Source organism: Stenella coeruleoalba, assembly GCF_951394435.1.
Source record: "Stenella coeruleoalba genome assembly, chromosome: 3".
In the NCBI taxonomy this organism is placed as follows: domain Eukaryota; kingdom Metazoa; phylum Chordata; class Mammalia; order Artiodactyla; family Delphinidae; genus Stenella; species Stenella coeruleoalba.
In genome coordinates this window covers 170177189-170419826 of record NC_137148.1, presented here as the reverse complement: position 1 = coordinate 170419826, position 242638 = coordinate 170177189, and the positions used below count along the sequence as shown (strand labels likewise).

The 242638-nt window shown below is 54.6% G+C and overlaps 3 protein-coding genes across 4 annotated transcripts; 2 read left to right on the top strand and 1 right to left on the bottom strand.

Moving 5' to 3' along the window:
- Positions 1-12797: 12797 nt before the first annotated feature.
- On the bottom strand, positions 12798-24538 carry ARRDC5 (arrestin domain containing 5; the record flags this gene model as incomplete). Its single annotated transcript, XM_079918306.1, is given in 4 exon segments — positions 12798-13596; positions 22619-22827; positions 24231-24264; positions 24266-24538. Coding segments are annotated over 4 exon segments (1044 nt in total). The 3' UTR covers positions 12798-13068.
- A 4075-nt stretch (positions 24539-28613) lies between these two features.
- Positions 28614-60678, top strand: UHRF1 (ubiquitin like with PHD and ring finger domains 1). Of its 2 annotated transcripts, XM_079917817.1 has the most exons (17): positions 28614-28710; positions 29348-29514; positions 37936-38211; positions 38838-38998; positions 41606-41821; positions 46172-46272; positions 46365-46551; positions 47100-47223; positions 47315-47422; positions 47684-47788; positions 48854-48960; positions 51211-51373; positions 51446-51583; positions 53466-53607; positions 53708-53853; positions 55613-55711; positions 59207-60678. In XM_079917817.1, the coding sequence occupies exons 2-17, from the start codon at positions 29362-29364 to the stop codon at positions 59351-59353; spliced, it is 2373 nt and encodes a 790-aa protein (XP_079773943.1). In that variant the 5' UTR covers positions 28614-28710; positions 29348-29361; the 3' UTR covers positions 59354-60678. The 2 variants fall into 2 exon arrangements, with proteins under 2 accessions (XP_079773943.1, XP_079773942.1); XM_079917816.1 differs by having other exon boundaries at positions 51211-51583.
- A 7443-nt stretch (positions 60679-68121) lies between these two features.
- KDM4B (lysine demethylase 4B) lies at positions 68122-202122 on the top strand. The gene is given in 26 exon segments (XM_079915879.1): positions 68122-68229; positions 97637-97739; positions 99997-100141; positions 108243-108408; positions 114294-114469; positions 115377-115491; positions 122206-122399; positions 144363-144412; positions 148382-148485; positions 152837-152974; positions 169686-169882; positions 177724-177825; positions 178175-178374; positions 186059-186501; positions 186936-187056; positions 189042-189220; positions 191498-191720; positions 193360-193436; positions 193724-193779; positions 193960-194068; positions 198250-198441; positions 198443-198497; positions 198500-198681; positions 199126-199245; positions 199733-199825; positions 200795-202122. Coding segments are annotated over 23 exon segments (3444 nt in total). The 5' UTR covers positions 68122-68229; positions 97637-97739; positions 99997-100141; positions 108243-108267; the 3' UTR covers positions 200972-202122.
- The last annotated feature ends 40516 nt before the right edge of the window (positions 202123-242638 follow it).

Below are 242638 nucleotides of genomic sequence, written 5' to 3'. Positions count from 1 at the left end.
GGTGTCCTGGTCAATCTGCCTTCTGACCCTCCCTCCGTCCATCCATCCATCCATCCACCATCCATCCATCCATCCATCCGTTTATCAAGCATCTCCTATGATGTGTGAGCCAGGCCTGGCTGTGAGGACCCAGCGATTCACTGGATATTCAGTTATTCAACACAACAATTATTAAGTGCCTGCTGTATGCCAGGCCACTGCCAGGCAGCCGTGGGGACCCAGTCTCGACCTCTGCCTTTGCAGCACTCATAGTCCAGTGGGGAGACCCACATGGGATCAGCAGGGCCCCTTTAAGAACTTCACGGGGGGAATTCCCTGGCGGTCCAGTGTGTGGGACTCCAGGTTTCCACTGCAGGGTTCAATCCCTGGTCAGGGAACTAGGATCCCACATGCCACGTGGCGCGACCAAAAAAAAAAAACCCCAAAAAAACAAAACAACAACAGCAACAAAAAACCTTCACGGGCCTGAGGCACTTGACGCCTCCCTTCATGAAAAGATACTACAAATGATCTCTTACAATTCAATTGGTATTATTTTATTCATTGTTTCTTTTGATTTTAAGAGAAATTAAAATGAAGCCATTTTGTGGGTTCCTGAAAGTGCTGTGGACCCGGGGTCTCCTTTGTCTGATGACAAGTTGCCTCTGGTGACCAGGTGGTTAAAATAGAAGTGGTCAGGGCTGTGATGGGGATGCTCAGGCATGGTGGAGCCCAGAAGAGGTGCTGGACTTAGGTGTGGGTGGTGGTCCTGGAAGGCTTCTAGGAGGAGGTGATGTCTAATCTGAGGCCTGAGAGATGAAGTCAGGTGAAGGTACTAGAGAAGCTGTTCCAGGCTGAGGGAACAGAGAGGGTGAAGGTGCAGAGTGAGGCTGGAGGGTAGACCGTGGCCAGGGGATGGGGAGTATTGGTGGGGGAGAGATGGATCCAGACAGGTTGGCAAGGGCCAGGCTAACAGAGTCCTGTGGGCACTGGGGAGCCACAGAAGGTTCTGCAGTAAGGTCAGCAGGGGCATGTTGGAGCATTCGAAAGCTATCTTGGGCCATCCTGTGGATAAAGGAAACCTGGGAGAGGAACACGAGCCCACCTGCTTCAGGTAAGTCTTGAAAGGTGGAAGGGGGGTGTGCAGGAGGCTGTTCCAGAAACAGTGATGGTTATTCATTCCGGAAGTATTTATTAAACACCCCTTGTGTACCCTGCTCAGGATATAGCAGTGAACCAGACAGAACATCCCTGCCCTCACGGAGCTGATGTCCTAGTTGGGGAGACAGACCACGTGCAAGAGTCAATGCATAGTATATTAGAAGATGATAAGAGTTGTGGAGAAAAATAGAGCAGGAAAGGAAGATGGGGAGTCGGGGTGGTTTACAGGTTTAAATAAGGTAGACCAGGGACTTTCCTGGTGGTCCAGTGGGTAAAACTCTGCGCTCCTAATGCAGGGGGCCTGGGTTCGATCCCTGGTCAGGGAACTAGATCCTGCATGTATGCCACAACTAAGAGTCTGCATGCCGCAACTAAGGATCCCAGGTGCTGCAACTAAGACCCGGCGCACCCAAATTAAATATATATATATTTTTTTAAAGGTAGACCAGGGAGACCTCACCGAGGAGGTGACAGTTGAGCCGAGACCTGGAGGAGGGAAGGCTGTTGGACTGTGTAGCTTTTAGGACGAGGTGTGCTCCAGGCAGCAGTAACAGCATGTGCAAAGGCCCTGGGGCAGGACTATGCCTGGTGTGTTGGAGGAACAGCAAGGAACCTGTGTGTCTGGAGCGGAGAGCAAGGGGGAAAAGAGGGAGGAGGTAAGGACAGGGAGGGGACAGGGGCAGGTCGTGCAGGACATTGTGGACCCCGGGGAGACTTGGGTTTTTACTCTCAGGAAGGTGGGAGCCATGGAGGCCTGTGGGCAGAGAAAGGATGGGACCTGACTCAGGTTGGGGGTGACGGGCCATACCTGGGGACCTGAGAGAACAGGCAGCTTTTGGGAAACCACAGCTCATTTGAGGAGAGGGGGGCTGGGAGGTTGGGTATAGGGGTTTGTTGGAGCTGGGGACGGGGCTTCCAATGTCCAGCAGAGGTTTGGGGCCTTTATTGTGGGAGCAGTGGGGAGCAACTGTCGGACTCAGAGCAGAGGAGGGGCCCCGTTCAGATCTCTGGGGATGGAGGCGTGGAACCTTTGAGATTCAGGGAAGGGGGGCCGGATATCTGGGGGGCAGGCAGGAACTCATGGCCCCCTCTGCTGAGGATGAGGGGCAGATGGGAGAGAGACTGCAGCGGGAGAGTGACGGGCCATGGTTTGGAAGGTGAGGCTGATACGGGCCTCTGGCTGGGAATCCAGTGAGGGGTGAGGGTGGAGGGACAGTGGGACCACCCCTGAGGCTGGGACCAGCAGAGGAGCAAGTCTGGGGGGATGTTGGTAAGCAGTTTTGCTTCTCCCAGAGCCCCTGGCCTCGGGTAGTAGATTTAGCAAGTAAAAATATAGGACCCCCAGTTAAATGTGAATTTCAGATGCACAGTGAAATTTTTTTTAGCGTAAGTATGTCCCAAGTATTGCAAGGGACATACGCTGAGTAATTACTTGTTTACCTGCGGGACCTGTACTTTTTTCTGGCAACCCTACCCCAGCCAGGACAGATCTGCCCACGATGTCCCCCCAGACCGCAACTCCGGCCAGTGGGTGGACAGCCTGACCGATTGTGGCCCCAATGGCCGGAAGACAAGGTTTTGTCTCCTTGTCCCGCTCGCCGCAGGAAGCTGGGGGTCTTTTAACATGCAGGCCCTGGCCTGTCCCCGCCCCCCCTCACCCCGCCCTGGTGGCGCCAGCTGCCCGCTGCCCCGTGCATGGCTTGGGGGAGGGGAGCTGCTCCCAGAGCCACTGTCCCCTGGGCCGGCCCCTCCCGGGCCGGGATGGGGTGGGGTGGGGTGGGGTGTGGGGTCCCACTGGGTACCCCCGGCCCCGGGATGCAGGGCCAGGGGTGCGGGCAGCAGCAAGGCCTCCACGTGGCCTTTGTCCCCCTCCATCCTGGTGGCCCATCCAGCTCGGAGCCCGACAGCGGAGGCCTCCTGGCCTTTCTGTGAAGTTCTGCAGGCCGAGCCGGCAGACTTCCTTGTCAGAATGTACTGGAAGGACAGAGGCCTACGGGCAGCTGACCAGGAACCAGATCCCTCGGGACCGCAGCCATTCCATCCCAGTGCCCCCACACTGAGTGGCCTTGTGTCGGGTGGCCAGGCCCAGAGGCTCTGGCCCAGCCCTCCGAGTGCCAGCTGCCAGGATGTCACGTTGTTGGGGAAAGAACACGCAGTCCTTGGCTCTCCCGGCCTCCCCTTTGTTCCCGGGAAGAGGAGGGGGCTTTTGTCCTGGCAGCCAGCCCCTCCCCCCTCAAACGGTCCCTTGAGGTGAAGATCGGAGGCACCTCGGGTCTGGGGGTTCTGGCCGGAGAGGGTCCCTTGTCACCCAGCATGGCCGAGGAGTCCCCTCCCCCCCAGCCAGCCCTGCCTGCTCAGAGCTCCTGTGTCCGGACCTTGGGGGAGGCCAGGTCACCCCCTCGGGATTGGAATGCCGGAGGTGGCAGCAGCGGGGGGTTGGGGGGGGACATTCCCAGCGGGACAGGCGCCGTGATGACAGCTGCTGGCCCCCGCCTGTCCTGCGTCCCCTAAGTTGGAGGCTGCAGCTGGCGCGGGTGGCTTTGGTTTGGGGGGGCATGTTATTTTGGGGGTGGCAGCAAAGGAGCGTGAGAGGCGCCTCCACCCAGGGCAGGAAGTGGGGCGGCCCCAGCTGCGTTCTCCCGTTGGCACACCTGGCCCAGCGGGCACTGGCGGCCACCGCACAGGAAGTGTTCCCAACGCCCGCCTGTATGGTCCCCCAATCGGAGGCCCGGAGGGGAGGCGGCCAGCAGGGAGGGTGCAGGGGCCCGCTGTTGTGGGCCAGAATCTTCCAGAAGACCCCCCCCACTGGGGTAGCAACGGTGCCTCTGGAGCGAGTGCTTACTGCGGTTGATACCGGTTATAGACGTTAATCCAGAGACTTCGGGAGGGAGGGGCTATTGATGAATCCGAGTTCTACAGATGAGGAAACTGAGGCTCAGACACAGAAGTGACTCCCCCAAGGTCACACAGCACAGAAACCGCAGAGCTGGGAATCTCAGTAGCATTTAGGATCAGATATACTAACAACTCAACATAGGCCTCCAACCTGATAGTGTGGACAGGGGGTCCCAATCAGGGCGATCCTTGGGGTGTCTGGAGACATTTTTGGTTGTCTCGGTTGGAGGTACACCTGGCATCCAGTGGGTGGGAGCCAGGGATGGTACTCCACACCCCACAGTGCCCAGGACGCCTCCCACAGAAAACGGTCCAGCCCCAAATGTAGTCTCGCTGAGGTGAAAAGTAATAATAATATTATTAAGTATTATTAAGTATAATCTTCATTTTATTTTATTTTTAAACAAGGTTTGTTTGTTTTTGGGGGGGGCCGCACCTCACAGCTTGTGGGATATCAGTTCCCTGACAACCAGACACTGAACCTGAGCCCTCGGCAGTGAAAGTCTAGAATCCTAACCACTAGGCAACCAGGGAACTTGCTAACCTTCATTTTATTTATTTACTTTTTAAAGTCTTTATTGGGGCTTCCCTGGTGGTGCAGTGGCTGAGAGTCCGCCTGCCGATGCAGGGGACACGGGTTCGTGCCCCGGTCCGGGAGGATCCCACATGCTGTGGAGCGGCTGGGCCCGTGAGCCATGGCCGCTGAGCCTGCGCGTCCGGAGCCTGTGCTCCGCAACGGGAGAGGCCACAACGGTGAGAGGCCCGCGTACCGCAAAAAAAAAAAAAAAAGGCTTTATTGAATTTGTTACAATATTGCTTCTGTTTTATGTTCTGGTTTTTTGGCTGCGAGGCATGTGGGATCTTAGCTCCCTGACCAGGGATCAAACCTGCAGCCCCGGCACTGGAAGGCGAAGTCTTAACCGCCGGGCCGCCAGGGAGGTCCCCTTAGTCTTCACTTTAAAGATGAGGAAACCAAGGCCCAGAGAGGCTGTGTTTTGGACTCCTGGACCCCAGGTACCCATTTCCCTTGGCTGCTTCCTTACTATCCTTTCAAGCTTTGCAGTAAGGGAAACTGAGGCCCAGAGAGGAGATATAAGTGAAGACTGGAACCCACAGCCCAGCACAGGCCCCTCTGCTCCTCACAAATCGAGCCTGCAGTGGCTGTGTGGGCTCAGACTCTCCAGGGTCCCCATCCCAGCTCAGCCACTCACTGACACCCAGGGACCCTAGCAGGCAATGTCACCAGCCTCCGCTGTGTGTCTTCCTTCTCAGCGGAAGCAGTAATGATAACCACCGAGGTTCAGGGAGAAGCAGCATGTACAAGGGTTAGGGCATCTAATCCTGGCTGCAAGCACTTGGGCAAATCACTGCTCTTCTCTGAGCCTCAGTTGTCTCAACTGTAAAATGGGATGATAATCATTGTCCCTAACTCACAGATGATGGAGGGGATCAAATGAGGTAACACATAGCTTAGCATGGTGCCTGGGACATGGGAAGCACCATATAAGGGTCGGATATTAAAAAAGAAAATTTTTAACTGTGGTAAAATACACAGAACATAAAATGTATCACTTAAACCTTTTTAAAGAGCACAGCTCAGTGGCACTAAGCACGTTTACATTGTTGTGCAACTATCCCCACCCTCCATCTCCAGAACTTTCTCATCTTCCCAAACTGAAACTCTGTCCCCATGAAACACTGACTCCCCAGCCCCTCCCCCAGCCCCCGGCCCCCACCATCTACTTCCTGTCTCTGTGGATCTGACTCCGCTGGGGACCTCCTGTGAGTGGGATCACACAGTATTTGCCCTTTTGTGTCTGGCTTATTTCTCTGAGCATCACGTCCTCAAGGATCATCCATGCTGTAGCAGGTGTCAGAATTTCCTTTTTAAAGCTGAGTAATATTCCATTGTATGGATGGACAGCATTTATTTATTCATCCATTGATGGACACTCGGGTTGCTGAACCAGGGTGGTGTTAAGGGAAAGGGTAATAGTCTAGAAGGAATTTGAAAGTGGATTCAATAGAATTTGCCGAGGAATTGTTGGGGAATGTGGTTTTTATTTATTTTTTATTATTATTTTTTAACATCTTTATTGGAGTATAATTGCTTTACAATGGTGTGTTAGTTTCTGTTTTATAACAAAGTGAATCAGTTATACATATACATATGTTCCCATATCTCTTCCCTCTTGCATCTCCCTCCCTCCCACCCTCCCTATCCCACCCCTCTAGGTGGTCACAAAGCACCGAGCTGATCTCCCTGTGCTATGCGGCTGCTTCCCACTAGCTATCTATTTCACGTTTGGTAGCGTATATATGTCCATGCCACCCTCTCACTTTGTCACAGCTTACCCCTCCCCCTCCCCGTTTCCTCAAGTCCATTCTCTAGTAGGTCTATGTCTTTATTCCCGTCTTGCTCCTAGGTTCTTCATGACCTTTTTTTTTCCTCTTAGATTCCATATATATGTGTTAGCATGCGATATTTGTTTTTCTCTTTCTGACTTACTTTACTCTGTATGACAGACTCTAGGTCCATCCACCTCACTACAAATAACTCAATTTCCTTTCTTTTTATGGCTGAGTAATATTCCATTGTATATATGTGCCACATCTTCTTTATCCATTCATCTGTTGATGGACACTTAGGTTGATTCCATGTCCTGGCTATTGTAAATAGAACTGCAGTGAACATTGTGGTACATGACTCTTTTTGAATTATGGTTTTCTTAGGGTATATGCCCAGTAGTGGGATTGCTGGGTCATATGGTATTTCTATTTTTAGTTTTTTTAAGGAACCTCCATACTGTTCTCCATAGTTGCTGTATCAATTTACATTCCCACCAACAGTGCAAGAGGGTTCCCTTTTCTCCACACCCTCTCCAGCATTTATTGTTTCTAGATTTTTTGATGATGGCCATTCTGACCGGTGTGAGATGATACGTCATTGTAGTTTTGATTTGCATTTCTCTAATGATTAGTGATGTTGAGCATCCTTTCATGTGTCTGTTGGCCATCTGTATATCTGCTTTGGAGAAATGTCTATTTAGGTGTTCTGCCCATTTATGGATTGGGTTGTTTGTTTTCTTGATATTGAGCTGCGTGAAGGGAATGTGGTTTTTAAAAATATGTCCACACATTTTGGACACTGCTTTAAAAGGTGGAGCCTAAGTCTATTCCCTGTGAGTATGGGCTGAATTTAGTGAATTCTTTCTCACAAACAAAATATGGCAGAAGTGATTGTGTCCAATACCCGTGAGGCTTCTGAAACTAGGTCATAAAAGGCACCATAGCCTTCTTGCTCTCTCTTTTTCTCCCTCTCTCTCTCTCTCTCTCTCATGTCAATCGCTCCAGGGGAAGCCAGGTGCAATGTTATGAGGATACCCCAGAAGCCCAGGTGGCAAAGAACTGAGGTCTCCCACCAACAGCCATGTGAGGGAGTCTTCTTGGAAGCAGCTTCCCCGACCCAGCTGAGCCTATAATCACAACTGCATTTAGAAAAGCTGTCTCTCTGACTGCTGTGTGGGGAATGGACTGTAGGGGGCAGGAATGAAAGCAGGGCCACCTGGGAGGTGGCTACTGCAATAGTCCAGGGAAGCCTTGATGGTGGCAGAGGAGATGGAGAGAATCAGATGGACGGATTTAATAGTTATTTGGGAAGTAAGACAAACAGGACTTGGGAGAATAAAAGGTCAGTGATGACCCTCAGGTGGGGTCTTCAATGAAACGCAGGTGGAGGCAGGGATGGAGGAAGATATGATGGCAGGTTTAGCTGTGGCCACACTGAGTCCATGTCCCCAAAATGTACACGGGTGTCCATAAACGTAGCTACCTGCATGATAAGAATAGACTAGAGGCTCTCCACTAAGGGTGACTCTGCCCACCCAGGGGACATTTGACAACATCTGGGGAAATTTCTGTTGTCACAACTGTGGCCGGGTGGGGGTGGGGTAGGGTGGGTGGGGATGCTACTGGCGTCTCTTGGCTAAAAGCCGGAGATGCTGCTTAACATCCTACAATGCACAGGGCTGTTCCCCATAAAAAGATTTATCTGACCTCAACTGTCAATTGTATGGAGGTGGAGAAATCCTATGGCTGGAATAAGAAAATCTACGATGTGGTATGTATATGTATATATAATGGAATACGACTCAGCCATAAAAGAACAAAATAATGCCATTTGCAGCAACATGGATGCAACTAGAGATTATCATACTAAGTGAAGTAAGTCAGAAAGAGAGAGACCAATACCATATGATATCACTTATATGTGGAATCTAAAATATGGCACAAATGAACATATCTACAGAACAGAAACAGACTCACGGACATAGAGAACAGACTGGTGGTTGCCAAGGGGGACGGGGTGGGGGAGGGAGAGATTGGGAGTTTGGGATTAGCAGATGCCAACTATTATATGTAAGATGGGTAAACAACAAGGTCCTACTTTATAGCACAGGGAACTGTATTCAACATCCTGGTATAAACCATGATGGAAAAGAATATTCAAAAAAAGAATGTATGTGTGTAACTGACTCACTTTGTTGTACAGTAGAGACTGGCACAACAAACTATAGTTCAATTAAAAAAACTTCAGTGGAGGTCGTTTATTCAGTAAAGTTTTATTTCTTGGATATGCAACAATCAAGTACAGAACGAGTTTCCTGGGCAGCTCGCCTCCAAACAATCTTCGCCAAGCAGCTGGCAAAAGGGGAAAGAGCAAACAAGTCTCTCAGGGGAAGATTTTAAAGGATCAGGCCGGAAGTGACTTTTATCACTTCCTCTTACACCCCATTGGCCAGATCAGTCCCATGGGCTTGCCTAAGTGCAAGGGGTGCTGGGAAATGTAGTCCAGCCACGTCCCCAGGAGGAAGAAGGAAACGGAGGGAAAAGGAGCCGGTTTGTGCCACAGTATTATTATCATTGTCCTCATTATTTCTGATGTTATTCCGAACTAGCGGCTTCCTGGATGTATTGTATTCCATCCACAGGGTCAGTGGAGCGATTTTTCAAATCTCCTTTCTCAAATCCTCACTCTCTAGCCCGTCTCCAAAGAAAAGTACTCCAAACATTTCTGCATAAGCCATAGGATCAAGTCCAATGCCCTTGACCTAGCATTTCCAGAGTTCAAAATGTTGACCAAGCAGTGGGATATGGATGTCTGCAGAAATGAACCCTGAAGCTCATCTATGTTTCAGGACCTGGTAGAGGAGGGTGAGAGGCTCTGCTCGGCAGGACTGGAAGGCTTCCTGGAAGAGGAGACCTGGGTGCTGTGACTTTGAAGAAAGCAGAAGCCCCATATCCGAAATCCGAGGAGCGGGAGAAGAATGAGAAGGGTGTGGAATCAGTGAAATCAAGGGAAGTGGATGTTTGCATAAAGAGGAAATGGTCGGGACTTACCTGGTGGCGCAGAGGTTAAGAATCCGCCTGCCAATGCAGGGGACACAGGTTGGAAGCCTGCTCCGGGAAGATCCCACATGCCGCGGAGCAACTAAGCCCGTGCGCCACAACTACTGAGCCTGCGCTCTAGAGCCCGCGAACCACAACTACTGAAGCCCACGCGCCACAACGAGGAGCCACCGCAATAAGAAGCCCACACCGCAACGAAGAGTAGCCCCACTCCCTGCAACTAGAGAAAGCCCGCCTGCAGCAATGAAGACCCAACACGGCCAAAAATAAATAAATAAAATATTTTTAAAAAGAAAGAAAACAGTATACCAAGTCCTCAAAAAATTAAACATAGCACTGCCGTATGATCCAGCAAGGCCACTTCTGCGTATATACACAAAATAATGGAAAGCAGGGTCTCAAAGAGATATTTATGTGTGTACCGTGTTCGTAGCAGCGTTTTTCACAGTAGCCCAAAGATGGAAACAAATGTCCACCGATGCGTGAATGGATAAACAAAATGTGACGTATACAGACAACAGAATATTATTCAGCCTTTAAAAACAAGGGGGGGCTGGTGGTGAGGGGAATGGGGAGTTAATGGTTAATGGAGACAGAGTTTCAGTTTGGGAAGCTAGGAAAGATGTGCTTAATGCCACTGAGCTGTACATCTAAAAAATGGTGAAGATGGTAAATGATGCTGCGTGTATTTTACCACAATAAAAAAAGATACATATCGGAAGAGTGAGGATATTGGAATATGGAGTATATATAGGTGAGAGGATGGAACTGCCCTGGGAGTGATCATGTTACTGTGATTATCTAGACGCTTCTAATTCTCAGGGTACTGGAAGAAGTGCAAAGTACAGGGACCCAGCACCGTGATGCTGCAATTTACTGCAAAACAATCTGGGAGAGAGAAAAAGGGGAAAAGAGCAAATATGGCCAAAATCAACAACAGGAGGCTCGAGGTGGATGATCACCTGTCTGTTGTATAATTCTTTCAAGCTTTTTCCATAGGAGTTGGAATTTTTCCAAATAAAAAGTCTAAGAAGGACAAGGACAGTGAGGTGTCCCTAGGCGCAGTGACCTGGAGGTCACTGAGGCCTGACTGGTGAGCTGTTGGAGTTGGAGAAGTCCATGGAAGGGAAATAAATCCTAAAACTCATAATTAGCATCTGGCTGGCACTTACTGTGTTCCAGAAGTTCTCCTAAAAGCGGTGCACATACTAGCCCTTTTATTTTAATTTTTTGGCCGCACAGCAATATGGGATCTTAGTTCCCCTACCGGGATGGAACCCCTGCCCCCTGCAGTGGAAGCATGGAGTCTTAACCACTGGACTGCCAGGGAAGTCCCTAATCCTTTTAATCTTCTCCAAACTCTAGGGCTAACAACTTCTGTTTTTTCCATTTTACAAATGGGGAAACTGAGGCCCAGAGAGGAGAAATCCCTTGTCCCAAACAGAAGGAAGTAAGGATAGTATGGTGGGAAAGAATCGGAGGCCCCCCACCCCGGGTTCACAGACGCCCCCTTCCGGCCTGATGACACCCCAGCTGTGAGGGGTAGTCACCAGCTGGCTTATGATCCACCTCTGGGATTCTTGAAACGCTCTGTCCCACCATCCAAGAGGAGTAGAGTCCCGAACACTGTTGTTATACATTAACAATCGCTTGTTATATCTTTAAACAACCACTTGGGGGCTGGAGTGGTGCCGGGGCCCTGAGGAGGACTCTGCTGTGATATCCCCACCTTAATTTCCCCCCCCATATGGAACAGAGCTGGACAAAGGCCTTTGTGGTGTATGAGGTCAGGACCAGATGGAGGAAGGGTCTGGGACTGGGGAGCCCTTTGGAGGGCAAGAGGCATGGCTGGAAGGCTTCCTGGAGGAGGCGACATTGGCTCTGCAGCTTTGAAGAGCACAGCCCTTCTGGATCTAGTTCTGGAGAGGTGGGGATGGCCCAGACCTGGTCTCCAGAGCCTCAAGGATGCTCAGGCTGGGGCCAAGGACATTATGGCAAGCAAGATCATCCTCTTCCTCCCTAAAATAAACCATTTTGAATTTTCGGGAAGCAGGGCAGCGGAATGACACCGCCTCAGGGTTGGATCCTTTTGTCCACTGCAAAAGGAAGATTACATACCCAAATCAGCAGGGGTACATCCCCACCCAGGCCCAGCAGTGACCCCTGCCAGGGAGCCAGGACTGCCACAGAAGCTCTTTTGGAGACACCCTGTAAACATGGCTGAAAGTGAGAGATCTCTCTCATGAAAAAAATTTTTTTAAAGAGAGAAATAGCAAATTAAATCTGTGCATTCTATCTGCACTGCCTCCCCTCAAAAAAGTTTGATCTGAAACAGCATCTCAGAATGTTCCGGGATGCCTTGGGCCCGCCATTCAAGTGTATATGCCTCCCCTCTGCATGGTTTATGGAGGGCCCGCGGCAGGGGTGAGGCAGGTGCGAGTATTTTGTCGCCTGCGGGTGCTTGGAGAAATATTTCAGAGTCATTAGCCCAGAATAAACACTCTGGCCCATTCCTTCATTCCTGACCACCCAGGACCTGGTGGGCTGCAGCGGATGCTTTGGGGACCCGCCGGAGGTTTAAAAGATTTTAAGCCGAGGAGTATGGTGGCCCGACTTGTGCGGAGAGTCTTTTAGTTGCTTGGGGAATCGGATGACCAGATAAAATACAGGATGTTCAGTTAAACTGGCATATCAGGTAAACAACGAATGATTTTTTAAAGCATAAGTAGATACCAACTGTGGTGAGGGACATACTTATGCTAAAAAATTATTCTTCTGAAATTCAAGTCTAATTGGGGGTCCTGGATTTTTATTTGCAGGAAGGACAGAACGTGGGGATCCAGGTCAGGGGTCAGGAGACCCAGGTGCAGGTGACCGCCCTGGTCCAGGGGATGGATGGGAGGAAAGCTGGATGCAGAGGAGGGCAGAGAAATAGGCGGATTCTGGGGAGATTTTGGAGAGGGGCCCCTATGGCTTGCTGATAGATTGGACGTGGGTGGATGTGCTGGGAGGACTTGGGCTTTTACCCTGAATGTGGTGGGGGAGCCGGGGAGGGGGACTGTGAGTGGATGAGGGATACGACTTGGATAAGAGGCTCCCAGACCCAGCCTGGGGACTCAGCAACCATCTGTCCCCATACATGGCCCCAGCCCGGGTCTCCCCACCTCGGTACTGTTGACATCTGGAGCTGGGCCATTCTCTGTGGGAGACCGTCCTGGGCACTGTGCGGCACAGAGCAGCATCCCTAGCCCCCACCCCCTGGATGCCAGGAGCGCACCCTGCTCCCCTCAATTGGGATAACCAATACAACTAGGCTTTGCCAGTGTCCTCTGGAGGGCAGAGTCGCTCCCAGTTGGGGATCCCTGGTCTTGGCACTGTAAGAGCCAGCAAGCAGATGGGTCTGGGGTGCTAACTGGGGTGCGGTCCTGGAAGGCTTTGTCCTCTACTGGTATTGAGTGATCTTTCTTGGGATGGGAGAAATGGAGGACCGCACGGCTGGAGCTTGGCAAGTTTCAGACTACGTGCTGCCCAAGCCTGGACTCATCTGAAGGCCATCTGCACGAGGCAAAGGAAGGACCTGCCTTAGAGTTTGATAAAACTTGAAATATTTAGACGTTTGGGCATTTAATTCTGATGATCCAGGCTCACGATAACACTGCTCCCGTCCAGCAGCCCGCAGCTGTCTGAGTCCACGGGGGCTCTGGTGATAATGATGGGCACCTTGACCTTGACACTGGTCAGGGACCAGGGCAGGTGGACGGTGCTGACCAGTTCGTAGTAGGTGTTCATGATCTCGCTGTCCCGTGTGCTGCAGCTCACGGACAGCACGGGCGGGAGGTAGAAAGTGCTGACGATCTTGGTGGTGTTGAAGGGTGTGATTTGGGTGTTGGCCTCCTGCCGAAGCAGCTCACTGCTGTCCACCCTTGAGTGTCGCTCTGCATTGGGTGTGAAGCCCTCGTACTGCACGTGGGCGTAGAGGGCAAAGATGACCGTCTTGATGCTCTTGCTGGTCTGGTTGTTGATTTCCGTGGTGAAAATGACCCTCTCCCCTGGCGTGAAGATGTTCTTTTCCATCTGGATCTGCAGGCAGATGGTGCCCTGTCTGCAGCAATTGTAGTAGATCTTTTTCTTGGCCTCCACGACCAGAGGATTCTAGAAGGGGGTGGGGGGAATGGACAATTGTGAGACATTGCGGCCACAAGATCCACTTGCTCACCCAACAGTCCACCAAAGCCTTGAGCCTTTGGGACTCTCCTAGTAAGAGGCACTGGGATGGAATCTGGAGTCTTGGGGATTTTGCAGCCCAAAGTCATTCCCAGCTTTGCCATTTAATCAAAATCCTTTGCCATTCTGACTGTCAATTTCCTTGTCTGTAAAATAGACCTAAGAAATTCACAAGGCCCTGGCTTTATCCCCAGCTCCATAACTCACTTGCTGTGTGACCTTGTACCAGTGCCTTGACTTCTCTGAGTCTTAGTTTTCTGGAAGACAGGGAATGTCTTATGGTCTAAGCCCAGACCTAGGGCTTACCCAAGTAGTTCAGACTTAAGGAGAAAATATTATGGGCTCTGAATCATGAAAACTGTAGAGTTGAAATTATGTAACGTGTTTAAATAAAGGCTTCAAAAAGCAGCCTTTATATCAATTGGTTAGCTGCTGGATTGCAAATAAAGTCACATATACGTTATGTTTAATGTGTGGCTTGGGTAACATTTGGCTTTTTATTTGTGGGTACTACTGTAAAAGATTCGAGGGAATTCTCTGGCCGTCCAGGGGCTAGGACTTGGCGCTTTCACTGCCGAGGCCCAGGTTGGATCCCTGGCCAGGGAACTAAGATCCTGCAAGCCATGTGACCAAAAAATAAATAAATAAATGAAATAAAATAAAAGATTTGTTGTGAGGTGGAGTGCGCTTCCAATGATTTGCTCTCCACTTCTGCTGACTTCCTGTATCTTCTTCCAGAGGAACTTAATACTTTTACAAGCGTGTGTGTGTGTGTGTGTGTGTGTGTGTGTGTGTGTGTGGCATTTGTCATGCTCATGCAAATGTTTGTATTGTTTAGGAGTACATTTATTTATTTGTGGTAGAAGTACACAGTATTGTTTGACATATCTGAATGTTTTAAATAAATCAAGCCTCATATCTTTTCCAGCAACCTGCTTTTCTAGCTTAACATCCTGTGTTTGAAAGACGTTCATGTTGGTGCCTGTCATTCTGATTCATTTGTTTCCACGATGGCAATGGAATGTGCTGCAAAATAGTTAATTTACCCTTCCCCCTCTAGGATAGACATTTTTATATCTATATATATAATATACATATTTTATGTATATATATATATATATTTTTTTTTTTTTTTTTTTTGCCGTGCTGTGCGGCATGCAGGATCCTAGTTCCCTGACCAGGGATTGAACCCGCGCCCCCTGCAGTGGAAGCATGGAGTCCTAACCACTGGACCGCTAGGGAAGGATAGACATTTATATTGTTTCCATGTGTGTTTGACATCATAAAAGAGCTGGAAGGAGCATCTGAAGACACTTCTTGGGCTTACATACAAGAAAGAGTTGCTCTACCAAAGAAGATATACAGATGGTCAATAGGCACACGAAAAAAGTCTCAATGTGGCTAATCATCAGAGAAATACAAATCAAAACCACAATGAAATAGCACCTCACACCTGTCAGAATGGGTATCATCAAAAATTCTACAAATGACAAATGCTGGCCAGGATGTGGAGGAAAGGGAACCCTCCTACACTGTTGGTGGGAATGTAAATTGGTGCAGCCGCTGTGGTTGAGAGTCTGCCTGCCGATGCAGGGGACACGGGTTCATGCCTCGGTCCAGGAAGATCCCACATGCCGCAGAGTGGCTGGGCCTCTGAGCCATGGCTGCTGAGCCTGCGCGTCCGGAGCCTGTGCTCCGCAACGGGAGAGGCCACGACAGTGAGAGGTCCGCGTACCGCCAAAAAAAAAAAAAAAAAGGGCAGAAGACCTAAATAGACATTTCTCCAAAGAAGACATACAGATGGCCAACAAACACATGAAAACATGCTCAACATCACTAATTACTAGAGAAATGCAAATCAAAACTACAATGAGGTATCACCTCACACCAGTCAGAATGGCTATCATTAAAAAGTCTGCAAACAATAAATGCTAGAGAGGGTGTGTAGAAAAGGGAACACACTTACACTGTTGGTGGGAATGTAAATTGATATAGTCACTATTGAGAACAGTATGGTGCTTCCTTAAAAAACCAAAAATAGAACTACTATATGACCCAGCAATTCCACTCCTGGGCATATACCTGGAGAAAGCCATAATTCAAAAAGATACATGCACCCCAATGGTCATTGCAGCACTACTCACAATAACCAGGTCATGGAAGCAACCTAAATGTCCATCAACAGAGGAATGGATAAAGAAGATGTGGTACATATATACAATGGAAAATTACTCAGTCATAGAAAGGAATGAAACTGCACCATTTGCAGAGACATGGATGGACCTAGAGACTGTCATACAGAGTGAAGTAAGTCAGTAGGAGAAGAACAAGTATCATATATTAACGCATATATGTGGAATCTAGAAAAATGGTATAGATGAACTTATTTGCAGAGCAGAAATGGAGACACAGACGTAGGGAACAGACGTATGGATACCAAGGGGGGAAGGGGAGGGTGGGACAGATTGGGAGATTAGGGGTGGCATATATACACTACTCGGTATAAGATAGATAACTAATGAGAACCTGCTGTATAGCACAGGGAACTCTACTCAATGCTCTGTGGTGACCTAAATGGGAGGGAAATCCAAGAAAGAGGGGATACATGTATACATGTGGCTGATTCACTTCGCTGTACAGCAGAAACTAACACAACATTGTAAAGCAACTATACTCCACTAAAAATAAAGAGAGAGACACAGGCTACTATATACAAAGTAAATGATTAAGAAGGATATATTATACAGCACAGGGAAATATAGCCATTATTTTGTAATAACTTTAAATGGAGTATAGTCTATAAAAATATTGAATCACTGTTATACACCAGAAACTAATGTAATATTGTAAATCAACTATACTACAATTTAAAAGAAAGAGTTGGTCTAGGACATAGAGTTGATGAATTTTTTTCTGTAAAGAGCCTGATGATGAATCTTTTAGACTCTGCAGGCCACATAGAGTATTTGTTACATATTATTCTTTTTTAAAAAACCACAACTCGGGGCTTCCCTGGTGGTGCAGTGGTTGGGAGTCCGCCTGCCGTTGCAGGGGACGCGGGTTCGTGCCCCGCTCTGGGGGGATCCCATATGCCGCGGAGCGGCTGGGTCCGTGGGCCATGGCCGCTAAGCCTGTGCTCTGCAACAGGAGAGGCCACAACAGTGAGAGGCCCACATACCGCAAAAAAAAAAAAAACACCACAACTCATAGTTGAAACGTAGATTTTAATATTGTGGCGAAAGCACAAATCTATATATCCATCGGCATCTAAATCTATGAAAGAGAAATAAGTTTCATGAAATAATGCTTATCCTTGCTACATGCCTGCTGAGCATTCCTCTTCTATCCTCTTCTATTCTATTTAATCTATTCTTTTAAAAACTCTTGATTGGACCCTCTGAATTGATTTTTCTGGTATTTCTAGTCTACTTACGCTATTCTATTCTATCATTTTGTTTTATATACAACGAAAACGTTGTAACCCACCAAATTTATTTTTTCTGGTAAATTCTATCCCCTTTTACGTATTCAATACTATTCTATTCAGTCCTACACATTGATTTTATAAAAACAAAGTCTGTTGCAACCCACCAAATTTATATTTTCTGACATATTCTATTCTCTGTTTTCATTTTTAAAAATTAATGGCAACCCACCAAGTGGACTTTTTCTGATACTTTCTATTCTACCTATTTTATTCTCTGTTCTGTTTTCTTATTTTATATTAAGAACAACAACGTTTGCAACCTACAAAATTGATATTTTTTGATATTTTTCTATTTTGGTCCTGCCTATCCTTTCATTTTGTAGAAATATGCTTTGCACCCCACTAGCGGGTCATGACCTGAGGTTTGAAAAACACTGTTCTAGGTTCAATGCCTTTCCTCTTGGAGACCTCAGGCTGACCCCCCCGACCCCTTCAGCCTCACCTCCTACCCTCTGCCTCTGGCTTCTGCCTATCTTCAGCCTTCCCACTCTTTCCCTCCTCTTGGAAGGCTAATTGCAGCCCATTTCATTCTAAACCCCTCCAGTCTTATTCGAAAATTCGTTGCATGCGTTAGGACCCTGCAGGCATTAAAGGACTCACTGCCCTAACTCAAGGCCAAGCCAGCAGTTCTGTCCTGGTCCTGAAGGAAGTGCCGAGAGGCATCAGGGGTGGCCCATCAGAGAGACCCCCCCCCCCCCCGCACCAGGCCAGGTGGGGTGGCCACAGGGCTCTGATTTCCAAGAATATTAGGGCACAAACTCAACATTGATTTTCCATACCCAGGAGTTTTTTGGGACCCCATATTCCTTTGGCATATATGAAACTTTGGGGGGATTCATTCATTCAACCAGTATTCGTTTGTATCAACTTGGTGCAAAGTTCAAGGAAAACCCACAGCAGTGAAGACCAGTCCAGTCTCTGCTCTGGTCTGGAGATGGACATATAAATGGTACATTCCTTTTTTTTTTTTTTTAGTGGTACATTTCTTTTTTTGTTGTTGTTGTTTATTTATTTATCTATTTATGGCTGCTTTGGGTCTTCGTTGCTGTGCACGGGATTTCTCTAGTGGCGGCGAGCGGGGGCTACTCTTCGTTGCGGTGCGCGGGCTTCTCATTGCTGTGGCTTCTCTTGTTGCGGAGCATGGGCCCTAGGCACATGGGCTCCATAGTTGCGGCTCATGGGCGCTAGAGCGCAGGCTCAGTAGTTGTGGCGCACGGGCTTAGTTGCTCCGTGGCATGTGGGATCTTCCCGGACCAGGGCTCGAACCCAGGTGTCCTACATTGGCAGGCGGATTCTTAACCACTGCGCCACCAGGGAAGCCCTAATGGTACATTTCTGATAGGGATAAGCTATGAGGTTAGGCAAGGGGGTGAGGTAAGGGGAGTCAGGATGCCAACTCTTTCAGACTTCTTGGTTAGGAAGGGTCTTGGCGACATGTCCTCTACCCAATGGTACTGCTTGTTGGAAGAGGCAACGGGTCACGTCTTTCAAAATTCTAAAGGTACACAGAGAGGAGTGAATGTGGAAAAATTGGAACCCTCGTTCATGGCTGGTGGGAATGTAAAATGGGGTGGCCGCCGTAGAAAAGAGTCTGGCCGCTCCTCGAAAGGTAAAACAGAGTTACCATCTTTCCCAGTTCCACTCCTAGGTGTCTACCCATGAGAAATGAAAACTCGCGTCCATGTAAAAACTTGCACACGTATGTTAGCAGCAGCATCGTTCCTAATAGCCAAAATGTGGAAACAATCCAAGGTCCATCAAGAGGTGAGGGGAGGGACGTCCAGACCAGGCAAATCCACAGAGACAGAGAATGGATTTAGTGGTGGCTGGGGGAGGGGACGGAGAGGTTTGGGGGTGACAGCTAAGGGATGCAAGACTTCTTTGGGGGATAATAAAAGTGTTCTAGAACTGACTGTGGTGAGGGCTGTACAACTGTGTGAATGCACTAAAAGCCATTGATTTGGACATTTTATTTTATTTTTATTTATTTTTTATTTGGCCGCACCGCTTAGCACATGGGACCGTAGTTCCCCCATGAGGGATCAAACACACGCCCCTTGCGTTGGAAGCATGGAACCTTAACCACTGGACCGCCAGGGAAGTCCTGATTTGGACATTTTAAAGGGGTGAATTATAAGGTATGTGAGTTGTATATCAATAAAGATGTTAAAAAAAAAAAAGTGGAAGGGGAAAAGTTTGCCCCTCCCCTGCTCCCTCCCAGGAGGCAGTGTCTGTTGCCGGTTTCTCTGGTCTCTGGAAAGAGACGTCTGTTTGTTACACCTGCAAGGAAGTTCTGTGCAGTTTTTGTTTTTACCACCAACGGCTAGACACGCTGTTCTGAACTTTGCTTTACTCGTTCAACCCAGTAACTTGGAGGTGCTGAGAGGGAGAGCTGCCTCACTCTCTGTCTCTGTGTCTTGGTCTCTCTCTCTTTCTCTCTTTGCTGTATCTGTAGAGTTGACCTTTGTGTACTGCTACTTTAATTGACTTAGCAACAAACATTTAAGCTGTTGCCAGTTTCTGGCCACCACAAACAGTGCAGTGAGAGGTCATGTCACACACGTGAAAGGATAGCGATGGGAGAATTTTCTAGAAGGGAAATGGATGAGGCAAAGTGCGTGTTCATTTTAATATGGATATTGCCTTCTGTGGGGGTTGTGGCGGTTCATGGGGGCATCAGCAATGCCGGTGATTGAAGACCTGGCTTCCAAGCAAAGATCTGAAGGATGAGGGGGAGGGATAGGAAGATCCTGTCACAGGGTTCCAGGCGGAGGGCGCAGCCTGTGCAAAGGCCCTGGGGCAGCACCATGCCTGTCGTGTTGGAGGAACAGCAAGGAGGCCAGTGTGTCGGGAGCAGAGTGAGTGAGGGGGAGAGAGGGAGGAGGGGAGGGCAGGGAGGGGACAGGGCAGGTGGTGCAGGGCCTTGGGGGCCGCAGGGAGGCCTTGAGCGTTTACCCCGTGGAAGGTGGGAGCCCTGGAAGGCTGAGCAGGGTCATCACCTGAATCCTTTCAGCTGCTATGAGAAGGACAGATTATAGGAGTCAAGACTCCGTGTCTACTTGGACCAGAGCAGTAGCTTCTGCCCTGGTCCACCAGCTCCTGCCCTCACCCTGCCCCCTACAATCTGATTAAAACAGTACTGAGTAGCTGAAGAAAACACCATATTTCTGTACTCTCAAAACATATCTGTAGGGACTTCCCCGGTGGTGCAGTGGTTAAGAATCTGCCTGCCAGTGCACGGGGCACGGGTTTGAGCCCTGGTCCGGGAAGATGCCACATGCCACGGAGCAACTAAGCCCGTGTGCCACAACTACTGAGCCTGCGCTCTAGAGCCCGCGCGCCACAGCTATGGTGCCCGCGCGACACACTACTGAAGCACGCATGCCTAAAGTCCGTGGTCCGCAACAAGAGAAGCCACCACAGTAAGAAGCCCGCACACCGCACTGAAGAGTAGCCCCCCGCTTGCCGCAACTAGAGAAAGCCCGTGTGCAGCAACAAAGACCCAGTGTAGCCATAAATAAATAAATAGGTAATAAAAAGGAAAACATATCTGTAATAACTCTCTTTGCTGCTATAATAACGATTTGAGCTCTTCCCATTTACTAGGCATCCCCTATGTGTACACATCGTGCTGGGTGCTTTGTGATCCCCACAATCGAGGAAAGATTAGTAGTAGTAGTAGTAGTAGTAGTATTCCCATTGTACAGATCAGGACAATCGAGGGTCTGGGAGGTGCTGTTAATTGCCCAAGGCCATCGGCTAGTGAAGGATCTGGCGGCAGAGATCTCAAGCTAGGTGTGGTCCCATACCAGCATTTTGCCCCAATTCCTGCCTTGTGCCCCCTGCACCCTAGATTAACTCTTGAGGGAAGAGCCAGAGAAGGGCCAGAGCCCGCTCTGGGTCACACAGGGAGCAGGTGGCCAAGCGGGCCTTGAGCTCAGGTCTGCTTCATCTGATTCACCCCTCCAAGCATCTACCCCCCCGAAGTAGGCCGGGCTAGAGATGATCCCTGTTACACAGATAAGACTACCCGGGACTTCCCTGGCAGTCCAGTGGTTAAGACTCCATGCTTCCAATGCAGGGGGTGCACGTCTGATCCCTGGTCAGGGAATTAAGATCCCACATGCCATGTGGTGCAGCCAAAAAAAAAAGGCTACCTGTGACAGCAGCAGCAGTGACAAGATTTATGGGGACTTAATATTCTGGGGCTCTCTCCTACCACCACTGCCGGCCACTGTGCAAGGTCCAGAACTTGCATGAAGTCCACTCACTGCTCCTTCTGAGATCTAGGGGACAGGCACCATCTCTGTGCCCATTTGACAGATGAGGAAATGCAGGCACAGAGAGGCCACATCACTTGCAGAGGGTCACACAGCAGGTAGGTGGAGGTGCTAGGATTTTTAACTTGGACGTTGAAAACTAAAATGCCAGCCCTCTCAGCCACAACACTCTGATGACAAATGGGTCCCCAGGGAGGTGAAGTGACTTTGGCCAATGTAAGTCCACCCTCCCTTACTTCCACCTCTGCACCTGGCCTCCAGAAGCTGTCCAAAAACTTCCTCCGCTCAGGTGACTGATGCCACAAGGCCCTTCCTTCCCCCTGAATGGAGGGCATCCCCTTTCCGTGCTTCTTGGTGGGGGGCACCACCTCCATTATCAGTTCCTGGAGAGTCACCGAGCACCCAGGACCCTCAGTCAGGGGTCACAGAGGGGCCTCTGCTCACTCTTTTTTTTTTTTTTTTTAATAACATTTATTTATTTACTTATTTTTGGCTGCGTTTGGTCTTCGTTGCTGCACGTGGACTTTCTCTAGTTGGGGCGAGCGGTGGCTACTCTTCATCGTGGTGCACGGGTTTCTCATTGCGGTGGCTTCTCTTTGTTGTGGACCATGGGCTCTAGGCTCAAGGGCTTCAGTAGTTGTGGCATGCGGGCTAGTAGTTGTGGCTCGTGGGCTCGGTAGTTGTGGCGCACGGGCTTAGCTGCTCCGCGGTATGTGGGATTTTCCCGGAACAGGGCTCAAACCTGTGTCCCCTGCATTGGCAGGCGGATTCTTAACCACTGCACCACCAGGGAAGTCCCTCTGCTCACTCTTGATTCTTGAATGTCAAGGACATTCAGGGCCCATGTCATTCCCTGTGGGGGGCACTGCGGGGTGTGGAGCGTCATCCCTGGCCCACACTCTCTTGATCCCACTCATCACCCCTCCCCAGTTGAGACAACCAAAAATGTTCCCAGACATCTCCCAGTGTCCCCCGCAGGGGCAGAATCACCCCAGTTGAGAGCCGCTGGTTTAGTTCCTGCCCTGGTTTCTGATTCCCCGTTTGCGAAATCACTGGGCCGGAGGAGCGGCCAACACCTTCCCTTCTTCCAGGTCACAGCCTCCCGTCTCCTGGCTGCCCGCCTCCCCCTGCCTCCGGGGAGCTTTGAGGACATGCCCTACCCCTGCTCCTTCTGCATCACTACCTGCAATGGGTTTTCTGCGTGGAAATCCGAAGAAGTCCCTTGAACCAACAAGTACCTTCTCTTCTTGGCTAGAATGTGCTCCCGACCCATGCAGGAGGCCTGCACGAAGTAAAAGACATGGCCACTTTTGCTGGTGAAGGTAGAAGGGAGCCTGGCAGGTAAGTTGAAATGGAAGTCAAAGGTGCGGCTGCCTGCACTTAACCAATTATCTGAAAGCAAAACACACCGATGCCATCAGAAGGTTCTAGAATCTTTTCTTCCCTCTTTTCTTTCTTTATTGTTTTGGCAGGGAGCTTGTTCTGGACCTGGCCTGTTTGTCCCTGAGCTAGGCTTAGCTCTGTGATTTTTAGGGATCGAAAAAGCCTAGGCCCATAAATATTAGGTCTCAGCTACGCTGGAGACCGATGCCCTGGGTAGGTGATGCGACTGGGGTGGTCACTCAAAACCACTGACCAGGACTTGCTCACCCGTGCTCTGGGCCTGGGAAACTGGAGGTCTGGCTGCAGGATTCGATCGCATATTCATTCAACAAACACACCTTGGGTCCCAAGGCAGGCAAATCTCCCTGCCCTGGCAGAGCTTGGCCTTCAGTGCCCAGCATACAGTAGGTGCTTAATATTTGTTGATTGACTGAGTGGTGATGGAAGACCGGGGAGGGACTCACACTACCCCCCATCTCTGTGACCTCCCTGTTTTATTTTTTTTTTGCACTTCTCCAAAACCCCCTTATTAGAGCGTTTTCCCTGCCTGATGGCAACCCCAGCGACGCCAGGGATCCTGTCTGTTTTCTTCGCTGTTGTATCCCCAGCATCTGCCATGGTTGTTGTGCACAGTAGGTGCTTAATACATGTTTGTGAAGTAAATGAGTGAACCCATCGCAGGCTTGGGGCTGATGCTTCTGAGGGGAAAGGATGCTTCCCTTGGAAATGGAGAAGGGTGATAGCTGATAATGTGGGTGGTGAGGGGTGGGGGAGTGTTTTGGTTGAAAAAACGAACACCTAACAAACATTACTGTATACCCCTCCCCCCCCGCCCCACTATTCTGAGCCCTCCCCTCGACATGCCATTAAATCATTAAGTCCTCAAGGCAGTCTTAGGAGGCAGGACTTTTTCCTATTCCCATTTTCCAGGTGGGTTAACTGGGACACAGAGAGGCGGCCTAATTGCTGAGTATGAAGGCCCAGCAGGTTGCCGTTCCTCCCTTGGATATCTGGGCAGGTCCCCCTCCCATCACTAGATCTGAGCTTGGTAGTCACCTCTTTGGAGAGACCTTCCCAGGCTACCCTATCTAAAATTAAAAAAAAAAAATCTACAATTGAACTTTGTTCAGTCAAGCATTGGCCAAGTGTTCTGCTTGACTGTGGACTACCCGGAAACACCCCCATGGACATATTTTGGAAAGGACATATAGTTTCCTGGTAGCTTAGGCTTCCTGATGTCTGTCCAGACTTTAGATTTGAACCTGGCAGAGTTGGGGACTAGTCAGTCCTTCCCACGGAGAGCTTTCCTAGCCTTCTCCCTCCTATCTCTTTCCCTGTGACCAGGGGGACCAGGCCTCTGCCCATTTCTGATATCCCCGGGGGTTTGTTGATTGACTAACAGATGTGTTTACCTTCCAGACCCCGGTTCCTATTCTGGCTAAGGTTGGCGGCTGGCCTTGTCCTTACCCTCCACTGGGAATGTCTTTGTCTTGTGCACATAGTCAGCCTTGTTGTTGCAAATAACATCTCGGCTGTAATCGCGGGATGCCCCAATTTCTTCATTCCACTCCACATAACCTCTTCCCACGAGCTCCACCTTCACGATGGGGTCCACCAGGGTGCTGTTCAGAGTTAGAACCACCTGCCCTTTTATGCTGGAGCCGGCCAGGTAGACCGCATCCTTGGGCAGCACTAATTCAATGGACTTCACCACAGACATAGGGGGTTGGGGTGACGGAGAAACATCCTCCCCTCTCCCCCATGTCACTGAGATCCCCGGTTCCTTGGCCACAGTGACGTCATCTGTCTGTGACATCATCCAGCCAGGGTTCCGGGAAGGGTTTCCCAATGGCCAGGATGAGAGGCAAGGCTGTTGGGAGTGGGCGGCTGCTTGGGAATCCCAAAGTCCTCACTGGTTGGTGAAATGGTAGCCTGACCTCTTTTTCCTAGGAAATAACGAACAAACGAACAAGAAAACCACAAGATCCCAACATTGCTGGCGACTAGGGAACAACTGTCATCCTGCCAGAGGTCTAGGGGCCTGGGTGGGAAGAATTCTTCCAGGCCCTGTGGTGAGGCAGGCATCGTGAGCTCTATTTACAGATGGAGAGGCACAGGGCATGAGCCCAGGGGTATTTTCTGCCCCATCCGATGGCCCCCAAATGTGGGTGTGTGCACCCCCTTCTCAGGGTTCACAGATTGATGCTGGGTCCTACACAGATAATCGTTTTCACCTTTTGTCTGTTTGTTTTGGCCACACCATGAAGCTTGTGGGCTCTTAGCTCCCAGAGCAGGGATTGAACCCGTGCCCTCAGCAGTGAAATCTCGGAGTCTTAACCACTGGACTGCCAGGGAATTCCCAGTCGTTTCCACCTTAATAGCTCTATATTTATATCAGTGTGTGTTAGAAGGAAAATGATAGCCATGGCCAGGACATGGAATCTGCTGTGTCTTGAAGATGCTCAGAGCGCGGTGGGCTCCATGTGAACGCGGATGCCACCACGAAGCATTCTCTCTCTCTGCACAGTTGACACTCATCTTTATGCCAGCGTCTCCTCCATTGGTTGGGAAGTCCCTCTAGGGCAGGAATTTGTTTGCCAAACCCAGAGCCTGGTTCAGGCAAGGGAGGACAATTAAAGTTTGTTGAATGACTTAATGACTGTCGAGAGCATATCGTTCTGCAAAAGGGAAACTGGGGCCCTTGGCACCCTAGCAGTTATTCGTGGTGTCCAATTCGCGCGTGGGCCGGTGCCTAAGCAGGGGGAGGGTCTGAAGCAGAAGAGGCTCTACAAAGTATCTGTTCTCCAGGCTCTGGCAGACCTCATTTACTCTTTGTCATATCTTGCTTTATTGGATGTGATGTCTTTTGCAGACATCGATGTCTTGTCTTCCGAACTAGTTACTAAACTTCTTTTGGAGATGCTTGGCATAGTCTCTTGCTCATAGTTAATTAACCCAAGCAACCCCTCTGACTTTCTCGAAATGACTAGAGAAATGGGGCCCTGCATCCCCACCACTCCAGGTCTTTTCTTCAGGGAAAGCCAGACACCTCTTTCTGTGTCACTTAACCTCATCCAAGGAGCCTGGGCTGTGCCCTGCACCAAATGTACATGAAGAATATATGGTCTATTTCTTCTTTCGGCCACGTTGAGTTTTAGCAACAGCCGGCACAAATAGATGCTATGCTCACGCCAGGAGCAGGCTGGGTTCCTGGGGCAGCTGTTGTCAATGTGGAAGATTTCATCTGCCTCACAAGCTCTGGGAGGCCTGCCTACCCGTTCTGTGACGTGGTCTCCATGTGGCTGATGGCTGAGCACCCAGAAATGCAATCAGTTGCATTGAGGAAGTCCTGAAGGTGGAGAAAATTAACAGGAGCACCTGGACTTCGTGTATTAGTTTCCTCTGGCTGCTATAACAAATGTCCACAAAGTCCGTGCTTTAAAACAACACAAATTAATTCTCTTACAGTTCTGGAGGTCAGAAGTCTGAAATGGAGCTAAAATCAAGGTGTTGGCAGGATTACATTCTAGGGTTCTAGGAGGGAATCTGTCCCTTGACTTTTCCAGCTTCTAGAGGCTTCTCGCATTCCTTGCCTTTAAGTTTCATCACTCCATCCTCTCTTTCCATCCTTGTGTCTTTGACTCGACCCTCCCGCCCTTTGTCATTTATTAGGACCCTTGTGATGACATTGGGCCAGTACAGATAATCTAGGTTAATCTCCCCATCTGACGATGTTTAATTTAATCCCCTCTGCAAAGTCCCTTTTGCCATGGAAGTTTCTATATTCACAGACTCCAGGGATTAAGATGTGGACATCTTTGGGGGGCCATTAATCTGTCTACCGCCAGGGGAAACAAAAGCAGAAGTACCAGCGCCAAGACAGAAGGAACTCTACATGTGGCGAGAGAAACCTTGTAAAAACATAAATTGGAGCTCATCGCTTTTCTGCTCACAGCCCTCCCATGCTACACACTGCTCTCAGGAGAAAGACCAAAGTCCTCCTGGTGGCCTGCGAGGTCTTATAGACACCCCTCTGACCTCCTCAGCTCCCACCGGCCCCCCCCTTTGCTGTGTCTGCCCTGCTCTCTGTCCATCGCTAAGCCTTTTCCGGCCTCTGAGTTTGCTCTTCCCGCCTTGACCCATCTGTCCTTGGTTTCTCATCTCAGATCTCAGCTCAAATGTCATCTGCTCAGAGAGGCCCACCTCTCCACCTTAACCAGAGTACCCTCTCTCCCCACCCCCCATACGGCCGCTGGTCACTCTCCAGCTCTTGTCCTGTCTTCATTGCATGTGCGGTATCTGAAATGATTTGCTTTATTTATTCATTTCTTGCTGGTCTCCCCAGATAAGAATGTAACGTCCCAGGAGACCACCAACAGGGTCGACCTTGCCCACTCTTACGCTCCCAGCTCTGAGCACCCTGTTCAGGCACTTTGTAGGTGTCTAGCATGGGTCACTGTATGCCCGCCAAGACTGGCCAGAGCAGAGCAGGCAGGGCGGAGGGGGGAGGGCAGCTCTGCCCGCCTGGACAGCCCGGAGAAGGCGGGAAAACGAGGCGGGAAAAACCAGCAAACAAGCCCTGCGGGTGGGTAGGGTGGGGAGCGCTGGCGAGCCCTGACGCTAGGAAATCAGGCTGGGGCGATGAGGCCCGTCATCGGGTGCAGGCGGTCTCCTGGGGGGGGTCCCCTCAAATTCTCCGGCAGAATTTAGACATTGATTCCCGCCTTCCTGCCCTACTGGTCAGTGCATGCCTGGGGAGAGGGGCTGAAGCAACGGACTTAGGAGGTCGGGGGTCTCAACGCTGGGGGCCCCTGCCCCCGGGGGGATCCCTAGGGCTCCTGAAGGGCACCCATGGTGGGGGGGGACTCAGGTCCCGCCACCCGACCCCATTACACGCTGGGCGCGCCCAGCAGAGCGCGCAGGGCTGGGCGGGGCCGTGGCCCGCTGGGCGGAGGGGGGGGTGGACAGAGGCGGGGGCGCCCCCCACCCCCTTTCTCGCTTCCCGCCACTGCGGCGGCCAATCACCAGGCAGGCGCCCGCCCCCGGCGCGGCCTCCTGTGGCCCCGCAACTCCCAAACGCCAAGTTTTCGCGGGAAAAAAATCAGAGCAGCTGGCAGCGCAGCGGGCAGTGGTGGCCGTCCGGGCGCTCGGGATCGCACGCACGTTCGCGCGGGGTCCCAGCCACACACGCGGTTCCTTTGCCATCCTCAGAAGGGCCGGCGCAAAATCAGGCGAGTGAATCGTGGGCAGTCAGGCGGATTGGGGTGCCAGCCCGGGCCAGGGCGCGGGTGGGCGGGGGTGGGGGGCGGGCAGGACTCGGCGCACCCGGCGCCTTGACTTTGCAAAACTTTCCGGGACTCTCGGCCAGCACGGGCGCACGCGTCCCCCGCGCCAGGGCTGCCCTACACGCGGTCTCGGGCTCTGCCCCCAGCCCTGCCGGCCCTTAGGAGTCGCCCCTGGCAGCCCGGGCTCGGGCAGGGGCGAGCGGAACATCCCTGGCGCCCCGCGGGGGTCGCGCCGGCTGGGTGGGGGAGGGCCCGGCGAGCCGCGGGGGAGGATGTCAGGCTCCGCGCCTGCGCGCGGGGTGCCCGGCGATTCAATTGTCGCGCCCGAGCCCGATTTCGCGCGCCCTTAGGTCCCCGGGCGCGTCTGGGCCAATGGGGAGCGAGCAGGGCGGGGCGGCCGGCCGCGGCGGAGCCAATGATCGAGGCGGCTCAAGTGAAGGGGGCGGGACTTGGCGCGCGGGCCCCTCGGCAGGTCCTGGCGGTGGGGGTGGGCGTGGGCTCGCCGGCTTGGCCCGCGCGGGCGGGCGGGAGAACAAGAGGGGCTCCGGGGCCGTGCTTCGGGGTCCGGGAAACGCAGGCTGGAGCTCGGGACAGCCGTGGGGCTGAGGTGAGCAGCGTTGCGCGCGCGGGGGCGACCGGGACGGGGCGGCCGGTTGCCATGGCCACCGCGGGGCGGGTGTGTCGCGCACGCGCGCGGGGGCGGCGGCGGGGGGCCGCGAGCACCGGGGGTCCCGAGCTCCCGGGTCTCTGGTGGGCTCCTTCCCCTTCGGTCACACTTAGTTGAGTTCCCTGGGACTTCTGAAGTTCCAACCCGAGCCGGACTTTTGGGTTCCTCTTGTGTCAGTATTCATCCAGGGAATGAATGAATGGATGAATGAACAAACTCGGCCCCTGACCGTTTGGCTGTGTCCCCCTTCCTCCTCTGGACGCTGGTGTTTTTTTTCCCTGTGTGAAAGGCAGGGTGGGTTGACTGAGTGGTCCGGGATGCTTTTTCCTCTCCGCTAATTTCCTCTCCCTCCTCAGTCCTCCACCGGTACTAATGCATTAACTCCTTAATTCACTCAGCCAGGCACTGGGCCAGCCGCGGCAGTCTAGGGGGATTACGGGGCTGGGAGGGCGTTCCAAGAGTTGCCCGGTGTCCACAGTCTGGACATTCATAGCAAGGATGACCTGAGTATGGTACAGCCCGGTGGTGGTGGTGACGGCAGCACTGACCGAGGGGTCCTGCTCTCTTGTCCTCCTAGCACCAGCAGGCACCATGTGGATCCAGGTTCGCACCATGGATGGGAAGGTGGCCCACACTGTGGACTCCTTGTCCAGGCTGACTAAAGTGGAAGAGCTGAGGAAGAAGATCCAGGAGCTGTTCCATGTGGAGCCAGGCCTGCAGAGGCTTTTCTACCGGGGCAAGCAGGTAAACCCGCCCTGCAGGCTGCCCGCCTGCCCGCCCAGCACCTTTGTTCTTGCCTCAATCCAGGCACCGCACACACACTCTTCCCCTGTCGTCCGGTCCGCTTCTCCACAGAAACCTCCAGTGTCTGAGCGAGGAACAAAGGCTCTCGACTCCTAGACTGACACATCAGGCACTCGAATCTGTTGCGTCTGGGGGCTTTTAAACTCCCAGCCCACCCCCACCCCCGCCTTTTTTTTTTTTTTACCCTCCCCTCAAAATAATTTCTAGAAAAAATAAGTTGGAGGTGGCCGATGGAGGGCTGATGAATCTCGAGGAAGAGCCTAGAATCAATACTGAGACGCTAGGACGGAAGGGACCAGGTTTTTCTTTGAAACACGCACGCTGATGGCCCACGCTCTGCACCTATTTAGCTTCCGACCCCCACAGGGTTTTCTAGAAATTTGGATCAGCTTATTCAGAGTCGGAGATGGTGCTTGCTAATCAGGAATTTCCGCCACTTCTGGGCCTCCTCTCTGGCGGCAGCGGGGCCGCCCCTGATCAGGGGTTTGTGCTTTCCGCGGGCTCAGCTGGCCCTGCTCCTAGGTTTCCTTTCTTCAAGATTCCCCCACCCCACCCCCAGCCCCTGTAGCAATTGAAAATGGCCACCCTTGGTTTGTGGGCTGCCCACTTTGGGGACATTTTCTCTAGTGGCGCCCCTGAGGGTGTCCATTCTTGTTGGTGCGTGGGCAGGGGGGACGGCAGGCCAGGCTGTGAGTGGGATTTCCCTGAGTGGGAGATGGTCTGACAGAAAGTGTTGTTCCCATCTGCTGGGGCCACCCTGGAGTTGGGTGGCCTGTAGGGACCTCGGCATAGACAGCGCATGGGATTAAAAGTGTTCAGTCGGGCTCTCTGACTTTGTTGTCGCGTTTTGAACTGGGTGCTGCCGCCATCTGGTGTCTAGATTGAAAAATAAATGCTCCCCGCCTGGCCAGGATTTTTTGAGGGCTGGGAGGATCCTGCCTGCCTCCTGAAAATGAGACCTGATGATTAATTTCTTGGGCTTGAGGCGCCCTCCGAGACCTTTAACCTCCTTCCTGTGCGAGATACGAGGACTTGAATGACTTAAGCATCTGAGTTAACGCTCCCCGCCTTGGGGAGGGAAAGCCGAGCTGGCGAACTGGGGGATTTGACTGTGGTCACGTGCGTGGCGCGGGTGGAGAAAAGGCAGGGCCGCGAGTGGAGCTCCCCTGAGATGCTGTTTCTCTCCCCTCTCCTCCAGCGGGGGCTCATCTTTGCAGCATCCAAACTGATTTTGATTTGCCTCTCAGTCTTTGTGTTCAGCAGAAGGTCCTTCCACCGTGTTTCTGAAGACCGCCTGCGGGCACCGGCTAAACAGTTCGTGGCATCATCCAAAGGCGGGTTGGATCGAGTTCCCTTAAGTTCAAGGCAGTGAATATTTCTGGGTGCCTGCTGTGGGCTGGGCACCGTGCATTTTAATCTTTACATTCAAAGACATGCAGAAAAGTTCAAAGAGCCATGAACACCTAAACACCTACCCGTGGCTCTTAGCACTGACATTTCCCATGTTTGCTTTATCACTGCAGCTGTCTCCCTTGCCTCTATCCGTCCACCAATCCATCTTATTTTGGGGGATGCATTGCAGAGAAAGTTCCAGGCACTGGTTCACGTCACCCCCTAAACCCTTCAGCATTGCCTGTCCTTAACTAGAGTACAATGTTTGTGGTTCTTGTTTCTTTAGATGTAATTTGCATATAGTGAGAGACACGTCTTAAGCGGACTTTTTGGAGTTTTGACAAACGTCTACACCCATGTAACCAAACCGCTGCCTCCCTGCATCAGGAACATAATAGGTGATCCACACGAAGGCTAACGAAAGCCTTCGTAACGTCTGTGTGAGTTAAAAAGTGTGATGATAAGCATCGTGCCTCTAATCATCAGGATATCGGCGCTGAGAGACAGCTCTGAACCCTGCCTTTCTCCTCATAGCACAGCTTTTGAAGTTCTCAGAAGGTTCCACGTTCCCACGGGACCTCTAACTGCCACTCACCCCCTTCCCTGCGCTCACTCTGCGTTCAGCCCGCTCAGCGGGCCAATGCGTAGCCGGTTCTGTCTTCCGGGTAAGGAGGCCAGGCCTCAGCCGTGATGCAATTTCCCCAAGGTTGCGCGACCAGGAAGTGGCCCAGCCTCACCGGAGGTGTGGACGGTGCCAGGAGGGTGGGGAACAAAGGCACGCAGCAATAGCACCTTGAAGCAAGTCAGGTCTACAAACAGACTGGGCTAGTCACGATAGGAAGCAGTGCAATTTCCAGCGGGTGCAAGAGAGCTGTTGTTTTTACGGAATGTTCTAGAGAGTGTTCGAGATCCTTTCCCTTCTTTTGTTTTTCCTTTATAAAGAAACGGCATCTCAGTCCAAGGTCTGTAGTGAGGTCGACGGAGCCAATAATGCAGAAAAAGAGTTGAGTCTTTCTCCAGGATATGGGAGGGTTTCGTGGCGGCTCACTTAGGCTGAATAGGTTGGCGGTTATGTCACTTGATTGACGGAAATGCAGGGAGCCGAATGGGGGAAGGGACGCCAGGCGGCCGGCCCAGCCTGGGCGAAGGCGAGAGGCATCTGGCGCCTCTTTTTTTTTTTTGGCTGCCCGGAAAAATAGCAGTAGCTGTCGTTTGTGGTGCCTTTAACGCAGTCAGGTACAATGGTTGCGCTTAATCTTCCCAAGTGCCCTGGCCAAGTGTCTCTGGCCAGGGTCAGTCTCTGTGCTTTCCCATCAGGTGGGGCTAATTGCGGACCCACCACATGTGCACGGTGAGAATTCAGTGAGGTCATGGATGCAGGGATGTGCGGGGAGGGGGCTGGTGTTTGAGCTTCGCGCCTGGTTCACGGTAAAGGAGCAATAAATCATTTGGTGCAGGGCCTTCCCCTGGGCACTGCTGACATCAGGGCCAGATCATCCTCCGTGGGGGGCCGTCCTGGGCGCTGTGGGGTGTGGAGCAGCCTCCCTGGTCTCACCCACTTGATGCCAGGAACCCTCCCCCAGTCATAAAGATCACAAAGTCCCCAGATGTTGCCAAGGGCTCCCTGGGGGCAAAATTGTCCCCAGTTGAGAACTGATGATTTAGTAGGTAATTTACTTAAGGAAAGCAGTCTGAAAGATCAGGTGAAATGGCATCCTAGGAATGGCCTTTGGAGGGTCACTCGTGACACAGTGCCTCACCAGATGTCCCTGCTGGGTTGGCTTTTCCTGAATGTCAGCCCGTTTTCCCAAAGGACAGGGTTAGGCGGCAAATAAGACAGTCTCCTCCTGGAGACCTGTCCTTCCGGCTGGGCTGCATGAGGGAGGGTCCCTTCCTCCCCACCCCCAGAGCTCGTGGCTGGAGACATGCCCTCTAGGTCAGGGATTAGCAAACCCTTTCTGTTAAGGACCCAGTGGTAACTGTTTGTGGGCTGTGCGATCTGTCCACTCACCTCTGCCATCGAAAGTCCTGAACTGAACCCCGAGCACAAATGAATGGGTGTGTCCTGATTCAGGTCGTAGTAGAACTTTATTTACAAAACACCTATCCTATTAGAAATTGGAAGCTGAGAAAAGTTCACAGCTCGAGAAAACACGAGGGCACGTTCCCTTAGGCACAGGCTCTGGTACCCCTGCAGGATCACGAGGCCGAAGATGGCCGGTGACATCACGATGTCACCACGCGATAGAGAGCCTAGGCCTTGCAGACCCCCGAAATGCCGCTCCAGGGCATAGCCTCGGCTGTGGCCCGGCGGGGTCAGAGAGCAGAGTTCACTTGTCAGGACCTACCCATGGATGGGCTGGGACGTGAAGAGAGGGTTGTGCCTCTGTGTCGTGTCCCCCCACCCCGCCCTGGTGGGAAATGTGCCCCTGTGCCGCGGCCGGGGTCCTGCTTCGTACCTTTTCTTCCCTCCCCTCCCTGTCCATCCATCAGTCTGTCTGGCCTGAACCCCAGGTTGCTGCGGAGGCCTGGAGGTCTAGATGGGAAGGTGTGGGCTGGGGCCATAGCCCCAGGAGCGGAGGCCGCGTGGTGTCTCACGTGCTTTCTCTCCCAGCCCGGCCATCAGGCGTTACAGACCCCCCTGCCCTCCTCTGGCCGGAGGTCCGTCTTGGCCTGGAGCTCACGCGCCCTCCTAGGGGGACTGCGGTCTGGTTTACACCCTCCACTGCTCTTGATGGCCGCCTCTAAGCCTGCAGGAGAACCACCCCTTGCCAAGCCCAGGGGTGTTTATAGCCTGTGCTCTTTACCTCTGGGCAGCACTCAGCGCCTGAAAAGTATCCCCACAAAATGCCCCGAGGGGGCAGAAAGTGAGCCGGAAGTGTCACTGTGGTGAGCTTTGAATCCAGGCTTCGGAGAGGAAGCTGTGTTGTAAAGCGGTCTCTGTGTTTTATTCCACTTTGTGCCATGCGTGTGCCCAGAATTCCCAATGTCTGGGAAACTTCCCGATTAAAAGAGAGGGATGTGATCTAAATGCCCTGGGCGGCTTTGCCTTTACACCTGAATCTGCGGAGCAGGGTCACCTGCCCCAAACCATGTGTATATGTTTTACTACAGGCAGTTTAAGGGATTTTCACCTGGAATTTTGGTTATGCAGGATTTTAACTGCACGTTTAATTTTAACGTGAGAACCTGCAACCTCAGGTACTGCTCGCCTGCCATTCACTCTGCGCAGCTTTTATTAATGCCTGTAGCCTCAGTTGGAGTTTTAGGGTCTTAGAAGGAACCTAGACTCGGCACATTTGGTCCCTTTGCCTGGGGCCAGCCCTCCCCCGCTGCGCTTCCCGAGGGGCTGTGCACAGCTTCGGGCCAGCAGCGTTGGGGAGAGGGACACCCGACACACACCCTCTCACCATGGCAAGCGGTGTGCGAGCACCTTCCTGCCCACTGTGGGGCCCTTCTGGAATGTTCCAGAGGTGGTCCCAGGAAGCAGTCAGACCAGCCCGTGCATTCCGTCCTGTAGGCAGAGCCCTGGGCCAGCCTGCTCCAGCGCGTGGCCCCTTCCGTACCCAGCCCACCCTGCTTGTGCCTCTGTCCAATGTGCACTGGGAGGGGGGAGTGTGTGTGTGTGCGGGTGTGTGGGTGCGAGTGCCTCTTGTCTCTCGGGCTCTCAGACCCGTCACAGACGTGTGGGGCTGGTATCATGGGTAGAAAATGCCGGGAGAGAGGAGACCAGTGGGTATGCAACCCGGCTCCTCCATGGCTCCCTCAGGATTCCTCCCCCCCCCACCCCCGTCTTTAGCCGCGGGTCCTTGGCCCGGTCCTGACCACCCCTGCTCCCCGCTGCTCCCTGCACACCCCCCCGCTTCCATTCTGGTGCATTCCGCTTCCCCCCTTAGCTCTGCTGCCTCATCTCCCACTTGACCTCCGTCCCAGTGCTCCTTGCAAAACAGAAGCCCGGCCCCGGCTCTCCCCCCCGCCCCTCCCCCCCGGGTGCTTCTGTTTATTTCCCATCCTCTGAAGCCATCCTCCCTCCCTTGACGTGTGTGGCAGACGCATCTACTTTCCTGCGTTTAACTGTCACACGCAGCTGTGTAACATGCCTTGGTAGGAACCAGTCACGGTTTTGCTTGCAAACGATGCTGCCGTGAGCATAGTGGGCGCTGGGCTACCTGTCCCTCCGGTGCGCACCTGAGGGCCTCTAGCTCCGTGGTTCTCACCCGGGGCCATGCGGCCCCGCTGGGAACACTGGGTGGTGTCTGGGGACGTCTGCGGTTGTCACGACTGGGAGGCTGCTCCTGGCATCGAGTGGATGGGGCCAGGGAGGCTGCTCCACACCCCACGGTGCACAGGACAGCCCCACACAGAGAATGACCGGCCCCGAATGTCCGCAGTGCTGAGGGGTGTCTCCCCGGCTGTGGAGGCACTGGGCACCGGGTGCTTGCATCCTGTCATCGTTTTTAATGACGTTTGGCTTACTCTCTGCTGGTTTCCTTATGATAGTGGTGCTGGAGACACTTGTCTTTCTCCATCTATTTTTATTTTTTCCATCTACTTTTTTTTTTTTTTTAGAAATTAACAAACTTTATATTTTTAGAGCAGTTTTAGGTTCACAGCAGAATTAAGAGGAAGGTAGAGATTGCCCATATACCCCCTGCCCCGCCCCCACCACCACTGTGCACAGTTGTCTCCCACCAGATGGTGCATTTGGTGCAACTGATAAACCTATGCTGACGTATTAACATCACCCAGAGTCCATAGATTACATTTGGGTTCACTCTTGGCGTTGTACACTCTATGGGTTTGGACAAATGTGTAATGATGTGTAGCCACCGTTATGGTGTCATACAGAATAGTGTCACTGCCCTGAAAAGCCTCTGTGTTCCGCCTGTTCGTCCCTCCCTCCCTCCCTCCCTCCCTTCCTTCCTCCCTTCCTTTACCTCCTGGCCGCCACTGATCCTTTTAATGTCTCCATAGTCGTGCCTCTTCCAGAACGTCTTATAGTTGGCATCATACAGTCTGTAGCCTTTTCAGATGCTTCTTTAAAAAAAAAAAAATCTTTAGTGGGATATAATTTGCATACCATACAATGTACCCATTTAAAGTGTGCAATTCACTGGTTTTCAGTGTATTCACGGGGACTTGAACCATCACCACAGTCGATTTGGGGACATTTTCATCACCTTCAAAGGAAGTCCTGCACCGTTTATTGATCACTCCCTTACCCCCCTCCCCAGCCCGTGGCCACCGCGAATCCAATTTCTGTTTGATTCCTCTAGGGACGTCCTATCCGTGGATTCTGGCAGTGTGTGGCCTTTGGTGTCTGGCTTCTGTCTCTGAGCATCGTGTTCTCAGGGTCCATCCACAGTGTAGCAAGTGTCAGTGCCTCACCCCTTTTTAGGGAGGATGGCCACCCTGTGTTGATCCATTCACCCGTCAGTGGACCCTGGGTTGCTCCACCCTTGGGCTTCTGAGCGTCATGCTGCTGTGACCACACGTGTCATCTCTCCCTGCTGTCACGGCTGTCCTGGGTCGGCCCCGTGTTGGAGGACTGGCGCTCTCTCACTCCCTGGCCCCCTCTGACATCTGGGCAGTGGTGGGCACATTGGAGGCTCTTGCTGGGCTCCGGGTGAACAGGTAGCGCGGGCCCGGATGTCTAGGGTGGGCTTTGGAGGGACCCTGGTGGCCCCTGCAGCTGCAGGCAAGTGTTGGCGTGTTCAGATGTGCCTTTCTCCGGAAGAGGGGTCAATCAGCCATCTGATCCTCAGGTTTGCAATGAATAAGATGAATAAGGATTTACAACTACTGCAGCAAGTGCCCTGGAACTTGTCTTCCCTGTGACCCCAGGTGTTGTTTGCATATCAATGGCAATCAGCCCTTTGAACCACCAGCTTTGGGTTGAAAAGTGGGAAGGAGGGAAAGCCGATCTTTTGTGTGTTCTTCCTTCCTTTAGGGCACCGCTTCTGAACCAGGTTGTTCTGCCTGGGGGCACTGGGTGATGTCTGAGGCCATCAGTTGGTTGTCACGACCGGGGTGGGGGGTGCTCCCAGCATCCAGGGGGTGCTGCTCAACCTTCACCCCCTGCGGTGTCCATGATGGGCCCCCCCCCCACCAACAGAGTGATCACCGGAGGTCAGCAGAGCCTGCCTTACGGTCTTCTGGAGGCCGAGGATCGAGGATCATCGTTGGGTGTTGGTGGAGTGCCCTGGGGCAGCTTCTAATAAAAGCCCCAGTGCAAAGCCTTTTGTGCCCTAGGGATGCCCTAGAGATGCAGTTCAGAAGACAAACTCCTTCACACACCAGATGAGTCATGCCCCACCGGCTCCCAGGCTACCCATCAGCCAGTGACTAGTGTGGGTGGAATTCATTAGCACAAAGGAGTTAATAGAGAGGCGGCCTGAGTGGATGAGGTTTGAGCTAGAGCCTTATAAGGCACCTGGTGGATGTCACGGGGCACCCACCCTTTGGTTCATGCAGGCCAGCTTCCCCCCCTCGCCCTCCCCGGCACTGTGGACATCAGGGCAGGTCATTCTCTGTGGGGGCCATCCTGGGGATCCTTAGCGCCCCCAACCCCATCATGACAACCAAAAATGTCCCTAAGGCATCGCCCAGCGTCCCCTGGGGGCAGGATCACCCTCGATTGAGAGCCAGGGGTACAGGTGATGTGTGTTTACTGTAACAGAAGTTCCAAAGCACATAAAGTATTAACACCTCCCCTGATACCCGATGCGTAGCCACGGCACAGCGGGGTTAGGCTGTGTGCTCCCGGGGAACGTTCCCCAAGTGGCAGCAGCCGTCCTCACTTGAGAGGGCCTGGGGACCCTGAGGAAGTGGTCACTGGGCACCCCGGGGCGTGGGCAGGTTTCACTTGCCGGTGGTCTGTTCCAGGGCGGGGCCTCCGCGAGGGCTGGTGCGGTCTTTCGCCCATGGTGAGCTCTCTGTGTCTGCTGACCTAGTCCTGTGTCCCTGCAGATGGAGGACGGCCACACGCTGTTTGACTATGACGTCCGCCTGAACGATACCATCCAGCTGCTGGTCCGGCAGAGCCTCGTGCTGCCTGCCCCCAGCGGCGGTGGCACCGGTGGTGGCAGCAAGGAGAGGGACTCTGAGCTCTCCGACACGGACTCTGGCTGCTGCCTGGCCCAGAGCGAGTCTGACAAGTCCTCCAACAGTGGCGAGGCCGCGGCCGAGCCGGAAGGGAAGGCCGACGAGGATGAGTGGGATGAGACGGAGCTGGGCCTCTACAAGGTGGGGCTCCCGCGGAGGCCGGGGTCGATGTGCTCCGCCCAGTTGGCGCCTGTACCCCGGGAGCGCCCCCCAGCCCTCCATCCCCGAGGCTGGGCACCCCCGTCCTGTCGTGACCATCTCCCCAGGGTTCCTTGGTGTAAACATAGGTACTCAGGGATTCCTTCCTAACCCCTAAAGTAGAATCCCGTGTCCGGGCCTGTGGGTGTCTTCCCTGTGGTCCTCGCAGGGGCTGTCAAAGTCCTGATCCGCTGACATCCTCCCTCTAAGATCATGACATTTCACGGAAGGATCTGGATTCCCAGCTTCTACGGAAAAATGGGCAGTTCTGGCCTCCCTGGGCCACGCGGCAGGGGTGTTCTGCCCCCAGGGACACTGGGCGGTGCCTGGGGACATCTGTGGTTGTCATGACTTGGGGGTCGCCTGGCATCGAGTGGGTGGGGCCAGGGATGCTGCTCCGACCCCCCCCCAGGGCCTGGGACCGCCTCCCTCTGGAGAACGACCCAGGCCCCGCGTCCTCAGTGCCACAGTGAGAAGCATCCGGGCCCAGGAACCAAAGCAGGCTCTTGGCGGTTTTGCTCGTCAGGCATCCCTTCCCTGGGCCGAGTGAGAGCTCTCTGCCCCCGCAGGCTGGCGAGTACGTGGACGCGAGGGACACGAACATGGGCGCGTGGTTTGAGGCCAAGGTCATCAGGGTGACGAGGAAGGTGCCGGCCCAGGACGAGCCCTGCAGCTCCACCTCCAGCCCGAAGCTGGAGGACGATATCGTCTATCACGTGAAATATGACGAGTGAGTATCCGCGGGGCAGGCGGGCCTGGGGCAGCGGCTCTGTGGACGTGGGACCTGGAGTTTGGAACTGCGTTGGGGGTGATGATCGGAATTCGAGACCCCACCCTTGTGCTCCCAAACCACACAGAGGCCCCCCCACCCTGAGGACCAGCGTCGTGGGGACCTCGTCGGAAAACCCTGCCCAGTCGTCCCCTCAGGGTTGCAGTCTGCCTGTTTCCTGTGCCGTCTTCTTCATACCACATAGCACTGTGTGAAACCCTCTTAGGTGTCCTCTCTCTCCCTCTCCGGAATACACAGTACTTACGGAGCACTCACTGTGTGCCAGGCCCTGCGATAGGCATGGGGGATTCCTGTCTGTGAACACAGAGGGTGTCTGAGTGGGCTCTGGCGGCTGTAACAACATACCATACCACAGGCTGGGCGGCTTCAACCTTAGCCGTTTATTTTATTTTTTTACTTTTTGCGGTACGCGGGCCTCTCACTGTTGTGGCCTCTCCCATTGCGGAGCACAGGCTCTGGACGCACAGGCCCAGCGGCCATGGCTCACGGGCCCAGCTGCTCCGCGGCATGTGGGATCTTCCCGGACCGGGGCACAAACCCGTGTCCCCTGCATCGGCAGGCAGACTCTCAACCACTGCGCCACCAGGGAAGCCCAGATGTTTATTTTCTCACGGTTCTGGAGGCTGAGAGTCCCAAGATCAGTGTGCAGTCAGGGTTAGTTTCCAGTGAGGGCTCTCTTCCTGGCTTGTAGATGGCTGTCTTCTCACTGCATCCTCACATGGCCTTTGTGTGCATGGAGCGAGCGAGCGAGCGAGCAAGAGAGAGAGAGAGAGAGAAAGAGAGTGCAAGCAAGTGAGCTCTGGTGTCTTTTCCTCCTCTGATAAGGACACCAATCCCCTTAGATTAGGGCCCTGCCTTTTTGACCTCATTTAACTTTGATGACACCCCCTAAAGGCCCTGTCTCCAAATACAGTCACATTGAGTGTTAGGGCTTCAGTGTATGAATTTGGGGGATACAGTTCAGTACCTAACAGAGGGCAAGCTTGCCTGCCTACAGGGAGCTCACATTCTGTGGTTCTCTGCTGGGTCCCTACTGTCTACATCGGTTTCTGGCACATCCTAAGCTTAGCTCTAAGAATTACGGGAGTAATTGGATGAGTGAATTGCAGTTTTTGCAACATTCCCATCCTCTTGGTCAGGGGTTGCAAACTCTAGTTCTCAGACCAGATCTGGCCCACAGCCTGTTTTTGTAAATAAAGCTTTATCGAAACACACCAGTACCCATTCGTTTACACCTTGTCTGTGACTGCTCTCGTGGTAATAGCAGCCGAGTTGAATGTTCACAACAGACACCTTCCGATGACAAAGCTGAAAATATTGACTATCTGGTCCTTCACAGGAAAAGCTGGGCAGCCCTTGTACTTGGTGGTTTGTTAGGAAAAATAATGAGTACCAGGCTATAGAGCTAGTCTCAATAGGTTTGGGGTTGTCCCCCTCACAGCTGAGGCTTAACTTTGTTGCTAATAGAATATGCTACTTTTAGCTCAATTATTTTATGCCTTTTTTGAGGCGGCTGGAATATTCCTGCATATCCAGAATAATGACTTCCTATCATTTTCTAATCTCTAGTATGTTGCATTTACATAAACGAAATAATGTATATCCCTTTACAAAAATCACTTTCAACACATGTATGTGGAAGAAGTTAAGTTCTTCCCTCCCCGCATTTCCTGCTGTCTTAGTTTCCTATGGCTGCCGTAACAAAGTACCACTAGCATTGCTCTGACAGTTTATTCTCTCACAGTCCTGGAGGCCAGAAGTCCAAAACTAAGGTGGCAACAGGGCTGTGAATCTTCTGGAACCTGAAGGGGAGAATCCTTGCTGCCTCTTCCAGCTTCTGGTGGGACCAGCAGTCCTTGGCTTGTGGCCACATCCCACCAGCCTCTGCCTCCTCTTCCCGTGTCGTTCTCCTCTGTCTGCGTCTCATCCTCTCTTCTTGTAAGGACATCAGTCACTAGGTTTAGGGCCACTCTATTATGATGTCATCTGAACTCCTTATATCTGCAACGACCCTATTTCCAAATTAGGTCCCACTCCAAGGTGCCAGGGGTTGGAATCATAACATAGGTTTTTAGAGGATGTAGTTCAACCCACAACACCTTCTGTAATTGGAACGTGTCACTATAGCTGTGTGTTTTTGGTTTTTTTGTTTTTGTTTGTTTGTTTCTTTGCGGTACGCGGGCCTCTCACTGTTGTGGCCTCTCCCGTTGCGGAGCACAGGCTCTGGACGCGCAGGCTCAGTGGCCATGGCTCACGGGCCCAGCCGCTCCGTGGCATGTGGGATCTTCCCGGACCGGGGCATGAACCCGCGTCCCCTGCATCAGTAGGCAGACTCTCAACCACTGCGCCACCAGGGAAGCCCTAGCTGTGTGTTTTTGACACCAGCAAATGAGATCATGGGGAGGGGGCTTTCCAGTCTGCTGTGATGAGCACAACCCAAACCCATATACCAGGCGGCCCTCTCCGCCTGGCTTCTCTCTCTCGTCAAGGGAGTGAGGTCCCCTGGCACCTGGGGTCTGAGTGTGGGGCTTTCCCCCCCTCCCCCAGCTACCCGGAGAACGGAGTGGTGCAGATGAACTCACGGAACGTCCGGGCTCGCGCCCGACACATCATCAAATGGCAGGACCTGGAGGTGGGCCAGATGGTCATGGTCAACTACAACCCTGACAACCCCAAGGATCGCGGCTTCTGGTACGATGCGGAGATCCTGCGGAAACGTGAGACCCGGACGGTGCGGGAGCTGCACGCCAACGTCAGGATCGGGTGAGTCGGTGCCTGCCGGCCTCTGCCTGGCCTCTGCCTGGTCTCTGCCTCCTCTCTGGGTCTCCACGCCCCACCTGCTCACCCCGCCTAGGGAACTGTCTCTGGGCCCCAGGCAGAGATTTCAAGCTTCCTTGTTCTCTTTTGTTTGTCGTTTTGAATTTTGCAAACAGGTGAAAAGTCTAAAAGGGGCAAAATCCAGAAAGTACTGAAGGCCACACAGTTAATATTCTCCCTTCTCTTCTGTCCCCTGGTCACCTGGTTCTCCTCTTTCTGGAGACATGATGGTTCCCGGCGCCTTCCAGGGCTACTCTGTGCATAAACAGGCCTGAACGTACACCGAACTACACACACCCACATGGAGGTGCCCTTCACATCAGGGATCAGCAGGCTGCTGGCCGCAGGCCAGAGCCGGCCCCGCCCCTGATGGGCAAATAAAGTTTTATTGGCACCAGGCCACGCCCATCTGTTCACTGATTCACTGTGGCTGCTCAGTGTTAGGAGGACACCAAGAGGACAGCTGGGTAACTGTGAAACAAACCGTGTGGCCCACAGAGCCGAAAATATTTACCATCTGGCCCTTTGCAGAAAATGTTTGCCGAGCCCTGTTCTTCCTTGCCTCTGTGTGTGTAGAAAACTTACCATCTTACCCATTTTTAAGTGCACAGCTTGGTGGCATTAAGTACATATGTATTGCTGGACAACCATCCCCACCATCCATCTCCAGAACTTTCTCATCCTCCCAAACTGAAACTCTGTCCCCAGGAAACACTGACTCCCCAGCCCCTCCCCCAGCCCCTGGCCCCCACCATCTACTTCCCGTCTCTGTGGATGTGATGACTCTAGGCATCTCCTATGAGTGGGACCACACAGGATTTGTCCTTTTGTGTCAGGCTTTTTTCACCGAGTATAATGTTCTCAAGGTTCGTCCATGTTTCATGATGAACATCTTTTTTGGTGGCTGAGTAATACTCCATTGTATGTATTGTATATAGACATGATTATCGGGGCAACGGTGTCCTGAGCATAGGCACAGCAAGTGCAAAGGCCCTGGGGCAGGACCATTCCTGGTGCATTTGTGGCCTTGCGAGGAGGCCAGTGGGCTGGAGTGGAGGCAGAGAGGGAGGAAGGAAGCATGCGGGGTATGGCCGGGAGTGGTGCGGAACTGGTGTGTATTCTCTGTTGCTGGCAGCCATCAGATCTGAAAGCACTGGAGCCACAGGCTTCGACCTATGATTAGGAATCATCACTCGGGCAGCCGAGCTGGGAATGGACTGTAGGGGGCAGCATAGCCGCAGGGAGACCAGGGAGGAGACCGATGGGGGTGTTGAGGGGCAAGGGCCCAGGGCTCGGTCCTGGTACAGTGATCTGATTGTTAAAAATAACCTGCTTTTTGTTTGGTTTCTTTTTTATGTTTTCTTGTTTTCCATTTCTTTGATTTCTGCTCTCTTTTTTTAAATATTTTTATTTATGTAGTTAGTTAGTTATAGCTGCAGCATGTGGGATCTTAGCTTCCCGATCAGGGATCGAACCCATGCCCCCTGCAGTGCAAGTCGGAGTCCTAACCACTGGACTGGACCGGACCGCCAGGGAATTCCCTGGTCTCATCTTTGTAATTTTTTTTTTTTTTGAGGTAGCAACTTAGATTATTGTAGGTCTGATATAAGCATTTATTTATTTATTTTTAAACATTTATTTATTTATTTTGGCTGCGCTGGGTCTTAGTTGTGGCACGCGGGATCGTTTAGTTGTGGCGTGCGGACTTCTTAGTTGCGGCGTGTGGACTCTTAGTTGTGGCATGCATGCGGGATCTAGTTCCCTGACCAGGGATCGAACCTGTGCCCCCTGCAGTGGAAGCCAGAGTCTCAACTACTGGACCAGCAGGGAAGTCCCACTTGGCATACATTGTTGACCCTTGAACAACTCGGGGGTTACAGATGCTGACCCCTGTGCAGTTAATAAGAATCTGAGCATTAACTTACAGCCTGCCTTCCATCTCTGCGGTTCCATTGTATCTGTGGTTCCGCATCTGAGGATTCAACCGACGGGGGATTGTGTGGTACTGCCATATTTACTATTGAAAAAATCTGCCTATAACTGGATTCGTGCAGTTTAAATTCATGTTGGTCAAGGGTCAGTTGTATTTAGGCCATTTACATTTAAGGTAATTATTAGCATGTTAGGGCTTGAGCCTGCCATTTTGTTATTTGTTCTCTATTTGTTTTCTCTGTTTCTTTTTCCTGTTGCTCTTTTTCTGTCCTTCCTGTGGGTTATGTAAGCATTTTTTAGGATTCTGTCTTGATTTATTGATGGTCTTTTGGAGTGTATTGCTTTATACGGTTTTCTCAGTGGTTTCTCTGGATTTTATCATATAAACGTGTGACATACTGGTATCTCTTTTCCCACTTTGAGGGAAGTGTGGAAATCTTTCTTCCATTCACATTCCTTTATAGTCACTGCCTTAAGCATCAGATGGTGTTATGGTTTTTATTTCAATCATCATATATGATTTAGAAAACCCGTAAGGAGCATAAATTATTTTTTTTGTTTTTTTGTTTTTCTTTTTGCGGTACGCGGGCCTCTCACTGTTGCGGCCTCTCCCGTTGCGGAGCACAGGCTCCGGACGCGCAGGCTCAGTGGCCATGGCTCACGGGCCCAGCCGCTCCACGGCATGTGGGATCCTCCCGGACCGGGGCACGAACCTGTGTCCCCTGCATCGGCAGGCGGACTCCCAGCCACTGCGCCACCAGGGAAGCCCTGCATAATTTATTGTATGGACCCATATTTCTGCTCTTTCTATTCTTTCTTCCTTCTTTTTCCTCCAAGATGCTTTCCTTTTTAATTTCCTATCTATTTGAAGAACTTCATTATTCTATAAAGGTGTGTTGGCTAGAAATGAATTCTTTTAATTTTCCTTCATCTGAGATTATGACCACCACCGTTACATTGAAGTAACTCCCAAACGTCGACTCATTGTATCTGTTAATATTTTCAAGTATATTTCTTCAAAATGATTCTTTTAAAGGGACATTAAAAAAAGGGACATAGTTTTAATGCTATTATTACAACATAAAAATTAATTTCTTAACATATAGCCAGTCATTGTTCAGTCTTCCAATTAGCTCACTCTTTTTTTTAAATTATTTGTTTAAGATCTAAGTAACGTCCACGGATTTCAGTTAGGTTGGCAGATATCTCTCTCTTTTTTTAAAAAAAATTTATTTATTTTATTTTTGGCTGCGTTGGGTCTTCACTGCTGCGCATGGGCTTTTCTCTGGTTGCGGCGAGCACGGGCTTCTCACCGTGGTGGCCTCTCTTGTTGTGGAGCACAGGCTCTAGGCACGTGGGCCTCAGTAGTTGTGGCTCGTGGGCTCTAGAGCGGAAGCTCAGTAGTTGTGGTGCACGGGCTTAGTTGCTCTGTGGCATGTGGGATCCTCCAGGACCAGGGCTCAAACCCCTGTCCCCTGCATTGGCAGGCAGACTAATTTATTTGTTGGGGAAGCCTGGTTGTTTGTCCCAGAGAATCTGCACAGTCTGGATTTCCCACCAGCATCCTCACAGTGTCATTTCCTCTGTTGCTCTGTTCCTCTTTCCCTGTGTTTCCTGTGAACTGGTGGGTAGATCTGGACCTTCCCATCTAGCTTCACAGGCACGAGCCACACATGCTGCCTATCCCTTGAAATGTGGCCAGGACACATTAAGATGCATCGTGAGTGTAAAATGCACAATGGATTTCAAAGATGTAGCACTGAAAAAGAATGCAAACTAGCTTGTTAATAATTCCTTAATGTTCATTACATGTTGAAATGATATTTTGTATACACTGGGTTACATAAAACATCCTCAAATTGATTCCATCTGCTTTTACTTTTTGAATGTGGTTCTCAGACAGTGTGAAATTATACACCTGACTTGCACTTGCTTTCCCTAGATGGTTGCCGATGATGTAGGTGGTGGGATGATCTGATGGAGGTGGTGAGATGATCCCTGGGGTCGTTTTAACTTAGAGGAGTTTTTGTATTTTGATCAGACCTTACTTTGTTGCTTTTGCCTGTTGGGCCTTGTTAATTGGGCCTTGTCTACGCGCAAGTTAGAAATGATTCTCTCAAATGCATCGCGTGATGAAACTCTGGTTTGTCTGTTGTTTTCACCTTGTTCCTGATTCGGTAGGACTTGAATTTGCAAGGGGAGTAGCTAATCGAGTTCACAGTGCCCTGCAAAAGCCTCTTCTCTGATGCAATTAGAGGCGGAGCTGTTCACAGGCTCTGAGAACTGTGTTGACGTGGCGAAGTCTTCTGGGGCGCTTGGGCAGGGCTGGCCCCGTGGGATGTCCTAACGGCCCGTCTCTCGCAGGGACGATTCTCTCAACGACTGTCGGATCATCTTTGTGGACGAGGTTTTCAAGATTGAGCGCCCTGGCGAGGGGAACCCCATGGTGGAAAACCCGACAAGAAGTGAGTTCCGATCCCGCCCCTCTGCAGTGGGCGGGCAGGGCGCCCGGTGTGGCGGGGTCCTGCCCGAGCTGACCCCATCCTCCCGTGTCCAGGGAAGAGCGGGCCCTCCTGCAAGCACTGCAAGGACGACGAGCGGAAGCCGTGCCGCATGTGCGCCTGCCACCTGTGCGGGGGCAAGCAGGACCCCGACAAGCAGCTGCTGTGCGACGAGTGCGACATGGCCTTCCACACGTACTGCCTGTGCCCGCCGCTCAGCAGCATCCCCACCGAGGAGGAGTGGTGAGTGCCCGGAGGCTGCCGGTGACCCCGCGATGACGGTGGGGGCGGGGGCGAGGCCTGGGCCCTGGCTCCCTGCAGGGAGGAGGCAAGGCGGGCAGGAATGCAGCGGGTGTCCCCAGCGCTGGAGGGGACAGTTGTGACACTGGGCTGTGGTCTGAGGACCCCGATCTGCTAACGGCAGTGGCTGTCGTTTGCACCGTCCCCTCCCTGTGGAGTTGGGGAAACCGAGTCCACGGCAGGGAGCAGGTGCCGTCGAGCTGCCCTGTGAGTTTGCCACGTGCTGGCTGGACTTGGCCTTGCCGTGGGAGGCACTGCCATTACCAGCGGGAGGGGGTCAGGGTCCACCGTCCACCACGGGCGCCACTCGCCACACGCGGCTACTTCAGATGTGGCCCGTGCGACCGAGGAACTCGCTTTCTTATGTCATGCTCGTGGATTCAAGTTCAGCCCCCTGCCGCCGCCCTGGTCTTGGATGCACAGGACGGCAGGGGGCTGGAAGGAGGTGGCCGTGCAGCCACGGGCAGAGGGTGACGTCCCTGTGGTCACAGGTACTGCCCTGAGTGCCGGATCGACTCCAGCGAGGTGGTGCAGGCAGGCGAGAAGCTGAAGGAGAGTAAGAAGAAGGCGAAGATGGCGTCGGCCACGTCGTCCTCTCAGCGGGACTGGGGCAAGGTGAGGGGCCCCCGCGCCCCGTGCGCCCCTGCCGCCCCCCACGCCCCTGCGGCCGTTCACGCTGCTCTCCCCTCTGTTTTGGAATGGACAGGGCATGGCGTGCGTGGGCCGCACCAAGGAGTGCACCATCGTGCCGTCCAACCACTTTGGCCCCATCCCGGGCATCCCCGTGGGCACCATGTGGAGGTTCAGAGTCCAGGTACCTGCAGACGTTGGGCCCCGGCCTTCCAGGAGCCCCTCCACTGGGGAGGGCTATCCCAAGGGCAGGAGGCTGGGGATTCACGCCAGGTCCTTCCCTGGCATGGCCAGGACTCGATCTCTCGGGGGCAGAGGTTCTCATAACAGAAGTGATGCTTTCAGTGGAAGGAGTCAGGCGCTGGCTCCAAAGGCGGGAGCGAAGAGGGCCGTCGAGCAGCGGCTAGTCCAGGAGGTGCCACTTATTTCTCGGTGGTGTTCACAGGTCAGCGAGTCTGGGGTCCATCGACCTCATGTGGCAGGCATCCACGGCCGGAGCAACGATGGGGCGTACTCCCTGGTCCTGGCTGGAGGGTATGAGGACGACGTGGTGAGTGTGGGAAGCTGGTCTTGTTTTTATGTAATTGTGGCAAATACTCAGTGTAAAACTTAACCATCTTAATTATTTTTAAGAGCACGCTCAGTGACATTAAGCACATTCACACTGTCGTGCAACCATCCCCACGGTCCATCTCCAGAACTTTCTCGTCTTCCCAAACTGAGACTCTGTCCCCAGGAAACGCTGACTCTCCATCCCCTCCCCCAGCCCCTGTCCTTACCATCTACTTCCTGTCTCTGTGGATCTGATTCTCTAGGGACCTCCTGTGAGTGGAATCACAGTATTCGTCCTTTTGTGTCTGGATTATCTCACTGAGCATCATGTCCTCAAGGTCCATCCACGGTGTAGCATGTGTCAGAATCTCCTTCCCTTTTTTTTTTTTTTTTTGTGGTACGCGGGCCTCTCACTGTTGTGGCCTCTCCCATTGCGGAGCACAGGCTCCGGACGCACAGGCTCAGCGGCCATGGCTCACGGGCCCAGCCGCTCCGCGGCATGTGGGATCTTCCTGGACCGGGGCACGAACCCGTGTCCCCTGCATCGGCAGGCGGACTCTCAACCACTGCGCCACCAGGGAAGCCCAGAATCTCCTTCCTTTTTAAGGCTTAACAATATTCCAGTGTGTGGATGGACCACATTTTTGTTCATCCAGTCATGCATCAGTGGATGCCTGGGTTGTTTCCACATTTTAGCTACTGTGAGTAATGCTATGAACCTGGATCTGCAAAAATCTCTTCAAGTCCCTGTTTTCAGTTCTTCTGGGTATAAAGAAGTGTGATTGCCGGATCATATGGTGATTCTGTTTTTAGTTTGTTGAGGAACCTCCATACTGTTTTCCACAGCAGCTGCACCATTTTCCATCCCTACCAGCTGTGCACAGGGTTCCAGTTTCTCCACACTGTCACCGACACTTGTTATTATCTGTTTCTTTGGTAGTTGATCCTGACATCCTGGTTCTTTGACGGTTGACATCCTGACGGGTGTGTGTGGGTTTGTTTTGAGTGGGTCTCTCCTCTCCTCTGTGCGGAGGGTTCAGCCTGCCCTCCGTATCTGTTTCAGGACCACGGGAACTCGTTCACGTACACAGGTAGCGGTGGACGAGACCTTTCCGGTAACAAGCGGACTGCAGAGCAGTCTTGTGATCAGAAACTCACCAACACCAACAGGTTTGCAGAATCGAGTGTTCCTATATCTTCACCAGCACGTGTCTGTCTGCCTTGTCCTCTGGTGGCTTCACAGGGGAGGGGATGGGTCCCATTTGGGGCTTTCATGTGCAGGAAGTTAGATTCCCATTAAGATTGTGATGGAACGTAGGGACCACGAATGTCCATCTCTTCCCTACTCTGTCCACCTGTGAGTCAGTCAGATGGACTGAAGCAAACTTTTCCCCCAAAAGGCCAGATAATAAACGTATTTGGCTTTGTGGGCCGCACGGTCTCTGTGGCAACCACTCAATTCTGCCGTCATAGCATGTGAGCAGCCACAGAGCACGTGTAAAAGAGTGTGGACAGCTCTGTTGCAGTAGAACTTTATCTGCAACACCACAAGGTGGGCAGGAGTTTGCTGAGCCTCGATTACAGGATGGGATACAGCATCACAGAGCCCAAAGGAAAAGAGAGATTTGATGACCTAAGTATTATAAATTATACCAATAAAACCCATAAGTACAATGAAAAGGCAGGTGACTCTTGGGGGAAAAGTCTGCCACAAACATGACACCTGATGATGGTTATGCCCTTATATGTAAAGAGCTGTGTTGCAAATCAATAAGAAAAACTAACAGAAAAAAGCAAAGGACGTGCAAATCATTCTGCCAAGTAACACAGATCTACAGTGGCCATGAAAATTTGTTCACCTTTAGTGATCAAAGAAATAACACATTGAACTAATGATGAGATACTATTTATTTACCCTGTAAAGTTGGCCCCAAATTCTCCAGTGTTGAGAAATGCCAAGGCATAGACTAGCGTTCCACTGTTGGGAGAAATACAAATTGGTATTTCTTTCCAGAAAGCTCTTTGCCTAAATATCTTTCTTTAAAAAAGAGGGAAGGGTTCATTTTCGTGCACGTATTAGTCTAGTAGAATATTTAAATTTCGCTAGCCATTTAAAAAAAACTCATTTTCGGAGGAGATTTGACAGTGTGAGGAACTGCTCGTGAGCAATGATAAAAGTCTGGACTTAAAACTCTAAGAAATCCGTTCTTTACCAACCACCATCTGCACGGAAAACAGCTGTGCGGCGGCAGCTCTCTTTCTTGCTCACCTGAGGAAGGTGGCGGCGTTGCATCAGATGCTGAGCTGACCTCCCCGGTCCACCAACCCCAGGCTGCTGTGCCCCTTGTCGGGACAGGCCTGCCGGCCCAGGCCGCGTTTGTGTGCCACCTGCTTTCTCCTGGGTGACGTCTTCCCCCACATCGTGTTAGTGTCCTGTGGCTCTGGTACCAAAACACTGCACAACTGGGTGGTTTAGAACAACAGGAATTTATTCTTGCCTAATTCCGGAGGCCCAGAGTCCAAAGTCAAGGTGTCTCGGGGCCGTCCTCCATCTGGAACCTCCAGGGGAGGGTCCTTCCTTGGCGTCCCTTGGCTTGTAGATGTGACTCTCCAAGCCCTGCCTCAGTCTTCATGGGGCCCTGTCCCCTAGTGTGTCTGTTTTCTTTTTTTATTTAGTTTTAATTTTTATTTATTTATTATTTTTTAAATTGTTTATTTTTGGCTGTGTTGGGTCTTCGTTGCTGCATGTGGGCTTTCTCTAGCTGCGGCGAGCGGGGACTGCTCTTCGTTGTGGTGCGCGGGCTTCTCATTGCGGTGGCTTCCCTTGTTGCGGAGCACGGGCTCTAGGTGCGCGGGCTTCAGTAGTTGTGGCACGCAGGCTTCAGTAGTTGTGGCTTGCAGGCTCTAGAGCGCAGGCTCAGTAGTTGTGGCGCACGGGCTTAGTTACTCTGCAGCACGTGGGATCTTCCCAGACCAGGGCTCGAACCTGTGTTCCCTGAATTGGCAGGCAGATCCTTAACCACTGCGCCACCAGGGAAGTCCTAATTTTTATTTTTTAATTATTTATTTAAAAATTTTTTTCTTCTTTTTTTTGGGGCCATGTCTCGGTGTGGCTTGTGGGATGTGGGATCTTAGTTCCCCGACGTGGAATTGAACCCGGGCCCTCTAGAGTGAGAGCGCTGAGTTCCCACCAGGGAACTCCCTCAGTTTCCCTTTCCTTATAAGGACACCGGTCATTGGGTTTAGGGCCCACCCTAATCCATTCTGACCGCCTCCGAACTTGACTTCATCTGCAAGCACTGACTTTCCAAAGGTCACATGTTCACGGTGGGGGGGGGGGGGGCGGTGGGGGCTTGGGACGCCGCGACCCCCTCTCTCTGGGGGATGCAGTCCAGCGTGTGGGCCCGGCTCTCCCCGCAGGGCGCTGGCTCTGAACTGCTTTGCCCCCATCAACGACCTCAAAGGGGCCGAGGCCAAGGACTGGCGGTCGGGGAAGCCGGTCCGGGTGGTGCGGAACGTCAAGGGCCGCAAGCACAGCAAGTACGCCCCCATCGAGGGCAACCGGTATGACGGCATCTACAAGGTGAGTGGGGGCCCCCGTGCCTGCCCCCCACCCCTGGCCCCCAGGTCACTGACCCCGCGCTTCTTCCCACAGGTCGTGAGGTACTGGCCCGAGAAGGGCAAGTCCGGCTTCCTGGTGTGGCGCTTCCTCCTGCGCAGGGATGACGTCGAGCCGGGGCCCTGGACCAAGGAGGGGAAGGACCGGATCAAGAAGCTGGGGCTGACCATGCAGGTGCGTCCAGGCCTGTGCTCACAGCTGGAGCTCGTGCCCGGGGCCTGGGCCGGGAGCGTCTGAGCGGGGAGCCATGCTCTCTGGGGTTTTTCTCATCCCGGACGATTTCCAGGCTGTGAGCTGGTGACACCTTGCTGGCTGTACCATCCCTGTCCTTCAGCCAGTGGATATAGGGGAGGGGTGGCTCAGGCAGGTTTGCGTCTTTGCTTTGTGATGTTAGAGCTGAGAGCTGGCCTTCCTTATCTGAGCTGTGTTTGAAGAGCTTATCCGAAATCAATCTGGAGTCCGGTCTCCTCTCTCTTGGCCAGTCCCCTCCCGTCCCCTCTTCTCCTCCCCCTCTTCCCTGTCTCTTTGTTTTTTTGTTTCTTTTTGACCGCACCTTGCAGCATGCAGGATCTCTCTGACCAGGGATTGAACCTGTGCCCCCTTCATTGAAAGGCGAGTCTTAACCACTGGACCTCCAGGGCAGTCCCCCATCTCTCTTTCTCCTGTCTGTCCATCACCTCTCCCTACCCCCAAAGCAGACAAACCAATAAAATTGGTCTAAATATAGAATAGAGCAAGGTCTAAATGTAAAGATAGGGTGGACTGATCGCCTGGAGCAATCACTCACCTCTTTACAGCAGCAGAATCCTCCGTCTTCAAGAGTTCGCCCAGTGCGTGCAGAGTACGGCTTTTTTGCACTATAATTATGGTGTTTTCTGTTCCTCCTGGTGATCCGATTTCCAGCTGATAAGTCGTGGTGGGACTATTTAAGGAATCTTAATTGCTGTTGAGAGTCTGATAGCACCTACCCCGCCCTGCCCCCTGCCCCCCCACCGGGAGGCCACAAAGAGTTGCCTTTTGAACACACTGGTTGTTCCACAGGGAATTGTATTTTATATTATTTTATTTATTTATTTTTTATTATTATTTTTTAACATCTTTATTGGAGTATAACTGCTTTACAATGGTGTGTTAGTTTCTGCCTTATAACAAAGTGAATCAGCTATACATACACATATGTCCCCATATCTCCTCCCTCTTGCGTCTCCCGCCCACCCTCCCTGTCCCACCCCTCTAGGTGGTCACAAACACAGGGACTTTTAGAGGCGGAGGAACTGGTGAGAGCCAGCCATGGGTCAGGCATGTCACTGTTTGGTGAGAGGAGGATGTTTTATTTAGAACTTAGGCCTTCGTTGCAAGTTTGTGTTGCTAGAAAAGCTTGAGGGTTTCTTGATGAAACACTGGAGAATCGGATGTGGTTGTAGGTGCCTTAGAACCCCATTTCTAATTAGATAATGCCTGATGGGGCTCAGAGGAGTCCAAGACCCATCAGAATGGGTTGTGGAGCTAAGGCCCTGGGCCAGTGGTGAGTAAACGAAGTCTTCCTGGGGCCTAGCCACGCCCATTCAATCTCACAGGGGCTGGGCCAGCTTTTGTCCCCACAGAGCCCGAAACTTTTACTGCCTGGCCCCTGGCTTGAAAAGTTTGCCTACTTCTTATCGAAACGGAAAGATACCAAGACTGTCTTGGGAGTTCCCTGGCCGTCCAGTGGTTAGGACTCGACGCTTTCACTGCCGAGGCCGAGGGTTCAATCCCTGGTCAGGGAACCAAGATCCTATCCTACAAGCCGTGGGGCACGGCCAAAAAAACCCAAAAAATAAAACAAAAGGAAAAAGACTGTCTTCTTTGCTTGATCTGGTGGTGGGCCTCTACCGTGCGTTACCTCGCTCACTGCCGCTGTGCCATTAACGTTTGTTCCTGTGCGTTTCTGTGCTTAGTTACTGCTCCAGAGTTAAGTTGGTGCAGGCCTCTGAGCTGAGGCCAAGGGAGCACAGAGTCTGTCTCTGGGGCCTGGCTGGGGACCGGGTAGGGGTGACGTCCTGTCTTCTCCTCACAGTACCCGGAAGGCTACCTGGAGGCCCTGGCCAGGAGGGAGAAGGAGAAGGAAAACAGCAAGACGGAAGCCCTGGAGAAGGAGGACGACGGGGAGGAGGACTTCGCGTCCCCCAGGAAGGGCAAGCGGAAAAGCAAGTCGGCTGGTGGGTGTCTCAGCGGCCGTCCTCGTATTCGGGACCCCATCCTCGTGCTCGGGGGGCGGGGTGGGGGGCCTCCACCCTCACCCGCCCTGCTCTGTCCCAGGAGGCGACGGGTCCTCGCGAGGGGCACCCAAGAAGACCAAGGTGGAGCCCTACAGCCTCACCACCCAGCAGAGCAGCCTCATCAAGGAGGACAAGAGCAACACAAAGCTGTGGACGGAGATTCTGAAGTCACTCAAGGACGGGCCGGTGAGCCCCCCTACCCTCGCCCGGGCAGCGGGGGCCTCTTTCTTTCCATTGTGATAAAATAGAGAAAACATGAAACTGACCATCTGAACTATTTGAAGTGCACAGCTCAGTGGCATTAAGCCTGTCGTGCAACCATCCCCACCATTGTCTCCAGAACTTTCTCATCTTCCCAAACTGAAACTCTGTCCCCATGAAACGCTGACTCCCCAGCCCCTCCCCCAGCCCCTGGCCCCCACCATCTACTTCCTGTCTCAGTGGATCCGACTCCTCTAGGGACCTCACATGAGTGGAATCAGACAGTGTGTGTCCTTCTGTGTCTGGTTTCTCTCACTGAGCATCATGTCCTCAGGGTCCATCCGTGTTGTGGCAGGTGTCAGACTCTCCTTCCTTTTTAAGGCTGTGTAATATTCCACTGTACAGATGGAATTTGTTTATCCATCATCTCTCAGTGGACACTTGGGTTGCTTCCAGCTTTTGGCTGTTGTGAACAGTGCTGCTGTGAACACAGGTGGGCAAGTCTCTGCGGCCCTGTCTTCAGTTCTCTTGGGCATAAACCCAGAAGTGGGATTGCCGGATCATGAAGTCATTCTGTGTTCAAATTTCTGAGGAACCGCCAAACCGGCGCTGTCTTTTTTTTGATCCTCCTGCCTTAGTGGGGTGAGTGACATTGATGGGTCACTGGAAGTGAGTGGCTCAGCGTCCTCTGGCTGCCCCTGCCTGGTGGGGGTTGGCTCTCCATGGCTCACGGTCAGGGTCAAACCCAGATCCTCTGAGCCCTGGGCGAGCGGCCCGTTACTGCTGACGTCCTCTCCTTGTGGACTCTTCCTCCTGGTCATGCCATTGCACGGCCTCTGCCCTCGTGGGTTTCTCTTTGGGGAAGTACCCTCCACCCCAGCGCTCCCGGCTCAGTCTCCCTCCGGCATGAAATCACTGTGGCTGCCCTAACAAGTGAGCCTTTAGGGGTAAAGTCCAAGTGTGGGCAGGGCTGGTCCTTCCGGAGGCTCCAGGGGAGCATCGGTTCCCGGCTTTTCCAGCTTCTGGAGGCACCTCATCCCGGGCTTTCGGCCCCGTCCTCTATCCTCGTATCTCTGTCGTATCCAGCAGTGCAGCATCTCCCGTCTCTCTCTGCCTCTGACCCTCCCGCCTCCCTCTTATAAGGACCCTGTGATGACGTTGGGCTCCCCGGGGAATCCAGGGTCATCCCTGTCTCAAGGGCCTTAACCCCACCTGCGAAGTCCCCTCTGCCCCATGAGGTGACACGTCCACAGGTCCCGGGCTTCGAACGTGGACATCTTAGGAGGCTGTGATTCAGCCGCCCCACGTCCTTCGGGTCTCTCTGCTGACAGGTCACCTTCTCCACAGGGGGACTCTGACCGCCCTCCTTCTGGGGCTCCCTGCTGTCCTTTCCCCAGCACTGCTGTGACCTTTCTGTCTTTCACCTGCTTAATCTCTGGTCTTCCCCGCTGCGCCCCAGGCTCCAAGAAGGCAGGCGTTTCTCTGTCTCATCCGCTGCTGGAGCCCGGGGTCTGAGCAGTGGGCGGCAGGCAGGCGGTGCCGTGTGTTGCAGGGCTGGGCTCTGTGCCGAGAGAAGCGCTCATGGAGTGCGGTCTTGATCTCCAGCCTGCGTGTGCTCCGGTGCCGCAGGATGAGATTCGGGCCGGGGCGAGGGCTAAGCAGGGAGTCTGGGGACCCGTCGTGCTCGTTCACTCTGGGGAACTGAGCCTTTGCCGGGCTCATGCACCCTCTCCTCTGCTTCCAGAAATTCCTAAGCAAAGTGGAGGAGGCGTTCCAGTGTATTTGTTGCCAGGAGTTGGTGTACCGCCCGATCACGACCGTGTGCCAGCACACCGTGTGCAAGGTGAGTGGGCACTGAGGGCCCCAGACGGGAGGTCCTGGAGGGGTGATCGGACCCACGCTGCCAACCTGGGCTTGCCGGTTTTGCTTCTGCACCTCCCGCCCCCGGCCCTTCGAGGGGATTGAAGGTCTCTTTTCCAGGTGACCTGGGTTACAGTAGCACCCCAGCCTTAATCACAGGCGCCCATCACTCGCTCCCTGCTCCCCACCCTCCTGGTGCCCCGGAATCCAACGCAAACTCCTCGCCCAGCCACTGCCCACCCTGCCATCGTCCCGAACCTCCAGCCACACCGGCCCTCTGCTGTGCCTTCAACAGGTCGGCGCCTACTTTCCTTGGGGGCCACGCACTGGTCCTCTCCAGCCTCTTAGATGCCTGGAGGTCCGGTGTGGGAGAGGTTGGGCTATTGTCCTGGCCTGGGATCTGGTCATACTAAATGACTAAGTGGGCTGGGCTGGAGATGCGTGAGGCGCTTATCCCCTAGAGGAGCAGGGAGGAAGCCTTCCTGGAGGAGGTGGCATTAACCTGCCACCTGAGGCGGTCCTTGGGGCAGCATCCCAGGTAGGCAGAGTGACCTGTGCAGAAGCTTAGACCCACAGGCATGTTGGAGTAGCCAGGGCCTCTTGGGGACAAGGGCAGGGGAGGGGGGCCGGGTGGCGGGTCTGGAGGGTTCCAGCCAGTGGTCAGCCTTAGGAGGGAAACAGTACCTGATCTGATGCTTTTGAAAGAAGAGATTGGGAGGGGCTGAGATTGGGCCAGACCAGGGTCTCTCCCCAAGCAGTGCTGACGTTTGGGGCCGGATCGTTCTCTGTCGTGGGGTGAACGACACCAGAGTGAACACACCGTGGGGTGTCCTGAGTGCTGGGGGGCTGAGCAGCATCTGAGGCCCCACCCACTCGGTCCCAGGGGTCCCCCAACTTGGGAAGCGCTGGTCTGCGTGTATGGTGTCTGTGCAGTGCCTTCTGGCCAGAGTCGGTCAGTAGGAACTCATGGGCAGTGTAGGCACGTAATTTAGAAGGGACTGTCCCTGCCTCCTGGTCACCCTGGGTCTCTGAGCTGCTCTCTCGCCTCGGGGCCGTCTTGGTCCAGGGCGTCGGGTCACTTATCAGACCAGGGGATGGACTCTGAGAACATGGACACTTGGGCAGCAGTCGTGCCATGTGGCCTGACCGAGGCCCTTCAGCTGTGTGGCCAGGAGAGATGCCCCTGGGTGTCTGAGGCCGTGTGGAGCCCGAGGGGGCTCAGAGGCTTGGCGGGGCGGGGTGAGAACACATCGTCGGGGTCGGCAGTGTGGCTTTGACCTCCGGCTTTGCCCTTTCTGGCCGTGTGACCTTGGAAAGCCTGTAACCGTGCTGAGCCCCTTTGCCCCGTGGTAAGGGGCATCACAGCACCCTTCTGGCTTTGAGGTGTACCCGGCCAGCGCGCAGTTGGACACTGAGACGCGGGGCGCGTGCGAGGTCAGGCCGAGCGGCTCAGGGAGTCACCACACCTGCGGCCGCTGTGCCGCCAGTGTGAAGGAGGTGGCCCTGGTGAGTGCGTGTCTGTCCTGGGCATCCTCACGACTGTCGTTCGTGGCTTTGACCCTCCACCCTGACGTCCCAGCATTTGATTTTGTTTTTACTCTATTAAAATATTTTTTTTCTGTGGTAATATACAGATAACATAACCTTTACCGTTTTAACTACTTTTTAGGTGCACAGCTCAGTGGCATTAAGCACATTCACATTGTTGTGCAACTGTCCCCACCATCATCTCCAGAACTTTCTCGTCCTCCCAAACTGAAACTCTGTCCCCATGAAACACTCCCCAGCCCCTCCCCCAGCCCCTGGCCCCTAACCATCTACTTCCTGTCTCTGTGGATCTCACTCTCTAGGGACCTTGCATGAGTGGAATCAGACAGTGTCTGTCCTTCTGTGTCTGGCTTCTCTCACTGAGCATCGTGTTCAGGCTCATCCATGTTGTCACATGTGTCAGAACCTCTTTCCTTTTGAAGGCTGAGTCACGTGGCAGCGCGTGGATGGACCACATTGTGTTTAGCCATCATCTGTGGATGGACTCTTGGTGTTTCCACCTTTTGGCCATTGTGAATCGTGCAGCGATCCAGAACCTGATTTTGAACCCAAGTCTTAGTGTGTTGAGCAGAAAGCACTACCTCTCGTGCCTGGGATTAGGCTGTAGACTTTATATTGGACAAGAACACAGGAGTTTATTTTTTTTTGTCTTTGTTGTATTTTTTTGACTGTGCTGGGTCTTCATTGCTGTGCTTGCACTTTCTCTAGCTGTGGCGAGCTGGGGCTACTCTTTGTTGTGGTGCACAGGCTTCTCATTGCAGTGGCTTCTTTTGTCTCAGAGCACGGGCTCTAGGAGGGCGGGCTCAGTAGTTGTGGCCCGTGGGCTCCATAGTTGTGGCACGCGGGCTCTAGAGCACAGGCTCAGTAGTTGTGGCGCACTGGCTTAGTTGCTCCGCGGCATGTGGGATCTTCCCGGACCAGGACTCGAACCCGTGTCCCCTGCATCGACAGGTGGATTTTTAACCACTGGACCACCAGGGAAGTCCAGGACTTTTTAAAAACAGGGATCAAAAGCAGCCGTCTGCGTCCAGTGGTAGCGTGACGTGGCAGCAGCAGGTTTTCACCAGCTTGGTGTTGCCCCTCACCCAGCTGCCTGGCGCCATCCTTCAGGTGTGTGCGCCTGTGCAGGTGCCCGCTCCCCATGGTGTCTTCGGCCTGTGGCTCCGACGGGGAGGTAGGGCCTGTCAGCCTCACAGCTCGGGCTCCACCTGGCTCTTCCCCTGGCGTCACTGGGTTGACAAGTGGGTTCAAACCCAGAAGTCTGGCTCAGCATCCAGACCCCCTCCTTCCTCCCTCTTCTCCCGTCTTCTCACCGACACATGTTCCTTGAGCATCTACTCTGGATTGGGTCCTGTGCTTGGTGCCGGGAGATTCAGGGAGACACAGCCCCCATCCTGGGGAGTGTCTGGTGTGTTACACGCCAGCAGGTTAGTCGACAAGATGATTCCAGAAGGCGGAAGGTACTGTTTTGAAAGCAGACAGGGTGAGGTGAGACGGGGATGTTCCAGGGGCTTCGGGGAGGGGTCCTCTGAGGAGGGGACTTGAGCCGAGGCACGGTGACAAGAGAGCCAGGGCATGGACCTGTCAGGTGGTGTGACCTGCAGGTACACGGGCCTGGTGGCCGGGATGACCTTGGAGTCTTTTTTTTTTTTTTTTTTTTTTTTGCCACACCGCTCGGCTTGTGGGATCTTAGTTCCCTGACCAAGGATTGAACCCGCTCCCATAGCAGTGAAAGTGCGGAGTCCTAACCATTGGACTGCCAGGGAATTCCCGACCTTGGAATCTTTGAGCCTGGGGCAGCCGGGCTGGTGATGGGCAGCCAGCAGTGGCAAGTGAGACTGAGGGTCAGGAGGGGCCTCTGGGCTGCCGACATCGCCCCGGGGGGACAGTGGGTGGCCGGGAGCACCTCTCACCACCCGCTCTCCCGCAGGATTGCCTGGACAGGTCCTTCCGGGCCCAGGTGTTCAGCTGCCCGGCCTGCCGCTATGACCTGGGCCGGAGCTACACCATGCACGTGAACCAGCCACTGCAGGCCGTCCTCAACCAGCTCTTCCCTGGCTACGGGAGCGGACGGTGATCCTCAAGCACTTCTCGCCGTGTGTTTTTTTTAAAAAAACGTTATCGGGGGGGGTCTGTGGCCCCCATTTTGTTGTTAGTGAGCTTAACTTAAACATGTAGTTTTTCCTCCACTCCCTAAAAAAAAAAAAAAAAAGCCTCGTCTTCCCGGTTTGGGTTTTTTTTTTTTAATCTATAAAATTTTCAGGAATTTGTATTATGGCTCAAAGGAAGGAAGAAAGTCGGACTTCTCCATGTTTTTATTTTGGTTTTAAAAAGAAAGAAATAAATAAAAAGCCTGCAATTTATCAGCGGAAAAAAACAAAAACAAACAAACAAAAAAATTGTTTTTCTTCTGAGGATGGAATTAGAAACAACTTGGCGTGAAGGCCACTGAAATTCCCAGCATCAAGTTCTCAGCTGTTCTGGCCGCTGACTCGCAAGACGGCGCCGGGCTGCCTAGAACAATCTTTTCAAGGTTGGTGGGTCAGGCCCCCAGAGGTGAAATCCCGCCTGGCGGTGGCCCTGGGTGTGGTGTTGGCCCTGCATTGCCGGCAGGAAAGTGTTCAAAGGAAAAGCTGTTCAAAGGAAAAGCGAAGAAGTCCCGTTGGGCCCGGTTGAACCCCCCCCCACCGCCTCCAAGCCATCCCCCACTGGGCTGCTTCTGCGTCCCCACCGGCCACCCGAGCAGAGAGCTGGGGCCACACTGAAGCTACCTCCGCTGGACTCTTCCCCTCCATGGGGGCCGATGGGCGGCCCAGCGACGTCCCCTCTGGACGCCACGGAAGCAAACGCCTGGGGCCACGTTCAAGTGCCTTTGGTCCCTCCTTCCTTCTTCAACACGGGGCTCTTTCTCAGCACTGAATTGTTGACGGTGCCAACCAGAATCTCAAACTGTGGTCCTCCAGCGCCTCCCTGGAGACCCCGGGTGAGCGAGTGGGGACGATGGGACTTTTGTCGATCCTCGAAGTTGAATTTTCAACTCGCCAATTGGGAATTACAAGAGGGAAACTTTAAAAAAAAAAAAAACCTTTCTAAATGAAATTTTTTTTTGTAGTTACTGTATATGTACCGAGAAAGCTAATAACTTAGGGTTTGGTTGTGTTTTTTTGGGGGGGGGGAGTTTTGTGTTTTTTGGAATGATTTGTTAATGTTTCTAACTTGACCAAAGTTTGCAGCTTATACCTCAACAGAACAGGGATATTTTAAATCACATAACTGCAGACAGACTGGAGCGATATTGTTTTAAAAGTTTCTCTTTTTTTCCTTATTATTAGGTGGTTAATGTATTAGGAATAAACGACGAAATCCTGTGTAGGCTTTTTCTATGAAGTTCAATATTCTCTGTCCAGGTTTTAGATTCTCAGAATAAATGCCTTTTACAGATGAATTTGGTTGTGTCTTCTATTTGCAAAGTGCTTTGTAGCCCACCAGGCACTTTTATAGCTAGTAACACATTTTCTCCTTACAAAAATCCCGGAGTCAGACTAGGCAGGTGACATCGTTCCCACTTTGCAGATGAGAAAACTGAGGCCCACAAGGTCCAAGTGACGTGCAGCGGTCCATAGGGGCCAAGCCAGGCCTTCTAGCTTGGAGCCAGACGTCACTTAGTGTCACCAAGGTGGGTGGCACTGTCCCCATTTACATTAGAAGAAACGGAGGCTGTTGTGGTCCCCCACTAGGAGACTGGCTCTGCCTTGAGTGGGTGTCAGCAGCCTGAATCATCAACTAAGGAGCTGCTTGGCCCCAGGGGGCCCTCTGCAGGCCTGGAGAGATGGGGGTACGTGGGGGTGTGGAGGCTGGTGACCTGAAATGCTGTTTCCAGCAGGAGTCAGAGACCAAGGATGAGGCAAGGTTTTTTTGTTTTTATTTTTTTAATTAATTTTTATTGGAGTATAGTTGCTTTACAATGGTGTGTTAGCCTCCGCTGCACACAAAATGAATCAGCCACACACATACAGATATCCCCTCCCTTTTGGATTTCCTTCGCATTTACCACAGTGCATTAGGAAGAGTTCCCTGTGCTATATAGCATGTTCCCATCATTTGTCTATTTTATACATAGTATCAATAGCGTATATGTGTCAATCCCAGTCTCCCAGTTCCTCGCACCCCACCCCTTTCCCCCTTGGTATCCATACATTTGTTCTCTACATCTGTGTCTCCATTTCTGCTTTGCAAATAAGATCATCTGTACCTTTTTCTAGATTCCACATATGTGTGTTATTATACGATATTTGCTTTTCTCTTTCTGACTTACTTCACTCTGTATGACATTCTCTAGGTCCATCCACGTCTCTACAAATGACCCAATTTCATTCCTTTTTATGGCTGAGTAGTATTCCATTGTATATATGTACCACATCTTTATCCATTCCTCTGTTGATGGACATTTAGGTTGCTTCCATGCCCTGGCTATTGTAAATAGTGCTGCTGTGAACATTGGAGTGCATGTATTTTTTTGAATTATGGTTTTCTCAGGGTATATGCCCAGTAGTGGGATTGCTGGATCATATGGTAGTTCTATTTTTAGTTTTTTAAGGAACCTCCATACTGTTCTCCATGGTGGCTGTACCAACTTACATTCCCACCACCAGTGCAAGAGGGTTCCCTTTTCTCCACACCCTCTCTAGCATTTGTTGTTTGTGGATTTTCTGATGATGCCCATTCTAACTGGTGAGGTAATACCTCATTGTAGTTTTGATTTGCATTTCTCCAATAATTAGTGATGTTGAGCAGCTTTTCATGTGCCTCTTGGCCATCTGTATGTCTTCTTTGGAGAAATGTCTATTTAGGTCTTCTCATTTTTTGATTGGGTTGTTTGTTTTTTTGATATTGACCTGTATGAGCTGCTTATATATTTCGGAGATTAATCCTTTGTCCGTTGCTTTGTTTGCAAATATTTTCTCCCATTCTGAGGGTTGTCTTTTTGTCTCGTTTATGGCTTTTTTTGGTTTTTGTTTGTTTTTTTGTTTGTTGTCTTGTTTCTTTCATTCTTTTTTTTTTTTTTTGGCCATGCTGCACGGTTTGGCTTGCAGGATCTTAGTTCCCTGACCAGGCATCAAACTCATGCCCCCTGCAATAGAAGTGTGAAGTCCTAACCACTGGACCACCAGGGAATTCCCCAAGGATGAGGCAAGTTTAACAATCAACTCCAGGGAAGGTGATAGTGCCGAGTTCTGCAGATGCCATTACTCACACCAACCTATCACTGGCACCTTGTACGGATGGTTAGACAATGACGTGGGCAGATCTGATTTAATGAACAGGGACTTCCCTGGCGGTCCGGTGGTTGGGACTTAGCCTTCCAATGGAGGGGACGTGGGTTTGATCCCTGGTTGGGGAACTAAGATCCCTCATGCCTCATGGCCAAAAAACCAAAACGTAAAACAGAAGCAATATTGTAGTGAATTCAATAAAGACTTTAAAAATGGTCCACGTCAAAAAAAAAATCTTAAACAAAAACAATAAAGCTCTGCCTCTTTTGGACCTTCAAATATGTCAAGTATGTCCTTGAAAACATTATGCTAAGTGAAAGAGGGCAATCACAAAAGATCGTATGTGGTATGATCTCATTCACATGAAATGCTCAACACAGGGATCTGTGGGGACAGAAAGCAGATTAGTGTAGCGATGCTTAGCCAGTAGGGAGGGAGAGGGGGTGAGAGCTAGAGGGTGCGGGGTTCTTTTCGGGGAGATGAAAATGTTCTAAATTTGGTGACGATTGCACATACCTGTGGAGGTACTAAAATCCTTTGAACTGTACAGTATACGAGTTATATCTCAAAAAAAAAAATCAAAGTGTGAACATGAAATAAAAATAGGAAAGATGCCCAGCTATGAGGATCAGAGGGAACTCCATAAGTGTCCCCAAGTGGGCCGCACACAGGGGCAGAACACCCTGAGGTGCATTAATTGTGGAGATTGTGGAATTTTTTTGTTTCTCACATAAAAGTTAAGAACAGTGTCATTGTTAAAAATGAGCAAACCCCAGAAAAGTGTATGTGCACTGCTATGCAGAAATAATCACAATGTAAGGTGTATTCATTTCCTGGTAGACTTTTGGTAGTTTTAATTTTTTTAAAGCAGTTTTATTGAGATATATTGCACATGCCATAACACCCACTTAAAGTGTACAGTTCAGTGGGTTTTAGTATATTTGCACAGTTGTGCAATCATCACCTCTGTCTGGTTCCAGAATTTCATCCCCCCTCGAAAGAAGCCCGATCCCCGTTAGCAGTCACTTCCCACCCCTCCCCAGCCTCTGGCAACCATTAACCTACTTTCTGTCTGTGGACTTGCCTGTTCTGGATGTTTCATATAAATAAATTCATACAACACATAGTTTTTTTGTGTCTGGCTTCTCTCACTGACCCTGGTGTTTTCAAGGTCCATCCAACGTTGTAGCAAGTGTCAGCACTTCACTGCTTCTTATGGCTGAGTAATATTCCAGGGTGTGGATGGACCACCTTTTAAAATCTACCTGGTTGTTTTTTTTTTTCTTAATGTAAAACTTCCTTCTCTCCCTCCACCCCACGTTATAAAATTAATACATAATCCCTTCAGAACATTTGGAAACTGAATATGTGAAGAAAAAGCCAAAGCACATAATCCTGCCCCCGAAAGGGTTAATATTTTTAGGCTTTATTTATACATGTGTGTTGGTACTGCAGCATTCAACCTCAGAACAACTGAGGTATAGACAAGTGGCTTACTCGAGGACACGGCAAAGCCATGGTACATATTTGTTTAAAGATGTTTCTCCATGTATTTATTACTTTTTAAATATTTATTTATTTGGTTGCGTGGGGTCTTAGTTGCGACAGGCAGGCTCCTTAGTTGTGGCATGTGAACCCTCAGCTGCAGCATGCATGTGGGATCTAGTTCCCTGACCAGGGATCGAACCCAGGCCCCCTGCATTGGGATAGAGGAGTCCTATCCACTGTGCCGCCGGGAAGTCCCTCCAAGTATTTGTTTTATATACAAATTTAAAGAATGACATTAGGACAGTAGTGTATATACTATTTTGTGCCGGTTTTTCTTTTCTATTCAGTTCATTGGTGGGGTAGCCTGCTTTGTCCAGCACCTAAACAAACACATGAGCCGTGGTCTGGTGTTTGCATTATGTGTCTGTGCTCATAAAAGTGAAACGTATACTACACGTGTCTAGCGATATCTGCTTGGCGTGAAATGGAATGTTAGCATTCCTCCTCCAAATGTATTTGTTTTCTAAAAAATTTTTTTGTTAAAAAAATTTTTTTTTTTAATTTTTATGTTTATTTTGTCTGTACCACGTGTCTTGCAGAATCGTAGTTCCCTGACCAGGGATTGAACCCGGGCCACGGCGGTGAAAGTGCTGAGTCCTAACCATTGGACCACCAAGGATCTACCCCCCAAATGTATTTCTAAACATTTATTTTTTAGAGACATAGGAAGATCTAGGGACTTCCCTGGCAGGCCAGTGGTTAAGACTCTGTGCTTCCACTGCAGGGGGGCACGGGTTCGATCCCTGCTCGGGGAACTAAGCCGCAAGCCATGTGGTGCAGCCAAAAGATAAAAATAAAGACATAGGAGGATCTATTTTTCTGTCCATCTCTATCTTTTATGCATCAGACTAGCCCATAAGCGGAAGCTGGAGGGGAGTTTTAGGAAAGCAGAGGAATGTGAAGAACAGTTAGAAATGAGCTGGCCTTGGGTCATCTGAAGGCCAGTGCCAGAGGTCCTCCTGACCTTACTTAGGGACAGATGCCTGTGATTCCCAGCCCCAGCCCTTTGTGAGATCTGCACCTGTCTGCAAAGACTGGAAAATGATTAGTGAGTTGTTCTCAAGTTAATTTGAAAATTCTGAGACTGAGTTCTTCCTGCTTTGCATAGGACACCTTTTAATTAAATGACAGTGATTATAGTTTTCTGTCCTAACATTTTGTTATGAAAACTCTCAAATGTAGAAAAGTTGAAAGGACTGTATGGTGAACCGTCAAATATACTTCCTGTCTGGATTCCACAACTGTGAAGTTTCTTAACATATAGATGGCATTTAAGAAAGTCCCCCTAAGAACCCTCCTACACTGCTGGTGGGAATGTAAATTGGTGAATTGGTGTACCACTGTGATGAACAGTACGGAGTTTCCTTAAAAAGCTAAAAATAGAGTTAACCATATGATCCAGCAATCCCACTCCTGGGCATATATCCAGAGAAAACTCTAATTTGAAAATATACATGCACCCCAATGTTCATAGCAGCACTATTTACAATAGCCAAGACATGGAAGCAACTTAAATGTCCATCGGCAGATGAATGGATAAAGAAGATATGGTACATATATACAACGGGATATTAGCCATAAAAAAGAATGAAATAATGCCATTTGCAGCAACATGGATGGACCTAGAGATTCTCATACTGAGTGAAGTAAGCCAGACAAAGACAAATAACATATGATATCACTTATATGTGAAATCTAAAATATGCTACAAATGAACTTATTCACAAAACAGAAACAGACTCACAGATTTAGAAAACAAATTTATGGTTACCAAAGGGAAAAGGGGGTGGGGGAGGGGTAAATTAGGAGTTTGGGATTAGCAGATACAAGCTATTATATATAAAATAGATAAACAACAAGGTCCTACCGTATAGCACAGGAAACTATATTCAATATGCTGTAATAAACCATAATGGAAAAGAATATGAAAAAGAATATATATATATTTATGTATGTATACACATTAAAACTGAATCATTTCGCTGTACACCAGAAACTAATATAACATTGTAGATCAACCATACTGGAATTAAAATAAAAAAAAAAAGGAACTTGAGAAAAAATTATAAAAAGTCCCCCTAAGCAAAATTGGAAAGCTGACAACCTATTTAGGTCCCCCAATTAAAAAAAAAAAAAAATTCCAGAGTCTGTGAAATCCAAACACCTGGAATTCACTGTCTAACGGGGTTAACTGGGAAGTAGAGAAGAAAAAGGCTTGGGATAGGGGGATCCCCATACAATTGCACTTTTGAGTCTATATTACTGCTACCAGATTACATTTCTGTCTTTCCCACGGGTTAGGGAGTTCCTTGGGAGCAGTTACTGGTTCCTACTTTTTAAGTTAAATTTTAACTGCTTGAGGGAATATCTGAATATGGCCCCATGACGATGTAAATCACCCTAGAGCAGATTAAACTCCTCACCAACTACACTTTTTACCAACGTGGATCCCTCCTCTCCACAAAGATTTAGTTTACTCAGTTTGGGGACGGCCTTGTTCTGCGCATTGCCACAGGTATGGGCTCTTAGAAACCACAGGATATTTGCTCTGCGTTCCTTTCCATAACGGTATTGTTCAGAATTCTGGACCATTCTGCAGCTCTCCACATGGCTTGTAGGGGAATCATTCCATGACAGTACATGTAGATCTACCCCCTTTTCAACCGCTACATAGTTAAAAGTATTCCAGAGTACCCTGTGCTACAAGCTATCTATATAATCTGGAAACAATTGTGTACAGCGCTGCAGCCGCATACTTGAACCAGGCAAGCTCCACGCTCCGGACCCTTTCTCAGGGTACAGGACCTCCAGGAATAGAGCGTAGATGCACTCGCCACGTTACTGGGAAATATCGAATTGTCCGATTTACATTCCTGCAGACGAAATGGGGGCGTGCCCAGCCTACTGCCTGGTATGCAATTAATAATCATGATGATGATGATAATGGCAAACCTTAATTAAATGCTCACTTCGCGAAGTCACATGGTCAAAGGCTTTACGTGCCTCCTCTCACCAATTCGCGCAAACTTCCCAGGAGAGGGGCCGACGGTGAGGGGTTGTATCGCCGTCATATCCATTTCACAGGCGAAACTGCGGCCCAGCGAGGTTACTTCGCTGGAGGCCAACCACAGTGAGGCATGTGGGCCCAGCTGAGCTTTGGACCTAAGTCAGGAGGCACCAAACTCCTTGCCTCCCTTACGTTTTAGGGAAGTCGGCGAAGGTCACCTAGCTTTACCCTGAAGGCCTGGCGCCTTTGCAAAGTTTTGTCGATTGCAACGGAAATGAACTTGGAATTTTTTTGGGGGGGAGGGGGGAAGGGGAGGCAGGGGCTCTTGCTGCTTGACTTTTTTTTCTTTTTTCTGCTTGACTTTTATTTCACCAGTTCTCAGTTCTCCTCCTTTGCAAATTGAGTTACGTTGGAGCTATGTTTCCTAACTCGGGACTTTGCGAATTGGAGAACGCTGAACCCAATTTCCGGCTCTGGGTCTCGAACCCCCTCTTCGAGCCTGCCAGGCGCGGTGCTGATGTTGTGCTGGGTCTCACGTACTCAGCTGCAGCCTGATAACCAGGGCGGGGCCCGGACCGTGATTGGCACCCGCCCCAGCCAGTCCGCGCCTGGGGCTGACCCCGTAAGCCAATATTCTCTTGCCCCCGTGCGGTCGTTGGGCGGTCCCCGAGGCGCCCTTGTCAATCTGAGGCCTAGCGCCGTCCTGTTGGTCGCGGCCTCTTGTCTGGCGTGCGCAGCCTGCAATGAGAACCAAGCCGGTCAGCGGGCACGTGGGTGGGCGCCGCCGTGTCCTAGCCGGCCGGCCAGTGGCGAGGCGAGACCGGCGCCTGCGCCCGCCCAATCGAGGCGCGCAGGGGGCGGGCCGTGCGGTGTTGGTGGGCCCCGCGGAGGGGAGGGGCGGAGCTGTCAGCGGCAGCCAATGGGTGCGCGGGCGTGGGCTCGGTGGCCAATGGCAGCCGGGGCGGAGCTGGCGAGCGGCCTTATAAGCCCCGCCCGGGACGCTCGCGGAGGGCTCGGCCGCCAGCGACCGAGCGGGGCCCGGCCCGAGCAGGGCCTGGGGGTGCGACGCCGAGGGCGGGGGAGCGCGCGCCGCAGCTCCGGACCGGGCCGCGCGCGCCGCCTCAGGTGAGCCCGCGGGGAGGCGGCTGCCGCGTCCGAGCGCGGGCCCCGTCGCCGCCGCCGCCCCCGCGCCGCGCCTGGGGCTGCGGGCGGGCGGGCGCCCGGGACTCGAGGCCCAGGCCTCGGGCGCGGCCTGCTCGGGCCGCGGCCGCAGTGCTTTGTCCCGGCCCGCGAGGCGGTTGGGGGCGTTAACCGCCCGACCCCGGGCGCTTGCCGGGCCTCGGGCGGGGGCGGCGCGGCCGGACAATGGCGGGGCCGGGGGCGGAAGGCGGGGGCGCCCTGCCCGGGCCGGGGGCGCGCGGGGGCTGGGCCGGGGCGTCCCCTCCGGCCCCGCACAAAAGATGACAGCGTGGGTGGCCCGGCCCGGCTGGCCCTGCCTGGCGGGGCCCTCACCTTCCATTATTCACAACAATCCTAATAATTAAAAGAAATAATAATAGTAAAGAGAAAGAGAGAGAGATATCCCAGGCCCTGGGTGAAACCCGCCTCCATTTCCGGCCCCTTGGGCACTGGTGGGGTTAACGGGGCGCTTCCCAGCGGTGTCCCCCGAAATGTCCATCACTGCATCCCACCCCACTGCCCGAGTCAACCGCCGTGCCATCGCGGCGTCCAAACTCGCACCCCATTTCCCTGAGCCCCCCCAAAATAAGCATGCAATCAGAATTTCCTATAAAAAAATTATCCACTTGATATGCACATAGCAGTTTCCAGACGCGTGCCCCCACGGCCTTCCCCTCTGCCCGATCGCCATCTCGAAGGCCCCTTCTCTGTAGAAATAAATCCTGGTGTCGCTCCCGCGGGGACCCCTTGGGCTGTCCTCTCCAGCCCCGTGGGATCTGGGGGACGGATTCATTCTGAAAGGGACCTGCCCCAGATCTGCAAGGGCCTGGGTCTCCGCCCAGTGGGCGCAATGACACCAGGCAGAATGGGGTGCGCGTCTGCCGGGGCCAGGGTGGAAGGTTTTATAGGGGATTTTTTTCCCTTGGGGTCTGGGGAGACGTGGACTGCTTCTTGGTGTGTCCCATCTGTTTGGTTGGGGGAGGATGCTTTTGTTTTAATGATTCAGGTGCACCTGGGAACTGTTTCCCGAGTTATGAAACTAGTGAGAAGGTTGTTCTGTGCAATGGAGCCCAACAATCCTGTGATATGTAAAGAGTGTGTCCTTTTCCATGTGTTTCTGTCCGTGGCATTTATTCAGCAAGCTCCCGTGGCTCCCACTGGCTGCCAGCGCTGTCTTAGGGTCTGAGGTTGCTTGCCTCACCCCTTTGCCTCAGCAGCCATTTATCCGGCTGTCCCCAGGCTGGAGAAAGCCCCTAAAAGGGGCTCACTCCATGACTCCTCTGGGCTTTCCGCGCTGCCGTGCAAGAGCCGGTGACTCCCCTAATTCTCCAATAATAGCTTCCTTATGAGGCGTCGGGAGGGTTTGTCAACTCCCCGGTCAGCTTTTCCTCACCACCCTCGCAAAAGCAGTGGGCAGCCTCTGTGGTCTTTGTAGTTTGCTTTTTGGAATCCCAAAGGACAGAGTGTAAAAGTCTGGAGTCAACTTGTGATCATCTGAGGGGAGGGTTTCTGAAACTCGCTGGCCCTCTTTCCGTGTTTCTGATTGGACGCTTGGCAAACGTTGGTGCTCCCCTTTTGTGCCGGGGGCACCTCCGCGGTCAGACCGCCCTGCCCTGGGGGAGGTCACCTCCGCGAGCAGAGGTGCAGTTGCATAAATGCTCCCAGGTTTTGCGGTGATTCAAGCAGATACTGTGTCACGCGCTGTGTGTGCATGTGTGTGTGTGTGTGTGTGTGCGCGCGTGCGTGTGCGCGCGCGCGCGATTGTGTGTCGTTGTCGAGACAATTTCTATACAGGTCTTAGTAACAATTGTTTTTCTCGCATTTTCTAATCCTTGCCACTTTGGGGAGTGGGCTGCTAAGGAGGTGTTAAGAGCTTAAAGGTGTGGCTGATCAGTCATTTAGGACCCCGCCCTGCCTTTGTTGTACTTTTCTGTCTCCTAGTAAAGACCCTTCCCCAGTGCCTCTGGGGTGGTCGGGTGGCCCTCCATGCCCCTCTCTCCCTGCCTGGCTGCTCTGCTATACTTGACCCTGCATTTCCCCTCCTCCTCTGTAGCGTCTTGCCCCTGCCCTCCTGAGCCCCGCCCCTTCCCCTGGCCCGGCCCAGCCGGGGCCTCAGCCCTGGGGAGCCCATCTGTTCCTTGGTTCCATCTGACACTCACCTGGCCTGCGGACATTGAGTTTTGAGCACTGGGGCAGGTTGCAGGAAGCCCCTAACTTCAGGGGGCTTTGGGTCTAGTGGGGGAAAGGGAGAGATGGGTGTCCCGAGGTGTGGGCACAACTGTGCTGGCGGTGTGGTGCCCACTGCCCCAAGGGGCCTGGCTCAGGGAGTGGGCAGCACGGGGTGAGAGGGGTGAGGGCCGAGGTGTGGGCAAATGACCATTTCCGGCTGTCTCTCTTCCCGGGATCTGGAATTGTGGGGGGCAGGTTCAGAGCTGTGAGACCCTGCGCCAGTCACTTGCTCAAGAACAAAGCTGGGCGGGGGGGCAGTCACTAAACCTTCCCAAGCCCACTGGGCAGGGGCTGGGGGAAGGGCGCAGAAAGCAAAGGAACTGCGGGCAGACTGCACGACTGTGAGGTCACCCCCTCCGCCCCCACCCCATGCTTCTCTGCCAGTTCCCGGGGGGTTCCTGGCTGCGCTCCAGATACCTGTCCCCCCACCCCCCGGGCTGCTCAGTGGGACCTCACCCCCACAGCTCTGACCTGCCCTGCCCCGGTCCCTCCACTTCTGGCTGAGGACACCGGACGGAGGAGAGGGGCTGAACCTGGACTCCTTTCTGACCTGTGTTCTTGTTGGTGCCCCTGGATTCCTGTCCTTGACTCCATTCCCCAAAAAGAGTCTGAAAGATCCGGGTTCACATCCCTCCTCTGGGGCATGACTCTGGGCCTCGCTTTCCTCATCTGTAAAATGGGTATAATAAGAGCCCATGCTGGGTCATTGAGGGGGTCAAAGGGGATGAGAGTCACTGTGGCTTCACACAGTGACAGGGTGCTCTGAACCTGGCGCTGATTTCTTACTAACGTCAGGTCCCTTCCTACTCTGCCCCATTCACGTTCAGGGCTGGGTCGTTCTCTGTGGGGGTCTGTCCCGGGCACTGTGGGGTGTGGAGCAGCATCCCTGGCTCCCACCCTGTTGATGCCAGGAGCAGCCTTACCCCCACAGTTGTGACAACCACCGATGTCCCCAGACATAGCCCAGTGTCCCCTGGAGGGTGCAGTTGCCCCCAGGTGGCCCTCTCTCACTTAACCTTTAAGCCCCCTTTAAGCCCACGGCAGCCTGATATTTGGCCATGACCCTGATTGACCTCAAGTTCCAGGTCCGTTTGTCCCTTTCCTCCCCTCCCCCGTCTAAAAGGGAGGGGCTCATATTTGCAAACTATGTCTGGCGCACACTCCTCGGCCTGGCTGTCCAGGTCTTTCCTACTCTGTCTCCTGGAGGAGAGGTGCTCGCCTGCAAACGTGCCCACCACGGGCCGTCAGGCGTGGTGTGGGGGTCTCCCGAGCCCCTGCAGGGCCCCCCACAGGCCATGTGGAAACATGCTCCCGGGATCTGGAAGCGTGGTGGGCAGGTTTAGCGCTGTGTGACCCCTGCCTGTCCATCGGCTTTAACAGTTTGCTTCAAGTCGGCTTTGAGGTGACTCGCCCCTTTCATCTTCCCTCTTCATGAGCAATGATGCCTGAGGTCACGGGACTGTTACTGTGCCGGGTGCAGGTACTTTTACATAATGAAATGAATTTAACTACAATACTTAAAAAAGCCTGTGCCACCTCAAGACTAAGGCCTGAGCGGATCCATGAACTGATGATTGTGGGGTTGGATGGATTTTTTTTTTAAGGCGATCATATATTTTATTTATTTATTTATATTTATTGATTGATTGAGTTTTGCCTGCATTGGGTCTTTGTTGCTGCACGTGGGCTTTCTCTAGTTGAGGTGAGCGGGGGCTGTTCTTCCTTGCAGTGCGCAGGCTTCTCATTGAGGTAGCTTGTCTTTGTTGGGGAGCACGGGCTCTAGCTGTGGGGGCTTCAGTAGTTGTGGCACACGGGCTCACTAGTTGTGGCTCGTGGGTGCTAGAGCGCAGGCTCAGTAGTTGTGGCGCATGGGCTTAGTTGCTCCGCGGCATGTGGGATCTTCCCAGACCAGGGCTCGAACCCGTGTCCCTGCATTGGCAGGTGGATTCTTAAGCACTGTGCCCCCAGGGAAGTCCCATGGATTGATTTTTGAGTTTACTCCCTGCTTTGATTTGTTCTGGGAGCATCTTGGGGGCTGGATAAGGCGTCCTGACTAATCTGTCAGTTCTCACTACTGCTCCCTCAAGGGACTTTTAAAAACTTGAAAAACGGTCTTCCTTTGCTCGGACCCTCCAGTGGCTTCCTGTTGTCCTTGGGAAAGGCTGCAGACCCTTTCCATGGCCTCCCTGTTCTGTCCTATGAGGTGCTCTCCACACCACCCTCCCCCCACCAAGCCCCGTGCCTGCTCCCTTCAGTCGAAACCACTTTACCTGCCTACTTTTCCCCACCTCAGGGCCTTTGCACTTGCTGTTCCCTCTGCCACAGTGTTGTCCTCTCAGGTCTCTTTGTCACTCAGGTCTCGGCTCAGAGAGGCCATCCCTGACCTCACTGCCCAAATTCACCCTTCCATCCACTCTTTCTCCCCAACCTGCCTTTTATTCTTTGCATTCAGCACTACCAGAAATTTGTATCAATCTGTTTATGTACTTATTGTCCGTCTCATCCACTAGGGCAGCAGCTTTTCCTGTAAAGAGTTAGAAAGTAACTATTTTCCGCTTTGTAGGTGGGACTGTCTCAGACCTGACCTCTCCGCTCTGCTGTTGTAATACAAAAGTACAGAAACCAACAACTGTGCCTTTGTTCCCATAAAACTTTATTTATGGACACGGAAATGTGAATTTCACATACTTTTCACATATGATGAACTATTTTTCTTTTGATTTTTTTTTCCCCCCATCGAACCATTAAAAACCGTCAGAACCATTCTGGGCTTGTGGGCCATACGGAAACAGGCAGTGGGCTGGATTTGACCTGTGGGCCATAGTGTGGGAGCACCTGCAGTAGGGTGTGAGGTTCCCGCGGTGGGAGCGACATCTGTCTTGGTCGCTGTGTGTATCCCCAGCACCTCAGGCAGTTCCTGCCCGCAACGGGTGTTCAGTAAGCATTCATTTGTTGGATGAATGAATTTCCATCTTTCCTGCATCCAAGTATTTAGAATCATACTCTGTATGTTAAAAAACGGATCCTGGATTGTTTTGAGGAAATTTAAAGTGCAGGGAATATAAGAAAATGCTATGATCCCATTCACCAAAACAATCTCAAAATTGAGAAAAGAGTAGATGTAGGGACTTCCCTGGTGGTCCAGTGGTTAGGACTCTGCGCTTCAGCTGCCGGGGGTGTGGGTTCCATCCCTGGTCGCGGAACTAAGATCCCTCGTGCCACACGGTACGGCCAAAAAAAAAAAAGTAGATGTAAACAGGGGCAAATACTTCATTGCTGGCAGTGCCCCACCTTTCCGTGATGCCCCCTTTGTATTGCACCTGCGCAGGCAGCAGAAGATTGAGGAGTGTTCTGGGCCTAAGGAGTTTGTTTTGACCTCACAGAAGCTGAGGGTTTAAAAGGAAGACACTGTTTCCCAATCCTCTTGTTTTGTAAGCATCTGGCCCATCCTCTTTACCAACACCAGCGCCCCTTCCGAAGGGGCAGCGGAGTCCTGAGAGGAGGTTGCTGCGGCCTTCCGGCCGCTGGCCTGCCCGGGAACACTCGTGGAGTGATGGCTCTCGTGTGTGTGAGAGTTGAGCTTTGTGGGGTGAGTGGATGGGAGACGGCTGTGGGGCAGTGCGCCGGCCTGTGTCGGGAGCGGGACTGTGCCGACCTCGTGCCCTTGGCCTTGCTCCCCACCGTGGACACTGGCTGACGAGTGATTTCCCAGCCAGGCAGATTGTTAGCGTCTTAGATCTGGGTCTGTCCCAGGAGTGTTCTGACTTGTCAAGGAAGCATACCGTTAATTTACGGTCATGCCTTCTCTAGCTGATTGAAATAAACAACCTGGAGAGGATTACTCAGAACTTCTTGGCTTTCCAAAGTTGCTGTCCTTTTTTTTTTTTTTGCTGGTCTCTGTCTTTCTTTGTTCCTCCTCCATCTCCCCCTTCCTCCTTCCTTCCCTCCCCTCTTTTCTTTTCTCATCCCACCTCAGTGGCTCCCGTGGACCCGAGGGCATTGATGAAAAGTTTGCTTTGCCGTCTTTGCCCCACGGGAGGCCTGTAGCTCTGGTCAAGCGGAGTCACTCTGGGCCTCGGGTGTGTTTTGTTCAGTGGACAAAGAATAAGAATCAGAAAGCAAGGCGCCAAGGGCTGCTGCACCCCGAATGGGTCTCTGGGTACAGAGCGGAACCAGAGCTAATGTGGGTTTGGCCCCGGCTGCCAGCACTAGCGATCATGGCTCCTATTCTCAGATGAACCTGTACAGCGAGCTGTGAAGAGGTGATCTGCGGGTGGGGCGGCAGGATCTGTCCCAGGACCCACTTCCCTCCTGTGTTTGCAGTTGCACCCAAGTGACGGCACCTTCTGGGCAGGTAGGGGTGGAGGTGGGCCCACCTTCATGGTTTCGTGGCTGCTCGCTCCAGTCTCAGGGGAGAGAACGTGGAGAGAAGTGATTCGTGGAGGATGAGCTGGCAGGGGATCCGGAATTGTGCTTTGTGCAGAAGGAGAGCAGGGATCCCGGAGGCCTCCTTTGAGCAGGAGCCAGCCTGAAGCCGCCAGCCGGCGCAGTGACGGTGACAGGGCTGTGCCGGGTGTGCCCCGGACCACGCGTCGGGTGGAGAGGGGCCGTGTGCTGGGCGGCCCACTTGGGAAGGCGGCAGCCTGGGAGCTGCCCCCAGGATGCATGCAGGACCCTGGCCAGGCAGCTGGACTGGGAGTTGCCGCTGGCCCCTTCAGATCCCACTCTTTGCCCGTTCTGTCGTTTATTTTATTTCTTATTTTTTTGGCCACACCGCTCGGCTGTGGGATCTTAGTCTCCTGACTAGGGATTGAACCCAGGCCCCTGGTATGGAAGCGTGGAGTCCTAAACACTGGACCGCCAGGGAAGTCCTCCGTTCTGTGCTTTAAACCCCCCTCCATCAGAAAGGCCAGCATCCGCGGGCCAGCTTCCTACCTCGGCCCTGGAGCTGCATGGATCTGATTATATCTGCCACGGGTCGGGAGAGAGCCTTGCTGTCTCCAGCTTGCGTGTGAGTGAAGGCCCTGGAGTTGAAACTCCGGCTTCCCTGCTTCGTTCCAGCTCCTTCCCCCAAGGAAGAGGAGGGAGCCGGTGAAGAAAGCGAGCTCTCTGACACCCTCTCGGGAAGGAAGGCTCTGGTTTGCCCGCCTCCTCGTGTCCTGGCTGCTCCATGGGCAACCTGAGCCCATTCTGAGCTGGAGACTGAGGGGCAGCGCTGTCCTCGAGAAATGGGCTTCTCTGCACATCCAGACCCCCGTGCCGGGCCCCACGGAAGGAAGGGTGGTCAGCCGGCCGGTGGACAAGCTGCGGCTGGGGTGTGTGGCGTAGGTAGATCCAGGCTGGCTGCGGCGGGGAGCAGGGGTGGAGTGGCCTCTGTAAATGCCCAGCCATGCTGTCCGCCAGCCTCGAGGTGAAGATAGGAAATCGGGAACCGCCAGCAGGCCTCCCATGTGGCTCTCGGCCAGGTGGTCAGCAGCTTGGTTGCGCGATCCACCAGGGCTGAGTTTGCAGCAGATCTGCCGCCGTCGGGCGTGCGCCGAGCCCGGGCCTATCAGTGCGTCTGCTGTCACCCAGCGGAGAGCGCCAGTCGTCTGGCCCGCATGCACGAGGCCAGCGGCTTCAGTGTCTCTTGCCCACAGCGGGTCCCAGCCTGTGATGAAAGCCTAGAGCCGGGATCCCGAGAGCAGTGGGGACGGCAGGGCCTGGGGGAGCAGAACTGCCGAGAGAGATGCAAACCAAACACAGGGCCGGGGCCGTGCTTGCTGGCTCGGGTGGTGGCCCGGGAGCGGCAGAAGAGTTGCCCCCTGGGCCGAGCCTTGTCGTCATGGGTGAGGTGAACAGCAGGCAGAGGAGCAAGGACTTGGAGGGGACACTCAGCGCACTGCCTGGGATACCCTCGCGGAGGAAGCAGGGGAAGCCGGGGTAGCCCTCCAGTCTGTCTCTCGGGCAGCTTTGGGGCCCCCCTGTGCCAGGCTCCAAGGGGTAAAGTGGAAGGGGCCAGCAGCTCTGCCCTCAAGGAGCGTAGAGTCTAGTCAGCAAGGCCAGACCAGAGGTGTTCAAGTCACGTGGGAGCCACGGACGGCTGCCCAGAGATTGGCTCTGGTGTGCTGACGACTAGATCCCAAGTTTTCTAGGACAGCCCCTCTTCAAATGCTCCTGCCCTGCCTTTTTAAAAATATATTTTTAATTGTATAATAATATTCATATACCATAAAATTCATCCTTTTAAAGGGGACAGTTCAGTGGTTTTTAGAACATTTACAGAGTTGTGCAACCATCACCTTTATCAAATTCCAGGACACTTCCCTCACCCCAAAAGGAAACCCCATACCTGTTTAACAGTCACTCACCATTCCCCGTCCTCCTTGGCAACCACGAACCCACTCTCTGTGTCTGTGGATCTGCCTGTTCTGGATGTTTCATGTGAATGGAATCAAACACTGTGTGTCCTTCTGTGTCTGGCTTCTCTCACTGAGCATCGTGTCCTCAAGGTCCGTCCACATGGTAGCGAGTGTCAGGGCTTCTCTCCTCTTCGCGGCAGAGTGATGTGCCCGTGTGTGGGTGGACATGCTGTGTATCCACTACCTGCTGTGGGGATCTAGTAGTTTCTACGTTTTCCTGCCCCTTCTTTTCCCCCCCGCACTGGAGTTCCAGAATTCCAGGGCTGTGGCGTGCAGAATGCTCATCCAGTCGGCCCCCAGCAGAGGCAGCACCAAAACCCTCTGTGAGGCTACAGCCTGAGGGCTGGGGTGGGGAGGGGTCGGAGAGGGAGGCCAGAGTCAGGAGGCCCGACCGTCAGGCGTGCTGCCCCAGCTCACCTGCAGGAGGCGCTCAGGCCGCCCTTTGCATGCGCAGGTTCTGGACTCCAGCGTTCACCAGTGATCCTCACCTCTCTGCCCTCCGTTGCCTCCAACTGGTGCTGGGCTGTGCTGGCCTAGCCTCGCTTGGTGGCTCGGTCCCCTGTAGTACCTCTCTGTGCGTCCGCTCCGCGGAACAGCGTGGCCCCGGCCCCCGCCGCCTGGGCTTGTCTGTTTCCTGTGCGTTCTCCTCCCGGTGGGCAGCGCTGGGGCTCCCTGCCCCAGAGTCCCCCAGGGCCAGAAAGGGGGTGTCCTGTTTGCTGCCTGCCCCCCTGCTGGCCTGATTGGCTGAGTGTGGTCCAAGCCCTGAGCGGGCTCCCCGAGAGCTTCACGTGGCTCGGGATTAGACCACACGTGCCCTCCTTTCCAAGCCCCACCCCCGCGCAAGCCCCCACGTGTCTGGCCAGTAGGTCTGAACGCGAGCTGCCTCCTGGGCCACTTCCCTTCCCTGGTCTGCCCGGCCCCGGCACGGTTGTGGGTTGTACCTTAGAAGGCAGCCACCGGGTTGTGAACATCCCCACAGAGCCACCAAGCAGAGTTCTGCAGGTGGCCATGGCTCCTGCCCAGGCATCCAGCATCCTCAGTGGATGAAGAGGCAGCCGGCTGCCCCCTTGCCCTCCAGGGGAAGTGCCGTCACCATGCTGGGCCATTTGGAAATGCAGCTGGGCTCTCCGGGGACCGTGAGGGGACAGATGGGGTGTGGCCTCATAGCAGGGCAGAACCCAGCCAGCTCTGGTCCTCCCACTGGTGTTGAGGACAGTGACGTGTGTGAGAGACTTGCTGTCCCCTTAGCAGAGGATACGGGAGACCCGGGGGGGTCCCAAGTGCCAGGGAGCTGCTCGTGGCACCGGGAGGACACCAGGGGAGACACAGGTGGACGCTAACGGAATGTCACCTGGTGAAACGTCAGGCTCCGTACGGTGCCCCCCGCCCCTCCCCGCCAGGCACCAAAACAAACTCCAGTGGATCTAAGACCTGAATGTGAGAACTGAGACGACAAAACCCTCAGAAGAAAACAGGCGAAAGTGTAAACCGACAGCTTTTCTAAGGCAGCGCTGCCCAGTAAAGACGCAAAGCAAGCCCCATGTGTCCTTTAAAGTTTTCTAGAAGGTGAAAAGAAGCGGGGGAAATTAATTTGAGTAATGTATTTTATTGAACCCAGTATACCCAAAATGTTATCATTTCAACGTGTAATCATTATAAAAGTTGTTAATGAGTTATTTTCCACTCTTTTTTTTAAATTTTTTTTTGTGGCGCTGTCTTTGACATCCTATGTGCATTTCACACCTAGCGCTGGTCCTGGGTGAGCTGAATGCTGTGTTGGGGCCGGGAATGCTATAAAGGGGATGCCTGGTGCTCAGTGGAGGCTGGGCCCCGCCATCCCCCCATCGCATTCCCGCCTGCCTGCCCAGCCCATCAGAAGTTATGGATCTGTTAGCCTCTAGCTGGGGAGACGAGACAGACGCAACATGAAGCAGCTAGGGCCATGTGAGCGGCCAGTGCACCAGCCTGGCCTGCAGGATGTCAACTGGAGGGCCAGCCCCAATGGGCAGGGTGGTGTGGCCGTGGCCTCAATCCTTCCTGTGGAGCCTTGTACGCAGCCTCTCATCTTTAACGGGAGCTTGAAACCTTGGCCTGGCTGTGAAGGCTGATGGGTCCTGTGGCTGAGCTCAGGGCAGTGCGTTTGTGGCATGGATACTGGCCGTTCTGGGGGGCTCTGAATTTGGGACCTGAGATGTTTCTGTGAAGGGACTTGCAGGAACTTGGGATGCTTCTTTGGCCACAGGAAAGCTGAGACCCGTGTACAAGCATAGTTTGGAAATAACATCCCACAGCTGCAGATGGTCTTAAATGGCTTGAGGTCTCAAGGTACAATGGCCAGTGGGGTCGGCAGTTGGAGGCTGGTACCCACGTGCCTGGCCTGCCTGGGCTCAGAGCCCACCTCTGCTGGGTGTGTGTCCTTATCTCCAAAATGGGGATGACAGTGGAGATCTCTGCTTCAAGGGTGGATGAGATTAACTGAGTTAATCCGTGAAAATCCCTGAGTGAAGTAGTTCCCACCCTGGGGGTAATTCTGTCCCCAGGGGACACTGGGCAGTGTCTGGGGACATCTGTGGTTGTCACAACCTGGGGGGGGGCTCCTGGCATCGGGGGGGGGGACTGGGGCAGTTGCTCAGCACCCCACAGCGCCCAGGACAGCCCTGCATGGAGAGTGACCTGGCTCTGATGTCCCAGTGTCTCCCTGGCCCAGGGAGAGCGTTCAGAGACTACAGGGGTGATTTTTCTCTGGGCTTCTGTCTTTCCTTGAATGTGAATCAAGATGTTGCAAGAGGAGTTTCTGAAATCACTCTGCATTCCAGAATAGTCCGCGGTTTTTACGCTGCTGTTCCATGTTTGTCCAGGGAAGAGAGTTGGGGAACAAGCAGGGTTATTAGAAGGCACCTTGAAAATAAGCTGGTTTCTTCTTCTCCTGGAGCTTCTTTATTTTAAAGGGGTGGGTCAGAGGGTTTGGCTGGGGTTTTGTGGACCACGCTGCCAGGGTGGTGGTCCTGGGGGTGGCTGGACTGGAGCAGCCAGTCCAGAGCTCAGAGCCCCGCGGCCTGTTCTGCATGCCTCGTTCGGGGTCCTCTGGTGACTTGGGGTCTGCTGTGGGCCACCTGCTGGAAGACCGTGGTCCTGGGGTGAGCGGTGCTCCAGGCCCTCGCCAGGGCCCTGGCGGGACAGTGGAGTTTGCCGATCAGCTCCGGGTGGGGAGGAGGACTGGGTTAGGTGTCCTCCGTGCGGCCGCCGAGACAGGGGGACCCGGAGCTGCTGCCTTGGGTTCCAGCACCTGTGCTCCCGAGGCCCTGTGTGTGTTAATTTGGCCTTTAGCCAAAAGAAGGCCTGAAAACTTTGGATCGACCAAGCTGCAGTGGCTGTTTTCCTAACAAGCCTGCTAGAGGGATATTCACTGTAAAAATAATTTATCCTCCCGGTGTAAAAACCAGCAGTTACTGGAGGCAAAACCAAGACAGTGAAGGCTGCTTGTGGTCCCTGCTGAGCCCCTGACGTGTGTCCAAGTGGTGTGGAATTCGTGAGGGTCTCTGTGTGCTCCTGGGGTCCAGCGGTCGGCTCGGGGGTGATAGGACCCCGAGAGGCTGATGCAGTAGTCGGGGATGCAAGGACCCTAGTGTGGGACCTGCGTTGCGGCCCTGTGACCGACAGGCAGGGGTCCTGTCACACAGGCTGGGAGCCTGGGAGGGCTGGGACCCCAGCGTGGCTGGGATTGGTCAAGGGCGAGGGAGTGGGCGTTGCTAAGTGACCCACCCCGCGCCGCACAGGGGAGAGAGCCTGAACCCACTCTCCCCTTCGTCTGCCTGCAGCGTCGGCTGAGAACGTTTGTCCGCCAGACCCGTGGTTTCGTCTGAGCCCTGCCGGGCTCGGGGCTCAGCCTGTGAACTTGGGTCGGGACTGTGGAGATGGGCCTGGCTAGAATGGGTGTCTCGGGCACCTGCCAGAACCCTCGGCTGTCTGCCTCCATGGATCTGCATTCGGGATGTCCCCGCTGGGTGTGGAGTGGCTCCACGCCCCTCCCCTGGGGTAGGGAGCTCCTCGCCTGGGTCCCCTAAGTGCCGGTGTCGCACCCTCAGGTGCTCACCCCCTTGCAGCTATCGGCGGAGGCTGGCACGGGAGGCATTGATGGCAAATAAAGGCTTCCCTGGAAAGCGGGGCTGCGCTGGGGTCCCCTAGTCCTGCCTTACAGGGACCACCCCCACCAGCTGTCTGGGTGCTCAGGAAGACTAGGGGACTTTGGGGGTGACCAGCCTCTCCACAGCCTCCAGGGCTCTCCCGGGCCTCTGCCCCAGGCAGCAATTGGTTTGGAGTCTAGAGCCAGAGCTCAGAATGGGACCCGAGCTCCCGAACCCTGTCACTGCCACCGACTTGGGGCCTCGGTGTCCTCTCCCGCTCTCCTTGTTAGGTGCCAGTGAGCTGTAAACGGGGCACGTATGTTAATAAGTGCTCGGCTCGCACTCCAGCTGCCAGCGAGAAGCTTCGGCTTACAGTGGACTGCGGCAGAGAAGACAGCAGGCTCGCCGCAGCCCCCAAAGCCTGGGCTCTGTGCTGTCAGCCAGCTCCGTGTTTATCCTGCAGGCCAGGAGCCCAGGAGCCAGCAAGGAGCCATGGCGCCTGTGTGATGGGGACCAGAGAGGGGTGTCATTGCAGAACTGGGGGAGCAGTGCTTCCTTCACGGGCAGACAGGGAAGGCCCCTCCCAGGGGACGTTTGGGCAGAGGTCTGAATGACTCGAAGGTACAAGAAGCTCCACATGGAAGCACAAGGAGCACGTGCAAAGGTCCTGAGGCGGAAATGCCAGAGAGGAAGAGAGTGATTACGTGTGAAGAGATGGGCTCAGCTCCCTTGAGTGCTCGTGTTGTGGTTCGGGTGACTGGCCCAGTGTAGAAGGTCCGGGGGGAGCACCGGTTCTTGGACCGTATTAGTTCGTTCTGTTGGTTGTGTCAACTGGTCTTCTCTTTCTTTATTGTTCTGCCTTTTTAAGCTTCCCGTTTGGAAAGAATCAAGACCTTGGTATTGGAGCAGATCATTTCCACCCAGAAACAAGGACTTTGAAATGGAGAAACCTCTTGTAGAACCCAGGGTGCCCCCCCACCCCCCCGCTGCCCCATCTCAAATGCTTTTTGTAATACTTCCATTCTTCAAGGTGGTGTTTGGACAGTCCTGCGTCTTGTTATGATCTGTGTTGTGAAAACACTCAGGCGGCCCTGGTCTCCTCTCTGGCCATCGTTTTGGGGAGGGTATCAGACAAGATGGCATGCAGTCCTGACGATGGAACATTCTGAAGCATATTTGTAAATCTGGATGGGGAAGGCACTTGTTAGTGGCCATCCTTGTGCTGGTTCCCTTTGTTTATTTTTTGAACTTTTCATTATGGGGAATTTGAACACACGCAAAGGTAGACAAAATAGGGTAAAGAACCCCACATGCTCATCACCCAGCCCCAAACCATCAGCCCATATGGCAGAATGCCCTCCTGTCCATGATGAAATATCCCCCATATTGTTTTTATATATTTTGGTTTTAGTTTTTTTTATTTTTAAAGTTATTTAGGCCTCACAGCTTATGGGAGGATTGAACCTGGGCCCCCTGCAGTGGAAGCACTGACTTTTTTTGTTTTTTTTTTTTAAGATTTATTATTATTTATTTTATTTATTTTTGGCTGCATCAAGTCTTAGTTGTGGCACGTGGGCCTCTTTGTTGCGGTGTGCGGGCTTCTCTCTAGTTGTGGTGTGTGGGTTTTTTTCTCTTCTCTAGTTGTGGTGCGCGAGTTCCAGAGAACGTGGGCTCTGTAGTTAGCATCACGCGGGCTCTAGTTTAGGTGCGTGAGATCGGTGCACAGGCTTAGATGCCCCACAGCATGTGGGATCTTAGTTCCCTGACCAGGGATCAAATCTGTGTCCCCTGCATTGTAAGGCGGATTCTTTACCACTGGACCGTCAGGTAAGTCCTGGAAGCACTGAGTCTTAACCACTGGACTGCCAGGGAATTCCCAAAACATTTTGTTTTTAAAGAATTGCAGACTCCCAAGGAGTTGCAAAAATAGTATGGAGAAGTCCCACGCGCTCTTCCCCCAGTGGTGACATTTTACACGACCACAGTCCACTGTCAAAACTAGGAAGTTGATGTTGGCACAGTACACTACAGGCCTCACTCAGATTTCACTAGTTTTAGTATGCACTCATTTTTTGGTATGTCTGTGTGATCTCTTATCAGCCGTGTAGATTTGTGTAACCACCATCACAATAAAAATACAGAACTGTCAAAAAAAAAAAAAAAAGATACAGACCTGTCTTGTCAACACAGACCAATTCCCTCGTGATCCGCCTTTAAAGTCACCCCCACCTCCCACCTTCAGCCCCCGGCAACCACTGGTCTGTTTTCTAGCTCTATAACCTTGTCATTTTGACAGTGTTAGGGAATCATATGTAACCTTATGGGATTGGCTTTTTCACATAAGATCCATCTGACCTGTTGTGTGTATCAACAGTTCATTCCTTTTTATTGCTCAGTAGTAACTCTAATTATCCAATATTATTTTATCATCCTTTTTATTTCTATAAGGTGGGTAGTAGTAGTAATGTCCCATTTGACATTCCTGATTTTAGCACTTTGAGTCTTCTCTCTTGTTTTTCTTGATCATTCTACCTAAAGGTTTGTCCATTTTGTTGATCTTTTCAAAGAACCAGCTTTTGGTTTAGTTAATTTTTTTCTATTTTCTATTTTGTTAATTTCTGCTCTGATCTTTATTATTTCCTTCCTTCTGCTTTAGGTTCAGTTTGCTCTTCTCTTTCCAGTGCCATAAGGTAGAAATTGAGATTATTGATTTGAGAGCTTTCATCTGTTTTTCATATAGGCAGCTATAAATTTACCTCTCAGTTCTGCTTTAGCTGCACTGTATAAGTTCTGGTTTGTCGTGTCTTCATTCTCATTCACCTCAAAGTATTTTCTAATTTCACTTTTGATTTCTTCTGTGACCCATTGGTTATTTAGGAGTGTGTTGTTTAATTTTCACATATTTGTGACTCCCCACATTTCCTTCTGTTATTGACCTCTAATTTCCATTGAGGTCAGAGAACCTACTGTGTATGATTTGAATTCTTGTTAATTTGATGAGGCTTTTTGTAGCCTGGTATTTGGTGTATCCTGGAAAATGTTCCATATGTCCTGAGAAGAAAGGATATTTGGCTGCTCTTGGGTGGGGATTTCTATAGATGTCTGTTGGTTTGTAGTGTTGTTCAAGTCTTCTGTTTCTTTGTTTATCTTCCTTGTTTTATTCATTATTGAAAGTGAGATATTGCTGTCTCCAACTGTTATTATTGAATTGTCTATTTTCTCCTTCATTTCTGTCAGTTTTTGCTTCATTTATTTTGGGGTTCTGTTATTAGGTTCTTATATGTTTATAATTGTTATATCTTCCTGATGGAGTGGCCCTTTTATCTTTATAAAATGGCCATCTTTATCTCTAATGACACTTTTATTTTGAAGTCTATTTTGTGTGATATTAGTATAACCACTCCCGCTTTCTTATGGTTGCTATTTGCATGTTAGACCCCTTTCTGTCCTTTTATTTTCAGCCTATTTTTGTTTTTGAATCTAAAGAGTATAGACAACATATAGTAAGATCTTTTTCTTTTTCCAATCTGATAATCTCTTTTGATTGGATTGTTTAGTTACATTTAAGTCATTATTAATATAGTTGGATTTACGTCTTCCATTTTCCTTTTTGCTTTCTGTCCAACGTCTTTTGTTTCTCTCTTCCTCCTTTACTGCTTTCTTTTGCATTAAGTGAATATTTTCTAGTGTAACATTTTAATTCCTTTAATGATTTTTTTCATTATATTTTTGGAAGTATATTCTTAGTGGTTGTTCTAGGTCTTACCATATACATCTTAACTTACCAGAATCTACTTCTGATTCCCAGTATTATTTGAAGCAAGTTTATACTGATTCCATTTGAACAGGATTAATTAGGATTAAACTCATTTGATCAATGAAATGGCTTGGGTGACTTGGGTTTTTCAAGGATGCTGATGTGTCTGTTGGCCTCAATGGCGCCCTTCTTTTGTTTATTCCTTTTCACATTTGGTGAAATGAACGTCTCAAAGGATCTGTAATGATCAAAAATATTTGTGAAGCTCTGCCTTCTCAGGATCAGGCTTGGGAAGGCCCCGACTCCTGTGTCATCGCTCTCCTTGTAGTTTTGGCCTTTTCTTCTCCTTTGCCCCATCTAAGCTGACTGGTTTGTAGCCCTGATCCTGCCTCAGGATTCCAAATCTGCGTCAGTGTGTCATGCCCACTCGGAGGGAGGTCTTTGGGGTTAAGGAGTACCCGGTGCAGGGAGGCCCAGGTCAGCCTCGAGATAAGTCTGCGAAGGCCAGCAAGATGGTTGGGCTGTGACTTGGTTGTTAGCTGTCACTCTTTTTGTGACAGCCCAGGTGGGCGGCCTGAGGGGTGGTGGTCAGGATGGCACCGGGCAGAGAACCAGGAGCAGACCGAGTGGGTGCCTCTGGTCACCAACAGCGTGGGCAGCCCCAGTGTTCTGGATGCATTTAGTTGAAGCCTCAAAACAGCATCAAAGTTTTGATCAAATGTTGAGGAGCTCTCGTGCTATTTTTTTTTCTGGCTTGGTGTATATTTTTTTAATAGCAACTTTATTAAGTATAATTCACATGCCATACAATTCACCCTTTTAAAATGTACAATTCAGTGGTTGTTAGTATATTTACAGGATGTGCAGCCATCACTACCATTGAAGTCTAGAACATTTTCATCACTCCAGAAGGAAACCCCATACCTATTAAATAATCGCTCTCCATTCCCCAGCCCAGACAACCAAATGCTGTAGTGTCTCTGGATTTGCCTGTTCTGGAGGCTTTATATAAAGGGAGTCACACATTGTGTGGCCTTCAGTGTCTGGCTTCTCTCCCTGACCATCATGTTCTCAGAGGATCTGTGTTGTAGCGAGGGTCAGTGCTTCACTCCTTCCATGGCTGCGTAATATTCCACCGTATGAATGGACCACATTTTGTTTATCTGTTCATCCATCGATGGACGTTAGGGCTGTTTCCACCTTTTTTGTCTATTGTGAATAATGCCTATGATGCATAATATGGACATTCATGTACAAGATTCTACGTGGACACGTTTCATTTCTCTTGGGTAGACACCTAGGAGTGGAATTGCTGGGCCAGACGGAAGGTCCGTGTTTGAGGCTTTAGGAAACTGCCAGATTGTCTTTCACAGTGGCTACACTGTGATACAGTCCCACCAGCAGTGTACGAGGGTTCCAGTGTGGCTTGGTATTTTTAAATTTGAATTAGGTTGGGGACCATAATCATTTTGGTGATGGTTTAATCCCAGGATGCGCTGCCTCTTTGCCCTGAGATCAGCACCCATCCACCCAGATGGACCAGCCAGGGAGCTGCTGGGAATGGGACCTCTGGGAATGGAGCTGAAGGGGTGGGACCTCTGGGTCCTGGCACGGCTCTCGAGGCGGCTCTGCGTCCCCTTTGTTTTTATAAAAGTGGTACATAAGTGTTGTCAGCAGAGACAGAAGCCTGTGTGAATTACAGATTTCCCCAGATCCTGCCACCCGGATAGAACCGTTCTTGACATCGTGGTGAAGGCTCCCTGGTCATTGCCGTGTGTCAGGTGGAGGTCTTTCTAGTTTGTTGACTCCACATTCCCCAGCGGACACCCTTCTATTTTGAAGGGTGTTTTTCAGTTATCCCCAGAAAGGTGGTCTGCTTGGATGCTCCTACGACAGCTGGGGGCCCTCATCATCCTGGCGACAGCCCCCGCTTTTGTGCCTCCTTCGAATCTGTCACCTCCTAGTCACTGCTTTTTTTTGAAATGCCAGTTCATAGCCCTCGCCCATGTGTTACACTGGGGTGTTTTTTTCTTGACTTATAACAGGGTTTCTCACCCTCAGCACTGTTGATATCTCTGAGCTGGATCCTTCTGCGGGGGCCGCCCCAGGCACGGGGAGGTGTTGAGCAGCATCCCTGACCCCCACCCCCTCGATGCCAGGAGCCCCTTCCCTCCCCCAGTCCTGACAAGCACAGATGTCCCCAGATGTCACCAGGTGTCTGCTGGGGGACAGACTCGCCTCTGGTTGAGAACCAGTGTTTTATTATAACCCTTTCTATATTAGGGCTGTTAGCATCTTCAGCATTATACGTTTTTTCTCAGTTTCTCAATTTATCTCCCGGCTTTATTTCTGATGTGTTGTTACATAGAATATTTTAAAGCTTATTGCCAAATTTGTCATTTCCTTTAAAGCGCTTGGTCTTGTGACCTGCCCAGAGAGGTCTTCCCTTCCCTGAGATTACCAAAACACTGGCCCACTTTTTTTTCTCCTGCATTTTTATGGGTTTTAGAAGGACCCACAGTCTGGAGGCCCCGGGTGGGGACAGAGCTGTGTGTTTTCCACGCTGCTCTCCTGTAGTCTGCACAGGCTGGTGAGGCTCGTGGTTGGGACACGGATCTCGAGCTGGGCTCCCCTGTTGCTAGCTGTGTGATCACTGCCCCGTGCCTCAGCTTGCTCATCTGTGAAATGGGCTGTGAGAGCAGTACCTGCTTCCTAGGGTTTTGGGGCTGATCAGACATGCCAGGTGCTTAGAACCGAGCCTGCACATGGTGACCTGTGCCCCCATGATCGGCCTTTTTATCTGTCCTGGTCATCCCTGACCCGTGCACTAGCTCCAGGGGAAGCTCCAGGCAAGCTCTAGAAGGGCAACGCTGTTTGGGGAGGTCAGGGAACCTGTCCAGGGTCCCCAGAGCCGTGGGTGAGGGGCAGGGTCCTCTCCGGGCTCAGAACGTGAGCACACCTGCGTTGTCCGGCCCCACAAAATTACGAGGTACCTTTGCAGAGAAATAGGAAGATTATTTTGTCGGTGATTATGGTTTTAAATGGTTAGTCATGGAACATTGAAGACCTGTACACACGAGTAAAGAATGGGCTGGTGTCTTGAGCGTCTGCAGGGGTGGCCTGGCCGTGTGGGAAGCTTGCTGCGGTGCCACACCCCCTCCCAGGGTGCCGGTGTCCGCCCTGCTCTCTGTGTGGCGCCAGCCCCTTGCCTGCGCTGTGGGCTGGGGACAGGTGGTGACCTTTGCCCAGGCTGCGTCCCTGACCCCCCGAGCCTAGTAAAGACGTAGGTGGGCTGGCAGGCCCTGTTCTTGTCCACGATGTTCCAAAAGCAGGTGCTGGCAGCCTCCTTGGCTCCCTGGCCTTTCACCCACGTGCTTCCTTTTTTTGTTTGTTTTTGTCTTTTCAATCCAAGTGCTTCCTTTCTCTTTTTTGTCCTTTTTGAATAAAAACTTTCAGAGACGTAATTTCAGATTTCCAGAAAAGTTGCAAGAATGGCACGAAGAATTCCCAGACACCTCTCACCTGGCCCCTAGGAGTTAACCTTTCACTGCAGCTGCTCTTGTTCCTTTTCTCTCTCTCGTCCTCTCTGTCTGCGCATTTCTTCCTGAACTGTTCCACATACATGCCTCTTTACCTCTAAATACCTCAGTGGGCATCTCTTCTGAACAAGGGATTCTCTTATCAAATTATCAGAACCAGGAAGTTAATTCTCAAAATTCTCAGAGTCCAGGCTCACACACCGCGTTAATACGTCACGTCGCTTTTGTTTCTGTTTATCTGGATCAGTTCCTGAGTCTGTCCTTCTGGCTCGTGGCTTGGATGTTGGGAGAGTACAGGCCCGTTATCCTGTGGGGCGTCGCTCGGTGTGGGTTTGTCTGGTGGTCCTCTCACGTCTGGCAGGAACATCCCAGAAGCAGTCTGGTGTCCTTCTCGGAGCATTGTCTCTGGGGCCCACATCTGGTGGCATCAACCTGGCCCACTTGGGTAACGGGGTGTCTTCCAGATTTCTCCACCCTGAAGTTACAATTTTACCATTTGTAATTGGTAAGTTTCTTGCAGGAGGTCCTTGGGGACCTTGTAAACATCCCGTTGTTCCCCCCACATTCACTGTTTGTTTGGGCAGCCGTTGTTGATTCTCGCCAAGTAGGGATCGTCTAATTCCACCATTCCTTCTGCATTTATTAGTTGGCTTTCTACTGTGAAGAACAGCTGTCTCTTCTTCCCCATCTGTTTATTTATATCAGTGAGGACGCATGGGTCCTTAACTGATTCAGTAGATTGTAATCCATTGCTGTCATTGTTTTCGGATGCTCTAGTGGTCCCAGATTTATCCAGAGGTAGAGCTCCCGCCCGCTGGCTCCTCGTGTCCTTCAGGCACGTGCCCACCAGTCTCTGGGCACTTCCCTACTTTCGGGCACAGTGAGGTGGTCCAGGCCCATGCTGTGAGCTCCCACCTCAGCTCCAGGCTTGACTGCTTCTCCAAGGAGCCCTGGTTCTTCTTGTGGACAGTGCATTTAGAAACCAAGATCTGGGTGTTCAGTTGCTCATTGCCAAGGGGGTGTCTTTGCCTCTGGGCCCTTTTGCCCGGGAAATAGGTGTGTAAATAAATACACATGTGCATACATTAGTGTGTCTGTGTGTACATGTATCGCACAGACACCCACATCCATTTCTGCTTCTACCTATATACACTAGTGCCCACGAGTTCACACCGACACCTCCACTTCCAGCCCTTTGTTCGTGCAGGCTGCCTGCCGGCCTCCCCTTCCCTTTTCTGTAACTCTGTCTCTGTCAGTGAGAGCCCTGCGTCACCCACAGTAAAAGAAGCCCCTGGAGTAAGTCAATATTTGCTTTATCTTTATCTCAAAAGCACATAGTTCCAAAACCATGCTTAAAAGTGACATGGCTTAGTTCTTTCTTTTCCTCTTTATTGTGGTTGTATTATGTACTTGAAATACCGTTTGGTTTGCTTCTGTTTGTATTTCATTGTAGGATTCTTCCCCCCAGCCCCCCACAGTTCTTATTGATTTCATTCATTCCCTCATTCATTTAGTATGTGGGACATTAGCATGGTTCAAGGGTCAGAAAGGTGTCTGGAGAGATGCATCATCACCCTTCCTCGCCCTCCCTCCTGCAGGAAATGATGTCATTAATTTATGTCTCAGAAATGCAGAATTGTGTGTGTGTGTGTGTGTGTGTGTGTGTATATATATATATATTTTTTTTTTTTTTTTTTTCGCCACGCCTTGCGGCTTGTGGATCTTAGTTCCCCAACCAGGGATTGAAACCATGCCCCCGGCAGTGAAAGCACGGAGTCCTAACCACTGGAATGCCAGGGAAGTCCCAAGTATGTTTTCTTATACATGGAAGGTGGCACAGTGGGGATCACTCTTGCACTTTTCTCTTTTCACTGCGCAGCGTGTCCTGGAAACAGCTTCATCTGGCCATGGAGATGTGCCCGCCCTCCTGCACAGCTGTGTGGTGTCCACTGGGGGCTGCAGCACAGTTAGCCCAGCCTCTCCCCTGTACGTGCGTTGGGCTTGTTTCCAGTATCTTGCTGGTACAAACGGTGCAGCAGTGAATGCCCTGGTGTAGAGGTATCTTCATATTCTTGGAAGAGTATCTTCAGGGTCGATTTCTAGAAGTGGGATTGCTGGCTCAAAAGATAAGTGCCAAGGTGTGTGATAGCTTCTGGCACGTTCCCTCCTGGGGTGGCGGATGGGTTTACTCTCACTAGCACCGAGAGGGTCTGGTCCCACAGGCTCACTAGCAGGGTGTGCTGTTCTAGTGGAAACGTACTTGCTGATCTGAGCCGTGAGAGATGGGGTCTCAGTGTAGTTACTTTTATTTATTTATTTATTTAAAATTTATTTTTGGCTGCATTGGGTCTTCGTTGCTGTGCGCAGGCTGTCTCTAGTTGTGGCGAGCGGGGGCTACTCTTTGTTGCGGTGCACGGGCTTCTCATTTTGGTGGCCTCTCTTGTTGCAGAGCATGGGCTCTAGGCGCGCGGGCTTCAGTAGTTGTGGCACGCAGGCTCAGTAGTTGTGGCTCGTGGGCTCTAGAGCACAGGCTCAGTCGTTGTGGCACACGGGCTTAGTTGTTCGCGGCATGTGGGATCTTCCTGGACCAGGGCTCGAACCCGTGTCCCCTGCATTGACAGACGGATTCTTAACCACTGCGCCACCAGGGTGGTCCCGGGGTCTCAGTGTAGTTTCAGTGAGCATTTCTGAAATTAGGAGTGAGGTCGAGCATCATTTCATGTGTTAAAAGCCAGTTTGATATCTTTTCTGTGAATAGCCTGTTTATGCTTTTCACCCACTTTTCAGTTGGATTTTTGTCGTTTCCTCATTGATTCAATTCCACCCTTACCCAGTGCTTTGAGGTGCCACCCTTGTCTCCCCCCACTCCCTGATCTGTGATTCCCCCAGCCCCTGGAGGAGGTCAGGCTTTAGAAAGACACATGCACATGCTTTCCTTTCCAGCGTGCTAGGTGTGCCCCGCAGGACATGGTTGATCCGAAGTGCGCCCCACAGGTCATGGTTGATCGCTTCCAGGCATCTCAGGTTCTCAAGATCCAGCTGGAACCTTCCCATCCCGGTGCTCCTGACCCTGCAGAGGCAGGTCCTGCAGAGGAGTTGGGGTGGACAGGTGGGCTGTGTGTCCAGAGCATAAAGGCCTAAGAACAGCCGGTGGAAGAAGGCGGGTATTTTTTTAAAAAGAGACATTGCCAGACTGCCCTTGGGAGCAGTCCTGGGTGGCCACTGGGGGCATGTCACCAGATCTGCCTTCCTTGCCCGAGTGAAGCTCTTAAATGACAAAGCCCATGACAGCTGCCATATACGAGGGTTTACTGTGTGCCAGGGTCTCCTTCCGGTGCTTTTGTCTGTGGCCTTGTTTAACCTCCTGCAACCCCACAGTAGGGCACGGTGACCCCCACTTGACAGATGAAGAAACCGAGGTGCAGAGGTTAGGAACTTGCCCCAGGTCACACGGCCGGCTGGGACCCCTCGGGGGCATCTGTGCTGGTCTCTGCAGCACCGCCATGGTCTCCAGAGAATGGAGTAGGATGTACCATGGGAAATGTGATCACAGAACTGTGTGTGAGGCTCTGCCACTGGGGAGCGGGCTTGGGAGGCCCCCTCTCTGGGGTTTAGCCTCTTTTTGTCCCTCACTCCATTGCTATAACGTTGAGCGTCTTCTCAGGTGCTTGCTGGCTGTTTGTATATCTCCTGCAGGGAGGTGTCCATTCAGTTCCTTTACCCACTTGTGAATTAGGTTGTCTTTGTTGTTGTTGACCCATAAGAGTTCTTTATCTATTCCGGATACAAGTCCCTTTTGAGATCTAAGGTTTGCAGATATCTTCACCTATCCTGTGGGTCGTCTTTACTTTGTTGATTATGTCCTTCGAAGCACAAAGTCAGTTTATTTATTTTTTCTTTTGTCACTCGTTCTTTTGGTGTTGTATCTAGAAACCGTTGCCTAATCCCAGGTCACAAAGATTAATTCGTGTGTTTTCTTCTAGGAGTTTTAGAGGTTTAGCTCTAACGTTTAGGTATGTGAGTTAATTTCTGTCTGGTGTGAGGTAGGGGTCCAGCTTCTTTCTTTTGCACGTGGACATCCAGTTGTGCCAGCACCACTGTGGTAAAGACTGCTCTTTACCCCTCGGACCGTCTTGGCAACCTCACTGAAAACCAGCTAACTTTAAATGTGCAGGTTTATTTCTGGACTGCCCTCTCTCATCCATTGAGCTCTCTGTACATCCTGAGGCCAGGACCACATTGGCTTGATCACTGTAGCTTTGTCACCCCGAGTTATTTTATATCTAGTCTCTGGGGCGGACATTAAAGAAAAATGATATGGTTCTTACATTTCCAGGAGATGAGATCAGAGCCTTCCTGGGGTTGGGATCCAGACAGCCCAGGGTGCCCGCCACCTCCCTAGCTGAGCCATTGCCACTTCCGCAGTTGGATTTTGTTGTCTGTGAGGATACAGAGGATTTGGTGAGATATTTGTAAACGAGAGGCTCTTTTCCCAGTCTGTAAAGACTGATGAAAATGTCAGCTCTTCAGGTCTCTCAAACAGGAAGCATCTGAAACCTGCGTTCGGCAGGTTGGGTCTTTAATCAGTCCTGAAACTGGATTGCAGGCTGGCGTCAACTTGCTTTCTCTTTTCTTATCGGTTTGGATCTTTTTACAGCCAGACTCTCTTCTTCCAGCTAAAACCTGCTGTGCAGTGAACTTCAGAGGACGGAGATAGAGGTTGTTGTGTTTTTTTTGTTTTAGTTTTTTTTTTGCTTTTGATATTTTATTTTGAAATAATTTAAGAGGCATTGAAATGTTGCCGAGACAGTACAAAGAGTTCTCGTACCTTCCAGCCACGTTGCCCTGATACTAACGCCTAACGTAACTGCGGAAGGATGACCTGAAGTAATAACAACAGATTTTATTAGGATCCCACTGGTTGTCCCTCTCAGCCCCTTTTCTGCCCAGGACCCAACCCGGGACCACACGGTGCAGGCGTCAGGCTCCTTAGGCTCTTCCGGACTGGGGCTGTGTCTCAGTCTTTCCTTGTGTGTCGTGACCTTGACACTTCCGGAGAGCACTGGTGGGGGATTTTGTAGCGTCCCTCTCCTTGGCTTTGTTTCTCATGGTGACACGAAGGTTATGCATTTGAGGGAGGCTGCCCCAGGGCGATGTGCTGATGTGTCTCTTTGCCTGTGGGGTCAACCTTCACCCCTCGGTTAAGGTGGCACCTGCTTGGAGCCTCTGCCGGAAGGTTGCAGGTTCTTCCTCTGGGACCTCGCGACAGCACACCTGCTTCTCATAAACATTTGCCTGTCAGTTTCAGCGTCTGGTGGATCTTTCCTGCAGCAGGGATTACCGTACAGATCTCACGGCGCATTTATGTTGCCTTCACTCCGTCTGCATTATGATCTAGAATTTTTTGTGGAAGAGAGCTATCCCTTCTCCCCCACTTCCGTTACATTTTGACTCTCACACCAGTGAGGGCCGGCGTGTGTTTATGGCACTCTGTGGGTTTATAGTCGGGCCTGTCACTTCCACTTGTTGGCCTCGCTGTCCTCGCTTTGGTCGTCCGGTGCCCCTTCACGGCGCTCACGTCCTCCTGGGAGTCCCCATCTTCTATGAGTATTTCCACCCTCCCTGCTCCCACGAGGGGCTCCAGCTCACCTTGGGAGCAGCGGGGAGCAGGCCGAGTTGGGTGCTGAGCCCTCCTGGATCAGATAACATACACAGGCGAGGAGGGGCTCCCTGCCTTTGTGGGCAGAAGCTGCCCGTCAGCTCTCTGCCTCTCGGACCCCGGGCCCAGCTCCCAGGCCACCGTGGGCGGTGTGGGTGGACCCATCCCGAGGGCTAGCCCTAGGTGGCCCAGAGCTGATAGGACCAGGGGCCCAGCTACCCCTGCCCGGGGTGGGGAGGCCAGGCCTGTGGGGTCCCACCGGTACCAGCAGCCGGTGGCAGTTCCTGGTGCCTCAGCGTGTGGAGACAGCTGGCTCTTCCCCCTGTTCCTGCTGCTTCTTCCCGGCCCACCTGCCTGCCTTTTGCAGAGGGTGGAGGAGCCATCAGCATCTGCGGGGCGGGCACCTCGGAAGAGCGACATCATCCGACTGTCAGACGGCGCCTTTTTAAAGGAGAAATGGTCAGAGTGTGCCTCTTTGGGGTGGTGCTGTCTGAGGCCTTGGGTCGCCGCTCAGTCTGTCCCCTCAGTGCAGCTGGACGCCTCCTGCCCACCCCGAGTTCTCTTCTCGGCGCCTGGCTTTCCTGGGAACCACTACCAGGCCAGCGGCCCAGCCCTGCCAGCCTGGGCAGCAGGAGGCACCAGGGCCTTTCTGTTTTGTTTTCCTTTTAAAAATTACATAGACTTTATCGTTTAAACAGTTGTAGATTTATAGAGAAATTGAGAGCTCTAGGGAGAGTTCCCTACCCCCCTGACCCCGACACCCAGTCTCCCGTTATTCCGTTTTACATGAGGCAGATTCGTTTGTTGCAATCAGTGAATCTTATGAGTACATTCTCGTTGACTAGGGTCCTGCTTCATTCCGTTTGCCTTGTTTGCCCCTGTTGTCCTCTTCTGTCCCAGGACCCCATCTGGGACCCCCGTGACATTCAGGTGTCTCGTCTCCTCGGGCTCCTCTGGGCTGTGATGGTTCCTCAGACTTTCCTTGTTCTCGATGCTCTTGACGGGTTTGAGGAGGGCTGTGGCCAGAGATTTTGTAGAATCTCCCTCAGTAGGAGCTTGTCTGCTGTTTTTCTCACGGTTACATTGGGGCACTGGGTGCTGGGAGGAGGACCACCTGTGAAGGGCCGTCTCATCCTTCATCTCGGGGTGCCTGCCGTCAACGTGACTCATCACTGCTGGTGTTGACCTCGGTCCCCTGGCTGAGGTCGTGCTGCTCAGGTGTCTCCACTGGAAGGTCACACCTCCCCCCTTTCCATACTGTCCCTCTTGAAAGGAAGTCACTGTGCCCAGCCCACACTTAAGGGCCCCCTGATGCCTCAGCCCTGGCTGCCCTGTGCCAAGTGGGCTCTGGCCAGGCCCCTGGTGTCTCAGGGCCTCCAGGGTGGTGACAGGCTGGCTACGGGGAGCCCTCAGTCCTTGCGGGAGCAGGGGAGGCGGGTGAACCTAGCCCCGCGTGGACGTAGGTCAGGGTGGACAGAGGCCTTGCCTTGGCTGTGGCCTGAGGGCTGAGCCTTAACCTCAACCCCAGAGCTTCCAGCCTCCTATTTTGGGGTCAATGCTGTCATCCCCCAGAGCACGAGGGCAGGAGGACCCCGCAGCCATGGGCAGCAGCAGACTGGGGTCTGTCCAGCCGAGGACCACAGGCTCGAGTGGCCTTTGCCTTGCAGCCCACGTGCTGTGCGTGGGGTGGCCCATCGTCCACCTGGGGAGACAGTGTGCAAAGAGGTAGTGACAAGTGACCAGGGAGACACATGACCCCATCAGATGTGAGTGAAAGTCAGGCCAGCTATTCTCAGCGGGGAGGCCTGTGGGCAGTGGGGGTGAGAAGGTCCTTCTCCTCTGTCATCGGGTAATGTACGTGGAAGCCGCCGGATCAGTCTCCCTTTGCTGCGGTAACAAACGACCACAGACTCAGTGACTTAAAACAATGCGCGTTTATCATCTCACCGCCCTGGCCGCCAGAAGTCCGACATGGGTCTCACTGGGCTAGGATCAAGGTGTGGGCAGGGCTGACTGATCCTCTGGAGGCGCCAGGGAAGAATCAGTTCTTCGCCATTTCCGGCTTCTAGAGGCGCCGCACCCTCGGCTGGTGGCCCCTCCTCTGTCTTCAGAGCACATTGCTCTGACCTCTGCCTCTGTCATCAGTTCTTCTCTGACTCTCACCCTCTCGCCTCCCTCTTAGAAGGACTCTGGCGATGACACTGGGCCCCCTGATAACGCAGGATCATCTTCCATCTCGAGATCCTTAACTTGGACTTCCCAGCGGTCCAGCGGATAAGACTCCGCACTTCCAATGCAGGGGGCCGGGTTTGATCCCTGGTCGGGAAGCTAAGATCCCACGTGCGGCGCGACCAAAAAAAAGAAGAAAAAAGATGTAAAAAAAACCATCCTTAACTTCATCCCATCTGCAGTCTTTTGTCACCAAGGAGAGCATAGTCACAGCTCCCGGGGATTAGGATGGGGACATCCTTGGGGGCCATTGTTCCACCAGCCACAGCCATGTGGAGACATGCCAGATTAATTGAACCCCCAGAATTCTGCTCTCGTCGCTGTCAGGGGCTGGCGGGGCTGCGGAGCAGGGCAGGTGGCAGCGGCCGAGGAGCCCTTGGGACTACATGTGGCCCTGGGCGGCTTAGCTGGTCCAGAGGAAGAGGCGAATGCCCGAGGGCCAGTCATTCCACAGCTCAGTGTGGCCTTTCAGCCCGGGGGCTGGCACCTGTTAGAAGACAGTGAAATCAACGTAGTGGGTTGTGCCCAGTAATTTTAAAAACCTGATTAAAAAAAAAGGTAGAAAAGGTCAGCACACGTTGCCTGTTTTTGGGACTCGTGCTATTTAGAGCTCCTGGTGAGTTAGGGAAGGTGTGCAGGACCAAGTTCCACACCCCCAGGGCACCCTGGCTGAGCTGCCCTGCAGCCAGGTCCGCCCCCAGCAGCTAGTCCAGCTTTAGGCAGCATGTGCAAAGGCACAGGGGCAGGGAGGGTCCGGCAGACGCCGAGCCGTCAGCTCAGCTCAGGTGTGCGGGAGGTAGGGGCGGGGAGCCCAGTGAGTCGGGGCAGCTGGAGCCCAGATTGTCAGAGGCCCTGGGGCCACACCCCACGTTTAGAGTCTTGTCCTGTGTGCATTCAGCAAGTGACCCTGAGCCTGGCTGTGAATGCCGTGGTGGGGACCCTGCCCCCCGTGGGGTCTCAGCTGCACGGCGCCTGCCACGCTCTGCCCTGTGCTCTCTGCCCCCCGGGAGTGTAGATGGCGGTCACCACGCAGCAGTTCCTGTCCGACTGTCCTCCTTGGAGCGGCACCTTCCCTGCCTGCAGGGGGGTTCGGAAGAGGCAGAACTTCCTGTAAACCTCCCAGGAGTGCCTGTACCTTAAGGTTTCCAGAAGCATCATTGGTCTGATTTGATTGTGTTTGGAGGCTCTTGCTTCCTCAGCTACCGATGTTTCGGAGCTGAGAGCTTAAAATGGGCCATCGCTGGAAGCCTTTAGTGGGGCGGGTGCTCATGGTTGTGGATTTTCATGTTCTTGGAAACATCGCAACAGAGGCAGGCATCCCTGGGCTGCACGCTGCTGCTAGGAATGTAATTTGGAGTTAAGACTTAATCAGGCCATCGTTTTAGTTAATTGTGCTTTTGTTTTGCACATTTTAGGAACCATCGCTATTGCTGGAACCTGACAGAAACCCTAACAGAAGCCGGTTATTGGACCATCTCCCTGCAGCCTCACTCCCCACTGTGTACCAGGAACCTTGCAGTAAGTACGTGTGCGGGCCCCCGGCCCCAGGGCTGCTGGTGGAGAAGGCGGCCCTGTTTGGTTCTGAGCTCCTGGGGTGTCCAGGGGCCAGATGCCTCTAGAGGAGCCTGGACCCCTCAGCGTGGCTGTGCTGGATGTGCCTTCTCTCCGCGTCTGCACTCTGGCCCCTCAGCATCTGAACACCTGTCCCTCACTTCTAGAAGCCCTGAGAACCATAGTGGGTTTGGGGGGACTCCAGGATGGCCCAGGATGAGCTGCCCTATCTGTGTCGTGTCCCTGGGCAGGACACCACTTCTGACTTCAGAAGTGGTGTTCACCCCAGGGGGCATGTTCACCCCACCTCACACCCTGTGGGAGATGATGACCAGTCACAGGGAGAGGGGAGGGTCTTCAAAAATGGAGGATTATTATTATTATTTTTAAAAATTAATTAGTTAATTATTTTTGGTTGCATTGGGTCTTCGTTGCTGCGTGCGGGCTTTCTCTAGTTGAGGCGAGCGGGGCCTACTCTTCGTTGCGGTGCGCGGGCTTCTCACTGCGGTGGCTTCTTGTTGCGGAGCACGGGCTGTAGGTGTGCGGGCTTCAGTAGTTGTGGCTCGTGGGCTCCAGTAGTTGTGGCTCACGGGCTTAGTTGCTCCGTGGCATGTGAGATCTTCCCGGACCAGGGTTTGAACCCGTGTCCCCTGCATTGGCAGGCGGGTTCTTAACCACTGCGTCACCAGGGAGACCCTGGAGGATTATTTTTCAATGCTTTGAAAAGAATCCCATGACCCAGCTGCTTCTGGGTTTCAGCTCCAGGGTGTCCCCCTTCTCCTGGACTTTTCTAATTAAGCAGGGACAGAGGGTTCACAGAGGTGGCCTCTGGAGGTGGCCCAAGGGGGGTCACTGGTAAGAAAACAGGGAGCAGCCTGAGCCCCTCATGGCTGGCACCCACGGGCAGGGGCACCCAGGTGGAGGGGCGCTCAGCATGGGACAAGCAGTTCCCGTGCTCCTGGCCACAGCGAGGAGAGCTGGCTGAACGAGAAGGGCTTGTGTTCAGTGTTGACCTTGGGCGAAGCCTCCTCTCAAGGCCACGTGGCTAATGAGGGCTCGGTGTGGACTAGAACGTGACCTTGTCTGTTCTGCCATGATTTAGAAACCCAGGAATTGGGCCGTGGAGCTCAGGTTCCCCTTTACAAGCGGTGGAGTGCAGGGTTTGTTCCTTAAAGGGGAGATTTCAGGCATCTGGGTCCGGGGCCGGCAAACTGCGGCCCGAGGACCACTCGGCCCACTCGGCCTATTGTGTGTTCTTGTAAATAAAGCCTTATCGGCGCACAGCTGCTTCTGTTCACTTGCGCCTTCCTCCTCACGGTGGTGGAATTGCGTGGTTGTGACAGAGGCCGCGTGCCTGCAAAGCTGCAAATGTTTACCGTGTGGTCCTGCACAGAGAAGGTGGGCCGTCCCCAGTCCCTGCCAGCTTGTCACTGTCTGGGGCTGGGTGGACCAGGTCCTCGTCGACTGGTTTAGAAATGGTCAGTTCTGACTGTGTGTCCCAAAGCGTTGCTTTACCCTTAAAGCTTATGCTTTCTTACAAGACCGTCAAGTCCCTGAAACTCGGTTATCCTCTCTGTATCCCCATCTGCACGACACATTCTGCGTACGTAGCTCGCCCTGTGCGGTTAACTTTTTAGTAATCCCTCACAAGGATGCTAGTCATCTCCCTCTGTCAACCCATTTTATAGCTGGAGAGACTGAGCACCAGCCCTGAAAGGCGTGAGAATGTTCTGGGCTGGGGGAAGAGTGGGAGGTGGAAATGAGTGAGGCCACGGGCACCTTCCCCAAAAGGCCTCGGGCGTTCGCGGAGATCAGGGTGCTCGTGACAGATGGGACAGGTTGACTGCGGTCTGGCAGGTGCCAAACAGGCTGCCTTGGACTTCAAAAAAATTAAGTTTTATAGAGATGTAATTACATGCCATAATGGTCACACCTCCCAGTATACAATTCAGGGAATTCCCTGGCGGTCCAGTGGTTGGGACTCCGCACTTTCACTGCCATGGGCACAGGTTCAATCCCTGGTCAGGGAACTAAGATCTCACAAGCCACACAATGGAGTGGACTAATTAATTAATTAAAATAAAGCATGCAATTTAGTGGTTTTTAGTACGTTCACAGAGCTGTGCTGCCACCCCACCGTCTAACTCCGTCTAACTCCAGAACACCGTTATCAGCTCCCCAGAACCACTGCACATTCAGCAGGCACTCCCTCTCCCTCCCTCAGCCCCTGACAACCAGGAAGCCACTCTCTGTGTCTGTGCATCGGCCTGTTCTGGACGTTTCCCGTCATTGGAATCACACGCTGTGTGTCCTCCTCCGTCTGGCTTCTCTCACCGAGCATTGTGTTCTCAGGCTCCATCCACGTTGCAGTGAGTGTCAGTGCCTCTCTCCTTTTCATGGCTGAGTGATGTGCCCGTGTGTGGAGGGACCACATTTGGTGTATCTGTCATCCGTAGATGGGCAGTCGTGTTGTCTCCGCTTTTGGGGTTTTATGAATGACGCTGCCGTGAACGTTCAGGTGTCTGGGTGGACGACACCTAGGGGTGGGATGGCTGGGTCAGATGGTGGCTCCATGCTTCGCCTTTCATGCTCCTGGCCCCCGTGGTTGGGTTCCTGTGAGTGTGAAGAAGCCTCTCCCAGCAGGTCCCGCTCCACCCTGTCTCGTTAGGAGCAGGATCTGAGCTGGAGACATGCGGGTTCAGTTCCAAGCAGAATAGCTCCACGCGGGAGGGAGAGTGCAGGCCGCCCCAGGCCGTGGGTGGGCTTCTCACCCAGCCTTCTTCCTGCCCCGAGCCCTCCTGGCTCTTTGCTTTTTCGCTCATTTACTTCATTGTAAGGATTTCTTCCTCCTCAACATATTGCTTGGCCTGTTTTTTCAGGTCTGGTAGCTTTTTCCTGCCTTTTTTTTTGTGTGTGTGAAAAAAGCACCCAGTTTTGCATCTGTGAGCACAGACAGGTGACGTCTCCGGGCTAATAAAAGATGCCCCTGTCATGGGCTGTGGGCGGCCCCGCCGTGGGCACTTCCTCCGGGAGGGTTGTGACAGAGAGAGCTTTTTTCTTTAAAGTTCAAAGGTATACTAAAGATCAAGAGAAGAAGGTGGCCTCAGCGCCGGTTTTTAGGAGGAGAGGCGTGATAAATGTTCCTCGTTTGCCTCCGTCTGTTTTGAGCAAGGCCCCCGACCACGGGGGACAAGTTGCTATTTATTCATTCATTCTCTCTCTGCAGTTTGGGGGGTACCTAGGTGGAAGGATTGGGTGTTGAACCAGGACACTGTCATTTTAGAGTCACGCGAGGTTGTGACTCAGACCACGATATTCACGGGACTTTGCCCCATGTGGCTTCTTGAGGCTTCCGTGGCCAGCGCTGTTGGCCCTGCGGCATCTTCCAAAAGCGTGGCCCTGATCGTCGTGGTCCCCAGGTGTCGCACACTTGCTCTGGGATTAGTGAAGGGGCTCTGGCAGTGTGAGGGGATTGGGCCGAGCCGGGCCCCTGGGGATTCCCAGGGCCTGCCCTTCCCATGCCCAGGCCTCCTGGGGATGGGGCTCCCGGGGGCTCCCCAGGCCATCATGCAACCCAGCTTGTGGTTCACGCCTCCTGGCTCCTCCCCACAACTCGGCCGAGTGTCTTGGGGGCTGACGAGGTGTGAGCATTGGCACCAACGTGAAGATGCAGGCCAAGGTTGTCTGGGGTGCGAGCGGCCAGAAAGGGCTCCTTCGGCATCACTGGGGCCTCTGGCTGTGCCCATGAGTCAGCTCTGCAGCCAGAGGGTGGCTCCAGGCTCTGTGCTCTGGAGCGCTATGCATGTCTGAGTCGTGGGGAGGACGTGGGGGTCATGTTGCAGCCCACTGGGTATCGCTTGGTCCCCTTCGTCCTCTTCTCGAAACTGTGCTTTTGTCTGAGCGACTAGGCAGATGTGCTTGTCTTTCCAGGACGCATCTCACAGCAGCGGTCCCCTGTGGGAGGGGCATGGTGACTGTTACTTATCTCTTTGTGTGATGGATTTTTCACGTGGCTTTTGAGGCAGAGGGAATAGCGCTCCTTGAGGTGCCCACACCCTAATTGTGGAACCTGTGAAGATGCTCCCTGACATGAGAGGGACTCTGCAGCCTGGATGAAGTTAAAGATCTGGAGATGGGTGCTCACCCTGGATTAGCCAGGCGGTCCAATGTCATCACAGGGGTCCTTCTAAGAGGGAGGCAGGGGAGTCAGAGTCAGAGAAGGGGATGTGGTGATGGAAGCAGTGGTCAGAGAAGAGAGGCAGAGAGAGACCGGAGATGCTGTGAGGATGCAGGAAGGGACCTCGAGCCAGGGATGCGGCGCCTCTAGAAGCTGGAAAAGGCAGGAAGCCTCCAGAAAGAGCACAGCCCACTTGAGATCCGGGAGGGACTCCTGGCCTCCAGAACTCGGAGATGAAGTTGTGCTGTTTCAGCCACTAGGTTTGTGGAGATTCTTTCGGCAGCAGTAGGGAACCAACGTGCAGGGCTGCGGGCGATTCTTCCTTTGTGCCTTTCGGAGTCGGCGTTGCTCAGATAAATGTTAGCATGGTCCTGGCCTTGTGCGCGGGGCTACCCATCCACTCCCCCCCGTGCCCACACAGCCCCGTCCGGCCAAGCTGCCTTCCTCACATCTCTTGTCCTCACATTTCTCAGTTGGCCCTTCTGACCTTGGCCTCCCGCCTTCCTGGGTCTGGGCTCTCTGCCTGCTTTGTCCCTCTCGTCACTGTGGCTGTTTCAGTCCAGCCAGTTCCATGGGGTAGAGCCAGATCAAGGCTGGCATCCTTGCGTCCTTCGCGGGCTGCTCCTGGAGCCTGTGCTCCACCCCCGGCCCGTTCTCTCCTGCTCCGTGGGGCCAGCACGATGACACCCCCCCCCCAACGCCGATCTGGCTCCACAGGCCAGGGGGCAGGGGGGACAAAGTGTTCTCTGACACTGGGGCTGGCGGGTACGGTGGGGCAGCACTAGTTGCCCCGAGCGCCCCCTGGGCTTCAGGCTCTGTGTGATCAGGGAGCATGCCCAGCTTGCAGGGAACCTGGGGCGTAGGGGGTGCTCCCAGCAGAGAAGGATGAAGTGGAGGACGTTCTACCGCCAAGCTTTTCCCTGTATGAGGGCACCTGATGAGCTGCTCTCGGGACACGGGGATGGAGTGCCAGGCCCACACCCGGGGGCCGGGGACAGGGGCTGGGGGCCTCCCGTGCTGCCTTCACGGTGGGTTTCCTCTTGAGTCTTGGTGGAGGGGTGCTGGCTCCTCCTGGGGCCTGAGCCCGCTCAGGGGCCCCTCAGTCATCGTCTCCTGTTGGGAACTGGGCTGTGGTGGCAGGAACTGGGCTGAGATGGGAGCAGGGCCCGGGGCTGGCTGGGAGTCACGGGAAGGCTTGGGGCTTCACCTGATGGCAGGTGGAGGGGAGGGCCTGGGAGGAAAGAGCTGGGGGAGAGACGCCCCCGGGGCTGGGGCACAGGCCCCGCAGAGAAGAACTGGGGGCACTTTGTGCTCAGAGAGCCCCCGAATCCTTTTGAAAAACAGTGCACCCCTCAGAGTAAAGCTTTTAGTAGGGTGACATTCTTTTCAGAGGACGCACCTTCCTGCATATTGAATACTGTATTCTTGTCAAAACCCCAGAGTTGCAGATTCCAGCCATCCAGTTTCTGGAAAACATCTGCCATTGGACCTCAGAAACCCTTAGTCCCCAGAGCCCCTCAGCCAGGAGGATGTGGCTGCCTGTTGGGGAAATGGCGTCCCTTACCAGTCATCTTATTTCTGAATTCTGGCTCACGGACGGACAGACAGAGTGCACCCGGCTGTGGGAGACCCACGCCTTGGGGTGTCTCTCACCCCCCCCCGCCCTGAGGCTCGCAGGCTCAGCGCACCTCGCTCTGTCGGGCTCCTGGCGGGGGGCATCAGCCCAAGGCCGGAGTCCAGATCAGGAGAGCCTTCTGCCCCCGGGAGGAGCAGCTGTCAGGTTGGGGCGGGAACGACCCCCCCAACCTGGTCACTGTGCTGCAGCACAGGTCGGGTGGTAGCCTCCACGGGGGTGGCCAGAGTGTCCCCCATAGCCCAGCCCGTGAGTCCCCCAGTTTGAAGGCCGCTGGGGGAGGTGCCGGTGCAGCAGCCCAGGAGGGCCTCTCTGGGCTGGACTCATTTGTTGGGACCCAGAGAGCGGGTGGAGCCCTCCTGTCACCTGTCTCTGGGTGAGGAGGAGCCGTCCAGGACAGCTGGGGAACTGCCCCTCCACGCGTGATCACGCTCATCCGTCCCAGGCAGCGGACTGCGAGGGCTGGGCGAGCGTCAGGCCGGGAAGGCCAAGGCGTGCAGGGTCTCCCCATACACAGAACTTAAGAAAAATCATCGCTTTATTGAGAGGTAATTCACAAAGCAGACAGTTCCATCCATTTAGAATGTGTAAAATTCAGTGGTTGCAGCCTATAGGCATGCCTGCGCTCAGCCTCAGAATCAGGAGTGGGAAGAAAGGGCCGCTCTCTTTCCTGTTAGAGGCTTCAAGGGCTGGGCCGGGGCGGGGGCGGGGACAGGGACCCACCAAGTGTCTCTGGAGGCCGCACTTCCTGTTAGAGAAGGAACCCAGCAGACGCCTCCTCCGTGGCCGGGCTGCGGGGTGTCCTCCGTCTCTCATGGGGTGGGGGCTTGGCTCTGGGGGAGCCCTTCTGCGGGCTGAGGAGTTGAAGGCTCCAGGCGCCCACGCTGCCAGGCAGCCAGAGGTTTTGTTTATTTATTATTATTTTTTTTGGCAAGTGCAGAACTTTCTTCTTTCCTTCTCCCCTACCCTAATCTCTGTTTCTTTTCTGGGGGTAGCAGCTGTATTGAGATAGAATCCACCCGCCAACCAGTTCTCCCACTTACAGCACACGATTTTTTTAGCGAATTCAGAGTCCTGCAGCCTTTACCACAATCAACTTTGGAACATTCCCATCACTCCATAAAGAAACCCAGACCTCTTAGCCTGCGGTGGCCTTCTGTGCCTGGCTTCTCTCGCTGAGCATCGTGTTCTCAGGGTCCATCCATGTTGTAGTGAGTGTCAGTACTTCTCTCCCTTTCATGGCTGAGTGATGTGCCCGTGTGTGGAGGGACCAGTTTGTGTACTGTCATCTGTTGATGGACACTTGGGTTGTTTCCACCTTTTGGCTGTTGGGGATCATGCTGCTGTGAACATTTGTGTACAAGTTTTTGTGCGGACATATGTTTTCATTTCTCTTGGATGTATACCTAGGAGTGGGGTTGCTGGCTTGTGTGGTCAGTTCCATGTTTAACTTTTTGGGGGACTGCCCCATTTTTACGTTCCCACCAGCTGGGAGTCAGGGTTCCAGTTTCTCACCAACACTTGTTGTTATCTGCTTTTTCACTCTAGCCGCCCCAGTTGGGGGAGGTGTGTGTCACTCTAGTTTAGATTTGCATTCCTCTGATGGCTGATCACCTCAAGCATCTTTTCATGTGCTTACTGGCCGTTTGAGTCTCCTCTTTGGAGAAATGTCTATTCAAGTCGTTGGCCCACTTTTTAATTGTGCTGCTTGTCTTTTTACGATGAAGTTGTTAGAACCTCGCATTTTGGGCGTGGCACTGTCTGGTTAAGAGCACATTCCTTTTGTTATTTTTAAAGTATGTGCACGTCTGATTTTTATTTGCCCTCCTTCAAAAAACGTGTCAAGGGTTATGGAGTGTTGGGATTATAAACCATTTGAATTTTCTTCTTTATATTTACCTACTAAAAACTTTACTGCAACCGGCATGAATAAGACAAAAAAAAAAAAAAGAAAACTGCACATGATCCACTGCTGAGCTGAATCTGGATGACAGCGGTGGCTGGAGGAGCATATCATGCCAGGTGCAGTGCAGGAAACTCTACCTGCTGTCGTATCACCTGCTTGCTCCCCCTGCCCCCCAGGGAAAAGCGCTCCTGCGGTTATGTTTAATGGGCGAGAGAACTCGTGTGGGCAGGACCCCGGGGCTGCCCTCCGTCTGCCCAGGACAGGCTGGTCTTGGGGGGGAGACGGGTGTCCTGCCCCACCTCATTTCCCACCAACAGTGCCCTGTGGGAGGGCAGGCGGCAGCATCCGTGGCAGGGTGGGCCTCTCTCGTGGTGACACAGCTGGCCTTGAGGGGGAGCCTGTGTCCTCCTCCCCTGCTGGGACCGGCCTGGCCAAGAGGAGAGTTGCTGTTGCAGGTGGTCCTGGTGCCCATCACCCACAGCGGGTGGCGATGTGTTGGGAGACTGGCATGGTCGCAGCAGAGCCGGGCTTCCAGGCATGCGCGATGCCCCCTCGTGAACTGTGCAGAGTGGACGCACCACCCACATAAAACGTGGAGAACAGGGCCGGGGCTGTTAAGCGCTGATGTGTCCGCCGCTTCCGAATCTGGGCACCATCCGTGGTGGGCTGCGGAGCTGGCCTCTGGCCCTTTGCCCGGCCGTCGGGGGCTTGGGACGAGGAGCTGAGACCCGGGTGATCGTGTTCCGGCTGCAGGCCTCAGAGGACGGGTTTGATGGCCATGCAAGACGGGTGGGCGGCACGGACCCCCTCTGCTGCTCTGTGCGGGCAGGGGTGGTGGGTACAGGGAATCTGGGCGGGTGGGGAGGTGGGGTTGACAGGACTGGGCAGCTCGGGTGGCAGGCGCACGAGGAAGGCTGGCGAGCGATGGCTGTGGCTGGTCATCTGTCCTGTCCCCGCTGTGTCCTGTCCCGGGTCCCTGCCCCGGGAGGCCTCCCTCCCTACGCCCCTGTGCCTCCCTTCACAGCCCTTAGCCCAGCTCAGGTCCACACCCATGTTCCCAGATCATCGGGTCGGGCCTGTCCCCCCGGGGCCTTGAGCTCCCTCAGGACAGCAGAGGCCCTGGGTGAGCCCCGTGTGGCTGGGTCTGGGCTGGAGGGGAGAGGGCCTCTGGCTTCTGGGGGCTCAGGTGGGGAGTCAGGCGCTGGGCCCCGGCTGTGGGGTGGGGAGCGGGGGGGGGGACGGCGTGGTGGTCCATCCCGAGGGCTGGTCAGCCTGGCCGCAGCCTGGGCCCTCTGGTGCCTGCTGGTCCGCAGGGGGGTTTGTGATGACCCTTCCCCTTTATAAACCCGTGTGACCTCGGTGGTTCCCTGTGATCCCCCTCAGAGCTGTTGTCACACGGTCCCGGGCACCCGTGGCCTGCCCTGTGGACCGCAGCTTTGGCTGCCCTGCGAGGAGGAGCGACAGAGGCTCCTGTGCACACAGGGTGGAGGGGCCCAGGGGTCCCAGCCCGGATGCAGTGGTGACCTCGTGTGTGCCAGGACCTCCGGGGTCCCCAGCAGTCCAGCCGTGAGCGTGACCTTCAGAGCGCGGCCTTAGCTGCCTGCCCGCTGCCCTGTGCGCCCAGGCATGGGGTGGTTGAGGTCAGGACCTGGACCTGGTCTGGTATCCGCCTGGGCCTCCAGGTCTGTCCCAGGCAGCTGCCCGCCTCGGCTCCCATTCCCGGGCTCGTGCTGCCCTCTAGCGCCCGCCGGGGGAGCGCCTTTGGGGAGCCAGTGGCTGCGTCTTGGCGACATGGACCCCCCCCCACTCTCTACTTCCTGGACTGGTGGGCTTCCTGCCTTTCTCACTCCCCAGCTCACTTTGGGGTGGGGGGAGGTGGACTTGGTTAATTGTCCTCCAAGTTCTGGGTCTGCGTGCACTTGGGTTCTGACCTCTTTCCAGTCCTGGAGGGAGTCTGGTCTCCTCTTGTCCCAGCAGGGACCCTTCCCTAGAGTCTGTCCCCTAAGCCTCTTCCTCATTGGGGTGGGTCACCAGCCACCCCACTGGGCCCCCCTAACTCTCGTAACTCTTGGGACGGGCGGGGGCCTCTCCAGCCTGCAGCCTTGTCCCCTAGAGGAGCCCGATCCCCGCCATGCTCCGTGCCACGCTCTGTGCTGGGTCAGCCAGGCGTGGTTATAGCCCAGGGTGAAACACGGCGGGAAACGAGCCTCTCTGGCCGGACCTCCTGCTCTCCTGGTTCCAGGTCCCGGCCTTGGGCAGCCTGTGGTCACTGGGGCCTGGGTTCGCTGACAGCAGCCGGGCCAGTACTGGAGGGACCCACACACTGTTCCCCTGCTTGTGGCGGCCCCGCCCGAGGAGGGGTTCCCTGCTAGTGAAACACACAGGACCTCACTCACCTTCCCAGCCCCTCCCGTGCTTCTGCCTCTGGATTCCAGCTGTGAGGTCAATGCCAGTGAATCTGGATGAGGCCCTGATAAGAAAAGATTTTATTTCCGAGGCCCCTTGTTTGAAATGTGTGCTCTGGCCTCCAGCATCGCATGGGCTCTTAGAACGGGCTACCTCTGTTAGTAATTCATTGCAGTCATTTGGTCTTTTGTGCCGGAGAGTGATGAAGTGGCCCCCAGGCTCCCCTTGGCCCTGCTCGGCTGCCTGGCCTCTGTCCTTGGGGCCGGGTAGTTTGGGTGCCTCCTGGGGAGAAGGGAACCGGCCCGTGGCAGTGATGGAGGTGCTGACGCTCTCTTGTCTCCCTTGCAGGTGTGGCCGTCTCTCTGCTGCAGCCATGGGGTCCGAGGATCACGGGGCCCAGAACCCAAGTTGTAAAATCATGACGTTTCGCCCAACGATGGAGGAGTTTAAGGACTTCAACAAATATGTGGCCTACATCGAGTCCCAGGGGGCCCACCGGGCGGGCCTGGCCAAGGTGGGTGATGCCCCAGGCCCCCGTGCAGCTCTCCCCGGCCCCTACCCTGTGCCCACCCAGGGGCAAGGGGCCCGAGAGGCACCCGTTACTCTGCTCATTGAGCCCCTCTGACCTAATTTATCCATGAACATATGTTCTTTCCCCAAGCCAGGCACAGTTCTGGGCACCGGGGTCCCCGAGGGCGCTGATCCTGGGTGGGACACAGAGCATCATGGTGGGACCAGCAGCCGTCTCACCCCATCAGGGGGGTCCCAGGGGAGTCGGTGCTGGGGAGGGCTTACTTTTTGCCTTTATATTCCTACTTAAACACATTTTTTTTGAGACTGTAATGCACGTATGAAGCGAGTTCAAGCATTGCGACAGGGTAGGAGGGAGAATGAGTTCCCCCTCCACCCACCCTGACCCCGGCTCCTCTGCCTGGAGCGGCACGGCACTGATTCCTCGTGTCTCTTTTCACGGAGCATCACACGTGGACGTGCATGTGCGTGTGTGCGTGTGTGAACACCGGCAGATAGCATGCCTGCCCACGCCTCTTCTGTGCGGGGAACAGACCTTGGGGACGGGTGCCGAGTTTCTTCATGTGCACGTGAACCTGTGTGTGTGAGGGTCTGCTCACCACATAATCTGGGAGATTTGTCACCTGATTTGGGTTCTTCTAGTTGCTTCCTGTATGACCGGCACTTTATCTAATACCCAGCCCTCTATTATTTAAGCTGGGGTTCGCTAAGCCTTTTCTGCAAAGAGCCAGATAGTAAATATTTTCAGCTTCTTGGGCTGGACTGTCTGTGGCCACCACTCAGCTCTGCGGCCGGGGATGACCCACAACCCCACAAGCATGGCTGTGAGCACATGAAACCTGATTTATAGACAACGAAATGTGCATTTCGTAGAATTTTCACCTGTCCTGAAACAGTCTTCGTTTGTTATTTTCCCTCAACCATTTAAAAATTTTAAAAAAGGAATTCCCTGGTGGTCTAGTGGTGAGGGCTCTGCACTTTCACTGCCGAGGGCCTGGGTTCGATCCCTGGTCGGGGAACTAGGATCCCACAAGCCACATGGGGTGGCCAAAAAATAAATAAGTAAGTAAAATTTTAAAAAGTAAAAAAGAATTTAAAAATTTCTTTTCAAAAAATGAAAAAAAACCCAGAAAGAATGCCAGCATCAGCTCCGTGGCTGGACGGAAGCAGGTGGTGGGTGGTATTGGGCCGCGCGTCACGGTGGTCTGTCCCCAGACGGTGTCTGCAGCGAGGGGACAGGTGTGCCGGCCTTCCTCTGCCCACCTCCCCTGCCGGGTTTGGTTGGCTGTGTGACATCCATGCCTTTAATCTCAGCCGCGCAGATGAGGAGAGAGGTGGGCCTGCAACATCTTACCTCCTCTCCCCTCTCCTTGGTTTTCGTTCCTTGGGCCCCATGACAGCACACACCCAGCAGAGCCTTCTCATCGGGGTCTGTGGCTCTGGAAGCCCCGGGCCTAGGTTCTTGCAGGTTCGGAGCCTCCCTCTGGGCTGGACCGATTGGCTGGGGTCGGTTGTCAGGTGCCCCTTTCCCTCAGGTGCCCCAGCTGGGGGCGGTGCGGGGGACTCAGAGGCCTGGTGCCCGTGGGGCTGGGCGTGGGGGGCCCCCGTTCACCTGGAATGTGTCCTGTCCCTCCCCTCGTTCCGCGTTTGCCGGGATGCAGCGCCAGTTCTGCTTTTGGATCCAAGTTGTCCCCTGTGCCAGGAGTCTTGGTAACCTCGCGGAGTGCTCCGCTGGCAGCACCCGCCACTTCCCCCGGCCCCGCTCCTTTCCCTCCTCCTCTGCCATCTCCGGCTTCGGCTTCTGGGCTGTTGCCAGCACCTTCTGTCCCTGGGCTGCTTTGGGTGCAGCCTCGTGTGGCGTCACCGAGTCTCCCCTGCACGTCCTCGCCCCGGCTCTGCTCCTTCCCTTTTCTTCTCCTTTGCCGGCTCCTGCCTTTCCTTTGAGCCCCATGCCTCTGCTTTAAAGCCTTTAATTCCCGTGGACCAGTTTTCCACTAACTTACTTGAATCGACGGGAAACCATTCGGACTGGATGTTTTTGTGAGGCAGATGTTTTCAGGGCACATTTTCACTCTGCCCTTTGTTTGTTTTTTTGGCTGTGTTGGGTCTTCGTTGCTGCGTGCGGGCTTTCTCTAGCTGTGGTGAGCGGAGGCTACTCTTCGCTGAGGTGTGCAGGCTTCTTGTCGCGGTGGCTCCTCTTATTGCGGAGCACAGGCATGCGGACTTCAGTAGTTGTGGCACGAGGGCTCAGTAGTTGTGGCGCACGGGCGGGCTTAGTTGCTCCGCAGCATGTGGGATCTTCCTGGACCAGGGCTCGAACCCATGTCCCCTGCATTGGCAGGCGGATTCTTAACCACTGCGCCACCAGGGAAGTCCCCCTCTGCCCTTTGTTTGCATGTTCCATTCCACTCTTCTTAAGTGGTATTTTCTTTGCTGTTTTCTCTCTGGCAAGGGCAATTCTCTCTGGAAGGGCACGGTGAGGGCGGGCAGGGGCTGCTGGGAGCAGCTCCCCCGCTGTCGCTGAGAGATCCTGTGGGGACAGTCACGCCGACACACACGCGTGCACCAGCATCCCTGCTCCCGTCAGGCAGGGACGGCGTGTAGGTGCCTCTAGCCCCTTGGGGCCTCCCGGCTACTGCGGGGACAGACGGGTCCAGGGAGGCACGTGCCACGGCCCTCGGTGCCCCCAATTCCTTCCGACGCGGGCCGTCAGCCCTGAGGGCTGCCAGCCTCTTTGGAGAAGGGACATGGTGTCCTGCTGGCCTGAACGAGTTCTGTAGTTGCTGGGGTCCCCCTCACCCCGGTCTCATCAGCCTTGACCGCCCTTCTGTGTGTGTGTGTGTGTGTGTGTGTGTGTGTGTGTGTGTGTGTGTTGTTGAGGTTTCTTTTTTCATCAAAGCTACATTTGATAGCCCCCCGACAAAAGCTCTGTCGGACCTGGGGCAGCTAGGTCGGGGTGGGCACTCAGCAGGCACGGCTGGGCCGGGGCCCGGAGCTGAGGGGGCTCTGGGTACGGGGGCTCCCACCCTGGGGCCATCGGGGTGGTGGGTCACATTCCTCACCCACCCTGAGTGTGCTCTGGGACCAGTGTCCAGCTGGGCTCCTTCCCCCTCAGGCTGCTTGGGAAGGGCTGGGGGAGGGAGGGAGCCAGGAAGGGGCGTGGCTTAGGGTCCTGGGGAGGGGTCAAGGGGCGTCAGTGCTCTCAGTGCCCTGCAGCCAGGCGGTGCCCTGGCTCTTCTTAGCCTCCAGGCCTGCTGCCAGCAGAATGGCTTTGGGTCCAGCTGGTTCTGGGGGGCAGAGGCCGGCCCCTCACTTCCTTCCCTCTAGAAGGGTCTCCCACACCTGCCCCAGCTGCCCGCCAAGCTGGCCACCTCCCTGGTGTCACGCCGCTCCCTTGGGTGTGTGGCCTCTCGGTCCTCCTGGCCTTGGCTGAGTCTTGCCCCCTAGCAGCTTCGAGTCAGGGTCCGTCCAGGGCCACACAGTGGGGATGCTCATGGGCCTTTAGGGGACATCCTTCAGGTGTCCTCTGCTTGGAGAGCCTCCTTTCAAATCCTGCTCTGCGGAGACTTGAGGGTGTTAGGCCGTGGGATTTTTCCAGAAGCTTCGGGTTCCAGACCAGTGGCCTTCTGTTCGTGCGCCTTTCCAGAACCCGCTTAGCATGTGCCTGGGAAAGTGCAGTTCACACGTGTGAGCCAGGTGTCGGGAGCATCTGCCGGCTCCTCCCCAGTGTCCAGATGTCACACAGCAGAGCCCGAGGGGACAGGACTGAGCCCGAGGCTCTCCCCTGAGAGCGGAGGGCTGAGGAGTGGTCCATTCATCCCGCAGCCTGGTTAGGGAGGCGTTTCTCCAACACACTTGGGGCGGGGGAGCCGGTCCAGGGTCACTGCGCTTTCCCCAGGAGGAAACTCAGGCTTTTCTGCACGAGGAGGCATCAGCCACGTAGTTAAAGAGCAGCTCGGGGTCCCGGATCCCTCAGCCCACAACCCGTTTCCCTGCAAGAACATCCTGTATCCTGGAGGCATGGGCCCTCTTCTCCTTTTCTTTTCTTTTTTTTTTTAAATATTCATTTATTTGGTTGCGCCGGGTCTTAGTTGCAGCAGGTGGGCTCCTTAGTTGTGGCTTGCGAACTCTTAGTTGCAGCATGCGTGTGGGATCTTAGTTCCATGATCAGGGACTGAACCCAGGTCCCCTGCATTGGGAGCGTGGAGTCTTAACCGCTGTGCCACCAGGGAAGTCCCCCTCTCTCCTTTTTATTTTTTGCATTTCTAGCCTTGAGTGTTTTAGTTCATCACCTGACTCCTCAGATTTCTCACTGGGAATCTAACAAAACGGTCGACGGGCAGGCTGAGCCCAGCACCCTGTTGTCACGCCAGGCGCCTGTGGCATTGTGACTGAACAGCTGTGTCTTCTGGGAGGGGGCTCGTCCCCATCTAACTCTAAATGAGGGTCCTGCTGGCACTGCTGACATGAGGGCTAGGTCATTCTCTGGGGGGCCGTCCTGGGTGCTGTGGGGTGTGGAGCAGCCTCCCTGCCCCCACCTCCGCGATGCCAGGAGCTCCCCCAGTCCTGACAACCACAGACGTCCCCAGACATGGCCCAGTGTTCCCCGTGGGGCGGGACTGCCCGGGTGAGGAGCGCTGACTTTCTCATCGTCGCTGCTGTCGTTGTTACTGATTTATGTGGGTGGACACCCCCATGCGTGCTAGTCGTGGGTGGGCAGCACCCTTTTTAGCAGGAACTGGAGAGTCAGTGTTTTCGTCGCCAAGCAAAACATTTCTTTGCACCCATGTGACAGCGGGATCCTGGGGATGGTGAGTGGACTTAGCCACTCCCGAGCTGTCGGCCAACTCGGGCCTCAGCGCCGTGTGCTTCCCTGGTGGCCCTGAGCTGGGAGAGGGTTCGGCTCCCCCAGGGTGCGTGGCTGATGCACCAAAAATGGGTTGGTTTAGTTCCTTTTCCCAGAGCTGTTGGGTGGGTGGCCCACTGGACGCCCTGGAAGGAGGTTCGGGGCTTGCAAACACCCACCTGGGCCCGTGGGGCTTGCACAGAGGTCACCCCCGACTGGTGGAGAGGAAACGTGGAGGGGGAGGTCCATCCCCATCCGTGGCACCCTCCTGGGGTGGGGTGGGTGGGCCGGGTTGCCGCCACCTGCTGGGGGAGGGGTGTGGTGGCGCCTGCTGTGGTGGGGGCTGCAGTGTGACCTTCTCAGGCCTCCTCCCACTTGGAATTGTCACCCCCCACTGCCCGCCCCCCACCTCCTGCCTCTGGGCGGCTCACCCAGCCCCGCTTTACCCTTATTACTGTCCTACAATTTCCTTTTCTCGCTGGGATTTATCACCTGCGCCCTCCAGTCAGGGCTCAGGCCCTCGCCTGAGTCCTTTGTGTCCCCATGTCTCCCCACCACCTAGAGCTGCGATCGCCCCCAGTAGGTGTCACTGGAGCGAGGGCGCTGGAATGAGTGTGCACTGCGGCACCAGGGTCTCTGCTCTGGGGCCTCATCTGCGCGGAGTCCCGAGCCGGGCACGTGGTGGCCAGAGGGCACGGTAGCAGAGCCCCTGGGACACAGTGAGTGCATCCCAGGCCGAGGGGCGCACACAGCCCAGCCTGCCCACATCTGCTCACTCTGTGATCGCGCACGTCCTCTGGGGCTGCTCCCACTTCTCCAGGCCCTGGCCCCGTGCAGAGGCAGGCACAGCCCCCTACCCTGCCGGGTGGTGCCCAGATAGGCCTGGCCCCGGGTCTCCTGGGAGCTCGGTGACACGGACAGGGGGTGCTAGGTGCCCCCAGGCTCTCCCTGCCCCTCACCCAGTCCCAAGCGACCGAGCCCAGGGGAGGCGCCGCTGACCACCCTCCCGCTCCGTCTCGCAGATCATCCCCCCGAAGGAGTGGAAGCCACGGCAGACATACGACGACATTGATGACGTGGTCATCCCGGCGCCCATCCAGCAGGTGGTGACGGGCCAGTCGGGCCTCTTCACGCAGTATAACATCCAGAAGAAGGCCATGACGGTTGGGGAGTACCGGCGCCTGGCCAATAGTGAGAAGTACGCGGGCCTGGGTGGCGTGGCGGGCGAAACGCCAGCTCGGGGTGCGGAGGGCGGGGCGCACGCAGCCCCCACAAAGCCCGCTCTGTGTGCCCTGGGTGGGCCTCAGCACCCCCAGTTCACAGTCCCCCGGTTCTTAGGGGCAAAATCCAGACCTTCACCCAACCCAGGGCCACGCTGTCCACCTCACGCTGCCCTCAGCGCTGGCTGCGGGGCCGGCCCTTCAGGGCCTGCCCGTGTCCCCTGTCCCCGGAGCACCTCCCCGCCCCAGGACGTCTCGGCTCTGACAGCACCTCCCCAGAGAGGGGCTTCCTGGCACGTCTCCCCAAGTGCCTGGTTCGCCATGGCACACTTGGGCATGCGCACACACTCCCGGGAGCTCACAGGCGCGTCGTGGGCACTCATGGCACGCGGGCACGCTCCCTGGCACACAGCACCGCTGTTCACTCCCCCTGTTCTGTGTAGCTCCCAGCCCCCCTCAGTCGCTGAGGTCTTATGTGCATCTCTGGCAGTCTCTTTGCTCTCAAACAAGCGTCCTGTGAGAGCAGGCGTTGTCTGTCCCCTCATGCGCTGTCCCTGGCCACCACGGTGCCTGTCGGTGTCTGCAGGGTGGTAGGAGGACAAGAACCGTCAAAACCCAGGTCCCTCCTCCGGCTCCCGTGGCCCTGGCGTGTGGTCTGACCTGGGGGCCCCGGGCCCTGATAGCTGGCGAGACGGGACCCCTGGGTACCGTTCCAGGCAGGGCTGCCCCCCCGCCGTCCATCCACCTCACCGCCTGGCAGTCACCACAGCTCATCCGTGGGCTCCGGGGCCGTGCCCTTGCCGGGAGGGCGGGTATCTGAGCGGAGCCCCTCCCTCGGTGTGTCTGGCAGGTGCCCTGAGCCCCACATGCTCGGTTTGTCCCCAGGTACTGCACCCCCCGGCACCAGGACTTCGATGACCTGGAGCGCAAGTACTGGAAGAACCTCACCTTCGTGTCGCCCATCTATGGGGCTGACATCAGTGGCTCCTTGTATGATGACGTAAGTACTGAGGCCCCTAGGCGTCCCGGTGGATGTGGAGGTGTGGAGGGGGCGAGCGGGCTCCACCTTGGACCACAGAGGCTGGGGTGACACGGAATGCTCCACGGGGCCTTCTCTTTGGGCTCTGGTTGCAGGCACGTGCCAGCTCAGGATGAAAGGAAGAAGCCAGAGGTTTGCAGAATCTTCCCTGCCAGGTCATAGTGCTGCCCCTGCCCCTGATCCCACGCTCGGCCGCTGACCTAGCGGCCCGGCCACAACGCAGTTCTAAAAAGATGACATCGAGCGTTCCGTCCCTTCTCCCAGGGGCCTCTCTAAATTCTCGGTTGTTTGAGTGCTTTTCTTCTCAAGTTTCTGTCACTCCATCTTCCTGGAAACCTGGGAGCCCGAGTTCTCAGCCATCCAGGCCACCCCTGGGTCCACTCACGTCCAGTCCCTCTGCTGGGCTGGGAGGGCCCTGCTCCTCGGCCTTTGGGCCTCTGCCGCCCGCGGCCTGTCCAAGGGCGAGACAGGCCCTGGTCGAGGCTTGATGCCGAGGTCCCCGAGGGTGCTGGCATCAAGCAGAGGGAGGTTTGAGTGGGATCGTGTTTTGGGGGGGACAATTTATAAATATTTATGGGACCTCGGATAGCCCTGGGATGGATCTACCGGGGTTAATTTCAAAGCTCTGAAGCCTGAATCTCTCCTGGGTGCGTTCTGCACGGGGTACCCTGGGCTAGGATCTGGCCCTCTCCACTCCCCGGGGGCCCCCTCTGCCTCCCTGCGTGCTCCCCCCGGTTGTTCCCCTGAAGGTCGCCTGAGGGGAAGACTCTTGTCAGCTCAGCCCTTCTCCCCTGAGGGCAGCTGCCACCTGTTCTTGGGTAGCGGGGAGGTGGGGGCAGGAATAAAGTCCCCTCCTGAGAAGGGTTGGGACCCTCCTTGGCGCCCAGGGGAGGAGCCTGTTAGAACAGGCGGCTTGTGATTCCCAAAAGGCGTGGGAAACACACGACTGCCGCTCAGGTCCCAGCACGGATCGCTGCCAGTGCTTCGCTTCACCGGCTTCACGGAGCCCAGCTGACCTGGGCCCGGACCTTCTGTTAGTGGGTCCACTTTGTGGTGCATGGTGCCGAGGGCATTAGTTTGTTACCTGGAAGATGCAGGTCAAGCTCGAAGTGAGCTCACCCACTGCCCCCAGAACTACAGGGAGATGCCCTCACCCCGGGGGTCCAGACCGAGTTTGCCCCTGTCCTGCTTCCTCCTTTCTGGGCCTCGGTTTCCCCATCAATAACATGGGGCCTGGCGGGCGCATGGCAGTCCTTCAGTGGGCGTGTCCCGGACCCTGAGCTCACACTCTTGGCCTTGATCCCAAAGGGTCAGATGACCTGCAAGGCCAGGCCTTCTCCCAGCGAGCACACAGCCCCTGGGAGCAGGCCTGCACCTGCTCGGAGGACGCGGCCCCAGAGGCCCTGTTGCACACTCTGCAGCCCAGGTCCCTAACCGTCGACTCCCACCGGCACCTGCACCCGCACCCGGGCGCACCTCCCCCAGCTCCCGGCTACGCACCTCTGAATGCCAGGATTGGTCACCTTGTTCGTGGCAGGTTTTGTGGTTACACAGGTGTGTTTTAGCACTGTGGGCCAGCTTGCCCTTGGGCCAGTGCAGAAGTTCCTGGGTCGGGTTGACGGGGGGGCCTGGCGGGGCTGTGGCCCCAGGGCTTTCTGGGGCCTCTTGGGGCCTGTCTACTGCTCCCCCTGCTTCTCTGCTTTCTTCAAGGGCCTCCAGGCCCGGGGAGAGGGGCCAACCTCCAGGGCCCCCATTTCCCATGCCAGGCCGCCGAGGCCTGGACCACCCTCCCTGGCAGCCCAGGATCAGTGCTGGGCTTCCAACCCTCTCCGGTTTCATTGTGTTTGCGGCTCCTCCTGGAAGCTGCTCGGGCAGGAGGACCGCTGTGCGTGTCCCCAGGGACACGTCTGGTCTCTGAACACAAGGAGGGCTGTTTCCCCTGGGCCTCTGCAGGCAGGGCCTGGCGCAGTCCTGGGCAGGAAGGCACCTCTGTTCTTTTTTTTAAATTAAATTAAATTAATTTATTTTTGGCTGCGTTGGGTCTTCGTTGCTGCGCATGGGCTTTCTCTAGTTGCGGTGAGCGGGGGCTACTCTTGGTTGTGGTGCGCGGGCTTCTCATTGCGGTGGAGTCTCATTGCGGAGCGCGGGCTCTAGGTGTGCAGGCTTCAGCAGTTGCAGCATGTGGGCTCAGTAGTTGCAGCACACAGGCTCAGTAGTTGTGGCTTGCAGGCTTAGTAGTTGCGGCTTGCGGGCTCTAGAGCACAGGCTCAGTAGTTGTGGTGCACTGGCTTCGTTGCCCCAAGGCTTGTGGGATCTTCCCAGACCAGGGCTCGAACCTGTGTCCCCTGCATTTTCAGGCGGATTCTTAACCCCTGGGCCACCAGGGAAGTCCCGCGCCTCTGTTCTTTAAACACCATGTTTAGTCCTTAGAGCAACCGGGCGATTTCCCCGCAACTCCAAGTGGGGACATCGAGGCTCCGTGGCTGGGAAACTTGCTGAGTCCCACTCTCTGTGTCCAGTCCCAAGCAGGTGTTAGAATCTAGGCTGTCTGACCGGTGGCCCCAGCTGGCTATGCCCTGTGACCTCGGCCAGCTGTCCTCTTGACTTGGCCACAGTGTGGACCTTGGTGCCTGGGGGTTGGTGTTGCCCAGCTCCTCCCGCCAGCCCGATCCCAGCTTGCGGCTCTGCTGCTCGGTTTATGGATCGTGACTTCTTGGAAGGGAATTAGACCCCAGCAGCCTGATGGGATGGAATAACTGAAGTTCATGTGCTCGTGTACAGGTGGGCGTGGAGTCAGATGCCTGATTGTCAAATGACCTGTCCTTTTCCATGTAGAGTTTTGGAAAGTTAGTGCTAGTTGGATTGGTTTTATTTATTTGTTGATTATCATACTTACTGTTTTTTTTAAGCGTTATTGAGATATAATTCACATACCACACAATTTGCCCATTTAAAGCGTGTAATTCAGTGTTTTTTTGTATATTCACGGAGTTGTGCAGCCATCACCACAATTTTAGAACATTCTTACCATCCCCAGAAGAAGCCCCATCCCCGTTAGCAGTCACTCCCATCCCCCTTCTCAGTCCCTGACAATGACAAACCCACTGTCTGTCTCTGTGGATTTGCCTGTTCTGGACGTTTGGCATGAATGGAATCACACACTGTGTGTCCTTCTGTGTCTGGCTTTCTCACTGAGCAAGCATTGTGTTCTCAGGGTCCACCCACGTTGTAGTGAGTATCAGTGCTTCTCTCCTTTTCATGGCCAAATAATATGCCACTGTATGGATGGACCATATATTCTTTATCCATTCACCAGCTGATGGACATTTGGCTTGTTTCCACTTTTTAGCTATTAGGAATAATGTTGCTCTGAATATTCACGTGCAAGTCTGTGTGTGGACATGTGTTTTCATTTCTCTTGGACAGCTACCCAGGGGCGAATTGCAGGTCACATGGTAACCCCATGTTTAACTTTTTGAGGACCTGCCAGACTTTTTTCCTAAGCAGTTGCCCCATTTTCCGTTTCCACCAGGCAAGCCTGAGGGCTCTGATTTTTCCATATCCTCACCCACACTCGTTATATTCTGTATTTTTTATTTTAGCCATCCTGGTGTGTGTGAAGTAGTATCTCATTGTAGCTTTGATTTGCATTTCCTGGTGGTAGTGATGTTGAGGGTCTTTTCATGTGCTGATTGACCATTTGTATATCTTCTTTGGAGAAATGTCTATTCAGATCTTTTGCCCATATTTAATTGGGTTATTTGTCTTCTCATTATCGAGTTGTAAGAATTTTTCATGCATTCAGGATACAAGTCCCTCACTTGATAAATGATTAGTGAGTATTTTCTCCCGTTCTGTGGGTTGTCTTTTTACCTTCTTGGTTGTGTTCTTTGAAGCACGGCAGTTTTTATTTTAATAAAGTCCAATTTTTCTGTTATTTTTTCTTTTATTTCTTGTGCTTTGGGTGTCTTATTTAAGAATCCTTTGCCAGTTCCAAGGTCGTGAAGATTTGCCCCTATGTTTTCTTCGAAGAATTTTATAATTTTGGCTCTTACATTTAGGTCTATGATCCATTTTGAGTTAGTTTTTTTATATGGTATGAAGAGGGAGTCCAAATTCATTCTTTTTCATGTGGACAACCATTTGTTCCAACACTATTTATTGAAAAGACTGTTCTTTCCCCCACTGTGTAGTCTTGGTGCTAGGTGGGATCCTGAATAATAATAGTAATAATAATAATTGTTGTTAGTTTTAGATAGGTATCTTTTCTAGGGCAGTTTCAGATTCACGGCGCAGTCGAGAGGAGGGTGCAGAGAGTCCCCACACGTGCTTTGCTCCCCTGCACCCTCAGCCTCGCTCTCTGTCAGCGTCCCCACCAGAGCTGTGCGTTTGCTACACTGATGCCTTGTCCGTGTGTTTGTTACATTGGGTCCCTTGTCTGCGACTCTGATCCCAGGGTCCGTAGTTGACATTCAGGCTCACTCTTGGTGTCATACCTTCTATGGCTTTGGACAGGTGTATAATGGCAAGTCTCTGCCGTTATGGTGTCATACAGAATAGTGTCACTGCCCTAAAAGGCCTCTGTGCTCCAGCTGTTCGTCACTCCACTTCCCCCAAGCCCTGGCAGCCACTGATCTTTTTACTGTCTCCATAGTTTTGCCTTTTTCCAGAATGTCTTATAACTGGAATCATACAGTATATAATCTTTTCAGATTGGCTTTTTCCACTTAGTCACATGTAACATCTTATGGAAAAACCCAAACGACCTTTTTGGCCAACCCAGTATTTACGGGTCTTCCGTGTCTTGTCATGGCTTGACAGCTCATGTCTTTTTAGATCTGAATAACATTCCATTGTCTGGATATATCGTGGTTTATTCTAACCGTTCACCTACTGAAGGACATCTTGGTTGCTTCCAAGGTTGGGCAATTACGAATAAGGCTGCTGTAAACAGCCGTTGCAGATTTTTGTGTGCACATAAGTTTTCGTTCAACTCCTTTGGGTGAATACCAAGGAGCGTAATTGCTGCAGCGTATGGTAAGAGTATGTTTAGTTTTGTAACCTGCCTTCCAGAGTAGCTGGAGCATTTTGCATTCCCACCAGCAATGAATGAGGGTTCCTGTTGCTCCACATCCTCGCCAGCATTTGGTGTCATCAGTGTTCTGGATTTTGGCCATTCTTATCTGTGTGTGGTGGTACCTCATTGTGGTTTCGATGTACATTTCCCTGATGATGGGGAGCATCTTTTCATGTGCTGATTTGCCATCAGTGTATCTTCTTGGGTGAAGTGTCTGTTCAGGTCTTCGGCCCAGTGTTTATGTGGGTTGTTTGCTTTCTCATTGTTGAGTTTTAAGAGTTCTTTGTATATTTTGGACAACAGTTGTTTATGTTTTACAAAGATTTTCTCCAAGTCTATGGCTTATATTCTCATTCTCTTGAGGACCCCAAATTTTGTTTTTAAATAAAAATTCAAAAATTGGAGGCTTGTCCCTAGAGAACCTCTGGGTTTGCTCTCACGTGCTGCCGACGGTTGTAGTGACGGCCCCGCGAAGGGCTCCAAGGCCCAGTGCAAGCTCAGCGGGGCCGAGGCAAAGCTCAGTGGGTGAGCCTGCCCTGGGTTCTGGAAGAGGATTTGGGGCTTTGGCGCCATGTGTTTGCCGTGCCTGACCTAGTACCACAGTCTCCTTGTACTGAGGGGAAACTGAGGCCCAGAGCAGAGAATGCCTTGGCCCATGATGAGTTATCGCCCAGCTTAGTCTAGACCCCGGGTCCCCTGTCCATGCGGGCTGGATGGGGGCGGGTGGCAAATGGACAGGGCTTTGGGGAGACGACTGGTTGCTGGTGCCCCCAGTCTTGGGCATCTTCCACTTGAGGCGACCCTGGGCTTCTCATGCTCGCGGTGGGGGTCTGATCGTGGCCCTCCTCCATGTCCTGGGCTCTGGCCACAGCTCACCTTGCAAAGACCGACCTGCCAAGTCGGGCCTAAAACGTGGACGCGGTGGGTGGCACTGGGTGGATCTGGGGCATGAAGGGACGCTGCCATGCACTCAGCATCTCAGCAGCCCCGAGGCTTCCCCGGGGACTGGAAGTCAATGAAAGCATGTTTTACGAGCTCTTATGACAAGACGGGGTTTGTTTGCTCGTGGCGTTAGGAATAGATGAGCCTGGTGGGTGGGGATCCCTCGCTCGTTTGCCTGGCTCTGAGTGCCGTCCCCGTCTCCGCTGTGGGAAGGTGCGGGAAGGCCTGTCTGGCACGTCGCTGGGAGCCCCGCTCGGCATGTTCTTCCTCCTCTGTGTCACTGACTTCCCGGCACGTGAATTATTCACCGCCAAGCGTGGCCGCAGCAAGGCCTTCCCCGCCCATGATTCACACACAGCTCAACGTGGGGTCCAGGGGAAGCGTTGCCTGGCCGCCTGGCCCAGGGCAGGGGGCCTGTGCCTGTCGGGTGTGTGCCGCCCAGGGTGGGTTTTGGACCCCTGGGGTGGGCGAGGCTCGGAAGCAGGCAGGTGTGGGGCAGAATGCTGTTTGGGCCCTGGGCAGGGGGTCACACCGCAGCCCGGGCTCCGAGGGAATGACGCAGGTGTCTCACTGCCGGCGTCTGGGGGCGAGTGACGGTGGGGGAGGCTGGGGGCCGGGGTGGCTGGCAGGCTGACCGTGTGCTCGCCGCCATGCAGGACGTGGCCCAGTGGAACATCGGGAACCTGCGGACCATCCTGGACATGGTGGAGCGCGAGTGCGGCACCATCATCGAGGGCGTCAACACCCCCTACCTGTACTTCGGCATGTGGAAGACCACCTTCGCCTGGCACACGGAGGACATGGACCTGTACAGCATCAACTACCTGCACTTCGGGGAGCCCAAGTCCTGGTGAGGGGCGGCCGCAGCCCCGCCGGCCGCTGCTGAGGGAGGCGGGGCTGCCCAATGGGCGAGGGTGGGGGCTGTAGTGGCTCCTGGGGCTGCACCTGGGGCTGTCGGGCAGGGCAGGCAGAGGTCGGGGTTGGGGGCTCCGCCGGCCCAGCCCCCGCTAGCTGAGGGCACGCACGCCCCCCAGAAACGCGCTTACGGATCCCCGGAGCCTGTGGTTTGCGCTCAGAGCACCTTACACTGAACGTGGCTGCTGCCAGGCTTCCGGTAACGCCTCTCAGGGCCGCGCTGTGCTGGGGGCTTTGGGACCGCGGGCCTGGGGAGTGGGCGGCCTTGTGCCTGAGCCTCCCCTCGCCTCCCCTCGCCTCCCTCTTGGCCTCCAGATTGGGGGGTGGTGTTAGCCGTTTGCAGGGTGTGGGCGGGCATGCTGGGCCCTGCAGGGCACTCTGTGAGCAATGGGCCCCCCAGGCTGGGGCAGATTGCCAAGGCGGTCGTGTTCTGGAATCTCCCAGCTGAGCACTCCCCTGACACGCAGCTTCTGCCAGGGGGCCGGCAGGAGGCCGTCTTTGTTCGCTGTGTTTCTAGCAGAGACTTCTGAGCCGGGGGCTTCGCATCGCCCTGCCTCTCCCTAGCTGTTAGAAGGTTCTGTTGTCACAATAATCATCGCGGCTCAGGGGAGCAGAGAGGTGCTCAGGAGCTCAGCCAGTGAACCCTCACCTTTGTATTGGGGGGGCCACCCAGCAGGGACCCAGGCGGACCCTGGCCAAGGCGCCCCTGTCTTGTCCCAACAGAGAGCTGAGCCCCACGTGGCTGAGCCTGTGCCTGCCGGCCTGGGGGAGGGCCCCCTACCCCCTTAAGTCAACAGGGATGTTCTGGGGCCCTTTGCTGAGGGGCGGGAGCAGGCCCTCTGAGCAGCGGACCCGGGTGGGAAGCCAGGTCTCCCTGTCGGCCGTCGGCTGTGTGACCACCCTCTCCTCGCCTCTGCCGTGGACCGAGTGAAGCCCCTGCCCCGCTGTCTGGCAGCGGTTCCCACTCAGATGGGCAGGGAAGGCTGGGGACACGTGTGAGTTTTCCAGGGCTGCTGTAACAAAGGACTGCAGATCTGGCGGCTTTAACTCAGCTCACATTGGTTCTCTGACAGTCCTGGAGCCAGGAGGCTGACTGCCTCACGGGGCTAAATCCGGGCGTGGGCAGGGCTGGTCCTTCCGGAGCCTCCAGGGGAGCATCGGTGCCCGCCTTTTCCAGCTTCTAGAGGCGCCGCATCCCTGGCTCGCGGCCCCTCCTCCATCCTCACGGCCAGCAGCGCAGCATCTCCCGTCTCCCTCTGCCTCTGACCCTCCTGCCTCCTCTTATGAGGAACCCTGTGATGACACCGGGCTCCCCGGGTAATCCAGGGTCATCCCTGTCTCAGGGACCTTAACTTAATGCCTCTTGCAAAGTCCCCTTTGCCACGTGAGGTGATATGTCCACAGGTCTTGGGATTAGGCTGCAGCCATCTTTGGGGCCGTTATTCTGCTGGCCGCAGACCCCCTGGCCTTCGCGTGGTGCTACTTTGTGCGTTGGCTGGGATCCTGTTACAATTCCACGGGCTTCCTGTTTTCAGTCCACTCCTCCCCTTTTGTGCCCTTCTGTGGCTTTACGTGAGCCCTTGATCATTGGAACCTCTGGGTGGGGAACTATTTGCTTTTGGGGAAAGATTTGGAGAGAGATTGGTATATTTGGTGATGGTGGTTGAACAAAGGCCTGAGCCTCATGCCTGCAGTGTGGTCCTGCGCACCGAGTGGAGGGGTTTCCTGGTCAGGGTGCCGTCCCCGAGCTGCCCAGGAGGCCCCAGTGACTGCGTGGCCGCCCCGTCCCCCTGACTCCCCATGGCAAGGCTGGGCCGGGACAGCATGGAGGCCCCAGTCCAGGCCTGGCGGGAGGGGCCCTTGCTCTGCGCCAGGCCCACACCTGTGGGGTGCTTCCCTGGGGGCTCTGCCCACCGCTCCGCACAGCAGCGTCCTCCCCGTGGGCCTGGCGGGCTGAGTGCCGGTGAGTGGCCTTCGGGTTCCCCGTGCAGATAGATCTGCAGGCTGGGGCTGCGTGCGTGCATGTGAGGGTGTGTGTGTGTGAGTGTCCGAGGGGGTATGTGAGTGTATGTTTCTGCGTATATGTATGTGTGTGTGTTTGTGTGTATATTTGTGTTTGTGTGTGTATACGAATGAGTGTGTCAGTGTGTATGAGTGTGTGTGTGTATATACATGGGTGTGTGTGTCTGAGTATGCATATGAGCGTGTGTATGTGTGTGTTGTATAAGTGTGTATATATGTGTCTCAGGTACCTATGTGTGTGTATGTGAGTGTGTGTTTGTTAGGTATCTGTGTGTGTGTTGTGTGTGTGATGTATCTGTGTGTGTGTTTGTCAGGTATCTATATGTTTGTATTGTGTATATAAGTGTGTATATGTGTGGATCAGGTACCAGTGTGCGACGAGTGTCAGATATCTGTGTGGGGTACCTGTGTGTGTGTGTGTGCGCGCGCGCGCACACTACTGCGCCCAGCTCGCTGGCCTGGGCCGTGTCTCATGGGGTGGGGTGGTGGCAGGAGGGACGTCTGCCCGGGTCTCTGAGTGGCCTTGTCCCAGTCCTGCCCCAGCGCGGCTCCCCCGAGGGCCGCTAGATGGCGCTCCCGCCCTTCCCTCTGGCTTGGCTCTGTGCGCTGCTGGAAATTTCCCAGGTTCTTTCATCCTTTCGTAGATTCCTCTGAGCGGCAGTGGCAGTGATATTCTGAAGGCCCCCTGGAAGCAGCAGCAGGGGGAGACGGAGCCGCCGCCCTTGGGCGGTGGGAGCTCTTAGCCCTGGGTTTGGTCAGGGCCTCCCAGCCAGAGGGGTACAAAGGGGAGAAAACCCACCTTTTCCTTAAAAAAAAAAGAAAGAAAGAACAAGTATGCAAGCAGGCGCTGCTGGGTCCCCGCACTTGCTGGGCGAGGAAGGTTGGGCTTTCAGATGCAGGCCTGCCCGGGGGTGGGGAGGCCTCGGGAGACTGGGGCCCTTGTGTGTTCTCTGGGGGGGCAGGGAGGAGTGAGCGGCTGGGGGCCTCTGAGAAGCGGCTGGGACCGAGGGCGGATGGAAGACAGTGGGACTGGGTTTGAGGAATGTCCCCCAGAGAGAGGGTGCTGGGAACATGAGGGCCAGCGGCCCCTGGGTGACAGGGCCGGCACCTTGCTCCCCTCGCTTGCCTGTCCCCCAGGACAGCCCGCAGCACCCCTGCCCCCTGAGCTGCACCCCTGGTTTGCTCGGGTGGCCCCTGCTGTTAGGAGACTGGGGTTCTGGGAGCACAGCGACCCCGTAGCCCCTGGGAGCCCCCGTGCACAGAGGTTTACGTCGTGTGGAGGCCGCACTCCCTCTTGGGTCAACGTGGACCTCTGCAGGGGTGGGGTGCGGGGGCTGGTGAGGTGTCCTCTTGTCCCTGGGCTGGGGGTGCAGGGAGCCACTCAGGATGCCCGGGAAGGTGGTGCCCCTGCTCCCTGCCTTCCCCTGGACCCTGTGGGGCGGGGCTCTCGGGCAGATCCGTTCCCACGTCTGTCTCCCGAATCACACCATGCTCTTGCGTCTGCAGTAGCTTGATCACAACCGTTCCGGGGTATTTCAGTAGCACTTTTTTTTTTTTTGAAAGTGTCGAGTTACTCAGGTTTACGGCGTCTTCTGGAGCCTTTCTGGGTCTGTTGCTACTTTGGTGGTGTGATTTGTGTGTCAGAGTGACGCGCACAGCCCGGTGTCGATAACAGCATGGCATTTGCTCCGAAAGGCCGGCATTGTGCGGCGCTCTCTGGCAGCCAGGCTAAGAATACCCGCAGCACGTGGGAGCTTCAGATCGCTTTGGAGACGGGGATTTAAGATAGACCCAGCCTTGCAGCGGCCCGGACGGTTGGTCATCGGGGCCAGGAGGTCGTGGGCCTGGGGAGGCAGGCAGAGCAGCTCCGCCTGGTTCAGAGTGCCTCCTCCCGCAGGGCCGAGGACCCCCTGGAGCCCGTGGGTGGCGCTGGGTCAGCCGTCCCGGGGCTGCTCCGTCTGCCGGGCCTCCCTCGATACCCACCCGTGGTACGGCCCCTTCGGGTCCCTGTGGGTAGCATGTCACCAGGAACTGTATCCGTAGATGAGCGCGTGACACACCCACCTGGGGTCGTTTAACGCTGTTGCCCAGACGCAGGGCTCCGTATCCACACGCAGCAGCTGCCGTGTGCCCACCTGCGGGTGGGTGGAGGACGTGCCACCAGAGGGCCCCAGGATGGGACAGACAGTGTTCCCCGCGGGGATTGTCTGGGCCGTGACCTTGGCCGTCAGGCAGGTCCCGCAGTTGGTTTTCTCTCTGCTTCCCCAGCCCCTCCCGCCCTCTGGCTTCTGTTGGCCTGGGTGTCAGGTGCCCTGAGGCGGGGGCAGGGGAGAGGGTCTCTCGGATTGTGCTCCCACAAAGGGCACGTGGATGGTCCTGGGGTGTGATGGGCGGATCCCTGAGGGCAGTCGGTGGAGGGGCTGCTGGTGAGGGGGCCGGGGAGCCTTTCCCAGAGCTTCGCTCCTTCCCTGACCTTTAAGAAGCCTGAGCACTGCACCAGGGTGCGTTGAGAATTTCTCCTTTTGATTCCATTGCACCTACAGTTTTTCTTCGGCATTTTCACTCAGGGGTTTTCACAGGAGAGGGAACGGGCAGCCTTTCTTTTGCTGCCGGGAAACTTGACACCCAGCAGGCAGTCATCTCAGCCTGCACTTGGTACTTCGGAGGTGTGCCTGCGCGTGTGTGAGTGTGTGTGCGTGTGTGGGCATGGGTATGTGTGTGTGTGCGCACGTGCACGTTTGAGGGCATGTGCTCCCTGCCGTGGGGCACGGGAGGGGCGTGAGCTGTTGTGCAGATGTGGTCCAGCCCCTGCAGCCTCTGGCTGCAGCTTGGGAGAGAGGCTGGATGTGCTGGCCTCAGGATTCAGGGGTCTATTGCTCCTTTGGGGGCGGGGTGAGACTGCTGGGCTGCTCCCTTCCCCCTTGATGGGTGCCCTCCCGGCCCCTCGGGACCTCCCTGCAGGCCCACCCCAGGCGGCTTCAGCCCACTGCCCAGACATGCTCCCTGCGGGCATTGATTAATCACCCCAGTGAGCCCCAGGGGACAGGCGCCTCCCGCCCTCCTCCCGGCCGTAGACTCCCTGGCTCTGGCTACAGGTGGCACTGCTGGACCACAATGCCGGGCGGCCACCAGGGCCTCTGCTTTGTCCCCGGTGGCAGAATTGGGAATTCTGGTGATTGATAGAGCCGAGCAAAGCGACCGCAGGCAGCAGCTCCGGAGGCCCGTGGTGGAGAGCGCTGGTGACTCCCAGAGGAGGTCCCTGAGTGACCTCGTGGCTTCTGAGAGCCTGGCACAGCGGGGAGCAGGGCCATTCCCTGACTCAGGCGCGGCCCCGCCTTGCCCCACGGCGGCGGGAGGGCTGGCTGGGCACCGTCTGGAGTGGAGATTGGTGGGAGTGTGACGGCTGCACAGATTGGCTTTGGTACTTAGCTTCCCAGCACTGCGCCCCGTCCCCATACAGGATGCCAACGTGAGATAGAGGCGCTGCCTCCTGTCCTCCTCGGTCTCTGGGGGGAGAGGCGCCGCAGCTGAGCCAAGCGGCTTCGCTCAGCAGCTCCACGTGGCCGCAGCACCTGGGGGGCCGGGGGAAGAGACCGTCGGGATGGTGCAGGGAGGCTCGGGGTGTACCTCGTGAACACACTGGGGAGACCAGCAGACTCCTTCCTCTGCCCTGCCTCCTGGGCCATGGTGACCAGAAATCCAGCAACAAAAAGAATGTTTTTGAGCAGAGAGCTCTTCCTGAGAGCAGACTGCCGGAGAGTAGAGAGGTGTCAGGACCCCTGTTTATTAAAAGACAACAGATAAGGTGGCAGGGTCGTGCTGTCCAAGGCCCCGAGCTTTCTTGAATCTGTTTGCGGAGATACCAGACCCAGCATCCCTGGCGGAGTCTGTCCTCCGTCCACGCAGCCTTGCCTGAAGCTGCTCGTCGGAGGTTTTATGATGGGGGTGGTCGCGTCTCTGCAGAAGGATCCTCCTTCTCAGAGAAGATGGCTGTTGTCCTAAACAGCACAACCAGCCGAGTCCCGTCTTCCCGGCTCATGGGTCCTTGGTCCGGAGCTTGCTGTGCACTCACTGTTTGATGCAAAGGGCTGTGGGCAGCAAGGGGCACCTTCTCCGTCACCTCTTTTGACGGTGGCTCTGGCGACAGCAGCAGGCCTGCTTGTCGTTTATTCCCTGTGTGCCTGACCCGTGTGCCCACTGCCTCCTTCCAGGGTGCGTGGTGACCTTGGCGTTAGGGTGACCAGTGCAACTTGCCTAGCTTCAGAGCCGGAAGTCTCACATCCTGGAAGCCCTCTCAGACCCGGGGGCCTCGGTGCTTGGTCACCCTGGAGTGTGCACGTGTGTGTGTGGCAGCACGCATGCATGCATCTGGTCAGGAAAGGACAGTGTGTCTCCTCACTCAGGCAGTTCGTGAGTCTGGCCTCCAGGGTCCCGTCCGCCACCCCCGGGGACCATGCCCAGAAGACTGGAGACCTGGCGTTCTGCGAGGTGACCGAGAGCCCCTGCTGGGAGCTGTCACTTCCAGCTGGGCTTTGCAGCCGCGCACACACCCTGGAGCTCAGCAGCACGGGGACGCTGGCGCAGCGTTGCGAGAAGTGGTTTAGCACGTGCCCAGGAGGGCCTGAGCACCCGGGGGCTTATGGGAAGCACAGCCGTGTTACTACCCCCCCACCCCGGGACCCCTCCCCGCCCTCCTCATAGAGCCCTCGGTCCGCTCTTGTCGGGACCACACTGTCGTCCCCGATGCCAACAGCCCAGCCTTTCTGCTTGTCAGGATTGTGCCGGAAATCTGAAACTGGAAGCTGGCTGTGGCATTTGAAAATTAACTCCTGATGCTGGAGTCTCAAATTGGGGCATTGTGTCATCAGGCTATGAGGATAGGATTGCATCATTAATTAACCTGGCGGGTGCGACAACAGGCAACTTCAGAGGATTTTTGTGCAGCGTGACACAGCATGGCTTGAATCACAGATCAGCCCAAACATCTGACTGCTTCTTGCCAGCCTCGCCCACACTAAACTCAGTAGCCTGGTGCTGCCCCAGCAAAGCCAGACAGTTGCGTCAGGTGACAACCTGTGCTGCGTGCAGCTCGGGGCAGATTGTGGACCTGGGAATCCCAGTGCTCCCCCAAGGGCTCCGCTCACCAGGCAGCAGGGTCCGTTCCCGCAGGCTGCTTCCTTGAATCTCGCAGTGCTGGTGGGGACAGGCACAGTTGGTGTTTGTTCAGGGAACACAAAGTGATTTTAACATCCCGCTCGGCAGAGGAAGGTCAGCCTTCTGCGACGGAAAATCTCACCATATGCTCTCCTCCAGAGCCGATGAGGCTGAGTGGGGGGATCTGCTGATATTCCCGATGCTCTGATGCCTTGCCGTGAGCCTGGGCAGCCGGGCAGCGGTGCAGCTGATGGATTTGGAAATTGGCTTCTTGGTGAGCAGGGGTGGGAGGGTTCATGACGGAGGGTGCCCGGTGCGAACGGTGCACTGTTTCCTTGTTCCTTCTGTGTTTGTCACAGGCTGGTCTGTTTATCCACTGTTTTGGTGGTGTACTCCCTCTCTCTCCTTTTGAAAGAGTTTATTTTTCAGAACTGTTTTAGATTTTACAGCAAAACTGAGAAGACAGTACAGAGAGTTCCCATGCACCCCACACCCAGCCTTCTTATTAGTTTACATGAGGCTGGGACATTTGTTGCAGTTAATGAACCTTATGGGTACATTCTTGTTGACTAGGGTCCTGCTTCATTCAGTTTGCCTTGTTTGTCCCTGGTGTCGCCTTCTGTCCCAGGACCCCATCCAGGTTCCCTGTGACATTCAGGTATCCCATCTCCTCAGGCTCCTCTGGGCTGTGATGGTTCCTCAGACTTTCCTTGTTCTTTTTAATTTTTTAAAATTTATTTTATTGAAGTATGGTTGACTTACAATGTTGTGTTAATTTCTGCTGTACAGCAAAGTGATTCAGTTACACATATATATTTTCTTTTTCATATTCTTTTCCATTATGGTGTATCACAGCATATTGAATATAGTTCCCTGTGCTAAACAGTAGGACCTTGTTGTTTATCCATTCTCTATGTAATAGTTTGCATCTGCTAACCCCAAACTCCCAATCTTTCCCTCCCCGCCCCCCCCACCCCCGGCAGCCACCAGTCTGTTCTCTATGTCTGTGAGTCTGTTTTTGTTTCACAGATAAGTTCATTTGTGTCGTATTTTAGACTCCACATACAAGTGATAGCGTATGGTATGTCTTTCTCTTTCTGACTTACTTAACTTGGTATGATAATGTCTAGTTGCGTCTATGTTGCTGAAAATGACATTATTTCATTCTTTTGTATGGCTGAGTAATATTCCAGTGTGTATATGTACCACATCTTCTTTATCCATTCATCTGTTGATGGGTATTCAGATTGTTTCCATGTCCTGGCTATTGTGAATAGTGCTGTTATGAACATAGGGGTGCATGTATCTTTTTGAATTAGAGTTTTCTCTGGATATATGCCCAGGAGTGGGATTGCAGGATCATATGGTAGCTCTACTTTTAGTTTTTTGAGGAACCTCCATACTGTTTTCCATAGTGACTACACCAGTTTATATTCCCACCAGCTGTGTAGGAGGGTTCCCAGACTTTCCTTGTTCTCGATGCCCTTGATGGGTTTGAGGAGGACTGTGGTCAGAGATTTTGTAGAATCTTCCTCAGTGGGAACTTGTCTGGTGTTTTTCTCCCACAGCTGGGGCTCTGGGTGCTGGGAGGAGGACCACACATGAGGGGCCATCTCGTCCATTGTCTCGGGGTGCCTGCCGTCAACATGACTCATCACTGCTGGTGTCGACCTTGGTCCCCTGGCTGAGGTCGTGCTGCTCAGGTGTCTCTACTGGAAAGTCACACCTCCCCCCTTTCTGTACTGTCCTCTTTGGAGTGTACTCTTTCTTTCTTTTTTTTTTTAATACTTCAAATTTCGGAAAAGGAAAGAGAATAATTAACAGAACAGTGCCCAGTACCCAAATTGGGCAGATGTGGACGATCTGGCGTCCTTCTGTCAGGTAGTTTTGATCTCTTTGCTCCTCCCTCCAGCTGGGCAGTCTTAGTTCTCTGCTGCTGCATAGCTGATCCCATAGACAGACGGCTTGAGGTGACCGGCTCTCAGCGCCCAGGCATGGGCCTGCCAGGGCCTCGGTTTAGGGCCTCAGAGGCAGAGTCGAGTGTCGGCGGGCCGGACCCGTACCCGGAGCTCTGGGGAAGGTCCATTTGGTACCGAGGGTCCCCTCACACTTGGCCCTTCTGACTTAGGGACCGATGCCTTTCCAAGGCCCACCAGATTAGGTCAGGCCCACCCAGAGTAACCTCCCATTATAGGATCTGCTGATTTGGGGCCTTAATTATAACAGCCAGATCCCCTCCCAGCAGCACCGAGAGGGACGTTGGAATGACTGAGAGCAGGGATGTGAGCCTCAGGGGCACCTGAGGACTATGTCTGTCATGGTGTGTTCCCTTTTCGGTAAATGTTTTTATCCTAAGACGTTACGTGGTACAGAAAAATACGTGAAATATTGTGCTTGGCTGAAAGATGGATACATACATACAGTTTATCGAATGACTCCCCAGTCAACGCTGCTGGGAAATGAACCCCCTCGTTCTCTGTCCCGGCCCCCCTTCCTTTGCGGCCCCATTCCCCCCACCCCACAGAGCTGCTTCTGATGGCCCGCGTGTCACTGCTTCTCTGGGCCGTTGTCTTTGTGTGTCTGTGTCCCTGGGAGACACGGCTGAGTGCTGGCTGGGTTTGAACCCCACGCACACGGACTGGTTTGTCTCTTGCGTTTCTGCTCTGTCTGCGAGGAGGATTCGTCCCTGCCGTGCGTGGTGATAGTTTATCCGTTTTCACGCTGCAGCGTTTTCTGCTGTGTGACCACGCCTCCACCTGTTTACGTGTTCCACTGCTGGTGGACATTTGGGCCGTTTCCACTTTGGGGCACACGTCGTGTCATCTTTTACCTGCTGCTCGTGTAAGAATCTGTCACTGTACGTGACAGTGTGACAGTGTGAGAAGACATGGTGGTAGCAGTGGCCACGTTCCGATGCTGCTTGTGTGCCAGGCTATGCTTGGAGTGACTCCTGGTCTCGCCCACTGCCCCACGCCGTCCTCCTTCACACGTGGGACCAGACTGGCGAGACCGTGGTTTGAGACCGCAGAGCTGGGGAGTGGTAGGGCTGGGCCCAGGCTACGGGTGCGAGCCCGCATTCCTGACCACTGCTTCGCCCTGCCCCTCGGAGTGTCCTCCTGCAAATCAAAAGGGGCGGCGGGTTCTGGGAGTGCGTGCCTGGGCAGGCGCTCCCCCGTGGGGACAGGGGGCGTCCCAGTTGGCAAAGGTGGCCTGAGCTTGCAGGTGTGGGAGGGTGGACCCTTTTCTTAGAGTCCCCAAAACATCATTGAACGAAGCCCTGCCGAGCTGAAATCAAAGACGGCAGGTTCTTGTGGGAGATGGAGGAGATGCTGCAGAAACCCAGGGACCCAGGCCACCAGAGGCTCTGCCACCTTCAGCGCACGGCTTCCGGCTTCCGAGGTCACCCTGGGCGTAGGCGTCTAGTTGGGGCAGGGGGAGGCCGTGTTCCTGAAACTTTGATGGGCGGGCCAGGGAGGCAGGCCCGTGGCTTCTGCCCAATCTCATTGGCCAGCGCCAGGTCACGTGGCCACACCTTCCAGCACGGGAGCCTGGGAAACGTAGTCTGACTGCGTGTACGGGGGTAGGGGGCTGGAAGGGGGCAGGTGAGCCGTAGCTTTGCTACCGTGGTTGTGCTGGACGAAGGTGGCTTCAAGGTTGTAGAAGGAGATGGGTCAGCTCAAACCGTGGCCAAGTGCCCGCTCTGGACCCAGCGTGAACCACTCCAGGGCAGACACCGTGTGTCAGGGCAGGAGCTTATGGTGTGCCCCCCCACTCCCCCCCCGAGTGGGCATGGAGGGCCAGGTGGGCGGCACGCGGCAGCGGGACCCCCGAGATGGAGGCAGGGAAGGCGCTGGGCTGAGACCTGTGGGAGGAGAGGCAGCAGGGCAGCCCGTGGAGGGGCTCCGCTGGAGGGCAGGTGGCCAGGCCAGGAGCAGGGAGACGCATGTTACTCTACCGTTCCAGGGGGATGTTAGCCGCGGGAGGGAAGGTCCAGGGCATGGGTGTGGGAGCCCTGGGCAGGCAGGTCGGGGTAGCCCTCCTGCCTCTGTGGGCGCCGTCGTCTCCTGTGTGTGTGTTACTCGTGGCCGCAGGCGTGGCTGGCCTGTCACACAGCCTGCTGGCTTGGTCTGGCAGGAGCAGATGGCCCTTCATTTTGGAGTCTTTTGTTCAAAGTGGGCGCTTTCGGGTTGGAACGATATAGCACTCTGCTGGCTCAGGCCGCTTGTGAGACTGCAGGACTTTTGCTTTAGGGCAGCAGGAGCCAAACCAGCCCACCCGGCGTTCCTGGCTCCAGTCTGGAGCACCAGGCCAGTCGCCAGAATCCTTCCCCATCCCACCACTCTAAGAAACCGTCAGTTCTTCTGAGAGAAGTGGCTTCGCCGGGCATTGTTCCCATCTTGAGATCCTCCCACTGGCTGTGTTTGGATGAGGGGTTGCTTGAAGTGTTGGGGGTCTGTGGCCGGTGTGGTCCTGGCCTGGAGTCACTCACCCTCCCCCTCCATTCTGTAGATTCCTGCTCTGTGCGCAGGGTCTGGTTTTCATGGCAGATCTCTCCCGTGTTGGAGAGGTTGCTGTCGGCCGATTTCAGCTCCCCAGAAGGGAAATTCCTGCAAATCTGTGAGTTGAGGGAGTCTTTGTTAGCTTTGCTTCAAAATCTGGCTAAGGGTGTGTTTTCCCCTCATGTGGGCGCAGCAGCGGGAGCTGGGGAGTGGGGACCAGCAGGCTCATCACCAGGATGAGACGTGCTGAAGGCCCTCTTTCAGCAGCTCCCCTCCGGCTTGGTCTGTTTGCTCTTCCTTGCTTAACCCATGTGTGAGCTTAACCCTCCTCAAAGCACCAGGGCCCAGAGCCACCCCGAGAGTGACCCCGAGGGCCCTGTGCCCTTCACCTTCTTGGCAGTCAGCTGAGACCCTGATGGTCTTACACGTGGAGACTGGAACTGCTGGTCACGGGACCTGCTTGTAAAGATACCGTCACCTGAGTGCTCTCCAGAGCCAGTCCCGTAGCTAAGGGGCAAGTCACGGTCACCCAGGGCCCCCTCTGGTGGGGCAGGGAGAGTTCCGGGCCTGTCCTCCCGATCGCCGGGGGCCTCCACTGTCAGTGTGTGTCCACACGAGGTTCAGCGGCCTCGTGCATCTGTGGGTGTGCATGCTGATGAGCACAAAAGCATCAAGGACACGGGAAGTGATCTAATAGGCCTGGCGCCTCCCCGCATTGAAGCTGCCCTGGCTCTCTCAGCCCAAGGGCAGACCTGGACTCCCAGCCACCCTCCCCAGTTCCCCGCAGCTAGCCCCCATGTCCCGGCGTCGCCCGTGCTGTTTAAGTCCTGCTCGTGCACTCTCAGCGGACCACCCTCTGTTCTTTCCTGTTCCCACCCTCCTGTGTGTTTCAACAGAAATAAATCTGGGGCGGGGGAGCATAAGCAGGCCGTGGGCCCTGGGCGAAATGGGAGCTGCCTGCCCATCAGTTTACAGGTGGAAATTGAGGCCAGTTCGACGAGGGGGAGGTAGCGGTGGCTTTACCAGCAGCACCGGGCGCTCACCGGCACTGCATCCCCACAAATGGACCCCCTGCACGCACCCCTCCACCCCCCCGCTGGCAGCACAAGGCCCTTCCCCAGCTCCCACTAGAGGCTGCTTTGATTGTGTTGATGGGTGCCTGCCTTTTAAAAAAAAATTTATTCATTTATTTATTTTTGGCTGCATTGGGTCCTCGTTGCTGCGCGTGGGCCTTCTCTAGTTGTGGTGAGTTGGGGCTACTCTTCGTTGTTGTGCGGTGGCTTCTCCTGTTGCGGAGCACGGGCTCTAGGCACGCGGGCTTCAGTAGTTGTGGCTCGCGGGCTCTAGAGCGCAGGCTCAGTAGTTGTGGCTCGCGGGCTTAGTTGCTCCGCGGCACGTGGGAACTTCCTGGACTAGGGCTCGAACCCGTGTCCCCCGCATTGGCAGGCGGGTTCCCAACCTCTGCGCCACCAGGGAAGCCCCCGCCTGCCTTTTAAAACCTCACCTGAGAAGCGCCCCCCACAGCTTCAAAAGCAACGTCAAAACCCAGCCCACACGTGACTTGGCATTTTCGGTCCTATCTATAACAAAAAGAATTCACGGGCCTGAAATAAACCCGGGCCAGGGATCAGGTACCTCCACTTCAGCATTTCATTGCAGCTCGACACTGCTCACCTTGTAAAGTCTGTTCCTTAATTAAAGTGGGCTTATGGGCTCCCGTGAACTGGGCCCTAGAGCTGGGGGGCCTTCAGGATGCTCACCCACTCCGTTTCCCTGGGAACCTCGGGGAGGTGGGGGCAGCCTGCGAGCCAGCGAGTGTGGACCCCAGGGCCCGTCCCCCCTTCCCCAGCCCCCTGAGAAGCCTGGGCGGCCCCTCTGGCTGCAGAGCACCTAGTCCTGCCAGCAGGCTGGTCCTTTGGCATCCCCGTCAGCTGGCATCCCCATCTGAGACGCCCCATTTTCTCTGAGTGGATGCTCCCTGGACTCTGTTTATCTCTTGCACGTTTCAATAAAAATGTCATTACTTGAAATCATTGACACTGCTGGTGTGAGATACCAAATTCCATCACCTATTGTCCCGTAAAACGATCCATTAAAGATAAAACCACCGCAGCTCAATAAGGTTCTATCCTGGAGACAAGCCACCCTGGTCCTGGGCTGATCCTATCTCCCCAGCGAGTGTTCGTATCTGTCACATAAAGGGCCCCGGCACTTGGACAAATGAGGGGGGAGGCCCCCTGCAGAACAGCCTCCTTGGAGGGTGAGATGGGATTTCCTGGTAGAAACAGGGCAGGCATCCTTTTGCTGTCAGGCAGTTTCAGTCGCTCTCAGGGAGGGAGCCATGCCACCCAGGTCGAGCTTTGTGCAGTGGTGGCCAGATTGGGGTGCACGGGATGGGGGGGACGCAGAGGGGACCCACCCCACCAGGCTGGATTGCTCTCCTGAGCATTTAGGAAAGGGCTCAGTCTCCCCTTCTTCCCCTGGGCCAGGTGCCCTGCAGCCTCCCCTCCCGGGCAGACTGGGCAGGTGACAGCTCTTCTTCCTCCCCTCCCTGTGGGGCAGGGGACTGCGGGGTATCTCGGTGGTCCCAGGGCTGTCCTACTCGGCCTTCGGACCTGCTCCCTCATGTTTCAAGGACGAGCCTGTCTGCTTTTTCTAACATCTTTTATTTCTCCAGCCTGGTACCGGGTGACCACTTGTGCCCCTTTAACCCTGCCGTCAACGTGACTGTTAGTTGTCCATCTTTCACGTTTGAACTGTCATGGTGAGGCCTGCTCGTACCTGACAAACTAGTCCTGCCACGTGTGTACCTGGAGTCACCTGGCGATGTCACAGTCACACCTGTTACCTCCTTTACTGAAAGATGTGGGCAGGGGCAAGGGTTGTTTTGCTGTGCAGGCATGCCTTGTTTTATTGCGCTTCTTAGATGCTTCATTTTTTACAAACGGAAGGTTTGTGGCAACCCTGCATTGTCAGATGATGCTTAGCACTTTACAGCAGTAAAGCACTATTTTTTTAGACATAATGCTGTTATTGCACACTGTTAGACTATGGTGTGGTACAGTACTGTGAACGTAACTTTTTTTATGCACTGGGAAACCAAAAACTTCGTGTGACTCGCTTTATTGTAGCATTCGCTTTATTGCGGTGGTCTGGAACTGAGCCCGCCGCGACTCTGAGGCCTGCCTGTGTGTTTGTTGCACTGTCCTACTCCAGACAGAGACACCGAGGGGCTGCATCTCCCGGCGGTGTCAGCCTCCCAGAGAGCACTTCCGTCTCCTGGACCAGACTCTGCGATTCTGTCAGTGGCCAGCACGCGCCCAGGTTTATGTTTGCCTTCGTTTGTGGTGAGGAATTCCTGCCTCTGGACCGCTAGACAAGGGATAGGTTCACCTTAGTGGGTTTTATAGTCTTCTGTGAATGTCTTTCTGGTGCAGAGGAAGCCTGGCTGTCTGTTGATTTTTATTTATTTTTTTATTCTGCATCCTTGCTGGACTGTTTAATTCTTAATTCACCAGCTCATTCTTTTAGTTTTCCCCAGTAGAAGGTTATACTACTTGGCATGAAAAAGTTTGTCTCCTCCCTTTTGATTGTTAGTCCCCTTATATCTTTTTCTTGACTTATTATACTGGCTAGTGTCTTCAGCACCGTGCTGTGGATTGCCTTGCCCCCAACTTTCCAGAGTACCTCTCCTGCCTCGCTCTGAACTGTGATGGTGGGAAGGTCCCTCCTAGTCCTGGATGGCTAAGAATTTTTTTTTTTTAATGTATTTCTTCTAAAAAAAAAATTTTTTTTTTTAAATTTATTATCTTTGGCTGCTTTGGGTCTTCGTTGCTGTGCACGGGCTGTCTCTAGTTGTGGCGAGCAGGGGCTACTCTTCGTTGTGGTGCGCGGGCTTCTCACTGTGGTGGTTTCTCTTGTGGAGCATGGGCTCTAGGTGCACAGGCTTCAGTAGTTGCGGCACGCGGGCTCAGTAGTTGTGGGTCGCAGGCTCAGTAGCTGTGGCGCACAGGCTTAGTTGCTCCGTAGCATGTAGGATCTTCCTGGACCAGGGCTCGAACCCGTGTCCCTTGCGTTGGCAGCTGGACTCCCAACCACCACGCCACCAGGGCAGTCCTAAGAACTTTTTATACAGAATGGTTTGGAATTTAATGTGAATGCTGCACCTGCAGTGCTTGGACGGGTCGTGGCTCGTCTCCGTGGTGATCACATTAGGGGAGACCGCCTGTGACTGTGCTTCTCTGGGCCCTTCACTCCTCCCTGCGGAGGAGCAGAGCGAGAGGCTGCTCTGGCCCAGCTCATCTCTAACCAGCGCAGAGATGGCACCTGGGCAACTCGGGGGCGAGGGGAAGCCTGCTCTGTGACCAGCTCGTTCTGCTTGGCTGCCCAGACCACGGGGCAGCGCGCCAGGACTGTCCCACTGACGCATGGCTAGAGAGGGCGTGTGTTTGAGGATTGCAGTAAAAACGGTTTTTCCCTATGCCCAGCCCACGGGGTGCTGGGGGCCGCTGGCATTCGGAGCTGCCATGGCCTCCTGGGCCCGTGCCGGCGGCTCACTCGTGCCAGGTGGCCTCCAACGTGACATGTGGTCTCGGCACTTCCCGTGGACTCTGCCTTCTTGTTTCCGTCGCTGTCATTATAGCATGTTAAACGGCAAGGGGCCTGTCTGCCCCGGCCTTGTGCAGACACTGTGAAATTAACTTCCTCACCCTCCAACTCGCGTCGGGCTGAACTGACATTTCCAAAGGGCTCCTGGCTGGACCCCTGCTCTTGGCACGCTCTCCTCAGCAGAGAGGAAGGGCGGGGAGCCGAGCCTCGCGCCGGTGGAAGCTGTCAGGCTGGACGATGGAAGAAGTCCTGAGTGCTCTTGTCACCCGGAGGAGAGTCACACGCATCTTGGGGAACAGATACAGTCCGTATTATAGCGCTTCATACCTGGCTCTGAGCAAAACGGTTCTGCAGGGCCCTGGCAGAGGCCAAGGGGGCCTCTCGGGGATGGGCAGCAGGGTTTGAGAGTCAGGACCCCATCAACTCTCATTACCCTTGCAGCTGGCGGGAGCGTGTGGGAATTACCTCGTTACCGTGGCAACACACCCTCCTCACAGGGAACTCCATACACTCTGACGGGTCGTGTAGCCCAGGGTGGCCGGCCAGCTGAGCAACCGGGCCCCGTCGGGGGTGTGATGCCTTCCACTGGAGTGTCCCATTCCTCGTCTTGACAACTTGCCCTGGGACCACAGGTTTTCTTGCTGGCCTGAGAGGCAGCGGCCCATCTGGCATTATCTGTCCCTGGCCCGGGAGAGGAAGGGCAGCGGCCAGCCCCACCCACCTTGCCTCCCGAGGTCTCATGTGGCCGTCTCAGGGCAATGGTACACGGGCTCCCTGGACCTCCCGGGGGTCAGCTGGGCACAAGGTACCGTGGTGCACACCCCTCACTCAGCACAGCCCTCCCCCCTGGGAGGTGGTCCCGGACACCCACTCCCTGGGCCAGAGGGCACTGGGCGGTGAGAGTCCACACCCAGAGGCCCGGGCTCCTGCATAGCCTGAAGCCCCTTGCTTCTTCTGCAGAACCAATGGCCCCGAGCAGGTCCCTGCTCTCCACGATGGCCCATGTTCCTCTTCCTGACACACTCATTTAATTTTTAACTCACAAGGCGTTTACTTATTTATTTTCATTGTTCTTGATAATAATTCTAAGCCATTAGAGGGGAAAATTATATTCAGAAATGCTGTTTCACACTTTATTTGTTTGATGATTTAGAGCAATAGAAAATAGCACATTTGCTGGCTTTTATAGTCTGATAATTATTCACATCCATCAAGCCATTCCAGGGGAATAAACAAAACACCAAGAAAATGACACCATTAATAGCATCCTCCACTGCAGACAGGAAGCCTTTCCCAGGGCAGCGTCTTGGGAGGATGGACTCAGCCTGTCCCCTGCCCAAGGCGAGAGCCTGCCCGCAGAGGATGTGTTTTCCTTTCAACTACCTCTGCTTCTGGGCCCAAGAGCCTCCCTCCTGCTGGACTGAGGCCTCTGCCCAAACAGCACCCACGGCCCCCTGGCTTCCAGAGCTTCGTGACTGGACTCCGGCCTGGCCTCAGCAGGGCCCGCGGGATGCCCACCTCTGGCCAGGGTTGCACCCCTCCAGCGTCCAGCCTCAGTCCGTCCCTGGCCCCCTGTAAGCATGTCCGACCCCTGCACACGTGTCAGGACGCAGGTCTTGGACGCGATCGCTGGCCGCTCTGGCCCCAGGCCTCCCTCTTGGCCTATGCCAGGTGTGCGGGTTTCCACGTTGCCTTTTTTGGGGTGGCTGTGATTGGAGGGGGTGCATCCACTACTCCAGACATCAAGTGTGAAAGAAGAAACCTGGAAAGGAGAGGCTGGGGGACGCCCACCTGGCAGGGCCAGCCCTCCCATCTCTCCCCAGACCAGGGGGTCACTTCCTTCTGGAACGTGGCCTCTGGACTCTGGTCACCTCCGGAAGCCTTCCCGTCAGCCGGTCGTTTGAACAGTGAAACTGCTGGACTGGGACGGTCTCTTTACCGTTGTGTGGCTTTGCATGCGTCTCGTGTCCTCTGCCGTTACCTCCTGGGCTGTATAGAGGATCTAAGATTGCTTTATTTTCTCGCTGAAGCCCCTGGTATTTGCAGACGACTGCCTTTCTGAAAAAGGCGTCTGGCAAACGATGCCTGAATTCGTCTCTCTCGGCCTCCTCGGCGATTCCACAACATTAAACCCGGAGTTATGGAGCCTGTCCAGTCCTGCTGCAGCCTCTGCGGGGTCACCTGGAGCGGTTGCCAGGGACACCGAGCTGACAGCGCCGAATTTTCCACGACTTTCTGGTTGAGTGTCATCCAGAAGTGCTTTGTGTAAAACGTTGACCAGAGGAGAGAAAGGGCAGAGGGAGGGGCGCACATGATGGGCTGGTAACATACGTGGAGAAGGTCCAGAGGGGCCTGCCTGGCCGGTCTCAAGACCGGGGTTCGTGTGCTGTGGCCGGAGGGACCTGCATGACCCCGTGTGGGCAGCCCGACCCTCTGCAGACTCCTCCAAGGGGTTTCCCCCATTTCTGACTCTGCCCCCTGAAGCCCCTGGTCTGTTGTCCCTCCCATCCCTCCCTGGATTCTGGGAGTGGCTCTGCCCTTTCCTGTATCCGACACGTCCAGATTCTTCTGCCATGACTTCTGTGCTGGCCTGGAGTGAGTTGACCACCAGGAGGCACCCAGCTGCAGCCCAGTCCCTGGGGAGGAGCATGGTGACGGGGGCCATCTGGGGGTGGGATGTGGTCAGCCCAGGAGGAGGCGGGGGCTGGTGGACCAAGGAGACGGCCACCGTGTAGCAGGACACGTGGGAAACCAGCCTCGTGCTGGCAGTGAGCGGGATGGGGGAGCCACGGGGGCTCTGTGTGGGCTTGGGCAGGGCTGACCGCCGGCTGGGAAACCTCGCACCGGCCCAGTCGTGAGATGGACGTGGACCCGGGCAGGCCGTCTGTCCAAGGAAACATGCAAGCACCCTTTGCCTCCCAGGCGACCCGGGCTGCCACGTACAGAGAGCAGCTGCCTGGGGTCGCAGGCGGGCAAAGCAGATTGATTTTGGCCGTGAGGTTTGACCTTGTGATGGGGGCGGAGTTCCCAGGGAGCGAGACAAACTGCCCCCATATTGGCGACCAGTAAAACCGACTCTGTTTTACGGCCCCAGAACCTGCTCGCTAATGGCCAGACAGATGCTTGCCTACTTCGAGAGTTAGCGAGCAGCCCTGCTCAACCCAAAGAGCTGCTTTGCCTTCTTTTATTTCCTCCCAGAGCCAAGCCTGAGAGTCAGGGATGCCCCGACCCAGTGGTGTGACGCCAGGCGGGGCTGTAACAAGGTTAGCGCGCCCCGGCCCCAGGCTGGAGACTATGCAAGGCTCTGCCATGGAGGCCCCTCTGTCTGGGGACTTTTCCTTCAGTGGTGAATGTCGGCCCTGCTGGGAGGCTGGCTCACCTGGGCCTCCATTGCTCTGGGCTTGCCTGGGGCCCCGGAGGGGAGGGCCATGGCAGAGAGGGGGCTCTGTGGGCACCTGCCGCCCGAACTCGGGGAGCCGTTACAACTGCACAGTTGGAGCCTCTGCCGCCCTCCCTGCCTCCTTTGAATGGACGGCCCACGCTCAGCGCGTGTTTCGTTAAGGACCAGGACCCCAGTTCTGCCCGCCTTCCCCCAAAGTCTGAGGTTTTCAGCTTGCTGAGTCCCTGGGTGTGGGCTGGGGGAGCACAGGGGCCTCTCAGCATCTCCCAGGCTGTCGCCGGGTCATTCCAAACCGTGGGAGGCTCAGCGTGCTCTTGGCCGTCGGGGTCCAGACGTCCCCCATGGCTGCCGGCTTCCCATCCACGAGTCCTTTCTAATCTCTCCAGGGGCTGCTCTTCTGAACACTCAGCCCAGTGTCCTGCAGTTTGTACTTTCCGATAACAGAGGAGCCACGTTCCAATGTTTTAAACTTTTAACATCCACCAGATTCAATTAATCTTATCTTTACAACTCCCAATTACAGGCTGTAATTAAGTGAAAGCAGCATTGTAGACTGGCGATATTGCGTTAATCATCACAGCCTTGGAGCCATAAGTTCCTTCCTGTCCTCGGGCATCTTCCCAGAAGGGACAGAATGTTTCATTTCCCTGTTTGGTGGGGGGACCTTAATCCCACAGAGGTGCTTTGGATTGGGATTAATTTTTATCATCTTTATGTAAGTGATAAAAGGCCATTTAAAAAAGAGTCACCTCCTCTTTGTCCAGATAATGGGCAATTCTCTGACGACAGCAGAATTGAAGGTGCCACGGCCACCTCCAGGGCCGTGAAACATGCCCAGAAATTAATTATTTTTATCCTGTTAGATTAGAGACAGCACAATGTTCACCTTATCTCCTACCCTTGCCCCCTTTTATTTTATTAAAAGTAACGATAAACCTTTCAGCTGGAGTGGACTCAGCCAGCTACCGAGCCTGGGCGATCTTCCATGTTCCGTGTCCCTCCCCATTTGGCTTCCTGCCCTGTGGGGGAGGAGGGCGCAGCTGTGGGGAACATCCTCCTGTGGCCTCGTTCTAGAATTCCGGAGATTGCCGTTGTTATTCTGGAGCACGGTCCCCGCGCCCTGTAGCACTGCTGACATCGGGTGGGTCATTCTCTACTAGGGCGCATCCTGGGCACTGTGGGGTGTGGAGCAGCATCCCCCCCACTCCCTCGATGCCAGGACCACTCCCCCAGTCGTGACAGCTAGAAATGTGTCAGACGTGGCCCAGTGTTCCCAGGGGGCAGGATTGCCGGATCCTGGAGTTTCTCCCAGATGGGACGGGACTCGGATGCTCTAGTAGCTCTATCATTGGACACTTTACCACCCTCCCTCCTCCTCTGGACAGTGGCCCTACCATGCCTCGCCTTTGCTTGAAAATGGAGGTTTCCTGGACTTCCTTGGAGGTCCAGTGGTTAAGACTCTGTGCTTCCACTGCAGGGGGAGAGGGTTCGATCCCTGGTTGGGGAACTAAGATCCCCGCATACCTCGTGGTGTAGCCAAAAAAAAAAAGAAACTGGAGGTTTCCATCTTGCCCAAGTGCCCTCGGGTGGTCTGGGGGTGGCACGTCAGTTGGGTTGGGGCTTCTGGACCCCTGGCCCCTGGCTGTCCCTCCTGACACCGCCCTCTGCCAGGAAAGCGTTCTGGTATCCCGACACGCTGGCTCACATCAGCAGGTGACACTCTCGCTTCATCTGTTTGCAGACTTTCACCTTACATCTTTTTTTATTTATGACAGCCGCAATCATCTTTCAAACGTAAAAACGTGTGAAAATACAACTTATGAAAGTGGGTGACGAGTGAAGTCTTGCTCCTTCTTGAAGCTTCTTTCCCCTCAGCTCCTGGGGCTGGGGGGACAGCCCGGGATGCTTCCGTCCTCCTCCTTGGTTCCAATCCAGTGCTCTTTACTTTATGCTTTGCTTTCGAAGCCGCCTAACTGGGAATGTCTCCACTCCTGGCATTCCGAGGGTGTGTCACTGCCCCCCAAGTCCTGGGTCCTGGGCCTCCACCTCACCCCTCTTCCTATCTGTGTGGCATCCCCCGACCCCGACAGCCCCTCCCCTATGCCGACCGCAGCCGCCCAGCTCTGCCCTGTGCCGGGCCCGCGTGTCTCCTGGGGCCCTCAGCTGTGCAGTGGCCACACGCTCTCCCCTCTGACGTGCCTCCCTTCTCTCGTAGGTACGCCATCCCCCCAGAGCATGGCAAGCGCCTGGAGCGTCTGGCAATCGGTAGGTGCCTGGGGCCCACTGGGGCCAGGGTGGGCGGTGGGCTGGCGGCCTCTCCCTCCCCGGCTTCACGCTATTGTCTGGGGGTCGGTGTCCCGGAGGGTGATGTGCTCCAGGTGTCCTGGCTGTGTTCCACTCCTTTCCCTGGCGGTCAGGTCGTGGACCCCCGCTGTGGGTCTGTCACTTCACGAAAGCCACACGGATGCCGTCGCTTCAACACTCTCATTTTCTAGCCTCTTGGCCCAGAGTTCGGGACAGGACCGCAGGCTTTGCCGGCTGGGGGCAGCCCGTGCTCCCCTTGCCCCCCAGCACCTGGTGCTGCATCCACCCTTTTCTGTCTTTATGGACTCTTTGCTCAGTCTAGAACACGAGAAGTCCAGTTTGGAGGTCCGCACCTGTTCCGTGCGGCCGCATGGGGACTGCAGGGCCATCTGCTAATCCCGTGCAGGGTCGGGTCACCCAGGCTCCCTGCACCACCTGGATTGAGACCCTCGCTAGGGCCTCTTGGGCTGACAGGATTTGTCGGAGAGGGTCCCGGGCTGCGACTGGGGCTCTGACCACCTGGGTAAAGGCCGGCCCTCAGGGCATGGGATCCTTAGAGACAAGCCAGACACCCAGGCTGGGGGGCGCGGAGGCCTCTGTGTGCCCCGATTGGGGGCCAGGCTGTTCCCCCCATTGCTCTCATCTCACACCTGTCCTGTCCCCATGGAGACCCGTGTCCTGAGGGTGGACGGCTGTCAGTGCCTGGACAGACGTTCACAGACCCCGCTGGCCCAGCGGGCGGGCCCTCGCTGTGCAGCCAAGAACAGCCCCTCCCTCTCAGGCAGCACCCTGGTGAGGGTGAGAGTCTGCCGCGGAGATAGCACGGGGCCTCAGGCCACCCCGACCCCCGTGGCAGCAGTAGGCAGCTGGCACCCCCAGGTGGCCACAGAACCGTCCGAAGCCATGGCCTGGTGTTGGTGAGGCTCCCTGCCAGCCGGCTGCCGGCCTCTGTGGGCGCCTCCCTGCCTGCACTTGACTTGGGGGTGGGAACGGCCCATCTTTCTGCCCAGCAGATTCTCACAGCGGGTTGGCGGGGTTGGCAGAGTCCCGGGTGGGAGGGAGGCTGTCAGGTGAGTTGAGCAGGTGCCCCCGGGCCCAGTTCCTCTGCAGAGGCCATTGTCATGTCACCTTTTATGTTGGAAACTTGGACCTTGACCTCATGGATAGGGCTGGAGCCGCTCTCAGGAACATGCTTCTCCCGGGAGAAATTCCAGTGCAGGCGGGTATGGCAAAGGCTGATTTAACTTACTTACTGAGCTCGAAAATAAAACCCAATTAATTTTATTCCCATTATGTATTTTAAAATGCAAATTTAAAATGTCTTTTCCTATTGTATTAGCTTCCTGTTGATGTAACAAGTTACCACAAACTCAGTGGCTTAAAACAACACACATCTCCTCAGTTTTGCTGTGAACCTTAAACTACTCAAAAAAACCTCATTAAAAAACCCCACAGATTTATTTTCTTACACTTCTGGAGGTCAGAAGTCCACAGTGAGCCTCTAGGGGCTAAAAGTCAAGGCATCCGCAGGGCTGGCTCCTTCAGGAAGCCCCGGAGGAGAACCCGATTCCTGGCTTCTATGGCTTTTGGAGGAGCTGCATCCTGGGCGTGGGGCCGCGTCGCTCTCATTTCTGTCTCCCTGGTCTGTGGTCGAGTGTCCCTCTGACCCCCTCTTATAAGGACCCTCCGGATGACACCAGCCCCCTGGGTGGTCCAGGCCCATCCCCATGTCAGGGGCCTGAACTTTATCCCGTCTGCAGAGTTCCTCTTACCACTGAGGGGACCTTCCACAGGTTGCGGGGATCAGGACATGGACGTCTTGGGGGCCACTGTTCAGCCCCCCACACCTGCAGAGCCACGGGGATCAGTGCGGGCGCTCTCTGGGGACCACGTCAGTGACACCCCCGGGCCTTGCCTGCAGCTTCTCTGTTCTTCCTGTTCAGAGGGGGTTGCACTTAGCCATGCCCGGCTGTTCTCCCTCAGTATGCCTCTTCTACTAGAAAAGTTTTGGGTGATTGGAGCGCCAACTAGAGAAGCAAGAGAAGCCAGATGCAGGATCCTCTGGGGTCCCCCGCCGAGCCCAGACAGTGCCACAGCCGCTCTCCCTGGAGCTCGCCCTGTGCTCCGTTCCCGCAGCCGGAGCTGCTGCCGGGTCCTTTCTGATGCCCCGACCTGGATGCTGGCTCACTTCCTGGGCATCTGAGGGAGGCTCAGTGGCCGGGGCTGGGAGAGGAAGAGTTGGCTAGCAGGGAGGCCGCCCCGTCCTTGCTTCTTGAAAAATCCAGACTCATTAAGTCAAGCAGCTCCTGGAATTCAGGAAAGGGGCTGTCAGCTCCGGAGGAGGGGCGGGAGCCTCCTGCTTCCTCTGCAGCCCCTCACTCAGGACTGCTCTCCCCTCCTCGGAGGAAGGATGGGGGAGGCTCCAGGGCAAGTGACTCACTGCCCTCCTAGGCGTCTCTTCCAAACTTTTTGGGGGTGTGCATCAGGGGCTCCATTACTGAGATGGGTGGAATGGGTTTGCGATTAATATGGAAAATGAATAGCCGTGCTCCGAATGGGCTCGCTGGGAGAGTTGTGCAGCCCACGGGGAGAGCATTAATGTGTTGGCGCGTTATTGGTGCTAATCACTTAAAATGTGCTTCTTTATTAGAGCTTTAATGAGAGCCACTTAAACTGTGCATTAAAAAGAGGAACTGCAGAGAGGCCGGCGGGCCGGGCGGCAGGCAGCCGTAACTCTAATTGAAATGCTTCTAGTGCAGAGCAGAGTTGCTGGATTCAGTCAGCCCTGGCACCTTCCAGAGCCTTGCCATTGTGTCCTTGCGGTTAGGAGCCTCTTGCAGCCTTGGCGTGTGGGTGGGGCCACGCGGGTGCGCACGTGCATACACACACACGTGCCCTCTTTAACCAGCAGCCCGTCGAGGGTGCGCGCTGGCCTGGAGGCTGGGCCCGGTCTGGATCGGCTTCCAGAAGGGCCCTGGGGCTGCCTGCTTCTGGGGATCAGTCCCAGAGGGAGGTGGCCGCTCGGGAGCGCGTGCTGGTGCCGCTGTGGTGGGGACTCATCCCACACCTCGAGGAGCCATGTGGCAGCCCTCCTGTGCCCACTCTCTGTGCGGGTTTGAGCTGAGGCACCTGGCCACCATGGGCAGAACCTGGGACAGGCTTTTTCTTAACCACGAGACACACGTGTCATTGACTTGAGTTGCAGCCAACAGGCGATGTGGGAACGTCCCTGAACTGCGTTAGTGAAGCACGGTTTCTGGGTAGGTAGAGCTGATGGTGGGCTTTCCGTAGGCTCGCGGAGGCTATCCCTGTTGTAAATTAGTTACGTGGCGCATCGTGGGGTAGAGAGCATAGGGGCTGTGAGCACAGACAGAGGGTTAGGGGCTGTGGGCGCGGCCTGCGTTGGCCCCATGTGTCTGGGGCCAAGGGTGGGCGGGTTGTCTCCCGGGCCTCCGTGTCCTCACCTGCCTGGTGGCGGTGGGACCACGTGGGTGGAGAGCCTGCGCCACTCAGGCGGCCCCCCTCTTTGTTGCGGACTCCTCAGTGTTGGGGGGTGGTGGGGGACCCCACTCACCGTGGTCACCGTGTGTCTGGTCAAGAGCAGCAGCTCCCCTGTCTTGTGTCCGGGCTGCGCTCTCACGTGGCCGAGTGACTGTGTGGAAGCAACGCAGTGGCTTTTGTCTGAGGGGAGCTCGGGGTGGGCAGCGGTCTCTGGGCAGCCGCACCCTGTCTGCGACCGCGGGTGTGTGCTGTGGGTGCGCCCCTCGTCACCCAGGACCCCGTCCCGCAGTCCCCTGTGTGTTTCATTCCCTCGGGGCCTCAGAGGAAAGGGCTGCCCGGAGAGAGGTGTCCTGGCTGCCCCGCCGCCCCGTCCCACGGGGCAGGCCCCGCCCCGTCCCGCCAGGCTGATGCTGGTCTTCTCTGCTCTAGGCTTCTTCCCCGGGAGCTCCCAGGGCTGCGATGCTTTCCTTCGGCACAAGATGACCCTCATCTCGCCCATCATCCTCAAGAAGTATGGGATCCCATTCAGCCGGGTACGTAGGGGCTGAGCACAGACCACCTGCTCGTGGAGGGGCTTCTGGGGCCCGTGCCCTGGTGACCACGAGTGCCCCAGGAAACTGGCGTCTTAACCCTGGAGAAGGTTCTAGGACGATGGCAAGCCAGGGCAGAGCCATTAGCCTCCAACTCTTCCAGGGTGGGGAGTGAGGATGGAAGAGGGGCCGTCAGGAGGGGCCTTGACTTTCCTTCCCGCCCAGACCCGAATGTCGGCAGGTCCTGCGGGCCGGGCTGGGGAGTGGACGGTCGGGGCAGCGCCTGCTGACCTGGCAGGAAGCGCTGAGGAGCCGGTGCTCCCCGTGGGAGTCCCTTCCCGCCCACCCGTGCCCGGGCAGACGCTTTTGAAAGAGCAAATACCTGTTTAGAAATGAAACGCCTGGCTCCCTCGCAGCGTGAAGGCTGTGAACTCATGCAGTTTCCTGCTCCAGAGGCTGCTCCACTGGTCCGTGTGGGGCTGTGAGGGGTGAGGCCACGCTGGGAGCCGGGTTGGCAGGGACCCCACTGCCTGCGGAGGGTGGGCGGGTGGGGGCTGAGCACCGGGGCCAGGCCGCCTCTGCCCCGGAAGTGGGCCCAGCTGTCGTCATTCCAGGCCAGTCCTTCCCCGCAGACAGCCCTCCTGGACGGGGGAGTCTGCGCCCCGGTCCCTGCGTGGGTCCAGGCGAGAGGCCTGTGCCCGGAACTTACCGGACAGGCGTGTGGGCCGTGGCACCGAGGGCAGGGGGCAGAGGAGACTGTCCGGGAATCCAGCTTCTGCAGGTTTCCCCGAAGAGCGTTTCGTCAGGCGCAGGAGCGAGTTCTGGGGGCGGACCTTCGTGCCTCTCTCTGGCCAAGGGTGTCAGCAGGTCAGAAATTGTTCTGACGTTTCAGTCAAACCGCCTGCAGCATCAGCACACAGATCGGGGATTCGCCTTTCTATCGGGGCCGCAGCTGCTGCTCGTGCTTATTAGGTAGCGGGATATTTCACTCTGAGAAACGCAGCTTTCCATGCTTCCCTCTTCCCACCCACCCCACCCGCCCCCGTCTTCTGGTTGGAACATCATTCTTTGCCAGGAACCTCACAGACAGATCACGGCATTGCTCACGGAAGTGAGAGGTACTTGCTCTCGCATCCCTTTGTCGCGGACGTTCTCCAGAGTGGTGCTTCCTGGAGAGGGATGCTGGTCGCAGGAGTCAGCTGGCGGGCACCCTCGTTCTCCCGGGTCAGTGCCAGTGTGGCCCTGCAGCTTGTATACGAAATGCCTGAGCGTGACCCAAGGCGGCGGCGGCCTCCTGGCCCAGAGGGGCTGCTGGTGACTGGAGAGAGGCCGGGCTCCGCAGCCACCGCGGCTGCCCATGGGGCACGGACAGAGCTTCGTCCCAAGGCCCTTGTCCAGCAGCAGGGAGCCCTCCGTGGGCCGCCGGCTCACTCAGGACCAGGCTCCGGGCCCTGCAGCGTCAGGCTCCACGTGGAGCCCCTCATCTGAATTCCTGGCGGCCTTCAGAGTGACGCCCCGCACTCCACTTATAAATCTTTGTAATGGTATTTACTTCTAGAAGAAAAAGCAGATCGATAGCAGAGCTTTTTAATAATTAAAAGTGTGTATTTCTGTGATCTGCCACGGACTTCCTCATTTATTCTTGGAGAGCTCGCACAAGCAGCCGACCGCCGGGCTTCCTCTGTGACTGGCGTCTGGGGCTGGCGCTCCCTCCACTCCTGATTGCTTTGCGTCACGGCCTATCCGTCATCCCAAGCGCCCTCTAATTTATTGTTGGGATAATGTTGACGGTGGTGACACGGAGGACAGACACCGTGGGTTTGAAATGGAGCCACCAGGATGTAGATTTTCTGACAGGGACATAATCTTCTTGTTGCTCTAAGTGAGCACGTCTCCTGTTCTGGGGCTTGATTTATGGGCCGGATCGGGCGGGGGACCAGGCCCTCAGTGTGCCTCTCCCCATGGGGGCTCCAGCTCGGTGATGGGGACCCTGCTGCGTCCCTGAGCTCAAGCAGGCCAGTGCACGCACGGAGGCGTTCTGGAAAGCGAGATAGCACTTTACAGAATCAGCTCAAGTAGGATAAGAACATCAGTAATTGCATTTAAAAGCGCATCCCCAAACCTGAATTTTACTTATCTCATTTGACGAGGCTCCGAGTCCTGCAGTAGAAGCTGGCCCAGGGGACCCTTCCTGAGAACGAGGATGCTGGCCGCTGGGCCCTGGGGACACTACATGTCCCCTCCTCCCCCATCTTCTGCTGTCGCTTCATCCCCGCATGCGGCTGTCACTTGGACAGGAATTTAAAAATATTACTTAATGCACGCTGACTTCCCTTGATGGGTACAATTCATTATTTGCAAAGAAAGATATCTCCGTGTTCTTAAGGACTGGCTTTTCTCCAAGCTACGTCAGTTTTGATTGATTTCTGACTCCGTGGTTGGCTTCTGGAAGTCTCCCCACCTCCACCTCACCCCACCCCCGGTCGCCACCTCCCGCCACCCACCCTCCCCTGCCAGGGTTTAACTCCTCGTTGGTTACTTAGATGAATCCAGCGATTTCTGCTCCTCTCGCTGGGGTTATTAGCAGGCCCCGAAAACTACGACAGAGTGGTGAAGAGCCTCTAAGTGGGGCAGAAGGCTCGAGCAGACACACTTTGCAGAAGGAGGCGTGCGCAGGCGCCGGCAGGACGCAGTGGGCGGCATCCACAGACCTCAGGGAGGGGGCCGGAGCATCACACCCACCCCACAGGGCCACTGCGTGCGAATACCCCATACCCCATATGCCGCCGAGGGGGCGGGGGAACTCGCCCTTCCCACCACGTGGGTGCAAAACGGGCGGCCACTGCGAAGAGCCGCTGGGCAGTTTCCTGGGGCCCCACGGTGCCCCCTCCGGAGTCTGTTTACTCCGGAGAAGTGCAAGCAACCACCGGGAGAAGATGAATCCACAGGTGCCCCCAGCTCTGCTCACAGAGCCTCAGACCAGGAACAGCCACAGGCCTGTGAGCAGGAGGCTAGATGAACAAATAGCAACACATCCTCACAGCAGGAGACCCCTTTAGGAACGAAGAGGAGCAGACGACCCATGTGCCCGGCGGGACGGATAAACCCCGAGGATGTGCCGAGCGGAAGAGGCCAGACGCAGAGCATGGGCAGCGCGGTCCGTGTCTGTGAAACCCTAGAGAGAAACATCGCCGAGGGGCGGGGGGGCGGGTGCATTTGGGCCCCGTTCTCAGAACTCCAGACAACCTGATATGCACCACGTGCTCAGCCTAGGAGAAGACTGGCCCTCCTGACCCCAGAGGGTCACTCCCACGTCACAGCCTCTAGTCCAGCAGCCCCGCCTCCCGTCCCGGGACACAGCGAGTGGGGGTGGCGGCCGCTGCTCTTTGTCACCCGTCTGCCGGACACTGGTCTGTTGGAGCGCTTGCTGATGGCCGGGGGTAGTCAGTGCAGAGTGGGGAGGGGCCCGGCGAGGAGGCTGCAGCCTCCTTCTCCAGGCCTCGGGCTGGCACCTCTGGAAGCCTCTGTCTGGCATCACTGTGGGTCCCCCACCCCGGTCCCTCACGCCCAACTTCTTGGTTTGGGGTCTCTGTCGCAGAGGCTGGACCAGAGTCTGGCCGTCCAGACCATTTTGAATAGGCCTGGAAACGCGCTCGTCCTGCAGTGTCATGACCTTGACACGTGTCCTCCCGGCCCACTGATGTGTCACTTCAGTCTCTTTGCCCTCACTTGGAAGGACCCATGTCTTGGGATGTAGTGGACAGATTCTCTGCTCACAGTGGCGGGGCCACTTAGGACAGCTTCTGGGGACGTTTTGGGGGTGGGCCTGCTCCTTCCTCGCACGAGGGCTGGGCGCTGTGCTACCGGCTCGAACCCGCCCTGGGCTCCAAGGGCTCCGAGCTCCGCCAGTGCCGACCGGCCCTCCTCGCCAGCCCCGGCGCCGTGTGAACACCTCACAGTGGATGGACGCTTGCCAGGCCACCTACCCCCAAAGCAGGAGACCCCCCCCCCACCCCGCCGCCAAATGAGAAGTACCTAGAATCCTAGCATTGCTGCTCACCCGTCTGGAGAGTGCAGACTGTCCCCTCGGGGCCCAGTGGGGTCTCAGTGAGGGGCGGGGCTGGGAGCCAGTTGCCGCCCTGGCCACTCGCCTCACCTACTTCCCAAGCCTTGCGAGCACCAGGCCACAGCCTGTCACTTGGCTCCTAAAGTCAGGCTCCCTGGCACTTGTTGGGACGTCCTCGAGCCCACGTCCCCCTGCTGTGCTCCTCGGTGGCTTCTTGTGGCTTTGCCATCAGCCCGTGATGCCCTGTGTCAGGCCTCGCCCCTCACCTGTTGGCCTCTTGCCCCTCAGATCACGCAGGAGGCTGGGGAGTTCATGATCACGTTCCCCTACGGCTACCACGCCGGATTCAACCACGGATTCAACTGCGCAGAATCTACCAACTTTGCCACCCTGCGGTGGATTGATTACGGCAAGGTGGCCACCCAGGTGAGTGCCCGCAGACCCTGGGGAAGGGTCTAAAGGGGGCCGGCCCCCACCTGCTCACCCAGCCCAGGGCCTGGATGGCAGCCGTTTATATTCGACCGGAGGCTGGGATTCTCCATAAGGGTCTGTTTCTGGATCCTCAGCAAACTTGTCCCCAGAATGTTCCTCACCTGGAGGCAGGGGAAGGGAGTCTGGGCAGGCCTGGGGTCGGGTCTCCCCTCCTCCTGGCAGACCCCAGGTGTGTTCCCCCTCGTCTGGGGATCAGGGAAGATTTGTTCCTTGTTAGTTGACCCCTTGGAGGCCACCTGGCCGGGCATGGGGTCTGCTTGGGCCCCAGCGCCTTTGCCCCCCTCCAGCTTCCCCATCTGGGCTTTTCTGCTGCAGGGTGCAAGAAAGACAGGGGGAGAGAGAGAGGGCGCAGAACCCTGGCAGAGCAGACTCTGCGCTCGAGCCTGAGGGCTTCCTGTTGCCTTGCTATCCACATTGAGAGGTCACTGAAAGGCCGGAAGACTCCTTTGATTTTCCTCAGTAATTTGCCATTCTGGTCCCAGAGGGCCGATTATTGGCCAATAGATTTGACATCTGAGCCAAGCGCTCGTTCTCAAATTCCTTTTCTCCTGCACTCACCTGTCTGTGGTTTTGACGGGCAGCTTTGGGGGCACGAGGCCCCGTAGTGGCGAGTCCAGGGAGCGACTGAGCGCTGGGCAGGGCCCTGGGAGGGAGAAGCTGCTGGGAGGGCTGTCGGGCAGGCAGCAGGCCCAGCCCTTCCTTGGCTGCCGGGACCAGGGGCCTTCTATCCAAGACTGGTAGCACGCATGCCGTGGAGGAAGCTGGCGAGCTCTGCCCAGGTCTGAGCTGGGCTCAGACCAAGCGGCCCCGGCTCTCAGGTTTCAGTCCCTTTAACCTTCTCTCCACTGCAAAAGGGGGCCCAGCTCTTCACAAGCATCCAGTGTGGTACTTGGGTCATGGGACAGGAGAGGCCTCCTGCTGAGCTTCCTACCAGCCTCCCAAACCAGAGCCTTGGGGTTCCTCCGCGGAATTTCTCAGCCATTATGATTTAGGACCCAGGGTTGGGACAGATGGTGGGTTTCTCCCAGGCCCGGAAGTGGGAGCAGTGTGGACCCGGAGGACTTGGAGCCCGGATCCTGATTCCTTCAGTGTTTCACAGACCTTGGACCCTTGCAAAAGAGGGTCTAGGCCGTGACGATCGGGCGTCACAGCCTGGAGACGTGGCCTGATGGAGTGGAGGGGAGCCGGTGGTGTGCAACACCCCGAGTCCACGGCAGGGCACGTGGCAAAGAGCAGGAAACCCCGCACCAGGGGTGTTCAGGGGGGTTACAGACTGATGCTTTTGAACAGGTGGGGTTAAACAAGATCCATCCTTAAAGCAAATGTCACCTGCTTCTTTCCACGTTTGAATGGGGTGAAAAATTAAGCTTCACAGGTGGCTTTGCGTCACGTCTCCACTGGGCAGCGCGGTCTAGACGGGCTGGCTCGTCTCTGTCTTTCTAATGATCTGTTTCTCTTAACTTCGCTGTGTCAGTGCAGTTGAGAAAAGGAAATGGGTTTTGTAGCCAGGAAGACTGGAGAGGCGCCCCGGGATTTAAAGTGCTGGGCTTTTTATACTTAATTCAGGAAACTGTGGGGGGATTGTCTTTGGCAGAGCCTCTGGCTTCGCTGCAAGAGGAGAGACGGGGGTGTCAGGATTGTCCCTTTAGATCCACAGGGGTATGTTTGCAGGGAGTTTTGTGCGATTGAGTTATCAGCCTGGCCCCGGGGCTGGTCCCGGAGGCGCTGCTGGAGCCGACCCTGCTGCGGGGCCAGCGGGGATTGCCCGGATATTAAAAGCAATTTTGGGTTCAGCCATGTGTTCACAAACAAGTGGCACTTGGGAAGCGCAGCCTTAGATGGGGCTCCACCCTCATATCGCCAGGCGGCGGAGCGTGAAATTACTGAACAAGTGACAAGCGTTGCTCTGAGCCGGCCCGGGTTCTGGGGTGCCTGGCGGCTTCTGCCAGGAGTGGCCACTGGCCACGGGGCACCCGTCCGTTGCCACCTGATGTCAGCCTCCAGGCCTTTAGGTGGTGGAACGGGACAGCAGGTTCAGACCTCCAAGCTCCACTGCCCCCGTAACGAGTCTGGGCTGGAGAGGTCGCCAGGCGCCTGGCCTCGCAGGGGACAAGCTGAGGGCATTGGCGGCAGGGGACTGTTCGTTTCCCGGGGTGCTGGGCCTGTGGACTTAATGGAGGGGGGTGGGGTGGGGCACGGGGGGACCAGGGCCCCTTCCCGCTGAGCAGGGGCCTCTCCCTGCAGCCTGAGTGCCCCGTCCCGTCTGCATCCCCTTCCAGCACATTCCTCGGAATGCAGCCAAGGGAGAGAACGTCCACTTCCCAGATTCTAGACTTCTGTACTTGTTGGTTCGTTACCTCTTCAGGCACCCAGCGAGCCCCTCACTCCCCGCACCGTCCGTTTCTGTCATTCTCCCTCTGCTGACGCATTAAAGGCTAAGCTCTCACGCTCGCCAGCCTGTGTGAATTTCAGGTGTTCCTGGGCTTTCTTCTAGAGCAGGGTCGGCAAACGGGGGCTCACAGGCCAAACCTGGCAGGTCGACTATTTTTGTATGGTCTGCAAAAAGAATGATATTTAGATTTTTAAAGAGCTGGGGGAGAAAAAAATCAAAGGAAGAGTGTGTGACAATTGAAAACTAGATGAAACTCACGTTTCACGTTGATAAGTAGTTTTATTGGCACAGATGCGCCCATTCATTCACGTGCCCTGCAGGGCTGCTTGCCTGCAGCGGTGGAATTGAGTGGTGGTAACAGGACCGTCTGGCCTGCAAAGTGGAAAATATTTGCCGTTTGGTCCTTACTAGGAAGTTTGCAGTCCCTGGTCTAGAGAATCGAGGGTGCAGGCGCTCTGGCTCCAGCCCGTCAGGGCTGAAGGTCACCTCCTTTGCTCTTTTCTTTGCAGCCCACAGAGTCTCCGGCATCAGAGGGGCTGTTCCCTCCAGCAGGTTGGCTCCCAGCCACTGTCTCTGGAGGTTCCGGAGGATCCAGTGAGGGCGCTGGTGGCTTTGGTGCCCGGCAGGCCAGGCCAAGTGCCGATGTGCCACTGCCGGCCCCCTGCAGAGCCCACCCGACTTCCCCACTGCGGGCAGGGTGCCCAGTCCTCGGGCTCAGGTCTGCCCTGCAGGCCACAGGGGTGCCCAGCATCCTCCTGGCTCTAAAACTCTGGAGAAAATAGGCTTGTGGCCTCTTGCCAGAGCCCCTTGGAAGGAGCACCTCTGGTCCCCGTCTAGCTGACAGAGGCTGCAGAGGGCTGCCGTCTCCCACCCTCTCTGCTGAGCACAGCACGCTCGTCCCACTTGCAGTCTGCACTCTGTGTTCACTGTCAAGTTGAGGTAGAGTTTCTTCTCCAGGATGGTCTTCCTTCCCCATCGCTGATGCTAACCCTCATCAGCCCTCTGTGCATGGGAGGAAAGCCTCGTGGCCACCTGCTCCCTGCCTGACGCGCCCTGCAGTGGGGGGCGCCCGCCGTGTCCCCACCCCGGCGCCAGGGGGAATGGCCCTGCCTTCCTTGTGGCCAGCGACCATCCCCGCCTACAAAGGGGGTTAAATGGATAAGAATCCAGCAGAGCTCTGGGTGCAAATGGCCCTGGTCCCTCGGACTCTGGCCCACCCTCACTCCCACCCACTGTGGCGCTGTGACACTTGGGGCCAGGTCACCCTCTGGGGGGCCGTCCTGGGCGCTGTGGGGTGTGGAGCAGCCTCCCCGGCCCCGCCCCCTCGATGCCACGAGCCCCCAGTGTGACAGCCACAGACATCCCCAGGCATTGCCGTGTGTCTCCTGGGGACAGGATCAGCCCTAGCTGAGGGCCCTGGCTGACCTTTCTCTCTTCGGCGCAGAGGGTGGTTGGTTAGTATGGCTGTGCTTTTTGGACTCTGGTAGTGAGGCTTCGTCAGCTCAGTTTAGTTCCTCTCCCCCGGGCATGTGTGCGAGCCCTTGCATCTGCCCGCCACCTTTTCCTACTGAAAGGCAGTTTTCGTGGCCATGGTCCACAGCCTTGGGTTTTGGAGTCCCTTAAGCACGACAGATGCTAGCTGTTGCCAGGGCCACAAACCCGCACTTAACAGGGAGCGAGGGATGGACCTCTGGGGCTGTGGGTACGTTATCTCCACGTGCCTCTCTTCTCTGGGGCAGGGGTTGGGGGGCTGGGCCGACAGCAGGGTTGTGGGAACCGGGACTCTGCAGGGCGTCGATGTATCTGCTCTGTAGGAACCGGTCCTCTTTCAGGAACTAGTTGTTGGAGAGGTGACTGCCCCCGAGGAATCTGAAGTTCTCTACCAAGCCCGTGGGCAGAGAGGCCCCCGATCCTGGGGTCGTTCGGGGTATGAGGGAGCTGGGCCCCTGCCCCCATGGGTAGGAGGGGCGCCGTGTCCCGAGTGGACCCTGAGCGTCCTCGGGGCTGGGCGGCATCCACACTCACACCCAAACCAGCGCCCAACAGCTCCTGCGAAAGCGCACCCTGATGACAGGGCTGCCCGAGGGTTCTGGGCCACTTGGCCCTAGCCCCGTGCACGTGGATGAACCCCTTGCTTCCTGGGCTTCTGGACACATGGCAGAGCTGGTAGTGGAGCCGGGGCTGGGCCTCCATGTGGAGTGGGGGTCGGTGGAAGGAATTAGAACCCAAGCCCGTGGGGCCGGGGCAGGCAGAGACCGCCCGAGTCCGTGGGGGGAGGGTGAGGGGCGAGGCTGCAGGGCTGCTCTGGGCCCCAGAGGAGGAGGCGGTAGCTATAGGGACAGGATGGCAGATGGAGGCTTTTACAGACTCTAGGAGGGGGCGGGGACTTCCTGCTGGCTTCATCCTCCAGTTTGGGAGATGTGGGAAGAAGAACACACACGACTTGGCCTTCCATTCCCACCCCCTTGGTCCGGAACGGTGCTGCCCCGTGGATGGACCTCAAACACATGATGCTCAGTGAGAGAAGCCGACACAGAAGGCCACATAGTGAGTGATTCCATCGACGGGACTTGTCCACAACAGGCAGATCCACAGAGACAGTGGGTTAGTGGTTGCCAGGCGCTGGGGAGGACTGCTAAGTGGTACAGGGTTTCTTTTTGGGGTGATGAAAAGGTTCGAAAATTGATTGTGGCAATGGATGCACAGCTCTGTGAGTGGAGGTGGATTGTAGGGCATGTGAATTATAGCTCAGTGAAGCTGTTAAAGAAATCCTACTGCCTGGATTACCAGGTTATCAGCGCACAGGGTGTGGGGGGGATCCACGGGGTCCACGGGGGATGCCGTGCTCACCAAGCAGACCTCCCTTCCTTGGTCCACAAACACTAGGGAGCCTGTGAAGCAGGAGACAGCATTGGGAAAGGGGTTTTGGAACCGGGAGGCCCCTTTATGGGCCACTGGGGGGACCCGTGGGGGCAGCTCCCAGAGGGTGTCTGCTGTCAGTGGGACACGTGCGTCTCTCTCTGCCGGTCCTCAGGCCTTCCTCATACGGGGACAGTCATTGATTGCATCGTTGATTTTCACAGTGGAAAATTTATATCCATGGCTGGGGGTCTGGGTGAACCATGTAATATTACGCAGCCACAAAAATGGTTTCACTATTTATTGGTGTGCAAAGATGGGCATGGCATTTTGGGTGGAAAAACTAGGTTTTCGATCATGAATGTATAATCCCATTGTGTGTGTGTGTGGTGGGGGATTTGCCCAAAATGTTGGTCAATATTAGGTCTGTGGGGTGGAATTTGGGACACCTTAAAAACAAGGACTCTACAGGGCCTGAGATCAGAGCGTGAGCGGTCCCTTCCCTCTACCCCCGCTCCCTGGGCTCCCCCCACCCCGCTCTGTCTCTCCAGCTTTACTGATGGCTCTTGCCTGCATCAAGCTCTGACTCTGGGCCTCGTGACCTTGCAAGGACCAGAGGGAGGTTAAGAGAATTAGCTGGGGGTTCTGGGAGATGCTCTCTCTGTCCGCGCGTGTCTCGCAGGCTGGCGGCCTCCCCCAGGCGGGTGTCCGGGGCTCCGCTGTGGCTGCAGGGGCCACCTCCAGAGGCCTGGGCTCCGTTTCCCCAGGCACATGCTCGGCCAGGCAGGCTCTGTAGCGGGATTACTAACCAGAGAGATCAGAGGGATGCTCCGGCTTCACTGGAGAAAATAAAGTGTGCACACATCAGCCTTTTTAGGTCTGAGCTCAAATTAGTCCTATAAGACTGCACGCCACGTTGGATAGCTCACGAGTCCCTCCCGGCTCCCCCGGTGGGTGGCGCCGGGTGAAGCCTGACAAGGGCCTCTTTCCTCCACCGAGGGCACACTGGCATCCCGGCCACCCCACAAGGTACAGGAGATGACTTTGGATTAAACAGAGCGAGAGAGATTTAGAAGCCGGCTTGAATGGCCAGGAGCCCGGCGCACTTAGCTGGTTTTCCGCCAGCTGTCTGGGCCGCCGCCTGCCAGCCCTCAGCCTCCGGGAGAGTCTGCGCTCCCATGGCTTCTGCTGATCGTGGAAGGTGGGGAGGCCCGTCCCCAGATGCAGCGCTTCCAGGGGCGGCCCCCACGTCCCCCCACTTGCGCATCCAGGGTGGGGGGCCTCTCCTGAAAATCGCCCCCCGCCCCTCAGCCTGGGCCACCTTGAACTTCACTGCTGTGAAATGTGAACCAAACTGTTTCCGCTGCTCCAGACCGCGTGCCTTCTGTTCAGTAACGCTGCTGCCTGCTCTGGGCGATTAACTTGGAGCCCGAGGGGAGGTGACAGAAGGTGGGGTGACAGTGGGGGCCGGGCGGAGGAGGGCAGGAACAGAGCTGCAGCCCGGACGCTCCTCGGGCCCACCCGCCTCCGCGGTGCCGGCCTGCGCACTGCTGCGCCTTGCTGGCTCCCTGATTTATGGCGCTGGTGGTGGCCGGTGCGCGGGGTTCGCAGTCAATTGCCGTATAAAATGTGCTTCCCCTGGAGCCTCCCCCAGAGCTTCCTGTCATTCTGTCCCTGGCAGCCCTGGCAGTGGCTTCAAGCCCAGATGCGTACAGTAGCATAGCGGTGAGGGTCGGAGTGGAGAGCACGGTGCCACGGCTCTGCCTTCCGGCTTGGTTTTGTGTTGGCTTAAACTCTGACCATCTAGAACAGGCGCCACCGGATCTGGAAGGATGGGTCTCAGGCAAGGGCTCCCCACAGCACAGCAGCCTCGTGTGGCCTGGGCATTGGCATCCCCGGGCCCACCCCCTCCCAATGCCAGGAGCCCCTTCGCTTCCCCAGTCGTGGCCTGGTGCCCCCTGGGGCAGGTCCTGGATGAGAGCCTGGTCTAGAGGGCGGGTTGCGGGCCGTTCTTCCGCCTTCTTTTTCACTGTCACCCCCCACCCACCCACCCACAGAACACTTTAACACTTTCTTTCTCATTGCCCCTCTGTGAGATTCTAACATCGTGGGTACACCACATGTCTGTTCAAAGACAGTGAAGCTTTTCTGCCCCCAAGAAGGAGTTTTCACCCCCTTAGGGGCAGTGTCCTCCGAGTGAAAACGCCCTAGAGGACGGGTCTAGGGGAGCAGCCTTGGGAGCAGAGAGGGGCTCCCGCCAGCTCGGACGTGGGCAGGACTTGAGTGCTTGGTGGGCCCCTTCGGGGAGGGACTTCCCCCGGGCCGGGGTTCAGAGGCCACCCTGCTCCCCGCTGCCGTGGCTGGGAGGGCTGGTGGGAGTTGCCCGTGGCCCAAGCCGCTCCAGTACAGCTTTGCAGCTGATGAGCCTCCTGTTTGTCTCTTTGGGAAACGCTTGCAAAGAATCTCAAGCGTAGTTGCAGGCCTCCCCCTCCCCCGCAATTGAACACACCAGCCCGTCGCGTCTTCCCTGCTCCCTTGGCTTCACGGGGTTCTGAGTGCATCCGCAGAGCGCTGGCGCCCGCTGTAGTTCTGGGAGAGCCGGTGGCTCAGCATGTGGCCGACCTCGGCTCTCCCCAGGTGGGCGATGGGTGGGCATCCCAGCCCCCTCGGCCCAAAGCCCCTGTCTCTTCCTTCCTACTTCCCCTCCTGTCCCCGCGCCTGGGGTTGTCTGCCTGGGTTGCAGGCAACTATGTTCAGGCTTCCCGCCCAGAGGGTGGGCCCTGGAAATGCACACGAGTGCTCGCACCTCAGTCTCTCTGGAGGGGGTGCTGCCCACTCATCACGGTACAGCTTCCGCTGGCCGCCTCCCTGGTGGGTTCCCAGCGCTGGGGGGTCCCCACTGGCAGACACGTGGCCACACAGCTCCGGGAGAAGGGTGCTGGCTGCCGCCGGGCTCGCTCACACTGATGGGCCCGCTGCCCCTTGTCACATGGCTTTGCTACTTTTCCTGGTGGAACGGGGAGCTTGTGATTCAAATCCACAGATCAGAGTTTCTCCCCCTCGGCACTGTGGACCCTGGGGCTGAACCATCTCTGGGGGCCGTCCTGGGCGCTGCGGAGTGTGGAGCAGCCTCCCTGCCCCACCCACTCAATGCCAGGAGCCCCCCCCCCCTGCAGCATGATAGCCACGGGTGTTCCTAGACATCGCCCAGTGTCCCCTGGGACGGCTTCCCCCTGGGTAAGAGCCCTGGGCTGGCGAGGTTCCTCGAGGGTCACCTTCACGCTGCCACAGTCTCCAGCGCGTGTCGCCCGGGGATGCCACCTGCAGGTCCGCTCCAGAGGGCAGTGACCTGCTTTTTCCTTTTCGTTCTACTTCCCTCACACCACATGTGTTGAGTCCACAGTCTCAATCTGGGCTTTTCTGCCATCCTGCCTGTGAATGGAGTTCGTTTCTTGGCCGCGGTAAACGTCTTGCGGCTTCGGATGACGAGGTTGTTACAGAGGTCAGGCAGGCTGGCTCCCCTCGGAGCCTGGAGAACAGAGAGGGACTCCATGGGTCCTGGTCAGCAGGAGGGGCTGTGGGTGAAGGGAGAGAGCTGAGGGGCTGGTGGGGCCCTCGGGCAGAGCGCCCTTGGGAAGTGCCTGGCACCTAGGGCCTGGGTTCAGCATCATTGGCGCAGAGGGGGAGGTGGGAGGGCCCTTCACAGCAGGCGGGAGAACCGTCTAGGCTGCCGGGCTGCAGCCACAGTGCCGCAGGGAAGAGGCTTCCTTTGTGTGGAGGAAGAAAGAGAGTGACCTTGGAGGGGTGGTGGGCAGCATCCTGCAGATCAAAGGCCTGTGACCTTGCCCAGCCCTGGGAAGCAGCCCCGCCAGCCAGGATGGGGGAGCCCCCGGGAGCCCTGTGCCTAATGGCTTTGTTTATGAAGCGCTTCCGAGGGCTTCCAGTGGATTTCCTAATGAACTGGTTTGTTATCGCGTCCCCCGCTGCCGTGTGGGTAATTACATCAGAAACAGGGGGCCGGCTCTGGTCCTGACAGATGCAGGCTCCTGGGAGGGTGGTTTCTGCCCCGTCTCTGGGTGCTTAACACTTTGTGGGCTGAAGCACCCCCTGGCCCTGGGATTGTTCCCTCGGAAGCATGTGTGTCGCTCCCACATCAGCATCTGCTCAGCACCGGTCATCGGCAAGTTGCTGGGAGACGGGAACAAGTCGGCGAGGTGCAGAGGACACAGATGAGGGACAGGATGCCCAGGAGCGCTCCGACCCAGGGAGACCGCGAAGGGCACAGCGGGCAGGCAGGCAGCGTCAACCAGCAGGGGCTTCTTGGGGGGCGGGGCGGTTCTAGACCTTGGTGTATTCTGGTCACAAAATGCCATCAGCAGAGGAGGGGTGCTGAAAGCAACAGGAAGGCGTCCCTGCCCTGCCCTGGAGGCCAGAAGTCTGAGATGGAGGTGTGGTGTGGCTGAAGGCTCCAGGGGATGGTCCTTCCCGCCCCTTCCAGCCTCTGGCGTGGCCGGTAATCCTTGGTGTCCCTGGTTTGTAGACGCATCCCTCCAGTCTCTGCCCATCTTCATGTGACCCTGTCCCCCGTCGGGATCCCACTTCCGCTCTTCTTACAAGGGCCTCGGTCACTGGATTTAGAACCCACCCTGCTCCAGCGTGACCTCACCTTGGCCAACTTGTCTGCAAAGACCCTCTTTCCAAATAAGGTCTCATTCTGAGGTCCCTGGCGGACATGCATTGGGGGACACTGTTGAGCCCTGTCCCCTGGGGAGCAGTGGGGGAGGAGCGTTAGTCCACACCGAGGAGCAGAAAGTGGGGTGGATGGGAGAGACAGTTTGGGTCTGGGTTTTAGGTGCAGTGCCTGCGGGGCTGGCAGCAGAAGGGATGTGGGGCTGCCCGGCCGCGCTGCCCAGCACGAAGCCACCGGCCCGCACAGCCCTTTAACCACAAGTTAGTTAAAGTGAAGTAATTACGTGTCCTGTACCTCGGTCACACCAGCAAGTACTAGTTCATAGCCACGTGGGCCGGTGGTGATCTCGGGGACAACATAGACGTAGGACATTTCCACGGTGTGAGGAGGCCCCTCGTGGAGGTGCCTCGGGCAGCGAACATTCAGGGGTCTGCAGCTCGGGGCCCAGCCGCAGCGAGCCGTGGGCTGGAAGACAGGCCCGCACCTGGCCCGGCCTTCCCACGTCGGGTCTGCGATCCTGAGGCCTCCGACCCAGCCGGCTGGCCTCACACGCACACAGCAGGGCAGGCAGGAGCCCCGAGGGCAGGGAGTCGGCGCTGCGGCCTCACCAACCACAAAGCTGTTGGGGATGATCTCAGTGAACCATGTTTAATAGTCTTCAGCCTGGTTGCTGGGCCTCCTCTCTCCTGCTTTGCCATCTGACATGAGCAGGACCAGAAGAGCACGCAGTAGGTGCTTGTTCCTGGCAGCCAAGAGGAAGGCTCTGGCGGACCTCGGGTGGGTGTGGCCCTTCTCTGCTCCCGTGTTCCTGCCCCCTCGCGTGTGTTTATTTCTCCCCATCTCACTGTCAGCTGCTGCAGGGCTGGGCCTGGCTCTGGGCCGTGAGGCCACAGCCCTTGAACCTGATTAGTTCGGAGCATGTAATGGTTCAGACGTGGAAGACAGACTCTGTGAGCTAAAAGTGAGAAACGATTTTGCTCTGGGATTTTATGGTTTCAATTGCTGGATCCAATCTAGGATCAGTGCCTTTCTTTTTAAACAACCAAACCTTGGGAAATTGAAGCCCTTAAAGTATGCTTCCACTGCGGGCCAGGCTGTTCGGAAACTCTAGGAAGTCTTATATCCATCCTGCCTGGAACTTGGGCCACATCTTAGACGTGTCTCTGAGCTGTGTACAGAATGTGACTGCTGGTAGGTGTAGTGTATTGGGATGGGTTCAGTAAGAAAAAGGGCCCACCTGCACACCTACCACCACGAAAAATAGAAGAGAAAGTCACCCCCAAGGCTGGCCCTTTTGCGTCTCCTGCCATAGGCCCTGGCAAGGTGACCAAGGATCTGACCCCTTCATTCCTTAGGTGTCATTTCAGGGAACTTCATTACCGCGTTCCTCCATTTATGAGCACCTGAGTTCATTAAAACGGAAAACCGGGACTTCCCTGGCAGTCCAGTGGTTAAGACTCCACGCTTCCACTGCAGGGGGCATGGGTTCGATCCCTGGTCAGGGAACTAAGATCTCGCATGCTGCGGCGCGGCCAAAACCAACCAGAAAACCTATGGCCGTCCCCGGCACAACGTGTGAGATCCGAGGCTCGGGGTTAGGAGCTGGTACCTCTGTAGGAAGGAGACTTGGCGACCCCAGACAGCATGGGGCTGGTCCCTTTGTTGGGCCCCCGGGTCCCCTTTGAAGTGGGGTCCGGGCCCAGCCCGGCTGGGGGTGTGCATAGCTGGCCCAGGCCCACTGCTCAGGTCCCCAGGGGCTCTGGTGGGGGGCACGTTCCCCTGAGAGTGGTCGGCTCGGGCTGCAGGTGTGAAAGCAGGTGCAGCCTTGAGGAGGTGGAGCCCGAGGCCAGGCCTCCATGTGCCAGGTTCTAGGTGCTTCCTGGCACCTGGTGAGAGTCAGATTCTGGCAGCAGGTGGTGGGGATGTGCAGCTTGCTATGCTCGGTAAAAAGCGGGACTGCAGTAAGTTTCCAGGCAGACACCTGTCTTCTGTCGGCTCAGACTGCAGAAATATGGTACCAGGAACTGGGCGGCTTAAACAACAGGCATTTATTCCTCGCACTTCTGGAGGCTGGGAGCCTGAGATCAGGCTGCCACTGGGGTCAGCTTCCCGTGAGGACTCTAGTCCTGGTATGTGGACCGCCAGCTTCCTGCTGTGTCCGCACATGGGGGCAGCGGGGGCAGGGGTCAGATCTGTCTCTGTTACTCTTCTGAAAAGGACACTAGTCCTACAGGATTAGGGCTCCACCCTTATGATCTCATTTAACCTTCATCACCTTCTAATTCCTTCTCTGCAGATACAGATACACTGGTGGGGTCAGGGCTTCAAGATACCTTGTGAAAATGATTTTGTGACTTACTCAAGGTTTGGCAAACTCTGTAAAGGACAAGATAGTGGATATTTGTGGCTTTGGGGGCCATCCAGTTGCTGTGTAATTGCTCAGCTCTGCTGTAGCAGCACCAGTGTGGCCGTGGGCAGGGCCGTGTGCTGGGCTGTGTGCCAATAAAACTTTATTTACAAAAACAGGTGGTGGGCCAGATTTCATAATCTGCCCACCCCCAACTGACTTAAATGATATACTTGCTCAGTAAAGAGATTTAGAAAAACAAATACTACAAAATTTTTTGACACCCCCCCTCCCTCCATTGAAAGAACCATGGTTGGTTTTGATGAATAACCTTGACTTTCCCTAAAGGTCTTTGGTCGCAGTTGGGGCTTTAATGTATTCTTGACTGTGAGTTTTGTATTTCTTCTGACAACAGATCCATTGTAAGACCGTTTCTGTAGTTGAATCGGTGCTTAGGACCAAGGATCACCAGCCCCGCACAGGGCCGTCGGGTGGCTCTGTCACCTACCCAGGGGGTCCACAGAGGTTGCCCTGTGGTTAGAGTTTTCCTGAGGCCTGTGCATGCGTGTGTGCATGCGCACGTTTTTCTCTCTGTGATGAAGCAGAGACGGTCTTTGTCTGGATTTCTCACATCCTTGGGTGAGATCCCCGGGGAGCAAAGGGCCTCGCTGGCTCGCCCGTGGCTTGTCAGGGCTGCGCCCTTGCCCTGCTTGCCAGCCTTTTGCTCGGCAGGCAGCTGGTGTCTGCTTCTGGGGGGCATCCTGTCCCCCCTCCTCTTGTGGGGGGTGCGGGGGCGGAGCTCGTGTCTCCTCTCCACTGTCACTTTGAACAGCTCGTTCCTCCCGTGTTAATTAACTTGGCGCCAGCAGCTCCACGGGGGGCCCGTCAGGGGCTCTTTGAGGTGCACTTTTTGGGGCTGTCAGGTCCCCCTTGATGAGCGGCTGCATCAGAGAGCCAGTTCTGCTCTGAGCGTCGGGGCGCCACCTCCCTCTGCTCGCATCACCTGGGGAGACCACCGTTCCAGGCCCAGAATCTGGGGGTGGGACTGAGCCAATGGGGGCTGGAGCTTGACCCCCAGCCAGGCAGGCAGGCCCAGGGTGGGGTCCCACAGAGAGCACAGCCTGTCTCGCATCCACAGAGGCTGGTGCTGGGTCCCAGGCGATGCGCAGCGCATGTCCCCCCCGCCCCGCCACAGTCCCCCTCCTCTTCCTTTACTCCTTCTGTCCCCAGATGGCCCCTCGGCACTAATGGGATCACCAGCCACCCCGCCTTGGCTGATCTGAACAGGATGCTCAGCGTCCTCATTACCTAGTTGCTCGTGGAGCGGGAGCCCTGCCCCACGCGATTCTGCTGGCTGAGTCTTCAAGGTACAGAGGGCCCCGGGGTGCGCTCAGGCTGCAGGGGGCCCTCAGGCCTCCTCCCTCCCCTTCGAGCCCGGTTTCCCCATCAGAACTAATGGCCAGGCCAGGTCCCAGGGAGAGCACACTCCGGCTGGTCTCCGGCTGGTGGGGCTGCTGAGCTCAGGAGCTGGAGAGCAAGCAGCAGACACTCAGCCGCAGTGACTCCAGCAGGTCCTCAGGAAGGTCTGGGAGCCCGCCGGGCTGGAGGGGAGGACGCAGTCCCTCCCTGGGCGCTGCCCCGAGGGTTGTGCCCCAAGCCTCCAGCCTCCCGCCCTCCCTGAGCCACATTTCCAGGACGGCCCTGCAGCTCAGAGCCCCTGTGCTTACTCGCAGGCCTGAAGTGAAACAGCGGCGGGGGCAGTTCTGCTGGGCAGGGGCCACAAATCAGAAGACAGTGGTACAGGGTCCGTGGCGGGGGTCTGGCGCCGGATCTTTTCGCTGGTCTTAGCAAATTCTTTTGCCAAACTGTGAGCTGAAACAAGGCAATGGGTCTGTGGTGCTCAGCGGTTTAGCCCACGAAGGTGACTGTTGCTGTGTCCTGCACCGGGGGCTGTCCCTCCTGTCCCCCACGACCCAAGGGGCCTTGGCTTCTTCCCACCGTTTCCTCCCTGGTGCCGATGCCCCCCACACCTTGGTCCCCACCAGCGACAAACCCCACCGCAGCCAGAACCCCACAGAGACGTGAGGGTGAGTGTTCCCAGCCCTGCTCCCAGCCCGGGTACAGGCCGGGCTCCAGGACACAGGCAATGTGCTCCGGGTCCCCTCCATCCCCTCCACGGCGCACACAGGTGCTTTTTTTAATTACTTAAGGAAAAGCAATTGCAAGGCCGCTTGATACAAATCCCTTAAGCTGCTGTGGTGGCCAGCCAGGAATCTGGAACCCGGGCGCCATCTGTGCTCTCGCCACTCCACAGCCAAATTACACCGCCAGCCTTTCTCTGCTGCGAGGTTTCTCATTAACTGAATTGAGTTTGCGGGGAGTCGCTGGGTCATAAATATTCCCTCCCACTTGGTGTGGTCAGGCTACTGCTGTCCCCAGGCGGAGCTCCCGGATGCGCCTGGGAGCAGGCAGGATGGGGGCACTGGGGCTGCAGGAGACACGGACCCGCCCCCAGCAGCCTCAGGCTCCGGGTCATAAATATCTCGCTGTTTCTGAGCCAATTGAGGGAAGTCGGGAGGGGCTCTTCGGGGCAAGATACATAATCGCTGCATTCGATTAAGTCTTTTCCTTCCGCTTCCTTCATTTCCTTTGAGAAAGTGGCAGTGACGGGTGGTTGTAAACAGAGGCAAGATGTGCATTTAAAACGGAGACACGTTCATAATGTCCTTTGAAATTGCATGGGATGAAAAATGAACACATACGCAATTCTAAATACATACACGCGCGTGCACACACACACACGCGCACACACACACACACACACACACACACACACATGCAGCCTGGAAAAAAAAAATCCGGAGACGCTTTTTAAGCTGTGGTTTGGGGAACGGCTTAAAAAGGGATAAGCCTGTTTATCTGACACGGGGGTGTTTAGAGTCAGAGCTGCAGGGGCTGCAGTGCGGGTGTCCCTGAGGGGCGACTGCCCCTCGGCCTTCTGTCGCGATGCTCAGGACAGGTTCGTCCCCCTAAGGAGGCAAGGACAGTGCCCCTTCAGAGGGAGGCGAGCTCGGCCCCCAGGGTCAGGTCCACCCCGAGGTCCCTCGTGGAGCCATCCCTGGGGAAGCTCATCTCTCAGAAGGTGGCTGCCCACCGCCAGGTGATGCTTTGTCCTCTAGAGTCTAGACCAAGAGCCGGCAAACCTCGGCCTGTGCCGCATCCGGCCCTCTGCCTTTTTTGTAAATAAAGTTTTATCTGCACTCGTCTACACCCATTTGTTTACGAGTCGGTCTTGCTGCTCCCAAGTGACGACAGAGCTGAGAGATTGTTAACAGAGATCAGTGACCCGCACACCTGGAAGCATCTATACTGCTTGGTTCTTTGTGGGCAGCTCGCCAGCCCTGCCCTAGACCAGTGGTCCCCTCAGTCTCTCCTTCCTCTCGCTCTTGGCCTTAGCCCGCAGGTAACTAGGACACCAGGGCTGTCTGATTTCCTCCCCTTGACCGAGGGCTCGCCGTCCCGAGCCTGGCTTCTGCAATCCTTGCCTGGCTTCTCTGGCTCCCAACTCCTCTGGGATGGCTGCAGTGCCTCCTGCACGGGACCCAGTCCTGGGGGCCACGGTGACCCTGTGGCATAGAGGGACAGGCTCCCGGGACGCGGGGTTTGCATGTGGAGTCGTCTTCAGGGTCTAGACAGCAGAGGAGGGGGAGGAAGGACCCATTTCAGCCCGTCCTCGTTATGCTTGTTTGTCCCACGCTTGAAGCTCCCAGGCACAAGGGACTCTACTAGCCAGGCCAGCATTGGCTTGAGGCGAGTTCCGGGCGCCCTGGGGCCAGGTGCTGAGTCTCCTGGGTCCCCAGCCTCCTCTCCCGAAGCCCAAGGCAGGCACACGGGGGTGGGGGAGCACCTTCTCCAGATCACATTTGTTTCCTTGTTTGCTCTTTGGGGGCTGACAGCTTTTTCTCTCTTCCTAACTAACCTTTGGAATTACCGCTGTTGTAAGACATTCCATGCGCATTTTACCTGGTCGGGGGTACGCATGTCTGACAGGAGGCAGATTTTGGTTTGAACTGACTGGAGGCGGCCGAAGCTCAGAGCATGTGGCCTCGGCTCCTGAGCGGCTGGGGGCACCGTGGTGGACCACGGTCAGGTGGGGGGCTGCGACTCCGTGGGGAAGGCCAGAGGCTCCCACTGCGGGGATGCAGCAGCCTCACCTTCCCCCGCATCGGGGTGAGAAGACCCCCTTTCCTGTCTCGTGAGAGAATTTCTAGGGAGGATGGGGTAGGCTCGAGGCGCCCTGCGCGGTGTGGGGTGACTGGCCCGCGGGCTCAGTGGTCTCTCTCCTGCCCACATGCAGTGCACATGCCGGAAGGACATGGTCAAGATCTCCATGGACGTCTTTGTGCGCATCCTGCAGCCGGAGCGCTACGAGCTGTGGAAGCAGGGCAAGGACCTCACGGTGCTGGACCACACACGGCCCACGGCCCTGAGCAGCCCCGAGCTGAGCACCTGGAGCACCTCCCGGGCCTCGCTCAAGGCCAAGCTCCTGCGCAGGTGAGCCACCCAGCGAGCCCAGCCCACGGCTCCCCGCTGGTGGGGCTGCAGGCTGTCGCCCACCTCTCTCCTCTCCTCTCTCCCCCCTCCCCTCCCTCCTCCACTTCTCCCTCTTTCAGAGGCAGAGTGTTTCTCAGGTCTAACTTCCTCCGCGGGCTGTTGGGGACTCACCGCCGTCGCTGCCTGTGTTGTCAGGGGACTCAGGCTCCCACCCACTCCTTGTCTACCAGCTCCTGGGAGGTGGGCCCTTTTTGCCCTCTCAGGACCCCACACACTGTCCCTCTCAGGCTTCCGGCTCACTATCGCGCCATCCCCGGTGCGAGAGCCCCGTTTCTGCGTTGGGGCCGCGTGGTCCTTCTTGACTCTGAGCTATGGCAGGAGCCGTGGGGCACAGGCACCGAGCTCCCTCCATGAGAGCCGCGCCCCTGCCCCTTTGCATCTGTAGATGCTTGTTCTGGTGCCTTGGATAACGTGTTGCTTGAATCCGCGGACGCAGAGGTGACTACAGAGACCTGTTCCCCGGACGCCCTCTGCCACCCCTTTCCATCTCAGAGGCCCCCCTCCCGGCCCACCTTCCACCCAGCGTGGTCCCTGCCCGGCCGCTGCCTGGTGTCCGGCGGGGAAGGAGAGGGCAGAGTGGCTGCCCCTCTTGGCATCTGCGCCGAGGCCACAGGGATGTGGGTGGCGGAGCTGGGGAGTGAGGGGCAGTGCCGTGCGGCCTCGGAAGCGTCCGACTCCATCATGCTCTTTCTCTGGGAAACGTCCAGGCTCTCAGGGCCTGAGCTGTCTGTGGACAGGTTTCAAACAGATTCCTTCTTGGTGCCCAAGGAACGGTCGGCAGGTCCTCGCTGGGCCTGGGGTATGGCTGGAGTGGGCGGGGCGGCCCAGAGCATCCTCGTGTTGGTGTTAGGGCTTCAAGGGCTCAGGAGGCTCTCCCTTGACCACTTGGCTCCACGGCGGTTGCCCTGGACAGTAAGACATTCCGTAAACAATGAGCATGGCGAGTCTCAATAAAACTTTATCTATGGACACTGGAGTGGGAATTTCATATCATTTTCACATGCCACAAAGTGTTATTATTCTTTCAACTTTTTTTTTTTTTTTTTTTTGCGGTACACGGGCCTCTCACTGTTGTGGCCTCTCCCGGCTCCTCTCCGGAGCACAGGCTCCGGACGCGCAGGCTCAGTGGCCGTGGCTCACGGGCCCAGCCGCTCCGCGGCATGTGGGATCTTCCCGGACCAGGGCACGGACCCGTGTCCCCTGCATCGGCAGGCGGACTCTCAACCACTGCGCCACCAGGGAAGCCCTCTTTTAACTTTTGAACCATTTAAAAACGTAAACATCATGCTTAGCTTGTGGGCGGCACAAACAGGCTGCAGTCGGATCTGGGCCTCGGGCGAGGTTTCCATCTGTAGCCCTTGGTCACCGCTGGCGGGTCTTGTCCCCATTGGTCAAGGACGGCGCCTCCCCCAGGACCTGGTCCCTGAGGGGTGGGGCCTTGGCCAGTGTGTTCCTTGGGCAGTGCATCCTTGGTGGCACCCCAGCGCTCTGCAGAAACTGGGAGAAATCATCCTGGCCAAGCGGTCACTCCCAGCCCAGAACCTTCTCCCCGCTGGGCCTGTTCTCCTCTCTGCGCACCTTCATCCGTGTGTTTTCCCCACCCGAGGCCCCTCTCTGAGAATGTTCTCTCAGCTCCAGGGTGCTTTCCCATCTGCTCCTGGCAGCCCGCTTGAAGGTGTCTCTCTTTTCCGATTTCTTTTGTTGTCTCTCCTTTTGACTTTCTGCCCTCCTGTGTGTTCCTCACGAAAAGCACCTTCTCGGTGAGGCTGATCTGCTGCAGCTCCCGCTCTTTCCCGGTCTTTCCCGAGGGAGGGAGCAGAGTGATCCTGCATTTGCATAATGGTTGACTGGTGATGGCTCAGACTAGTTGGTCAACAGAGTGACAGCCAAGGACTGGGGCATCATTCCAGGATGGAATGGGATTAGAGGCTGTCAGACGAGCCTGCCCAGAGGACGGGACCCGGCCGCCGGGCCTTGGCCGGAACCTTCTGTACACAAAGAGCCCCTTACCCCCTCCCTGTCCCCTCATCATGTTGCACAGCACACCTCCTTTCTGGAACGTCCCTCTCTCCCACCTCCCCTCCCTGTGTGCAGACCTGGGACTGAATAACAAATTCAGTCGTGTTCCCAAGGATGCAATTTTTCTTTAAAGCCTTTAGTATGTAAAAGAAGGCTGACTCCCTCACCTTTTTAAAAAGTCACTGGTTGGGGGGGCTTCCTCCTAAGAGGCTGACTGGGGACTCACATTTGGAGGCCCAATGCCAAGCTGGAAGCCGCTGCCCCCGCCCCACCCCCAGTGGCAGTGGCCCTCAGGAGTCCCTGGTGACTTTCTCTCCTGGCCACTTGGCCAACCTGTCCTCGCCCAGCTGTGCCTTGTCTCCAGGGCTGCCGGCTCCCCCGAGCCTCCCTTGTCGGAGAGTTGGTTTGGGGGGAGGGGCAGCACCACCCTAGCATCCTTGACTCCTGCCGGATAGGGGATGGGGGCAAATCTGGCTCTGTTCCTAGACCAGGGTCTCCCCTCGGCACTGCTGACATCTTCTGTGGGCGGCTGTCCCAGGCACTGTGGGAGGTTGAGCAGCTTCCCCACCCCCGCCCACTTGATGCCAGGAGCAGCCCTCCAGTGAGACCACCACAGATGTCCCCAGACATCTCCCAGTGTCCCTCCCCAAGGGCTTGGCATTGGGGTGGGCTCCTCGTCCGCCTGCTGTGGGCACCCTCCCGCGCCCCCATCCCTGTGCAGCCTTGCCTTCTCTGGGATGCTGCATCCGTTCCTTGGTCCTCAATCAGACAGGCTCAGCCAGGCCCCCGCCCCTCGAGGGCCCAGCCTTCCTGATGGCCCCCTGCACCCCGCCCCAGATGTCACCTGAGAGCAGAGGCAGGTGTTGGCTCCTTTGGGAGAAAAGGATGCCCTCCCGTGGATTTTCCTTCCACGCCTAGATCTTGTCAGGTGAACTGGCCCCGCCACCTGTGACCTTCTTGTCCGTGCTGCGTGGCCCCCTCGCCATCGCCGCCAGGTGGGACCCCTGCCCAGCTGGTGTCTTCGCCTTGCTCCCCTCCCCCGCTCCTGCCTGCCTGCCTGAGCAGCCTTCCTCCATATGCAGGCTGCATTTTCTTCTCGGCTCCTGATTATTTTCAAGGAGAGCTTCAAGGAATGCTCCGCGTTGCCCACATGTTCCAGCAGGTGTGCGCTCTGCTGGACACTCACACGCACTCTGTGCAGAGCATCTGAGCAGCCGGGCTTGGAGGGAAGTGGGGGAGGGGAAGTGTGCTCCTCTCCGGACCCACGGGGCCCCGTCCCTCCCCAGCTTCTGCTGCTCCCCCTGGCGGGACCTCCAGCTGCCCACGCAGGAGGCTAGAGCCCGCTAGCCCTGCTCGCCCAGCCCAGCAGCTCCCGCCCACCACCTCTCCACCTCCCATCCTCGGTCACCATGGAAACAAGGAGCCAGGGAGCACATCCCTGCCCCCTCTGCTGCCCCCAGACCCACCAGGAGCCAGTTTGGTCTCGCCTCTCCCTCTGTACCTGATGCCCTGGCCAGGCTGTACACGACTGCACCTCCGACCCACTCCTTCCAGCCACCCTGACCCTGCCACGCTCCTGAGCCCTTTCCTCCGGTGCAGCTCCTGTCCGCTCAGAAGGGGCCATGACTATGGGGCCTGCCAGCCCCTGCGGCCCCAGGAGCTTGTCCCTGTGACTTCACCAGAAAACCCACTGAAGGCCACACCTACTCGCCGTGGGTCAGGGAACACTGGAGGAAGGGGCTGCGACTCCTGGCCAGGAAGCCCCAGATCCCTCCCCGGGGAGTCAGAAGTTCTGGGCAACAGCCCCACCTTGGGATGCCCAAGGGGCTGTGTGCCCTGGGCCCCTCAGTGAGCCCCCTCACTCTGCCTCTCCTGCCACCTGAGGTCCAAGGACACCTGCTCCCATCTTGGAAATATCAGTGTAGGGATTTGGACTCAGTACCAATACCTAATTCTTACCATCTTCGCCAAGTGACATCCCGTTAAGCCTGGCAAGTAAAGTGCACGTTTATGTCCACCCTCCTCTGAAACACCATGAAAACGACTGTAAAGGAGGGACAGGGAAGAGGAGAGGGTACGAGCAGCATCGGCAGACTCTGAAGGAAGGAAAAGAGGGGCAAGTGACACCTGACTTTGCAGCACAGAGAAAACTCGAGTCCGTGGACCTGCAGACGGGGAGTGGGCTGGTTCAGGCCACAAGGCCTGGGACTCAGGCACGGGCGCCTGCTGGGGCGGGGACCGTGGTGTGCTGGAGGCATCGCTGAGCTCAGGGCCTCCTCCTCCACCCCATCCCCCAGCAGAAGGCACTGGCCCTACTGCTGGGGAGATCAGACGTGCCAGCCTCACATATCCCCAACCGCAGGGCCGGGTCAGAGTGGCCCAACGGAACAAAGCCACACATGTGATATTGGGGGTCCCCCGTGAAGTGACAGGGCTCCCACCTGCCCGCTCCCCTTCTAGGAGCCCTGCTCACACACAGCTACCAGCGAACATCTTAGTCCCTTGTACGTCATAGCCAGGGGTCCCTAAACCCCTGAAGAAACTCAGTGTGAAAGAGTCTCAAACAAAAAAAAGCGGGACCCCACAGGAGAGGCCATGCAGTGAGCAGAAGAAAACTAACTTCTGCGAGAGGGCAGGTGACTTGGCATTTATGGAAGAACCTGCTGTATAAACAAAAAGGCTTTTAGGAAAGAGATGGCTCTTGGACATTTAAAAGGGAGCAAAGGACTTCCCTGGTGGCGCAGTGGTTGGGAGTCTGCCTGCCAATGCAGGGGGCACGGGTTCGTTCCCTGGTTCGGGAGGATCCCACGTGCCACGGAACAGCTGAGCCACAACTGTTGAGGCTGTGCCTTGTTGTGCGCCACAACTACTGAGCCTGTGCCCTGGAGCCTGCAAGCCACAACTGCTGAGATCCACATGCCTGGAGCCTGTGCTCCACAACGAGGGGGGGCTGCTGTGGTGAGAGGCCCGCGCACCGTGGTGAGGAGTGGCCCCCACTCGCTGCAGCTAGAGGGAGCCCATGCACAGCAATGAAGACCCAACGAAACTAAAAAAAAAACTTTAAAAGAGCAAAGAAATGTCCGAGGTGGGTTGGGAGCCAGCTTGAGGAAATCTAGAATGCAGACTTTTCACAACTCAGGTTAAACAGAAGATTGCAAAGCCTCTGGAACAAACAAACAGGTCAACGGGGCCCAAGCAGCACTGGACTTGGCGATCATGATGCTACAAGCTAATAGACAAAGGACAAGGGTCTTAAAGGTCAGGAGAGCAATCATTTCAGCCCAGGAATACCCAGCCAAATTACCAACTTCGTATGGGAAGGGAATAAAGATCTTTTGAGACAAGCAAAGTCCCAGGTTCCCCCTCCTTTCTGAGAAAGCTGCTGGAGGATGTGCTCCAGCTAAACAAGGGCATCAACCAAGGAAGACATGGGATCAAGGAAACCAGATCCAACTCAGGAGTGTCCAAGGCAGTCTCAAGATAAGAGGAGGGCCTCAGGGTGTCATTGAGGAGCATGTGACCCCTGCCTAGGAGGCCACACCAAGATCTTGGAGAAAACCAGGAAAGCTAAGCGTCTAAGAGAGGGGGCCCGTTACTGACTCCAGAAGGAGTGAGCAAAGAATGCAGTGCGAGCAGCTCTGTTGCTCACGGATGAACTATATTTACAGGATCAGAAAAATGTAATATAGAATCTCACCACAACCAAAATGGGAGAGAAGCCAGGAGGGGTTGAGGTGGGCAGGATGGCCACAGCCTAAGTGTCTGTGCTGGCAACTCAGCAGAGAAGCCAGAACCAAAAAACAGCAGCAGCGTGAGGAGACACATGCAAGTCAATACAAGAAGAAATGGCTAAAAGAGGGGAAGGCGTCGCATCTGGGGAGTGGGCCCAGAGGATGCTGTACGGCCAGACTGCGATTAGGGTGTGCGCACAGCTCCCCACAGCTGTCAGCAAGTCAACCCCAGATTCCCCCGGTGTTATTTCCCAGCTTATGTTCTCACAGAACAGATCCTCCTTTGCATGCCGATGTTCACCTCACTTTCCCCTCTGCAGTAGGGCCTGTCCCTTCGCCTACGTCTCTGCACCTAGTTCCACCCGTTCGGGGGGTTGGGGGGGTCCCTGCGTTGGTGCGGCCCAGTGGTTGCTGGGGGTATGGTGCTGGGGGCAGAGCTCTGAGCCCACTGGTGTGTCGGGGGCCGAGGAAGGCCTGGGCTCTCTGGGGACCCTGAGGCGGGCAGGGGCAGAAGTGGCCTCCGGGCCAGTTCCGGGTTGGTGGGGGTGGGGGAGGGCCGGAGAGGGGGTGAGGAGTGGGGCAGCTGCCGGAAACCGAGGCCAGGTGAGTTGACGGTAGGAGGGTGCCCCTCTGCTGGGTGCTGGGGCCAGCGTGGGGGTTCGCTTGTGGGCACCTGGCCCTGCAGCATTCCCAGACCCCGAGAGAAGCCTCCCGATGACAGCTGGGGAAAAGCCCGGAGCTTCCCGCCTGTGTCCGCGTCGGGGCTGCACCTGGCATTTCCCAAACTCGCTCGGTGTGGAGAGTGTACCAGGGGAGGCCTGAGTCTTTCGTGCCCCCTCCCGCCCCCATCTGTTGCCGACTCCCCCGCCCTGTCCCCGCCCGCCTGTCCTCCTGCACCCCTCCCCCTCGCAGTGCGCCCTTGCACGCCATGCTGTGTGTGATGCCATGCCTCTGCCCATGACGCGCCCTCCCTGGAATGCTCCCTGCTTTCCACCTTTGGTCATCAGGGTGGTTCATGCTGCAGACATCAAGTAGGGCTTGTCGTGTGCCGGGCATTGCCTGGGCTCAGGGCACAGAGCCAGGGGCCCTCAAGTTAGGCAGCTGAGCAGCAAGGGACCGGCAGTGGTTAGCGGTTAGCGTCAGGGGACAGTTAGAAGGAGGCACCCCAGGGGCCAGCAGCGTCGGGCCAGGAGGCAGCAAGGAAGCCGTGAGCCCCCAGCGTCCTGCTGCAGACGCCCCTGGGAGGAGATGCGGGTCCTGGCATCTGGAGCCCTTGGGGCCTCCCTGCCCACCCGTCCCCAGTCAGACAGCCCTGCTTCCCCTTGGTGAGCACTTGGTCCTTGGAGGTGCGGCTGCCAGGGACCCTGTAGGGTCTCCTATAAGGTCTTGGTGTCTGACCCCACTGGGGCCACATGGAGAGCTCCCTGGGGGAGGGAAGCCACGGCCAGCGCCAACAGCTCTCTCCAAAACAACCCCTCGGCTGTGAGACCCGGAGCCTGTGGCTGTCCTGGTGTCCCCTGCCCAAGGCTGAGCCTCTCCACCGCCCTGGCCCCTGCATCAGCTCCCGGGCCAGTCACACACCTCCTGAGGTCTCAAAGCTGCACTGCCCCCTCCCTGGAAAGTTTCCAGGAACCGGCAAGGACGTCCCACCAGGACCCGGCAGGGGTGCCCTGGCCACTAACCTGCAGCCCCCCTCCCTTTGTCGCTTTCCTTTCTTCCTTTTTAATCCCAATTCCCCCTCATTTTCACTAAGAAGCCACAGCTCAGCCTCAGCTGGGATTCTCACTTGGGGCCTGAGGACCGCCCTCCATCCCGTCCGGGGACTGTCGCAGCCCCTGAGGCCGGCGTGGGCAGGAGGTGAGGGGGGCCGGGGCGCAGCTTAGAGAAGGGGCCACCGCGGGCTCTGGGCTCGGAGCTCCTGCAGGTGGAGAGGATGCAGGGAGAGCCCGGGGCCCCGCGAGGCCCTGCGGCGAAGCGTCTAGGGAGTTAACACAAGTCCTAGAGAAAAACCCCCTGACATTTACGTTCTAGACAAATTAGTCTGAAAGAAAACAGACACTGGAAAAAGACTGAGGAGGAGAGGAAACCAAGTCTAGAGAGGAAGAAAGAGCAGACCAGGAGGCCGGGGCTGTCGTAAGTGCACCTTTTGTCTGTCGCGCAGGCATTTTCCACGAGCTTCTGTTTCCATCTGAGCCCACGCTCCCCGTGTCTCCCGCCCCACCACACAGAGGCTCCTGGAGCCCGTCCGTCCCGCCATCCCATCTCCAGCTGCCATCGGCACGCGCTTGACACCCACCTTGCCATCCCCTCCCCTCCCCCAGGCCTCTCTCCCTCCACCGCCCCTGCCCCCAGGAGCCAACCCCACCCAGGGCCCCCGCTTCCCCGGGCCTCCTGGGGGGCTCTGTCTGCTGGACAGGGCGCACAGCCCAGGGCTTCTCCCTTCCGTTGTTTCGCCTCCCGTCTGATGAGCCTCCCTCTCCAGGTCTCACCGGAAGCGGAGCCAGCCCAAGAAGCCCAAGCCGGACGACCCCAAGTCTCCTGGCGAGGGGGCAGCTGGGACGGCCCTCCTGGAGGAGGCTGGTGGCGGCATGAAGGAGGAGGCCACACCAGAGGCCGACCCCGAGGAGGAGGAGGAGGAATCCCAGCCGCTGCCGCAGGGCCGGGAGGCCGAGGGCTCCGAAGGTCAGTCCTGCTCGGTGCCTGTGCTGGCCAGGCCCCGCGCCTTCAGAATCCCATCCATGTGTCTTGTGGGCAGGGAGGGCGTTTTCTAAAAATGTGCATTCTGGGAGTGCTGTGAGAAGTCCCTCTTCTCCCAGAAACTGAAGTCCATCCAGCTGCTGAAACAGAATCCACAGGTGGGCAGCTTGAAACAACGGGCTTTATTCCTCGGTGCTGGAGGCTGGGAGATCAGGGTGCTGGTGTGCCCTGGTGCTGGCGAGGGCCCACCTCCCGCTTTGTATGTGACCCTCTGTCACTATGTCCTCAGGGGGAAGAGAGAGCCAGTGAGCCCTCTGGCCTCTAAGGTCACTGATCCTTAGCCAGGGCCCCACCCTCATGACCCAGTCACCTCCCAACCAGCCCACTGCGGGGCAGGGTTCAGCATGAACCTGGGGGGACACAGACACCGTCCGTAACAGAGGTGTTCTCTGCTCAGTTGGGAAAGGGGATGGCCTGCTGTTTGCAGCCAGATGCTGGACGTGCCTGCGGTGGGGATGCCCCACCTGCAGGCTGGCGTTGAACAAAAAAACTATATCTGGGCACCATGGTGGGTGTGTCTCAGAACCGTACCCTTTACACTGCCTGGGGCCCGTTAGTCGCGGAACATGACTCCGTGAGCGTTTGAACGTTCCCCACTCCCATGTTTTATGGTGCTCCTTTTTCTTTTCCACGGCTGGTTTCACTTTCCTAATTTGCAGCTTCAGCTGCTCACACGTTGGCACCTAGCAGCTGCCCCCCCAGGTGTAAAGGAGGGGCCGGGCGGGGCTGGGGGGCTGGTGGCAGATTGCCAGGCAGCAGTGCCTCGGGCCCCCATCACAGGCCATAGGTCGCTGGAGGGTTCCTCTTCGGGACTGTGTCTTGGAGCAGGTGAGCCGGCACAGCTCTGCCTGGCTTGGGGTCAGGCCCTCCCCGGGGTGCTCGTGGCTGGTGTCCCAGATGATGTGGCATTCCACCAGGCACTGAGAGGGGCAGGCGCATGCCCCTGATGTTCCCACGGGCTGGAAGGGGGGGTGTCCCTGCGGGGCCCCCAGGAGCTGGAGGCAGGGAAGACTGGAAAGTTTCCTGGGTAAATTGCGTGCTGGCCTGTCCCAGACAGCCTGGCATGACACTTGCCTGGTGGGCATCACGAAACAGCCCGGTCCACACGGGAGGGTCTGGACAGTCCGGGGAGGCAAGACACAGGCGGCGGGGGGCGGGGAGGGGGTGTGCGTCGGCACAGTCTGTGCGCAGGCGCAATCACCCCGTGGAAATGGACCCAGAGGCTGAGGCCTGGTGACGCAGGGAGCTAGCGGAGTTGCCAGAAACGGGCTGGACACACAGAGCCGCCCCACACTTGTCACATGTGCGTGTTCACAGAACACATGGTTTTGAAGAAAATCCTACCTATAATGAGAGCATCCAGAGGGTGATGCAGGCTGGAGCAGATCTAACAGAAGATAAAAGACCTTTATGGAGAAAATTAAGAGACGTTTTTGAAAGACAAGGAGGAGCTGTAACATATACGGGGCTGCATGTGTTAGGGGGGCTCCCTGCAAAGGTGCTGGGCAGCGGCCTTGGGGGATGTTGATTTCGATGCAGCTGGAGGGAGCAAGGCCCGAGGAAGAGGGGTCAGGAGAGGTCAGGGCTACGTGACCGGCCAGCTTGCAGGCAGGAGCAAGGACACTGTCCGGGGCTGCAGTGAAGGCCACTGCTCTTCCCCGGGGCGACCCTCACATGCAGCCCCAAATGTCACACGGGCACCCACGCCCCATGTCCCGTTTACTTAAAGTTCAGAAAACACGCCAGGCAGACACTGGACTGTTTAGGGAAGCATCCGAATCTGCTGGGGCTGCCGTGCGACAAAGTACCCGACACAGGGCTTCAGGAACCGAGGTTCATTGTCTCTCGGTCTGGAGGCCGGAAGTCCGAGGTCAGGGTGTGGGCAAGGCTGGTTCCTTCTGAGACCGCGAGGGAGGGTCTGTTCCAGGCTTCTCTCCTTGGCTCGTAGACGGCCACCTTCACGCTCACACGGCCTCTCCCTGTGTGCCAGTCTGTCTGCATTTTGCCTTTCAGAAGGACACCGGTCACATTGGATGAGGGCCCACCCTAATGACCTCATCTTATTAACTCATGACATTAGCAATGACTATTTCCAAATGTGGCTGCATTCTGAGGCCCCAGGGTTAGGACTTCTACATAGGAATCTGGGGGACACAGTTTAGCCTGTAACAGAGTAAACGTGCCAAAACCAAGAGGGGCTCCCTCGGAGCGGGTGGTCTGCAGCTGGGAGGGGCACGTGGTCCTTCCGGCTCTGTGCCTGTGTCGTGAGTGCTCCGGGCCCCAGTTCCGTGGGGCGAGTCAGAGCATGGGCTGCGGTGGGTGAATGAATGATGGACCCTCTGCTGTGGGCTCCGGGATCCAGGGCCCCGAGTCCCATCAACAGGTGAGGCGTTTGCATCTGACTCCAGAGGCCGTGGAGGTGAGCTTTAGGGAGGTTAGGACAGTGGTTGTTGACATGGCTAGGTTGGGGTTCTGGCCCAAGAGGTTGGGAGACTCGGCAGGTGTCCCTGGTGTGACTGGCAAGGACTGGGGTGGTGACCGCCCTGCCCCAGGGTGGGCTGCGTGGGGCGGGGCAGGAACAGGCTGGGCTCTGCACCCGGGCCGCCCCAGGTGGCACCTTGTAAAGTTGCCAGGGGGCATCGGTGCTCTCACGGGGGCGGGGTAAGTGGGAGAAAAAGCAGGTGGAAATAAAGAGTCCAGGTTGAAATCTGGGGACCGGGCCCTGGACGCCGCCTCGGCAGGCCAGTGGGGTTGTTGGAGGGTAAAAGGAGAGGACGCACACCCTGCTCAGGGCCTGTGGGAGGACGCCTGTCCCAAGGGTCTTGGCTTCAGCCCGAAGCGGCTTTTCCCAGGAGCGGAGTCAGCCCGTCGGGGGCCAGCCAGGGCAGGGGCTCCTGGGCCCGACCAGTTCAGACAGTCCTGAGAGACAAGGGTTTTAGCGGGACCCCTCCTGGGAAGGGTGGGAAGGATGCCTTGCGACCACGGGCATCTCTCCTCCCTCTCGAGCAGGCGCAAGGGGCTGCCGGCCTGAGGCCGGATGCAGGGCAGCCAGCGAGAGTAGCCGCACTGTTTACCCAACTACTTAGCAAAGGAATAATGGCTCTCTTTTCGTTAATTGAGTTGCGTTAAAATGAACCTTCGCCCAAACCGATCGACTGTTTATAGAGACAGCCGCACCCCCATGCCCCGTCACCCCCTGCTTGGACCCGGCCCCGTCACAGGGACACTGTGCCTCGGTGTCTCGGGATCCCAAGAGGTGGCCGCAGGCTCACGCACGGCGAAGGCCTGGTTCCTCTCTGGTTTTCCCTTTTCTAAGCAGATTGTTACCTAAACGGGGCGGGGTGGGGGGTGGTCTCTGTGTCCACTGAGAGTAAAACATGCTGCTGTAGACCAAACCCTGCAGGATGTGTGCCCTCCTTCCTGGCATCTGCAGCCACTCTGTCCCCCTTCCAGGGCCTCAGCCCAGGACCCCCAGGGCTTCTCCAAAAGGCCTGCAGGCTCCGTGCTCTGTGGTGGGCTCAGTGTCATGTGGCTGTGGACCCCAGGCAGAGCGGGGACGTTCCCAAGGAGGCACCTCTGCTCACGGCCGGCTGCTTCCCTTTTCCAGACACCCCGTCCCTGTTCCACTCCAGAGCCTGGTTCCCAAGAAGGAGGAGTTGGGGTGTTGGGACATCTCCCGGAACATCAGCCCCTCTAGAGGGGAAGGGGTCCCTTCAGGGGACAGAAGGAGGCTGCCACAGCTGGGGAGCCACACGCCCCAGTCGGGGGCTGTCCCTCAAGCCCTTGGAGGAAGATGGCTCTGAATGCATCAAATAAATAATTGCTCACAGTCGGGGGTGACAGCAAACACGTCTGGGGAACGAGTGGAAGACGTTAAAGTGGTTTCTAGATTCCCTTTAACGCCAGCTTCCTGCCCCTCAGAGATGTGAGTGTGAGGGGCGTTCGGGCGCGAGGACAGGACATTTTGTTTTAGGTTTGCGTCGGGAGGGCGTGTGCTTGCCACCGCTGCTCACGTAGGAAGCTCCCTGACTGGAGTAGGCGGAGGCGGGCAGGATGGAGGTGCCCGGACCCTACAGGGGCAGGAGGGGGCCCGGCTGGCTGCGGGTCCCTTGGCCTGGGGAGGGGGGCTGCTTCCCCTCCTGGCTGCCAGGTCCCACCAGCTCCCACTGCCAGGGGTCTGCAAGAGCAGCTGCCCTGTGGCCTGGCCCAGGATGGGATCAGCAGCCTCCGGCACAGCAAGCCCTGGTCCTGGCGGGAAGGCAGCCCGTGTCCACCTGGCTTGCTGGGACCGCAAGGGCTCCCTCCTGCCTGGCCCTGGCCAGCTCTGGCCAAGCACGGCCACTGTCCCTTCTGGCAGCTCTGGAGCTGGGGGTGGCAGGGGCAGCGGCAGGGCCCCAGGAGGGCTGGTCCCAGAGTACGTGGTCCCCCGCAGGGCAGAGCAGGGCCGGGAATGGGTGTGCAGCCGCCCTGGGTCACTTCCCCCTCCCTCACGCACCTTTTTTGACGGCTTTAGGACAAGACCCGGGGCGGCTGCACCCAGCGGTGAGCAGCAGGCTGGGCGGGGCATTGACACTCAAGCCACAGTCCCCTGGCCTGGCCTGGGCTCCGCTCAGGAGGGATGCGGGCTGGCTGGGCCAGGCAGGGCAGGGTCCCTAAACCAGGCAGCAGCCCTGTGCCCCCTGCTCTCCCCTGGGAGAACTTTGGTGGGAGAGGAGGCATGGGGGCCCCGGAAGCTGGCGCGGCTGTAACATCCGTCGGCAGTGGGGGGATTCTTGGCTGTGCCTCCCCGCGAAAAACAAGTGCCAGACGGGCCTCAGCAGCCCTGCTGGGGCAGAGGGGTTCCTTGCCATTCTGCGCCCCCTTGCACACCGGGGGTGGTGAGAGGCCCTGTGTGCTGGGGAGGGACCCGGCTCGGGTCCGAGCCACCGTTCCAGCTCCATTTCGAGGCTCCTTCAGGCGGGCCAACCAAGGGGCTTTCCAAGTGCGGCCTGCCTGCCCTAGGCCTGCGGTGGTCCCCACGGCGTGAGGACAGATGGGGCCCGGGCCCCCCAGCGTCCCTAGTGCCCTTGGGCTTGTCCTCTAACAGGGTCCTCTGGGTGCGCCCCCGTCAGCTTCCCAGGGCCTAGTGGCCGTGAGGAAGGAGCCGGGGACGTGTCCTTCCCCAGCAGCATCTGGAGCCGGGGCAGCTCGCAGGCTCTGCTGTCCTGAGGCCCGGGAGGCCGTCGTTGGACTTCCATTCGGGTGGCCGCACTGTCAGGGAGGAGGGCATAGTGGATTTCCTTAGAGAACAAAGCCGTTTCTCCGGAAGTCCCTGCTGCCGTGTCAGAACGGGGCTCTGGGCTGCCTCAGCGCCATTTCTATAAATCAGTAGAAGCGGCAGGAAGGAGCCTGATCTCTTGGGCCCTTGGTCACCTCCTGGGGCTGGGCTGCTGTCACCAAACCTTATGAGCAGTGTTTACCCCACACCTCTCCCCGCCTCCCACCTTTCAGCGCCCCCCCATCCCCCCTCTCCCACGTCTCCTGGGACAGGGAGGTGACCTTTAGTGGCCAGGACCATCCAAGTCCAGCATCTGCAGTGGAGAAGCAGCTTTGTCTGCGGAATGCCCATTTCCTTTCCTCGGCCGGATAACTGTTCCTGGGGTGCTGTCAGTTGGGGGGTCCTGGGGAGCGTGCTGGGCTCCTCCAGGTGGGCAAAGGCACAGGAGGGATCCTGACTGCACCCTTGCCCTTGGAAGGCTCAGGGCCAGAGGGCATGGGGGGCGCTGGCAAGCGCTCCCTCCTCTGAGCCTCTCTTGAAAAGCTCGGCTGCCTGCTCAGGACCCTGCGGGCTGCAGCGACCAGAGGGGCCCCTCCACGAAGGCCAGGCTGGCTCAAGCCTCTGCAGCTTGCCTAGTGGGGGCCGCGGGTGGGGGTCGGCTCCCTCCTAGCGCTCAGGGCCAGGGATCTGCCTGGAGGAAGGGAGGGAGGGCCCTTGCTTGACCCCTTCCTGGGTCAGGGCCGGTCAAGGACTAAGTGATGGCCTTGCCCTTGGGAGCATCATCCCACCTGTGTCGTTATCTTTGGCTGAGGGACGGGGGTGAAACACGGACAGGTTTTTATAGTAAGAGGTAAGTGTGGATGCCGCGGGGACCAGCAGACCCTGTCACGTGTCACGTGGTAACAGGTTTAGCCGGGAGAGGGACCACTGCTTTTCTGCGAGTTGTCCTTACTTTCCCGGCCCTCAGAGACCCAGACTGTGACGCATTGGAACCAACGGTTCACGGGTACCATCAGTAGGATGACCAGTACGTCCCCGGGTATCAGCTGCTGGCACACCTCATGTGACGTCCTGAGCCTGTGGGGACCCGGGACAGGCAGTGAGGGCCTGAGCTCGTGTGCCCATTCTCCAGGTGGGCAGGGAAGGCCCGAAGGCTGTGCTCTGAGCCGCTGGTCCTTGTGGGCGGGCATCCCTGAGGCTCTGCACACCTCGCCCTGAGCACAGCAGGCCTCGTGGAGCCCCCCGCCCACATGCATCCCCAGTGGCTGTGTGATGTGACCACAGAGACCCAGTGGCTGAAAGCAAGTCTTATTCTCCAACATTTCTAGGGGTCAGGAGTCCGACATGGGTCCCGCTGGACTAAAATCCAGGCATGGGCAGGGCTGGCTCCTCTGGAGGCTCCAGGGGAGAGTCATTCCCTGCCTTTTCCAGCTTCTAGAGGTGCCGCATCCCTGGCTCTCGGCCCCGTCCTCCATCCTCACAGCCAGCAGTGCCGCATCTCTCTGGCTTCTTCCGTAGTCACGGCTCCCCTGGCCCCAGCTGGATCCCCTGCTTTTAAGGATCCCTGTTAGTATGTGGGGTCCGCCTCGGGATCCTCAGCTCAACCTCATCTGCAGATCCCTGCTGCCATGTCAGGTTCCGCATGCACAGGTCCCGGGGCTACAGTGTGGGCGTCTTTGGGGGCCATGACCCCTCCAACCACACCGCCCATCTCCGTTTATTTGACGAGCTGCACGCCCGCTGTGGTCCTGAATTAAGATGCTGCTGAAGACGCTCCCTGTCCACCTCCCTCCCCACCCCGTCACCTGTCAGGAAGCCCCGCAGCGCCGGCCCTCGCGTCTTCCGGGCCCTGCAGGCACTTCTGTTTCACACAAGTAGAACCACTTGTTTATGGTTTGTTGTCTAAGGTTTTGCTTTTTAAAAATTCCACAAACCGTGTGCGTTTACTGTAGAAATAAAGGAAACTCAGACACATGAAAAGAAAATGCATCCCACCTCCTCCCCCCTCCCCTCAGAAAGGATGTTCAGAGCCGGTCTCTTCCCAGCTGCTTTCCGACAGCTCGCCTCGGCGCCCCGTGCTCATTCCAGAAGGTGCTCTGAGCGTGTGGCAGGACTCTTGAGGCCAGGGTGCTGCTGCTCCAGGGCTCGGCCGCCTGGCAGGGGGACCTGGCAGCAGTGACAACTGCCCGAAGCCCGGGTTCCTTGGGGGAAGGCCTGTCTGGGCCAGAAGGGGCCCTCAACTAGTGCAGCCGGCTCCCATTCCGGCTGGGGGGCTCGAAGGGGGTGCCTGGCCACTGGCCCCTGGGGTGCCCCGGCCCCCGCCTCTGACTCATCTCTCTTCTGTCCCCACAGAGGACGGGAGGGGCAAGCTGCGGCCAGCCAAGGCCAAGAGCGACCGGAAGAAGAAGAGCTATGGCCCTCTGCACCTCCACCACCCGCTCATGCCCCAGCTGCCGCCGCCCCTGCCCACCCAGTTCCCCACCGAAGAGGTGCCCCTGCTAGAGATCCCGGCACCGGCCCCCGGCCCTGAGGCCGCCGAGGAGAACCCCCCGCCACCACCTCTCAACGTGGTGCCCCCCGAAGCACCCAGCGAGGAGCCAGAGGTGAAGCCGCGCCCCATCATCCCCATGCTGTTCGTGGTGCCGCGGCCCGGCCCGGCGGCAGGCGACAAGGGCCGCGTGTCCTGCCAGCAGGCCTCTGAGCACTTTGCCCAGAAGGGCCCCACCTGGAAGGAGCAGGTGGCCCCCATGGAGCTGACGGGGCCCGAGGAGGAGAGCGGAGCCGGCGAGGTGCAGGTAGGGGGCACTGGGTCCCTGGGGCCGGGGGTCCCCCTGCCCCACGTGCTGGCCACAGCCCCGCTCGTCCAAACGGCCCCTGTGGATCCTGTCCCGGAGGCCAACGGCACGTACGTGGTTTAGAAACCACCGTTGGGGGAACTTCCCTGGTGGTCCAGTGGTTAAAACTGCGTTCCCAAGGCAGGGGGCCTGGGTTTGATCCCTGGTCAGGGAACTAGATCCCACGTGCCACATCGAGGACCCGGCACAGCCAAATAAACAAATGAATATTAAAAAAAAAAAAAAAGAAAAGAAACCACTGTGGGTGTTGGCTGCCCGCTTCCTGGGGTCTTTTGCCCCTGACTGAGGACACTGGGGTCCCTCTGAGCTGGGCTCCACCGCCTCTACTTCCGGCCCCAGAGCTGCTCCCACAGAGGCCTCCTGTGCCATTTTAGGCTCCGTCGACCTTTTCCAAGTTGAAGATGGAGATCAAGAAGAGCCGGCGCCACCCTCTGGGCAGGCCACCCACCCGGTCCCCGCTGTCTGTGGTCAAGCAGGAGGCCTCAAGTGACGAGGGTGAGCAAGGGTGCCCCTGGCTCTGCTGCGCCCCTGCCCTGCCTTCCTCTGCCACCCGCCCGGCTTGCTCACTCCCGCCACCCCCAGCCGAGGTCGGGCCTGCAGACCCCTCCCCGGCACAGCCTCAGACCCTCCCCAAATGCTGTGGGGCCGAGGTGCCCCCTGCCCAGCCCACAGCTCCCGAGTCAGGCCCGGCTGCCCGCAGGCCTCTGCCCTGCCCTTGTTTGCTCCATTTCCCCGGGGGCGCTTGCTCTACTGGGCCCAGGGCCTCAGATGTCGAGTGGGGCCTCTGAGGGGCAGGTGCAGCCACCTGGGCTCACACCCCAGCCCACTGCCCGGAGCCGGGGACCGTGGTGCCATTTGCCTTTCTGTGACTCGGTTTTCCCATCTGTAAAATGGGGTCTTCTGGCCCCCCTCAAGGGGTCCTGCCAGGGAGGTGCACGGGGCTGAGGCCTGTGAAGCGTGTGGCCTAGTGCCAGGCACACGGTGGGTGCTGGGAATGCCGGGAACGCCGAGGCCAGTTGTCACCCAGAGCTCCTGGTGCGATGCTTTCACAGTCTCCGTGGTAACCTCTGCCCCCTCCTTATCCTGTGAGAACTGAGAAGATGCCGTCAGCAGAGGCTCCTGCCCACGACCCCCAGCACACTTGCCGTGGCCCTTGTGCGTTTGTGTCCCTTCCTGGCCCTCCAGGTGAGCGAGGACCACACCTCATCCTCTCACAGCCTCGGGATCTGTTTGGATGCCTGGCGCAGAGCGTTTCCAGAGGGCAGCAACGAACGATGGTAGAGGTGCCAGCCACATCCCCCAGGGAGAGACTTGAGAAATGGATTCAGAGTTAGAGGATCATGGAGCAGCATGGGGCCCGGAACTGGCCCATTTCCAAGTCCATTTCCAGCAGAGACGTCCTGGCCCTGCGCTCCCTGCACCGGAGACAGGGCCGCGTGACCCCAAAGTGGGAGAAGCTGCTTCGAGGACAGAGGAAACCTCGCCCTTGGCCGTCACCCCGCAGACACCTGTGACTCACGATGCTCCGGGCTCTGATCTCTGACCTGAGGCCAAGCTGCCCTCAGGGAAAGTCAGCGCCAGACTGGGGAGCGGCCAGTCCCAACAGAAGTGACCCTGCCTGCCTGAAGCCAGCGTGCGCCTGGGAGAAGTTGGAATAAGAGGCGGTGGCACTGGAGCTGGAGGGGCAGAGACGGAGAAGCTTCTATTTAACACTCGGCTGAAAGTCGGAGTGATTGTCTTACGTGCAGAAATCCTGCTAAGCCCATTTATCATCTTCCGCTTCAGCCTTCCGTTTAAGACGCACGCGGAGTGTGAAAAGTGCCTGGGTGGCTTCTTTGATTCTGAACCTAATTTGAGGGCGAGGACGCGGAGGGTTCTAGAGGCGGGTCTCGGGCTGGAGCTCTGGGAGCAGGAGGGGCCTCTCTGGAGATCAGATGCGGCCCCAGGGTCCCCGTGCATTGAGGCAGCCTCTGGCCTTACAGCTGGGACGGCTGTGGTACCAGCCATGCTGGCCCAGCTGCTGGGAAGGTTGGGGCCCCAGGGATGAGGACCCTGCTCCTTGGGCAGGTTCCTGGGGACTGCTGACGCTGATGCCAGGGCAGATGGCACCCCTGTGTCCTAAGGAAGTGCAGGAATGGGATGTGGGGGATTGCAGACAGTGAGCTGGGAGTCGAGGCCGGCGGAGGCCAGCGCGGTGACAGGTGATGGGAGGGACATCTGTCAGTGGCCTCCATCTTACAGGACATTGGGGCAGCAGTGCCCCTGCCCGACTCCCAGGGGAGTCTGTGCCTGACCTGCCAAGGCCTGACCATCCCATCTCCTGTCCCCAGATGGGATCAGCCCTGAGCTGAGGGGGGCCAGGGCACCTCCCTGTGGAGGGGCTCAGGGGCCGAGAAGCGGGGACCCATCCCCTCGAGCGCGCACTGGGTGGGGTGGGGCCCTGGGTGCTGAAGCTCCTCCCCCCTCCCACTTTACTCCAGAAGCCTTCCCTTTCTCTGGGGACGAGGACGTGGGTGACCCCGAGGCCTTGAGGTCTTTGCTGTCCCTGCAGTGGAAGAACAAGGCGGCCAGCTTCCAGGCTGAGAGGAAGTTCAACGCGGCGGCCGCCCTGACGGAGCCCTACTGTGCCATCTGCACCCTCTTCTACCCGTACAGCCAGGTGAGCCGGTGCTGAGGGACCCCCAGGCCATGCCGGGCCGGGCAGCATCCGCCTGCTCCCGGTGGCGCCAGGGCTCGCTCTGCCTGAAGGGAGTCCCTTCCCCCTGAAGGGAGGGTGATGGGGACCAAGAACCCATTTGCTGTTGGAGCCACAGCGGGCTCGGTGGAGAGCCCGACGGAAGGCCCCTGTGAGGGCTGCGGGGAGAGAGCCCAGGGTCTGCGTTTCATTGGAAGGTAATTTATCAATGTGCCTCAAAGAGGATGAGAGTGCAAGGAAGCATCTCAGATGGCTGTCCTCTGAGAGGCCCTCAGCCCAGCCCAGGGGGCAGCGCAGGCAGGGGGCCCGGGGGTGGGTCCAGGTAGGCGCCTGCGTGGTGAACAGGGGCTGGCGGTGGGGGGCTGGGGCTGGGCGAAGACCCACGCATGGCCTGGCGCCACGCGGCCGCCAGCTCTGTCCTGAGTTTCCAAGTTGTGATCGTGGCCTTTCCCCGTACTCTGCCCTGTACCATCCACCACCACGTCCTCCCGGTTTCCTCCTTAACCGGTTTCCTGCCATGTCCCCCTCCCCCAGCCCTGACCACTGCCTGTCTCCTGCCCTTCCTGTTAGCACCTCACCACAGCCACGCAGGGCCCAGCTGGAAAGCCCGCCAGGCTCACCACGGCCCCCGGCCTCTGCACATGCCCCACAGCCATCCTCTCCTGTGATATCTGCCCCCGCACGCACACATAGCATGCTCCGTGCTGTCCCCCAGCATCTCCCACACACCCACCCAGGCCTCTCCCTCGCCAGATGGATTTCTGTTCACTCTTTGATTCCACTCAGCTGCCACCTCTTCCAGGAAGCCTTCCTGGACCTGCTATCCCAAGCTGACTCTGGCATGCCCCCCAGCTTCCCCCACCCGCCTCTGCTCTTGCTCCTGCCCTCTGTTTATCAGCCCTTGGAGGACAGGGCCGGGTCTCACTTGTTTTGGGGTCCCCGGCTTCCAGCCTAGTGCCTGGCATCTTCCACGTATTAGCTGAGCTAGCCGAGCTCTGTGCCCCGTGCTGAGGGCAGCACACCCATCTCGAGGGCTCTGCCACTCAGAGCTGCCAGGACCTGTGGTCCCTAAGTGAGCCAACATCTGGTCGTGGAAACAAGTAAGACGAAACGTCCAGATAGACGTCTTCTCTAGGCACGCCCCTCGCCGCTGGAAGTCATCACTGGGAACACTGGCTTAAGAGGCGAATCTCCTTAATCCCGGTTGCTAAGTGAAGCATTGTGACTCAGCTTAATCACGTCCACGGTATCAGTGGGACTTGCGGGGCTGCCGCTTCCGCAGTCCGGAGCCCTCAGAGTCGGGGACCAGGCTTCGCTTGTCCCATATCATGGGAAGGGCTGTGGCTGGACATTCTGCCTGTTTGGAAACCAGCCGGTCCCCTAATCCAAGTTGCCACATGGGGCGCCCCAGGGCCCCACCACCACACACACACAGTGCATCAGGCCAGTGGTCTCTGGTGGCCTCTTTCCTTATGCCCTGAGCCGGTCAGAGTCCTTCTGTCACTGGGTGCTGGGGAGGCTCATCTGGGAGCCCCACCACCCTGTGACAGGCCCAGTGTTGCTGGATGCCGGTGCCATGGGCAGGATGTTTTCATCACAGTCTCTTCATCTGATTGGATTTGGGGGGACTGGGGTACAGCCGTCATGGGGCGCGTGTGAGTCACAGGTGGGGAGAACGCCCCACATAGATACACAGATAACACGGCATCAGGTGATGGTCAGGACCACGAGGACAGACAGAGCAAGGAAGGCCTGGGGGCCCGCTGGTTATGTGAGCAGAGATCTGAGCGCCCCAGGCGGTGGGAACGGCACATACAAAGGCCCCAGGGCAGGACCACGCCTGGCGTTTGGGAGGAACCGTGAGGGGGCCCTTGTGGCCGGAGCAGAGCGAGCCAGGGGCAGTGGGATGAGGGCGAGAGGGGTGAGGGCAGCAGGGCAGTGTCTGTGCTGTCTGCAAGTAACCCTAAGTGGGAGGGCTTCTGGGTGGGTGGGACAGAGTCTGACTGCCTTTGGGGAGGATCTCTCGGGGGCTTCTGAAGCAGGGTTGGGGGCTGGGAGGGTACGTCAGCGACACCCATGGTGGGGCAGTTGCAGGTGTCCTGGTAGGGGTGCTAGTGTGGCAAAGAGCAGCCTGGGGTGTGCTGCTTGGGGACGGAGGGGCAGAGGATAGACTCAAGGATGTCAGGGGTCCCTGCCCGCCCCACGCTGGGCTCTCCACTGATGGCGGCCCTCCTCCTGCAGTCCCTACAGACCGAGAAGGAGACTCCCCAGGCCTCCCTCGGGGAGGGCCCCTCGGCCACACCGCCTTCCAAAAGCGGTCAGAAGACACGGCCGCTGATCCCCGAGATGTGCTTCACCTCCAGCGGGGAGAACACAGAGCCGCTCCCCGCCAACTCCTACATCGGCGATGACGGGACCAGCCTGCTGATCTCCTGCGCCAAGTGCTGCCTGCAGGTCCATGCCAGTGAGTGCTAGGGAGCGGGGAGAGCCGAGGGGCCACCACACAGCCCCGCTTCCCCCTCCCGAGACGGCCACCCTCGCCCCTTCCTCTGGCTGCTGCTTCGGGCCTATAGCGGGACCTGGCGTCATGGGGTGGGGGTCTTGGCCTTTGGGGGCAGGTGTCCTGCCCTTCCCCCTGGCCAAGGCAGGACTGCCTGGTCAGCCTCCTTCTGGGAGGTTCCACCGAGGCCTGCCCTCCCCGCCCAGGGCCTGGGAGGCCGCAGGAGATCAGGTACCTGTCAGGGGCTGTGACGCTTTTAAACTCCACACTTTGGGGCCGGAGTTGGAACTGATGCTAGAGCTGAGGTTCTAGAGTGGTTCAGGGGTCGGATTTATCTCTGCCATCGGTGACTACCCTCCCCCAAACCCTGAAGTCCCAACCATAGCCTGAGACAGGAAGATGGATGTCTGTCCCCTTCTTGGGTGGGAGGGGGCAGCGAATGTGAGATTAAGCTCCCAGGACAGGGAGAAAGCTTCCTGGAGCCGCTTAATTTTGCGTGTGTACATCTCTGTCGAGCGCCCGCCCTGCAGAGGCCTGCCCGGAGCTCACTCTGTCTCTTGGCTGGGAACCCGTCTGCTCTGCCCGGCCGGGCCCGGCTGTGAGACGTGCTCCTGGGCAGATGGGCCCCCCGGGGTCGGGGTTGGGGGGGAGGGGGTGGGCAGCAGCCAAGCTCACCACCCTGCCGCTCTCGAGGGGCCTGAGGTCCAGCCACGCAGGGGGAGAGGAGCCTCCCTCATTGCCCTTGGGAGGCAGAGTCCTCAGCACAGGCATCTTCCTTGAGCCCTGGCACCAGACAGAGGGGGACACCCCCAGGCCTGACCTTGGCTGAGGGCCCCAGGGGATGGAGCAGGGGGCCAGGTGTGGGCTCTCAGGTACCTTGCCGTCCCTCAGGGTGCCCCCTTCCCGCTGCCTTGCTTTCTCCCTGTCCTTTCCCCAGGGACCTCTCAGCACTGGCCAATGGCCCCTCTAGCCCACAGAGCCCGTTTGGTGGGTAGCGAGCCCCGGCTGGCTCAGGGTCCCCGCAGGACTGCTGGGCAGTGACCCCGGGTGAGGCAGGGTCCTGGGGCAGGCTGTGCCTTCTGCCCTTGCTCTGAGGCATGGTCCTCCGCCCCTCCTCCATGCCCCCTCCCCCATGCTCCCTCTGCAACTGTAAACCCGGACCACATCCCAAAGCCAACACCTTGGTAACCCAGAGCCTCCGGCTGCGCTTTTGGAAACAGTGGACTCTGGGCCCAGCTCTGCTGCTCTGAACTCGGGGCTCCCCGAGGCCCACCTTGCATCTCACACCACCGCTCGGCCACCTTCCTCTCTCTCAGCTCAGAAGAGCCTGGGCGAGCCTCCCAGACTGGGGTGGGGGGCGAGGGCCAGGCTGAGCCTCCAGACCCGGCAGGGCTCCCGCTTGGGGGCCAGCTCTCCTTCCCCGCGTCAGCTTCCAGACTTTCTCCGGCTCTGTGTGCAGTGGCCCGGATTGAGGTAGAGCGGTTGGTGAGCACAATTACCCTCAGTGCCGCAGCCGCCCTTCACCCCGCCCCGGGGGCGGGAGGGGGCTCCGTGCAGCCCGCGGGCAGCCGCGGTGACAGATACGCTGGCCCCTGTCTTCCAGGTTGCTACGGCATCCGCCCAGAGCTGGTCAACGAGGGCTGGACGTGTTCCCGGTGCGCGGCCCACGCCTGGACTGCGGTAACTCGCCCCTGCAGCTGGGGTGGTGCTCTGAAAGCCGGCGCGGCCCGTGGGGGAGCCGGTCCTGGGCCCCGGGCTCGCCCGATCCCGCAGGGTGACCTTGGGCTGGCGGCCTCACCTCCCTGGGTCTCGGGTGGAGCCCGACGCACTCTCTCGGCCCATCGCTTCCTGTGGCCGCTAGTTTGAAATGTAAGGACCGTGGGCGGGGGACGGAGCAGGTCCCGGAGCAGCAGGCGGGCGGCGCCGCCCTGCACACCCCTCACCTGGCTGTTGTCTGGTCCCTGTAGGAGTGCTGCCTGTGCAACCTTCGGGGAGGCGCCCTGCAGATGACGACTGACAGGAGGTGCGTTAGAAGGGACTCTCCTCCTGGGGTGTCCTGAGGGGCGATTCGGGGCGGGGGCCGGACCGGCAGGAGCAGATGAGGTCCCCTCGGCCTGGCCAGCCGGTGCGCACAATCGTGAGATGACCCCAAGGGGACGGAGCGCACCTGTGACCCCTGACCCCACCCGCTCCGCCCCCCCAGGTGGATCCACGTGATCTGCGCCATCGCCGTCCCGGAAGTGCGGTTCCTGAACGTGATGGAGCGCCACCCCGTGGACATCAGCGCCATCCCCGAGCAGCGGTGGAAGCTGGTAGGGGCCCTGGAGAGTCCCTAGGCCCCAGGGATGCAGGGTAGCTGCCAGGGAAGCAGAAGTCGCATTTCAGTTTGGCCAGCAGTTACTCTTTGAATAACCATGGGGGTACCCGGAGAAAAGCAGGGCGCCCCTCCCCGTCTCTATTTCCAGGTTTTCACACAGAGGAAGCCACCCGCACTCTGCCCAGTTCTTTCTTGCCTAACCTGCGATATGCCGCCAAACAGAATTTTAAGTACCCAATCCAGTTACAGTCATCGAGCAGGGCTCTAGAATGTCTTCATCATGCCTAACTGAAACTTCTCACACGTTAAACGGCAGCTCCCTATTTCCCCTCCCCCACCCTTGCGACCATCACTCTGCTGTCTGCTTCTGTGAGTTTGTTTCCTATGCCTTGTGGAAGTGGAACCACGCAGCATGGGTCCTTCTGTGTCTGGCTTTTTTCACGGAGCAGAATGTTCTCAACATCCATTCACATTGCTGCAAATGGCAGGATTGCCTTCTCTTTCATAGCTGAGTAATATTCCATTGTATTTCTGCATCACATCTTCTTTATCCGTTTTCTGTCAAGGGACACTTAGGTTGCTTCCAGGTCTTGGCTATTGTAAACGATGCTGCAGTGAACATGGGGGTGTAGGTGTCTTTTCAAGATAGTGATTTTTTTTCCTTCAGACAAAAACTCAGGAGTGAAATTGCCAGATGGTATGGTAGTTCTATTTTTAATTTTTTGAGGAACCACCATACTGTTCTCCACAGCAGCTACACGAATTTACATTCCCACCAACAGTGCATGTGGGTTCCCTTTTCTTTCTATCCTCAACAATACCTCTTGTCTTCTTGATGATAGACATTCTAACAGGTGGTTTTGATTTGCATTTCCCTGATGATTAAGTGATGTTGACATCTGTTCGTGTACCTGTTGGCCATCTGTATGTTTTCTTTCTTTTTAAATTTATTTATTTTTGGCTACGTTGGGTCTTCGTTGCTGCGCACAGCCTTTCTCTAGCTGCAGCAAACGGGCTGCTCTTCATTGTGGTGCATGGGCTTCTCCTTGCGGAGCACGGGCTCTAGGTGCACGGGCTTCAGTAGTTGTGGCATGCAAGCTCAGTAGTTGTGGCTCACGGGCTCTAGAGCGCAGGCTCAGTAGTTGTGGCGTACAGGCTTAGCTGCTCTGCGGCATGTGAGATCTTCCCGGACAGCGCTCGAAGCCGTGTTCCCTGCATTGGCAGGCAGATTCTTAACCACTGAGCCACCAGGGAAGCCCCCTCTATATGTTTTCTTTAGGGAAACGTCTATTCAAGTCCTTTGCCTATTTTTGAACTGGGCTGGTGGCTTTTTTGCTCCTAAGTTGTAGGAGTACCATCACTGGCCCCTCTAAGGAGCACAGCCATCCTTGGGCAGGTGTGGTCTTGCAAGGCTCACGCCTCCCGCTCTTGCTGGTCACACACACACCCCTCCCCCATCTGGGAGAGCCTTTGGCTCAGTGGGCAGTAGGCAGACAGTGAGCAAACACTGGCTTCCCTTCCCAGCTTGGCCACCAGCCAGTTGTGTGACACTGGACAGATTCCTTGACCTCTCTGTGCCTCAGCCTTCCCCTCCGTAAAATGGGGCTGCTAACAGTCCCCTGTGTGGGGAGCATCAGCTGGGCCACAACAGAAAGCGCTAATCATGCCATCTGAGCACCAGCATGTGCTCTCAGGTCATCACCACCTGTGAGTTTGCAGGTGGCCGTGTGGGGGACATGTGGGTGATGGGATGTGTCTTGTGGCATCTGGGAGCTAGGTCCTTGGCCCAGGGGTATGGACAGCATCCTGGCTGCTTTTCCTGCCTGGTTTATTTCCCAGCTGCCTGGCGCAGGCCTGGCTAGTGACGCTCCTCCAGGCCTGTAGTGGGCAGGAGGCAAAGAAATGGGGCTGCGGGCACTGAACCCAGCGGGGAGTCCCAGCGAAGGCACAGAGACACCAACCGCGGAGCCCACAGGTGCGGGGCCCCCGGGCAGGGCTGAGTGGGCAGCCAGCTGGAGCCATGTGGGAGGGGACGGACGGGGCTTGGTCAGGAAACGGGGGACACTGGGGCCAGCGCCAGCCCCGCCCAGCAAGGACGGGCGTTAGGAAGAGGCTGGCGCCTGCGGGTGATTCCTCCAGGAGCACGGGCGGGAAAGGCCTCATTATTCAGGTGGAGTGATGGTGCGGTGCGCTCTGCCGTGATAGAGCCTCCCTCCCAGACGCGTTATGGACCATCTGACATTTCCAGCTTGCAGCCTCTTCATTACCAGCACTTGTAACGATGAATTAAAAATCCTTTTACACCAGGCTCGCTTGTATCGCCTAATGGAGCCTCGCACGGAAGCCGGTGGTTAACTCCTGCGTGCCCGGCGCCCGCCTGCCTCCCTGGGGCCATGTGCAGGCCGCAGCCTCGGGGACGGTCACGCCTGGTCACCCGCCCAACTTTCTGTCCCCGTGACTCCCTGGCCACTGGTCCTGGTGAGCGGGGGTGGCCCCAGCCTGCCGGCGGCCTGAGCCTCGTGCTCACCCTCTCACCAGGCCAGGTCAGGTTGCGAGGCTGCCGGGGCGGGTGCCCTGAACCAGCTCTGCCCTCTCGTTGGCCCTGCCGTGAGGTGTAGAGGCCGGTGTCACATCCTGATGGGAGGGAGGGTGGGCTGGCAGGCAGGCAGTGAGGGATGACGGCAGGGGCCGGTGGGGAAGAGGGGAGGCCGGAGACATAGGACATGGTGCCTTGTGGCCTCCATGGCTGATGGCACACCCAGCCGCAGCCCTTGGCCTCCTCTTGGCCACTGTTCTCCACCAATGTCCACACCCCACCCTGTACCACCCCCCATCCCCACCCCCGCCTCACTGCCTCCAGTGAGGGAGTCCCAGACACGGGACTCACCCTTAAGGCAGCCCTGAGCTCAGCCCTTGATAAATGGCCCGATGGGGGCCTGGCCTGTATTCCTCATGACGTGTAAACTCGGAATAATGAGCTGCCCCCGGAGGCTGGATTGAACGAGCTGCGTGTCAGGCCTGGCTGTCAGGTTTCTCCCGGGCCTCGGCTGTGGGGTCGCGGCCCGGTCGCCAGGGCAGCTGTGCTCCACCTTCCGCTCCCCGTGGAGCCATGCAGAGCACAGTCCTCAAGGGCCGTGTTGTGCTTCTGCACCTGTCCCCGCGGGCCGGCTGGAGAATCAGGCATCGACGGTTTAATAATGAGATACCATTGCCATCGATTGGCGCCGGGCAGCACTCCTGCAGCGCCTTTGCTGTGGGGCTTCTCTGGCTTTTGAATGCGGTTTACAAAGCGGTGAAGGCCCGCTTATTAAACGCCCAGAGTGACGGGCTGGTGGTTGCTGAGTGGTGGCAGGGCGTGGGCGTAGGTGCACATCGGCGGCCTGGGAGCTGATGCCCAGCAGAGCAGGTCACCCCGGCAGGGCGTTCCCACGGTGTGGGCCCTCTGCCCCTCCTTATGAAGGGCTACACTGCAGCGTCTCTCATTCAAAATTAAGATAAAATCCCCCATTTTATTTATATATTTATTTTCTTTAAAAAAAAATCCCCCATTTTAAAGAGAACATTTTCCTTTTACTACATTCACAGAGTTAGGCAACCATCACCTCTATCTAGTTCCAGAACATTCCATCACCCCAGAAAGAAACCCCCTCCCTATCGGGTGACTGCCATCTCCCTCCCTCAGCCCCTGACAACCCCTAACGCACTGGCTGTCTCTGTGGATCTACCTGCCTGTTCTGGACGTTTCCCATCAGTGGAATCACACCCTGTGTGTCCTTCTGTGCCTGGCTTCTCTCGCTGAGCATCGTGTTCTCAGGGTCCATCCACGTGGTAGCGAGTGTCAGTGCCTGTCTCCTTTTCATGGATGAATCACGCTTCACTGTGTGATTGTTGGTGCCTATTCCAGTCTTGGAAGTGCTCCTGGGGGGCAGCTGCAGGCCGGGTTGGTGGGCCTGGGGTGGTTTGTGGGGGGCTCTACATCGCGGTCAAGACTCTCCCAGGTTGCCTCCACTCAAGGCCGGCTGCCGGGACTCCGCACTCCAGCCCTGGGTCTCAGAGTCACTCCCAGGAGACAGACCTGGGGGCCCGGCAGGAGGCCTCCCAGCCCCAGGGGGCGGGGGCGGGGGCGGGGGCAGAGGCACCGGCCAGAGCCCCATTCCCACCGCCGTGTCCCCGCAGAAATGTGTGTACTGCCGGAAGCGGATGAAGAAGGTGTCGGGCGCCTGCATCCAGTGCTCCTGCGAGCACTGCTCCACCTCCTTCCACGTGACCTGCGCCCACGCCGCTGGCGTCCTCATGGAGCCAGACGACTGGCCCTACGTTGTCTCCATCACCTGCTTCAAGCACAAGTCGGGGGGTCACACTGTGAGTGCCCTCCTGCCCTCCGCCCTGTTTCCCTGTCCGCCCACCCGCCCCGCTGTGTTCTGACACCCCCTCCGCCTCCAGGTCCAGATCCTGAGGGCCGTGTCCTTAGGGCAGGTGGTCATCACCAAGAACCGCAACGGGCTTTACTACCGGTGCCGCGTCATCGGCACCACCACGCAGACCTTTTACGAAGTGAACTTTGACGACGGGTCTTACAGCGATAACCTGTACCCAGAGAGCATCACGGTGAGCAGCGCAGGGCCGAAGGGGGCAGGGCCAGTGGCGGTGGGTGGGGCGAGGGGCGGGCACAGGCGCAGGGCAAGCGTTGCCCTTAGGAAGGGAGGTAGCCGGATCCCTCACAGGGGTCCCCTGCATCCAGGGTCACCATTGTCCCTGATGGACAGGCCCAGGCTGTAGGGCCCCTGCTAGAAAGCGCCACCTGTTTCTGTAGAAACAGCAGAGCCAGGCCAGTCTAGATATGCCTGCAGGCGGGTGATACCCCAGGGCTGGGATGGCCACGGCACCCCCGGCCTCGGCACCTGCCCACAGCTCCCCTTGATAGTTCAAGCTGAGAGCACTGCCTTCTTCCTGGTGGCAAAATCTACCAGATGGGACCTTTCTTAGCCCAGGCGAGCGCGGTGACCGAGGCCGAGGGCGCCCCTTACCCTCCGCCTGTCCTTCCTTCCACAGAGTAGAGACTGTGCCCGGCTGGGTCCCCCACCTGAGGGCGAGTTTGTTGAGCTCCGGTGGACTGATGGCAACATCTACAGGGCCAAGTTCATTTCCTCTGTGACCAGTCACATCTACCAGGTGAGGGGGTCCTGTCTACCAGGTACAGGGATGGGCTGGGGCGGGGCCCTCGAAGAGGTCCTGCTGGGGATGATGGCGTTTGCCCACTAACTGAGAAGGTCAGCACAAGCTGGAAGGTTGTCCAACTGTCCAATATTATCCCCCTTGGAGGTGTGTGTGTGTGTGTGTGTGTGTGTGGGTGGGGTAGAACATACATAACATAAAATTTACTGTTTTAACCAATTTTTAAGCGTACAATTCAGTGCCCTTGTTTTTTTTAAAAACCAAGTTGGTTGTGAGCTTCTCACCGTAATTGTGGAAAAGAAATTATTGAAAGGGGTGGAATCTTTGACGAGAAACCACCCGTATCCCAGCGGGAAAGATGATAGCTGCTGACCCTGTGCTGCTTCCCGTGGCTTGTCTGGCAAGCAGGCCGTGAGAGTGCGGGTGTCGGGCCTCAGCCAGCCAGGCTGAGCAGCCAGCAAGCTGAACTGTGTCCCCTTGGCAGGTGGAGTTCGAGGATGGGTCCCAGCTGACAGTGAAGCGTGGTGACATCTTCACCCTGGACGAGGAGCTCCCCAAGAGGGTCCGGTCCCGGCTGGTAAGTGGCTGGGGGTGAGCGCTGCTGCCTGGGAGAGTGACCCGTCAGGTGGCCTTGACCTCCTGCCTCGGCCTTTGCCTGGTCTGGGATGGGAGGGTCAGCCCGGCCGGCGAGGAGGAGACAGAAGCGCCTGCACATGGATCTGAGCTGCAGGTCAGCAATGCACAAAGGAACAGGGGAGACTGGCCTCTTCTCACAGCCTTTCACTGTCTTCTTTCTTTTGTGTTTAATCCAAGGTTTTGAGGATTGGGGGCTGTGGCCATGGGTGGAAGAGCTGAGTCAGAGCTGGTGGGGGTCTCAGATGCCAGGTTCCCTTGGGGGACGGACAGGAGCTGCCAGGCAGACGAGTGGCCTGTATACACCCTGGCCTTGCCTCCTGCACTCTGTGGATGGCAGGGCACCCGTCCTGCTAGGGAGCCAGTGACTGGGAGCTTAGGGCCCCTCCTCTGCCTGATGGGGGGCTCACTCAGTGAGCGTTGTTTCTCAGAACATTGTCATTGGCTGAGGGTCAGCAGCCCAGGGCCCTTGACCCCCAGCAGGGCAGGCATCTCCTCCAGCCAGGCCCCCGAGCGGAGCCTGTATTTCAGTCTGTTCCGGCTGTGATAACAAAATATTACAGACTGGAATTTACACAACAAGCTATCTCTCACAGTCCTGGAGGCTGGAAGTTCAAGATCAAGGTATCAGCAGATTCGGCGCCTGGTGAGGGCTGGATCCTGGCTTACAGACACCTGCCTTCTGGTGTGCTCACATGGTGGAGAGAGAGAGCAAGAGAGAGCTCTCTGGGATCCCTTTATAAGGGCACTGATCCCATTCGCAAGGGCTGCACCCTCATGACCTCATCACCTCCTGATACCATCACACTGTGGCAGGGTAGGGCTTCAACACAGGACTCTGGGGGGGGGACACAGACCTAAAGGCCACAGCACCCCATCCGCACTAACCCCAGTGCCGTCTGATCTCCTGCAGTCGGTCACCACGGGGGCCCCGCAGGAAAATGTCTTCTCGGGAGAAGAGGTGAAGGCCGCCAAGCGCCCGCGGGTGGGCACCCCTCGCGCCGCGGAGGACTCGGGGCGGAACCCGGACTACCCGGCCTTCATGGAGAGCCTCCTGCAGGCGCAGTGCTGGCCCGGAGCCCCGTTCTAGGACAGCCGGCCGCCCGGCGACCCCTTGGCCCAGCAAGGCAGGCGCGGCGGGCCCAGGCATTTGCTTGCTGTGAATCCCTGTCCTCGCCTCCGTGGCCCGAGAGGCTACCTCGGCGACAGGAGCGAGCAGGACGCCGCACGCGCCCCCGGACTCAGGGAGCAGGGCCACGTGGGCTCTGGGGGGCCGGCGGGGGCACGCGCCACCCCCTCAACCCAGATTCGTAAACCACGTAAGCTCTTCTTCTCGAAAAGGTGCTACTGCATTGCCTGCCTCCTGAGCAGCCTTTGAGATTGTGACTTCTGTACATAAATCACCTTTGTGAGGTTCTTTCTATAAATACCTATTGTTTAAAAAAAACGCAAGAAGAGAAGGAAAGAAACGGAAAAACAAGCCCCAAAGTTGTTTTCTAGATTTGTGGCTTTAAAAACAACAAGACAAAATGTCCTTTTTCTCAGAACCAAGATTGCTGCGGGAGATGAAGGCAGCTCGTCTTTTCGTTTGTTGTGTTTTCTGGTCTCGCTGGTCTGTGAGTGGCGGGGATGCACTGTAGCTGCGGTGAGGCCTGGGGGCACCCAGGGATCCCGGACGGTGGCGCCTGGTCACTCACTCTCTCCCAGTCGTGAGATCGAGAAGGTCCAGGTGGCTGGCACCGCCGCCAGCGCCCAATGGGAGGAGACCGGCAGCTCCCTGGGTGGCCTGCCCCTTGTCTGCGTGGCCTTTTGCAAAATAAACGCTCTCTCCTCTGGTGGCTCCATCTTTTGCTTCTTCCCCTCGGGAGACCCATCCCCCAGCTGAGGCCTCGGGTGGGCGGTCCTCGGGGGGTCCGGCTACGGCCCAGGTGTGCAGGGGGTCTTCCCCGGAACCCGAGGGGCTGGCACATCCTGTATCCTCTCCGTGACGCGTGGATTTGTGTGTCCAGGAGAGAGAGAGCGCGAGGGAATCGTTTTCAGCTCAGAGGAAATCTGCCTCGTAAGGGTTGTGGGTTGAGTTTCCAGGCAAAAACGTGCTTCTTAGCCCCCCGCCTCTCAGCTGCCCCGCTGTCCCCTGTAGGGGGATTGAGGGCGTCATTTGCTTGTATAGAACTTTTTTTAATTTAAAAAAAGAGGCTCTAACGGTTGCCAGGCCAGAGAGAACCATGTAAGGGAAGTGGAGAGCAACTTCCTTGATGGGGAGGGGGCAGGTGACCCGGAGGGGCGGGTGGGGCGGGAGGTGCCAGGGGAGTCGGCGGAATGTCTGGGTTTCCTCTGCATGCAGCAGCCCCTGCCCCAGGGCGCTGTCACTGTGTTCATATGTAGTTTGAAAATGCTATTTATATTGTAAAGAGAATAAAAGGAAGCGGGCAGACGCCCCTGCGGCCCTGGGTTGGGCGGTGGGCCGGCCCCCGTGGCCGGTCCCTCTGGGTTGCTGCACCCCGTCCGTCGGTCGTGGGTTCCCAGACAACTCGTGCAGACAGGTGGTCTCACAGCAAAGGGGAACGCACACTTCCCCCACGAAGATAACATCCGTGTCTGTGTGCGAAAGCAAAAAACAAACCCACCCACCCTGGTTTTTTTCCCACCTGAGATTAAGGATGCGCGCTGTATTTTTGCCTAATTCCCCTGCCTCTAGGTTCATAATGAATTAAAGGCTCGCGAGCACTGCGAATTACAGCTCCAGGTCTTTGCAGTGTCTTCTTTTCTGAGTGGGCGCCGGGAAGGCGGTCGGCGGTTGGCGGTCGGCGTTCTCCGGCAGGGGTGGGCTCCGGTCTCCCCCTCCAGGATGGAACAGGCGTGGAGCCTACCCGGAGGCGGGGCGGGGGGTGGGGCACGCGGCCTGGCACCGCAGCCCCTGCTCCCCGCCTCCAGGGTGGAAGAAGTTTCCTTCCTGAGCTGGACATCTGAAGCTTGGCCCCACACAGGCCCCCAGCATCAGAGGCAGTCAGGGACCCTCTTCGTCTGACCCACCCCTTGCTTGTCAGGGGCCTGCGGCCACCCTCTCCCCTGGCCCTCCCAGCCTCAACCCAGTTCTTGTGACATCTGAGCCGGGGAGCGTATCTTGTGGTGGGCGGCCGCTGGGCATATGGGAGACAGTGGGGTCTCCCACAGTGGGGTGAGGCTGGGACCCCCGTATTCATGACCGTGTCGCTTGTCCAGCCAATACTGGGGATACAGCAGTAGGTGTGTCACCAGTGGGAGAGTTAGACAGTACGTAAAATGGGATGTCGGCTGTGATGTGAAGAACTGGGAGTCCTGAAGGAGATGAGAGGTTGAGCCATGGGGACTTCTTGGGACACGGCCCGTGCAGAGGCCCTGGGGCAGCACCGGGCCTGGATGTTTGGAGGGACAGTGAGGAGGCCCGTGTGTCAGGAGCAGAGTGAGCGAGGGGGAGACATGGAGGAGGGGAGGGCAGGGAGGGGACGGGGCAGGCCGTGCAGGGCCTTGTGGGCCGCGGGGAGGACTTGGGTTTTTACCCCCAGGGAGGTGGGACCCTGGAGGGCTGTGGGCCAAGGAGGAGGGGCGGGGCCTGACAGTTGCTCACAGGCGCCCTCTGGCTACTGAGAGGAGGACAGACCGTAGGGTGAGGTGGGAGCTGGGGACCAGGACAGAGGGGGCTGCGCTGAGCATCTGGATAGATGGCTTTTGCCATGACCTGAGATGGGTAGGCTCGGGGTGGGGAGAGGCCAGGAGCTCAGCTTTGAGCACGATCCCCCCCATATGAAGGTACATGGCTGGACATGGGGCCGAGGGCCAGAGGAGGGCCTTTAGGAGACATCAGCACCCAGGGGATATACTTACTGGATAGGTGGGCCCTGGAGTGTCTGTGCAAGACAGTGACGTGGGGGAAGTCAGGAGCATGGGGCCGTGGACAGGGCGCCCCCCTGGGCCTCGGTGTTTCTTCTGCAGAACGGGTGTCCTTCAGGGTGCTGTGTCCTGAAATCTCCATCCAGTCATTGCCACCATCACCCCACTTCCCAGACCCCCTTTCATAGAGATGCTGCTTCCAGCGCCCTCAACAGAGCCACCGGGACTCAGTTTCCCCATTGCTGCGGGGGAGTCTCTGTGACATCGACCAGGTGAGTCAGCATGTTCTGAGCCTGCCTGGGGCCTGGCGGACATGGTCGGTCCTCAGCCCCAAGGAGGGGGCCACAGACAACAGCAGTGCAAGTGGCTGACCCAGGTGATCTCAGCAAGGCTATAGATGGCCCGCTGTTCCCAGCGCTCTCTGAAACGTCATAAAATGGGGAGGCAGTTCGGGACAGGCCATCGTGGACTGAGGCCAGGGCTAAGACACCAGGCTGGATCCCCAACCGTGCGGCCACATGGAACGGTGGGGTCCATGTGGTGCTGGGCTCTGTGCCCAGCCCTGGAGTTTGAGTCATTTATCAGGTGGCCAATATCAACCGCCCTGTGCCAGGACCTGGAAGGTGGCTGAGGAAGAGGGGGCACACGGTCGCTGCTTCTCTGGAATTTAGAGTTCAGGAAAGCAGGCAAATGATGGAAATGTAAGGGACCCTATATACAGCTTTGACATGTGTCCTAAAGGACAAGGAGGAGGGCAGAGACAGAGGGTAAGCCGTGGTCTCAGAGACCTGTCAGATGGGATGTCAGGATCCTAAAGAGGTGATGTTTAGACCCGACCCCTCAAGGGAGGTCGATCAGATTTGGGCCAGGGGTGCGTGGTGTTGAATACCGCAGCCTCTTAGGGCAAGGTCCCCGCAACCTACAGCCCTCAGTCCAAATCCAGTCCTCCACTTGTTTTTATAAATAAAGTTTTATTGGCACAGGCACGCCCATTCATTGAGTACCGTCTATGGCGGCTTTTGCTCTACAAGGGAGGGCTGAGCAGAGACCACCTGGCAGCCCAAAAGCTAGACATAGAGTATTTGGCCCTTTACAGAAAAAATTTGTGCTCATTTCAGACTTAGAGACAGTGAGAGGTGACAGCCTCCATATACCCGCTCTGTTCCTGCGACAGAATCGTTCTCTCATGGGGCATCCCTCAGTGCCCAGATCCACCTTGTCCCTCAAAGGCCCCTGATTAGGCGCTCTGTACCTAGCGCACCCCCCCCCACCCCCACCCCACAAAGAGCTCAGTGAGAAGAAAGGGACTTTGGCCTGGGCCCTTCCATCCAATCGTCATCCATCCACTGGGGGCTGTTTCCTCCACACCTGGAACATCTCTGCTCATCCTGCTGATTGCTGGCAGGAGGACCAAACACCCACTGTGTTCAACCCCTCAGGCTGCCCCCACCCCCTCAGGTCACCCCAGTGCAGAGAAGGACAGCGAATTTAGGCCTCCCTTGGCCTCTGCAGCCTGCGAGTCCTGGCTCTAACCCCCGCTGTCACGATTCACGGCTTTTATGACAGTGCTGAAATCTGCATGCCTGCTGCCCCATCTCCCCGTCACCAGCTGTCCCCCCCACTCTCCTGGCCACCCATTCCGGCTGCCCCCCCGCCCCGGCGAGCCTGCTCGGGGACACAGAGTCACAGCCCCGAGATCACCACCAGGGAGAAAAGCTCCCAAAGACCCCAAGGCCTGGAAGCCAGGCTCAGAGAGCCCTGCAGCTCTCGGCTGGGCTGGGGGACTCACCTCGGAGCTCCGGCACCTGTGCTAGGGAGCGTTATCTATGGGTTAGATTACTTCGTGCTTTTGCTCCCTTAATGGAGAAAATAAGAATTATTTGCGGACGGCCAGCCTGAGGGGTGACACAGCGGCCGGCGGAGGCGAGGCCGGGAGAAGTGAGTGGGTGCCTGACGTCTCCCTGAGGTGACGGGGACAGATGGCTCCCCTCCCAGCAGCTTCCGGGGGATGGGGAGGGACCTCCCAGGCAAGACAGCCTCCCTCCCTCCTCTTCCAGGTGGCCTCCACTGCTCTGTTGCCCCCAGCTTAGTTTCAAAGGACCATTAACTGGTGGCTTAAAACAACAGACATTTATTCCTTCCGGTCCTGGAGGAGGTCGGAAGTCCGAGACCAAGCTGTCACAGGGCCACACTCTCTCCGGATGCTCCAGGGGAGAATCCTTCCTGCCTCTTGCAGCTTCTGGTTTCCCCAGGTGTCCCTTGGCTGTGGCCGCATCCCTCTCCACCCTATGTCTTCACACGGCCGTCTCTCTATGTGTCCATGTCTTTTCTCTGTCTCCGATCTCCCTCAGCCTTTCTCGTACAAGCACGCCAGTCACTGGATTTAGGGCCACCCGGATAATCCGGGACCGCCTCATCATCTCAGAACCCTTAACGTAGTTACATCTGCAAAGGCACTTTTTCCAAATAAGGTCATAGTCACAGGTTCCGGGAAGTAGGGTGTGAGAGTGTTTTGTGGGGGGGAGGCCCCAGGCAAGCCACTCCGGTCTCCTCCCCCACCACAGCCCCAGGGACCCCTGCTGTAGCTCTCTGGTCCCATGACCATCCCCCTACTTGATCGTGAGCCCCGTGAGCATAAGGACACAGTCTCGGTGCCATCAGCACCCCCCATGGGCCTGACAGGCAGATGGATCCTGAGGAACATGGTTGGTGACCTACAAGGGCTGGTGGGAGAGGGTATAAAAGAATTAGGGGGAAGGGGAAACAGTAGCTGGAGTGAAGTGGGGTGACTCGCTCTGAGTACACCTTTTTGAAATAGCTCTGACTCTTACAATCACGGTCCTGTCTCACATACCCCAAACAATAACTAACTGACGTCAACCAGAATGTGGTGGGAACCCCAAAAATGGAAAACAGTAACACATGAACCCAACTGTGCTCTAAATGAAGGGGGAGGGAGAGAGAAAGGAGCTGATCAAAGTAACTTGGAAAACAGTGTTTTGACTGGATACTGTTAGGCTAGAAACAAAGATACCTATACACCAATGCTGTATTCCAGTAGAAACTGGTTCTCCCAGGTAAGCTATGCTGTAGCTCATTTATCTGAATCCCGGGGTTGAACAAATGAGTAAATAAATTGTAGGTGATGAGAGCCAGGTTCCTCTCAGAGAAAGCAATTACAAGGAAGTCAAGAGGATGGGAAGCTAGAACAAACCTTGTGCTAGCTGGAATCAGAAGTCCCAGTATTAATTCATGGTCCTCAATATAGAGAGAAAGATTAGATAGATAGATAGATAGATAGATAGGTAGGTAGGTAGATAGAGTCAGATAGTACAGTTAGACACAGAAGTAAATAGTAAATATAGGTGTGTGTGTATGCTTGGATACTCTGATGCCCCGATAGCAACGAGCACACCTGGCACCTGGACTTTGGTTTCTAAGTACCATTCTCTAAAAAACGGAACCAGAACTCCTTGGAGAAGCCATTAACTTTATGCCTGGGGCAGGCAAAACACAAGTCTGGTGCATCTTGAGTTGCCAGAAAGGAAGGAAATACTAAAAAATTTTATAAATATATATATGGGACACAGAACTCAAACCAAAGCCACTCCCAATAACCAACACTAGAAGAATTTGAACAATAAAATAAATGATAGTATTGGATTATAACCTAATAGAATAGAATAAATAACTGAATTAATACATACATGGACTGGCGGAGAAGGGACAGCTCTTCCTTACAGATGAATTCTGATCAGTTAACGTAGGGGTGAAAGTTTACGTTCAAACCGTTCACATTCAGTCACTCAGCAAATGCTGGCGGAGGGCCTTTGCTGTCCTGGCTCTGTTCTGGGAGCTTGGGCTATACGGGGGAAGAAGATAGGCAAAAAAAAAATCCTGTCCATGGGAGCTCACTGCCTCTCAGGAGAGGCAGATAGTGTGAATAACCAAACTATGGAACAGGTTAGAAGACTATAAATGCTACATGAAGAAAAGCAAGTAAGAGAGATGAGGGTGGAGAGTCGGGTTACTATTTTATATAGAATGTTCAGAGTCTCACTGAGAAGGTGACATTTGAGCAAAGACCTGAAGGAAGTGAGGGAGTGAGTCAGGTGTACATCTAGGGGAAGAGAGCTCCCGTGCAGGGCATAGCCTGTGCAAAGGCCCTGGGGCAGGACCGTAACTGGTTCATCGGAGGGACAGTGAGGAGGCCCGTGTTTCTGGAGCAGAGTGAGCGAGGGGGAGAGAGGGAGGAGGAGAGGGCAGGGAGGGGACGGGGCAGGTCGTGCAGGGCCTTGTGGGCCATGGGGAGGACTCGGGCTTTTACCCCCAGGAAGGTGGGAGTCCTGGAGGGCTGGGGCAAAGGAGGGGCAGGACCTTATTCAGGTGCCCACAGGCTCCCTCTGGTGGCTGCGGCGGGGAGGACAGACTGTAGGTGGCCAGGGCAGGAGCCTGGAACCAGGGTGGAGGCAAGTGAGTTGGTCCAGATAGGTAATGATGGGGGCTGGATCAGGTGGAATCAGAATGACCATTCTTTGGGTTTAACAGCGTGGGGGTCCCTGCTGACCCTGAAAAGGGGCAGTTAGGGTAGAGCAGGGGCATGAATGACTGGTTGGAGAAGGGTCCACATTTTTACACAAAGAATTGCCCTGTTCTTTGGTAAAAAGTAATATTCCATAGTGCAGATGGACTGTTAATTTGTTTAATCAATACCCTATTGATGGACTCGGAGGTTATTTCCAATTTTTCCCAATTATGAGCTATGCTATAGCAAAGCAGTTTTGTTATTACTCACGTGTGCATGTTTCTCTAGAATAAATATCTAAAAACGGGGGTGGGGAGGGGAGGACTGATGTGTGGAAGCTTCTGTCGTTTTACTTTTAATTCCTGCAGCCAGGTGACCCCCCCAAATACCTTGTGCACCCCGACGTGCATTGGAGGAGGATGCCTCCTCCCCGTACCTTCCAGGATGAAAGCTCTCACCTAGCCTGTGATCCCCATCTATCGGATCGGTAAAAAGCTATATCTGATCATGGCCTTAACATTTATTCCTTTTATAATGAGTCAGGTTGAGCATCCTTTCAGATGATTAAAAGCCTTTTGTCAGAACTGTCTTGAAACACAGTATTTTAAAATTCCCCGATGACCATTTCCTGCCAGCGAGAGGGCTGATTTGATGTTCAATCTTTCACCGTGCTGTATCCATCCAGCCCCGCATCACTGGCTGAGCTGTGGGTCAGGGGCCACACCCAGGCTTACCCTTCTCTTATTTGATTCTGTGAAATTAGAAAAACCAAGCCCATAATTACTGAGTAGTGAGACTGTCAGCAAACGGCTGGTGGCTGGACATCAACTCAAACTAGGACGGGGAAAATGCAGGCATGTCTTGCCAAAGACCCCTGTCTATCACTGCAGGCTGGAAAAAACTGGTCCTTGCCATTTGGGGAAGGACCACACACTCCACACCCCAAGTTTGGATGCGTTAACGCTGCAAAGAATCCCACATTTGTGTCTGCTGAAGTGTTTAGATGTGGCTTTAAAATATACCCCCATGATGAATCATCCATCTTCTTCTCCAGCAGGAAAAGAAAATCATCACCGAAGGCTCAGACCTCTGGTGACGGAGCTCCGTTTTCTTAAGAAACCCCAATTTGTTCTCAGAGTTAGGAACGGCAGCCCCAAAGGGATTGCCCCGGGCTTCCCGAGTGGCTGAACACCTCCCGGTCACACTCCTGGTGAGCAGCCGTCTGAAATAACAGCCGCAGACGTGGGCAGCATGATCAGTGTTGCAGAGAAATATCTCAATACGCATGTTTCAAAAATGCACGTGAGCCCTTTTTCCCAGGAATGCCTGCGTCCTTCAGTGGACAGAGTCTTGTTGCCGCTGGTCAGCTTGAAGAGGGTGATGGGACTGGTTTCATAATCATTTTCATTGCTGTGTCCCCATGAGAAGGCAAGTCACTGCTACTGGCTGTTTTTGCTGTATAAAGCTGTGTGGAATTTGTAGTTTATGAGCAACCACCTATTTATGTAGCCAGAGCTCCTCCTGGTTGTCCCCCAAGCTGGTGGCCCTTGAGTACCCACCCCACCTCGCCTTCCCCTGGCTACCCTGTGTCTCACAAAGAAATACTTAATTGTAAAGATCCTTCCTTAGAGAAAAAGTTTTTAGTGATTAAACAAGGCAGATGTTGTTGGTGGAAAAACCCAGCAGACATCCCCCCTTGCTTCTCCCTTGTCCTCCTCCTTTACATTAAAGGCTGGGAAGTCAAAGTACTTGCCTTCCCAGCCTCCCTTGCAGCTATATATGGTCATATGACATGGTTCTGGGCAATGAGACATAGGCAGGGAATTCTGGAGAAGTTTTTTACTTCCTCATGAAAGGGACAGTCAAGGCTGGTGCTGCCCTTTTTTCCCATTCGTCTTACCTCTTCCTCCCATATTGAATGTGGGCATTGATGGCCAGAGCCACAGCAGCCATTTTACAATAGAGAGGCTGAGAGATGTCCTTGACATCCTTCATTCATTCCTTCATTCTTTAGATTGGTAGTATTTGCTTATTTACAGGGTGTAAATACTGTCACCATGGCTGAATTCAAGCTAGCAACCTGATGTCACTGATTGCAGAATCATAAAAAGAAGCACAGTAGCCCACCATTATAGTGTTTCCACCAGATACAATAAATATAAAAAACCTGAAGAACACACATGATAGCAAAACACGGTAAAATAAGTAGCAAGTGATGAGTTTTGAATATTTATTGCTTTGTTTTTAATATAATTTATTTCATTGGAAGCTTATGTAATTTTATTTTTCATAATGGCTGTGTTTAACAACCAGTTCACAACAATAATTGCCTTATTTCGCTCAAGTTTGAGAGTGGGATAAAAACGTTTGGTTGAGCCCAAAGGTCACTGAGTTTTGTTTGAAAAGTATTTCGTCCGGTCCTGTTATATTTGTTTGTGGCTCAGATTGCTAGGGGCCCCACATCATCTTTCAAGAGCATTTCCTAACCGTTGACACCAGGCACAGGGCTCGAGTGACCACAGAGCTAATAAATGCCGGTCGATTGCTGTACTTTCCATTCACACTCTTTCCAGTGCTTGTGAGAATTCCTCACGCTTGCGACTTGATGAGTCCTGGCACATACAGATTCTCTGTTTCCTGTTTGGGCTGACCTGTAACTACCACTCACGCTAACAGCATCTTTTACACCTCAATGAACCACTTCCAAGCCACTGATACAATTTTTAAATTTCTTTTTTATTAAGCCATCATTTACGTACCATAAACATATCTTCACTCTCACAGTTCTATAAGTTTGGCAAATGCATTCTCATGAATAACCACCACCCAAAACATGATATAGAACATCTCCCTCCCTCCACAGTATTGCCTCATCACCCTCCAAGCTCCAAGGCAACTGTTGATCTGTTTTCTACTCCTCTAGATTAGTGTGACCTGTTCTAGAACTTTCTGTAAATGGAATCCTGCAGAATGTAGCCATGTGTGTCTGGCTTCTTTGTCTCAGCACAGTGCACTTGAGATCCACCCTCATTGCGTGTTTCAGCAGGGGGTTCCTTTTTCGTAGCTGTATAGTATTCCACGCAGGTCTGGACCACAGTTTCTTTTGTATGCTCACCAGTCAGTGGACATACGTGATTGCAAGTGAAGCCACGTGAATTCATTCATACCCACAGCCGCTTGTGGGTATTTCATGAGACTATTATCCTCAGCTTTCACTGCTTCTTACTGAACCTTCTCCAGCTGGGGTTTCCAGCATGGAGCTCTTTCAAAGAAAGTTGCAATGATTAACCTTGTGTCTAATTGCAGAGCAGAGGAGGGACAATGCACGGGCGGGCCAGGGACATTCACAGCCACCAGTGCGGCTGGAACAGGGTGAGTGATGGGAGAGCGGGAGGAGACAGAGGGAGCTTGCCCCAGGGAGGAGCTTGGTTTTGTGCATTTTGCTGGAAGAGGACTGGGATCTCTGGAAGGATTCTGAGTGGGGAAATGTTAGGATCAGCCCAGAGTGGGAGTCAGGAGACCCTGTGAATCCCCTGAAGGGCCACGATAGTAAAACTAGGGGGGGCTTCCCTGGTGGCGCAGTGGTTGGGAGTCCGCCTGCCGATGCGGGCGACGTGGGTTTGTGCCCCTGTCCGGGAAGATCCCACAAGCCGCGGAGCTGCTGGGCCCGTGAGCCATGGCCGCTGAGCCTGCGCGTTCGGAGCCTGTGCTCCGCAACGGGAGAGGCCACGGCAGTGAGAGGCCCGCGTACCGCAAAAAAAAAAAAAAAAAAAAACACTAGGCGCGGCTGATGGACTAGCCCTGCATCCCCCGGGAAAGGGGTGGAGAGCAGCCCTTGAACCCCTGCCTCCGCTGGATTAAACATATTGACACCAGGGTCATGACCATCTGATAACAGAATCCGTTCAGAACAGCTGCCTGGTGACAAGTATAATAAAGCGTATTAATGAGGCCATTATTACTCCCTAATTAAAAGCTAATAATGAAGAGTTAATTGCCTTTAAAAGATGAAGCAAGGCCGGGCTGGGATTTATCTCTGTTTGCCTTTGCTTGCATGGATAGGCAGATATTTGGGAACTAATTAATTGAATCAAATCTTACAGAAAACTAATAATCTCCTCATGCCATTTGGGCTGTTGCATTAAAAGGTGTTTGCTGCGTGTCTGAGTGTTTCCATTTTAAGGTCCTGGGTCCTCTGTTCCTGGCAGGGGGTGGGGGTTGGCGAGGTGAGCGGGGCGGGGGCGGGTCTGGGGGCCATTTGTCCTCCTGATCTGGTTCACCCTGCGCTGCCCAGAGGCTGTTCCGGGGAACAGACAGACCTGGCCGAATCTCAGATCTATTTCCATAATAATAATAATAATTATTACCTTTTATTTTGAAATAGCTTAAGACAAAAAAAGTTACCAGAAATAGTACAGAGAAGTCCTATGTCCCTTTCACCCAAGCTCCCCTATCATCCTATGTTACGGAGCTGTTCTACCTTATCCAAACCAAATTGGCATCATACAGTTAACTCAGGCGCAAGGCTTACTCTGATTTCACCGTTTTCCTTTCAGAGTTTATATGGGGATATGTCACATGTCAGCAAGCTCAGCCTTTTAAAGTGTACAGTTCAGTGGCTTTTATTGTATTTACAAGGTTGTGCAGCCATCGCCTCGAATTCCAGAACATTTTATCACCCCAGAAAGAAACCCCGTCCCCATTAGCATCATCCCCTTTCCCCCTCCCCCAGCCCCTGACAACCACGAATCCACTCTCCATTTCTGTGGATCTGCCTGTTCTGGACGTTTCCCATCAATGGAATCACACACTGGGTGTCCTGTGTCTGGCTTCTCTCACTGAGCATCGTGTTCTCAGGGTCCATCCACGCTGTAGCGAGTGTCAGGGCTCCTCTCCTTTTTGTGGGTAAGTTCGTGAATGAATGTATGTTTTCAATTGTCCTGGGTCTGTATTCATTTTTAATTGCACACATCAAATGCAAATATGCCACTGAACACTAGGCATAAAGCTAAATTTTTCTCCACCTCCTGCCTGTTTCCTCAGCCAGGACCCTCCTCTCAGAGGTCAGACCCTATCACATTTTGGCGGGGGGCCCCCCTACACGCTGTTCTCTGTGTGTTGACAGATGTCCACACGTCCCCAGGGAGATGCAGTCACTGTCTTGAGACTGTTTTCACGAAGATGAAATCTCAGTTCTAATGAAATTTGGCCTTGTTCCTTGTTTGTTTCTCTAGAAAATCCCCATAGAATTACCCGCATTTATTTTTCCCTTTTGCTTTTACAAATTGAGTTATCACTTAACTATAAAATGATGCTACAACCTTAAGAGTACAACTTGATGGTTTTGCATATAGAGAGAGACACCTGGGTTACCACCACCCAAACAAGTAGAACAGGGGTTGGCAAACCCTAGCCCACCAGCCAGATCCAGCCCCATGTCTGTTTCTGTATGGCCTGGGGAGTAAGGGTGTTTTTACATTCTTTTTTTTTTTTGGCCGTGCCCCTTGGCATGTGGGATCTTAGTTCCCCGACCAGGGAACGAAACCGCGCCCCTTGCATTGGAAGTGCGGAGTCTTAACCACTGAACTGCCAGGCAAGTCCTGTTTTTACATTCTCTCTCTCTTTTTTTTTTTTTTGCGGTACGTGGGCCTCTCACTGTTGTGGCCTCTCCCGTTGCGGAGCACAGGCTCCGGACGCGCAGGCTCAACGGCCATGGCTCACGGGCCCAGCCGCTCCGCTGCATGTGGGATCTTCCTGGACCGGGGCACGAACCCGTGTCCCCTGCATCGGCAGGCGGACTCTCAACCACTGCGCCACCAGGGAAGCCCTGTTTTTACATTCTTAAATGAATTTTTAAAAACCAAGAGGTGACTAATACGTCACCACACATGACAATTGTATGAAATTCCCATTTTTGTGTCATAAGTAAAGTTTTACTGAAACACGGCCATGCCCATTTGTTTGTGTATTATCTGTGGCTGTCTTCGAATGACAGGGACATTGCTGAGAAGTTGTGACAGAGACCCTCTGGCCCATCAAGCCTAAAATATTTATTCTCTGGCACTTTACAAAAAATGTTTGCTGACCCCCGACGGGTGGGCCTCCTTCATGCTCTGAGGCTCAGAGAGGTCAAGAGCTGTGCCCAAGGTCACAAAGCTAATGTTCTCCTCCTTGGCTCACACAATAACAGGCAAATTTCTGGTCAGTCATTTCTTTATGCAATAGTTATATAACCATGTCCCCCTATGTCCTTCCTGTGCTGGTTGAAATTGGGGCCTCAGGCTGGCTCCTGTGGAGCCCCCAGACTGGGGGAGATCAAGCTAGAACCAGACACCTCTAGTCCTTTGGGGTCAGAGCTTGGGGAGGCCAGAGCAGACTGCAGTGGGGACCCCAGAAGGCTGGTTGGGGAGCTGCTGAAGGAACCAGGCTTTGGAGGACAGGAGTTCTCTGGGGAGAGTGGTGTCAAAGGTACAAAGATACCGCTGTGTCAGGTGGGGTGAGGCGATCAGAGCTTGAAGCAGCCAGAGATGCTGCTGTATCTTGAACCCCCTGTCAAGCGCGTACACCACAACCCAAGAGTGACAGAGAGCCATCGACATCACAAAGCTGGTAGTGCCCCTCCATTACTCAGTAACCTTCCTTGGCTCTCCATTGCCCCCAGGATAAAGTCCAAACTATTGATATTATGAACATAGCTTAAAAGGGCCTTCAGCATGTGGTCCCTATGGGCCTTCCCCTGCCCCCCACCTCTCTGCTTTTAATCCATCTCCGTTTAAAATCGTTATTGACAGGTAAGGACTCACTATTGCCAATTTGTTCATCGTTTTCTAGCTCTTTTTTAGATCTTGCTTCTTAACCAGCTGTCTTTTTGTGTGTTTTGAGGCCTTGGTATCAATACGCTTTGATTTCTTTATCCGGTTCTTGTGTGTAACTACGACAGGTTTTTCCCCTTTCATTACCACAAGGCTTACATAAAGTGTCTTCAAACTGTAACAGCTACTTTTAAACCGAAAATAACTGAACCTAGATAGCATTCCTAAGCTTTACACTTTTACTTTCCCCTTCACCTTTCAAGTTACAGTTTACATATTTTTTATATTGTGTATCCAATAAAAGATTATTATAGTTGTGATTATTTTTTTACATTTGCTTTTTAATTTTTAAACTCAACTTTTATGTGAATTACACACAGCCTTACCATATCACAGAATCTTTGACCGTATTTTTACCATTACCAGTGAGTTGTATGCTACCTCCTTATGCTTTAATGATGTTCATTAGTATCTTTTTTTTTTTTTCGGTACGCGAACCTCTCACTGTTGTGGCCTCTCCCGTTGCGGAGCACAGGCTCCGGATGCACAGGCTCAGCGGCCATGGCTCACGGGCCCAGCCGCTCCGCGGCAAGTGGGATCCTCCCGGACTGGGGCACAAACCCGTGTCCCCTGCATCGGCAGGCGGACCCTCAACCACTGCGCCACCAGGGAAGCCCCATTAGTAGCTTTTTTTTTTTTTTTTTTTCCCATTAGTAGCTTTTGTTGCCACTTAACTCCCTTTAACATTTCTTGTAAGGCAGGTGTCCCGGTGATAACTCCCTCAGCTGTTGTCCATTTTGTGGGTGTCTTTATCTCTTCTTCATTTCTGAAGGACAGCTTTGCCGGATACAGAATTCTTGGTTGACATTTTTTTTTTTCTTTCAATATTTTGAATCTGTCATCCCATTCTCTCCTGGCTTGAAAAGTTTTTGTGGAGATATCCACCTATAGTGTTATGGCGGTTCCCTTGTATGTATGTACGGGGCCACTGGCTTTGCTCTGCAGACCATCAGCTCTGCCTACCAGACCCTCCCCTCCAGCCTTGCTGGGTTTCACAGCCCCCAGCTGTTACCAGTCAGGCCTTCTGGTCCACAGGGCCCCCGCCCCAGCACCACGCAGTGGTGGGCGGGGCTATTAATTAGCATCCCTGCCTGAGCAGGAGGGGGCCAGACGAAGCTCCAGGGCCCGCAGGGCTCCTCCTTTGAGGGTCCACGTCAGGCAGACCTGCATCCCGCCAAGTTCCTTGGTCACACTGTCACCATCCTGGTTCTGCAGATGAGCAAAGCTGCTGGCTGAGATGACTACTTGGACGCCGCAGGTAGGAACTCTGTTTGCCAAGATCCCAGGGCTGATTGTTGCAAGCCCCTCCCCCCTTCTCCATCTTGGTCCTATTCCCCGCGGTCAAGCCCCGAAGAGGCCCCTGCAGTCTCCGTGGGGCAAGACCAAAGCGGGGGCTCCCAAGAAGCAACCCACAACGCTGGGGGAGCTGGATGTCCACCCTGGGTTCTCTGAGCCCACTGGAGGAGCCCGCTCGGTGGGTACTGTGCTGGCTGGGGGGAGGGGCAATGCGGTTGGTATGCCGCTGTTTCTCTTACCCTCTGATGCAGCCTGTCTTGGTCTCTGTGGCGCAGGATATGCTCAGCCTTAACTGGATGTTCTAGGATATTCTCAATGGTTCCTTCTCCATGAATAGCTGTTAGTTGTTTTTGTGACAGGGAGCAAAGTCGGGAATGAACTATGTCACTATCTGGGTGGCGTCACCCCCCTGTTTCTCTGCTTTTATACTCCAGGCAAGACTTGCAGGCCCCCAAACTCACCTCCTCCGGACCTTTGCACTTGCTGTTGCCTCTGCCTGGGATGCTGGACCCCTCATCTTTACCTATCTCTCTCCTGTTTCTCCTTTGGCTCTCAATTGGAGGTCACCTCCTCTAGGAAGCCTGCCCTGCCCCCTGATTTTGCTGTGTTATGTACCCTTCTCTCTGTGTGCCCTGGTTGCCGAGGACAGCTGTGTTCACTGCTTAGATCTCAATCTGTGGGTGTGTTGATTGACTGTGCGAAGGTAGTCTGAAATCCTTAGAGGAAGATGCATCTGTAGACCCGGATGCAAGCCAGAAAAGGCTTGGTGGGACAGGAGAAGGGCTATCAGGCAGAAGGACCAGCCCGAGCAAAGGCCTGGAGGCAGGACTTGCCAGAATAGGCTTTCGGGCAAGCGGTCCATGGTCTCCGTGTGTCTGGGTGCAGCACACGTGAATCATTGGAGGTGCCCATCACTCTGCCCCCATCACACTGCACATGTGTGCCTCGTGGCCGCTCGCCGGGGCCCTGGAGCATGGTGAGAACAGTCAGCGAATGTAGATCGTGCTTCTGCCCACCTGTGGTTGGTAAGGCTGATTGTTTCAATTCAGCTTCTGCCAGGGTCATGGGCAATCCAGGAGGCGTCGATTCCTAACTCTTGAAGTTCCGTGCGCCCCTTATGGGCAGATGGGGCAGTGGCTTCTGCAGAGGTCCCCAAGCTGCCTCACTCTTAGTGCTTGGGGTCTCCCAGGGAGTCATGTGATCTCGGGTGGGTCTTTGCTGCTGGGAAGATTTGTCATATATAAGATCACAGACCTCAGCCCATTCTTTTTTTTTTTTTAACTTTTTATTTTGGAATGATTCTAGATCCAAAGGAAGTTGCCAAGATTGTACAGAGAGGAACAGTATACAATTATGTATATGATTATATGTATCTTACATAACCCACCCTTAGTATAATATCCAAACCAGGAAACTGACATGGGTACATTGTGTCTCATTCTGTGCAATTGTATCACACACGTGTGTTGACTCTTGTAACCACCATCTGGATACAGATCTGTTCCATATCCACAAAGATCTCTCCTCCATCTCTGTAATTTTGGTTATTTCAAGAATGTTGTATAAAGGCAAGAGTACAGTACGTTGTGCTTTGAGATTGCTGTTTTTACTCGGAGTAATGCCCTTGAGGTTCATCTAAGCGTCTGTGCCTTTTCTTTACTGAGTAGTATTCCCTGGTGTGGATGGACCATGGTTTGCTTAATGGGTGAATCCCTGTTGCAGGACATCGGGGTTGTTCCCAGTTTTTGTCTATTACGAATAAAGCAGCAACAAACACTCATGTCCAGGTTTTTGCAAGGACATAAGTTTTTATTTCTCTGGGATAAATGCCCAGGAGTACAATTGCTGGATCGTATGGTAAGTGTTTTGTGTTTTAAGAAGCTGCTGAGCTGTGTCCCACAGGGGCTGTACCATTATACATTCTCACCAACAGAACATGAGATCCAGTTTCTCTGTACTCAGAGCAGCTTTGTTTTTTTTTAATTTTTTTAAAAAAATTAATTAATTTATTTATTTTGGCTGCATTGAGTCTTCGTTGCTGTGCGTGGGGCTTTCTCTAGTTGCGATGAGCGAGGGCTACTCTTCGTTGCGTTGCACGGGCTTCTCATTGCGGTGGCTTCTCTTGTTGTGTGCAGAGCACAGGCTCTAGGTGCACGGGCTTCAGTAGTTGTGGCATGCAGGCTCTAGAGCGCAGTCTCAGTAGTTGTGGTGCACGGGCTTAGTTGCTCTGAGGCATGTGGGATCTTCCCGGACCAGGGCTTGAACCCGTGTCCCCTGCATTGGCAGGTGGATTCTTAACCACTGTGCCACCAGGGAAGCCCCTCAGAGCGGCTTTGATCTCCATTCAGGCTTGTCCTGGAAACCCCACATCCCAGGGTGTTTTGTTTTGTTTTGTTTTTGTTTTCAGAGGTGGTTTCCTGGGCCCCAGGGACAGCCCTTGGAAGAGGGGGGGAATGTGGGCCTGTGATTCTATTTCAGGGTGAATTCTGCCATGGACTGAATGTGTCCATCCCCCACTCCCGAATCCCTATTTTGAAACACTAATCCCCAGTGTAATGGTATTTGGAGGTGGAGCCTTTTAGAGGTAATTGGGTTTGGATGAGGTCATGAGGGTGATGCCCCCATGATGGGATTAGTGTCCTTCTAAGGAGCTGAAGGGACCAGCGCTCTCTCTCTCTCTCTCTCTCTGGGCCATGTGAGGACACAGCAAGAAAGAGGCCATCTGCAAGCCAGGGAGAGGGCTCTTGCCAGAACCCAACCATGCTGGCACCCTGATCTCGGACTTCCAGCCTCCAAAACTGTGAGGAATTAAGCCGCCCAGTCGATGGTATTTTGTTATGGCAGCTCAAGCCGACTAGGACAAGTTGGAAAGCTCCCAGCCCCTGGAGCTCTGAGCCTTCCTAAGCAATCTAGGATCCAAGATGCTACCAACCACCAGACAGAACATCCACACAAATCAGGTGCCAGAATTTGAAACACATAATTGCAGGCATTCACTGAGGAATTTATCTTAGAAAACAAAATATGCAATTTGTTTTATCCTATGGTCCGTACAGTTTTAGTCTTCAGCTATGCGTGAATCTTTAAGTAAAGTAAAAGAAACCATCAACTGTTGGGGACAATTTTGGCATATTTTTCTCCCAACATATTGCACCCTCTCTCTGCACACACCTCTCTCTGCCTCTTTGATTTTATGGTGCTAATAATCACAGGGACTTTTGGCACACACACACACACACACACACACACACACACGTGAGGTTCTATTAGTCTTGCCAAGAGCCTCTGTTTCTTAACCCATTGCTAATCAGATCTAATCTTTTGGGTTTTTAACTTTTTTTTTAATAATAATTATAGATGGACAGGAAGTTGCAAAAATAGTACATACAGTCCTGTGTACCCTTCACCCAGCTTCCCTCAGTGCTGACATCTTTTATGGCTCTAGGGCAATATCAAATCCAGGAAATTGACATTGGGATAGTACTGTTAATTAGATGATGATGTTCAGATCTCATTGTTTTTTTGACCTGTGTGTGTGTGTGTGTATGCAGTTTTATTCCATAGATGGATTTGTGTACCCATCAACACTGTCAAGATCCAGGACTTCTACTTCTCCAACTCCACAAAGCAATTCTCTCATAATATTTCTTTTTTTTTTTAAATTTTATGGAAGTATAGTTGATTGACAATATTGTGTTAATTTCTGCTGCACAGCAAAGTGACTCATTTATACATATATATATTCTTTTCATATTCTTTTCCATTATGGTTTATCACAGGATATTGAATATAATTCACTGTTTTATACAGTAGGACCTTGGTTTTTTTTTTTTGGCTGCGTTGGGTCTCTGTTGCTGCACGCGGGCTCTTTCTAGTTGCGGCGAGCAGGGGCTACTCTTCGTTGCAGTGCACAAGCTTCTCATTGCGGTGGCTTCTCTTGTTGCGGAGCACGGACTCTAGGCGTATGGACTTCACTAGTTGTGGCTCACAGGCTTAGTTGCTCCACGGCATGTGGGATCTTCCCAGACCAGGGCTCAAACCCGTCCCCTGCACTGGCAGGCGGATTCGTAACCACTGCGCCACCAGGAAAGTCCCTAGGACCTTGTTGTTTATCCATCCTATATATAATAGTTTACATCTGCTAACACCAAACTCCCAATCCTTCCCTTCCCCATCCCCTCTCCCCCTTGGCTGTTCTCTATGTCTGTGAGTCTATTTCTGTTTCATAGATAAGTTCATTTGTGTCATATTTTAGATTCCACATATAAGCGATAGCATATGGTATTTGTCTTTCTCCGTCTGACTTACTTCACTCAGTATGATAATCTCTAGGTCCATCCATGTTGCTGCAAATGGTGTTATTTCATTCTTTTTTATGGCTGAGTAGTATTCCATTGTATATATGTACCACATCTTCTTTACCCATTCATCTGTCGATGGACATTTAGGTTGTTTCCATGTCTTGGCTATCGTGAACAGTCTTGCTCTGAACATAAGGGTGCATGTATCTTTCCGAATTATAGTTTTGTCTGGGTCTATGCCCAGGAGTGGGATTGCTGGGTCATGTTCTCACGCTAGTTTTTTATATTAACCCCACCTGTGCTCCCCTGCCCCCAGGAAACACTAATCTGCTCTCCATCTCTTTGGTTTTGTCATTTTGAGAATATTGTATAAATGAAATCAGACGGCACATAACCTTCCGTGATCGACTGTCTTTGCTCTGCGTGACTGCCCTGAGGTCTGTGCAGGTTGCTGTGTGTATCGATCAGTTTTCCCTTTTTATGGCTGAGTAATATTCCAGGTATTGGTTTGCCAACATGTGTTCACCCGTTCAATCACTGAAGGACATTTGGTTTCCAGTATTTTGCTCGTATGAGTGGAGCTGTTATGAATATTTGTGTACACTTTTTGGTATGAACATATGTTTTCATTGCTCTGGGATAAATGCCCAGGAATGCATTTGTCAAGCTGTATGGCAGCCACATGTTTGGTTTTTAAAGAAATTGCCGATCCGAGGTCCAAAGTCGCTCTACCATTTTACATCCCCACCAGTAACAAGTGAGAGATCCAGTTTTCCTGCAGCCTCCCCAGCATCTGGTATCGTCACCATTTTCTGTTTTAGCTCTTCTAATACGTGTAATGGTATCTCATTGTGGTTTTAGTTTTTTTTTTTTTTTGCTGTACGTGGGCCTCTCACTGTTGTGGCCTCTCCCGTTGCGGCGCACAGGCTCCGGACGTGCAGGCTCAGTGGCCATGGCTCACGGGCCCAGCCGCTCCGCGGCATGTGGGATCTTCCCGGACCGGGGCGCGAACCCGTGTCCCCTGCATCGGCAGGTGGACCCTCAACCGCTGCGCCACCAGGGAAGCCCCTCATTGTGGTTTTAGTTTACGTTTCCCTAATGTCTAATGATGCTGAACATCTTTTCATGTGCTTTTTTGGCATCAGATCACTCTCTTTTTCCAAAAACAAAAAAAAAATTAACTGAGGCTTTCCATACAGTAAAGAGTGCATATCTTCAATGTATGTCTTTTTATTTATTTATTTTTTGGCTGCATTGGGTCTTTGTTTCTGCACGTGGACTTTCTCTAGTTGCAGCCAGTGGGGGCTACTCTTCGTTGCAGTGTGCAGGCTTCTCATTGCGGTGGCTTCTCTTGTTGTGGAACATGGGCTTCAGTAGTTGTGGCACGCAGGCTCAGTAGTTATGGCTTGAGGCCTCAGTAGTTGTGGCACACGGGTGCAGTAGTTGTGGCTTGCCGGCTGTAGAACGCAGGCTCAGTAGTTGTGGCGCACGGGCTTTGTTGCTCCGCGACATGTGGGATCTTCCCGGACCAGGGCTCAAGCCCGTGTCCCCTGCATTGGCAGGCAGATTCTTAACCACTGTGCCACCAGGGAAGTCCCTATTTATTTATTTTAAATTGAAGTATGGTTGACCTAAAATACTATATTGGTTTCAGGTGTACCACATAGTAATTTGATATCTTTATAGAGTATATTCCATACAAAGTTACAATGAACTATTGACTCCATTCGCTGTGCTCACATGTGACTATTTAAATTCAAATTAATTCAAATTAAATAGAATTGAAAATCCAGCTCTTCAGTCATGCTGGTCACATTTTATGTGTTCAATGGCCATGTGTATCTAGAAGCTACTGTATTGAACAGCACAGATAGAGACCATTTCCATCACTGCAGAAAGTTCTAGTAAATAGTGCTTTTTGGGACTTCCACACCCTCGTCCACAAGGCCCCCTATTCTTCTTAGGAAAGACTCCTCAGTGTCAGTTTCAAGGTCCAGCATCCACTGCCTTCACCTCTTGGACCTTGTTCCACGCCACACTCTTCACCCCCAAATTCTTCAAAGGCACCAAGCCCCTTCCACCTTGCAGGCCTTTCCCTGGGCTGCTCCCTGCAGCACCTTCCGCCCCCCGTTCTCCTGGCCAACTCCAGCTCATCCTTTGGGTCTCAGCTTAAATGCCACCTCCTCCAGAAGCCTCTCCTGATGCCCCCATCCAGTTTGAACCCCCTGGTCCAGCTTCCTGCATCCTTCCTGTGCTCGCCTTTGGAGAAATTCTCATAGCCATGCTTATACAATTATTTGTACTTGATAATAGCGTTTGTCTCATCTGCCTGCTCCCCCAAAGGTGCCTCCCTGTATCTGGGGCACCCAGCCTGGGGCCTGGTATACAGCAGATGCTCAATCTACAGGGAAGCTCATGAGCGCCTACCTTCCTCTGCCAGGGGAGTGAAGTGTGGCCCGGATCACACAGCAGGGCCCGCTGGCATCCTTCCTGCTGCTTCCACAGTCCCCCTGGGGACCCCCTTGGCCCTTTACTCCAGAACTCCTGTAATTGAAAGCAAATGTTCCCTCCAGAAGTTTACCATATCTGTGTTCATCTTCTTCACGGGCTAATTTTATTAAAGTTCCCCAAAGAGAGAATTGTAAATTCATTAGCGCGCATCTTGGACCAGACCCTCCTGTACGCCGGGTAGAAAAAGATTAGAAGTAAGCTGGGCCCGATGATAATGAAACAGAAGATGCTCAAACATAATTCTTAATTAAACTGTAATGAGATAAGAAGTTGTTGCCGTCTTGCGGTCCTGGCCTGAGTCCCCCATGTTGTCACTGTAGCTCCGTGATTTACGATTTTCCTCCCTCAAAGATGTAATTAGTTTTTTTCTTCCCACTTAAAAAAAAAAATCCAAAACATTATTTAGATGATTAAAAAAAAAAACCTGGGCCACCATTGGGGGTTGTTTTTATCCTGGTGCAATAGTAACGTCAATTTAGAAAAAAATAAATGTAGGAGGCTGAAGGAGGAGGGTTCAAGATGAGAAAATGCAGTGTAATAGCAGGAGACTGTGTCCAGTTCTGCCCTGAGCCAGCCTCTTGGACTGGGGACTGGCTGGCGCTGCCACAGGGGATGCCCTTTCTTCTCTGCAGATTGGGATCATTTAGGGCCCCCTGCCTCCCTCAGAGCCACTTGCAGCCCCGCGGTGCAGGAATATTTAGGGTCCACTTGGCTTCTGTCTCCTGGTCACTGTGATTAGGATGGGCTTGTATCTCACAGGATTGTTTGGGGGCAAGTGACAGAAACCACTTCTGGCTGTCTTGGAGGGAATGGGATTGAGTGGTAGGATATGGAGGGGGACTTACAGAATGGAAATAAGGGGCAGTCAGGTTTGCTGCATGGCCTCATGATGTCTCCCTCCCCTCCTGTCACCTGTTCCAGTTTCAAAGCCCCAGGAGAGGGTGACCCAGCCTCAACCCAGGACTGCTCCTCACACACCTTTGTAAGGGGTCGGGGAGGACCAGATCCTTCACTGAAAGAGGGCATCATGGCTCCCTGAAGCCACATGCAGCGAGAGGCTCCCTGGAATGGAAGCCAGGTGCAATTAAACATGACTGCTTAGGTCCCAAATGACGACTCTGCTGTGGGACTTGCTGCAGGCTCTTTGAAGGGAGGGTTGTGGTGGAGGGTGGTGGTGGTCTGGGGTCCCCCGTCAGAACATCTATTCCTCAGGAGTGGGCTCATCACTGCCACAATGACAGGAATCATCAAAACCATTGAGCCCCCTTCTGTGCATCTGACACTGTGGTCAGTGTATCAGTCAGCTATTGCTGCATAACTAGTAATCCCAGAACTTAACAGCTTGAAAAACAATATTTCTTATCTCACAATCTCTGTGGGCAGGGCTCTGGGTGCAGCTCAAGTAGGTGCCCTGCCTGAGGGTCTTACGGGTTATAACAAGGTGTCGGTCAGGGGCTGCCACCTCATCTAAAGGCTCAACTGGCAAGGAGCTGCTTCCAAGCTTCCTGCATGGCTGTTGGCAGGATTCAGTCCTCGTGGGCTGTGGGACTGAGGGCCTCAGTTCCTTGCTGGCTGTGGGCCACAACCCGGTGTCAGTAGATTGGCATTGCTGCGTGGCAGGCAAACGGACCCAAGGTCAATTTGGTAACATGGTGAGGCAAGGAGAGTACAGTGTTTATTGCAGGTGCCAAGTGAGGAGAATGGGCAGTTCATGCTCAAAAGACCCGAACTCCCCAGTGGCTTTCGGGGAAGGGCTTTTAAAGGCAACGTTAGGGGTGTGGGGTGTGGGGTGTAGGATCAGCTTGTGGACCTTCTTCTGATTGGTTGGTGGGGAGGTAACAGGGTGATGTTTCAGGAATTTCAGTCATCAGCCTTCTGGTTCCAGCCAGTCTGGGGTCTAGTGCTTGTGGTCAGCATGTAATCACCATCCTCCACCTGGGTGGGGGTCTTAGTTTCTGCAAAACAGCTCAAAGATATCGTGTCAGGTTGTTATGTATATCCCTTGAGGAGGAACGAAGACACTGTTTTGTCACTGAAGTATTGTTTAAGCTATTATTACTTTTCTTGCTTGACTGTTTTTCCTTTGATTCTGCATCCCCTTACTTCCCTAATTAATAACTGCTGTGCCAGCTCTTTGGAACTCGGGGAAAGCCTAGGAGACTAGAGCTTTCCCAAACGAGAAGCAGGGGACACAGAGGGGATTTTGTACCCAGGAGAGTCCTGCCAGTTTCAACCAAAACCCAGTAGACTGGCTTTGCTGTGCACGGGCGAGGGGACCCAAAATCGGTTCAGTAACAATTCATTCACCTAGTCAACAGATACTTATTGTGCAACTACTATGTGCCAGGCCTCTGCTGGGTGCTGAGGACCCAGCAGTGACCAAGAGAGACCAGATCCCTACCTTTAGGCACCTCACGATCTAGTAGGGGGAGACCAACGTTCAATAAATAACCACACACCGAAATATAAAATCACAACTGTGAACACCACTGGGAAGGAACAGCGGGTTAGGAGGATGGTTTAAGGGAGATCGACCTGGTCTGGGGGGTCGGTGAAGACTTCTGGAAGAAGTTTGAGCTGGGAGCTGAAGGATGCGTGTGGGGTATGGGGCTGGACAGGCCAGAGAGGAGTGCGCCAGACAGAGGGGACAGCTCGGGCAAAGGCCCCGAGGTGGGACAGGAAGAGAGGCTGGAGGGAGGCCGAGAGTTAGGAGTTTGCCTCAGGAGGCCCTGAAGGTTAAAAAAAGTAATTTTTTTTTTTTTTTGGCTGCATTGCTCACAGCTTGTAGGATCCTAGCTGCCTGACCAGGGATCGAACCCAGGGCCTCAGCAGTGATAGTGCTGAAAGTGCTGAGTCCTAGCCACTGGACCACCAGAGAATTTCCTTTTTTTGTAGTTTTATTGGAGTATAGTTGACTTACAATGTTGTGTTAGTTTCTACTGTACATTAAATTGACTCAGTTATACATATATATACATTCTTTTTCATATTCTTTTCCATTATGGTTTATCACAGGATATTGAATATAGTTTCCTGTGCTATACAGTAGGACCTTTTTATCTATTCTATATATAATAGTTTGCATCTGCTAATCCCAAACTCCCAATCCATCCCTCCCTCCCCCTTCCTCCCCCTTGGCAACCACAAGTCTGTTCTCTATGTCTGTGCATCTGTTTCTGTTTCACAGATATACTCATTTGTGTCATATTTTAGATTCCACATGTAAGTGATATCATATGGTATTTGTCTTTTAAAAAAAAAAGTTTTTTAAATTGAGTTAATTACTGGGACTTCTCTGATGGTCCAGCGGCTAAGGCTCTGTGCTCCCAGTGCAGGGGGCCTGTGTTCGATCCCTGGTCAGGGAACTAGATCCCGCACGCCGCAACTAAGACCAGGTGCAGCCAAATAAATAAATAAAATAAATTTTTTTTTTTTTTTAGTGTAAAATAAATTTTTTTAAAAAATTGAGTGAATTACATAGCCTAAAACTCACTGCTTTATACAATTCAGTGGTTTTCAGTATAGTCACAGAGTTGTGCGACTATCACCAGTATCTGATTTCAGAACATTCTCATCACCCCAGAAGGAAACGCTGTCCCCATTCCCTCTCCCCAGCCCCTGATAACCACGGATCCACTTCCTGTCTCTGTGGATTTGTCTGTTCTGGACGTTTCACATCAGTGGAATCACACACTATGCGGCCTTATGTGTCTGGCTTCTCTCATTGAGCGTCGTGTTTTCCAGGTTTATCCATGTTGTAGTGAGTATCAGTGCTTCCCTCCTTTTCATGGCCGAGTAATGCTGCATCGTAGGGTTATCCCACATTTTGTTTATCCGTTTGGCATTGATGGACATTATGGTTACTTCCACCTTTGGCTATTGTGAATCATGCTGCTATAAACATTTCCATATACGTTTTTGTGCAAACATATGTTTTCAATGCTCTTGGGTAGATACCTAGGAGAATGGCTAGATTCTGTGATAATTCTACGTTTAACCTTTGGAGGAGCTTCCAAACTGTTCTCCTAAGTAGCTGTACATCTTCATATCCCACCAATAGTGTATGAAGGCTCCAGTTTCTCCCCATTCTCGTCGATGCTTGTTATCGTATTTTTTTTTTTTTTTAAGTTAGCCATCCTAGTGTATGTAGTGTGGGTTCGCTCACTGTGGTTCTCATGGGTTATAAGCCTGGAGGGACACTGGAGGTAGGAAGTCACTGCAGACAGAGCTCAGATCTAGTTGATAAAGCCACTGGGCTCCAGGAGAGGATGAAACTTGCAAGTACCCCCAGCTCTCTGGTGCTCTCCTGCCTGGTGTCCATTGTGAGGGCTCTGAGGGTGGGTGGGAGGGAGGGAGTTAAGCCCACCCAGTCTTCCCAGGACTGGGAACCATCAGCAGGGCCCCAAGACAGCAAGGTTTGCTATTCAAGAGGCTCATTCAGCCGGAGCCCCTTTCTAAAATGGCTGGAGAGGGAGGGAGGCCCTGCTGCTCCCTGCAAACAAAACTCTGAGATGGAGCGACCTCATTCCTTCCTTTGTAGGGTCCAGCTCTGCTCTCCGTTTGGGACACTGCGGGGGTGGGGACAGCCTCGCCTGAAGCCCTCTGGCTGCAGACGCCCATTGTTTGCCCTGATTGAAATGCAAAGAGAAAATTAGAATTCACCAGCTTCCTTTCCCCTCTTTCTTCTGGATTTTAATGAATTCAGCGGTTACAGGCCGAGCAGGTGAAGAAAATGGCTTTTGAAATGTTTTTCAAAAGAACAATTTTTGTTTCCAGGCTGGTCCTCGCGTTCAACTTCATTCGGCAGAATGTTCCTCCAAAGTTTAAGGGTCTGGGCAGCTCTTTCCCGACCCACCAACTCCCTTCTCCTTCTGATTCATAAGCTGACTTAAAGAGCCACAAATTGTGTCACCTGTTTACGAGACAGATCATCAGGAAAGTACATATATGGGAGAATATATTTGCAAAAGGCACAGCTGACCAAGAACTGTTATCCAGAATATACAAAGAACTCTTAAAACTCAACAATAAGCTCACCTCAGACTCAATGGTGAAAGCTTTTCCTCTAAGATCAGGAACAAGAAAAGGGTGCCCACTTTTGCCATCTCTGTTTAAAATAGTCCTGGGACTTCTCTGGTGGTGCAGTGGTTAAGAATCTGCCTGCCAACACAATGAAGAGTAGCCCCCACTCGCCGCAGCTAGAGAAAGCCTGCGCATAGCAACAAAGACCCAACGCAGCCCAAAATAAATAAATAAATTTATTAAAAAATATATATATATGAAAAAAAAGAACTAATATTGTTAAAATGTCCATATTACCTAAAATGACCTATAGATTCAATGCAATCTCTATCAAAATTCCAGTGGCATTTTTCTCAGAAATAGGAAAAAACAATCCTAAAATTTATATGGAATCACAAAAGGCCCTGAATAATGAAGCAATCTTGAACCAGAAGAACAAAGGTGGAGACATCACACTTCATGATTTCAAACTGTATTACAAAGCTACAGTAATCAAAACAGTATGGTACTGGCATTAAAAACAGACATAAAGACCAATGGAACAGAATGGAGAGCCCAGGGACTTCCCTGGTGGTCCAGTGGTTAAGACTCCGTGCTTCCATTGCACGGGGCACTGGTTTGATCCCTGTTCGGGAACTAAGATCCCACATGCTGCACAATGCAAAAAAAAAAAGAATGGAGAGTCCAGAAATAAGTCCACGCACCAATGGCTAACTCATCTTTGACAGGGGGGCTAATAACACAGAATGGGGAGAGGATAGTCTTTTCAATAAATGGTTTTGGGAAGCTGGATGTCCAAATGCAGAAGAATGAAATGGGACTCTTATCTCACAGCACATATAAAAATCAACTCAAAATGGATTAAAAACTTAAATACAAGACCTGTAATTGTAAGAGACCAGAAGAAAACACCAGGGAAAATCTTCTTGACATTGGTCTAGGTGATGATTTTTTTCCATATGACCCCAAAAGCAAAAATAGACAAGTGGGATTATATCAGACTAAAAAGCTTTTACCCAGTGAAGGAACTAATCAACAGAGTGAAGCAACCACCTATGGGATTGGAGAAAATATTTGCCAACAATAATCTGATGGGTTAATATCCAAAATATGTGAGGAACTTAGCTCAATAGCAAAAACACCCAAATAACCCACTTTAAAAATGGGCAAAGGACCTGAAGAGACATTTCTCATGGCCAACAGGTACACGAAAAGGCACTCAACATGACTAGTCAGCAGGGAAATGCAAATTAAAACCACGAGATATCACCTCACACCTATCAGAATAGCTATTATCAAAAAGCCAAGAGATAACAAGTGTTGGCCAGGATGAGGAGAAAGGGGAACCCTTGTGCACTGTTGGTGGGAATGTCAATTGGTTGCAGCCACCATAGAAAACAATATGGAGGTTCTTCAAAAAAAATTAAAATATAACTACCTTATGATCCAGCAATCCTAAGTGGGTATGCATTGAAATAAAATAAAAACAGGATCTTGAAGAGATAGCTGCACCCCAGTGTTCATTGCAGCATTATTTACAATAACCAAGGCATGGAAACAACCTAAGTGTCCATCATGGATGAATGGATAAAGACAATGTGGTGTATAAATACAGTGGAATATTATTCAACCTTAAAAAGGAAGGATATCCTGCCATTTGGAACAACATGGATGGTTCCAGTCTTTTTCTTTTTGATGGTTGTTCAGCAGTTAGTTGTGATTTTGGTGTGCTCATGAGAGAAGGTGAGCTCAAGGTCCTTCTACTCTGCCATCTTGCTCCAGATCCCTGGAATAATATGGATGGACTTTGAGGACATTATGCTAAATGAAATAAGCCAGTCACAGAAAGATAAATACTGTATGATCTCACTTATAAAAAAAAGTTAAACTCATAAAGCAGAGTAGAATGGTGGTGGCCAGGGGCAGGGAGGGGGATGGGGAGATATTGGTCAAGGGGTACAAAGTTTCAGTTATTAAGGATGAATAGGTTCTGTGGATCTAATGTACAGAGTGGCAAATATAATTAGCAATAGTGTATCAGATACTTAAGATTTACTCTCGTAGCAAAGTTCAAGTGTTCTTACCACACACAAGAAAAAGTAACCATGTGAGGGGCTGGATATGTAAATTAGCTTGATTGTTGTAATTATTTCACAGTGTAACTTGTATCAGAACATCACTGTTGTAACCTTAAATATATACAATCTTTATTTGTCAATTATACCTCAATAAAGATGGGGGGGGCCTTCCCTGGTGGCACAGTGGTTGAGAGTCCGCCTGCCGATGCAGGGGACACGGGTTCGTGCCCCGGTCCGGGAAGATCCCACATGCCGCGGAGCGGCTGGGCCCGTGAGCCATGGCCGCTGAGCCTGCGCGTCCGGAGCCTGTGCTCCGCAACGGGAGAGGCCACAACAGTGAGAGGCCCGCGTACCGCAAAAAAAAAAAAAAAAAAAGATGTGGGGGGAAAAAACCAGTAAGAAAACAAACAATCCAATTAAAAATTGGGCCAAAGATGGAACAGACACCTCATCAAAGAAAATACACAGATGGCAAATCAGCACATGAAAAGATGCTCCACATTGTACGTCATCAGGGAAATGCATATCAAATGCACAATGAGGTATCACCACACACCCATTGAAATGGCCAAAATCCAAAACACTGATAACACCAAATGCTGGCGAGGATGTGGAGCAACAGGAACTCTCACTCATTGCTGGTGGGAATGCAAAATGCTCCAGACATTTTGGAAGGCAGGTTACAAAACTAAACATACCCAAGTACACGATCCATCCATCGCGTTCCTTGGTATTTATCCGAAGGAGTTGAAAATGTATGTCCACAAAATGATTGCACATGGATGTTTATAGCAGCTTTATTCATAATTGCCAAAACTTGAAGCTACCAAGATGTCCTTCAGTTGGTGAATGGATAAACTGTGGGACATCCAGACAATGGAATGTTATTCGGTGCTAAAAGGAAATGAGCTGTCAAGCCATGGAAAGACATGGAGGAACCTTAAATGCACGTTACTAAGGGAAAGAAACCAATCTGAAAAGGCTACATACACTATGATTCCAACTATAGGACATTCTAGAAAAGGCAGAACTGTGGAGACAGTAAGAAGATCAGTGGTTACTGGGGGTTAGATGAGGAGGGGTGAATAGGTGGAGTGCATGGGATTTTTAGGTTGGTGAAACTATCCTGGATGATACTACAATGATGAATAGAAAAAAGAAGGAATCGCATAATAAGAGCAACACACAACTGCATGCTAAAGAAAGAAGCCAGACCCCAAGGAGAATGTGCTACATGATTTCATTTCTATGAATCTCAAGAACAGGCAAGGCTCATTTATGGTGATATAAATCAGAACAGCCATTCTTCCTGGGGTGGGAGCATTGCCTGGGAGGGGGTGTGAGGGAAACTTCTTGGGGACGGTGCTGTCTCACAGAATACCAGAGGCTGGGTGGCTTATAAACAACGGCATTTATTCCTCAAAGTTCTAGAGGGTAGGAGTCCAAGATCAAGGCTCCTGCTAGTATACCAGCCACTTGACATCAGCAGTGGTCAAATCAGAGCAAAATCCTCACTCTCCTAAAGCTGACATTCTAGCAACAGAGAAATATAATCAGTTTTTAAAAGATCATTCTGACTTTTGCATGGATAAAGTACAGGAGGAGGTGGAGGCTGGGAACAGGAAGCAGGAGCAGTTACCAGGGAGGAGTGGGGATGGAGAGTCATGGGATGAAGGATGTGGTGAGGGACTGGATATGGGGGTGGCAAGGGAGACAGGATTCCCTGGTCATGGCCCAAAGAAAAGACTGGAAGTCCAAGATCAAGGCACTGGCAGAACTGGTGCCTGGTGAGAACCTACCTCCTGGTTCATAGATGGCCATCCTCTCACTTTGTCCTCATATGGTAGAAGGAGCGAGGGAGCTCTCTGAGGTCTCCGTTTTAAGGGCACTAATCCCCTACACGAGGGCTCCACCCTCATGACATAATCACCTCCTAAAGGCTCCGCCTCCACATACCATCACATTGGGGTGGGGTTCAATATACCAAGGGAGGGGGCACATACAGACTACATAGCAAGCTGGAAACATTCTCATTATCTTGATCTGGGTGGGTAAGTAGATGTAAACATTCATCCAGCTGTACACTTAATATTTGGACTTTGATGGTGTGTAAATTATACCTCAATTTTTTAAAAAGATAAGAGGAGGTTAGAAAGAGGTGGGGTGGTTGTGATAAGTAACACTCAACTGTGTATTTTTGCCTGGACCTGAACAGTAGAATTAAGAGAGAATTAAAACAGAACGTCCTTATTTTCAATTCAGAGTTATCTAGTGCCATTCCCTGGGCCATCTAAAATCATCCCCCTTCCCACAGATTCTACTTACCTTCTGTGCTTTGGTTCCCAAACTTGGGAAACCAGGTACACTGGTTTGCTTGTGCTGCTGTAGCAAAGCCCCACTGGTGGGGCAGCTTAAATAATAGACATTTATTGTCTCACAGTCTGGAGGCTGGAAGTCCAAGATCAAGCTGTCGGCAGGGTTGGTTCCCTCTGATGCGTCTCTCCTTGGCTTGCAGATGGCTGTCTTCTCCCTGTGTCCTCACATGGTCATCCTTCTGTGTGGGTCTGTATCCTAATCCAGCGGTCCCCAACCTTTTTGGCATCAAGGACCAGGTTTGTGGAAGACAATTCTTCCATGGACGGGGTGGGTGGTGGGGTGGGGTGTGGAGATGGGGGGGATGGTTCAGATGGTAATGCGAGCAATGGGGAGCAATGGGGAGCGGCAGATGAAGCTTTGCTTGCTTGCCCGCCGTGCACCTTCTGCTGTGTGGCCCGGTTCCTAACAGGCCGTGGACTGGTACTGGTCCATGGCCTGGGGGTTGGGGACCCCTATCCTAATCTCCTCTTCTTTTAAGGACACCAGTCATACTAGAGTAGGGCCCACCCTAATAACCTCATTTTTAACCGAATCACCTCTTTAAAGACAGTATCTCCAAAGAGCCACATTCTGAGGTCCCGGGGGTTAGGACTTCAACATATGACTTTTCAGGGACACAATTCAGCCCATAACCAGCTGGTTTAACTCAGTGTAGAACCAGAAGAAAGATTCAGCTGGCTGGACAAAGGCTTGAGCAGGGGCAGTCTCCAAGTGGGTGGGGCAAATCATCCTGGCAGTACTTCCCTCACTTCAGAAACAGCTGTTTGTAGTCTATGGAATAGTGGGGGAAGGTTGACACCCCCTGGAGCTGGCTCAAGATGGCTCTATTATCTCCCAAAGATTCATCTGGTGGAGGAGCCTGCAAGTTGGGCCTGAGTGGAATTGCTGGGATAACAGCTGTCAGTCAAGGGCACAGCCACCAGTCCTCTTCCTCCTCTAGGAGTCTGTGTCCAGCTCCCCCAACCCTGGCCGGGGTGTATGAACATTAAAACTGTCCTTTGGAGGGGAGGGCCCATTGTCAGCCTGTCTGGGCCCCTCACATCCATCAAAATGTGTTGCGTCTGCATGCTGTTTTCAGATGCCATGCTCTCTGACTGGTCCTTGCATGAGTTGTGCCTTCTTCCAGGAACCTTTCCCCTCCACAGTGAAGAAATTAAAATCCTTCTCGCCTTGACCTCTGGGAAGCCTTTCCTGACCACCCTCCCAACCATGTACCCATTGACCCCATGTATTCCACCTGGCAGAAAAGAACAGAAATGTCCTGTTTATGGGTCTGTCTCCCCAACTTGGCAACAAACCCATGAAGGCAGGGGTTATATCTTATGCATTCTTAAATATCCAGTTCCCAGTGCGATGTTTGTTCAATTCCTGGCCCTGCCATTTTTCAGGCTGTGTAACCTTGGGCAAGTTACTTAACCTCTCTGTGCCTCAGGTTTCTCATCTGCAAAAAGGGGGTGATAATACTACTTTGTCACTGTGGTGTAAAAACACCACAGTTACCACTCAATAAACAGGAGCTGTTTTTCTATGATTGTGACAGGGACCCCAGGGAAGATGGCATAGTTAGCAAGATTTAGCTGTGCTCTCATGTTTGCGGGCTGCTGCTGTCTGCCCACGATGAGCTAAGTGTCTGGATGGAAGGGCTTTATTTTTTTTTAATTCATTTAAATCACAATTACCATATAAATGCATTTTCCATCATAAAAACAAAATTATTATAAGAACTAAAGTTCTCTTTCACTCATCTTTCATCCTAGTCTGGTCTTTGCCCTCTGTTCTAGTTTATATTGCTGTACAACCTCCACCCCCAACCTCCTGTTGTAAGCTTCAGTCATTTTGTTATGCTCATGGTTCAGTCATTTGGACCAAGAGTGGTGGGGATGACTTGTTTCCATTACGTGACCTCTGGGACCTGAGCTAGGAGGCTAGGACTGCAGACCAGGGCAGCTATATGTGGCCTCTCTGTGTGGCCTGGGCTTCCTCACAATATGGTGGGGATCCAAGAGAGCATCCCGAGAAGATGCTTCCAAGAAGTGAATGTCTCAAGGGAACCAGGTGGAAGCCGATAGCCTTATATGACCTCATTTACAATCTTTCTTTTCTTATTGTGTTAAAATAACATAAAATTTACCATTGTAATAATTTTAAAGTGTGCATCTCAAAAAAAGTGTACAGCTCAGTGGCATGAAATATATGCACATCCCCATAACTCTTTTCTTCTTGTAAATGTGAAATTCTGACCCTAATAAACACTAATTCCCCATTCTCCCCACCTCCCAGCCCCTGGCAATCACCATTATGATGTAGTGTCTTTTTTTATTTACAGTTTCTAATTGGTTATTGCTGATAGTACAACCGGCTGATGACTTTAAAAAAATTATTATAACTTTTTATTTTGAATGTTAGACCCACAGAGAAGTTGCAAAAATTCCTGTGTAACCTTTACCCAGCTTCTCCTAATGTTAGCATCTTACATAAACACAGTACATTTATTGAAACCAGGAAATTAACATTGATACAATACTAGCAACTGACTTACAGACCTTATTCAGATGTAAGCAGTTTTTTTTTTTTAATACATTTATTTATTTATTTATTTATTTATTTCTGGCTGCATTGGGTCTTCGTTGCTGCCCACGGGCTTTCTCTAGTTGCGGCGAGCAGGGGCTACTCTTCATTGCGGTGCGCGGGCTTCTTATTGCAGTGGCTTCTCTTGTTGTGGAGCACGGGCTGTAGGCACATGGACTTCAGTAGTTGTGGCACGTGGGCTCAGTAGTTGTGGCTCACAAGCTCTAGAGCACAGCAGGCTCAGTAGTTGTGGCGCACGGGCTTACTTGCTCCGCGGCATGTGGGCTCTTCCCAGACCAGGGTTCGAACCCGTGTCCCCTGCACTGGCAGATGGATTCTTAACCACTGCGCCACCAGGGAAGCCCCCAGATGTAAGCAGTTTTGACTCTCAAGTCCTTTTTCTGGTCCATAATCAATCCAGGACCCATGTTGCATTTAGTCATCACATTCCCTAAGTGATAGATAAGATTCTCATTCTTTGTCTTTTATGTTCTTGGGTACGTGAAAGGGTACTGGTCAGTTATTTTGTAGAAAGTCCCTCAAGCTGAGTTTGTCTGCTTTCTCATGATTAGATTGAGGTTATGCATTCGGGGGCAAGAATATCACAAAAGTGATGTTGTGTCCTTCTCAGTTGGTATATCGGGAGGCAATGATGTTGATACGTCTCATCACTGGGGGCCTTGACCTTGATCACTTGGTTAAGGTCCTGTTGGCCAGATTTCTCTATTGTAAAGTTACTGTTTTCCCCTTTGTAATTAAAAAAATAACATGTATATACTTTGAGACTATGCAAATACCCTGTTTTTAATCCTTTTCTTTTCACCCATTAATTTTTTTTTTTTGGGGGGCTGTGTTGGGTCTTTGTTGCTGTGCACGGGCTTTCTCTAGTTGTGGGGAGTGGGGGCTACTCTTCATTGCGGTGCACAGGCTCCTCATTGCGGTGGCTTTTGTTGCGGTGCGTGGGCTCTAGGCGCGCGGGCTCCAGTAGTTGTGGCATGCGGCTAGGTAGTTGTGGCTCGCGGGCTCTAGAGTGCAGGCTCAGTAGTTGTGGCGCACAGGCTTTGTTGCTCTGCAGCATGTAGGATCTTCCCGGACCAGGTCTCGAACCCGTGTCCCCTGTATTGGCAGGCGGATTCTTAACCACTGCACCCATCAGGGAAGTCCCAGGCCAATGACTTTTTATGTTGGCTTTGTTAACTGGTATTTTGTTGGATTTTCTTCTTACTTATAGTACAGTTTAAGATGATTCGTTCAAGTTGTCTGGTAGGCAGTCGTATTTCTTGCAATAATGAAAGCTTTGTCATTTTCCTATCATACTTGTAACTCATTTCTTGCTCTTGTCTTGTTGCACTGGCTGGGGTCCCTAGTATTCTATGAAATGATTGTTATGATAATGGAATTCCTTGAATCATTTCCAAGTTCACTGGATATGTTTCTAGATCAGAGACTGGCTCACTATGGCCTGTGGGCCAAATCCAGTTCACTACCTGTTTTTATAAATAAAGTTTTATTGAAACACAACCACACCCATTTGTTTTGTCTATGGCTGCATGTGTGCTGTAGCAGCCCAGCTGAGTAGTTGCAGCAGAGACCTTCTGGCCTGCAAAACCTAAACTGTTTGCCCACTTTTGTTCTAAAGTTTCAGCATTGTCAATTACTTTATCAAATTAAGGAACGGTTGTTCATTTTTTTTAATCAAATGCTTTGGGGTGATATTTCTTTTTTCCATGGATTGATTTATTATTTTATTTCAGATATACAAAAGTGATATAATGGACGCCATATCATTAACACCCAAGTTGAAAATTAAAACATATACATTGAGTTGGATTTACATGTGTACCCTTTGCTGAATGCATTCCACTTACTCCTGCCCAGAGGGAACAATTACCCTGAATTTGTTGACAGATGAGTTTTTCTAAGAGTTTTATAGTTTAAACTCTTTTACATTTAGGTCTTTGATCCATTTTGAGTTAATTTTCATATATTGTGTGAGGTGGGGGTAAAATTTCATTCTTTTGCGTGTGGATATGCAGTTGTTCCAGCACCATTAGCCGAAGAGACTTTTCCTTTTTCATTGAATGGTCTTGGCACCCTTGTCAAAATCAGTTGGTCACAGATGTATGGGTTGATTTCTGGATTGTCATTTCTATTCCATTCATCAGTATGTCTATCCTTATGCTTTATCACAGTGTTTTGATTACTGTAGCTTTGTAGTAAATTTTGAAATCGGGAAGTGTGTCTTCCAACTTTATTGTCCCTTTTCAAGATTGTTTTGCTCTTCAGATTTCTCTGCACTTACTTCCATATAAATTTGAGGATTAGCTTTGCCATTTCTGCAAAAAAAATCATCATTGGGATTTTGATAGGTATTGCATTGACTCTAGATTGCTTTGAGTAGTCTTGCCATATAGATGAGTTTTATATATTTGCCGCTTATGCATTTATCTCTAATATATTCTTGCTTTATGTGTTTTAAAATGTTCTATAATGGAGTTACACTAACTTTTCTTCCTGTGGCCCGCTTGTTTTTGCTTAGTGTATTTGAGATTTGTTTATATTGTGGTGCAGAGTTCCAACTGCTTCGTGTTCATTGCTGTATAGTATTTCGTTGTATGACCAGAGTTCTTTATACATTCTCCTGCTAGTGGATATTTTAAAAAAATGTTATTGTAGTTTGATTTGCAATGTTGTGTTAATTTCTGCTGTATAGCAAAGTGATTTAGTTATATATATATTATATATGTGTATTTTTTCATATTCTTTTCCATTATGGTTTATCACAGGATATTGAATATAGTTCCCTGTGCTATATAGTAGGACCTTGCTGTTTATCCATTCTATATATAATAGTTTGCATCTGCTAATCCCAAACTCCTAATCCTTCCCTCCCCCACCCCCCTCCCCCTTGGCAACCACAGGCCTGTTCTCTACATCTGTGAGTTTGTTTCTGTTTCATAGACATGTTCATTTCTTTTATATTTAATTTTTAAAATTTATTTATTTATTTATTTTTGGCTGTGTTGGGTCTTTGTTGCTGCACGCGGGCCTTCTCTAGTTGTGGCGAGCAGGGGCTACTCTTGGTTACGGCGTGTGAGCTTCTCATTGCGGTGGCTTCTCTTGTTGCAGAGCACAGGCTCTAGGCACTCAGGCTTCAGTAGTTGTGGCATGTGGGCTCAGTAGTTGTGGTGTACAGGCTTAGTTGCTCTGTGGCATGTAGGATCTTCCCGGACCAGGGCTCAAACCTGTGTCTCCTGCATTGGCAGGCAGATTTTTTTACCACTGCACCATCAGGGAAGTCCCTGTGTTATATTTTAGATTCCACATATAAGTGATATCATACAGTATCTGTCTTTTTCTTTCTGATTTACTTCACCTAGAATGATAATCTCTAGGTCCATCCATGTTGCTGCAAATGGCATTATTTCATTCTTTTTTATGGCTAATATTCTTGTGTGTGTGTGTGTGTGTGTGTGTGTATCCCATCTTTTTTATCCATTCATCTGTTGATGGACATTTAGGTTGTTTCCATGTCTTGGCTATGGTAACGTAGTACAGCTATGAACATAGGGGTGCATGGATCTTTTCGAATTATAGTTTTGTCTGGGTATATGCCCAGGAGTGGGATTGCTGGGTCATATGGCAACTCTGTTTTTAGTTTTTTGAAGAACCTCCATACTGTTTTTCCATAGTGGCTGTACCAGTTTACATTCCCACCAGCAGTGTAGGAGTGTTCCCTTTTCTCCACACCCCCTTCCTGCTGGTGGGTATTTGACTCCAATCCTTTATAAAATAAAAATATTATTTCCAGGTTTTAAATTTATTTTTTGTTTATAATAAAAATGTATTATACAGTGTCCTTTAAAAAAAAAAATTCCACTTTGGACAAACCTCTACATGTCTCCTTGGCCACATCTGCCCAAGACAAGTCCCTGTAAGATGTGTAGGAGTGGAATTATTGAGTCAAAAGATTATGTACATTTTCAGCTTACTAGAGACTGTCAATTTGCTCTCCAAGGTAGCAATTTATTCTAACTTTAATTTGAGTGGGCTTTCTAATGTTAAACCATCCTTGCATTCCATAAATCCTTCCGTATTGAGTCGTAACATCCTACTCTTTTGAAGAGACGCTAGATTTGCATCGCTAGGATTTTCTTAGCCTTTTTGAATCTAGGCACGTAAGTGGGATAGATTTTTTTTTTCTTGGCTTGTCCTGTACAGTTTGAGTACTCTCTCTTTTTTTCCCTCTGTAAGCTGACATAGCTTATAAAAGATGCAAATCATCTTTTTCTTGAAGATTTGGCAAAACTCGCCTGAAAAACCATCTGGGAAGGTGCCTGGTGCGGCGGCTAGACCTTTGACCATCACTTCCATGTTTGTGAAGGTTATTCACTTTTTAATGACTTGGTTTTCTTAGATTTTTTGCTATTTTATCATTTATACAGTTAGTGGTATAAAGTATATATGTAGTATGTGCTCATCCTTTAAAATATCTCCCTTGTAAGAACTGTTGGTCCCTCTGTCATCCTTAACATTTATTTGTGCTGTCTTCTTGCCAAAGGTCTACCTCTTTTATGGGTGTTTCCAAAGATCCGGCTTTTTATATTATTCTGTTATTGTTACTGTACTTTCCCGTTTCATTAATTTCAGATTTTCTTAATAATGTTTTCCCTTGACTTTCCTTGGGTTTGTCCTTTTGTGGGTGCTTGAGTTGAAAGCTTAACTAGTTTATTTTCAGTTATTTTCCTCATAAATTCATACAAGGCTACGTATTTTCCGAGTACTTTCTTTGACTACATATTTCATTTATATGCAGTGATCTCCCTCCCTCCATAAATGCACTTACAACTTTGAATTTACCTCCGAGTACATGTTTGGTTACATCCCAAAGGTTTTAATTTGCAGTTGTCTTATCCTTCAGTTCTAAATGCTTTGTAATTTATGTATGGCTTATCTTTGACTCATTTGTTAACACTTCCACCTATGTAAATTTGAGGAGCTACATGTCGTCACTGATTTGTAATTTTATTGCATTGTGGCTAGTGAGTGAAGCCTGAACTTTTTTTTTTTAATGGTCTAATTCATGGTCCTATTTTTGGCCATGGGCTCTTAGTGTTTGGACAGAACATACATTCTTTATTTGCTGGGCACATAGTCCTGTACGTATCTATTTGCTCGAGTTTGCTATTGCATTATTCATCTCAAGATCCTTATTATTTTGTCAGTTTGGTCTTTCCATTTCTGAGTTAGCGTCAGCATCCAGCATCACTGTAGTTCTGTTCGTTTCTCCTCATGGGTATTTTAGTTTTAAACATTTCAAAGTGACGTTATTCGTTAGGGACAAAGTGTGTATTTAGGGTATTTGCACTTTCCAGAGCACTAGAATGCTTGGGCCCCTCATAGGTCCTTGCTGATGGGAGGTGGGGCTGTTCTAGGACCCTGTCCCTCTCAGCTTGGTGCTGATGTGACCGTGGTCTGGAGGAGCTCCTAGATGTCTTGAACTTTCTCACTATCACCGTGGGAACTGGCCAGATCTGGGCCCACGTCCAGGTTCCACTACTTACCATCTGTGTGATCTTGGGTGAGAAACCTGGCCCATTTGAGCCTGTTTTCCCACCTGTCCATTGGTGCACTGTCAGAAGGATTGAGATTGTACGAGCCAAGCATACAGTAAATGCCCAATAAATGGGGGATGGCTGTTATGGAATCCTATGGAGGGTCAAGGTCTTGGTGTGCCTGTTAGTGGGTTGAGGCAATTCCTCAGGGCCTTCCTCTTCCAGGAATTCGTCAGATAAATCCCCGTCTGCCACCACCTACCCCCAACTGTAGCCATGAGCATCCCAAGGGAGGAACCTCAGAGCTAAGGGTCACACACTCAAGGAGGGCAAGGTAGATCCTATTCAGACACCTTAGCCTCAGTGGGCTTGAGTGAAACAGAGAAGGGAAATGAGAGATGCATTCTTAGAGGAGCTTTTAGTACTGGGCTTTGAGGACTGAGTAGAAGTCCTATGGGCAGAGAAGCCTGTTGATAAAGTCTTGGATAATTTAGGTAGGACCAGGCTTGGGTTAGACTCTGACTTTTCTATCCCTTTGGTCCCCCAGTCTATTACTAAGAAGAGGACCCCTCCACTACTTCTTGAATTCAGAACTCAGAGGCTACTAAATGTAGTCCTTTACATGCTATTTCTTCACCTTCCTCTCTTTACTGCCTGCTCTTCCCACCATCCCACAGGGGGAGAGTGAGGGACTTTTTTCCCATGTCAGCTCTGCTGTCACTCCCACTATCCCTCCCCCTCTCTACTGTCTTTCCTGCTTGTCTCCCCTGATACTCATCTCACAATTTTAAAAAAGCCTCAATCTGTAGTTTTTCCCCCATTTTCCTGGACTTGAATGCTCTCTTTTCTTGACTGTACTTGCCCAAGACTTATCTATTATGCTGTTTTTAAAGAAAGGTTTTTATTCTGTTAATGCAAAAGAACCTCAGTCATGCCCAATTAGTTACTTGAACTGAAAGTTTGGTTCATATATTTTAAAAGTGGACTTGTTCTCAGAATTTGTTTTCTTATCAACATGTTCAAGGCTATGGTTTTCCTCTGGGTATCCCTTTGGCTGCATCCCACAGGTTTCATTACACAAGGTACTACCTGAATCGTTCAGTTTCTTGTAATTTCTATGTCGATTCCTTCTTCAACTCATGCCTCGTTTAGAAACATGTTTTCAAAATTTCTCATTGTAGGCCTTTTCAGGGGAGTCTAACTATTACAGAAGCTAATCCTGGGGCCAAGATCAGGTTATCTTATCTAATATTTGTTCCTTGAAATTTATGAACATCTCCACTGCTGGTTTTTATTAACGATGATTTTTATAAATGTTCCATATGTGTTTGAGAATTTTAGGGGTGGGGATATAGGGTTTGGTAAATCTATTTGAGCTTATTAATGGTGGTGATCACTTTTTTGATTTACTTACTGACTACCGGATCTGACTGCGTCTAAAAGGGATGACCCCACCCTTTCCTAGGCTGGGCCCCTTCCCTAAGACCCTCTTCTCACCCCTGGAGCATCTCTGTGAGAACAGGGGGAATCTTTCATCCATCTCAGGGTCTTAAGCCAGATGGGGAAGGGCCCCAAGCATGGCTGTAGACCCAGAATGGCTCGCCCTCCATCCTCCAGGGTCTGACTCTGGCTCAGAGTAGGGTCCACTCACTGGGTGGCCTAGAGCGTGGGGAAGAATAGCCCTCCATGAACTCAGCTTTATCACTGACCCTTCTGTGGGCTGTGGATGAGACTGGCTGGGGTATGAATCCCAGGTCCACTTCAAACCACTGTGTGACTTTGC

Coding starts and splice junctions, on each gene's coding strand:
- UHRF1 (XM_079917816.1), top strand. CDS start 29,362: ATGTGGATCCAGGTTCGCACCATGGATGGGAAGGTGGCCCACACTGTG. Junction 47,224..47,314: donor CTCAGCGGGACTGGGGCAAG/GTGAGGGGCCCC, acceptor TGGAATGGACAG/GGCATGGCGTGCGTGGGCCG. Junction 47,789..48,853: donor GAGGGTATGAGGACGACGTG/GTGAGTGTGGGA, acceptor TATCTGTTTCAG/GACCACGGGAACTCGTTCAC.